Below are 264449 nucleotides of genomic sequence, written 5' to 3' on the forward strand. Positions count from 1 at the left end.
TTCAAATTTTTCCAGCAATATTCAACAAATTTCAGGCACATGCTACGACCTCCACAGAACACTTTCTTGGGCCAAGCAGGAAGAATTTTTCTTTTTTCATTTTTTCGCAAGATTTTTTTGGGCAGCGAGTTTGCAGATCAAATCTGAAATATTTTGTGCAAATTTTACAAAAAAAATATCATATTTGGATTCCTTGCGAAAAAATACCAAAATTTAAAAAAAAATGGCCGAATTGGAGTCTATATGACGAAGATATTGTTGATTTAAAATCAGCTATGTTGTAGAAATTTTTATGACAGAAACTGATGGACAGAGACTCTCCTATAATATTTTGTAATTTTTGTGAAGAATTTCATAATAATTATTGTAAATCTGACCTCCTCTTGAAAAATCACCCAATTTCAAAAAAACAATGGGTGGAATCGGAGTTCAGATGTGGGAGATATCGTTGATTTAAAATCAGCTATTTTTTCAGAAGTTTTGTGACAGCAGAACAATTGCAGCACGAATATGAGATTCCAGAGTGTCCAGATAAGGATTTCCAACACATGAGAAGATGCATAATGGTCATTATGTTTCCAAAATCATGTTATAATAAATATTCTGAGTTATATTGACCGAGTTATGTCCATTTTAAATCTGGAGCAACATTCGAAGTGGGTTCCCTTTGGAGATGTGCCCTCCCACCCTGCTTTAGTAGGCACTTGCTTCACGTTCATCAATTTCATCATAGCATCATCCTGCTTGGGTTCTTTGGAGACGTGCCATCCCACCCCAGGCTATGTAGGCACCTTCTACTTCATCAACAATTAACATCATAGTTATGGGTCAACCGCACAAAATCCTTGTCATTGAATTCCATTTACTAGGCCACACAATGTTAGTATCACAGTTGGTCACAAGCATTATAGGGTATCTCTATCCTCGGATCTTCATTTTTCATGGTTATGGGTCATCCACAAACCCACACTTCATCGAAGTCCATTTACTAGGCCGCACACTGTCAGTATCACAGTTGGTCACAAGCATTACAGGGTATCTTTATCCTCAGATCTTCGTTCATCATGGTTATGGGTTAACCACATAAAACTCTTCTCTTCAGTGTCTCTTCATATTCAACAAAGGCTTCGCAGGAGGGAACTTCATGCAATAGGGACCATTGCTTCTTAAGGAGGGAGGAATGATCCAAATAGAAAATGACATCAACCCATGGAATTTACCCATGGTATTGTAAGTGGCATCCACCCATGGTATTCATTCACCCATGGTATTTTCCCATGGTATTGTGACATCCATCGATGGTATTCATTCACCCATGGAATTTACCCATGGTATTATAATCGAAAAATGCTATAAGTAACAAGTCGCATTTTGTAAAAGGACAGATTGTCCACCACAATGTAGCCTTTATAGTTATTATATGTTTTAATAAAAAAAAAAAAATTGGTTTTGTTATGGCCTGTTCCCCTGTTTTCTTCTGGCATTTCAATTTTTCAGATCTTGGGGGCCCCCCCTCAAGATCTGGATCACCTAAATTCATTATCAAAGTCATCCTTGAAAGGAGAATCTATGAAAGTTTAAAAAAAATGTTTTTTAAATTGTTCCATGCCTCCTATTATCATGTCAGGTCCATGAAAATTCACAACTTTTCATTGGGCAGGTTGGCCCCAAGCTAGGCTCTTCCAACCATTCTATATTTCCCCATCTATGGGCATTCTAGAAAGCATGAATATGGTTGATTCGAGGTAGAATAAAGAAGGTTTTTGATCTGTCCAAGCATTAAAAGACACATCTAGAGAAAGTTGAGTTTCTTAGAGAATTATTGGATTAAATTTTGAGTTTTCATGGGTGGTTATTCGCTGGTTAAAGGGAATATTTCTAAGGATTAATTCAGTGCATTGAATCATCTCATGTGGAACAATTTCAAACTTGACTGTGGAATAATTTCACACTTCTCTAAGGCCCTATTTTAGTGCTCTCTGTGGCAATTGTCTCAGCTTGCCTGAGGTAGACTGCAACCACTATGAGGCAAGTTTCTGAGGCTCATCTTCAGCCTGTTTTATACTTAATTTAGTCCTATAATCTGAGGCTAGCTTTAGGCTTATTTAAGATGATCTTAAAGGTTATCTCTACCTTTCCAAGAGCAGACTTTTTCAAGTGGGCCTGTAGCATACTTTTGATCTCTCTAAGCATATCTTGGAAGTGATGATTTGTGTCAGACCCTTGATGACTTGTGGAAGACCCTTGATTATTTGAAAGTAGACCTTGAGACATAATTTGTTGTAGATATTAATATTTGTAGCAGACCTCTCCTGGAGCAGACATTGACACTTCTTTTAAAGCATGTATTTGACCTTGAAGTCTAAAGGAACCCTTGGAAGTAGATACTGATGTCTTAATAAGTCCCGAAGCAACCCTCTATTGAAGATATTAAAGAATCTAATACTTAATTTGAAGCATACCTTGAGAGAAGACCTTGACATGTGATTTGTGGTAGACCTATGATAATCTGAAGTAGACCTTGATATGTGATTTGTAGCAGACTTTCTTATTTTAAAATGGAAGGAGTCTTGAATTTGGCTAGGGTAATAACATATGTGGTTTTGACTATCTAAGGTATGCAATTTATTGTTTAAATATCTATAGATAACACTTTGACATGACAAGCGGTAGATTTGAAAGTTGAAAAGGCTTACCATTGTAGTATTGGGATGTTGTTGTAATTGGACCAGTGTCCCTGGTATGAGATCCCAAGAGGTTTTCATTTTATCCTTTATTCTATAGGGTGGCAGGGTGGTTCTAGGCAAGGAAGTTGTAGTTTCCTTCAGGAGGTTGTCGCCTTCTTCTAGTGGGAGCTAGTTAATCTTTGGTTTGTAGCCCTTCTAGATGTAGATAGTAAACTGGAAGTTGTAGATTCCCTTGTAATATATATATATATCTATATATATATATATATATATATATATATATATATATATATATATATATATATATATATATAGATAGATAGATAGATAGATAGATAGATAGATAGATAGATAGATAGATAGATTGTGTTCATTTTATGTGATGTTATTGGTTAATTGTTTTGATACTTAAATTGTTGAAATGTACGAAATATTGATTCACCCACCTCTCAATATTTGCAACAAAGTGTTGTCCCATAATAACAAATGAAAGGATTTTCTTAGTAGTTTTGGTGGCTACAAAATGTCCTCCACATGGCTCATCATGACAGACCTTTAATATGTCATACACTTAATCCTCTTTAATACATATTTTAATAACTTTATTTGGTTCTAGATTGAACAAAGAACCTTTTATATATGTAAAACATGCACTCTTGTGGATAAAATCACATCTCTTTTGTTAGGAGAAATGTTGGAGTGGTTTGTTTGCAAGCAAAAAAATTGCAAATTCTGAAAGCCAAGGTGTGATTAATAAATCTTCAAGTAGATGTGCATCTAGAAATAAATCATCATAGGGGTACACAATTTATTGCTAATGATCTATGAAATAAATTCTACAACAACATTCTCACAACCATGCTTATCAAGTATAATTATGTCAAATTCTTGAAGAAGAAATAATAGACAAATTATTCTACCATTTATGACTTGTTTATTCATAAGATATCTAATAGTTGAATGATCTATATGAATAAATGTAGGAAATGTAGGATACCTTGTAATACAAAGTCAAAAAATTTTAATGGCATATACAATTGCTAAAAATTCCTTTTTAGTCACAATTTAATTAACTTCTAGAATTGCAATTGTTTTGTAGATGTAATATGTTACATACAATGTTGTGCTCTCTTTTCATCCTAGTGAAAAAGTCACACTTTTATCAAATGCATCAAAATAAATATGGAAGGGTAAATTCAAAGTGGGTCCTTGTAAAAAGAGAGCAAATGTAAGATTTTATTTAAGCGTTTCAAAGGTTTGTTGACAGGCTATTTCCTAAATACATTTTGCATCCTTTGAGAGAAAAACAAATAATTGAGAGGCCAAATTACTAAAATTTTGAATAAACCTTTTGTAATAGTTGACATTGGCTAAGAAACTTCTCACGTCTTTGTTTTGTAGGGACTGGTAAGTTTTTTATGAAACAATTTTTTCGGGATCCACTTGAATGCCATTTGATATGATTGTACAAAAAGTTATCCAGTTATGGTTCCATCATTTGTCATCTGTGGACATGTCTTTTGATCATTGTACATGTAATGTTAGCTTATGTGCTGAGTATGGGTATGCCTCCCTTAGCAAAGATGTCATGATGTAAATGTATTGTAATAGATGACGATATCGTTGGTTGTTCTTGATCCCGACTTGTCACAAGCTAAAGCACTTCAGTCATAAGTTATCATTTTTTACTTTGCACTTTAGTGGGAAATATGTAATAGGCCATTTTATCACATTTGGTCAATAGGACTGCAAATAAGATCATTCACATCCTTTGACACTTTGTCATCCTCCATACACAAAGCCCTAAGCATGACTCTTTCTAATCACTGAGTTTATGCCTAAAAATGCTTTATTGCAATCGTTTTAAGGACCAACGCACCTTGGCCCCTCATTGGCTAGAGTTGACTACCAGGTTTCCCTACTCTGCACCTGCAATGACCACCAACAGGTTGCTCAGTGTTGGGGGTGCACTGATTCTAGAAATTCGGGAAAACAAAAAGAATCTCGAAGCTTCCTCTTCCAAAATCTTCTAAGATCTGTTGTAACTATTTACCTCAAATAAAAATCTTGAATCCTATCCTACAATACTCATAAGCCTTCATTCCATGTCTTCCTTAACTGATCCAGTTCCGTATTATCATCATTCTGTCTCAAATCATGATACCCGTTTCGTGTTGTTGATGTGGGATATATCAAGGCCCTCCTCAATGGGTCGCTTCCTATCAACATCAGCTCATTATCCAGGAAGTTTACTTAAAAATATCCCTTGGTGCCTTTGTGCTTGCATATATCAATGGAAAATTTCCTCTCTCTCTCGACAACAAGTTTACATCATTGGCCTTCAATAGAAATATTTTGTGTGGTGTTTGACATAAACTCATTTATTCACACCATATGGATTGTACAAGAGTACCTTGAGATCCATTAGCATCATCGTTGGTTTATCTTATGTTTGTTAATGACTTACATCATTGATCGGTAATCAGATGATGTCTACCATGTTCAACCTCAGTTCATTGATTCTCATGGTTAGACTTGTACATTGGTGAGTCGTGTGAACAAGATGGAAGACCCTACATCTAGTTTCATCCATTTGGGCTACGATTTCAAGAGTAATACAAGATCACAATGTATGATGGCTATGATTGTACAAAAAGTCATCCAGTCATGGGTCCACCATTTTTCATCTATGGACATGTCTTTTGATCATTGTACATGTAATGTTAGCTTATGTGTTGAGTATGGGTATGCCTCCCTTAGAAAATATGTCATGATGTAAATGTATTGTAACAGATGATGATCTCGTTGGTTGTTCTTGATCCTGACTTGTCACAAGGTAAAGCACTTCAGTCATCAGTTATCATTTCTGACTTTGCACTTTAGGGGGAAATCTGTTATAGGCCATTTTGTCACATATGGTCAATAAGACTGCAAATAAGATCATTCACATCCTTTGAAAAAAATTTCATCCTCCATACACAAAGCCCTAAGCATGACTCTTTCTAATTCTTGAGTTTATGCCTGAAACTTCTTTATTTCAGTCATTTTAAGGACTAATGCACCTTAGCCCCTCATTGGCTAGAGTTGACTACCAGGTTTCCCTACTCTACACCTGCAATGACCACCAACAAATTGCTCAATGTTGGGGGTGCGTTGATTCTATAAATTCGAGAAAACAAAAAGAATCTCGAAGCTTCCTCTTCCAGAAGCTTCCAGGATATGTTGTAACTATTCACCTCAGATAAAAGTCTCAAATCCTATCCTATCCTACCTTGGTGTTTTCATCCCTTATCCCTTGATCTCATCCTCCCAACAAGACTGGATTCAATAACATATTCGTAAATGGACGAGAATTTCTAAACTACCTCCCTTTCCCATATATTTACCTCATTCCACAAGCACTTGGTTGGTTGTGGTTGGCTTTTGGAGAGTGATTGTACTTTTATGCTACTGATGTGAAAGATATATTTCAATGCATTAGGGTGATTAGAGGTGCACTTTGTGACAAGGAAAGGACAAGTAAAATTGGAGGAGCTCTTCTACAAGATCAACACCCATTTTTTGTTACAACTCACTCCATTTCTATTACTACAAAGAGTTCTTTGTTTTCCTATATATGATGTTTTGGTTTCATGTATTTCAATACCATTTTGATCTATTGAAGAAAGTGATTAGATGATGCTACATAGATTCTATAGATCATTGGGTTGTGTTGTCTGACTGTGCAGGTTCTAATTACAACAATCAGATCTAGGATTGGAACACACAAGCCAAGGAAGGAGTGAAGCATACAACCAATTCTAGGTAGGCTTCATCCCATTATCTATTTACTTTAAGAAACCATTAGCCCCTTTGTCTTTCTGTTGTTGTAGGTCAATCCACTAAGCCTAGGGAAGATACTTCTATCTGCAATTGTAGATTTCATATAACACTTGCTATAAATGGCTCTAAAATGTGGATCTAGTGAAGTACAACCTTGTAAACTTCCATATCAGCAACACATATGGATAGATACAAGTGTAAAATATAGAGCAATAAATATTTGTATCAAATTTTGACTAGATCTAACAATTATGACACTTTTTCTCAAGATTATAACTTGCTAAATAGATGTAAAAATGAAGATCAGTAAGTGAATTTATTAAACTAACTATAGAGAATAAAAGAAGTTTAAGTATTTTTTAAATTTTATGGTTGTTGCAATAATGCCTGTGCCATTGGAGTCTCTCCTCTTGCTGGAGTGTGAAGTCGCTATGGATGGCTTTAATCAAGGGAACAGGTCTGGTCCTTTGGAAATTGCCCCCACTTTTGCTTAATTTTCTTAAATATTTTCGAATTTCCCTAGAAGAGGCCTCTCAAACCTTTTTCCTCTATGTGTTGTAAAATATGAAATTACAAAGAATAATGAAGGCTTCTCACAAAGTGGTTCAAATCCTTATATTGACTCTACCTGTAAAATAAGTAGAACAAGTTGGGTTCTCCCACTAATTGTTCTTCTCCACGTAATTATGTAGTTCCTCAATGAAAAAGGACATCCGTCCTCAAATAATTTTAGTCATCAATAATAGGAATTAAAAGTATAATTCCCAATACATACATCAAGAAAGTAAAATTGAACAAAATCCACTCAACCAATGCATAAGAAATTATATAAGGGTTCTCAATGAAAACAGACTCTTTATTTGTGATAACATTTGTCTCAAATGGAAAAAAAATTACCTTATTATATCTCAACAAGATTCCATCATATCTTCTCACACTAGATGCAAATCCAACTCTCTAATGGATTTCCTAGCTAACAAAGGGGTGGAAGAACAAGCTCATTTCCAAGACTGGTCCCTAACCTCTGCTCATTTTGTAGATTTGGAATCCAAATGAAAATGCCTAACTAATCAAGGCCTTCATCTACCTATTCTAGGTTGTACCTTGGAGGCGGAGTCCTATCAGCTGAGGCAGGCCAAAATTGATCTTTGACATGATGAACAATTACAAGTGGCATCCATGCGCCTTAATTACTCTCCAGATTACAACTATGACAAACATTTTGAATGGTTTGACTCATCTGCCATACATCAACCTTGAGATCTCATACTCATCCGCTTTCATGCTCAAATTAATTTGTGTGCTTATCCTTATTCCCTAGCTAATTCATCAACCTCTCATCCCTTCCCTGCCTCATTCCATGCCCATCTTTGATACGATTTGGCTCTACTATCCTCACGTCTTCTCGACACTTCCTTCAAATGCCTTTTCTTAACACTCTTCAATCATCTGCCTGTCGACACAATTCAAGAGTGAGGAAGAGCTAGATGAGGAGGGTGCAAACATAGGTGTCCCCTCAAATTCATTGGATAAATGAACACGCAAATCTTTTCGACCTTGACATACCGGCTCACATCCGTAACAAAGTTGCTTCCTTGGAAGTTGAGGAAAGGATACATTTAGGAGATGGTCACTAAGCCATAAATGATTTCTTGGATCGCCACCTGTGGACTTTAGATCAAGCCAGAGGAGTGGAATGAAAAATGGAAGAAGCTAAAGCTCATGTCAGTTGCATTCGTCAGTCTCTTTTCCATCTATCCAGAAGCATCAACATTCACTTCCACTAGTTCCCATTTCCTCCTCTTCCTCCAGTTCCCTGGGTGGTTCTAACACATAATACTCCTCCCATATGACTCATTCCCCTCCTCTCCCGATGGATTTTTTACAGCTCCAAGGCCATGTTGTTCAAAATGTAGTGGCAGAACCAACTCAGTAGGAAACAAGTTCGTGTGGCTTTTTCATTGTGGAGGAAAAGATAAAGGATGTCAACTTGCGAAATAGTCGACCTAGATGGAATTCACAAGGAAAAAACAATCTCATCAAGTTCCAAAGGCAAGCATGTGGTCTAAATGGATTCTTTGCTGAGTTTCTTTTGCTTTGTTTCTCTTTAGCTCTCTGCATGGCACATGTTTAGATAGTCGCAATTATTTTTGTAATCCTAAAAGTAGTTATTTTTGTAATCTCTTCTTGACTCTTGTATGGACTATGCTCTATCGTACTCATGCTCTCAGTGAGGGACCATCTGGTTTCCCCCTGGCTGGTATATGGTCCAAACTTAGCTCCTCCCAATTTTTCTATGGCCCTAATCTTCTCAATGATCTCATGACTCTATCTTTTTGCTAATATAAAGTCACTCTCTTGCTTACAAAAAATATAGAGATTAAATTCTCAAAATAGCAACAACGATTTACAATGAAGGAGAGCCTAGGATTTATAGAAAAAAAATTGATGGTTAGTTAACATCTAGTAAGACTCTCCTCAATAAAATATTACTAGTCCTCCACAATTCTTTACTTAGAAAATTTTTAATTTCTTGAAATGATTACAAAATAATTTAGTAATTCACCCAAGGGGGTCAAATTAGCTTAATTTCCACAAGGAGGCCCACAAAAGCCATTTTAAAATGGTTTATGGTGGTCAAAATTCAATATTGTAACCATTTCTCCCTATCATCTAGCTAGCTTGGTCCATATTCAAATTAACTTTTTATTTTTATTTTTAACCATAATGAGAATTTATGGAGAATTAGTAACTTCAAAACATTGACTGCCAAGATTACACTAGATAAAACTATTTCCAAAATGGACCAACTACAACATGGCTTTGGAGATTTGAACCCACACAGTTAGGGAAACAAATTCTTCACCAAACCACTCAAGCTAAGATCCTTTGACTCATATTGAAATTAACTTTCCCACAAAGAGGTGTTGTGAATTGTTAATGAGTTTCGATTTGGTTCTTTGAAGAAATAATTTGTTTCAACAACTAGTTGCTTTGTCAATCACTTAGCTTCTTGGTCCATAGTTTGTAAAATGGCTAGTTGGCATCATCTTTAATAACTACTTTTGACTCAATCGACTAGTTGGACTTGATTCCATGTTGAATTTTCCTCTATTAATTCGATTTGGGGCCTCAAAGACTAGATCTCTAATTTACTTTCCCCTCTAGAAAATCTGGAACCTGTGTTTTGTTGTGTTGGTCCTTATTTGTACTAGCTATGTCTTTGATTTACCACATCATCACCCTCTGTGAAATGTCATACTACCCATGTACCTATTCTCCAATGCCCTTGAGGATCATTGAATTCTGACACCTGGGCATGCTTTATCTCTTTTTTCTGACTACTTTTCATGTAATGCATGTAATATGTTGCCAACACTATGCCTGAAAATCCCTTGGAAAATTTTCCTCTATTATTGACCAAGTTTTATCAAACCATAAATTTTCATCAAATTCTCTGATAAAAAAAATTCTCTATAACATGGAATCTTCGAGTCATGCTTTGCAATCTGAGGGTGGGATGATTTTTTCACACTTGGACCATTTTTCACTGGGAACCATGAAATTCCTTGGGAAACGTGTAAGTGTTCAAATGAGACTATTATGTTATGAGAGATGTTACGAGGAATATTGCACCAAGGCCAAGGTCACCCACATACTCAATAACACTCTAACCATTTGGAATGACATAGGTGCACCTTGATGTAGGTTGGACTAGCCCATACATTGGTGATTACCCCTACAAAATGAAGGCTCCCATAAAACCATGAGTCCTCAAGAGAAGTCCACAAAAAGCCATCCAATTTTATTAGGGATGAGACAGCTTAGGTGAAGCTTTCAAGGGAACATGCATGGTTCGATAAAAACAACTAAATAATAGACTCAATTGACAAGATATAAGTTTATGATGCCTAATAAAAGGCCTCAAATGGTTTTTACATGGCTTTTGACTTGTGACTTTGGGCTGAAAAATGTAGTAAATGTTGCATTGAAAGAATATAAATATACAATCGATAAGAGGGGTAATAGTTGGCTCTAACTACGAGACACATGATCTTCTCAAGGGATGTGAGAACCCCATAATATTCCACCTATCAACTGAGAGCTTGACAATAAACATTAGTACCTAGAGAGGATTAGACCAAAATATTATCCCTTTCTAACATAACAGTAAAACCAAAATGAAAAGAAAACTAATTTAGGGAATGAAATAACATCTAATTAGTAGATCATAACAATGAAAAATGAATAACTAAAGTATAACAACACATCAATAAAATGAAATCACACAAGCAAAAATGAAAACTATGTTATAGTTAGAAATGTGCCCTTGATAGCACTAAGTTGTACCTTTGTAGTACAATTTCTAAGCTTTCTCATTTATGAGCAATGGCAGTCTCTAAACATCTAGATGACCAATGAGGAATGAATTAACACTTATAATCTCAAAAATATGTAAGACCCAACCATAAATTTTCAAATTTACCATGGTTACTAAGTTTTTCTTTCTTTTTATTTTACCAAATCACAAATTGTAAAAACTCATCTTCGAATCGTTTTGTCAAATTTCTTCTTTGTTTTTTCTAAACTCTTGGCAATATGATCATAGGATCTTCTTCTGTTTTCATCTAATTCAATTAACTATGAAGTTGTTTACTGCAAGGCATCAAACCTAATAGAAACATGCTACAAAATGTGATATACAAGAAATTTTGAATGAACATGAAAAGTAGTTTCCATTCCATATACCAATTCAAATGGGCTTTTACTAGTATATTATTTTGTTGTTATTCTATCTTCCCACGAAGCATATTTTATTTGGTTTTCCCCCACCTTTCATTTTCACCTTAAGTATTTTTTATAATGTTCATCATTAAAATTTTATTACTAGACTAAGTGAGACCATTTCCTTGGGGATAATAGTTAGATGAATAGGATATGATAATGTCATAATCAAAGCATAAAGATGATAATTTTTTGCAACTAAATCCTTTGGCATTATCTGTTGTAATCTTTAAAGGGATACCAAAATGGATTATGATTTTATCTTCTAGGAAGTTAATTACTATGTCATCAGTGGCCTTCTTGGTAAGTATGTTCTATACCCACCTAGTGAAATAATCCATAGCGGTCAAAATCCATTTATGACCGTTACTAGAATTCTCTGTAAAGTCCCTAATGAATTCAAGGCCACGATGCTAGAATAGTGCCTCTACCACTACTGATTGTAAAGAGAGTGCAACCAACTTTTACTTTCCTGTGAAAAATGACATAAATAACACTCTCTAATGAACTTTTAGACATCTAAAGAGGTGGATGGAAAATACTAGTCAACCCTAAGGATTTTATCTGTGGTAGTATTCACAATGTGATGGCCACTACATAATACTTGGTGAAACTTCTTGATCAAGATATGGGATTCTTCAACATTGACATATCACAATATTAAACCATATGGATTCTTTCATCCCAACCCTTGATTAATGAAACAATGTTTAGAGGCCTTAAGCCTCAAGGATATTCATTTGTGTTTTGGAAGGTTCCTATGACTACTCAATTATTGGAGGTAGTAAATGATATCCCTATTGTAATTAGTATTTTTAAACTCTTGAGTATTTTCATTAACCATGACACACATTTCATCATCTAATCAAAGGGCTTTCTCACTGCCATCCACCATGAGTTTTGCAAGTCCTTTACCCTTAATCAATTTAGCGGGTTTGATCTCCAAATCATACACAATTACTTTTGACACCCACTTACATCTTGTTCCCAAATAATCTTGTTGTGATAGGGTTTCATTGACCGCAAAATGGAGAAAAAATGCCACTATTTCAGAGTAGCCCACATATTTACAAAAATGTTTAATGACTTAACCAAGGTGTAAGCTTGATTTTCCATGATGGCATAATTAAGCTCTAGATACATAAGCATTTTTTACATGAATGCGATGGCTACTCATGACCTTCTTCATTCTTTTGGAGAATCACTTTAGCAATGGTGTCCTCCTAAGTGGATGAGAAGATCATGTATTCCTTGGTATAGTCAGGGATAACCAAGATTGGGGTGTGGGTAATGGCATCCTTACTTGTTGAAATGCTATTATACTTGCCTCGCCCCACTTGAAAATGGCACCTTTAACAACTTATTAAGGGGTTTTGTGAATTTAGCCACATTTTGGATAAACCTCTTGATGAATTTGGCCTTTCCAAAGAATGATTGAAGTTCTTTCAGATTCCTTGGAAATTGGATTTTTTCAATGGCTCTAATTCTTTTTGGGTCCAACCTAACCCCTTTTTTCGACACTATGTGGCCTAGATGCTTTCCTTCTGTCACACCCAACATAGACTTCTTGGGAAGTAGTGAAATCCCAAATTTCCGATAATTTTTGAAGACTTTTCTTAAATGATTAACGTGATCTTTTCTATTCTTTGAAAATACTATGAAGTCATTTTGGTAAACCTCAATGATCTTCTATATGGTATCACATAAATCATAATCCATCTATTTTGAAGGTAGCAACTACATTTTGTAACCCAAAAGGCATTGTTACATATTCAATGGTACCCCAAGGAGTCGTGAATTTTGTCTTTGACCTATTATCCTTTTTGGCTAAAACTTGATTGTATTTGAAAAACCCATCAAGAAAGGGCATCAGTTCACATCCCATAATCCATTGCAACAACATTTCCATGTTGGGAAATGGATAGTTATCCTTGATAGAGGCCACATTCAGGTTTCTAAAATCCATGCATACGTGGATTTGTCCTTATTCCTTTCTTATTACTACGAGGTTTGAAAGTTAAGTGGTATGTCTAGATGGAGCAATGATTCCTTCCTTTATATTTTCTAACTCTTGTTTCACAAGAGGTGCCAATTTTGGATTAATTTGTCTAATCTTTTGTCAAAATGGCTTGGCACCTTCAATTAAAATAATTGTGTGCTAGATCATATCATCTTTATAAGCCTTGAAATAATCAAATGAACAAGTGAACACATCCTTGAAGTCCATCATCAATTTCTTGATCCTATCCTTTTCTTCAGGGGTGATGTGACTTCCAACTTTAATAAAAAATTCTCAACCTTGGTTCCTACATTAATTAATCTGTAATCATTCATGCTAATCAATTTTTTCAGACCTATGAATGCATCAAATTTGTTGCAAGATGCTTCTAAAGGAATCAAACCAGAGGGACTCTTATTTAAGGGTGAAGGTTTTACAGAATGCTCATCCCTTTGATCGAGCATGTTTCCCTCAAAATCCTCTATGCCCTTGAGAAATTAGATTATTTTACTATCATCTTTGAAGATATTCTAGTTCTCAACATTATATGGAATTGAAGGTCTAGATAAGATTTTGATCAGACCACCCTTCTCTAATTTTGGTCTAAGATGCATGATCGAAGCAAAAAATTCCAATGAATCAGTTGTAGAATTCATTGATCTTGACACTGCTTCTATATCAAATGCATCAAAAACATATATGGCTCTTATGACTGTCTGACTATATCTTTTAAGTCTTTCACTCTTATAGGCACGCAAGCCTTTGACTTGGTTATCTCGGTTTCTAGGATATTCTACATGTTTAAACATATATTACTCCCTATACAATTTAATAAGTTTGTTGTCAATGGAAGGTAGCATAATGTATGATAAGTTAATTTGAATAACATCAGATATGCATGCCATCCATTTCCATGAAAATAGCATCCCCAAGCTAGAGGCATATCCAATACTACTATATCCATACTTAAGAAGACAACAAGATGTGCCTTGAGGTGTGGACTTACAAATATTTAATTTAACCTATGGAGGGAATCTCATGAGAATCAAAAGCACATATATTTTTATATGGATGTGACGTCCTAAGTTCCATCCAATTTTCCACCTATAGGCTCATGGCATTGATTGAAACCCCTGAATCCCTCATGTAGTTGTGAAGCATCCAATCAATTACAATTAATGATACCAAGAAAGGTTAATTCAACAGGTTATTGCTAGGTCTATTGAACATTGCAAATGTGAGAAACATAAGAAGGTCCTCACTTTGTTCTATATTTAAAGGTTGATCTCTAACCACCTATTGAAATTTCAATTTCTTGAAATCTAAAACCCTTCCTATTTGACATCTAAATGTGGGGAACTTGAAAACCTTTGTTAGGGGAATAAATACTTTAACATAGTTGGCTCAACTGGAAATGTCTACGTCCAGTTCCTCAGAGTTTGAAGAACTTAGTTGATCAAATACCTCTTGGATGAAGAGGATGTTTGACCAGAGTTTTGGGTCAAATAAGATGCTTCCTTGGATTTCCATTAATATGTCCTTCCCTTAAAGTGTTCAACATACATTTCCTTAATCTTATCTTGGGAAGGCATCATTCCAAACAACCTAGTAGCTCTATTGACTTCAGGCTCATTGTTCTCAAGCTCTATTTCTCCAAACAAACCACCAATCCCAAAAGAGGATGACAAAGTATAAATCTCCAAAATATTAGGGCCATTAGGCTTGCTTGTGTTGTATGACTTTGCAAATGTTGCACAAGTGAACTCGGAATGGAAGGCATCACACACCCTACAAAATTAATGAATAAATTTTTCCAAAGTGTTGTTATATTTAAAAGGGTTTGGAGGTTTATGGACTTGATAAGGAAGTTTTAAGATTGATTTAGGAGGGAAGCTATTCTTGGGAGTAAATGATTGTTGATTCCTTAGAAAAAATTATTTTGCAAAGATTGTTGAGTTTGGGCCATTTCTTTCGTTCTCAATTGAAATTCCTTAAATTGGTTAGCTATTTAGAAGATAAAATTATTTGAAATAGAGGTTGAAGCTTTATCTTTTATTTCAAATCTTTGGGTTTTAGATCTACTTCTTGATTCATGAGGAGATATTTAGTTTGGTTTCCTAAATAATGCCATCTATTGTCTATACTTTTAGCATTAGTTTTAGCTTCTTCAATGGTATTTGGTTATGCATGATGAAGGAAAAAAGCATAATTTCCTTGAAAACATTTAAGCTAGGAAGTTTATATAGCCTTTTCAAATGGTTCATGATATTGAGGGACCTCACATACCACTTTATCAAATGTAGCATTAAATCCATATACAATTTCGTTATCTTTCTTTTTAATTTCAATTAAAACATTTAAAAGAAATCAAACATCTTCCATCTAATACCAGCTTTCAAGAAATTTGTCTCTCAATGCATTGAAATCACTAATGCTATTATTAGACAAACTAGAAACCACCCAGATGCATCCCACTTAATGCAAGAACAAAACGTTTCATCACAACATCAAGATGTTCTACTTTCATGCTAGACATGGTTCTAACAAATATTTCTATAATTCAGAGCAATTTGTAAATGATAGCCTTTAAAAATATGCAATTTATCTAAATTATTAGGGAGAGCATGAGGTTGACCAACTATTTGAGAAAAATCAAGAGGTTTATAAAGATAAGTCAATCATGGTAAATCCATTGCATTATTATTTTTATATGTGTTTTGAATTTATGCACTTAGAACTAAAGATTCATGATTTTCAAAGAAGTCTCTAAGTGCAAATTAATTTTTTTGTTATTCCTCGCTTTAACTTTCCTATGTTAAAAAGATAATTCAGGTTTGGGAATAAAGATTAACTCACCTTGGCTAGAAGATGTTGTGTACCTTTTGTTTTGATTGAGTCTTGTTGAATTTCCCTTAGTTGGAGTCACCAAATGAGATACTACTAGTCCTTCAAAGAATTAATTACATCAAAGTACAAGACATGAAATAAAGACTTACCAAAGTGAAGTAGTGTCATATATGACCAAGTTGAATGACCTTCTTCTCAGCAACGACACCAAAAAATGTTAGTTGTGGATGGGAATAATTCACACCTTGAAATATTTCTCTAGAATGTCATTGAATACGAGACTATTTGACCTTATCCCCATAAATGATGCAAAAATATGTTATTGATCAAATCAAGAATGTTGTTAAGGTCTGGGCAAGGACCCATTGCCACCTCAGCCCAAGCCCCCACTATTTAAGGCCAACACCTTCTAAATAAAAAAGGTAGGAATCCCTAAATAATCCCTAACAACTTCAGTACCATACTAGTGCCTTATTTGGAGTCAAATTGTGGGAGGTGTTTATTTTGTACTTACTACCTAGTTGTAAAAATTGTCACTATAGTAGAAAAACTTTATAATAATATGGCATATGACCTATGGTTTTTGGTATGCTATGAAAATCCTAACCAAATATACAAATATATTTAGCTTTAAGTGACTGGTTGAGAAGATATGGATTAAAACAACATGTTGTTTAGTATGACAGATTATAAAGTCTACCTAAAATGCAGGGAAAACAACTTGATTTGATATAAACAAACACTCAATTAGTGTTACAACACTCCTATAGGGTTAATCTAGAGGGTGGAAAGATAAGAAGATTTACATGGAGGCTTTTTGGGGCCTTTGCTTTACCAATAGTGACTAAAAACTCAATTTCTAGCTAGCTAGAAATTGAATTCCAGAGTTCTTGGTAAAACTAAAATATGTTTATATACCCAAAAAAAATTCCATATTTGATTTATATTGGCTGTAAATTGAACAAAAATGACTCCAAAAGATAAAAATATGAACTTCGAAATTATTTAAAGCTATATGCTAGGTTGTAGGATGAGATAACTTAAGCTTATAGAACTTTATAGAACTTGTTGTAATGAATGTAAAATGCTAATACAAGGAAACACTGTTAATTTTTTTTACGAGAGACATAAAATATTATGGATATTTGTTAAGAAAAATTATAAATAATTCAGGAAAAATCTAGCCGATTGAAATTCTATTAGATCCTTTGGCCAAGCCCCTGGCCAATCACACCGAGCCTTCACCTAGATCTAACACAAGGATTTACACGCATGTTTTAGGAAGGCTTACAACGATATGCCCATTTACATGCAATTTATCATTAAACTCTATTATAACAAAAAAAAATTCTCTTTTTCCATCTCTCGCCTTGACACCCTCTGAGCATGAGACAAACTCCATGGCTAATGCCACAGGCACCAATCCTCACACGTCTAGCCGCCTTCTCTGTCATGTTCCATGAACTATTCTCGCGCATGTAAACATAATCAAGCAACACACATACATATCCACTATCCAAACCCTAACAATCAAGCGAGGGTTTCCATGTTGGTTGATGACAACCAACAGGTGTAGTTTGTTTATCATTCCTCCAAAATTCTATGGTTTCCTCTTGGACCAGTGTGGAGGGATTCCTCATGGTTTTACAGTTGCTTGCCTTCTTTGCCAATTTAGCTTGTCGCTGCACCAGATTGATCGCCTCCATTCATCATGTTTGTGGCTTGACTTAGGACTCTAGATATTGTTTAACAGGGAGTTGAGATCCGTTTAAAAACGATGGCGCAACTCTCATTGCTTTTCAGTGTGTAGGATTGTCGTCTGTGTAAAAGTCATGCATCCACCTCATGCAAGCCACGAGTTGGGGTAGTCTGCGACACCACTTAGCCCATATTAGCTGGTAATGCTGCATTATGATCATGGCGATCTTGTCATGGCGCTCACAGATTACCTCGTGCAGGGTGCTCCACCCGGCCTCAAATGCACTTGCATACGTAAGCATCTGGATCGACATGGGATCATTTAGTCAGACCATGAGGTGCAATAGTGTCTTGTGGCCCAGTACGTCACGCCGGTCGATCATGCCCGCTATGGAATTCGCGCACTGCTACTCATGCCTAGCTGATGTCGCATCCATTAGCTAGGGGATCTCCTCATCTATCCGAGTCTGAATCATGGTTTTTATTTCATCCGTCTTCCCGGGCTTCAACATATTTGCTCCTTTATATTCCATCCTCAGCATAGCCGCTGTTGCGTCCAAACTAGCCGCACACACCAGCAGCTGCACAACTAGACACATGGACTTAGTTTGATTTATGCACCACATGCTATAAGTTATTCTACATGGCTTGATTCTTCAGCATTTACTCACACACTGCTCCATCATTGATTTCCTTCACGACACTTTATTCATCAGGCCATATTAACCGTCAGTAACAAAGTTTGTTACCCTTTGAAGCAAATATCGGGTTCTAAGGTTAGAATTTTTAACCAGAGAGAAAATTACTGAGAGAAGCATAAATTAAACAAGTGACAATAATAAATATTAATTACATAATGTATAGGTTTTATCTAGGGAAAAACCCTGCTTAATGAAATTATATTAAATCTCTTAGCCAAAACTCTGGCCAAGCCAATCAAGTGAGCCTTCATCGTTCATCTCCTCTAGCCATATTACATAAATACCACAGAAAAATTACCATGAGAAACCAAAAAACCATGGGCCGAAAACCCCCACTAATAACCCCGTCAAATTTGACTCTTTCCTCTAGTCAAATGTACCTAACAAGTACAACCTTGTAAAATTATAGATGAACAACACATATGGCTAGATACAAGTGAAATAAAAAATAATAATAACTTGTATCAAATCTTAATGAGATCTAACAATTATGGAACTTTTTCTCAAAAATGAAAACCAATAAGTGAATTTCCTAAACTAACTAAAAAATAAAATAAGTTTAAGTATTTTTTGAATTTAATGGTTATTGTGATAGTACTTGTTCCGTTGGAGTCTCACCTCATGTTGGAGTGTGAAGTAGCTATGGATGGTTTTGATCAAGGGAATGGGTTTGGCCCTTCCCAAAATCGTCCTCACTTTTGCTTAATCTTTTTGAATAATTTTGAATTTCTCTAGGATTTCTCTCATTTTAGTGACTCTCCAACTTTCATCATTTGTGTGCAGTGAAATACAAAATCACTATTCACAAAATCACGAAGAATAGTGAATCTTTTTCACAAAGTGGCTCAAAACCTTGGATTGGCTGAATCCTTTTCACAAAGTGGTTCAAAACCTTGGATTGACTCTACTTGTAAAACAAGAAAACCAAGTGGGGTTCTCCTCTTGGTTTTTCTTCTCCTCGTAACTATGTAGTTCCTCAATGGTAAAGGATGTTAGTTTTAGGATAATTTTACTCATCAATAATAATAATTATAATTATAATTCCCAATACAAATAACAAGTTAAATAGAACAGAAGTCACTCCACCAATGCATAATAAATTATAGAAGGCTTTGCAATGTAAATGAGTCTTTTATTTATGATAACACTTCTCTTCAACTAACAATAACGATTTACAATGGAGGAAGAAAATTTTCTAATGACCAGTAAGACTCCTCTCAATAAACTATTGCTAGTCTTCACAAGTGGAGACTTTTTTTTAATTTCTTGAAATTATTACAAAATAATTTAGTAATCCCCCAAGGGAGACAAATTGGCTTAATTTCCATAAGGAGGCCCATGCAATGCCTTTGAAAATGGTTTATGGTGCTCAAAATTCAATATAATAGCCATCTCTCCCCCGACGTCTAGCTTGCTTGGTCCATCTTCAAATTGGCTTGCCCACAAAGAGGTGGTGTGCATTGCTAAGAAGGTTTAATTTGGTTCTTTGAAGAATTATTTTTTTTCAACAACTAATGGGTTAATCCCATAGCTTCTTGGTCCATGGTTGGCAAAACACCCAGTTGACATCATCTTCAACAACTACTTTTGACCCAAACGACTAGTTTGACTTTATTCCACATTGACTTTTCCTCTATCAATTGAGTTGGGCCCTCAAATGCTAGATATCTAATGCCCTAGTCCTTCTAGAAAATTTGAAACCTAGGTTTTTTTTGCATTGGTCTTGATTTATATTAGGTGTGTCTCTAGTTTTCCACATCACCTAAGGTGTTGCCACATCATACTTCCCTATGCATGTTCTCTAATTCCCTCAAGGACCACTAAATTCTGACACCTGGGTATTCTTTGTCTCTTCATGTTGACCAATTTTGATGTATTACATGCAAGATTATTCCCAACGCTCGACCTGAAAATCCCAAGGAAACTTTTCTTATATTGTTGACCAATTTTGACGAAAGCATAAATTTTCTCTAGAGACTCTAATCCAGAAACTTCCATGTGGCATGAAAGTCTCTAATCATGCTTTGCGATAGGAGACTAGGTTGGCCTTTTGACGACCTAAACCATTTTGCATTAGGAGTTGTTAATTACCTTAGGAAATGTGAAAGTGTTCAGATGAGAATGTTATGCGCTGAGAGATGCCATAATGAATGTTGCACCAAGGCAAAGGTCACCTACATAATTGAGAAGACTCTAACCATGTGGAATTACATAGTTGCATCTTGACGCGAGCTATACTAGTCCATACACCAGTGATCACCTCTACATATTTAAGGCTCCCATAAAACCATGAGTCCTCAAGAGAAGTCCACCAAAATCCATCCAATCTGATTAGGGATGAGAATGTTTAGGTGAAGCTTTCAAGGGATAGGGCATGGTCAAACCAAACAACTGAAATATAGACTCAATTGACAAGACATAGGTTTAGGATACCTAATTTAGGGCCTCATATGGTTTTTACATGGCTTTTGACTTGTGAGCTTGGGCTTATAATGGTGGTGAATGATACATTGAAAGAATCTGTATACCCATGTTGATAAGAGGGTAACAAGTCCCATGAGCGAGCTAGATCATGGGGGACATTGCTTGTGATATAACCTATTATGAAGTTATTACCAACTTAGAGGCTAGATGAATCCCTCTTTTATTTTGGCTAGCAAGTTGGATGCCCCCATTTTACATATTGATATATCAACATCATGCATATTTTTTAGACACATACTCTAACATGTAAATTTTTTAATGGTTATGGAATGTATTATAGTATTCTGATTTGAATTCTATGCAATGTGCCATTTCTATGCATGATGAGGGAATAAAATAAATTTTATGTTTACAATTTTTTCTTTCATTGTTGTACTTACTGAAAAAAGCACCACTTTAGAATTTGATTTTCCAATTTCTACATAGGTGTTAATATTTCTAGGAACATGAGTGAATGTAATGGTTTCTAACTATCTTGACAAGAGTTTAACCTATATATACTTCTTGAAAAGGAAAGGTTCATAAACATCAAGGAAATGGTTCAACTAGGTCACCAATAATTATGAATCCAAGTGGACTTGCAAGCAGTGAATAAGAAGGGTAAATGTAGTGTTGAGTAACCCCATCATGGCATTCTACTTATCCTAGTTTTTGGTTGTCATATCAAGGTACACACCACTAAGATTTAGTAATGTGCATGAAAGCAAGTAAATGGAATATGCAAACAATGCAAGACTATGGGTATGAGGACTGCACCATTGACAAAGCCATGTGACAAGGGCATTAAAAACCATCTTCCAAGCAAGGAGGTAAAATGGTGTAAGGAGCAGAAAAATATGGTGAATCAAATCAAAATGTCTAGAATAAAATAAGTAAAAAATAGTGTCATTGACAAAGCCAAGTGACAAGTGGAATTAGAAACCATTTTCCAAGTGTGGAGGTAAAAAAGTGTAAGGTGAAAAAAATATGGTAAATCAAATCAAAATGTCCAAAATAAAACAAGTAAAATTTTCATGCAAATGGGTGCCTTTTCCAAATGGACTAAGGATTTTAACAAGTGGTGTTAGGAGCCAATGATTTTGACACTAACAAAGTCTCATTTTCAATGCTAGGATGACAATGAATGGCATTGAGTAACATATAGGAAGAGTATGAATGCTCATTTGAGAAGTAATGTATGGCATTGAAACTAGTGATGTCTCAAGTGGTTATGAAAGGGGAGATTATGTAATCGAGTGAGTGTGTAAGGACTTGATGGAAAATGAATATGAGTGGCATAGAGATGGAAAGTGTGGACACTCATGGGTGTAATGGTTGAAACCTTTCAAGTGGAGTAAGGACGATTTATTCAAAATGCAGTTGCTTGAGGTGGGAGGAGTAATTTACACCTATTTTATGGATTGGATAACAAAATTTCCTAGCATAAGTCCTAAAGTGGGGGCCTAGTTGGCTAGGATTACACATTGTATCATACAAGGAACAAAGATGATAGCACTAGGTGTGAACCTCTACTTGTAATTTGAGTGGAGGAATATGAGAAAATGTGATATTTCCCCTAATGTTCTAATAGCCATCTAGGACTTTAATTTTTTCAATCACATTGTTTTGGTTTCCACTTTTTCTTCCATGAGAGATATATTTATTTTCCATATGAGCAATGTGCATGTTTAGGTCCTCAAGGGACTTCTCAGAAAACAAGGCTTGAATCCAATACAAGAAATAATAATTATGAGCTCAACATGTCACATGCAAGAATTGAACCTAGGTGGGGAGGATCACAACATTTATCCCAACCACCCAAGCTAAAACCAATTGACTATTTTGGTTTTCACTTTGTGGTCTTGGGTGGTTCCTTATTACCATGAAAAAAATCACTAGGAAGGGGATGGAGGTGAAAACCATGCTAGTGGATGATGTCATAGGAAAATTGGATTAGGGAAAGATATCGAACAAGTAACCCAGTAGTTAACCATGGGAGGCTAAGTGTGGCCATGACATAAATTCCAACTATACTTGTTGGTGGAAAAAACGAAATTAATCTTTTAAATTCAATCCTTCTAGGTAAATGTTCTCTGTTAAGGGAATTGGTTAATGGAAGAATGATTATGTGTCAAGAGGCAACAAAGACAATGTAAAGGGAATATATTCTTCCATGGTGGTTCAAATGATTGTGTTGGAGTCATGGGAAGGCATCTCAAATGTGAGGGGAAGTCCATTGAATGAAGTAGAAACAATGCACACAAAGCAAAAATCTTGATAATGGATCTAGGGTGGAAGTCCCTTGTAAACGTCAAGTAAGGATGAATTCTTGAAAATTCTAGGGGAAATATACTCAACCTTATCAATGGTGACAAATTTCCATTCATGCAAGAATTTGATTATGTGGAATACTAAGGATGCAATCACTTTATTTAATACATGTTATTACAACCAAATAAGAGTTTGATGCTCATCAATACTATCTTACTCTTGAGCCTAGAATTTAGGTAAATCCTTAAGCGTAGGGAAGGGAAATTTCCATAAGCATTGAGGGTAATGGTTGATGGGATTAACTTCAAGGATATAAATTTATTAAAAATGGATGAGAGCATAGAACATATGGATGTGTCATTATCTAAAATGTGGGAATGAAAAATAAAGTTTTGAATGGTAACAAGAATTTGAAAAGCTATTGAAAAATGAACCTAAAGTCTATGGTATCCAAATCAAAATTCATTATTATAGAATCTAAAGGGTCAAGGATCCCAGGATAGACAATAAAGCCTTTATCTCAGGTGTAAAATTATGAAGAACTTCTAAAGTTGACATGACAATGAGAGATGTGTCTAAATCATCCACAATATTACAATTGTAGGTAGACCTTACATGCAAATTAGGTGCAGTTCACTTCAAAGGTGATTTAGGTTATGAGATTGGGTACTAATAGTGGAACAAGGTTTTCAAGGGGCCACTAGACATTGGCCATTTGTTTAATTCGATTCTAAGTTAGTCATTCCATATGCATGAGTATATTTGGAGGTGAATATCATTTGATGAAAGCAAGTAAATGCCATGTTTGGGAGGAAATTGATTAAGACATGGGTAAAAGGATAATTTGGTTGGGGACTTGTGATCATTACCCACTAAAATTTATTGGGGGAATGGATTTTACAAATCTTTGAGTTGTTTCAAAGGTGTATTCCTTAATGAAATGATGGGGTTTTATAGGCCCCTTATAGCTTGCATTCTTTGGAACTCATTTATTTCAAGAAAAATATGTGTATAATTTCCATAGATCCCACAAAAAACACTTAGGAATCTCTAAGGATAACTTAGTAGACATGGGTGACCAAGTTACACCATGAAGAATGTGGTTGTTAGTAAGTTTTAAAAGGTTTGGAAGATTCAAAATTTCCATGAATGAAAATACTTTGTGGAAGGGGCTTCCTTTAATGGGAGGAATGACTAAATGTAAAGTTGGAGTTGGAGGTGGTGGGCCTCTAACTTATCGAGATCCTCTAAAACCTAAAACAAGAAAAAGTGTTATATGTTTATTATAAATATGCCTAACTAAATAAATTAGAGAAAATTGAAGACTGTTGATCCTAAGAGTAATATCACTAATATTACAAAAGAAAAATGATATGTAAAAATAGATGAAAACATACCTCTAATGACCCTATGATAATTCAAACAATTTTGGATGGGAGAAATGTGGCCTTCCAATCAAGTTTACATTAGGGGTGGTGAAATCCACCATGGATGCACCCAAGTGAAGGTAGAATGAGACAATTATAGTGATATAATTCAAGGTGGAAAAATACAAGGGTAAATGTAGTATCTATCTTAGGTACAACTCACAACCCGTAAGCAAGGCCCCCATGCAAAATTCCTTAAAAGCGACCATTAAGTTACCTCTTCAATGAAAGGTTACGATAAATAGTCAATAGTAAAGTGTTTGAATTGGGTAGGAATATATGGGATGAATCCAATGGAAAGAAACACAAAAAGGAAGGCATCACTCTAAGTAATGTACACACTAACTAAAGTCCATGAATATAGTTCACCCATTGAAGAAGTTCTAGGAGGGATCTCAACACTTATTTAGCTTGATCTAGTGCTTTATGCATGTATAAGATACATGTTTCTACAAAAACATTCTTTGTTACTCAAGATATTACTATCAATTAGGAGATGAGACAACCCCTATATCCACTTTTCATTTCCCTAAATTGCAAAAGAACACATGGAAAATAGCATATTCCAAATGATGAGATGTGCTCCAACTTAAATGATACGTAATTCCAATTTAATAAACAATATGAACACACATAAAGCATTAAAATCTAGTCCAAAATTTAATTGAAATGTCAATTGATCAAAATAAACCAGTTAATCTTAAATACTGTGTTGCCTAAAGAAAGTGAGAATTCATATAAATCAAGTAGTGAACTTCAAGAAATAAGTTGATTAGAAAATCTTTGCATAAAGTGAATTTTAGCTCAATTATGTGGAATTAAATAAGCAAATTAAATTTCAAGTATGATAATTCTAGAGAATGTATGTCATGTAGGTAACAAACTACATGACCATTAAGACTTTCTCCCACTCATTGGTGTTTTATTTTTTCAAAAATGCAAATTTTGAAAAATTGAAAGGGTCTCTAGTTTCCCAACTGGGTGTTGAGGTGAGAAAAGGGTCAATTCCACGACATTGATTGACTATGGGAGATGAAAGGTTTGATAAGGCCTCAAATCCAATTGAAGGAAGAAAAAGGTGATTCCTTCTCTAATGTATTCACAACTATGTTCTGGGTTATCTAGCACATGAGTGTACTAAATAAACTATGACAATAGGTTGGAGCTATTGATGTGAACATAAAGTTGATGGGTATAAATATGATCATTGAAAACAAAATTATTTCTTTCCTTAATATGTGAATATCCAAACTTTAGAAGAATAAGCAGAGTAAGCCTTTGTGATATCTCTATTACCAATTTTTTCACGTTGTAGGGTGGGATAAGGTACAACCACAAACTCTAGTCTCCTTGATGATCCTACACATGATGAAAAACAAGAAAACAAAGTCACAAATCCTTATTGATATCAATTTGTTAGAGATTTAAACTAATAAGAAGATATAATATCCATTGAAAATCACATTTTAAAGGGGGAAGGAACATGAAACTTTGTATTACTTGGGGGGGTGGGATTAAAAATAAAAATAACAATAACACCTAGGAGGAGCCATGAAGATGTTCTTTGAGCCTTCTCTTCAAGCAATTCCAGTCCTCTTTGATAATTTCTTGCTTTGAAACATACTAGTAGCTAGAAGAAGATCTCTCCTTAGATTAAAAGAAGATAAAATCACTGATGATACCAATAAAAAACATTGAATTTGATATAGAAAGTTACTAAATCTCATTATATATTTTTTTCCCTAAAGAAAACATCCCAAAGGAACTCTTAGGTGTTGAGAAATCTAGGGCAACTAAAATAGGAATGCTTTCTCTAAACTTGATAACTACTTGTGATGTTGTTTTACTATAGCTTGATGTACTTATAATTTGTTTCTTCTTATCTTGATTATTATGGTGTTCTTATCATCAAACAACTACCGAAACATGAAATCAATAGAACAAATGAACACAAGATGTAGGTTGCTATCCAAGGTCAAAACCTCTCATAGGGAGGAAAACCCACAAGAAATTCTTCTCTTCTTATAGATTCTTCAAATGATGAATTCTAAGACCCTTTAGACCCAATACTGGGACATTCCAAGACCAATTCAACCTTCCTTTCAATGCACTTCAGCTCAACAAATTCAACTATAGTTAAACTTCTCCAAATCCTCAACTTCGACCCCTGCAACACTTTTTCATCCTCTTCTTCAATCCAACAATTTTTTGGCCTTCCTGCAATAGATGTAACTTCGTACATGTGGGATAAATATGGTGCAAAAGGTCTCCTTCCTTTGCTTAGGGTTCTTATTTATCTTCAGTAATGATGCTTTCAAACTTGATCCTTTTCACAACAAATTTGAACTCTTTTAAATGACTACAGTTTGGACATCGCTACAACAAAATGATGCCCTAGTTTTCACACATGTGAGGGAAAGTGTCACAAAATTCAGACTATCAATTTTGGTTCTCCTTGAGTTCTTATTTCCTTCTCTTATAACTTTTTGTCTCTTTCTTGTCCTTGTAATTGAGCTGCTTGGTGTCCTATTTCAGATGAGGTCAAGTGTCATGTATATATAGTTGTCCTTGGAGTACGAACTGCCCTTTATGAGGCCAAATTATTCTTTGCAGGCCAACTTGGTCTTAGAGGGATATTTTGACACATATAACTCAAAAATAATTTCTTTGACTTGTTACAAGATGCCTAATGAGGTCATATGATAATGACTCTTTTGACTTCTTGACTCAACGACAAAACGTAGAATCACATAATGGGTGCTTTGACCTAAAACAAATTGACCTTGAGCATGAAACCTATGATATAAAATAACGATAATAATTTTCTTTATCTTTTACATCATATATATAAAGTCAATAGTACATTAAAATATTATGAAGACCGAACCTAGTTGCACATTTCAACACTCCCTGTTAACTAGGGAGGTATTCATAATGCTTGATGGTACATGGATATTCTCATATTGAATAATTTTTATAAGAAGAGTGATATTGGTAAGCCATCTCATAATTTATTTTTTCAGCTTATATCAGCGCATCTCATCATATCAACCAGCATTGTCATATAGCAAGGCATTGACTAACAACTCTATCTCTCCACTAGATTAGAGCATAATGTTGGGGAGACAATGATTTATAGACGCCTTCATCATTTTCTCTCAAGACACATACCCCATCTGGATGTTTGCAAGGTATTTCCTTTTAGTATCATTCCCTTCTTGGATCTACACATCCTCAAGGAATATCGTCTTTGAATACTCTTTCCTATTGGTTCCATACCTCATCTTGAAAGACTACCAGTATCAGTGTCAGATGATTACCCAATCCTCCATTATTTCTTCATGATCTAAAGACAAGAATGATGTGTCTATCTCCCCATCTCAACCACTGAGGATCTACCCATTCCTTTACATGAAAGGAATATATCCAAGATCCCTCTTAACTAGGGAATTGTTTCCAACAAGATCTATCTATTCTTTCGTGGAGATCATGGTACTATCAACTACTTGTTGTGCCCCTCTTTCTGCATCATTATTTCATGAATAAAGTTCATCTTTTACATCATGGAGCCATCTTCTTTCATAACTTCTTCATAGGGCTTCAGTCATCTTCTTCATCACTTTCCCTATTTCTTTTCAACAAAACATAGTGTTGAACCCAATGATGCTAGTCATGCCATCCTTATCTTCATGGGAAAGTGACCTTCTTTGTCATCAACTGGATATCCTTCATACTGATACCTTTTTCCAAGTCATGTTCCTTTGATAATTATCCATCCAATTTAATGTGTACTAGTTGTAGGTGAATTTCTACAACTTTTTGTCAGTATCCCTGATCAAATCCAACCAGATGCTTGTTTTTCAAAAATCAAAAGTGAACTTCAAAAAAATAGAATTACCTCTTCATGATGGCCCTTTTTCATAAAATTTTCTTCAATAACATCATCATCTTTTTGTATACTATACAAATCCATCTCCAAGACATTTATTACCAAGGTTCTCCCCTTGTTAGAGTCTTCATAGGTTCTTCATGGAGATGTCATAGTTAATCCTTCTAATTGTTATTAGATTTTGATTAATCATCTTATCTATGTAGCTATAGATACATCTTCATGAACCCTCCTTTTAACTTCTTCACATACTTTATCCTCATGATCTCTATACATATCTCCTCTTGCATAGGAACAATTGTTTTCCACCACCTCATATTCTTCATGAGGTCATATGATGTTGATTCTATCATGTCATAATGTATAAGAGTTCAAGGCATATTTTTTTATGCCTTCATGTGTTATTCATAAGGAAGAGTTCCTTGTTCTTCAATCATGCTCATGAGATAGAGTATTCTAACCATTCTATCTACAACTAAGTGATGACATGACTTTATCTATCTTATTAAAAATTACCAAATATGTGCATACCTCTTCCTTCATGTGGTCATCTAGACTTCATTTAGCAATTTCCTTTCCCTTGATAGAAGATGAAAATACTTTAATCAAATTGTCATGTTTCATTTCCTATCACCATACCTTTATACTTCTAAACTATGGATCCCACAATAGGTGGAATGTAGATTATTTATGTAACACTTGCTTCTTCCAAGTAGTGGTGAACCTTTTAACAAAGATTCTGGTGAAGGATATTGATGATCCCCATTCTAGAAATGCTTCTCTCTAATGATGATGTGATGAACCTCTTCCTTTCTATCTAGTAAGATGACTCCTTCAACCATGCAAACTACTACTTCTACTATCCTTCTATTCTTATAATAATAATGCCATCTCAATCATTTCTACAATGCATCATTCCCATAATTGTAATGCTTCTTATGACTATTGTCTTGAAAATGAACTTAATGTATGAGAGATTTTTAAAGCTCTTTCACTTCTTTCTTCTTTGTTTTCTTCTCTTTGGGTTCTTCTACTTATTTGGTCACATGGGCTTCACTTCATTATTTCGTTTTCTTGTTGCCCTTCTTGAGTTTAGGACCATTCCTACTGTTGTGCCCATGTTCATTACATTAATAACATTGAATTTTAGACATATCAACTTTCTTTGAAATCTCTTACGTGGCTCAAACTTCCCAAACTTTCCTTTCTTCCTTGACATAGCTGCAAATGCTTGAGACTGCTCATTAGATTCAACATCATTCTTTTCTTTTAATATGGTTTCTTCAATCTTACATAATGCCCATAGATCATTGAATCTGTAGCTTCCTTATTTGCATAGACGTTTGATACAAAGTTGCCCCATTCATCTGGTAGTACATTGAGTACACAAGTGGTTATTTCTGGACCTGACATTGTTTCTTCTAGCTCTTGTAGTTGATCTTTAATTTGGGTTGCCTTCATCATATATGAATCTACCCCTTATTACTTTGATACTTTCATTTTGTATAATTTGGATCTTAAGGATATTATTTCCCCAATTGTACTTATAGAGTATAGCTACCAATTTGTCATAGATCTCTTTTGATGTCTTTAATTTTGCTACAAAAGAAATAGGAGAATCCTTGATAGATTCAACATGGATTCTTTGAGCCCTTATTTTTCATTTCATATATTTTGATAATGATTTAGATTTTTCTTGTGGATAATTTGTGGTGGATCCCTTGATATAATCAAAAACTTCATTTTCTGTGAGAATTGAATCTATTATTTTCTTCCATGCAAGGTAGTTTGATGTCCCAACAAGTTTATTGTTCTCCTTGAAGAAAGTAGTCATTTGATTTGAAGATTGAGACATGAGTATAAAGTTCTTACTTGGAAAATGAAGATGATCTCTTCCACTAGAGTGTGAGATTTAGAATGAGGGAGGGATGATATTCCTTCTTCAAAATGACAATGTTTCTTCAAGATGAGGAGAGATGTTCTTCTTCCTTAAAAAATTCTTGAGATTTTCTCTTTTCTTCAATATGAGGGAGATCACTTTGAGTCCTTTGATGATGACGAAGTGATTCTTATTTCTTCCTTTAGATGATTTTGTGGAATGAGGGAGGCTTCCCATGATGCTTCAAATGTGTAAATTCCTTATTTCTTTTATATAGAGGTAGGGTCCTTGAGGTCTTCTTTTATTCTTTCAAGATGATAGTGTCTTTGTGATGTGATGACTAGATATTCTTGATGATCTTCCTCTTATATTTGGCCCTTATGTATCCTTTTTCAATTGAGTGATCTTCAAGTTGCCCTTCCTTGTTACCTTAGCTCTGAAACCATGCTGAGAAATCTAGGGCAGCTAAAATAAGTGTGATTTCTCTAAACTTGATAATTGCTTATGATGATATTTTACTATAACTTTATGTACTTATAATTTACTTCTCCTTGTCTTGATTATTATGGTGTTCTTATCATCAAATAACTACCAAAACATGAATATCAATAGAACAAATGAACAAAATATGTAGGCTACTAGCTAGGGCCAAAACCTCTCCTAGAGACGAAAACCCACAAGAAATTATTCTCTTCTTATATAATCTTCAAATGAAGAAGTACAAGACCCTTTAGACCCAATCTTGATACCCCTCCAAGGCCAAGTCAACCTTCCTTTCAATGTACCTTAGCTCAAAAAAGTCAACTATAGTCAAACTTCTCCAAAGCCTTAACTTCAACCCCTACAACACTTTTCCATCCCCTTCTTTAGTGCCGCAATTTTTTAGCCTTCCTGCAGTAGCTGCAACTTTGCACACATGGTATAAATATGGTGAAAATGTCTCCTTCTTCCTTTGCTTAGGGTGCTTCTTTCTCCTTAGTAATGAGGCTTTCAAACTTGATCCTTTTGACAACAAATTCCAACTCTTTTCGATGACTGTGATTTGGACCTTGCTGCAACAAAATGATACCCTAGTTTTTTTTTTTTTTTTGCATGTGTGAGTGAATGTGTCACAAAATTCAAACTGTCAATTTTAGTTCTCCTTCCTTGAATTATTCTTTCCTTCACTTGTCCCTTTTGGTATCTTTCTTGTCCTTGTAATCAAGTTTCTTGGTGTCCTCTTTCAAATGAGGTCAAGTGTCAAGTATATATAGCCATTCTTGGAGTACGAATTTCCCTTCATGAGGCTAACTTTTTATTTACATGCCGACCTGGTTTTGGAGGGATATTTTGACACATATAACTCAAAAATAATTTCTTTGACTTGTTACAAGATGCCCAATGGGGTCTTTCACATATGACAATGACTCTTTTGACTTCTTGACTCTATGACAAAACCTAGAAGCACACAATGGGTGCTTTGACCTATAAAAAATTGACCTTGAGCATGAAACCCATGCTATAAAATAAAAATAATAATTTTCTTTCTCTTTTACATCAAATACATAAAATCAATACTACATAAAATATTATGAAGACCGAACCTAGTTACACATTTCAACATTGAGAACTTCACCACATTTATAGATGGCACTTAGTGAGAAATCATTGAATTTGATTATGGTGCCTAACCCAAAGGGCACGTTGAGTGAAACTTATGCAATAATAAAAGGATTATGCACACACCCTGCATAACTAATGTGTGTTGTGATGAGTAGTTTGGTAAACTGCATGATAGGGCTTTTGATTATCCATAGATAAATGATATACTCCTTATGTTTAGTGCTTCGTTAGCCTCGTTATGTTTCCATGTGGTTACAATTTATGTTTTTAGTAAAAATCCTTTCCTTTGAGCATGAATATATAAATGGTGTGATAATAGATGCCTGGTGATGTCTATGGTTAGGAGAAAATGTGGAAAAGAAATACATCAATGTCTTTTCTAAACTAAAGGAGAGAAAGCCTCATTGAGATGAATGTAACCTTGCAAAAGGAGAGAAGGCCACTTACGAGAGATAATCAAATGTGAGGTGAATCTAGTGAGTGTACAAAAATAGTTGATATGTAACTTGTCATGGATATTCCACTGACATTTTGTCACAATAGATCTGACCAAATAAATTGAAATCTATACTATGAAGGTTAAATTCTTTTAAATTCTAGATTTGTTAATTATTTTTTTCTGCTTATGCATGAAATAGGTAAAATGTGAAAAACTAGAGAATAAAAAATATAATCACACATCTTCCATAATGAACACAAATATTTTCAATAGGAAACCCTTATGAGAGAAAAACCAACTAGAAGGTGAGGTTTCTTTTCTCTCCTTTCTAATATGGAAGTAAATGCAAATAAAAAGGAGAAGACAATTTTTATGGTGTTACTTGGGATTCTATGGAGTTACCTAATACCTATAGCCTATTAGGTTGCTAGAAAGCACTAAAGCCCTTTCCTATTCTCTCTAAACTTGACTTCCATTTGCTGTGCTCTACAATGGAACAAGACACAATAGTATAGAATGGAACCCCTTCTCCTCTTAGTGGGTTGGATTTAACATAGTCTAATAGCCAACTAGGGGTCAAGTTTGACTCCTTCAACTTTCAAATAAAGTTACAAATTTGAACCTTCTAGAGTCTTTTTCAAAGTACATGTTACTGCTCAAACTAGCAAGGGGCCTAAAGGGGACAACTACTAGGCCAAGGGAAACAATGGAGACTTAGCCCATTGTCACCTCAACTAAGACTCCCTACTCTTTATAGACTTTCATCGATGGGAGGAGACCCGGAATATGGAATTCACTTGTGAAGGATGAATGGAAAAATGGATGTGAAATGACCTTGATGATCCTTTTCCTAGAAGGGGGTAAATAATGGAGCTTACTTTCTCTTCAAGAAAGGTACAAAGATTTCTAGGATAAGGAGGGGAGGATTTGAGGGTTAGGTTAGATGAATGTGCCTTATAGAGGAGTTTCCCAATCCTAAAATCATTATTAAACTTGGCTTCCCGAATGGTTCTTGAAGAATTGATCTTTCAAAGGTATGGGACCACACGAGACAAGGTGGACCCAACCTAGGTTAAGGAGAAAGAATCTAGCAACCAATGATCTTCTTAACCTAGATAAGGAAGGGGAAAGGATCAAATCAAGAATTTCCAATTAAATGTGTCAAATTGATCCTATGAGGTGATATCTTAGGGAATAACAAGGTAAAGTTTGATCTCATAGATAGGGCTTGGGTTATCTCACAACTCCACCATCGGAATGACTTCAAATTTGGAGGAAACCTTGAGGACACACCAATGCAATAGAGGTTAGGAGATCGAACTTTTCTATGGATATTTCGTCAGAAAAGTGATGCCCTAGGTCACCCAACTTGTCTACACCTAGAAGGGAGAGGGAAAGGTGGATAAAAATGTTCTTCGAGTGATCACCTATTGGTGGACCAGTGCCTAATCCCTTGGGGAGAATGGAGACTAGGAGAATGATGAGAAAGGAACTTGTATTTCAGTCAAGGAGGCATTAAGGACTACTTCGCTTGGACTTTAGGACAAGAAGAAGAGACCTCAAATCTTTTATACTTCTATTCGAAAAAAGAGATGGGTTATTAAGATAAATTCACCGGTGGAATTATTCCTAGGATATTTCATTCATATACATGACCCAAACATTGAGAGATGCTATATAGAAACAATAATTCCACAATTTTTCAATTATGCAATGCAACAATTAGCCTTAGTATAGCGAAAATCCCATTCAATGCATATGAAAAAAAGTAAAACAAGAATAGCATTAAATGTGTGTACTTACATGTAAGAGAACATATCCAACCATTAAAAAATTGACCATAAAGAAGCTCCAAGATAAAATACTCCCATCCAAACATCAAAATTCATTCATGCTCCAATTCATCATCCTAGAAAAAGTGTGAAATTATCTAAAGAGAAGAATGATCCAATCCAAAGTGATGATGAGAAAATGTACTCATCTCACTTGTATTTATACACTAATTAGTTGTTCGAATTAGTCTCCTAGACCTACATAATCCCATCAACTAAAATAATGTGCAAATAACTATCTATTGGTGACAAGCCCACCAAACTAGCTCACAAATAAAATAATAAGCCTCCCAAGAGGTCGTGTGATCAATAATGCATGTCATTGGGATCTCTAAGAGGCCTAATAAAGTCCATAAGTGCCAAAATGATGAGTTGGACTTCCAAAAGTAATGGGAAAGGGGTTGGCCCCTTGTTCTCCACATAATAAATCTATTGTGCTCCCAATGGATGTGAGCACACACAAGTGACCTCATGGCTCTCCAAGTAAGTCGAAGATGCATGTAGACTATATGTAAGGGATCAAATTATGGTGTATTTGATGCCACCTCATCCTATAAGTCTTGGGTCAGCTGCCAAGTGCATGGTACATCTGTTGGTCTGGTCAGGAAAAGGTGAACCAAGTGCATCTTCCTCGTCCAATAGGTGAATCTCGAGCAATCTATGAACAACTATGGGGTTCCATGGAGTGTTGTCTACTAATGTGGATACCCATGGCTCTCAACACACACCCTACATGTTCCAATGTAGCCCTCTAGAAGTTTATGACCCCGTATAGGGAGACCAAACCCAAGATGGAGATCATCTGCAATCTTGCATAAGATTTAATGCATCCCCTAGCCTTCCAGTACAACAATACATCAAATAAATTAAGTATAAGAGCTTACAAACCATGGACCACAGGTGGGGACTTCATAATGGTCTACCCTTCAATAATGGGCTTTGGCATGTGCTAATGTCTCCAAACTCCAAATGGGGTTAACCAAGTATCCCATTAGGTGGTTTCTAATTTTAAAGGGGATAATATGTCCAAGGTACATCCTTTAAAAGGCGGTGCCATGTGATAAAGATGTGAATGGAATAGGAAATTAGAAGGGATAGCCTTGGGCCACATGTTGGGTACAAGGGTAGCTAATAAAAGGGAAACCCACACTTGGGTATATAATGTATAGGAGGGAGAAATCATGGTACATGAGGTACCCTGACCTTGATTTTTCTACCCTTCCTTATATTCCTTTTGTCTTTTTATGATTTTTCTTCGTTTAGTTGCTTGAGGCTCAAGGGGTAAGAGCAAGATATGTGAAATATAGCAGTGGATACCCCCTTTTAAGGTAGGGTGTTTCATTTCCCACCAGGGTTTGGGACAATCATGGGTTCCTATATGATAAAGGGGGCTCATAGAGCCTATAGGAACTAGGGTGGTGGCCATGATGGTGGGGTAGAGATCAAGTATTGGATTTTTCCCACGTGCTAAATGTGTTTGTCCCAAATATCTTTTTCATTTTGTGTACGTTTTCCTGTTGAATGTGACCAATTGTGCTTTTACTTTTACTTTTCTTTTTAGTTGCATCAACCTCCGGGGCATCATTCTATGCCTGACCTACGGTGTGGGCAAGGGAATGGGATAGCTAGCCCTATGTGGACCCAGTGGACGAATGTGGACCGAGGTGGGAGAAATGATGAATGGGGTTATAATGAGTGGAAAGGGGGCAATATTATTGGATAAGGGAGTGGGACCATGCAACCAAAATCAGGGTTTCCCATGAAATACCATCCATAAAACCAAATGGTCAGTAAAAGAGATCCCACGAGACTATAATCCAAGGTTAATATCCAAAAGGGGTCTAGGGAATGAGAGCAAAGACCTAGCCCATTCTTTCAGCCAAATCCCCCAATTAATCCATTCCCAAAAGTGTCCATGATAAGAAAACTACAATACTCAATTACCAAATGAAAAGGCATACCTTTAGGTTCAGGAGGCCCACCTTCAAACATACGATCATAGTAGATGGGTGAGGGCCCACATGGATGGCTCAGGTGGTAGAGAAATGGCACAATGAGCTAGTTGGTGGCCACAAGTGGCTACTGGCTGTCGGCTGAGGACCATCTTGGAGAAAAAAAAATTCCTAGGGATATTGCCCACAAAATGGTGGGTAACATCTGGCTCCAAATGGGACGTGATCTCTCGAAGAAGTGGACGAATCTACTCGAACGAGAGGTCACGAGAACTCTAATAATATCTTTGTTACCACAATCCTGTTACCTACACATATCAATGATTGAACCCAGAGGGAAACATGTTTTTCACGGTGTCTTATGATCACCAACACTTAGTGTTAGGTCATAAAATCAATAGAAAAATAAAATATACAAATTTTAATTTAAATGAATCTAATATACCATGAGACATTTTATATGAGGTTAGTTTTAATGAAAAATCAATATGTGATGCATCCTACTCTAGCATGCATAACATACAATGTCAAGTGCTAGCAATAATCATAGACCCAATACAACCAACATGTCAATTGATTAATACAAGAATGCATGCTTCCATAATTATATTTGTAGTGGACTTGGAAGTACAAATGGGAAAAATGATATGAGGGGTGGGTTGTGAGAGAGGGAGGTGGGAAAAGAAAAGACCCACAAGCCATAGAAAAGAACCTTGGAAGAAGGAAAATATACCAGTCGAGAGGATTGGATTTTCTCCTCCAACCAGGAGATGGAAATGTCAATGACCAAGTATATGAATCTTTGATGAAGAACTATCTCAGGCCTATCATCCTTAAGGTAAGAAGGAGTGAAATACTTAGACATGTTTAGGATGATACTATTTTGTTCATTGGGAAAACAAGAAGTGGACCCATCATCATATTTCAGGAAAAACCATGATGATTGGTCCTTCATAGGGGAAAGAAGCTCTTCATCAAGACTAGGGGAGTGAACATCAACACAAACAACTATTTCGAGGGAAGGGGAGGAATGCTCAAACACAAATAAAAACCCTTTATTGGTGGCATGGCCTAGGGAAGCATATTCCCAATTTCTTCTATATTAGTGTCATAATTTCCCACAATCTCGGAAGTCTCTTCTTTGATTGAATCATCTTGGAACATAAAGAAGAGACCTTTCCGACCTCTAGGAAGGGCTTCATAAGGACCAACATTGTTATTCAGAAGGGGCAAAGCTTTTCTTTCTTCCCTGAGCTCATTCTTATGGACTTGATAAACCATGGGGTCTTCATTTCTATAATCATACACAATTCCCCAATCAACAACCCAAAAGTCACTCGTGGATTCTTCGTTTATTCGGATATCACGATCTTCCTTAGAATCCTCCCATTATTCACTATATATTTGGTATTCATTAGGATGTCATTCATTCTCTTTTTTAGATAGGGAGGACTTTTCCTCCTTCATCTGTTCCTGAAGAATGATCTCCAAGGTATTTACTACATGATTTTGATAAAATTCCTCAAGAAGAAGGTCATTGGTAGGACTCTCTTTATATTCACTCTTTGTGTTATGAAGCCTTTCTGATTGCTCAAAATAGTGGGAGAAAATATCTTGGGAGTTATATGTGGCCATCAGTTTCCTGCAAGACTTTTCATATTCCATCATCCATTCTTGCAATGTCTGAGGGCTCTCGGGGTTGAGATCTTCCTCATTATCCTTAGAGGACATGATTTCCAATTCATGAGTCTCTCCTTTGGCACCATCATTAAAGTATGCATCAATAAGAGACTCTTCCTCAAGCATAAAACCATATTCAATAACTTCCTCCTCTCGAAGGGCCATATCTAACATTTGGGATATGTCTTCATGAGATTGGAAACTCACCCTTCATGCAACAAGAAGTGCGTAGTCAACATTGGAAGAGAAGGAATGCTTTTAGGTTTACATGACTCAAGCCAATTGGTACTTGGGGTAATGGATAGGACAAACAATTCCATTTGGTCACAAGGTTGAGTTATATTTTGCTTTGAAAGGTACCTTATGAACCTTACCACGTGGTTGGCTGCAGAATGTGGATCCCCATCAAACATTGGCATATTCTTCATGGATTTCGATGAAGGATATCTTGGGGTCCCTATCATATCTATGGCGGGAATATATGTGGTCAACATGTTGTTGGGTCCTTAATGACATGGGAGTCGCCAGGGTGAATGAAATTGCCTTAATAAATGCTTGCTTCACCCTACAATCATTAACTTTGAAGTTCAATGAAGAATTAGGGCTTCATTCTTCTAATGGAGTCGTCAATAATGTTATGTCAATATGTCATATGGGGAACCAAACACACGTTCTGTGTCCTTGGCAATGGCGCCAAAATCTTACCGCTCAAACTAGCAGGGGGCCTAAAGGGGATTCCTAAAGGGGACAACTGTTAGGCCAAGAAAAACAATGGAGACTTAGCCCACTGTCACCTCAGCTAAGACTCCCTATTCTTTAAAAACTTTCACCAATGGGAGGAGACCTGGTATATGGAAGTTACTTGTGAAGGATGAATGAAAAAATGGATGTGAAGTGACCTCAATGATCCTTTTCTTAGAAGGGGGTAAAGAATGGAGCTCACTTTCTCTTCAAGCAAGGTAGAAATATTTCTAGGATGACGAGGGGATGATTTGAGGGTTAGGTTAGAGGAATATGCCTTGTAGAGGAGTTTCCCAATCCTAAAATCCTTATTGAACTTAGCTTCTTGAATGGTTTTTCAAGAATTGATCTTTCAAAGGTATGGGACCACGCGGGACCAACTGGGCCCAGCTTAGGTTAAGGAGAGATAATCTAGCAACCAAGGATGTTCGTAACCCAAACAAGGAAGGGGAAAGGATCAAAGCAAGAATTTCCAATTAAAGGTGTCAAATTGGTCCTATGAGGTTCTAGCCTAAGGAATACCAAGGCGAAGTTTGATCTCAGAGCTAAGACTTAGGTTATATCACAACTCCACCATCGGAAAGACTTCAAATTTGGAGGAGGCCTTAAGGACACACTAGCACGAAAAAGGCTAGGAGATCGAACTTTTTCTATGGCTATTTCGTGAAGAAAGTGATGCCCTATGTGACCCAGCTTGATAGAAATAGAAGGGACAGGGAAAGGTGGAAAAAAAAGTTCTTTGAGTGATCACCTACCCTAATCCCTTGGGGAGAATAGAGTCTAGTAGAATGATGAGAAAGGAACTTGTATTTCGGTCAAAGAAGCCTTAAGTACTACTTCGCTTGGACTTTAGGGCAAGAAGAAGAGACCTAAAATATTTTTTACTTCGCTTGGCAAAAAGAGATGGCTTATTAAGTTAAATTCATTGATGGAATTATCCCTATGATATTTCGTTCATATACATGGCCCAAACATTGAGATATGCTATATAGAAATAATAATTCCACAATTTTGTAATTATGTAATGCAACAATTAGTCATAGTATAGCGAAATCCCATTCAATGCATATGACAAAAGTAAAGCAAGAATAATATTAAATGTGTGTACTTACATGTAATAGAAAATATCCAACCATCAACAATTTGATCATAAAGAAGCTCCAAGATAAAATACTCCAATCCAAACATCAAAATTCATCCATGCTCCAATTCATCATCCCAGAAAAAGTGTGAAATTCTATAAAGAGAAGAATGATCCAATCCAAAGTGATGATGAGAAAATGAACTCATATCACTTGTATTTAGACATTAATTAGGCATTCTAATTAGTCTCTTAGGCCTACATAATCCCATCAGCAAAAATAATGTCCAAATAACTATCTATTGGTGACAAGCCCAACAAACTAGTTCACAAATAAAATAATAAGCCTCCCAAGATGTCGTATGATCAATAATGAATGTCGTTGGGCTCTCTAAGAGGCATGATGAAATCCATAAGTGCCAAAATTATGAATTGGACTTCCAAAAGTAATGGGCAAGGGGTTGGCCCCTTGTTCTCCACATAATAAACATGTGGTGCTCCCAATGGATGTGAGGGCACACAAGTGACCTCATGGCTCTCCAATTAAGTCGAAGATGCATGTAGATCATATGTAAGGGCTCATATGATGGTGTGGGTGATGCCACCTCACCCTACAAGTCCTGGGTCAGCTACCAAGTGCATGGCACATCTATGGGTCTATCTAGGAAAATATGAACCAAGTGCATCTTCCTCGTCCAATAGGTGAATCTCAAGCAATCTATGAACAACTCTAGGGATCCATGGAGTGTTTTCTACTACTGTGGAGACCCATGGCTCTCAACACACACCCTACATGTGCCAATGTAGCCCTCTGGAAGGATAGGACATCATATAGGGAGACCAAACCCAAGATGGAGATCATCTGCAATTCTGCATAAGATCTTGTTGATGATGTTGGACCCGCCAATGTTCAGGGGATCTCCCCGGTATGAAATCCCAACTAGACCTCACACTTTTTGGTGTAGAGGTCCCATCGAGTACGATGACCCAATTTCCATTATCTTAAATATATGCCTTAGCTTTTGCTTTTTAGCACGAGAGAGTGGTTTCTTTGTCTTCGAACAACGAGGTTTGCGTGCTTGGTGAGTGCTTAGTGCTGCTTGCGTCAAAGTTCTTTCACTATAGAGGGAGAGGGTGGAAGTGAGTCTCAGGTTGAGAGGGAATAGTCCCAACTCTAGTAGGGACACACAACACAACAGGACATGTGTAGCTTCCGGGAGAGTATTCCACACAGATGCGGCAGTAAAAACACAAGGTGAACAGATAAAACGTACAACACCCAGCGAAATAGTCTACAGGAGTCGACGAGCGTTATAACAAGTTTATGGGAATGGTTTTGTTGAGTGTCCAGCGAGATAGCCCACATGGGCGAGACAACGTTAGCAACTGATACAACACATTTCCAATAGCATATGTACTAAAACAACCGAAATAGTTCAATTGTCGTAAGCATTACAATCATCCAAAGAATAGTCTTACAAATGAATACAATACATGTGTAAAAGCGTGTTGGCCTGTTAACAGGCCTCTAAATTAAGTGAAAGTTCCAAGACACATCCGTACACCATTACGTCAACAACCCCGATAGTGGAGCGTTGGAGCCACTGCTCGCTCCTCAAAGAAAAGATTACAAACTCTCAAGGCTATGTGGAAGGACCCAAGGTGAAAAGCCCCTCGCATGTACAAATGAGGGGTATTTATAGCCAAGGGAAAAAATGGCCCTTGTGATTGTTTGAATTCCCTCATGATTGTTTGACTTACATGACTCTTCAGATTTACATGTGGGTCTCTTGGACTTCCACATTACATTACATTGATTACAACAGTATGGCCTTGTTGTGATAAAAACACAACCCCCACATTTCTGACTTGTTTACTTCAAATAATGGGGACCCTTTCTATAAAACAATTTGGTTAAATGCTTTTTAGGACTTTTATTACCCTACAATTATCTTAATTTTTCATTTTCTTGAGATTATTGTTTTGATTGCTTTGTTCAAATTGATTTTTGGCTAGCTTCCCATCGATACTTGTTTCGCCTCATTTGGTCAACTGGTTTGTAAATGGCACTCCTTTGAAGTCTACTTATTTATGTCACATCGATTAAAAATGCGTAAAATGTACAATATTCCATTTTTGTATTTAAATTAGTTTAATAATGCATTTATTTTAAATATTAACCTTTAGTTAGTTATTCTAACAACTTTTGTTTTTACTTATACATAACCCAGCCAAATTATGAAACATCGAGATTTTAGTCATTTATTCCAATTTTCTATTTTCAAAATAAATTACCAATCTCGAAAACCCAAAATGTCAAAGTGGCTGTAGTTTTTTTTCAAAGTAGCTATAGTTTAAATAATTTCATAACTTAATTAAACCTCATTAAAATAAAACCAAAAAAAATAAAATAATACATATATAATTAAAATATATTACGCGATCTTTCGATCGCATTGGAGTTTTTAATCGCAATATTTTTAAAAACCTTTACAACCCTATCCTCGCAATCTCCCGATCATAAAAAAAAAATTCAAAGGCATGTCGCATTAACCAAAGTCTCCTTATAAGTTTTGATTTTCATTTTTAAGTTTCAAACTCGTTCATGCGAATGAGTGAAATATGGAGTGGTAGGATAGTTGTAATATAATATTCATATAAAAATTAATATTTAATATTTAATTTTACATTAATTAATATATAAAATATAATTAATTAAATTAAATTAAAATTAATTATTAATTATTTTATAAATAATTAATTTAGTTTATGATTAACAATTAAACTAGAATTAATTATTGGATAATTAGAGTCTAATTTAAGATTACATTTTTTTAATTAAAATTCGGATTTTTAGTTTAGCCACAGAATTTCCAGAATTATGCCAGATTTGACTCATCAACTTTAGAGGCTCATAGATTAAGTTTTACTTGGCCAATTGAGGCCCAGGATAGCTCATTGAAAAGATAAAATCAAAGAAAACATTTTTGAGGAGGTTTCAATAACAGATTTGGTCATTTATTGGGTCTAAAATCAGGCAGAAGATCAAACTCCGAATTTTAAACAAAATCAATTTTCTGAGTTTTATTCTCTTCATTTTCATTTGCCCAAACCTCTTCTAAGTGCATATTCATTCATCAATAATATCCTTGGCCAATTAAAATCATCATATGCATCAATAGAAAGCTCAGATTTCATTTTCAATTAATTAATTGCATTTGATTGGATTTGTTTTAAATGCCAGAAATGGCATCTTGATTTTATTTTTGCATCTTAATTTATTTTGATTTATTTTTGCAAGAAAACAGTAGAAGAGATATGGAGAAAAAGATCTCAATCAATGAAAATGCTCTAGCAATTAAAGATTGGAATTTTGAGCAAATAAATTTAGATTTGGCAGATTTTTCTTCAACAAACTTTCCTCTCAAAAATACCTTTGGAAATATTATAAATGACAAATTGCAGAATGTAATTAGGGGCTGCTCTCCTCTGCAATTTTGGACTTCTAAAAGCACTTCTGCAATAGGAATTTAGAGTTGTAGGAGGGAGGAGAGAAAATCTCAGATCTGAGGATTATTGAGGATTTTTCCTTTGTATCTTGAATTATGTATGATGGGCAGAGTTTGCACTATTGAAACTCTAGTTTTGAAAATAGAAGTTCAAGCAATGTAAAGGACTGTTGGAGACCAGAGAAAGAGAAATGGATTCAATAAATTGGTTTTCTAATACTATTGTTTCAAATACTAGTTTCATTTTTATGAGAACGAGAATGTTGCATTTTATTCATGTTTGTGTACTTATGTTGATATGGGTAATTTGTCTCAATATTGTTATTATGTATCTTTGCTCTTATGGATTAAATTCTGATTTCTGAGTAATTATTTACTCAGAAATATGTCTTATAAAACTGATCTATAAAATAATGATGTGTTGTGAACTATTTCCGCATATTATTGTTTAATTATTAGATTTACTGTTTTGACAATCAATATCAATTTTGTGAATTATTTCCTAAGTGTTGTTGGTTTATTATTTTGATTAAGAGGTTTCAATAGGATGTGTTTTCGTATTCACAAATGTCAGTTAATTGAATTACTTCATTAGCTTGATATTAACTAAAATCCACACATATTTAAATCCTTATCATTTAATTATCTTGCTCTTAGTTGGGCTAGATTTATATCTACCTAATTGAAATAGGATTAGGATTAGTTTCCTTTACTTGCATTATAGAATAAGTTTGCATTTAGATTAAGTTCTACATTCTTTTAAGTCCTCTTCTCAAAGAGGCAAAATTTTAGTTGTGGCTTAGCTAAACCCAAATCAGCTTAAAGGTCATTTTCTTGCCCGATCAGCAAGAATAAATGATATGATATACCTATCTATTGGTAGTTAAAGATATTATCGTAAACCAATAACGATAGGAAAAAGGTAACTGGACCTAGTTAAACCAGTCAGAGCCACTACTCCAAATGGAAAAGGAGCTGCTTTAAGGTCCGGACCAGGTGGTTATCCCCCAATGTTGAGGCAGACATTTTTGGCCCTCAACATTTTTGGTGCTAGAAGGAGGGCCTGAAACTTGTTGTCTATTGGAGTCTTTTCAATTTTAATATTTTATTTAATCATGATGGCTCCCCTTAAACTTCCAATTTGGAGTTGTATCCATGGACGTGCATTTTCCAATACTCCCCCGAAGTGGTAAGACTATTGTCTCAGGTAAAGTTTAATGGTAAGAGGAATTCTTCTGCTTTTAATCATGTCTTTCAATTTATTCAAAAAGTTTCAACTTATAATTTTCAAGGAATTGATGAAAGCATTTTATGCAGAATTTATACTCTCACACTCGCGGTAAAAGCCAAAAACTGGTGTAGAACTCTTCTAGTTGCCTCAATTCACAGTTGGGATCAATTTGTTACAATTTTCATTTTTAAATTTGATGGATATGATTATGAATATGTATGTGATGAAATTGAATATCTACGAAGATTTGAAAATGAGTCTGTTAGAGATTTTAATATTCGATTTCATTTAAATTGTTTAAGATTTAAAGTCGACGATAAACCTACAGAAAAAGAATCACTAAATTGGTTTGAATATATTTGTTTTCTTCCTCCCATTCCCAATTGATATGAAATTAGTTCAAGTTTTGTTTCACCCCCTTCCAACATAAATGAGAATTTCAATATGGATGTGAAAATAAATTATGATGAAGTGGTTTCACAAAGCTCAAAAAACATTTCTAATCAAATGCAAGAAGGCAACAGCAGCAATGTTGGAGAAAGAATCGCCTTGAAATCTGAAAGTTGCTCTGCGGTGAATTCAGAAAATCAAATCGCAAATCATCAAGTACAAGCAGCAATCAAAGTAAATAATAACACGCAAACTGTTGTACAAATTTCTGAATTTTTTCATGATGAGCAAATGCCAAATTCAGATAACCAAAGCACAATTCTTCAAGAAAGCACAAGTAGACAAAGGAATGATCTGTAATTTGACATTTACAATGAGCATAATGTACAAGAGTTCTCAAACATAGACATTTTTAAATGCATTGTTTCAGATTCACATTTTTCCCTTTATCTTGATATTTTTACTGATGGTAATTTTCTTAGTAATAATATTTCAAAAAATAAAGAGGTTGATCTAAATAAATTACCAATAAGTTTTTATCAAGATAGAGAAACAATTATTGATCATTCTTTTGCCATTAATGAACATGAAATTTTTATTCCTCCTTGTTTTGATATATTGGACGAGATCGAAGGGAATTCTAGAGAATATTGTGAAGTCGTTTATGATAATTACTCTGACATTAAGAATGTTGATTTCTATTCTTCTCAAGAGAATCCTCATGATAAAATTCAAATAACATCTAAGAATGAGGAACGTTTCAATTTAGAAATTATTCCAACCAATCCTCATTCTAGAGCAGCAAATTATCTTCATGATTTCACCATTCGAGAAAACATTCCAATTTATGATTCATATCATGATCAAGTTTTCATTCCTACTCATAATCATAATTCTCTTTCTAATTCACAAGTTGGAATTGGAAATTACTCAAATTCTATTATTCTGGCCAATCCTTGTGAAAAAAGAAATTATTTCAAAACAATCCCAATTGTGTTGTAACATTAGTTGTACCAATAGTGATTTCATTTTATTTTTTTCACTTATTTTGTTTAAATTTAGATTTATTTTCTTATTTTATTTTTCAAATTTTTAACACTTTACGCTGGCATATTAAGCACTTTACTAGTGAACACTCAATTGATGCATTACCTGATTGGGAAATCGAATTTTCATATTATAACCATGAACATCAAAAGCTATTAATATTTCAATTTCAATCTATGTTCATCTCTTATCAATTGCGTCTTTCTTCTCAAAGGCAATGTCAACAAAAGAGTTCATTTTCACCACTCGACCAGCAATCTAATCCAATTAATAATTTTCCATTTTATTTGACAGATTTCCATCCATTTTTCATTAGCATATTTGAAAACTATTTGGAAATTTTTCTTTCAGGAAGATTGTTAATAGTTTAACATTTGTAAATAACACTGACAATTTTTTTCAGGCCTTTGGATCTAAAAGCTCAACTCCACAATCTACCCTCTTATCTTCCCTTTTTAAACCTTTCCAATCATAAATAGAAATCCATCCAGATTTCTATGATCCAATTGGTATTCAACTGGAAATGAAATTTCAAGAGAAGGAGATTTTAATTAAGTTGCTAACAATAACTGTAAATTCTACTTACAAAAGTATTTTTCTTAGTTCAATTAAATTTGTATATTTATTACTAACATTTCCACTATATATATATGAAGGAATTAAAATGAGAAAATGGTTACACTAGAAATATGACTATACCTAGTCATTTTCATCTATATGGTTAGAATAGCAGTAGAATTAATTTAGTTTGTTTGTTTTATGTAGTTAATTTATTCCTAATAGTTCTGCAAATAAAAAATAAAGCAAAGCAATCAGCGCTTCTCATACACATTCAGTGAAACATTTTCTTCTCATCGAAAACTTTTTAATTCTTGCTTCCCATTTTTAAATCAAAATCTATTGCAACAATACCTCTACTCATAAATATATCTCTGCCTATTTTGAATAATGTCTTGACTAAATTCAATTGAGTTTTCACTTGGCACCAATCACCTCAAAGCCACTTTTCTTCATTTCGAGATTTCCTTCTAAGATTTTCTTTTGAAATTTATATATTGAAGGTTTCGATGATACAAAGCTTCTTGACATCATTATCCCGTGAAAAATATAACTGTCTAAGCTCAAAAGCTTAATATCAATTTGATTATTATTAATCAGTCTAACTTTTCACTATAATCACATGAAGCTTATGTTATTTTCCTCGAAATTGGTTAAAATGACCTTAAGGGTGTCCATGCTATTATGTGCACACATTTGAATCTGTAATTATATTCTTTCATAATAAGTGGCTTTATCCCATTCTGATATTTAGTTTATTATCTGATGTTGCAATACGCATCATATTTATTTACTAAAGGCATTGTTGAACAGTCACTATAACAATACAGATTTTTCTCAAGTTAATTCGAAATGAGCAGAGGTAATAAATTGCAGTTGCAATTCAAAAGGGAGCATATTCTCATTTACGTTTCTGATGGATTCTATGAATTTCAAATTTTCTGAACATGAATAATTGATTTCCTTCAGCTTGATTGCCCACTCTAATTTAGAATAAATAATGAGATGATTTTGAACAAAATCAGAATTTGATAAATCGAAGGAAGAATTTGAAGATTCATGAAGTAAAATCTACAGACAATTTTCTTCCAGGTACCCATTTACAAGTTCATTTTCATCTATTATTAGTTTCTCTTTTCCTTAGTTTATTTTTTATTCTTGTTCTGTCTTATTTGCAAGTTTTCATTTGTTTTCGAAACTTGAAATAAGCAGCAAACCCATTTCAAATTTGCAACAGGTTCATGGAAATTTTTTTTGTTGTTCATTAAAATTTGAACATTCTTTAACTTTGCTTTCATTCATTAGAAAACCCAATAGAAAATTTAAAATAGTATCGCAAGAATCATATTAGCATTTCCAACATGACTATTTTCCAATATTTCGATATGTCGATATCGCTATCGCTACATCGCATTTTTTTATGTTTATATCACAATTCCGAATGTGCGATGTACGATATGCGATGTGCAAAGTACAAAGCACAATGTGACTATTCCCTAATCCTTAATATAACAATTATTCAATATTGTGATCGCTCCATCTCATCGCATGTTTTCATATCGCAAATTTGTCATTGCAACTTCCGATGCGATAGACTCCAACGCATGCCTCTATGCCATTAACATTTAATCGATATATGGCATATCAGCAAATGTGAAATTTTGCAAATTGAACTTTAAGCATGGTGAAGAAACATGTAATGCGAATCATCTGATAAGGCATTATGTTGTATGAAATATTTTAAAGCAATTTTGAGTAACCACTATGGTACTAAAGCAATTGATGACAAATTTGCAGCATATTTAAATCATTATGATTTCTCATATATCTCAGTTTTAAATATATAATTCCATAATTAAATATGAAATTCAAGACCTCTCTATTTTCACATTTAAATTTCATTATCTTGGTTTTGTTCTTAATTCTGGACAATTTATAAAAATCATGGAGTTTATATAAAACTTATAATATTTTGAAAACATTCATTAGTGCAAATTCTCATTCTCATTTCTTATACATTTGTTTTAATTTTAATTCAATTGAACACAAAGCATTCCTTTTTACATTTTACTGCTTACTTTAGTTTAAATAAAATAAATAATGATTTTGGGTTACAAGATTTTCGTTAGTTTGACTTCTTCATGTTTAATGTTAACTAAAAGAAGAAGTCAGTTAGTATTGGAGAAATTGATATCTCTCAAGTAAGATCAAATGCAATTATCCAATGGTAAGATTCATGTACCCAATTTCATTAATTTCCATTTCGTTACTTTAGTTTCAGCTTTGTTTTTAAATTATGTTGATTAAATCTGTTTTTCAACTCTTCATACAAGCTTTCAATCCTCCGCCAGATCATATTTTGAAGTCCTGTACCCTTTTCCTAGTTTTATTTCAAGACGTAGCGATAATCTTCGTTGAAACAGCTACACTAGAAAGTTTCTGAACCTTTAGATTGTTTCTTTAAGCATTCCTTTTATTAGAAAATGATTAAGATGATACTTTGAAACAAGAAGATTGACATCAGACAGAAAGTTTTCATTGTGGCTGAATTTTATCATCACTGCTATCTAAAACCTAAAACATTTACAACCCTGCAAGGTATAATTTATCTGAATCTCGACATAATAAAGAATAATCACATGATTATTTTCCTTTATTTCATTTTGTTGAGACATTGATATAAACATTCTCGTTAGAGTTTATCTTTCAAAACTTGGATTTTTTTTTTTCCACTTTTAAATTTGTTCATTTTTATTTTTGTTTGCTGATTTTTTTCTCACTTTAGCTTAAAAAATCTCTTCCTTTTGTTTTCAGTTTTAATTTTGGTGACTCTGTCATGATTTATATGGAAGGCCTTCTTGTTATCTAACAATGGTCGGCATACATAGGGAAAAATTGTTAGTAGTCTACTATTAGCTTTTTCTTAAAATCTCTTAATAAAATTTATTTTTCTTATTATAAAGGTAGACATACTTAAGGAAGAGATTATAAAACAAGAGAAGTTGACAAAGTATCATAGAATCTGAAAATTTTCCTATTTCATTAAAATTGTAATTATTTTTAGATTTCAATATTTCATTAAGATCTTTCAAAATTCTATTATCAGTCAGAAAAATTTATTTTTAACCAAGTAAAGACACTTTACAGCAAAGTACCTTTAACTCTGAAATTGTCATTCTTAACTCTTAAGGAGTCAATGATTCTCCCTGTTCAAAAAAGTCTTATTTTTCTAGAGTGTAATCCAAAAATATATTTAAACTTAAAAGATAAGAGGTCTCATCATGAGCCTACTTACCATGATCATAGGGGAAAAATAGGTTGACATTACCAACACTGCTAAACAAACCAGGGTAATGGCTTATGATTGCAAACAATTATAAGATAAGGGGTCTCATCACGAGCCAGCTTGTTCAGTCCAATTATAACCAGTGAATGGCATTGTCAACTATCTGGCTACCAAACCAGGACAATGGCTTTTAAGAACTAAAAAAAAAAATACAAAGAAAATAAACATATATAAATGGATTTATCTCTAGGTCAATAATTCTTAAATAGATGGGATTCTGAATCATTCATGATTAAAAAGTAACCCTGTCGAGACTATAGATGTTTGATGGCATCAGTGGCTCTAGATGTGACAAATGAGCATATTTTAAAAGCTAAGTTGTAAAGTGACCCCTGCTTTATCTCTACAACTAATTAAGGATTGATATACAGTTTTGAAATATTTTAATTTATGAAGGATTTTAAGAAAAATTACAACAAGATAATTCTTGTTTTTATTCAGACTAATGAACCTAGTCAAACATTCCAAAAATAATTTTCTCTTCTTTAATTATTTTTACTTTAATTTTAGGAAAATCTCATTCATATCAAACAGAGATAACTGGTTCTTCTCCTGTATGTCCCCATTGTTGTGGTAAAAACACAACCCCCCATTTTTTACTTGTTTACTTCAAATAATGGGGACCCTTTCTATAAAAAAATTTGGCTAAATGCTTTTTAGGACTTTTATTACCCTACGATTATCTTAACTTTTCATTTTCTTGAGATTCTTGTTTTGATTGCTTTGTTGAAATCGATTTTTAGCAAGCTTCCCATCGATACTTGTTTCGCCTCATTTGGTCAGCTGGTTTGTAAATGGCACTCCTTTGAAGTCTAATCATTTATGTCACCTGGGTTAAAAATGTGTAAAATGTATGCTATTCCATTTTTGTATTTAAATTAGTTCAATAATGCATTTATTTTAAATATTAACCCCTAGTTAGTTATTACTAACAATTTTTATTTTTACTTATACATAACCCAGCCAAATCATAAAGCACCGGGATTTTAGATATTTATTCCAATTTTCTATTTTCAAAATAAATTACCAATCTCGAAAACCCAAAATATCAAAGTGGTTGTAATTTATATATTTTTATTTTTTTTCAAAGTGATTATAGTTTAGATAATTTCATAACTTAACTGAACCTCATTAAATTAAAACCAAAAAAAAATAATATATGTAAAATAAAAATACATTACGCGATCAGAAAATCGGTTGGAAATTAATATTTTTAAAAACTTTGACAACCCTATCCTCGCGATCTCCCGATCATAAGTCAAAGCAACGTCGCATTAACCAAAGTCTCCTTATAAGCTTTGATTTTCGTTTTTAAGTTTCAAACCCATTCATACGAATGAATGAAGTAGGGAGTGGTAGGATAGTTGTAATATATTCTTAAAATAAAAATTAATATTTAATATTTAATTTTAAATTAATTAATATATAAAATATAATTAATTTAATTTAATTAAAATTAATTATTAATTAGTTTATAAGTAATTTATTAAATAATTAGTTTAGTTTATAATGAATCATTAAACTAAAATTAATTATTAGATAATTAGAGTTTAATTTAGGATTAGATTTTTTTAATTAAAATTTTGATTTTTAGCTCAGCAATAGAATTTCCAGAATTATGCCAAATTTGACTTATCAACTTTGGAAGCTCATAGATTGAGTTTTACTTGGCCAAATGAAGTCCAAGAAGGCTCATTCGAAAGATAAAATCAAGGAGAATATTTCTGAGGAGGTTTGACTAACATATTTGGTCATTTATTGGGTTTAAAGTTGGGCATAATATCAAGTTCCGATTTTTAAACAAAATCAATTTTCTGAGTTTTATTCTCTTCATTTTCATTTGCCCAAACCTCTTGTAAGTGCATATTCATTCATCAATAATATCTTTGGCCAATTAAAATCATTATATGCATCAATAGAAAGCTCATATTTCTTTTTCAATTAATTAATTGCATTTGATTGGATTTGTTTCAAATGTCAGAAATGGCATCTTGATTTTATTTTTGCATCTTAATCTAATTTGATTTCTTTTTGTAGGAAAACAATCAAAGAGATATGGGGAAAAATATCTCAATCAATAAGAATGCTCCAGCAATTAAAGATTGGAATTTTGAGCAAATAAAATTGGATTGGGCAAATTTTTCTTCAACAAACTTTCCTCTCAAAAATACCTTTGGAAATATTATAAATGGCAAATTGCAGAATGTAATTAGGGGTTGCTCTCCTCTACAATTTTGGACTTTTAAAAGCACTTCTGCAATAGGAATTTAGAGTTGTAGGAGAGAGGAGAGAAAATCTCGGATCTGAGGATTATTGAGGATTTTTCCTTTGTATCTTGAATTATGTATGATGGGCAAAGTTTGCATTATTGAAGCTCTAGTTTTGAAAGCAGAAGTTCAAGCAATGTAAAGGACTGTTGGAGACCAGGGTCAAAGAAATGGATTCAATAAATTGGTATTTTTAATACCACTGTTTTAAATACTAGTTTCATTTTTATGATAACAAGAATGTGGCATTTTATTTATGTTTGTGCACTTGTGTTGATATGGGTAATTTGTTTTAATATTGTTATTATGTATCTCTACTCTTATGAATTAAATTCTGATTTTTGAATAATTATTTAATCAGAAATCCGTCTTATAAAACTGATCTATTAAATAATGATGTGTTGTGAACTATTTCTGCATATTATTGTTTAATTATTAGATGTACTGATTTGACAATCAATATCATTTTTGTGAATTATTTTCTCTAAGTGTTGTTGGTTTATTATTTCGGTTAAGAGGTTTCAATAGGATATGTTTCGGTATTCACAAATGTCAGTTAATTGAATTACTTCATTAGCTTGATATTAACTAAAATCCAGACATATTTAAATCCTTATCATTTAATTATCTTGTTCTTAGTTGGGTTAGATTTATATCTGCCTAATTGAGATAGGATTAGGATTAGATTCTTTTACTTGCATTATAGAATAAGTTTGCATTTAGATTAAATTCTACATTTTTTTAAGTTTTCTTCTCAAAGAGGCAAAATTTTAGTTGTGGCTTGGCTGAACCCAAATCAGCTTAAAGGTCATTCTCTTGCCCGATCAGCAAGAAGAAATTATCTAATATCCCTATCTGTTGGTAGTTAAAGATATTATCGTAAACTAATAGCGATAGGGAAAAGGTAATTGGACCTAGTTAAACTAGTCGGAGCCACTACTCCAAATGGAAAAGGAGCTGCTTTAAAGTCCGGACCGGGTGGTTATCCCCCAATGTTGAGGCAAATATTTTTGGCCCTCAACAGGCCCACAATAGTGATGTGGTTGAGATGACTCATGACACAACTCGACAAGACATTGCTGGTATGTTCATGCTGTTGGTGGTGTTCGTTTCGAGCTGTAGGGCTACTGAGTGATGGATGTACTCTTGGTGTATCATAGCTTCACCTCTGCATGGAAAGGTGTGCGGAGTCTTCGATGTTCTTAGTGTTTGCTTGATGTTGCATGTGCACGTTGCTCCTTCGCTTGTACTTTGGTATGCTTCACGTGTTCATTTGTTCGTGAACAAATCTCCTTACATGTGTTCCTTGTTCGTTTGTTCACGAACCAATCTCCTCGCATGTGCTTCTTGTTCATCATGTTCGTCGTCACGTCATGTCTCATCCATGTACCTCTATCTACAATCACTCATGACGAGACAACATCAAATCATAAATATCCTAGTCTACCATGAGGCATTATATTTCGCTTTCGAATGCAAGTGACCAGGAGAGAGGACAAGGCTCTGAAACTGCACAGAGCACATTTTGAGTTAGGATGTTGGCTCCGGGCACTGTCAGTGAAAATTGCACAGAGGTCACTAAGAGGCTGAGATGGGCGATTCAGATCAGCAATGACTGCCCACGGGATCTAGCTCGGCTGGAGGGAAGAACTGCACAATTTTTCCAAGGAGACAGTGCAAGCAGCACATGGAGACTGGCAGCAAAAACTGCACAATTTCTCCAGGGAGATAGCAGCGGGCTGCAAGAGGTTGCTGACAAAAATTGCATAATTTTTCTAGGGAGATGGCAGCGAGCTGGGAGGCTGGCTTGCTAGACATCCCTGCGCAGTTTCTGAGCTGAGTGGGATGCTGGGTAGTTGGGAGGCTACTCACGAAAACTACGCAATTTTCAATATGAGTAGTACGCTGACTGACAGGGTGACTAGATGGAAAGACATCACAATATTTTAGGGCAGTATAGTAACAGGCAGCAGGTGTCTGTTTGGCATGTCTATGCAATTTCTTCAGTCAGTGGAAGCAGGCATGCTTGGCAAATTCTACGCAATTTTTTGGAGGAGTGAGGCTAAGGGTCACTGCCTGGTAAAACTCTCTGGTTGACCAGCTAGAGGCTTGGTTGATGTGCTTGCAGGCAACGTAGATTGAGATGGCTTGCTAGGAAACTTCTGTGTTGTTTGGGTGACAGCCAGTCAAGTCAATTCCAAGATTGCGCAGTGTAGACTGCCTGGGAGGTAGCCTCAAGCTCTGTGCAATTCTGGGCAGCATTACATGTTTGCTGAGGGCTTAAACTGAACAGTGCAATTCAGCAGAGGTCTAGTTATTGGGTTTGGTCATGTCGACATAGATTCAGAAAAATGATTAAGTGTGTGAACGAGTGACTTCGTACATGCATGACCTTGTGAACACATAGTCAACATGACTTGACGACAAGACGCCTTGAACCATCAAGGCTACATACACTTAGTGTGACTAACCAACGGTGTGAGCGATAAGCACGACACTTGTGATAGATCATTGAATGACCGTGAAGACACTTGTGTGATCATGCATACAACTTCGTGTGTGAGTGTGACAGATTTTTACATAGCGAATAAAACTTGTGCACACGAAAATGGACCTTATGCATAGGCTAAAAATGGATGCAAGAATGACATTGTGACCAACATGCAAAAAGATGTCTGATGGACAGTCAAGCGAGGAGGGTGCAATGACTCAACACGGGCTCACGAGATGAACCCTAGTGCTTGAAAACATCAAGGAAAAATCCAAGGAAAGCTCAGAAATTGGATGCAAGTCAAAATTTTGGAGGGTGTTGTAGCTGCTACAACACTTGGCGAAACACTGGTTCAATTCCAACTTCTCTGTTTTGGTCCATTGATAGCACAGGGCCTTGCTCTTTCAAAGAGTATTGAATCTCTATGTGGGTTACTTCGGCTCCCCCACTTACCCCATGGACAGACATGGTTCACCTTTTGCCAACTCAGTCAAACACAACAACAAGTTTCATCTTAATCATAGTGTTTCAAAATCGGGAAGGGTAGTTTGTCTTGCGAGTTAAAAAAATTCAGAATATAAGTTTTCATCTCTGGTGTTTCTCCACTGCCCGTAGGCCTGGATAGTACCCCGATGGAATCACACAGGAACACCTGCATTTCTCCACTACCAGCGAGCATGGTCAATAACCCGGTGGAGTTTCATGCTTCACCTCTCTGCGTAGGAAGTCTTTCTCTTCTTTTGCCTTTGTATTTTTAAGAGGACTATGCATAGGCACTTATTTAATTTTGGGACGGAAGAGGGCTCTTGACTTATTGAGAGCATAAGAGGTTGTTCCTTCAGAGAAGCATGTAAGACTTCTGACATAGGTTTGCTCATTTAGATTTTCCCCTTCTCTGTTTCTACTAGTTGGATGAGCTTGAACACACAGAGCAGAAGGCCGAGTACAGGCATGGAGTTTCCTAGTGTGGACACAAGTTCATGATTGGACCCAAGCTTCCCTTGCAGACGGTTCGTATTTTCCGTTAAGACTTCATCAGCCGAAGGTTATAACCAAGAACAAAGAAGACAGACAAGGGACTGGCCAAGTGTTGCTGTGTCACAAGACTCTTTAGATCTCAGCCACATACTCATTCAAAACCCAGAACTCGGTAGAGGACATCACTTATTTACAAAACCAAAAATAGCATGATATTAAGAAAACAAAAAAAAAAGTGAAGCAAAAATATTAAAGTAAAGTGAAAAGACAACAAGAAAGCAAAGCGAGCAAGCCAACAAACCAAACCAAGTCAAAAAGCAAACAAACATTCAAACCAAAAAGCAAAGACAAGCAAGAAAGAAAACACTACTCCTACTCCTACACTAAACGGTCAGGCTTACATGAAATGAAATTTCCAGTGAAGCCACCATAGGCATACTCGACCTGTGACCACAAAGATACAGGCAATTAAAACATATAAAAATAGTGTGCAATAGAAAATACAAAAACTTGACAAACTTGCACATGAGAGAGAAGGTCTCGCTTGTGGGCAGAAAGATGTGTCACAACCACCCAACACACATGCTTACCTATTCGGTGACTACCATTTTTCAACAAACCTTGAAGGCCTCTTGCGAGTGTGTGTTCTTCTGCACCAATTTTCTCAGCGAGTGCGAGGAAGGACTAAAGATTTTTACATGCAACATGACTCGCCAAGTAAGATTGTTCCAGCCATTCAGCGATTAGATCATAAAAAAATTTATGGTTGTTTGGAAGACTCGTGATCTTCAAGAGGATGGGTTCCTGATTCGAGAGAGGGGATCACAATGGGAATTTGGTACGGATAGATAGATCTGATCATTCTCGTTGGTCATGTCAAGACAGTGAGGACCTACCATAGCCATCAGCGCAGTCCGAAGTGCCTCGCCTACTTGCCAGATGTCTAAGGATAAAGCTGTTACACGTTGAAGATCATAATGTGTGAAGCAACTGTCATTGGATGTATTGCTGGGAAAATGATAAACTGCATGACAGTCACCCAAGATAGAAGAAAGATCAGAAAAGTTGATCAAGATCCCAGATTCCTAATTTGAAATGAACATTGAATATTTTTGAACAATCTTGTGAACGCTCTGAATGATGGAACCAAGTTCATTGTGCGCTAGATATGACAGAACACCCACCTGCAACTAGTGAAAAACTGCGCAGGCATCACGGTCATCACATAAATGTAGAAAGGATTCCAGCACTATGAATGTGTGAAGCCAGTTTGGGTTTGGTGAAGTGAGATTAACTTCATTCGCGTGATAGGTTCTGCACTCGTCATCACACAAGGATATTGTTGTTGTGATGAGTGGGCAAATTTGACGTGCAAAATTTGCAAGAAACCAAGGCGTTGATCACGACAGAGAACATTCGATAAGTATGATTTTGGACAAAGATAGTCTTTGAGATGATCAACTTCACAGTTCCATGATTGCATGAGAGACGAACACTCCCAACCCGAATTGGATGTAAGAGAAGTGCATGAAGATGGACATGTTGTAACAAACTCGTGGATTCGATTATTAGTGAAAATTTGAAATTTTGAAATATCACACTCGGAATAGTAAATATTTTTTACACGGGGATCCATGTCGAGTGCAACCATGCAGATAGATGGATTGTGTGTGAAGCACGAGATTTGATTTGGTTCAAGGAGCCTACCAAAGTCGCAAGGTCCTGACATAACCATCAATGGACGTTGAAGTGCCCAAAACTTTCCAGAACTAAAAATTTTCATTTTGAGATGTGAAACAAATCATGCATGGCTTGAGGATGGTTGTTGTTTCTAATTTCAAAACTGCTCTTAGGATGGAAGCCATCTTTGTCACAAACCTCATCAAATTTTCCAGCTTCAGCAAGATGACTTGATGAGTTGTCGTCATGCAACACACAAGACGATGATGAGTGGGAAGAGTTATGTGCGTTGATATTGTTCTCATCATGGACAACCTCGTGGCCTAGTAGCGATCGAGGAGATAACTCATCAGATGAAGAAGCACGAAAACAGGGAATATCTCTGTCGCATGTAGATGCGCTATGAATGGTACGACACACTGGTAAGTGAGGTGCAAAGGAAGTTTCGATATGGGTGTCTGCTTTGACTGATGCGCATTCCAGATCTGAGTTAGAGTGTACATGAGAGAACAACAGATCACATGATGTGCTTGGGTGTTCATCACAACATACGGAAGCATGGGAGTGATGACAACCCAATACTGGAGGTTGATCGAAAGAATTAATTGTGCATGATGTTTCACCAAGATCAGCAGATTGAGAGTCAATCAAGAATGGAATCTCAATGTCCTGATGTGAACCATTTTGAAACATAGAAGCGGAATTGTGTTAATTTTTGGTATGTTCTATGATTAAGAGAAATTTACTTCAATTTTGCTTATTAGCCCAATATCAATATCTAGATTAGCGATCACATCGGCATGATAGTAAAATGCAGATAAAACATAAACATAAACAGTAGAAGACAAGCCAAGACAAGAGGACACAAGATGTGGCACCACTCGGGGACAAACCCCAATGTAGGGAAACCCTTGATCAATTATTCTTCTATTCTTCAATAGTTCAGCAGAGAGCAAGATAGTACAAATATAAAAAACTAATATTTTATGACAGCAGTAGTAAATCCTTGACTAGAGAAGTCAGTGATGGTCAAACATGGAACAATTCTACCTCTAGTTAACTTGATCAAACCTAGAAAATTTTGTCTTGCAACTATAAATACAATCAGCCTAAACACTTCTCATAAATTCTGCAGTAGATAATTGATTTGATTAGGGAACTTGCAGCAGCCCTAATCTTCCTTGACAGTGTTGATTTGTTGATCTGGTTAGGGTACTTGAATAATTCTTCCCTATGAAATTGTGACACATCCTTGACTGCCCTTTAGCAGCCCTTGCTATGGTGCTATGGCCTGCGGCCTAGCACATTGCAACCCTTGAAGCAAATGTCTCCAAAATAGTTTCCAACCATCATTAACGCAACAGCATTTAGTCAACATTTGAACTTGCTGCAATGCTGCAATTCTGGGACTGGTTAGGGCACTAATCACAGTCCCTAACAACCTTCAAACTAACCCAGAATTGCTTCCCCTTGCTGCGACTGTCCTCCAATAGGATGTTTCCCTCAAGACAACACCTCGGCCTCCTCAACGATGCCCAAAACAGTCTTCCATCCCTCGCTGTCCTGTCCTTTGCTTGCTGTGTGTATTAGGGTCTCCTTGCTGCGGAATTAGTGCCACCTTTTGATAGCGGATAGGGCTTCTTCTTGCTGCGGATAAGAGCCTATTTGAACAGCGGATAAGGGCTTCTCTTTAACAGCAGATTAGGGCTCCCTCTTGCTACGTATTGGAGCTCTCTTTTGACTGCGGCTAGGGCATCTTTAACTGTGGCTTAGTCTCTCTTTGAGTTGCGTATTAGGCCTCCTTTGTTGTAGCTAGATCTCCCCTCGTCTTGTTGTGGCTAGGGCTTCATAAACTGCGGCTAGGCTTCTTGTGACAATGGCTAGGTCTCCTCTCTAGGACTGCGGCTAGATCCAAGGTCTCCCACTTGACCTCTCTTTCCACCAAACCCAAACGAGTGGAGAGAGATCATGAGAGATGTGTGTCACAAATGACTTGAGGCCTCCTCTATTTAAATGAAACGTTGATGTTGAACTCGGGGTTATTTGGTTGCTAGCTAACCTTGACAAATTGTCAAATAATATAAATAAATTCATATCTCCATAAATACATGTCGGAATCGAATGATCTTTAGATCAATCCTACACCTCTCGAAGAGAGGAAACCACGAAAAATATTAGCTGCCAAAAATAAGATAATCTATATGGATTTTGGCCCTAATTTCCAATTTTAACACTCCCTGTCAACTAAGGAGAACTCCATCTGTTAATCCATCTGTCAGTCGGTACTATCTTTGCCATCAATGCAATGCCCTGGACCGCTCTTCTCTGCTGAACTGTGAAGAAGAAGAAGTGATTGAGAATGTATCATATCATTCTCTACTGACCCGAAGTCAGTCTCATATAAAGAGAGTGTCTCATACCACTCTTACTGATCCAAAATCAGTTCTAAATAAAGAGAGTGTCTCATACTACTCTTACTGATCCAAAATCAATTCCAAATAGAGTGTCTCATATCACTCTTACTCATTTGAAATTAGTTCCAAATAAAGAGAGTGTCTCATACCACTCTTACTAACCCGAAGTCAGTTCCAATTGATCCCATATCAATATCATCCTAGCGTAGGAAGTACGATAGTACATGATGCGTCCCTCAGTAATACTATGGTCCCTATCCTCATTTCCCTACTCATTGGTCAGATGAGAGGCACTTCCCATGAGTCCCAAACTACACATGGGGGCTTCACTGAATAAACCTCTGACATATCACATGTGTTCATGGCATATTAAACAATACCCCTAATTTGCCTATGTATTGGAAAATAGCTATAAAAATCACATTATTTACCCCCCTACCAATACGAACCCAATACACCTTCCCAATTTATAAAACCCCTACTTTCATTAGATATTGTAGGTATCCATTTTTTCATTAACATTTTTTATGCAGGAGCATTCAGCTCAACATCATTATTGTATTCTAGTAGATTGTTTCAAGGAAGTTGGTTTCCTAGTATTGAATTAATGTAATTATTTAATGTTTTGAGTGATTTTAGTGAGAATACGAATTAATTGAATATTGTGAGGCATAATTGTAAATTTTCTCAAATGTAGGAGAACATGAGAGATTTAGGATAGTTTAGTGATGAGATGATTGAGAATTGATTGTAAATCTTAGATTAGGAGTCAACTCATGATTTTGTGGATGAAAGAGAATCCTTAGGGATGAGAAAGAGATTTTAGGAATTTTGTTGAGGAGTTTATGGATCTAAACCAAAAATTGGTTTTAGAATCCCTTTGTATAAATGCAAGCCAAAAAGGCATAGACAGAGGTTGGAGAGGTTGAATAGGTTAGATAGATAGCAGATTGGAGTGTGATTGTAAGCCTATAGGCAGCTTGTAAATCAGAGGCCACTGACATTAGAAGATCAGGCCAAAGATAGAGAAACTGTGTAATTATTTGGTTATCAATACAGAGGTTTAATTCCAAGCCCATATAAATGTGTGTTTCAAGATTTGACTGATAAATTATAGTAAATCAGAGAGTTGCATAGATATATGTATGCAGGCGGGGTCGAAGCGAATACAAAGAGGAGAAGAAATACAGTGGAAGGGAATAGACGTTGAATCCCTTCGAAGAGCCCCAGTAATGGTTTGAACGAACATGAACTAAAGAAACTCTCAGAGTTAAGCTTAGGAGGAGTCACGGAGTGGAATGTCGAGATCCCAGAAGAAAACTGAAACCCACAGAAAACACTGAGAAATAGTGTAAAAACTAAGTAAAGGGAGAAACGAGAAGTGAAGAAACGATGAACAGCGACCGTTGGATCTTGAATATCAATGGCTAGGAGCCAATCGCAGAGGAGATGGAGGAATATCACATCGGCGGTTTTGTAACAATGAAAGTGGATTTTGGGCGGCCTCAAAACCGTAAGCGGTATTGAAGGATGAGCGCCGATTCCACTCATCAAACGACGTGTGGCAGTGAGAGGAGAGAGGAAACCACTTTATCGGGTGGTTAATCCTCGTGATTTTTATCTATCTGATATCAACGACAGTCGTTAGATCCGTTAGGTGCAGATCAATGGTGGAGAATAGGCGTGCAAGTTTAAACGATCAGGAGTAATGTCAACCGTTGGATCGGAGGATACAACAGACGGTCAAGATTTGATCGGAGGCTTTGGTGATCGGAGATCAGAGGAGGAGCAGCGCAACGGAAGTTTTGATATGGAAGGGTGGACCCGACGATAAATATAGACGTGGGCTTATAAACTTTGAAGTCCGGCCTTATGTGTTCGGGTCAGGATTTCAATGTATTCCTTTGTATTCCATAAAGTGTGTGCCCGAGTCTTTTAATGTAAAAGCGTTATTTAAAACATGCTTGATAGTCGCATATCGGAGTCAGAGGGGTGATAGAGCATATATGTGGTAAGACCGTGGGTAACTGCAATGGTCGATGACGATAAAGGCGTTTATCGATAACTATGCAAAGGCTTATGAAAGGTGGAAAAGGTATGATCTATGTGGGTTTATGTGATAACTATTATAAAGGGTTATAATAGTATTAAAGTGCCGATAGCGATTTGTGGGTTAAGCCTATGTATGACCCAAAGTTTAATAACGGCTTAGAGGAGTTGTATGAGTCCCGATATTAAAGGGGATGAAGGTTAAGGGGTGATATGAGTCCCGATAACAAGGGTTTAGACTATGGTTAGTCTATTAATATGTTTCCACATGAGTTCTAATGGAAAGGGCCTTAACCATCACCATTAATGAATTTTTGACCTGGTAGGTCATATAAATTCCTGGGGCAAATGGTTTAGGCATAGGTCTATATGCATATTGTGGGTAAAGCAGGGGTAACCCTGCGTCAATTTTTTGTACCCCTTTATATTTTTTCATTAGCTTTGATCTCCTTTTTATATACCTGCCAATATAAAAACCCTTTACACCCTCATATATGCTCAATATATTATGTTGTTTTTTCCTCAATATATATCCCCCAATATGAACCCACGTGGTATGGTATTACTCCCCCAGTGAAGCCCCTATGACACTGCATGGGTAGGATGTCTCAGCAGGATAAGGATGAACCACTCATCCTGCATACCTGTCACCATGGGGTATCCCAAGGGAAGGCTAAACCACTCACCCTATACACAACAAATCACTAGGGGAAGGCTGGAGCACTCACCCTATGATTGTGTCTCAGCGAGAGAAGGATGAACCACTCATCCTGCCTACATAGCAAACCACTAGGGGAAGGTTGAACCACTCACCCTATGGTTTCTCATCTCTCCAAGAAGTACCCCAAGCCCCTCGAAGCTCCCAGAGCTCAGAGTCCATCTCATATAGGACCCTCAAGAAAGGGTCTTTCCATGACTCCCAGTCATTCTTGGAAAGTCAAGAATTTGACCCTTCCCAGGGGCTTCATCAAAATATCAACGACCTGCTCACCAGTCCCAATGTGATGGAGCCCTATTTCTCCTCGTTGTACCATATCCCAGATAAATTGGTACCTAATGTCTATGTGCTGGGAGCAATCATGAAATACGAGATTATCCAATATTCGGATCCCATTTTGGTTGTCGCAAAGGATCATGGTGGTATCCAACACATGTCCAAACAGCTCATTGAAGAGCTTCCTCAACCAAACAACTTCACACGAGGCCATACGCACAACTATTTATTAGGCCCCAACAGTGCTCAAAGCAATTAACTTCTACTTCCTGATCATCCAAGATACCTAAGAAGAACCCAAAGAGAAATAGCACCTAAAAGTGCTCTTACGATCCATCACATTGCTTTCCCAATTAACATCAGAATAACCATGCAGTCCCTCATCTTCGGCAATGTATCTAAGTCCATGAGTGATTGTGCCTCGAAGATATCTTAGAAGATTCTTGGCACCAATCCAATGTGTGTGATGAGGCTCAACCATATATTGGCTCAATGTGTTAACTGCAAAACATATATCCGGACAGGAGTTCACCAAGAACATCAGTGCTCCTATGAGTTGACGATACTCAGAGGCATTTCCCAATTCAGGTCCGGCAACACTACCCATAACTTCTTAAAGTTAAGCTCCATCAGGGTAGTCATAAGCTTGCAGTCCACCATTCCAAATTTTTCCAATATCTTCACAACATATTTCCCTTGCAACACGAAAATTTCTCCTAGATTTTTCCAAAACTCCAACCCTAGGAAGTAGTGCATCAGTCCTAGGTCCTTCATTTCAAATTCGGAATCCAACTCCCTCTTACGTTTGTGAATGAGAGGGTTTGCACCTGTCAGAAAGAGGTCATCCATATAAAGCACCAGTATGAGAGATCTATCATCTTCAACCTTAAAGTAAAGGTTCGGATCGGCTTCACTCCTAGTGAATCCCAGCTTCATCAGATAGCTATCGATCCTCTCATACCAAGCCTAGGGTTCTTGCTTCAAAACATAGAGGGATTTCTTCAACCTGCATATATGAGATTCCTGGTCATGAACCTCAAACCCCTCGGGTTGTTCCACATCTTTGGTCTTGCTATTACTAGAGGGGAATAGTCCCCTTGTAAGCTTTCCCTCGATACATCCCAGATATATACCTTCATGCTCTTCTTTGAACACAGACATCCATGTTACCATCTGTCTCAAATCGGGTAGGGCCTTGTAATGACGATGGGAAAACCTCTAGTGCCATAGTTTAGATTGTAGATATGTGTCGCAAGACATGGCCCCCAATGGACTTCCTGCAACTTGATACAAAGTGCCAAGCCTAAACGCAAGATTAAAAGCATCTTTAAAATTCCTTTGCCGAACACGTACCTTTCCATCGATGAATGCCACCTTGTAACCTTTGTCTTCCATTTCCGAAATGGACATCAGATTCATCTTGAGATTAGGTACATATAGAACTTGTAAATGATTCGTGTTACCCTAGTTCAATTGAAGAGTAACATTCCCTATGTTGAAAAGTGTGCAACAAGAAATGCTTGTTGAGAATGCAACAAGATGATGGAGCTTAGTGGAAAGGAGCCGCCTTCACTAAGTGGGCCCGCAGGCAAATTATGGCACAAGTTCTATTTTTGATCCCAGCAGGGATGATCACAGTATGGGTGATCACAGTATGGGTGACCACAGTATGGGTGACCACAGTATGAGTGATCACAGTATGAGTGATCAAAGTCTATTTTTAGACTAGCTGTCAAAAATAGAAAAGTCAAATATTATTGTCTCATAATAATATTTGGACTATAAACTTGATCTTATTCTCTTGGAGCACTTCAAGATGAGCTACGGATGTGGTACATGCAGATCCCAGAAGGAAATACATGGTTACCTATGGGATGACTAATATTTGCATGCAGGACTTCAGTTAGAACTCAAGAGAGTTGAGTTTAGTGGATTGGAGGTGCAGTTGATGGAGTTGTGTTCAGTTTAGCTTTGTTAAACTGGTTGTATTTAGTCTAACTGGCAAATAGACTAGAGATGAGTTGGGTGAATTAGTTATTAATTAATTCACAAGTTATTAACTCATAATGCAACTATAGAATACATCAGTTAACTTAGTTGCATGTCAGTGCATGTTCAGTTCAGCAGGGACAGGTGTTAGAGGTTCAGATTGCTATCAGTTGTGACTATAGCTGTGCATGATGATTTGCACAATCAGAGGGATTGAGTATGCCAATGAATTGGCCAATACCAAGAATTTTAGCCTTTGATCACGTCCAACATAGTGTGAGTGATTATTTGCATGTCAAATACGATTTTGGTAAACCATTCTCATCAATTCTTGAGCAGGTATTGAGCTGTGGAGGCAGGCAAGCAGCGGGGGAGATTTGGAGATCAGATATGAGTTGTATTGTGTGTAGAATGTGGAGATAGTATTGAGTACTTGTGAGGAGTATTGTACTATGTATTGTTACATGATTCAATCAATATAATATACAGATAGTTGGGGTTTTTAGCGAGATGCTTTCCCCGTGAAAATATTGTGTTGATATGTGTGATTGATGCTTCTATGTGCGCCTGTGAATGTTTCTGCTTCTGTAAATTGATGATCAACGTAGAGGAGGTTATGTATTATGCATGTTCCACTTATAAGTGTATAATCAGGATAATCTTTGTGAATATGTGTCATATTATTCAAAATTTCTACATGGTATCAGAGCGAGCTGATTTGTAGAAGAAGTTCTACATGATATCAGTGCTGGATTGATCATCGGATCTATTATTCAGAAAGTGTTTACATTTTATTTCTTCAGGAAAAGTCTGTAATCAGGCCAGGTAGCCTCTAGATTCATCCTTCTTTTGGAAGGTGAGATATCCGGTGAATTCCCATACAGTCGATCTTTGTACAAGAAATACTTTGTTCTCACGAATTTTAGATCGGAAGCGGTTGAGTTTTGAGCTGGTGGAATTCGTTTATTCCAAAGCAAGAGCGACCAGAGGAAGTTGGCGCTCAAGGATGAACTCAGAAACATTCAGTGTGAGAATGGAGACAGTATGCCCAAGTATCTCATGAAGTTCACCCAATGCCGGGATGAGCTGGGAAGTGTGGGGGTGATTGTCGGATGAGGATGGTGAGTCTAACACTCCTTGACCTTCCTAAGAGTTGGCATAGCTACCAGGACTCGGTGAATGGAAGGGAGAAACTGCCAGGATGGGAGAGATTTTGGTCGGATCTTGTGTAGGAGGAGATTAGACGGAGCACCAGAGACAGTTCTTCATCCATGCAGGATGAGGAGAACTGTGCCTTAACGAGTAAGGTGAATAAGGGGAAGGAGAAGGGTTCTCTTTCTGAATCTAGTTCTTCCAATGATGGGAAGAAGGTTGACAAGTCGAAGGTGAGATGCTTTCGTTGTCATGAGATTGGTTCATGGGTCAGGAACCTGTATGCTCTTGAGGTTCAAGATGCATTCAAAGCCTTGAGCAGCGAGGCAACTGATGGAGACTTAGTGGTTGAGAGGGAGTGTATATTACCTCTCGACATGCAGAGCCAGAAGAAGTCTCAGACGATTATGGAGGAGCCACGATTGATGCAGCAGCTTCAGGAGGTTGTGGAGGAGCCACAACAGGGGAAGCTGAGAGGAGATCGAGTAGAGACATATACTCATCCAGAGACCTCCAGTAGGGGGAAACTTCGAGCCAGGTGGGCTGAGGGATCGCATGCAGCCATACCTCCAGGTAGGAGGTGGGGTGATGTGGATTGATCGTCCTAAGGAGGAGGGGAAAGATCCTTGAGGTACCCAACCTCTTGGATGAGACCTTGCTACAGGAGCCCCAATGTGTAGTAGCAGGAACTGATTGATTGGGTAGAGACAGATGCAGATGGAGCGGCAGAGAGAGCGACAGTGCAAGGAATCCCAGGACAACGCATAGCTAGCAAGCTACAGCAATGCGAGAGGCACAAGTGTTTTGCATAGTGCTAGGTGGCACAGAGAGGTGTGCAGTGGTGCGAGATGCATGGAGATGTTGCAGTAGCACAGATGTCAGAGAGGGAGCACTTGTGAGCAGCAGGTAGAGCTTCAGCATCAGAGGATGTTTCTAACCCAACAGGGAGGTCAGTTTGGAGGTGCAGTGAGAATGCAATGCTAGGAGATAGAACCAGCAGCAGCACAGATGCAGTCAGAGATCAAAGTGAAAGAGGCTAGAGCAGTCAGATACTGAAGAGCACAGAGATGCAGAGTTTTCAGTTGACAGAGGCAATAGCAGTCAGAGACTTTGATGACAGAGCAAGTAGACCGGTCATATATGTTGCATGGAGAACATTCCAGAGTTACAGGATCGGGTTTGAGAGGAAGCCTTTCTTGTTGAGAGGGAGTGTTGAAAAGTGTGCAACAAGAAATTCTTGTTGAGAATGCAACAAGATGATGGAGCTTAGTGGAAAGGAGCCGCCTTCACTAAGTGGGCCCGCAGGCAAATTATGGCGCAAGTTCTATTTTTGATCCCAGCAAGGATGATCACAGTATGGGTGATCACAGTATGGGTGACCACAGTATGAGTGATCATAGTATGAGTGATCAAAGTTTATTTTTAGATTGGCTGTCAAAAATAGAAAAGTCAAATATTATTGTCTCATAATAATATTTGGATTATAAACTTGATCTTATTCTCTTGGAGCACTTCAGGATGAGCTACGGATGTGGTACATGCAGATCCCAGAAGGAAATACATGGTTACATATGGGATGACTAATATTTGCATGCAAGACTTCAGTTAGAACTCAAGAGAGTTGAGTTTAGTGGACTGGAGGTGCAGTTGATGGAGTTGTGTTCAGTTTAGCTTGTTAAACTGGTTGTATTTAGTCTAACTGGAAAATAGACTAGAGATGAGTTGGGTGAATTAGTTATTAATTAATTCACAAGTTATTAACTCATAATGCAACTATAGAATACATCAGTTAACTCAGTTGCATGTCAGTGCATGTTCAGTTCAGCAGGGACAGGTGTTAGAGGATCAGATTGCTATCAGTTGTGACTATAGTTGTGCATGATGATTTGCACAATCAGAGGGATTGAGTATGCCAATGAATTGGCCAATACCAAGAATTGTAGCCTGTGCTCACGTCCAACACAGTGTGAGTGATTATTTGCAGGTCAAATACGAGTTTGGTAAACCATTCTCATCAATTCTTGAGCAGGTATTGAGTTGTGGAGGCAGGCAAGTAGCAAGGGAGATTTGGAGATCAAATCTAAGTTGTATTGTGTGTAGCATGTGGAGATAGTACTGAGTACTTGTGAGGAGTATTGTACTATGTATTGTTACATGATTCAATCAATATAATATACAGATAGTTGGGGTTTTTAGCGAGATGCTTTCCCCGGGAAAATACTGTGTTGATATGTGTGATTGATGCTTCTATGTGCGCCTGTGAATGTTTCTGCTTCTATAAATTGATGATCAACGTAGAGGAGGTTATGTATTATGCATGTTCCGCTTATAAGTGTATAGTCAGGATAATCTCTGTGAATATGTGTCATATTATTCAAAATTTCTACACCCTACACCCTTTACAAGATAGGTGGCATCATCTCCAAGAATAATCCCCAAGTTTGTTTCCTTATTTATCATATTAGAGAGAGCTTCCTTGTATTCGGTGAAGTGCATTGCAGCACCACTATCAATAATCCAATTCCCCAAAATTTCTAAAGGAGAGGTAGTGGAGAGGGTTGATATAAGATAATACTCCTTTTGCTTATTGTTAACAACATTTGATTCTTCATACCTAGAGTTCCTTCTTTCTTGGAGGGTCAATCATTTTCTTGATGACCTGCATTCCTTTTTCCTTTGCCATTGTATATGTCATTCCTTTGATCAATGTTGTTGAAGTTTCCCTTGGAATGATTGTGATCATCATCATGTGATGTGTCCCTTCTATTTGGACACTCCCTCGCATGGTGGCCAAAATTATTGCAAACAAAGCACCTGCCCTTCCTTCCACCCTTAGATCTCGTCTTTCCATTAAAGTGACCTTTAGACCCTGCATTGTTTATCCTCAGAGAAAGAAGTGGGGTTTCCTCTATTAGAATACATTTCTTGCTTCACCATTATTGTTTCTTCCTAAATTCATCTTGACATCAATTCTTCAAATCCTGAAATTCGATCATTATTGATAATAATGGTTCTAAATATATAGCACTCGGGTGGGAGTCCTCCAAGGGTAGTGATAGTAAGTTCCCTGTCGGGAATGAATTCTCTAATCGATTGAAGGCCATTATTGATCTCAGTGATCCTTAAGAAGTAGGATTGAAAAACCTCATCCTTGCCCTTCTTAATATCCTTCAACTTGTTTTTGAGAAACAAAATTTGAATTGCATCACTAACCTTGAACATGCTTACCAATCTGTCGTAGATTGAGATGTAAGCCACCAGATGCTTTTCAATGGAATCTCTGATAATCTTCTTCGCTTTGACTTCACCCTTGGTATACTTGTTATTTTTAGTAGTCAGTGCATTTGATGAAGGCTTAGGGATTTTACCCTTCACATAATCCAACACTTCTTGTTCTTCTAATGTCAGATCAAGATACATCTTCCATCTGTGATAGTCAGACTTTTCACGCTTGTCTTCAATCGGGAAGTGGGATGAGGAACCCATTGAGCCTTTTGTCCTTTCCAACTATCTTTGGTGATTTCTCTTTCACTCTTTCTTGGTCTTTGTCTTTATCTCAACTCCAATACCATGTTAATTTTTGGTATGTTCTATGATTAAGATCAATTTACTTCAATTTTCTTATTAGCCCAATATCAATATCCAGATTAGCAATCACATCTGCTTAATAGTAAAATGCAGATAGAACATAAACATAAACATTAGAAGACAAGCCAAGGCAAGAGGACACAAGATGTGGCACCAGCTAGGTACAAACCCCAATGTGGGGAAACCCATGATCAATTCTTTTTATATTCTTCAATAGTTCAGCAGAGAGAGAGATAGTACAAATATACAAAACTGATATTTTATGACAGCAACAATAAAGCCTTGACCAGAGAATGCAATGCTGATCAAACATGGCAGATGATCCGAGTTGACTCAACTCCCGGATTTAACCAAGATATTTTACTTTCGTGATGTGATTAGAATTGCATTTAAAATAGAATAAAGGAACATAAATGCATGATGTAAAGAAGAAGTAACATGACAATCATCGGCAACATAAAATAACAAGACATTGATAACAGAGTTCATCTAGGAGGGACTACGTCTCCGGGCCCCGGTGTCAAGATGGTGTAGGCCACTACATTAAGTGTTGTTAATAGTGATGATGTACATAAGAGGTGACGTCGTTGTCATTCAAGGAAAATTCCATCACGCAAGAGTGACTCCAAGAGATGTTCTGATACAGGAACTCTCAGTCAAAAAAGGACTCCTATCAATATGATACAAACTCATGCATGATGATAATGAACATCCTACCAACATGGCATAAAAGGGATCTCAATGAAATCATACATGGCGACACATGAGTATCCCATCAACATAACAACAAAGGGATCTCAAACAAGACATGACGAATCATGACAACAAGTACATCCCACAAATGATTCCGCATCACATCAAACAAGAATCATGAAAACAAGTAAGAAACAAGATCCCTCATCAAATATCAAACAAGGATCTGTGCAGCACAATGCATCTCATAGCAAAATAAGTACATGAACATACTGCATATACCTCACATCCTAGCCATCTGAAGAAGAGGATGTCAAACTGCTGAAGTTGGTCGTACCATCAATCTCACGGTGTCGAATCGCATGGAAATGACTGCTCGCACATGAATGCTAACACCTGCACTCCACTTTGAAAAGTGGATGAAAAATAGAAGGACTAGATGGGAAATATGAATGCACCATCTGATTTGTGGTGTCGAATAGTGCAAAATCGACTGTCAAATTTCTGAATTCTAAGAAAGTGAAAATTTGGGGCTTAAGGAATATTTTAGATTCCCCCTAGATTCCTTAAAGATTCCCTCCTCCGGGTCCTCTGGAGATCTTCTTCTCATATCAAAATTCTAACTGCGCCATCAGATTCGTGTCACTGAGAGGTGTAGGATCGACATAAAGTTTGTCCAATTTGGACACTGCAAAAATTTCACCCTCCTGAAAATTTCGCCCAATCATGGTTCCCCCTATGTTTTTCTCAAGTTCATGGTTCCACACTACATTAAAAATTAATTAAAAAATTCCTCGATCCACGTGTGTGCTCTTGGCTCCTCCATGCTGCCTGGGCGCACTGACAAAAATACGGGTTAATATAAATTCCGGGCGGAGTTACCAACAAAGTCATTGTGGCATGATGGTAAATTTGGTGTTTGGTTGGAGAGAGGCTGGGGGATCAAATATCGACCCTCTCAAGTTAGGTGAGCATATAAATATATTTTGGCATATGATTTTTTATAATAGCTTAAAATTGGTGCGCGGTTGATATTAAATGGAATGCGGTGGTTGCATTAACTTTAGAACCGGTAGAGGTTTTGTTTGCAGTGTGGGTTGCGCGTTATATGAGGGGTGACATATGAGGTCGCCGCATGGGCGGGGTCGGCCCTCCCACTAGCCATGGGTTCAACTCCCACCATCCCCTCCTTTTAATACGGCATGTGTTTGTTGGGGTGTGGGTCGGGTCCACTGGATGTGGCCCGCCCACCCCCTTAATAATTGTTTTAACATATAGTGCGGGTTGGTTGGGGTCTGGCAGGGTCATGGCCATCGACCCATACATTTATATAATGTTGGGTATGGAGGTTGGAGGGTCTGACGGGGTCATGGCTGTCGGCCCATGCATTTATATAATGTTTGGGTATGGAGGTTGGAGGGTCTGGCGGGGTCATGGCCGCTAGCCCTATTTTTAATAAAAAATTTGACATGCGGTTTTTTATTCAGGTGGAGGTGGCGGGGGTCATGGCCCGCCACCTGTATAATTTTTTTTTATAACAATCAACATTTTTTTAATTTTGTCTAATATAAGGGATATTAGACAAATTAACGATCCAACAAATTCACCTGCTTTCAGGAGCTAGGTTTCATGCTTCACAGTCGGTCAAATCGTAGGACACTTAAACCTGGCCCACAGCCCAACTTTGACCAAAACTTTGATTGGCTTGTTCTCCCTCATACGAGCTCGGATTGACGAACCATTCACATCGTTGCGATCAGGACAATGAGATCTACTCTCTGGTCTTGGTTCGAAAGCATTCTGATCACTTCGATTTTTGAGCTTTCATAAGTCATCTTTGTGCTATGTGTGTCTTTGGAGCCACTTGGATCAATCCTCCCCTCTGAGGAGATTTTGATCATCCAAAAGCATGAAAAATAATCTACAACTTCTCTATACCTTTTCTGCATCACAAGCATCTTGAAAGGTCTTGCTTCCATCTCCTTCACCTTTGTTCTTCGGAGCCTTAAGCGATGAGCCGACACCTGCAACCTATAGTACATGGTTTTGCAAATTACATGCTTGAATTACATGACCAACTAATGACCCAAGCATCCCATACTTGCCACGAGTTTATAACACATACTCGGTGGTCAAGTTTACATCAAAATAGAAACAATACCCCAAATACCAAAAACAAGGCCAACATATCATTGTTGCTTCTACAAGTGATGGAAAAACACATCATCACTGCAACACATGATTTACAGAATAAGGCCAACACTATTTTTGTTTTGACAAGTGATGGAAACACAACATCACTTTCAGAGTGTAAAATGCAACACAAAATAAGACCAGACACCATTGTTTCTTAACAAGTGATGGAAAGCACATCATCACTTTTACATTTTAAAATGCAACAAATGATTTACGAAAGCATGACCATGACAAGCTAACATATCTAGAAACCATTTTTCACTTATCATTGTGAATGGTTCATCCCCCTGTGGTGGTTTTGCTTGTTGAATAACTGCTTCACCTGGTTCACGCACCGACACTTTGTCTTTAAGGCGTTGCTCTGGATGGAACCTCCAACAAGTGGCTCTTTGATGGCCACCTCTATTGCAATGACTACAATACATCTTCTTCCTCCACACCTTCTGATGCAGGAGCATTCAGCTTAACAATTTCATCATAGTCTAGTTAACTTAGGGGTCTTGTGTTTTCAAGGAAGTTGGATTCCTATGTATGTAATCATTAATGTTTTAAGTGATTAGAATAGGAATAAATTAGATATTGTGAGGACATTTGTAAATGCTCTTGAATGTAGGAGAACATGGATGATTAATGATGATGAGAGAGATAGAAATCAATTGTAAGTCTTGGACTAGAAAGTGGCTTCATGATTCGAGGAGCTAGAGAGGATTCTTAGGAATAAGTAAGAATCAAAAGTGGACTTAGAGGATATTTAGGAATTAGTTCGGCAGATTAAGGATCTGAACTAGAATTAGTTCAACAGAACCTTTTTGTATAAATGTAAGCCTAAAAGGCATAGTCAGTAAGTAGATAGAGGAGTAGCTAGAGAGTAGCTAGTGAGTTAAAGAGTCAGATTGTAAGCCTACGGGCAAGAGAAGAAAGGCCACTGATTAGAAAATCAGGCCAGAGAAAGAGACTCTTGTGAAAATACTCGTTTATTAATACAAACAACTCGATTCAGAGTTTGTACAATGTGTACTATGTAATTGAATTATAATCTGTGTGGGCTAGAGTGATTCTGTGTAACTTATGTTGCAAGTGGAGACCAGAGGAAAAATACAGAGAAGAGTAACAGAACAACTTCCAACTTCAGATGGGTAGAAGTTGCTGAGGCAGCTCCATAGTTGCGATTGTGGGTAGAGTTGTCTTAGAGGTAACAATTCCAGCAAAAGAAGTATTGGGTAGAATTGTTATTCAACAAGAGGTTCGAAGAGAGAACCATAAATAGGTGTTACGGCTTTGTACACATCGACAGTACAAGAAGAAGCCTTTAGTGTTACCGTGAAGTGGAGGAGCATAAAGGCACGTGTGGAGTTAATTTAAGGGGCGAGTTGTGGTAGAACAGCGAAGGACCAGAATCCTGAAGGAGCCGAAAACATAGAAAGCCATTGAAGAAATGGCATAAAGCCAAAGTAAAGTGTAGCGGGGGTAGAGAGTGTATGGAAGCTTGATCGTAATTGAAGTTCTGTAGTAAATCTTAGCCGTCGATCACAAAAGTCAATGCCCACGTCACAGTCAACTGCAGGATTAAACTAATTGATAACCCGCATGCTAGTTGAAGGGTCGCAGATCATAGGATTTAAATTCCTCATCATCCAATGGATATCGGGCTATAAAGAGATCGAGCGTTAACTGTAAGGGTGGACCCAAACTTTTATAGACTGAGGACTTATAGTTCTCATCAGCTCCGTAAAGGTGTTAAATGTCGTGTAAGTGATCCACCTGATATCGTTGTGGACCGTTGGATCAAGCGAATCTTGATCAACAGTTATGAAGCGTCGGTTTGGTTTGTTGATCAAGAAGAAGAACAGCCATCGGATCGAGGGTAAGATCAATAGTGGAGAAAGATCGCGATAAAGGAATTGGAAAAGGCGGACCGGGGAAGGTTATAGGCATGGTTTCATTTTATTTGAAGTCCGATTGTGATTGTATATCACATGCGAAAGGCAACAAATTCACATGATGGTTTGATGCGATATTGCAACAACCGTTGATATGGTGAATGAAATCAACGGTGGGAAGGCAGTCGCATATCTCAAGTCAAGAGTTCTGAAGGCATACTCTATTGAGTTATAACGTTTCGGAAAAGGATTAACCAAGCTTACCATAAAGGCTGAAGGGTTGAGTTATAAAGTCCCGATAGAAAGATTAATGAAGGAATAGACTATAGTAAGTCTAATGAAATGTCTTCGCATGAGATTAAATGAAGGGCCTTAAACCTTAGCTTATGAAGGTTTTACCAAGCAAGTCATAGAAATTCCTGGGACAGATGAGGATATACATTTTATATGCATATTATGGGTATCGTGGGGTTTTTACCTACGTCAGAGTGGTATCAAAGCCAAGTTAAAGCTCTTTTTAATTAAAGCAGAATTGTGCAGAATACAAGTGTGATTGCAAAAGAAAGAGGAGATCAGGTTATTTGAATCTGATAAGTAGAAGGCATGAGATAAGATAAGAGTAAGTGATGCTCTTAAGAAGACATTTTAGAAGCATAAAGAAAACAAAGTGATGTTTATTTTCTTGAGGAAAGTGGAGGTTCACTCGAATGTGAAGAATGGATGGAGACTACTTGTGAAGCCATGCAGTGGCAGTGAACCTGAAGAATCCAATTGAGGGTTGGACAGAGATGATAAGAGTGTTCTCAAAAGGAAGTTGAGAAGCAAGATTTTGAAATCTTGGGAATGATCTTTGGTTTGAATAACATTGATATGTAGGTGACAGCAAAGGAATGTGAGAAGATTGTAGCAACCTAGAGCAAGGAATGCTCAATTGTTTCTAGAGGAAAGAACCAGAGAAATGCTAAAAGACTGGGCTCAAAGGAGAGTATATTAGTGAGGCATATGTAGCAAGGAGACTTGTTACTGCAAAGGTATTGTTGCAGCTCGCAAAGGAAATTCCACAAAGGATGTGGGTAGAATTGCTAAGGGATGTAGAAAGTTGGTAAGAGTTTCTGAGTGAAAGAAGAGGTGGTCAGAACCTAGTATTTCATTTGTGATTGAAGTACAAAAGGACAGTTGTGTTCTTAAAAGGTGCAGATGAGTTGAATCCTAGAAGGAGTAGAGAGAAGTGCTCAAAGAGATTCCAAAGAATAGAGAACCAAGTTCTTGCCAAAAGACCAAGTACAGAGGAAAGCTTGGTGAGGTAAGTGGCAGCAGGGAGGACTTGTTGTTGCAAAGGCTTTAGTACAGCTCATAGTAAGTGAATGAGGAACTCATGAATATAGAGAAGAAGATGAATATTGATAGTCATAATAGAGATAACAGAGGTTCTAAGGAAGACCACAGCAGAATAAAAGTGAAAAAGGAGAATGCCAAGGTAAATGGCTAGAGGATGAGTCAAGAGGAAATTAACAAGGAGATTGTTGAGATGAAAGAACAACTCAATGTATTAAGGATGATACTTGAGGTAAACAAAAGACAAGGTTGGGTCATGAGGAAAAATCCAATGAAATGGCCTAAGTTACAGAAAAGGCTACAACAGAGACAAGTGAAGTGGTTGGTGGAAGAACTCAAAGAGGTTGAGTTGGAAATGGAAGAGTCCATTTGTAAACTAGAATAGGATTAAATTCTGGGTGAAGATGAAGACTGGAGATCTGTGGAAGATCTTATGAATCATATGAAGGATTCAGAACATCAAAGAGATATGATGACTGAAGCATCAAGTGAGACCACAAGGTCTTATGTTTTTTAAAATTATAGTTTGTGTATGATTGCAGGTATTGCAAGAGAAAAACAACCTTTTGAAGATGTCTTCAGAATAGATTAAGATCTAGAAGTAAAAGGTGACAAAGAAAATTTCTCAGAAGAGGAAGAATTTGACTGGATACAACAGGAAAATTCTATGGATGAGTCTATGGAAGTTGTCATAGAGATGGAAGATCGAGATCCTATTCTGATGAAGAATGAAGGAATATTGTCTCAAAGAGGTAATCTAATGAATTTGATTAATATTATTGATGAAAAACAAATGCAGGAGAATATTAATGCAGATGATGAGACAAGGATAGCTCTAGAAGAAGGGTTACAGAGGGATAGCAAGGAAAAATGTATTGAAGAAGAAGGACATCTACTTAAAGATGTTAATAAAGAAGAAATCTATGCAAAAGGTTTAGCAAAGGGAGAAAGGACATCTGATGATTTGTCAATAACAAAGGAAGGTATGGAAAATTGTGTGAAATTTCCAAATTCTACTTCAAGTGAAATTATTGAGTTATATGGAAAATTATACTTGCAAAGAAGGGAGTTGGAAAAGCAGAGGATATATACTCAGGATAGATTGTTGAAAAAGGAAGACAAAGAAATTGTCGTGAATGACAATCATAAGGAAAAGGAGATGCTAACGAAATATCAGAAAATTGACATTACAAAAGGAGGAGTTCATTATTGTGAACCAGAGCAGAGAGATATCATTGAAGAAGATGGTATGGAGGAGAGATTAACTGACAGTCACATGAATTCTTTTGAGAATTCAAATCAGCATATTGATGTGTTGCCAGAGAAAGAAAAGGTAATGAGGCCTTATATTTTTAATTCTGATCATTGTTTTATGATTACAGGATTTATTGAAAATGAGACAAACATGTTTCAAATTGAGGAGTCAGTTTTAGAACTAAAGAAGACTGGAAGTTGCCAGGACAGACATGCTGTTGAGGAAAAATAAAAGCATGAAGATACTATGCTGGAAGAAGTTACATTGATTGTTAGAATCAATCAAGAAAGTGAAGGACAATTACTGAGGGTTGTCAAGGAAGAAGAAGGAAAATATGTTGGAATTGATGAACAACATAGTGATGTATTTGAGGGGAATAAAGTATAAAGGAAATTGGAGAATAACTTACTTTTTGAAAGTAAATTTACATATATTGAATAGAGATTGTTTGGACAGCACAAGAGGGTAAGGATGAAAGGGCAGTAGTAAGGATCCAACAACTTCAAAGAGAAGACAGTAAACAGCAGTTTGAAGATGAGTGGACAGAGTACAACAACAATTGGCAAAGTAATTATCAGTCAAAGGATAAATTGGACATAGAGATTGAAAGAATAATAAGATTGATGATGAAGGTGCCTCAGAAGAAAACAGCAGTAAGAAGACCAAGGAGCAGCAGAAAGAGAAAGACAACAACAGACTGTGAAAGCATAGCTAGTGGAGAAAAGCAACATAAAGTGTGGAAACTTGGAGAACAACAACAAACAACATCAACAACCAAAGGCAAATTATAGAACAAAGTATGGGATCCAGGGAGACAAAGGACAAAAGCACATGATCAGGAGATCATGATTATTTTAACCTTGGGAGTCTGATGCAGGAGCATTCAGCTCAACAATTTCATCATAGTCTAGTTAACTTAGGGGTCTTGTGTTTTCAAGGAAGTTGGATTCCTATGTATGTAATCATTAATGTTTTAAGTGATTAGAATAGGAATTAATTAGATATTGTGAGGATATTTGTAAATGCTCTCGAATGTAGGAGAACATGGGTGATTAATGATGATGAGAGAGTTAGAAATCAATTGTAAGTCTTGGACTAGAAAGTGGTTTCATGATTCGAGGAGATAGAGAGGGTTCTTAGGAATAAGTAGGAGTCAAAAGTGGACTTAGAGGATATTTAGGAATTAGTTCGGCGGATTAAGGATCTGAACTAGAATTAGTTCAACACAACCTTTTTTGTATAAATGTAAACCTAAAAGGCATAGTCAGTAAGTAGATAGAAGAGTAGCTAGAGAGTAGCTAGTGAGTCAAAGAGTCAGATTGTAAGCCTACGGGCAAGAGAAGAAAGGCCATTGACCAAAAAATCAGGCTAGAGAGAGAGACTCTTGTGTAAATACTCATTTATTAATACAAACAACTTGATTCAGAGTTTGTACAATGTGTGTTATGTAATTGAATTATAATATGTGTGTGGCTAGAGTGATTATGTGTAACTTATGTTGCAGATGCAGAAGTAGAGGTGAAATACAAAGAAGAGTAACAAAACAACTTCCAACTGCAGTTGGGTTGAAGTTGTTGAGGCAACTCCACAGTTGCGATTTTGGGTAGAGTTGTCTTAGAGGTAACAATTCCAACAAAAGAAGTGTTGGGTAGAATTGTTAGTCAGCAAGAGGTTCGAGGAGAGAACCATAAAGAGGTGTTACAATAGTACAAGAAGAAGCCTTTAGTGTTACCATGAAGTGGAGGAGCATAAAGGCACGAGTGGAGTTAAGTTAAGGGGAGAGTTGTGGCAGAACAGCGAAAGACGAGAATCCTGAAGGAGCCGAAAACATAGAAAGCCATTGAAGAAATCGCATAAAGCCAAAGTAAAGTGTAGTGGGGGTAGAGAGTGTACGAAAGCTTGATCATAGTTAAAGTCCCGTAGTAAATCTTAGTCGTCGATCACAAAATTCAATGCCCACGTCACAGTCAACTACGAGATTTAGCTGATTGATAACCCACGTGCTAGTTGAAGGGCCGCAGATCGTAGGATTTAAAGGCCTCATCATCCAATGGATATCAGGTCGTAAAGAGATCGAGAGTTAATTGTAAGGGCGGACCCGAAATTTTATAGATTGAGTACTTATAGTTCTCATCGACTCCATAAAGGCGTTAAACGTCGCGTAAGTGATCCACCCGATATCACTATGGACCGTCAGAACAAGCAGATCTTGATCAACGATTATAAAGCATCAGTTTGGTTTATTGATTGGGAAGAAGTAAAGTCGTCGGATCGAGGGTAAGATCAACAGTGGAGAAATATCGTGATAAAGGAATTGGAAAAGGCGAACCCGGGAAGGTTATAGGCGCGGTTTCATTTTATTTGAAGTCCAGTTGTGATCGCATATCGCATGCAAGAGGCGATGAAGTCACATGATGGTTTGATGTGATATTGCGACAACCGTTGATCTGGTGAATGAAATCAACGGTGGGGAAGGCAGTCGCATATCGCAAGTCAAGAGTTCCGAAGGCATACTCTATTGAGTTATAAGGTTTCGGAAAAGGATTAACCAAGGTTGCCATAAAGGGTGAAGGGTTGAGTTATAAAGTCTCGATAGAAATATTAATGAAGGATTAGACTATAGTAAGTCTAATGAAATGTCTCCATGTGAGATTGAATGAAGGGCCTTAAACCTTAGCTTATGAAGGTTTGACCAAGCAGGTCATAGAAATTCCTGGGACAGATGAGGATATTGCATTTTATATGCATACTGTGGGTATCGTGGGGTTTTTACCTGCATCACCTTCTTAACATGTTTCTTTGCCCGTTGTTGAGGGGTTCTTTCATGCCTCCTCCTTTTGTGTGGTGCTATTCTTTTCCAACACTTAGAAAATGTATGGTTATGTAATCCACAAAAGGTACATGTCTTTCGATTCCATGATTTATGTTCATCTTTAACAACATGATTATAATTGAAATGAACATTCGAATATCGAAACTGGTTAAACCTTTCCTTTCCGTCTTTGATGTTACTATGGCGATGAGAGCTTTCCTCAACTCTTTCCTTGCCATGGGATGATGGGGATGTGTTCCCATCATTCTCTTTCCTCAACGATTTTGACGATGTCTCGGAAGAATCTGACACCTTCGAGCATTCTCCTTTAGTGTATCCCAAGCCTCCAAATCGAGGTCTCTGCTTAACCCCCAATGGTTGAGTTATGCCTTAGTTATTAACACCAAGATCTTCTTCCTCCTCGTTCCTTGTCCTGGTAAGGAGCCTCATGTTTCTCCCTGTAGTTTGGATCTCCACATCTCCAACAGAACTCATACTATGTGAAGCCGAAACTGAAATAAAACCAACATCTTTTACCTCCTCTGTCGATTTGGAAAGAAATAATGAGGGTTGCTCATCATCTGTTGTTGGTGGTTAGCTAGTTGTATCGGCACATTCCCCGAATTCGTTTCTAACATACCCAAGTCTTGCCTGACGAGGTAATTCCTCTACTTTGATGGGATTGACAATGCCTTGGCCTTTAATGCCAAAGCCCTTTTCTTCATACCCCATTTTCTTCAACAGTTTGGAGCCAATTCCTGTGGTATGATTTTCAAAAACAACGAAATCATCATCAAAACACATACATGAAGACAGAGAACTACTTTTTACCTCACATGGGTTACGCTGCAGCTTTTCCAAGACCTCGTCCTTAGCTTGCAGTGGTTGTATCAAACTTTGTTTTTCCTCTTTCTCTTCATGTAGAAGCATCTTCAATTCAACGTTCTTTGTTTGAAGATTTTGTTTGTTGTGCTTCAGTTCTTCCAGGGCCTCTTCCGTGGCTCGTAATTGAAGCTGCAATCATTCCTTTTCCTCTATCTCTTTTTGTCGAGCTTCATATATTATTTCCAATCTTTTGGAAATTTTGAGCATGGTCTCATACATCGCTCTTTCATCCTCTGTCGCTGCATGTTCCATTGTTCACACTTGCAATTCACATCCACGCAAAGACCGCTCTGATACCTAACTTGCTCTTAGTTGACACAACTCCCGGATTTAACCAAGATCTTTTACTTTCGTGATGTGATTAGAATTGCATTTAAAATAGCATAAAGGAACATAAATGCATGATGTAAAGAAGAAGGAACATGAAAATCATTAGCAACATAAAATAACAAGATGTTGATAACGAAGTTCGTCCAGGAGGGACTACGTCTCCGGGCCTCAGTGTCAAGATGGTGTAGGTTGTTGCATTAAGTGTTGTCAATAGTGATGATGTACATAAGAGGTGACGTTGTTGCCATACAAGGAAAATTCCCTCACGCATGAGTGGCTCCAAGAGATGTTTCGCTACAGGAAATCTCAGTCAAAAAAAGACTCATATCAGTATGATACAAACTCATGCATGATGATAATGAACATCCCGCCAACATGGCATAAAAGGGATCTCAATGCAATCATACATGGCGACACATGAGTATCCCATCAACATAATGACAAAGGGATCTCAAACAAGAAATGACAAATCATGACAACAAGTACATCCCACAAATGATTCCGCATCGCAGCAAGCAGGAATCATGAAAACAAGTAAGAAACAAGATCCCTCATCAAACATCAAACAGGGATCTATGCAGCACAATGCATCTCATAGAAAAATAAGTACATGAACATATTGCATATACCTCACATCCTGGTCATCTAAAGAAGAGGATTTCAAACTGCTAAAGTTGGTCGTGCCATCAATCTTGTGGTGTTGAATTGCATGGAAATGACTGCTCGCACATGAATGCTGACACCTACACTCCACTTTGAAACATGGCTGAAAAATAGAATGACCAGATAGGGAATCTAAATGCACCATCAGATTTTTGGTGTTGAATAGTGAAAAATCAACTGTCAAATTTTTGAATTCTGAGAAAGTGAAAATTTGGGGCTTAAGGAATCTTTTAGATTCCCCTAGATTCCTTAAAGATTCCCTCCTCCGTGTCCTCTAAAAATCTTCTGCTCATATCAAAATTCTGACTGCGCCATCGGATTCATGTCGCCGAGATGTGTAGGATCGACATAAATTTTGTCCAATTTGGACACTGCAAAAATTTCACCCTCCTGAAAATTTCGCCCAATCATTGTTCCGCCTGTGTTTTTCTTAGGTTCATGGTTCCACCCTACATTAAAAATTAATTTAAAAAATGCCTCGATCCATGTGCACACTCTTGGCTCCTCCATGCTGCCCAGGTGCACTAACAAAAAGACGAGTTTATATAAATTCCAGGCGGAGTTACCAACAAAGTCGTTGTGGCACGTTGGTAAATTTGGTGTTTGGTTGAAGAGAGGTCAGGGGATCAAATCCCGACCCTCTCAAGTTAGGCAAGCATATAAATATATTTTGGCATGTGATTTTTTTTTATAACTGCTTAAAATTGGTACGCGGTTGGTATTAAATGGAATGTGGTTGTTGCATTAACTTTGGAACCGGCAAAGGTTTTGTTTGGAGTGTGGGTTGTGCGTTATATGAGGGGTGACATATGAGACCGCCGCGTGGGCGGGGCCGGCCCTCCCACCGGTCGTGGGTTCAACTCCCACCAGCCCCTCCTTTTAATATGGCATGTGTTTTTTGGGGTATGGGTTGGTTCCACCGAAGGTGGCCAACCCACCCCCTTAATAATTGTTTTAACATATAGTGCGGGTTGGTTGGGGTCCGGCAGGGTCATGATTGCCGACCCATACATTTATAGAATGTTGGGTATGGAGGTTGGAGGCTCTGATGGAGTCATGGCCTCTGGCCTTATTTTTAATAAAAATTTTGATATGCGGTTTCGGATTCTGGTGGAAGTGGCAGGGGTCATGGCCCATCACCTATATAATATATATATTTTTTTATTTTTTATAACAATCAACATTTTTTCAATTTTGTCTAATATAAGGGATATTAGACAAATTAGCGATCCAACAAATTTGCCCGGTTTTGGTAGCCAGGTTTCATGCCTCGAGGTCGGTCAAATCGTAAGACACTTAAACCTGGCCCACAACCTAACTTTGACTGGCTCGTTCTCCCTCATACGAGCTCGGATTAACGAACCGTTCACATCATTGCGATCAGGAAGACGATATCTACGCTCTGGTCCTAGTTCCAAAGCATTATGATCACTTTGATTTTCGAGCTTTCATAACCCCTCTTTGTCCTGTGTGTGTCTCTGCAACCACCTGGATCAGCAGAATTTTACCTCTAGGTAGCTTGATCAAACCTAGGCAAATTTGGCTTGCAACTATAAATACAATCATATCAAAAGTTGCTTATAAATTCTGCAGTAGATAGCTGATTTGATTAGGGCGCTTGCAGTAGCCCTAAGCTTCCTTGACAGTGTTGATTTGTTGATCTAGTTAGGGTACTTGAATAAGTCTTCCATATGAAAATGTGACACATTCTTGACTTCCCTTTAGCAGCCCTTGCTATGGTGATATGGCCTGTGGCCTAGCACATTGCAACCCTTGAAGAAAATGTCTGCAAAATAGTTTCCAACCATCATTAACGCAACAACATTTAGTCAACATTTGAACTTGTTGCAATTTTGGGACTGGTTAGGGCACTAATCACAGTCCCTAACAAACTTCAAACTAACCCAGAATTTCTTCCCCTTGCTACAATTGTCCTCCAATAGGATGTTGCCCTCGAGACAGCACCTCGGCCTCCTTAGCGATGCCCAAACAGTGTTCCATTCCTCGTTGTCTTGTCCTTTTCTTATTTTGTGTATTAGGGTCTCGTTGTTGTAGAACTAGTGCCACCTTTTGACACTGGATAGGGCTTCTTCTTTCTACGGATAAGAGCCTATTTCAACAGCGGATTAGGGCTTCCTCTTGCTACATATTGGAGCTCTCTTTTGACTGTAGCTAGGTCATATTTAACTGCGAGTAGATGATTGTGGCTTAGTCCCTCTTTGAGATGTGTATTAGGCCTCCTTTGTTGTGGCTAGATCTCCCCTCGTCTTGTTGTGGCTAGGGATTCATAAACTGTGGCTAGGATTCTTGTGACAGTGGCCAGGTCTCCTCTCTAGGACTATGGCTACATCCAAGGTCTCCCACTTGACCTCAATTTCCACCAAACCTAAACGAGTGGAGAGAGATCAGGAGAGATGTGTGTCAAAAATGACTTGAGGCCTCCTCTATTTAAATGCAATGTTGAGGTTGAACTACGGGTTATTTGGTTGTTGGATGACCTTGACAAATTGTCAAATGATATAATAAATTCATATCTTCATAAATACATGTCGGAATCAGATGATATTTAGATCAATCCTACACCTCTCAAAGAGAGGAATCCAAGAAAAATATCAGTGGCTGGAAATAAGGTGACCCACATGGAGTTTGGCCCTAGTTTCCAATTTTAAAAAAATTGATTGTGTCTTCACCTTCCTTCTCCTCCTCCTGTATAATGAGATTGCCTTGCACATGGCGGCAACTTGAGCTAGCAGCTTGAGAATCAAGAGAATGCGCGCAACTATCTTGTGAAGTGGATTGATCAAGCGATTCATGGTACAAGGAGTCATGGCTTGTACATGATGGAGGATAGCAAAGATGCAGATCATACTCAAGAATTGGGTTATGAACGGTGATGTCCTCTTGCGGAATGGAGGAATGAATCTTCGCCATAGGTGTTTTGATCCATTGTAGAATTTCCTCCATGGGAGACGACTGAGAAGATGGGTTGGGAACATGTTGCTCAAATTTCTCAGCTTTGTGACTGTTGCAAGGGGGCACCCTCTGCATAGATTTATTAGCTTTGTGACCACTATGAGGGGGCACCCTCTTTGAGACCAGAAAGGGAGGAGGACAAGGAAAAAATGGGGTGTTGGGCTCCCCCTCTGCAAACTGAGAGGCCTCATGAGAAGCTCATCGAGGATTGGCAGTTGATTAAGGGAGAAATGAGAGAAACACCCCAGGAGCATGAATTGTGTATGATCCATTTGCTAAGATATTTAAACCAGATGTAACAGCCTCATATTGTCATCTGGCCCTCCTTCTAGTGCCAGAAATGTTGATGATGCTAGACCCGCCAACGTTCAAGGGATCCCCCTGGTATGAAGTCCCAACTAGACCTCACATTGTTTGGTGTAGGAGTCTCATCCAGTACAATCGCCCGGTTTCCATTAACTTAAATATATGCCTTAGCTCTTGCTTGTTAGCACATGAGAGTGGTTTGTTTTGTCTTCGAACAGCAAGGTTCGTGTGCCTGGTGACTGCTTAGCGCCGCTTGTGTCAAAGTTCTTTTACTGTTGAGCGAGAGGGTGGAAGTGAGTCTCAGGTTGAGAGGGAATAGTCCCAACTCTGCTAGAGACACACAACACAACAGGACATGCATAGCTTCCAGTGGAGTAGTCCACAAGGATGCGGCAGTCACAAACACAAGGTGAACAAATAGCATGTACAACACCCAGCGGAATAGTCAACACAAGTGCGATGGGAATGGTTTTGTCAAGTGTCAAGCAGGATAGCCCACATGGGCGAGACAACATTAGCAACTGATACAACACATTTCCAATAGCATATGTACTAAAAGAACTGAAATAGTTCAACTATCTTAATACAAGTTAAAGAAAATGCATTACAAGCATCCAAATAATAGTCTTACAAACTAATATAATACATTTTTGAAAATGTGTTTGCCTATTAACAAGCTTATGAATCAAGCAAAAGTTCCAAGACACATTTGTACACCATTACATCACTAACCCCGATAGTGGGGCATTGGAGCCACTACTCGCTCCTCAAATAAAATATTACAGACTCTTAAGGCTATGTGGGAGGAGCCAAGGTGAAAATTACCTCGCATGTACAAATGAGGGGTATTTATAGCCAAGGGTGAAACAGGCCCTCGTGACTGTTCGACTTCCCTCATGACTGTTTGACTTACATGACTCTTCAGCTTTACATGACTCTTTAAATTTACATGTGGATCTCTTGGACTTCCATGTTACATTACATTGATTACAACAATATGGCCCACAGTAGTGATGTGGCTGAGATGACTCATGACACGACTTGACAAGACAGTGTTGGTATGTTCATGCTGCTGGTGGTGTCCGTGTCGAATTACAGGGCTGCTAAGTGTTGGATGTGCTCTTGGTGTATCATAGCTTCACCTTTGTATGGAAAGGTGTGCAGAGTCTTCGATGGTCTTGGTGTTTTCTTGATGTTGCATGTGTACGTCGCTCATTCACTTTTACTTTGGCATGCTTCATGTATTCATCCGTTCGTGAACAAATCTCCTTGCATGCGTTCCTTATTTGTCCCTTCACAAACTAATCTCCTCGCATGCACTCCTTGTTCATCCCATTCATCATCGCGTCATGTCTCATCCATGTACCTGTATCCACAATCACTCATGACAAGATGACATCAAATACAAAAATATCCTAGTCTACCATGATGCATTATCTTTTTCTTTCAGATGCAGGTGACCGGGAGAGAGGACAAGGCTCTGAAACTGCGCACATTTCGAGCTGGGATGTGGGCTCCAGTCACTGTCGGTGAAAATTATGTAGAGGTCACTAGGAGGCTGAGATGGGCAATCTGGATCAGTGGTGACCCTCCGCAGGATCTGGCTCGGCTAGAGGGAAGATATGCGCAATTTTTCTAGGGAGATAGTGCAGGTAGCACAGGAAGACTGGCATTGAAAACTACGCAATTTCTCTGGGGATCTCGTAGTGGGTTGCGGGAGTCTACTGACAAAAATTGCGCAATTGTTCTGGGGAGTTGGGAGCAAGCTGCAGGAGGTTGCTAACAAAAATTGCGCAGAGCTCGGAGGCTAGCCTGCTGGACATCCCTACACAGTTTCTGAGCTGAGAGGGATGTTGGGCAGCTGGGAGACTGCTCATGAAAACTGTGCAATTTTTAGGATGACCAGCAGACCAGTTGACAGGGTGACTAGCTGGAAAAACTGCGAAATTTTTTAGAGCAGTACAGTGACAAGCAGCGGATGTCTATCCGGCATGTTAGCACAGTTTCTTTAGTAAATAGAAGCGGGCATGCTTGGCAGCTTCTGCGCAATTTTTTGGAGGAGTGAGGTCAGGGTTCACTGCTCGGTCAAACTCTCTAGTTGACTAGCTAGAGGTTTGGTTGATGTGTTTTGCGGGCAACGCAAATTGAGATGGATTGCTGGGAAACTTCTGCATGGTTCTGGGTGACAGCCAGTCGAGTTGATTCTAGGATTGTGCAGTGCAGACTACCTGGGAGGCAGCCTCAAGATTTGCGCAATTCTAGGCAGCAATACCTGTTCACTGAGGGTTGGAACTGTGCAGTGCAGCTCAGCGAAGGTCTGGTTGTTGGGGTTGGTCTGGTCGACATAGCTTCAGAAAAATGACTAAGTGTGTGAATGAGTGACTCCGTACATGCATGACCTTGCGAACACACACTCAACATGACTCGGCGACAAGACACCTTAAACCATCAAGGCATCATACACTCAATGTGACTGACTGACGGTGCGAGCGACAAGCGCAACACTTGTGATAGATCGTTGAACCATAGTGACGACAATTGCGTGACCATGCATACAACTTCGTGTTTGAGTGCAAAGGATGTTTACATAGCGAATAAAACTTGTTCACATGAAGATGGACCTTATGCATAGGCAGAACATGGCTATAAGCATGACATTGTGACCAACATGCAAAAAGATGTCCGATGAACGGTCAAGCGAGGAGGGTGCAACAACTCAACACGGGCTCACGGGATGAACACGAGTGCTTGCAAACATCAAGGAAAAATCCAAGGAAGGCTCTGAAATTGGATGCAGGCCAAAATTTTGGAGGTTGTTGCAGCTGCTACAATAGATCCAATGCATCCCCTAGCCTTCAAGTACAACAAGACATCAAATAAATTAAGTAGAAGAGCTTACAAACCATGGACCACAGGCGGGGACTTCATAATCATCTGTCGTTCCATAATGGGCTTTGGCATGTGCTAATGTCTCCAAACTCCAAATGGGGTTACCCAAGTATCCCATTAGGTGGTTTATACTTTTAAAGGGGATAATATGTCCAACGTACATCCTTTAAAAGGTGGTGCCATGTGATAAAGAGGTGAATGGAATAGGGAATGAGAAGGGGCAACCTTGGGCCACATGTTGGGGTACAACGGTAGCTAATAAAAGGGAAGCCTACACTTGGGTATATAATGTATAGGAGAGAGAAATCGTGGTACATGGGTGCCCCGGCCTTGATTTTTCCGCCCTTCTTTATATACATGTTGTCTTTTTATGATTTTTCTTCAATTAACTACTCGGGGCTCAAGGGGTAAGAGCATGATGTGTGAGATATAGCAGTGGATACCCCCTTTTAAGGTAGGGAAGTTCATCGCCCACCAGGGGTTGGGACAATCATGGGTTCCTAATCATGAAGGGGGCTCATAGAGCCTGTGGGAACCAGGGTGATGGCCATGATGGTGGGGTAGAGCTCATGTATTGGATTTTTCCCACGTGCTAAATATGTTTGTCCCAACTATCTTTTGCATTTTGTGGTACGTTTTCTCATTGAATGTGGATAATTGTGCTTTTACTTTTCTTTTTAGCTGCATCAACCTCCAAGGCATCATTCTGGACCTGACCCAAGGTGTGGGCAGGGGAATCAGAGAGATAGCCCTATGTGGACCCAGTGGAGGAATGTGGACCCAGGCAAGAGAAATTATGAATGGGGTTATAATGAGTGGAAAGGGGGAAATATATGTTGATAAGGGAGCGGGACCATGCAACCAAAATCAGGGTTTCCCATGAAATACCATCCCTAAAGCCAAATGGTCAGTACAAGAGATCCCACAGGACTATAATCAAAATTTAATATCCAAAAGGCGTCTAGAGGATGAGAGTAGAGACCTAGCCCATTCTTTCTACTAAATCCCCCCATTAATCCATGCCCAGAAGTGTCCATGATAAGCAAGCTAAAATACTCAATTACCAAATGACAAGGCATACATTTAGGTTCAAGAGGCCCACCTTCAAACATAAAACCATGACCGATGGGTGAGGGCCCACATGACTGGCTCATGTGGCGAAGAAATGGCAAAACGAGGTAGTTGATGGATGCAAGGGACTATTGGCTTTCGACTGAGGACCATATTGGAGATTTTGTTTTTCTTAGGGATATCACTCACAAAATGGTGGGTAACAATACCCACATGGTTATCCCTACATGCATGAGTAACAGGGGTTGATGTCGCATCCGTCCATACCATAGTGGTCAAACATGGTAGGTCAATTTCCAGTGGGCATAAATTTTGCATGTGAACTCCAATTTACACAATTATTGCACAATTGGAAAGGTTTCTAAGTGTAGAATAGATTTATAAGGTTCAACATTTGATTCAGAGAATTTTGACCACAAAAAATGTCATTTAATGCCTCAAAATGGCTCTAAAATGTTTCAAACCATAACTCTCCAAATTGGGACATGTTAATAAAAATGACCTGGCAAGTCAATCCCTCCATTTTTTCAATCTAAAAGCATAGAGATAGATGAAAAACAATACAATGATCCAATTTTAATCACTATTGCAAAGAGAGACCATTGAAATGGCTCAAAGCATGTTAATATCTCACTACCAAAATCCCATAACGATTATTCATTGTTGAAAATAGAGTTGTACATTTAAATTGGTTTTCATCTAAATGTACAATGTTGTCATCACAACAAATGATTTCTCCACCATGGGATAATGAACTATGGCTAAGTAGGCAGAAACCATCTTGTCAAAGCTAAATAATGAAAGATTCACTTGATGCAAGATGAACTATTGGTGATGGTAAGGCACCATAGAATTAAGTATGAAACAATACATTGTGACTAATATGTTCTAGTTGAACATTGGAAGGAACTCTACAATCAAGAACCAATGACAAAAATCCTTGGTGCATATAAGAAATATGGTGAATGATGTGAACAATATTAAATGTACTTAGGTCCACTAATTTGATCTCTTACGGGAAAAAGTTCTAATGTAGATAAGAGCATATTCATTAGAGGAAGGGAAAAAATGATTCCCTCTTAACCAACACAAGGTATGAAGAACATTGATAGATATATGAACTGCCACTAGATTGAATGAAAAAAGTACAAGATGAGTGTTTTGAGATAGGACTTCCTTTGAATGGAACATAATATGAAGGCTAGCAATGGTAGTAACCATAAATTGTTGACTAGAATAATGCGAGGTGAGTTCTACTTAAAGTATCTTAGGGAACAAAGATGCTACATAATATTGTGAGTGTTGAAGAATGTAACTAGGTTCGGTTTTCATAATTGTACTTGAAGTCAAAATGTAATATTTGTCAAAAGAAATTTTTGCTATTAATTTAATTGACTTATTAAAGCATGAGTTTCATGTTTGGTTCAATTGTCTTAGGTCAAGCCTCCATTTTAGACTTTAGAATTATTTATTAGGGTTAAAATCAATTTGTTGTTTGGTCAAAAACTCCTCCATCAAGTCAGCATCTTCTGCATCAAGTCAGCTTCCCTCAAAAGAATTCATGTTGGCCTACACAAAGACACACCTCTTCATAATGATCATGTCGGATCATTTATGAACGAACTACCATATATACAAGCCTAATATTTTCGCATTATACCACTTGAAAAGTTTAGATTTTCAGAAGAAAAAAAGCTTTGGTACTATAACACAGAACATAAGCTCGCATTTCAGAGATAATTTTGGTAATCACAGAAAGATGGTTTCGGTAATCACAATGAGATAACTTCAATGCCTTTACAGTGCACAAATCTTGGTGATATTATAGTGAATAAAGTTTGGTCTCAATGCAATATAGAAGTTAAGATGTTATTATAGTTTGGTGATGTCATAGAAGTTTGGTGTCATTACAGTCAGGTGCTCGATTTCATTACAATGATAAATATTGGCACCACCTCAGTGATGGAGACCAAGAACAAGAGTACATAATCATTGTTGGACCGAAATATATATGTTACAGTGTTGAACTGAGATATAATTATGTTATGTGACCAAGCTATCAAACATACTACTAGACCATGCCAAAGATTTATTATTGCAAAGAATGCAATTCTACTCACAAGGCTGACTTGATGGAGGGAGTCTCTAGTTTGTAAGGGTCTTGGTCGTCTCATCTTGACTCTAATAAATGAATAATTTTGATTGATTTTCCCCTAAAGTGGGGTTTTTCCCTGGTAGCGTGCCTACATCTTGTGTTCTCTTCTAATTTTTGCATGGCATTAGTCTTGATGATAAGAAAAGATAATTCTAAATAAAAAAGAATAATAATGAAAACATCACAAGACAATGTCATAATAGGAGAAATCATTTAATTGTCATCTCCTTGGATTTATCAACATGGTATCAGAGCTATGGTCAAGGTCAAAGGCAGTTTAAAGAAGGGCAGTTCTAGGCTAATGAAACTAATATTACGGTGTGCATATTAAATACATCTAGAAGGAGAAGGTTCGAATGTCCTAATGATGGGTTCAAATATATCACAGTAAAGAAGTTCGATAACATTGAAAGTTCAGTGCAAGATCTCGGAGATGATGTTTTAGTGTCATTACAGGAAAAGGCTCAGATCATTTCTGAAGTAAGTTCAAATATCACAAATGTGCTCTCAATGCAATCACAGAAAGTCAATTTCGGATCATGTTCAGTGTTGCTACAATTTTGGTGCTACCACAATACTACTTTGGTGTAATCACATGTAACTACAGTGATAAGAGTTCAGTACCACTACAATGATAAGGGTTCGATTTCACCATCGTGAGAAGGTTTTGTTGTCAACATAGTGAGAAGGTCTTGATGCGTAACAGTGATGTTATTACAGTAATACTCTCACGGTGACTCGATACTATTACAAGGGTGAGGACTTTGCATCACCTACACAGAAGTTCGAACAAGGCATTTCGAAGTTTCAATGGTAATACAAGGATAAGCTCAGATGCTAACCATAATTTGGTGCTACTATATATTTTTCAGTACCTCCACATTAACCACAATTTCGATGATATTACAAGGTGACTTGGTGCTACTTCAGTATCACAATTTGGGTACCATTTCAGTCAGTGCCACTATAGTGACCTCAGTTTAGAGCCATCACAATTACTTCAGCTCGATAGTATCACAATAACATTAGTTCAGTGCTCTTAATAAGGTCTCAGTGGTGTTACAATGATAAGGTCAAAGCAGTGAAAAATATTTTTTCTTCCACTTGTTGAAGAAATAGAACTTGGCACAACTGCCTATGGAGATATATCAAGGATATGAATACAAGCACAAGGGACCAACTTAAGTAAAATCAAGTAAGTATTGTCAAAATGCACATGCAACTCTAATGAGGTGTCAAATCAAATGTATGTAATCACAAGGCAAGTATGTACATAAGCTTTTAGATTTTCAATAATTCTTGTTTATAGCTAGTCTAAGATAAAGAGTGTATTCTCTAGATAACATATTATAACCTTAATCCTCTTCCTCTAGGATTTACAAGTAGTCTAGGGTCTCAAGTAAAAGGTCCTACTATTCATCGAAAGAATGAAAAATTATCATAGGATTCCATCCTCCATGATTATGTAGAAGATATAACTTATGAAATTAAATCATGTTCTTGGTATCACATGTTGTGCTTGCAACTATGTACTACATGTATAAAAATTATGGTTTAATACAGAGAAGACACTTCAAGGAATCCTTCCAAGGTTTGTCAATATCTAGGTATGATTCTCTTAAAGGCATGATCATCCTATTTTTTAAGTTTGCATTACATTACTAACATTGTTATGTCTAGTTGCGTTATATCATAATGATTCTTGTTTTGGGTGATTCATCACTCAATAAATATACCCTCCTCATATTCTTAATTAATATTATAGAACCCTAGACAGGTTCTTTGGAAAGACCCTAACCTAAGGATATGCTAATGTTAATCTCTGAAACCCTAAAACTGCTTAGGGTTATTGGGAAATGATATTTGAAGTTTTTTGTTGATGATGTCATGTTTGAGGTTTTGGTATGACCATGAAAACCCTAACATTTTAGGGTTGAAATGATGTTGTATGAAATCCCGAACCTTTCAAGTTTTGGTAAAGTAGGGTTTTCTATGTTATGAATTGAAACCCTAGATCCATAGGGTTTTGTTAGGTCTATAAGAAAAACCTTTGTTACGTATTTAAAGTAACATCCTAGGAATAAAACCCTAGCTATATATGTGTCCATTGATTGAAACCTTAGCTTGGTCTAGGTCGATATATGTCCAATATATTAATGTTGTCTGACATATGATGTGCTTATGCATGATAATGAATTCCTAGATATGAATGTTGATCTAGTTATTAATGATCATGAATCCTAAGGTTTGGAAATAAGCCCTAGTCTAAGTTTGATGTTCTAGGATAATGTTGTTTACATCAAATTCTAGTAGATGCTATTCATGATATTGATTAGTTGTGATTGGTTTTTATTGTAGGATCTCATGTATAAAATCTAGGGTTTACTTGAAATCCTAGTAGGATGTCTAACATATGAAATTTGAAAATTTTTAGATACATTAATTTGATTTGATTCTAGGTTCTGTTATATGAAAGATCGTGTCATGTCATTAAAAGAACATTGAAACCCTAGATATAATGTGTTTGATATCTTGATGAGCTATGAATGTGATTTAGTGTTTGTAACAAAACCTGAGCAAGGAGTTGAAGTATTAAAGTATAGTCTCTTGTTGATTATGTTTGTAAAATGGTTTCGTTATTATAAGATTTTTTGATATGGCTAACTTCATGTTTCTATAGTTTTGGTTGTACTTGCTATCTAAGTTGTGCAGGTACACAATCTTCAAGATGGTGAAGATGATCGAAATAAAAATTATGATGAGAATGGTAATCATAAATCTGATAAGAAGGATGGAAGCCACGAAATATACTTTGATGACGAAAAGAAGAAGCTAATCTCCCTAGGTTAATAGGGAGCCTAGATAGAAGAGATCTCCCTGAGTTTAAGAGGGAACCTGGATAAAGAAAATCTCCCTGGTTGAGAGGGAGAGCATAGTTTTAATTGGAGAATGAAGTTTGAAGGATATTGTTTTATGTGAAGTTGAAAATGAAAGATTCGGTTGATAGGCCTACCATGTTGAGAAGCAACATTAGGAAAACCCCGAAGGTTTGTGTTTATTTATGAATATGTGAAAGTATATTATTGATTGGGGTTGTGTTTAAATCTCTTGAAGTTTTTTATAACATGTTGGTTACCGATCAGTTTGATCGGGAGATATTTGTTGTCCTTGATCTGTTGGATCAAGGATAGGATTTGTGAGTGAAGCATTGCTTGGGAGGACATCTCGCCGACACTTTGTGTTGATGTCTAGGTCCCAAAGTAGGGAGGGTGGCGTGGGCCATAGAGATTTGAACATGGATACACACCTAGATCCTTGGGTTGATGGTTAGAAAGTAAGCCTGATGGTACCCAGAAAGGTTGAAATCTTGAGTCCATCTTATTCCCACCCGAATAGATTTCCTTGGTCAGGATCTAGTCCGTGGCATTATGGTGCCTAAATTGTTGAGAGATCAATGGATAGATTTCCCTCGTCAGGAATCTAGTCCATGGCATTGTGGTGCCTAAACTTCTTCGTAGATGATGTGTTTCGAGATATTCCATGTGCCTCTTTCGTTATTTGTAAATATGAATACCTCCCTAGTTAAGAGGGAGTGTTGAAGAATGTAACTAGGTTCGGTCTTCATAATTGTACTTGAAGTCAAAATGTAATATTTGTCAAAAGAATTTTTTATTATTAATTTAATTAACTTATTAAAACATGAGTTTCATGCTTGGGTCAATTGTCTTAGGTCAAGCCTCCATTGTAGGCTTTAGGATTATTTATTTGGGTCAAAGTCAATATGGTGTTTGGTCAAAAACTCCTCCATCAAGTTAGCCTCTTCTCCATCAAGTCGGCTTCCCTAAAAATAATTCATGTCGACCTACACAAAGACACACCTCTTCATAATTATCATGTCAGCTCGTTTATGAACGAACTACTATATATACAAACCTAATATTTTCGCATTATACAACCTTAGAAGTTCATATTTTCAGACAAAAAGTTTCGGTACTATAACATAGAACAAAAGTTCGCATTTTAGAGATAATTTCTATAATCACAAAGAGATGGTTTTGGAAATCACAGTGAGATAAATTTCGTGCCTTCATAGTGGACAAAGCTCGGTGATATTACAGTGAATACAGCTAGGTATCAGTGCAGTATAGCAGTTAAGATGTTATTACAGTTCAGTGATGTCATAGAAGTTCGATGTCATTACAGTCAGGAGATCAATGGCATTATAGTGATAAAGATTGGTTCCACCTTAGTGATGGAGACCAAGAACAGGAGTACATTGTCATTGTTGGACCGAAGTATATATGTTACAATGTTGAACTGAGATATAATTGTGTTATGTGACCAAGCTATCAAACATACTACTAGATCGTGTCAAAGCTTTATTATTGCAAGGAAGAACACATTGAAGAATGCAATGCTACTCACAAGGCTGACTTGATGGAGGGAGTCTCTAGTTTGTAAGGGTCTTGGTCGTCTCATCTTGAATCTACTAAAGGAAGAATTTTGACTGGGTTTTCCCCTAGAGTGGGGTTTTTAACTGCCACCTCCTTGGATTTCTCAACAATGAGGATGAGTGTGACTTAGTGAATAAGTGACAAAACTTAACATATGGGACAAGCCTTAATGTACAGGATAAGATGACAAGGTAAAATTAAATGGGGAAGGATAGGGATCAAGACCCAATGAATCCTACAAGAATATGAGCTAGGTGACATAATATGAATTTTGTTGATTTTTGTAGGTATGGTCAGTCATCATAATTTATATTTTAGACCTTGTAATGTGTAAAGAATTTGTAACACATGTTCTTCTTGTCATTTTGATTATTTATCCCTTTAAATAATTATTGTAATACACGTTCTTCATGTAGGATTGAAAAGAGAAAATTTTCAAAATTTGAATTTTGAATTTTTGGCTCCAAGATAGTCAAGTCGGGCCAAGTGAAGAGACACACCCATTCGTGAAGGTAGAACACTATATAAAGGCATTAGACCTCATGCAAGAAAGAATTTTATGGGCATCCAAGCGATGGACAAGAAGGGTGAAAAAGAAGAATGAGTATCTATCTCTCTCTAGATCTTGCACGTGTGAGTTTTAGACAAGTTGCGGGGTCGAGTTGTAGGGATGAAGTTGCAAGGCCAAAGTAGCAAGGCCGAAGTTGCAAGGTCAAAGTTGTAGGGTCGAGTTCCAGGGCAGTTTGAACACTTGACATGAGGGTTGCAGAACAGGTTTGACCATATGCTTTGTTGGTCAATTTGACCTCATAATTGACTAGCAACATTAGATGTATCTCTTGTTGAACTTAATAATTTCTTTAAGAAAAAGGTTCTTGGGTTTTTCCCCTAAGTTGATTTTCCTAGGGTAAATCTTGTGTTCTCTTTGTGCATTGTGATCTCTACTATCCTTTTGGTTTTATGGTTGAATTTCTGATGTGTAATTTCTTAATGATAATCTAGAATTGCTAAAAGAACATCTATATCATTAGAAGTAATTATCAATATTTCAGAAATATTGTGCTTGTATATATTGCAATTGAAAACTCAACAACTTCGACAATTATGCGACTTGAAAGAGATGGTGGATCAAATAATACGAAAATTGATTCTCTTTCTTATTTTGGTTTTTGGAACAATTTTTTTAAGCTTTTGGAATTTATATTTTCCTTTCTTTTGTTTTGGTGTTTTTGGTTAAAAACAAAAACAAAAGAATGCTTTTGCTCTTTACTTTATAGTGATGAAATGATCACCATATATGAATAAATGGTTTAAAAAAACATAAGTAGGGAACATGCTAACCTAAGGGTAATGACTAATAATATTCCATAGGTGTGTATCCTTGTAAAGAATGAATAAGTGTGGTTCATTGCAAATGAGGCTTTTAAAATATGAAAATGGTAAAACAATGGTTCATTAGGGTAATTTCAAAGTGGGGAAATAAACCAAACTATAATTGCTTCTGAGTACATTGGGTAAAGGCCAACAAATGATATTAACTTCATGAATATAATGTTCTTCGAAATACATGAGGACATGACATGTTAATTTGCCTCCAGCTACAATGCATTGATGAATGAGAAGGTTTTGAACGATGACTGGGATTTAAAAAGCTAATGGTGAGGGAAGTTGAAGTTCTATTGTATCCAAATCAAAAGCCAATAACCTAGAATTTGAAGGGCCAATGGCTCCCTTGGCAAACAAAAAAATAATTCTTTTAGAAGGGAAAGTTTGAAGGATTTCTAATGTTGATATAATAGTGGGAGATGTGCCCAGATTATCCATAAGATTGTAACTGTGGGTGGCTCTTGCATGCAAGTTGTATGTGGCCCACTTCAAAGATGCTTTAAGAACATGAGGATGAGGATCAATAGTAGGTTGAGGTATATGTAAGGGGCCAATGGATGATGGTCGTATTTCTATTGTTTCATTGGATTTAGGGTTGGGCATTCCATGTGTGTGAGAGCATGTATGTAGGTGAGTTTCATTCTATGCAAGAATGCAAATGGCATGTTTGATAGGATAAACATTGGGATATGGATTAGAGGATGAGTTCGTCAAAGCCTTTTAATCATTACCCACTAAGTTATTTTGGGGAAGGGATTCAATACAACTTTGGGTTGTTGTGGAGGAATTGCTTGTAATCATGGGAAGAGGTTTGAAAGAGCCCTCATAGTTTCCATCCATTAGAACTCAAGCATTTCAAGATAATGATGCATAAAATTTTCATAGATCCCACAAATGGCATAGAGGAAGTTCATCTCTAGACAAGTGTTCTTTCCTTTTTGGGGTTGATTGTTGTTTCACTTAGCATTGTTTGATTGAATAGGTTGATTGCCTCATTCCTAAATCTAGTTTGTCTCAATGGAACATTCTTACCAAATTTGTGTTACCCTTCTTGTTAATTTTAGGATAACAATGGTATGTTCTATGCTTAGAGCAATTTTACTTCAATTTCTTTATTAGCACAATATATCCAGTTTAGCAATTACATCAACATGATAGTAAAATGCAGATATAACATAAAAAATAACTGTAGAAGACTAGCCAAGACAAGAAGACACAAGATATGGCACTAGCCAGGGACAAACCCTAATGTGTGGAAACCCTTGATCAATTCTTCTTATAATTCTTCAAAAGTTCAGCACAGAGAGAGAGTACAATGTATAACATTCACTTGTCCAATTATAGTGAAAATTTGATCAGTCAAACAACAGAAACAGAAATCCCTAACCATAAAGTCAACGATAGTCAACAGGGAAAAATTCTTCCTCAATTCAGCTTGGTCAAACCCAGTCATCTTCAGCCTCCAACAAAAAGTATAATCAACCCAAAAACAGTTCGAAAAGGTCTAGTCAAACCTGGTCAACAAAAGTCAATTCTGCGGCCAACCCTAGCACAGTCAACACTGGTCAAACAGGAGTAAAATTTTCCTTGGATTTCATGCCCAGAATTTCAGCCTGCTAAAACAGAAATCCTCCACCCAAAACTGTGCCAAAACAAGTCAACGCAAATCAAAATAGCTTCTACAATTTTTGGTCAAATCTGGTCAATGGCTAGAACAAAAAACCCTTCCTTTCCTTCACACGTGTGGAGAGCAGCTTTTGATTTTCGTACCCAATCAATGAAGGAGAGAGAAGATGTGAGTGAGTGAAGTGTGTCCAAATGAGGAGGAGGCATCATGTATTTATAGGCAAGCGTTGAGGATGAATAGACGTGACTATTGGGCTTCTGAGCCTACATGAGTTTATTGGTCGACCTTGACAATTTGTCCATAATCAAAATAAATTCGTAATTTCATTTGTACATGTCAAAATGGGATGATATTTAGATCAATCCTACACCTCTCGGAGAGAGAAATCCAAGAAAAACATGAGCTACCTCATATGAGCTGTCCAATGTGAAGTTTGGCCCTAGTTGCCAAAATTAACACTCACTCTCAACTAAGGAGAACTTCACCTGTCAAACTGTCTGACAATTTGTACCATCACTGCTCTACTCTGATATGATCTGTTGAATTATAAAGAAAGAAGAAATGATCGAGAATGTATCATACCATTCTCCACTAAGCCGAAGTCAATCTCCAATAAAAGAGAGTGTGCCATACCACTCTTAACCGACCCGAAGTTAGTTTCCATTGACCCCAAATCAATATCAACATCCTAGCATAGGGAGTACGGTAGTACAAGATGCACCCATCGGTAGTATAATGGTCCCTATCCTCATTTCCCTACTCATTGGCCAGATAAGAGGTACTTCCCATGAGTCTCGGACTGCATGGATAGGATGTGCCAGTAGGAGAAGGTGAACCACTCATCTTGCTCATATGCCATAGGAGAAGGTGAACCACTCATCCTATGCATATGCCACCATGGGGTATCACAGGGGAAGGTGAACCACTCACCCTATGGTCGCTCATCGCTCCAAGAAGTACCCCAAGCCCCCCGGAGCTCCCAGAGCTCAACATCCATCTCATACGGGACCCTCATAAGAGGGTCTCTCCACGACTCCAAGTCATTCACGAAAGGTTAATAATTTGACCTTCCCCAGGGGCTTCGTAAGAATATCGGCGACCTGATCATCAGTCCCAATGTGTTGGAGCCTTATTTCTCCCCGTTGTACCATATCCCGGATAAAGTGGTACCTGATATCAATATGCTTGGAGTGGTCATGAAACACGGGACGAATCCCACTCTAGTTGTCACAGAAGATCACGGTGGTATCTAACACATGTCCAAACAACTCACTAAAGAGCTTCCTCAACCAAATAGCTTCACAGGAGGCCAAACTAGCAGCAATGTATTCAACCTTAGCGGTGCTCAAGGCAACTGACTTCTGCTTCCTGCTCATCAATGATATCGAGGAAGAACCTAGAGAGAAGCAACATCCTGTTGTTCTTTTACGATCCGCCACACTGCCAGCCTAGTCTACATCAGAGTAACCATGGAGACTCACATTCCCGACAGTGTATCTCAGTCCATAAGTGATTGTCCCTCAAAGATATCTCAAGAGATTCTTGGCAGCAATCCAATGTATGCGATGAGGCTCGACCATGAACTGGCTCAATGTATTCACTACAAAACATATGTCCAGACGAGAGTTCACCAAGAACATCAGGGCCCCCACGAGATGATGATACTCAGAAGGATTTCCCAAATCGAGCCCAGCAGCATTTTCGCATAACTTCTTGAAGTTAAGTTCCATTGAAGTAGTCACGGACTTGTACTCCACCATCACAAATATTTCAAGTATATTCACAATATATTTTCCTTGATAAAGGAAAATCTCGCCTGGCTTTTTCCAGACCTCCAACCCTAGGAAGTAATGCATCAATCCTAGGTCCTTCATCTCGAATTTAAAAGACAGCTCCCTCTTACATTGATGAATAAGAGCTTCTGCACCTGTCAAAAAGATATCGTACACATAGAGTACCAAGATGAGAGGTCTATCATTCTCAACCTTAAAGTAAAGGTTCGGATCAACTTCACTTCTTATAAATCCCAGCTTCATTAGATAGCTATTGATCCTCTCATACCAAGCATGGGGTGCTTTCTCCAACCCATAGAGGGCTTTCTTCGACCTGCATACATGTGTTTGATGATATTGAACTTTGAACCCCTCAAGTTGTTATACATAGACTTCCTCATTAAGTGAACCATGCAAGGAGGCAGTCTTGATATCCATCTAGTGAAGATTCCATCCTTGCGAGGCAGGAAGGGCTATAATCGAACGGATGGTGGTGTAGCAGGAAACTGGTGCAAATATCTCATCATAATCTACACCTTCATTTGAGAGAAGACTCAAGCAACGAATCTGGCCTTGAACTTTTCAGTACTTCCATCAGCTCCATGCTTGATCTTGTAGAGCCATTTCGAGGTGACAATAGATTTGTCCTTGGGTCTAGGAACCACATCCTAGACATCGTTCTTCATAATTGACTCATGCTCTTCATTCATTTCATCCTTCCAAACTTGGTGTTTAGCAGCTTCTTCGAATGTGCAAGGCTCAGATTGAACAATGGTGCTCATAGCAGTTAAGTACCCTTGGTACCTATTCGGCTTCTTACTTTCACGAAATATCCCCCTAGGTGCAACATGTCTCTCGGCATCTTCGAGAGTCTCCCTAATCCATGAGGGTCTCCTTTTCCAGGAGGAGGTCTCATGACGGGGTGGATCAATGGGATCCATTGGTTCTTCAGTATTGAGCATCTGCTCATCCTGTGGTTCTCCTTGATTTCTGGAATCTGCTTCTTTGTCATTCCTTGGAAGAGGAAGGTTACTAATCTTCCCAAGGGAAGCATCCTCATCGAAAGTGGCATCATGACTTATCTCCACTTCTCTTCGACTAGACACATAGATCCTATATACCTTAGAAGTTTCACTGTAGCCCACAAATGTTCCTTTCTTCCCAAAAGCATTCAATTTGCTTCTCTTTTCTTTCGACACATGAAAATATATGGGGCTACCAAAAATTCTAAAGGGAGAAACATCAAGCTTCTTACCAGTGAAAAATTCTTCGAGTCTTGGAGTCCAATGCTTGATGAGAGAATCTATTTTGAACATACACAGCGGTGTTTGCAGCTTCGGCCCATAATAACTTTGGAAGGCTTTGATCATGAAGCATGGCACGAGTGGCTTCTACGATAGAATGATTCTTCCTTTCAGCAACACCATTTTTCTCAGGAGTATATGTAGTAGTAGTCTCCCTCTTAATGCCAACTTATCTACAATAATCTTTGAACTCGTTTGATTTATATTTGGTTCCATTATCGGTCCTCAATATTTTAATCTTCTTCCCGATTTGATTTTCGACCAAAGCTTTGAAAGAACGGAACCATGAGAATACTTCGTCCTTCTTCTTCAAGAAATATATCCAAGTCTTGCGAGAGAAATCATCTATAAAGGTTGCATAATATAAGTATCCTCCTAATGAGTTCACGGGCATTGCACCAGATAGATCAGAATGAATCAATTGCAATATGTCAGTAGTCTTGCTATCACTTGAGGGGAATGATTCCCATGTATGCTTTCCTTCGGCACACCCTTGACAAACACCTTCATGTTCTACTTTAAATTCGGGCATACCTGTCACCATCTTCCTCGCATCGGGTAGAGCCTTATAATGTAGATGAGAAAACCTCTAATGCCATAATTCGGATTGAAGTGATGTGTCGCAAGACATAGCTCCCAATGGGCTTCCTCCAACTTGATATAGGCTATCAACCCTGAAGCCAAGTGTAAATGCATCTTTGAAATTTTTATTCCACACACATACCTTTCCATCGATGAATGCCACCTTGAATCCTTTGTCCTCCATCGCTGAAATAGATACCAGGTTCTTCTTTAGATCAGGTATATATAGTACTTCTTATAGATGAATGGTATTACCTTGATTCAATTGAAGAGTAACATTCCCAACTCCCTTCACGGGATAGGTGGCATTGTCTCCAAGGATAATTTCTAAATTTGTATCCCTTTCAATCAGATTTGAAAGAGCTTCCTTATACCCAGTGAAGTGCCTTGAGGCACCACTATCAATCAACCAATTTCCCAAAGTGTCCGGAGGAGATGCAGTAGAAAGGGCAGATATAAGATAGAATTATTTTTTCTTGTTATCAACAACATTAGATTCATCATACCTAGTGTTTCTTGATCTCTTGGGAGGGCAACCATTTCCTTGATGAGAAGTGGGAGCATTCCTTTTTCCTTGGTTTTTGAATCTGTCATTCCTTTGAATTTTTTTGCCCCTGAAATTGTTGTTGTTGTGGTTGTCATCATCATGAGGTGTATCCCTTCTATTAGGACATTCCCTAGCATAGTGACCAAACTATTGCAAATGAAGCATCTTCCCTTCCTTCCATTTTTGAAACCCGCCTTCCTTGACAATGCTTCTTTGAACCTGCATTGTTCTTCTTTTTAGCACGAGCGGAGAATGCAATAGAATCATTCCTATTTGAAGGCATATCTAGTTCCATCATCCTTGTTTCTTCTTGAGAGCATCTAGTCAGTAATTCTTCAAAACATAGAATCTTGTCGTTGTTAAGAATAGTAGTGTTGAACATGTGCCATTCACGAGGGAGTCCTCCAAGGGCAATGAGGGTAAGCTCCCTATCAGCGATAGCTTCTCCAATCGAAAGAAGATCATTTTATATCTTTGTAATCCTCATGAAGTAGGATTGAATATCTTCATCTCTTCCTTTCTTTATATCCTTCAGTTTGTTCTTGAGGAAAAGAATTTGATTTGCATAGCTAAATTTGAACATGCCAACCAACCTGTCCTATATATCCTTTAATGTGTTCAAATTGGAAATGTAAGCAACTAAATGCTTATGAATAGAATCCTTGATGATCTTCTTGGATTTGAATTCACCCTTATTGTATTTGGTTTTAGCAGTAGCCGGTGCATTAGAAGGAGGTTCTAAAATCTTTCCCTACTCATAATCCATCACATCTTGCTCTTCTAATGTCAAATCAAGAGACATCTTCCATGCATGATAATCAGACTTATCATGAAGCTTATCATCAAACTTGAAGTAGGACGTGGAAGCCATTGAATCTTGTCTTTGATTAGTGATTGCTCCTCTTGGTGATTGCTCTTCTCACTCTTGCCTGGGCTTTGTCTTCACCTCAGCTCCAATACCATGTTAATTTTAGGATAACAATGGTATGTTCTATGCTTAGAGCAATTTTACTTCAATTTCTTTATTAGCCCAATACCAATATCTAGTTTAGCAATCACATCAACATGATAGTAAAATGCAGATAGAACATAAACAATAATAGTAGAAGACTAGCCAAGACAAGAGGGCACAAGATATGGCACCAACCAAAGACAAACCCCAATGTGAGGAAACCCTTGATCAATTCTTCTTATAATTCTTCAAAAGTTTAGCAGAGAGAGAGAGTACAATGTATAATATTCACTTGTCTAATTACAATGAAAATCTAATCGATCAAATAACAGAAACAGAAAGCCCTAACCAGAAAGTCAACATTGGTCAACCGAGCATAATTCTTCCTCAATTCAGCTTGGTCAAACCCAGTCAACTTCGGCCTCCAACAACAAGTCTAATCAACCAAAAACAATTCAAAAAATTCTAGTCAAACCCAATCAACAAAATTCAACTCAGTGGCCAGCCCTATCACAATCAATGTTGGTCAAACAAGAGTCAAACCTCCCTTGGATTTTATGCCTAAAACTGCAACTTTCTAAAACAGAAATCCTCCACCCAAAACTGCACCAAAACAGGTCAATGCTTGGTCAATGCAAGTCAAAACAGCTTTTGCAATTTTCGGTCAAATTTGGTCAATGGTTGGAACAGAAAACCCTTCCTTTCTTTCACACATGTGGAGAGTAACTTCAGATTTTCATACCCAATCAATGAAGGAAAGAGAAGATGTGAATGAGTGAAGTGTGCATAAATGAAGAGGCATCATGTATTTATAGGAAAACATTGAGGATGAATAGATGTGACTGTTGGGCTTCTGAGCCTACATGAGTTTGATGGGTGACCTTGACAATTTTGTCCATAATCAAAATAAATTCATAATTTCATTTGTACATGTCAGAATGGGATGATCTTCAGATCAATCCTACACCTCTCGAAGAGAGGAATCCAAGAAAAATATGAGTTGCCTCATATGAGTTGTTCAATGTGAAGTTTGGCCCTAGTTTCCAAAATTAACAATTCTTCTTTCCCTTGGTTTGTTGTTGTTAAGAAGGGTATTTATAAGCTTGGTTTTGTTAATACAAATAAGGTTGGACCAAATTAACATTGGAAATGGAAGCAAGGATTTTAGGGAATGCAAGTTGTTGATAATATCAAGGCATTGTGGTGCACCTTCAGGGAAAGGGGCATACTAGTTGGGAAAAGAATATACGGGCTATGAATGAGGTACTAGTGCTTTGTTATCCATTGTAAGGTGGATTGAAATAACCTTGGGGCTTAGCAAGTCCTCCATAGAATACAATAACCCCTCCATAATGATCACCATAAAGACTAGAATCATGGTTGATAGACATATGTCCAAATTAATTCGCAACGTAAGGCATTGACATATATATAAATTTTGTATCTTCTAAGTGAAAACTTCTTCAAATGCAAATAATGCCAATTCTTCAATACGCTCATCACCACAATAAGTATCTGATGGATCTCTAGAAATGCCTACATTTACTTACTCTTTTTGCTTTCCTTTTAAAAGATCATTTTTGCAATTAATCATTATGTGACCCAATTTTACACATTAGTAATAGTCAATCCCACTCTTACTTGTCACTCTTTTCCATTATATAATGTTGTCTTTGGTGAGGAATCTCTTTTTGAATCTCCAACAATTGCTCTCATTTCTTTAGCTAAGAGATATAAAATCATGTCTTTTAGAGTGTGTGAAGACCTTTGATTGAGAGTCAATATTGAGCGGCAAATTGTTTAACAAAATGGATTTGGCATCATCTTCCTCTATTGTAGCTTCAACTTTAACTAGTTGTTTGATGAGAGTTCTAAGATTATTATGTGGCTAGGCATAGTGACTTCGGTAGATATTTTTAATATGACTAACTATAGCTTCAAAGAAAACTTTTTGTTGCTACTTTTGCTCCAAATAGCTTATTCGAATTATACCAAACCTCTTTGGATGATTTTTCTAGATCACATGATGCAACTCAAAGTCTTAAGGAAGGAAGACCAATAATATATTTGATTTTCTTGTATGTACTCTATGATTCCAATAATTTGTTTGGAGTTGTAGGCAATTTCTTAGTCCCTTTTACTATTCCCCGTAGGTTTTTGTTCATCAACTACACCTAGGTTTTCACTTTCGAGTATAGAAATTTTGATCAATGATTTTTTCTAAAGAAGTTTGCATTTTGAAATTTTTGTGTAAGTTTTTCTAGAAACAAACAAAAGCTTTTGGAGTATAACTCTACAAATTAGAGCTCCATAAATACCTATATAGTGAACTGATATGTGGTGACTTATTATATAGGGGTGACAAATTGATGTATGACAACTAGCAGCGATGGTTATAGGTTGGTAGCCACTGCTTTAATCTAATTTATTTTTCCTTGGTAACTAGCTTCCATTTTTTTTCTCTTTGGTAATTGCCTTTTGTAAATGTTCTCTTTTAGTGGCTAGCTTCCATAATTGCACAACTATAGAATTTTCCTTGTTCACTAGTCATCCTTTCCTTATTGATGTTGGTTCACATAGATTGATAATTATTCCTTTATGATATTATTTGAAATGCATTTGCATCAATCTATACAACAAATTCAACAATATGCACTTATATACCCTTATGGCAGTCTCCTTCGCTAGGTAGCGACTTTAATCTTACAACATTATATAAAAAATTATCAATCTTCCCACTACAATACCATGCTATAAGACTAAGCTAGATCACTAAATCTCAAAACCCTAGATAGAGTTGAGAAAGAGATACACAAAATAACACAATATTATATTAAGGAATACTTCACAGAACTACAATGAGATTTTTATACACATATTTCGAGAGGCCATATTGTTCAAAATACTAAACACTAATTATAACTAAAAACCTAGAGGTCACTAAGGTGACTTTTATTGACTTTATTACATATATAAGCTTTATATTCTAACATGTTTTTTCTTGAAAAACCAATAAATGACAAAAGACATTTTGCAACTCCTAAATATACATAGTCATCAATGTGTATTAGATCCAAGCTCTAATATATGGAATGCCATGTCTTATGATTCCATGTATATTGTAAAAATCAAGAAATTCATTCAAAACAATACCTCCTACTATGTTTAGGTAATTGTGTTTATCCTAAGATCATTGATTTTCCTACCATTCTCTTTTTCAACTAAAGCTTTGAAATTTTTGAAAGTTCCAAACACTGAATGATTTCAATTCCATGAAGTGTGCCCTTGTTTTCCTTGAAAAATAATCGATAAATATCAAAAATACTTTACACCTACTTAAAAGTGTGTTGTCACTATACCACAAACATCAATATGGATTACCTTGAATACATGCAATACCCTTGCCTTATCATGCTCAAACTTAGTTTGGCATTGTTCATATGCTATGCATGCCCCACGGACTCCTTTTTTTTTTTTATCTTTGATAAACCACTCACCATGTTATCTTTGTTTAACAATCCAAGGTAAAGTTAATTCATGTGCCCATCCTACAATCAATTCATTGAAATGGCATTCACCAAAATTATTAATGCCTTCCTGTGATTCCTTCAAATCTATAATGATCATTTCTATGTACTTGTTTTCCCATAACATTGTTTGTTGTTTCGTTAGTCAAACAAGCATTTTTTTAAATTGAAAACAACAACAAAGTTTCCATATCCAATTTTTCTTTTGGATTGAAAATTTTATTTCAAATCAAGATATACGGACCACTTTTCATGCCTTTGCATTGCTATCTAACAATGTCATTCGCACTTTGACTTAGGCTACATCTTCATGTTTTATAATGGCTTCACTTTTGCAATTATAATGTTTTTCTCCCATTGGTGTATTTGGTTGTCCCAACAAACTCAAGGTAGCAAACATTACGAGGCTTCCTAGTGTATGCCCATGAGAAAACAATTAGAGTTAACCACGTTACTTTCAAAAGAGCTGCTTCTATCGTTGTTTCTATCACCATGATCATCTCTATCTTTATTGCTATCTCTACCACTACTAGAATTTGATCCAACCTTTTTCTTTATCTACCAAAACCTCTTTATTTACCATTGACTTTGTATAAAGTTCCTTGTCTTCTTTTCACTCAAAGTCTTATATGCTTATAAATGTATAACAACTACATCAACTAACACAATAGTGATCCTATTCACAACAAGAATGCAAATGTACCATACAATGTTTGCAAACTATTTAACTAGATGGTTACATATTATTTATTATTGATCTTTTCACATTTGAGAGTTGTCTTGTTTTCTTGAAATATTTTATGATTGAATCATGTTCAAACATTCTATGAGTAATTGTCCATAGCAAAAAAAATTGAGAGTTGTCTTGTTTTCTTGAAATATTTTATGATTGAATCATGTTCAAAAAGTTTTATAAGTAATTGTCCATAGCAAAAAAAGCTTGAATTTGATTAAAGGTCATGTCTACTGTTGCATGAAGTTTTTGAGCTGCAGCGGAGGTGGGGAGATGATGGGTTTGAGGGACCATTGTAAGTTACCCTAAATTTGTTGATGACAAACAAACGAGGGCACAAAATATATATATATTTTTTAAACAAAAAAATTGAATTTATTAAAAAAAATTAAAAACTAAAATTCTAAAAACTAAATCACATATCACTTTTTGAGAATCACTATATATCAAAAACTTGCAATAAGTAAAATTTCATGTCACAGTTCTCACCAACCGCTTCTAAGAGAAAGATTGGCACTAAGGACACACAAGAGGGGGGAGGTGGGGGTTGTTTTAATTTTAATTGTGAGATGAGTAGCATTCAAAGACATCAAGTCCCAACTCATACAATCACACTCAGGTATTTGGTTCATATGCAGCACCGATGCCTCCGTTGCCTTTGATTATAGAACAAATATCCCTAAACCAAACATTTCTTCTTCTCAGCTTTATTCATACTTACAATAGTTCACTGAAGCTGACATAATTTAAATTTAAAATGTCCCACGATCCTTCTAGCGTTGCTGAATTACTTCATTTGATGTCATATCCGCTCTCTATGGTATTTTTGCAAACAATTCCTGATCACATACCTACCTCTTTTCTTCATAGAAAAGTATTTTGCATTGTTAGACTCTACATTATCTCCATTGAGGCTTACATACTAACCAATTTGTAGCTCGCAAGGAAGCACACACCTATTTGTTTAGCCAAACAGGAAATTTCTTCTGCAGCCTGCTAGAAGTGTTTCTGATTCATGGTGATCCTGTTTATAGAAGTCTAGGAATCATTTGTTTCTTCATCGTCTTCTTCTGGTTTCACAAAAAATTCAATGTAAGAAATACGATTCTGCGGTTGCTTATTGCCACTAGGATCTACAGGCTGCTGCTGACCAGGTGCAGGTCGCACAGAAACCAAATGTTGAATCTTCAACAGCCCACCTGTCCCAATTGTTAACTTGCTCCCTCTGCTATCTTTTAAAACACCACTTGGAATATTTGCAGTAGTTGCATGGAGAAACTTATATTTATACCTGCAAATGTAAAATTGTTGAAGAAAACATAGGAACTCGAGAACTGTTCTTAGTTTCCTGAGTTGAAACTTGTCAATGAAGAAAGCATATTGAGTCTTGACAATGATGCTGAAAGGAATGAACACTAATGGTGTCATAGCATCAAAAAGCAAGGATTCAAGTCACTGAGAATATTCTGTTTAGGGGAATATCTCATCAAATTAAGCAGTTACCTGTAAGAAACATAGTGATCACACTGGAATGCAATGAAGAGATCAGATTCAGCATTATAAAAGAAGTCAATCTGTAAAACAGAAATCCAACCAAATATGCTTAGCACAAGAATTTGGAAACAATAATGAAATTATGAATTTAAGCATTGCTCGTAATGCTAATAATTCAAACAACATATGAGATACCTGCAAATCACCATGACCCTCACCCCTAAAAGTAACAACAGGAGGATCTGGATTTAAAGATAACTGGATGCTGGAACCTGGCCATTCAAGGTCCTCTATTGCTTCTTTCAACGCAGTAGACTGGAACAACACAACAACTGATCAGAAATAATTAAAAACTGAAACAGCATATGTTCTTTCTTCTCTTAAATGAGATATCAAATCTCATATTTTTTTATATTGAGTCTTTTCTAAACCAACGCCATATAGCCAATCTAATTCAAATGAACTACCCTATGTTGACGTAGATCCCTATATATCTTCTCATATAATTTTTGAAAGACTCGGATGGTGGATTTCTTTAATCAATTGCATAAGTTGCCTACACCTATAAGTTTAGTATTTCCAAGGCTTATAGTCTAATCTGGCTCAATGGAATCCTGAAAAATACTTTACCTTAACTGCAAAACTTACTGGCATCCTACCAGTATTCTCAACATTGAAATCCCAAGGAATTGTTTCTGGAATCCTGGTCCTGATTTCAGCATATATAGAAGCATTGTACGAATCAATTAACCTGGAAAGACATGACTGTAAGATCACTTTTTAATTTAATTTAAATCTTTCAAATAATGAGATCAATTCACGGTTTCTGTGATGATCAATTGAAATAAAGAAAATTGTTAAAGACATGTCAAGGAAGTCCTTAGTTTCTATAAGAACGATGAAATCTTGGAATCAAACAATAAGGAATCTGCATCTCTCAGACAGAAAAGATTCATTTAAGGTGTTCATTTTGCATGTAAGATTGAGAACAAGAAAGTATGGGGCCAACATAGACGTCAGTACTATTATACTGTCTATAAGTCTTAATACTACAAAATCTTGGATATTAGGTAGCCCATTGGTATTTGCTTGAGCATGTTATGATCATCACCAAGCATTCGTAAATTCAATCCTAACCTAAGAAAGCTTAGTCCCTGCATTAAACTAATCTCTCAGAATAACAAGAACTCTACCAAACGTCTTTAAAGTCAAGCCTATCAAAGGAACATTTGAGTCTTAAATCAAATAGTGCACTAAAAGCAGTGCTGCTATGTGAATGTAGAATGTAAGGCATTTATGCAGAAGCTGTGGACCTCTTCAGCTGAAAAGAGGTGCCAAGTCACTATATGCATTGAGATGACAACCTTAAACGTATTCCATTCATCCACATCCAGAACTTAAATCTAGGAGAAGTGAATTGGGAATTCAGCATGTCAGGCTTATCATAGCAAAATAATAAATTACTTCACACATCTGAAACATATGAAATATGACAAATAACTCTTAGTGGAAGTGAAAAACGGATATATTTGAGAATTCATGGTTTTTAGAATATACAGAGTTTATATGATAAATGCAACAGACTTGAAAACTTCAATCATGCTGACCTTGTCAGTCTACCTCCCAAATGCCGACTTCTATGTTTACACTAGTCAAACAACGTGATCAAAACCATGATGGACTGGCTGGATATGTAATAAATATGTGCAATAGAAAGGGAAGTTTCGTGCATTTTTGTGAAGAATTTTCTTCTCAATCTCATCTTTATATATATAATAATTTATGGACAGATCTAGACAAAGATCATCCATCAGTAGAACCACTCATTTTTGTTTCCCCAAATTTATGAATTTGTTGTATGATTCAGCACTTTCAAAATTCACTGCAATAATCATCTTCTTTATAGCCAAATAAGATCTTATATGTAACCATTTTGCAACTTTGAAGCAGATGTATTCCAGAATCCTATCATGGGCTTCTGTAACGAACTAAATTCTTGATATGGAATGGAGCAGTATGATAGCCGAACAATAAAGGTTATCATTCCAGCTTGTCCAAATATGATATGTTATTCTGTTCTTCAAAAATATGATCTCTTTTACAGAGCATGACCTTCTTTGAATAGGCATACACAGACGTCATATTTGACCATGTCTCTCCCTTTTGATTTGAACATATATATTTACTCTTTACTATCCTCCAGGCTCCCATACCATTTCCTCCTGGTTTAGATCGAAAGCATCCCTGTTTTCTGCCCGGTTTAAGAAGGAAATTAGATGATGTGAAAATTAGATTTATAATATCATTGCCAGAGACTATTTACACAATAAGGGTTCTTCTGGAAATGCAAGCTGGTGTGCATTAATAAAAATGACGTCATCATCAAAAGGAAGAACATCCAAGAGTGCCGTCTTTTACACAGACCAAGGCTTCAACTTCAAGTGATTCTGATCATTTTGCATTCTTCCCAACATGACACTCAGTGGGAGCATCCTCCGCCACCACTTTTGAATATTCACTTTGATATCTCTTCATGAGATTCACGTGTTAAGCTTTTAAGTTTTATGTATTTGTCCTCTTTGCACTTTGTAATGTCATTTTGGGGGCCATCTATTGCTTTCTCCTCTTTTAAATATCAACTAGATACACTTGCTGCCCTTGCATGTCTTCCCTTCTCTTCTGGAACTGTTTAACCATAAATGAGCTTCATAATGTCCTGTCCACCTACACCTGGCTACTTCACAATATATGTAAGTCCACTGTCCAAATGTGTCAATGGATTTTCTTATAGCAAGCTCTGAAGTAGTTAGTTTCTCTGGGATAGATGCTTCTTGCTATCAAGCAAAAAGGTGTTAATGGTACCATTCTGATTAGTGGCTGGAACAATGGCAAGTGAGGTGATGAACAGAGAAGTTGGGCTCATCGAGTGCTTCAAAGATTGAATATTTGTATGCACATCCATACCCTCTTTCAATGCTCATGATTTGTAGCGGTTTTAATTTTTACGATCGTTGAACATAAAGCAACGTTACCATAATTAGTGTTAAAATTGGCAACTAGGGCCAAACTCCATGTGGGTCATCTTATTTATGGCAGCTGATATTTTTCTTGGATTCCTCTCATCAAGAGGTGTAGGATTGATCTAACAATCATCCAATTCCGACATGTATTTATGGAGATATGAATTTATTTGTATATACTTGACAATTTGTCAAGGTCGGCCAGCAAGATAAAGTGTGTGGCACACCCCCAGCTTAACCTCAACGATTCATATAAAAGGAAGATACCTTGTGGCATTATTTCACATCATCTCAACACTCATCTTCTCTCTCTTCATCTCATTGGGCCAGCGTAGGAGCAGTTTCTCTCACACGTGCAAGAGGAAGGACGAATTTTCTGTTTTAGGGCAGCGTTGACTGTTTCTAGGGCAGCGTTGACTTTCTGGGCTGCGTTGACCAAGCGTTGACCTATGCATGCTGTTTGGGTGCTGCATTGACCGAATTGTTGACTAGCATTGACTGGTTAGGGCTGACCGCAGGCTACTGATTATTGACTGCTGTTTTGACTGTTGACTGAGGGCTGTTTTGGGCTGCTGAAGTTTGCTGTTGAAGACCGAGTTCTTCAAGGTTGACTAGAGGTCAATCCGGGGCTGTTTGACTAGCTTTGACTTTGCTGGTTGCTGATTTATTATTGCTGATATAAAATATCAGACTTGTGATATTGTACTATCTCTCTCTCTCTGCTGAATTATTGAAGATTATAGAAGAATTGATCAAAGGGTTTCCCCACATTGGGGTTTGTCCCTGGCTAGCCGCCACATCTGGTGTCTCTTGTCTTGGCTTGTCTTTTGTTGATTTATTTATGTTCTATCAGCATTTTACTTTATGTTAATGTGATTGCTAAACAGTGAAATTGACATTGGGCTAATAAGAAGAAATTGAAGTAAATTGCACTAAGCATAGAACATACCATAACTTAACAATTAGTAATTCCCGTATTAGTCATCCCACTCTCTGTGATATTCCCACTTAGCAATATTGCTAAGGGGAAATATCAATTTTGCCAATTTTGTCATATTTTGCACTTACACTTAGGAAAAGTGGGTTGTGGAACCCCACTTGAGTTTTTGGAGCTAAGGCAAGGGGCAACTTAGGAGAAAAGGGAAAATCCAATGGTTAGTGGATGGTGGCGACCACTCCAAGGAGGAAATACGGCCCCCTCTATGAAATACGCATTCCTTGAAGGGAAAGATGAGAAGTTCGATGGCTGGGCCCCACATGGGCAATTAGGAGGCACAATGACAAACTAGGAGGCACTCATTTTGGGCATCTTTGATCATTTGAGCATTCACCTTGACTAGCACGCTTGAATTGGAAGTCAAGTCTGCATGCGCTGTTGAGCAAAAAATATTTTCAAGGGAGAATCTCACCCTTTCTTCGGTGAACCTCGAGTGCCAGCCCTAGGAAGGAGTTTCCATCATTTTCAGATCAATTCGGGAGCATTGCAGCATGGTTGTGGAGTGGATTCAGCAAAGACTGCATAGGGCCTCCGCAACGCTATTTCGTGCCACACGTGGGACACAAGGAAGAAGAGGAAGTTGCGGCCAATTGTTGCGAACATTAGCATCGAGATAAAATCAGCAAGGGTCTAAAAAACCAAAAAATCATAAAAATCGGGAAAATGGCAGTGAAAATCGGCAAACATCAGCAAAATAAAGATACAATAAAAATCTCTTTAAAAATCAGCAAACATCGGCTAGGCCAAAAAATCGTGATTTCAAGATAAAATCGGGTTGTTATTGAGATGTTCATAACATTGGATTGGGCTGAGATTTAGGAGGGGTTCCGGGAGGAGATTTGTTGAATATCTCAGCCATTTTGGGGGCATTTAGCAGCAACATTTACAGGTGGGTCGAAATACCCAGCAGCTAGAGGAGGAGGTAGGGAAAATTGGGCAAAAACTCCCAGGTCAACATTTGGCCAATTCCTTTGTGGGTTTTTGTGGGTTATTGGAGGAGAGCCTGGGATTAATTTCTCGAAATTTTCTACGCACTGGAGGAGGTCCTAGCAGCCATTGTTTGCAGCCAGCAATGCAGCTTCCCAAGGGGCAGCGTAGAGATTTGTTGCAGACAGCTACCCTTGTGTCCGAGCAGCTGATTTCATCACCTGGGCATTGTTAGCTTGCCTTGGGCAAGCCCAGGTGCATGCATTCCGATCTTATCTTGTACCCAGCATTTACATTAATAAAATGACTCAGCTCAGCACAGTTTATGACATTTTTTGGGTGTTTAATGTGGTGTAAATTTGTGTGTGTGTTTTTGATGTGTTTGCTTTGTTTATCATTGTAAACTTCCTTTAGGAATATTACAGTGGTACCAAAGCTCATAGTCTTGGCTCAGGCTATGGGAGCAGTATCTGTCTATGACACCAGAAGACAACAGAACATGACTTACTGGAGGCAAAGGTACAGGAGCAGGGAAAGGCAATTGCAAATTACCCCAGGTCCAGTGATAGTTGAACCAGAGGTTGAAAGGCCAAACATGGGAGATAATGAAGGAGACAAAAGGGGTAAAGAGGAGGAGTTTTCCCAACACCTTCTAAAGGTCATTCGGGATTTGTCTAAGGGTATTGAGGAATAGAGGCAGCAAACTTGCAACAACAACAAGGGAAAAGGGATTCAAGGGGAATTCCAATTTGGTGAAGGCTCCGACACTTCGCAACACCACAAGGCTAATGGCCCTAACGCACCTCTCGTTCCCAATACACCACCCAGGTCCACTATCCCCACATTTTTAGCATCCGATGTTGGAGGGTCGCAAGGGCAAGAGGAGATGCCCATGGGGAACTATTTTGTGGAGTATCAGTCCTATGGGCCCAACTTTAGAGAGGTTATTACCTTCAGGGACTTTTTCCAGTTGAAGGGTAAAAATAAGAGAAAGGGGCAAGGCAGATGAAGCTACGCACATGGTATCAATTTGCAGTGCACCATGGAGAGATTGTTCCTCTTGAATTTTGATGGTTCATCCAAGAGCTCAGCGAAAGCATGGGTTGAGAAGTTAGATGTCTACTTCCAACTCAATCAGATGACAAAGGGGGAGGAAATTAAAATTGCCACATTGCATTTAGACGAAGAAGCCCACGACTGGTGGTTCCATGGGCTAACCACGATGGGGCATGCAGGAGTTAGAGCCTATGAGGATTTCACTAGGAGGGTGTTGGAGCGTTTTGGGAGGAGAGACCCGAAGAAGCACTTTGGGGAGTTGAAAAGGCTCAAGTAGATGAAGAGTGTTGAGGCGTACATCTCTGAGTTTCTGAGATTGTCAGTGATGGTGCCTGATCTATCAGAGGCCAAGAGGGTTTTCATGTTCGTAGAGGGGCTAGCAGAGCCACTGAGGGGATTGGTGAAGTCCAACAGGCCCACCACCTTGCAGGACGTAATTGGGTGAGCGCGAGAAGTGCATGATGCTCTACCTAGGGCTAGAGCGTCGGTACCACCCAAACAGGGGTTCCAACAAAGGGGGAGAGACACTAGGGCTCCACCACCGAGACCCAACCATGGGTGTGGACAGTTGGATGAGGAGAGCTAGAGAAACCTACGGAAGAAGAAGTTATGCTTCACTTGTCAGGAACCATGGGCACCAGGCCATAGATGCACAGCAGGAAAGGCCCACTACATTGAGGTCTACTCTGACAGTGACTAGGAGGACGATGTAGAGTTGGAGGCAGGTGGAGATGACAGCATGGCACACGTGGAGAGGGGACCACCACCACCAGAGGGAGCCCCTTTCGCACCAGCAGGAGGGGTCCTTGCGTCCTTATGTGGGGTACCTAAGTTTTTTACATTGAGGATCAGAGGCACAGTGTAGGGGCAGCGTGTCTCAGTTTGGTGGATAGTGGGGCCACCCACAACTTCATCGATGCACAGATGGTGCAAAGGAGAGGGATCACGACCGAGGAGTTTGAGGGGTTCTCAGTCCTTGTGCCAAGGGACAGGACCATGCAATGTACATGTTATGTTCCCGCTCTGACAGTGACCATGGGGAACTACTCTGTCACAGATAATCTCTTCGTGGTGGATGTACTGGATGCTGAAAAATCTAGGGCAAAGTAGTGTAGTGTGATTCTTCGTTACTTGATAACAATTTGTGGAGTCTTTTTACTTTTCTTGTTAGCTTAATCTTCTTATTATTATTATTAATGCATGCGTGTGTACTTCATCAAACTGCTACCAAAACATAAGAACAAGAACACAAGATGTTGGTTCTCTGCTAGGGCCAAAACCTCTCTTCTCTTGTTAAATTCAAACAAGTTATTTAAAACATATAAATAACAAAATAAACACAATACAGTCTCAACATCTAAAGATCATCAACTGAAAGAAAACAAACACACAAGTGACACCGATATTTTTGGACAAATGTCCCTGGAAAAACTCAATGCAGGAAAACCGATACAGCTATTCTGAGGTTTTATTATTATGCAATATTTCCTTTAGTACAACTGGGTGCCAAACTGGCTCACCCGACAGAGAAAAATAACTGGCAACAATACCTCTACATTCGAAAACGGGTATTCAGAAAACCTGTCCCACGAAACCCTCTCCAGCGACTCTGAAGCTCTACGCTGACCCTTCTGGCCTCTGCATCAACCCCAAACCCCTCTACGTCAGCCCTCTGAGGGACTACACAGCCTCTAGGACCCCCTACATCACTCCAACTGCTCTTTGCATGGATGACGCAGTCCTTCTAGCCTATGTGTTATCTCTGCTAGGCTTTGCGTGGCCTGCTCTGGTTGCTGCTCTCGCTCTCTACTTCTGCACTAGTCTCTTGGCACTGTCTTTTCCTCTCTGTCCAATACTCACTACCCCTTGCTATTGATCACTGATTCGACTTTGCTTAGCAACCCTACTCTAGCAAATCGAATCACTGATCACTCTAGTGTGTTCTCCAACTAATCCTCAAGCCTCCTCTTATACTTTCCCTATTGGTCCTTCAACGGCCGAGATTACATCTCTAATCAACGGCTACGATTAGATTTGGTTTGATCCATGTCTTTTGGAACCTTCTAACCCAGTTTTATATTAATACCCATTAATATTTTATTTTTCCTAAGTTTAGACTTAGGAACTCCATTAAAAATATTAATTATTTTAATATCTCCCAAACCGGGTACAATCTGTCCAAACCATTTATGGGTCTTGGGGATCTCATGTGCTTTAGCCTCTCCACCAATTTTCATGGCTAGAGCACATCTGATGCTACCTCCAATCAACACTCCCTCTTAGCGAGGATTGTGCTCTAGTAATACTCCACACTGATCATCACTCTGATATACGGCACCGGTACCTGTGCTGATGCTAGGCCTCCCAGCCCAACATCCTCTGCACTATTGCATCCTGTATTGTTGCCCATGGCTCTGCCACTGCTGCATCCATACAGCAGCTCCCTCTGCATCTGTGCTGCTACTGGTCCATCCTCCCAACACTACATCTGCACTGCATCCCCCTTTCATCATGTTGTATCGTGCTACTGCACTACAACTCAGTTACTGAGAAGTAAGTGACTAATCCACCCAACTTCTGACATCCCTGTCAAGCTAGAAAAACTCCCGATGTTGAAGCTCCCTCTGTCGCTAACAAGTTCTCCCTCTACTGATCTCTGTGTTGCTGCAACAACTCCCTGCATCTCGCACCGTTGCACACCTCTTTGTGCCATCCTGCACTGGTGCAACACTCTTCGTGCCTCTCGCACTGTTGCAACCTGCTAGCCTCACGTTGCCCGTGGACTACTGCACTGTAGCACTCTCTGCCACTTCATCCGCATCTGTCTCTAACGACATCCGCCAGTCCTGCTACTCCTCTTCGGGGCTCCCGTAGCAAGGTTTAATCCAAGAGGTTCGGTACCTCAAGGATCCTGCCCCTCATCGCCTGTAGTCCTCCTGCCTACAGCTCGATGTCTCCCCACCTCTTCTCCAGGGGTACGTGAGCACTCATGGCACAATCGTCATCCTCCTCGACTTCCTTCTACACCTTTGCTGGCGCTGCCTTAGAGTCAGACGCCTCTCCCTTGTTCTTCTTCCTCGGACACTGGTTCGCATAATGACCCAGTTCCCCATAGTGGAAGCACTTGACCTTGGAGAGGTCCTTCCTCTTCCTCTTCTCCTGCTTTCCCACAGATGCCAGAGCTGCATCCTCTTCCTCTTTCTTCTTGATCCGAACTCTTTCGTTGCTACTTCCCGCCTTGCTCAACCGCTTGATCTCCTCTTGACGAAGAGTCGCCCACAATTCTTCCCAATCTAGAAGATCTGCCCTGCCCAGTATGCTCTGGACAAATGTCTCCCACTCCTCAGAGACTGCGTTAAGTGCGGTCCTTACCATCATCCCTTCATCCGACATGGCCCCTCTGGAAGTCAATTTGGTCCCAGATCTCCTTCAACCAACCAAGGAAGAGATTTATCTGCTCCCCCTTCTGCATCTAGTATGATCGTAGTTGATTCTCAAGTAACATCTTCCTCTGCACAGAAGTATGTTGGGACAACGTCTTCAAGGTGTCCCACATTTCCTTTGTCGTCTCCTTCTCGACAATATGTTGGACCACATGATCCTTGACCCCATCAAGGATGATACATTTTGCCTTAGCCATTGCCTCCTCATACTTCTCATTTGCTACCGGGTCATCTGGGATAGCCATTATTCTCAAGGCGAAGCCCTTGATGCGATGTCTATCTAGAATGGACAGGATCCTGGCCTTCCAGACCACAAAGTTGGATGCCCCATCTAGCCTGTCCTGATCCCTCAGCCCATTCACGGCCATCTCGCTGCTCTTCTGTCGACTCCTCTGAGTCTCTCTACTTCCCTCTGGAAGTTCTCCTTTCGACTCCTGCTGAGTCTCTCTACTTCTCACCTAGAAGTTCTCTGTTGGACTCCCTTTGAGTCTCGATTTCCCTCCTAGAAATCCTTCTACCAATCGTCAAGTCGCCCCTCTCCAATCGTTTGTGCACCGGCAACACTGATCCGGATTCCTTGGCTAGAAATCCGCCTCGGTAGCAACTCCCTCTACCTTCGCTTTGCCCTGTTAGGTACTGTTCTGACCATAGTACCCCACCAGCTTTGCTCCCGCAAACTGCCCACAGCTTCCTATGCCCCAACAACTGAAGGACCAAACCTCTAGGCTTTGCGCAATCCCAGCACTAGCAAAAACAACTCCCTCAGCCACTGCGTCAACCCTCCTGGTCTCTGCGTGAGCCTCTCTCTGCCCTCCTCAGCCTCTGCGCTGGCCTCTCTGGCCCGTAATGATGATGCAGTCCCTCAGCGTTAACCCATCCTCTGTCGCTTTTGCAAGGATCAACTTATGTCACTAGGAACAGCTGATTCTACTGCAAATGCTCTGCTTAGCTGATGCCTTCAGCTTTCCTGTGATCTGGAACCTGGATTTGATACCATGTTGAAATTTCTAAGTCTATCTGTTAGAAATTTAATCTGTATTCTCCTGGTTTATTTCTTCTACTTGTTAAATTCGAACAAGTTATTTAAAACATATAAATAACGAAAAAAACACAATACAGTCGCAACATCTACAAATCATCAGCTGAAAGAAAACAAACACACAAGTGACACCGTTATTTTTGGACAAATGTCCTCGGAAAAACCCAATGCGGAAAAATGGTGCAGCGATTTTGAGGGTTTATTATTATGCAGTATTTCTTTGAGTACAACTAGGTGCCAAATTGGCTCACCCAACAGAGAAAAATAACTGGCAGCAATACCTCTCTATTCGGAAACAGGTATTCAGAAAACCTGTCCCACGAAACCCTCTCCAGCGACTTTGAAGCTCTGCGCTAGCCCTTCTGGCCTCTGCATCAGCCCCAAACCCCTCTGCATCAGCCCTCTGAGGCACTACGCAGCCTCTGGGACCCTCTGCATCACTCCAGTTGCTCTCTGCATGGATGACGCAGTCCCTCTGGCCTTTACGCTGTCTCTGTTGGGCTTTGTGTGGCCTGTACTAGTTGCTGCTCTCGCCCTCTGATTTTGAGCTGGTCTCTTGGCACTGTCTTTGTCTCTCTGTCCAGTACTCACTGCCCCTCGTTGTTGATCACTAATTCAACTTTGCTTAGCAACCCCGCTCTAGCAAATCAAATGACTGATCACTCTGGTGTGTTCTCCAACTGACCCTCAAGCCTCCTCTTATACTTTTCTTGTTGGTCCTTCAACGGCTGCAATTACATCTTTAATCAACGACTAAGATTAGATTTGGCTTGATCCATGTCTTTTGGAACCTTCTAACCCAGTTTTATATTAATACCCATTAATATTTTATTTTTCCTAAGTTTAGACTTGGGAACTCCATTAAAAATATTAATTATTTTAATATCTCCCAACCCAGGTACAATCTGTCCAAACCATTTCTGGGTCTTGGAGATCTCATGTGCTCTAGCCTCTGCACCAATTTTCATGGCTAGAGCACATCCGATGTTACCCCAAATCAACAAATCACGAACAAGGAGTTTGAGGGGTTCTCAGTCCTTGTGCCAGAGGACAGGACCATGCAATGTACATGTTATGTTCCCGCTCTGATAGTGACCATGGGGAACTACTCTATCACAGATAATTTCTTCGTGGTGGATGTACCGGATGCTGAAGAATCTAGGGCAAAGTAGTGTAGTTTGATTCTTCGTTACTTGATAACAATTTGTGGAGTTTTTTTACTTTTCTTATTAGCTTAATCTTCTTCTTATTATTATTAATGCATGTGTGTACTTGATCAAACTGCTACCAAAACATAAGAACAAGAACACAAGATGTTGGTCCTTTGCTAGGGCCAAAACCTCTCTTCTCTTCAGCGGAAAACCCTTTAGTGAATTTCTCTTATTGAAGCTTCTATTGATCAATGCCAAACCCTAGACCCCTGACTAAGAGATCCTCCAAGCACAGGTCAAGTCTTTACTCCTTGAACCATATAACCCGGCACTTCTTCCGGCACTTTGTTCTCTGGCACTTCGTCCTCCTCCTTCCGACACTTTGTTACTATGAATCTTGTTCCTCTTCTTTGAGTCTTCTAGATGAGATGTTCTTCTTTGATCCCTTGCTCAAGTATACTTTAACTTTGACCAACCAAGATCCTTCTTGAGTGCATGATTGTTCTGTTGTTTTGCTGCCCTAGTTTCTCGCACGTGTGGAGAGTATCCTTAGTGTATTAGGTCTTTCTTCCTTCGTTAGAGAGAGGGGCTCCTTCGCTTGTCTTGAGAGACCTTGTGAGTATAGTATCAAACCCAAACAACACAAAATTATGGCATGTTTGTCCCTGTTGTAGCATCTGCAGATTTCTCCTCCTCTTCCTCGCACGTGTGACTATTTCTAGCCCTAGAAACAGTCCTTTATCTTCGTTGCCCTTTATCCTTTCTTCATTGCACCTTGTAGAACCTTTCTTCTTGTCTTTCTTCGTTCTCTAGTCTTCTTTTCCTTGCGGATTTCAAAGCATAATTGATGTTTTTCATTTGGAGTGGACAGCCTCCTTAAATAGAGGATTGTCCCTCCATTTAAGCCGACTTATAGGCCAACTTCATTGACTGTTAGCAGGTCGAATTGGAGGGTTGTTTGTAGGCTGACTTGGAGGGCAGTTTCGTGGCTAATTTGCTGAGCAGACTTCACACATTTTCTATGGTGGTGTAGCATGCTTGAAGGAGCTTCTTGAAGGTGTCATTACATAGGATCAGACTTGACTTTGCTTGGAATTTCCCCTTGACTTTAATATATATTTATACATAGTGTAACATCCCTTAAAGCCTTCAATATTTTCTCTTGACTATTTGACTCACCTATAGCACTTTGATGTGTGCTAGACCTAATTCAATGAGCAAGAAACTCATTGACATATATTATAAAAATAATATTTCTTTTTCTTGAAAAAGTACAAATATCAAAAGTACATCTATGAACACTGAACCTAGTTACACTTCCTTCAACACTCCCTCTTAACTAGGGAGGTATTCATACAACATTACAAGGTGTTTGGCTATTATCAATCTTGAAGAATTCACATAAGAAAAATCGGATTTGCAATCCATCTGTTATAGCATCATATCCATCAACATTGTCATAGTCCATAGCCTTGACTAACAACTCCATCTCTTGACGAGACCATGAGCTACAATGCTGGTGAGACCAATAATTTATAGATAGCTTCATCATTGTCTCCCAAGGTACATCCCCACCCAGGTGTTCTCCGAGTATGAACTTCTAGGACTATTCTTATCTTGGGTTCCCAGCACTCAAAAGAATATCAATCCTCTTGCCTACTCTTGTCTTAGATGCCCTACACATCCTCAAAGAGTATCGGATGCCAGATGATTACCTAATCCTCCCATTCTTTCTTCCCAAGTGAAGACAAGAATGTTGTGTCTATCTTGTGTCTACATTTCCATTCATGGCCTTCATCTAGACTTACGGTTGTTAGTCTTGGTCTAGTGCATGACCCATGAAATGGAAAACACAATTGTCACTCATTTGTAATCAAGGGTGATTCAAAACTCCCTCTTGATCAGGGACTTGTCAAAGCTCCCTCTTAACTGGGGACTCTTTTCTTAATCAGCAGCTTCTTCTTCGTGGGTCCTTTAGATGCTTGATCTCCTTCCTTTCTTGATGTTATGAAGACTTTCTTCGAACTTCTTATATGTAGGGCACCATCCATCAATCACTTTCCTTCTTGGTTTGTCATGTCATTGCTTTGTGGAAAGTGACTATCAGGTTTTTCTTGTCATCTTGGCTACTCCTTTGTCATCTTGTCCATGCTTCGGAATACTCTTCTCATGGATGCTTCATTATACTTGCTTGATTACATGTTTTGACCTAGTAGCCCATCATGGCTTCACCCTGATATTGCTTCAACATTGCCTTTTCTTTTGTTGGATGGCTTCTTCGTCACAACATCTTTGTGGAGTAGAATCAGTTATCTGCACTTTTTACATCTCCAAGGCCTTCATAGATGTCAAGGGTCCTTTCTTCCTCTATCAGAGTTGTCCTGCCTTCTTTCGGGAGAACTCTTTTAAGGCATTTTGTCAGATAGTGAGTCTTGGTGATCATGGTGTCCTTCACATGCTTGATCTCTTTCTTCATTAGCTTCTTCTCAGATAGATAGGTCAACCATCTAATGCTTCTTTGTGAGAGCATTCCTTCATTGCTTGCTTTCTGGACTTGTCCACATTTCTTCTTGCTTCTTAGTCAGCAATCTTATGCTCCTTATGTGAGCATATTCTTGGTGAAAGAGATTCTTTCATGCCTGATCATGTTATAAAACTGTACCCATGACTCCATAATATACAAATGAAAACATGACTTAAACTTTGATGCATGCATACCTCATCTTGATTCTCCTTTGATCATCCTTTGGTGTGGCCCTTCTTGCTTCATCTTAGCTTGCCTGCATATCATTCTTTTCTTGAAACCCATGAATGGGATTCCCAATGAGACATCTGCTTTGGTTCATGAACCTTCTTTTGAAGATTCCATCATAGGATCTTAAAGATCCTTGCCTTGCAAACGTTTCCTTTCTTTTGATGATGTAGGTCTTCTAAGATTCTTATCATGATCAATTTTCTTTCATCATGTATGAGGTCTATACTAGGTATGCTTCTTCTACATGAATATCTTGAGCTATATCTGCCATGCTCCTATATTCTAGAAGATATTTCTACTTATGCATTTTTGTTCTTATCATAAATGCTACATCTACATGAGTATCTAGAACTCTATGTACATCATGTTGCTAGATTCTAGAGAATGCTTCTAGCCATGCAATTTTAATTTATTCCTACATGCTCCTATCCTACTCAAAACTTTGAAAGAAGTCTAGAAGTAAAGAGTTTGACCTAGTCATAGTAGAGATCCGGAGGATCTTCCTTCTTTTGCTTCTTTCCTTCTTTCATCTCTTGAGTTATGTGAGCTTCTTCCCTCTTCCTTTTGTTGTTGTCCTTTTTAAGCTTAGGACAATTCCTTTTGTAGTGTCCATATTCTTGGCATCCAAAACATTGGATTTTGGACATGTCTTTGTTTGTTTGTTCTTCGTGGACCAAACATGCCAAATTTACCCTTTCTTTTGACCATGGTAGCAAATGCTTGCTCCTTTGATCCCACATCTTCTTTTGCCTTAAGTCTGGTTTCCTTTGTTATGCATAGAGACCACATTTCACCGAGTGGTTGCTTCCTTCTTGGCATATATGCTAGATGTGAAGTTTCCCCACTCCTCAAGTAGAGCATTGAGTACTACAATTGTCATCTCTCTGTCAGACATGACTTCCCCAAGCTCTTGAAGTTGATATCTCATTTCAGAGATTTTCATGAAGTAGGGAGCTATTCCTTCCTTTGTTATCTTCACCTTGTATAATTCATTCCTCAGATATATTACTTCTCTGTTGTGGATACCGAGAATAGCTCTACTAGCTTATCATAAATTTATTTTGAAGTCTCAAACTTGGAGACACAAGGAATGAGAGAGTCTTTGATTAATCTTATCAGAATTCTTTGAGCTCTTGTCTCATTCTTATTGTACTTGGCTAAGGCTTGAGTCTGTTCCTTAGCATGGATAGTGATATTCCCTTTGACATGCTCTAGGAGTTCAATTTCCTTGAGTAGTAGATCAATCCTCTCCTTCCATGCAAGAAAGTTATTGGTACCTACCAATTTATTGCTTTCCATGCAAAAAGACATTGATGTATATTCAGAAGGGGACATGTACTTACTTGATAGATTTTGAGATGTAATGGATTTGCTTCCTCCATGAAGGCTTGATGGCTTGTCTTCCCTAGATCTTGATGTTATTCAAGTTGCCTTCTCCAAGTGGACTTACTTGGTGATGATGTTTGCTTGAAGACTTGTAGCTTGATGTAGGTCCTGCATCAATTTGCTCTTCTTTGTAGGTGCCTTTATGTAAGGCTCTTCTTCTAGCTTTGTAGACCTCCTTGATGATTGATGGATTGTATATCCTTCTTGTCCTTGAAGTGATTGAAACTTCCTAGCTTTGATGCTTCAAATTTGTAGATGCTTTTCCTTGATGAGTGTTCTTGAGTTGCCCTTTCTTCGATGTGTCACCTTACCTCTAATACCATGTTGAAGAATCTAGGGCAAAGTAGTGTAGTGTGATTCTTCGTTAATTGATAACAATTTGTGGAGACTTTTTACTTTTCTTATTAGCTTAATCTTCTTCTTATTATTAATGCATGTGTGTGTACTTCATCAAACTGCTACCAAAACATAAGAACAAGAACACAAGATGTTGGCTATCTGCCAGGGCCAAAACCTCTCTTCTTTTGAGAGGAAGACCCTTTAGTGAATTTCTCTTATTGAAACTTCTATTGATCAATGCCAAACCCTAGACCCCTGACTAAGAGATCCTCCAAGCACAAGTCAAGTCTTTACTCCTCCCTGCACCATATACCCCGGCACTTCTTCCTGCACTTTTTTCTCCGGCACTTTGTTACTATGAATCTTGTTCCTCTTCTTTGAGTCTTCTAGATGAGATGTTCTTCTTTGATCCCTTGCTCAAGTATACTTTAAATTTGACCAACCAAGATCATTCTTGAGCGCATGATTGTTCTGTTGTTCTGCTGCCCTAGTTCCTCGCACGTGTGGAGAGTATCCTTAGTGTATTAGGTCTTTCTTCCTTCGTTAGAGAGAGGGGCTCCTTCGCTTGTCTTGAGAGACCTTGTGAGTATAGTATCAAACCCAAACAACACAAAATTATGGCCTGTTTGTCCCTGCTGTAGCATCCGCAGATTTCTCCTCCTCTTCCTCGCACGTGTGACTGTTTCTAGCCCTAGAAACAATCCTTTATCTTCGCTATCCCTTCTCCTTTCTTCGTTGCACCTTGTAGACCCTTTCTTCTTGTCTTTCTTCGTTCTCTAGTCTTCTTTTCCTTGCGGATTTCAGAGCACAATTGATGTGTTTCATTTGGAGTGGACAACCTCTATAAATAGAGGATTGTCCCTCCATTTAAGCCGACTTATAGGCCGACTTCATTGACTGTTAGTAGGCCGACTTGGAGGGTTGTTTGTAGGCTGACTTGGAGGGCAGTTTGGTGGCTGATTTGCTGAGCAGACTTCACACATTTTCTATGGTGGTGTAGCATGCTTGAAGGAGCTTCTTGAAGGTGTCATTACATAGGATCAGACTTGACTTTGCTTGGAGGTTTCCCTTTGACTTTAATATATATTTATACATAGTGTAACATGCCCTTAAGGCCTTCAATATTTTCTCTTGACTATTTGACTCACCTATAGCACTTTGATATGTGCTAGACCTAATTAAATGAGCAAGAAGCTCATTGACATATATTATAAAAATAATATTTCTTTTTCTTGAATAAGTACAAATATCGAAAGTACATCTATGAAGACCGAACCTAGTTACACTTCCTTCAACACCAGACACCAATGTGGTGATGGGTGTCCAGTGGCTCTATTCTCTTGGTTGAGTCACTACTAATTAGAGGAAGTTGGAGATGGAGTTTACAGGGTCGAATGGCAATTTGGTTGCCCTTAGGGGCATGCACTCTAACCCTCCACAGACTGTCTCAGCACACAAGATGGAGGTTGATCTGAGGCAGGGTGACATTGAGTGGGCGGTGAAGTTGAGGATTTCTGAGGCTGGGGGTTAGCCCAAGCCACCACAACCTAACTTACATGCCATCCTAGACCCATACCAGGTAGTGTTTGGAGACATACCACTAGGGCAGCCACCTCACCAGGGATTGAGCACATCATTGTGTTAGATCCGAGGGTACAGGTTGTGATTACCACCTCGTACGGACATCCCAAGGCTTACAAGGGTGAGATTGAGCGGGCCATGCATGAGTTGTTGGCAATTGGGCATATTAGGCCTAGCTCTAGCCCTTTTCCTTCATTAGTTGTATTGGTGAAGAAGAAGGACGGGACATTACGCATGTGCATAGATTATCGGGCCCTCAACAAGAAGACCCTAAAGAACCTCTACCACATCCCACACATAGATGAGCTGAGAGGGGCCAAGTTCTTCTCCAAGATAGACTTGCATTCGGGATACCACCAAATCAGAATGAGGAACTAGGACGTCCCCAAGACAGCTTTGAGGTATCACTATGGGCACTTCGAGTTCCTGGTTATGCCCACTGGGCTAACCAACACACTTGCCACTTTCTGATCTTGCATGAACCACTTATTTCGTGGGCAGTTGCAGAAATTCGAATTGGTGTTTTTTGATGATATTTTGATCTATAGCAGGCCCTGGGAGGAGCTCTTGCAGCACTTGGAGACGGTGTTGCTATTTTGGAAGAGCAGCGGTTTTATGCTAAGCTGTCCAAGTGTGAGTTCAGATTGACAGAGATGCTCTATCTAGGGCATATTACGGGGGAGGATGGCGTGAGAGTTCATGAGGAGAAGATCAGGGCTATCCGGGACTGGCCAGTACCTCGAAATGTGACAGAGTTTAGGGGCTTCGTGGGTATATGTAACTACTACAAGAAGTTCATAAAGGGCTTCTCCCAGTTGGCAGCTCCCCTCACCAATTTGACAAAGAAGGGGGCATTTGAGTGGACAGATGGAGCGTAGGAGGCCTTTGAGCGCCTCAAACAGGTTATGAGCAGTTGCTCAGTGTTGGCACTCCCAGATTTCGCATAGCCCTTTGTACTTGAGTGCGATGCATCAGGGGAGGGCGTAGGAGCAGTCTTGATGCAGTGGGGCACCAAATAGCTTTTGAGAGTCGAAAGATACTTCCCCACGAGAGATTATACTCCATAAACGACAAAGAGATGCTAGCCATCATGCATGCGATAGCCAAGTTCAGATAGTACTTGATGGGTAATAGGTTCCGAGTGAAGACAAACCACAATAGCCTCTGATTCTTTTTGGAGCAGAAACAACTGCAGGAGAGACAACAAAAGCGGGTGAGCACGCTTTAGGCAACCAACTTTGCATTGAGTATGTCAAGGGTAGGCACAATGTGGTAGTTGATGCGTTGTCAAAGAGGCCGGCAACCATTTCATTTATGAGCATTGCGCCAAATTGGAGGGCGCAATTGCTAGTGGAGTATTCCAAGTTATCGATTTGCATGTGAGATCCTTGATGGTGCAGTGACAGATGTCCAGTACAGGGTGATGAACGAGGTGATTTACTATCAGGGCCGAGTTTATTTAGTGCCCAGCTCCCAATTGAGGGAGAAGATCATGCAGCCTGCCCATGACTCACCATTAGCAAGGCATCAAGGGTTCACCAAGAGATACAGGGCTATCAGGGAGCGCTTTACATGGAGGGGCATGGAGGGGCCTTATCGATGATATTGTGAGGCATGTTTGGGAGTGTGATACGTGCAAAAGGAACAAGGGTAAACAGACAAACCCTGTTGGGTTGTTATAGCCTCTTCCTATCCCTGAGGAGGAAATGGGAGAGAATCTCGATGGATTTTATCACCGGGTTGCCTACAATCCAAGGCAAGGACTGCATACACATGGTGGTAAACAAATTGACGAAATTTGCCCACTTCTTTGCTATTTCAGGCCGGTCCTCGGCCTCGCAAGTGGCTAAACTATTTTTCAGGGAGGTGTTTCAGCTTCATGGTCTTCCGAAGACCATTGTTAGTGGCTGGGACAACAGGTTCATGGGGAGATTTTGGCAGGAGTTGTTTTGACTGGTGGGTACGGAGCTCACCCCAACTACTAGTTACCACCCCCAGAAAAATGGGCAGACGGGCATTGTAAACAAGTGACTAGAGGGCTATCTACGCAACTACATGACGAGCCAACAACGTGCATGGATATGGTGATTGCATTTGAGTGGATACTGCTACAACACAACGTACCACATGTCCATAAGTATGTCCCCATTCAGATCTTTAAAAGGTTATGATACATTATCTTTCACTGATGTGATATTTGGAGATAGCAAGGGCCTAAGGCCCAAGGATTAGGTTTGAGAGGGCCAAGATATTTTGCGGGCTCCCAAAAATAACCTACAAACTGCACAGAACCAGCAAAATCTCTACGCTGACAAGGGCCGAGTAGAAATGAAGTTTGAAGTTGGGGATTTGATCTTCTTAAGAATTCAGTTGTATAGACAGTCCACACTCAAACAGAGGGGGGTCGAGAAGCTCAAGCCCCGCTTTTATGGGTCGTACAGAGTCACCAGGAGAGTTGGGGAAGTGGCGTATTAGCTGGAGCTACAACCGAGTTGCCGATTTCACAACATTTTCCATGTGCCTTGCCTAAAAAAGGCATTGATGCAGCTACAGAGTTACCGCCCATGAATGATGAGGGGCATTTGGTTTTGGAGACAGAGGCCAATTTGGACACCCATGAGGGACACTTGCAGAACAGGGTTATCAAGGAGTTTCTGATCAGATCGAGGAATCTGCCCGATGAGGATGCCATTTGGGAGGGAGAGCAAACACTCCAACATACATCATTGCAGTTGCTCGAGGACAAGCAACATTTTGGCGAGGAGGACTGTGATATTCCCACTTAGCAATATTGTTAAGCGGAAATTTCGATTTTTCCAATTTTGTCATATTTTGCACTTCCTGTTGGAAATAACACTGAGAGGGGGGGTGAATCAGTATTTACAAATTAATAACTTTTTGATTTCCATAATCAGATTTATATACGCTACTTCAGTGAAGGTAACTCGCGTGTGCACGCAACTGTTCTTAAGGCAACCAACGTATATCCAGTGAACTTATAATTCAGTTACTTCATCATATGTTGATCTTTAATCAGTGCATCAGCACTTTATTAAACATTAAACAGTAACCATGTGCAGTAATAACATAATAAACCATCACACATAAGCAACACACATGAACACCAAGATTTAAGGTGGAAACCCAATGTGGGTGAAAACCACCTGCTGTTGTCGTCTCTATCTTCTTTTAATAATAAGAAAATATGTTTACAATCTTGTATTGGTGCAGACTCATACCAGTACGCAGGCACCCACCTGCAGAAGGCTACAACCTTCTCTCGTTTTCCAGCTGCTACTGGAAGGGAGCTACAACCCCCTAGCTCTTGTACTAGCCAATCCGTTTACTAGTACGTAGGCGCCGACCTACAGAAGGCTCCAACCTTCACTCATTTTCCAACTGCTACTGGAAGGGAGCTCCAACCCCCTGGCTCTTGTACTGGCCGATATGTTTACCAGTACATAGGCGCCAGCCTACAGAAGGCTACAACCTTCTCTCTTCCTCCAAGGACCACGTTTCATAAATTTTCAGACTGGATACTCCTGGAACACAACACCACAATCTGAAGGCCACGTTTCATCCAATTTTCATATTGGACCCATCAACAACATTGAAGCTCAAAATTAATCACCACTGCAATACAACCATCAAATACATCTGCATCAACCAATCACTAAAACCCAATCATCAATCTCTGATATAACTGAAATAATCAATCACTGAAACCTCTGAACCTCTGACACAACTGAATCAAACAATCACTGAAACCTTTGGTGTACTGAATCAAACAATCACTGAAACCTCTGACATACTGAATCATACAATCACCAAACCTCTGACACAACTGAATCAACCATTCATTCAAACTTAATCAAATTCAACCAAACAACTGGAACAGACAGATCATTGTAACCAGTACACAGATCTGAACCCAGATCACTGCATCAACAACCAGAACTAACTGTAACTTCAAAAGGCATGTGTCAGAATGTATACGCTCCTTCAATGAATCCAACCTGCGTTTATACGCTACTTCCTTTAGCCCAACCTGCATATATCTCTAAAGATACTAAATCATAAAACTTCTGAACCACAAACTGTACCAATCAATGATATTCTGAAGATCTACTGTCATATTACAGAGTTCTAAACAGAAAGCAACAAGGATCACCCTTCCTTCTCAATCAATCAATCAATCAGACTCAATTTACTTATACATTCAGTTCTACTTTCAGATCTAAGAATACATCATTGACAAACAAACGTAATACAGCAACAAAATAGCAGTATTGATCTGATAGATCAATCATCCCTGAACATCAAGCTTTTCTTTTGCATACGCTACTTGGAAGAGCCGAACCAGCGTGTATACGCAACTTCACCAAAGCGAACCAGTGTATAGATCTGCAAATACTTACTTGTAACTTCGTTGCAATTCCCGACTTCAGACATACCCAAATCATCACATATAAAGGATAAAACATGTGTTAACAATCAAATCTAACCCATCCATTATTAGATCACATAATGATAAGTCATTGTGATCTTGATCCATCATTAGATCTCATCCATCATCAAACACTTAGGTGCATACTTAGTTCAGATCAAGCAAAGCATCAGAAACCCATAACATGCATATTTGCTTTTGATCTAACACTTCATAAGATATTCATTACTTGTACACCTAGCCTAATGATCTTCTCCTCCTTATATAGTTTTAGGCCTTTCTCAATACCTTGGACCAAAACCACTTAGGACCAATACCTTGGACCAAATACCTAGGGTCAATACCTCGGACCAAATACCTTGGACCAAAATCTTGGTTTTCCAACATGTATGCGCTTTTCCTCTTGTGGGAGTGCGTGTATACGTATACGCTCTTTTTGTTCCATGAGCCCGCGTGTATACGCTACTTGGACAAGGTGAACCAACGTATACTTCTTAAACCATTCTCTTTCTTCAATTTATTGATTCTGATCTTTAGTTCTTTGTTCCTTCATCCTATTCTTTCATACCATTACTTTGTTCCCTCTGAATAGACCTGATATAATGTGATTTACCTTGGTACATTACTTCTGAACTGATTCCTTTGAACTTCCCTGCATTTTGTCACATCTGTAAACACAATTGCCATGCATTATGTCACATCTGATATCTCTTTTGTAGATTCATCTAGTTACGATATACAAGTGAGTTGTTCTACTACAAGTGGGTTGCCATCAAGTACAACACATGTATCATAATGCCAACAATCTCCCCCTTTGGACTTGATGGCTACCATGTTGGTGTTGATTACTGCAAGTTGTAGAGCCTATTAGAGATTACAAGCAACACCAAAATACTCTCCCCCTTTGACATCAAGGGCAAAGGGCGGACCAAGATACTCTCCCCTTTTGATATCAAGGGTAAAGATCTGACCAAAATAAGGACTTTCATATCTGAACAGCTAAATATAAACATTGATCATGCTCCTCCTAGGCACATGCTGAATTCTCTGATTAAACTCCCCCTTTGAGATGCACTATGTCATCCATGCTCCCCCTAAGCACGTGCAGAGTCTGCAAATATATTTTCTAAAAGAATAACATGACTCTATAACTCAACTATGTGAGTATGACCTTCCTATCACCAATGACTCATATACATACATCAATCTCCCAACCAAGTGGGGATATACCAAATTTGACTCATCTACCCAACCAAGTCGGGATATACCAAATGTTTATACATGAATGAAATATAGCAATTATTACATCATCCATCCCATGCATAGCGGGGGTATAAATTACATCATATGAGCAAAAGGACTCATTAAAAGACTATGACAGATAGAGACATATTATTACATCATGGGCCTTTATATGATTTTTTCATCGAGTGATATACATGACATTTATAACAAAGACCAAAGATCTAAAGAAGACCATGATAGTCGTCAGCAACTATCATACACCATATATGATCTACACCATGAGCATCTGTCAGCAACATCCAGACCTGCAACCTATATATGTCCATCATCAGTTCCGAAGATATGACAAAGTAAATATCATAAACCTGTGACAAAGTATGCCGCATATAGATATCAACTCATCCTCTTGATCTCATCAACTTGCTTCGTTTCCTTAGTAGAAAGAGCCTTATCATAACCTATCAACTAAGCATATGTCATATCTCCAAGCAGTAACACAAAATCATTCGCATCATATCATATGTACGTGAAAATACCATAGTCATCATCTATGATCATAACATCATCATCAAGAACAGCATGATCTTTCCACAAGAAACCTCAATATATCAACCATGTACTATCTAACATCTAATAATGTTAAAATTGGCAACCAGGGCAAAACTTCATGTGGGTCATCTTATTCATGGCTAATAATATTTTTATTAGATTCCTCTCGTCGAGAGGTGTAGGATTGATATAAAGATCATCCAATTCCGATAAGTATTCATGGAGATATGAATTTATTTTGATTATGGAATTATTATCAAGCCGACCTACAACTCATGTAGGCTCAGAAGCCCAACAGTCGCATCTATTCACCCACCAACGTTGTGTATAAATATAAGAGGATTTTTCCTCATTTGGACTCACTCATCTCATCACATCTCTCTCTCTCTACTACGCAGATATGAGTCTCTTCTCTACCGCGCTGAAATGGGTCTCTCTCTCTCACACATGTGAAGCCGGAAGCTGTTGAATTTGAAGCTGCAACTGCAGAAGTAAAGATTGACTTGCATGGCCTAGAAGATCTCCTCATCTGAACTGTGTTGTAGGTTCATCTGAACCTCCTTTGAAAGCCGCAACTTTTGGTGGTGGAATGAAGTCAATCCGACGAACGGTTTGCAAGATATCGACTGCCCTAGTTTGAAGTCGGAAACTGCTGAAACTGAAGCTACATCTGCAGAAGTAAAGATTGACTTGCGTGGCCTAGAAGATCTCATCTGAACTGCGTTGTAGGTTCATCTAAACCTCCTCTGGAAGCCGAAACTTTTGGTGGTGGAATGAAGTCAATCCGACGGTCGGTTTGTGAGATATGGTCTGCCCTAGTTTGATAATGAAGCCACTAATGCTGATGTTGCTGATCTAGGATTTGCTACTGCTGATATGAATCAGATTTATTGTACTATTTCTCTCTGTTGAATTATTGAAGATAAAAGAAGATTTGATCAAAGGGTTTCCCCACACATTGTGGGGTTTGTCCCTGGCTAGCCGCCACATCTTGTGTCTCTTGTCTTGGCTTGTTTTCTGTGGATCGTTTAATGTTCTATCTGCACTTTACTTTATGTACATGTGATTGCTAATCAGTGGAATATAATAAGAAAAAGAAGTAAACTGTTATAAGCATAGAACATACCATAACTTAACATGGTATCAGAGCTGAGGTGAAGACAAAGCCCGAGCAAGAGCAAGAGCAATCATTGAAGAGAAGATTGGCAAGGCTATCCTAAAAGAACTATGGGGTCCTCAACACTCTTTCCTGCCGAAGACAAGCTCCGTGAGAAAGCTGACTATCACGGATGGAAGATGTCTATCGATCTAACCCTTGAAGATCAAGGAGTGTTGGACCATGTAAGAGGCAATATTGTTGAGCCTACATCAAATGCATCTGCTGCTGCCTGGAACAAATGGAAAAATGGAGAAGTCAAAACAAAGAAGATCATCCGGGACTCTATCGACAAGCGCTTGGTGGCCTACATCTCTGATCTAGACACCTCCAAGGAAATCTACGACAGACTGGTGAGTTTATTTAAAGTTAATGATGCAAATCAAGTTTTGTTTCTTAGAAATAAGTTGAGGGAAATCAAGAAGGGTAAAGATGAAAGTATGCAAGCATACTTCTTAAGAATCACCGAGATCAAGAACGATCTCCTATCTATTGGGGAAACCATTACTGACAAAGAAATGGCACTCACAATTCTCGGAGGATTACCATCTAAATGGTATGTGTTCAGGACTACTCTTCTGAACAATAATGTAATTCCTAGTTTCGAGGAATTAATGGCTAGATGCATTCAAGAACAAACAAGGGTAGAAGAGCAGGAAATACCCTTGCCTAAAGGTCCTCCTGCTGCTTTTTCTTCTCATGCTAGGATTTAAGGGTGGAAGAAAAGGACGATATTTCATTTGCAATAAAGCAGGTCACTATGCAAGGGAATGCCCTGATAGAAAGGACTCTCACCGTGATGATGATCAAAATCCCTCTCATGGTAATCGAAGGAATGGAAAATTCAACAACAAAGGAAAAAGGAATGCGGGAAATCAAGGAAGAAGGCAACCATTCAAGAAGGCTAGAAAGTCTAGGATGTATTAAATGCACCTGACCTCAAAAAGAACCTAGTGTCCATCTCGGCAACGGAAGACAAAGGCTACAAGGTAACCTTCAGCGATGGCAAGGTACGTATATGGAAAAATAATGCTAAATATGCCTTTACTCTTGGGTTTAGTGTTGATTCATTATATCAGGTCGATGGAAGTCCGCTAGGTGTCATGTCTTGTGACACAACTCTTTAGTCCGAACTTTGGCATCGGAGGTTTGCCCACCTTCATTACAAGCTCTACCCGATGTAAGACAGATGGTAACAGGGATGCCCGAATTCCAAGTAGAGAAAGAAGGTGTATATCCAGGATGTGCCGAAGAAAATCTCAAAAGGGGACCATTCCCCTCAAGCCAAAGCAAGACCTCCGATATATTACAACTAGTTCACTCAAACATATCAGAGGCTGGCATCAAAAGGGAGACTACTACACCATATACTCCTGAACAAAATGGTGTGGCAGAAAGGAAGAACCGCACAATTATGGAAGCTGTCCGGGCCATGCTACATGATCAAAATCTTCCTAAGTTTCTATGGGCTGAAGCTGCAAACACTACCGTATATGTACAAAATCGATGCCCTCATCAAGCATTGGGTTCCAAGACTCCTGAAGAAAAATTCACCGGTAAGAAACCTGATGTTTCTCATTTTAAAATTTTTGGAAGCCCTGTATACTTTCATGTGCCGAAAGAGAAAAGAAATAAATTGGGAGCATCTGGAAAGAAGGGAATTTTCGTGGGCTATGGTGAAAATACTAAAGGCTATAGAATTTATGTAGCCGGTCAAAGGGAAGTCATAATTAGTCATGATGTCACCTTTGACGAAGATATGGCTCTCAGCAAGGTGATCAATCTTCCGACTTTGAGGAGCTCTCAAGAAGCCGACACCAGGGAACCGAAAGAAAAGGATGATGAATCAATGCCTGATGTAGAAGAACCCATGGATCTGATTGATCCTCCTCCATATGAGCCTTCCTCTTCTAGGAAGAGGCCTTCATGGCTTAAGGGGTTACTTGATGATGCTGAAGGACATGCTGCACCCCGAAGAACCTTTTGTGAAAGTAAGAAACTTAATAGGTATCAAGGATACCTGACCATCATGAGCACGATCATACAAAATGAGCCTTCATCATTCTCAGATGCCGTCAAGCATCAAGTATGGAAGGATGCTATGACCGAAGAATATGAGTCTATCATAAAGAATGATGTTTGGGAAGTAGTTCCCAGACCCCAGGACAAGACTGTTGTTACTTCCAAATGGCTTTACAAGATAAAGCATGCAGCAGATGGAAGCACGAAAAAGTATAAGGCTCGTTTTGTTGCTCGAGGTTTCTCCCAAAAGGAAGGTATAAACTATGATGAGATATTAGCACCTGTTGCCAAATATACGACCATCCGCTCAATTATAGCCCTTGCCGCTTCACAAGGATGGAACCTACATCAGATGGATGTCAAGACTGCGTTCTTGCATGGCTCGATCAAAGAAGAGGTCTACATGGAGCAACCCGAAGGATTTGAGATTTATGATCGAAAATCTCATGTATGCAGGTTGAAGAAAGCTCTCTATGCGCTGAAGCAAGCACCCCGAGCATGGTATGAAAGGATCGATAGCTACTTGATGAAGTTGGGATTCACTAGGAGTGAAGCTGATCCTAACCTTTACTTTAAGGTTGAACATGACATGCCTCTCATATTGGTGTTGTATGTGTATGACCTCTTTCTAACAGGTGCAAACCCTCTCATTCACAAATGCAAGAGGGAGATGGCTTCTAAATTTGAAATGATGGACCAAGGACTTGAAGTGTGGCAGAAGCCAAGGGAAACTTTCCTATCTCAAGGAAAATATGTGGTGAAGATATTGGAAAGATTCGGTATGATGGACTGCAAGCCTGTGACTACCTCAAGGATCTTAACTTTTAGAAGTTATATGGTAGTGATGCCGGACCAGACTTGGGAAATGCCTCTGAGTTTCAAAAACTCATTCGCATTGATGTTCTTGGTGAACCTCTGTCCGAACATATGTTTTGCAGTTAGCATTGTGAGCTCATATTTGGTTGTGCCTCACTGGATTGATGCCAGGAATCTTCTGAGATGTCTTCAGGACACAATCTCTCATGGATTAAGATACACTGTCGGAGACATGAGACTACTTGGATATACTGATGTTGATTGGGCAGGCAGTGTGGTGGACCGTAAGAGCACTTCCGGCTACTGTTTCACCTTGGGATCTGCTTCGATATCCTGGATGAGCAGGAAGTAGAAGTCGGTGGCTTTGAGCACCGCCAAAGCAGGATATATTGTTGCTAGCATAACCTCATGTGAGGCAGTCTGGTTGCGAAAGCTCTTCAGTGCGCTGTTTGGATTTACATTGGATACCACTGTGATTCTCTGTAACAACCAGAGGTGGGATTCGATTATTGAGGAATCCCGTATTCGTCAATTGATCCAGCAGATAGACATCATCTAGGATATGGTAAGTCAATGAGCAAGGAAGCTCCATCACATTAAGATGATGTACAGGTTGATACACCTTGTCAAAGCCCCGAGGAAAGATCTAATCTATGATTTTCCCAAACGACTTGGAGTCGGCAAGAAACCCTTGTACAAGGGTCCTGCATGTTGCATAGACTTTTGCTAGTTGAAGGGTAACAATGGGGGAAAGGGGCAAGGCGGCAGAAGCTACACACATGGTACCGATTTGCAATGCACCATGAGGAGATTGTTCCTCCCGACTTTTGATGGTTCATCCAAGAGCTCAACGAAAGCATGGGTTGAGAAGTTAGATGTCTACATCCACATCAATCAGATGATAAAGGGGGAGGCAATTAAATTTGCCACATTGCATTTAGTGGGAGAAGCCCATGACTAGTAGTTCCATGGGCTAACCACGATGGGGCATGCAGGGGTTACAGCCTATAGGATTTCAGTAGGAGGGTGTTGGAGCGTTTTGAGAGGAGAGACTCGGAGAAGCACTTTGGGGAGTTGACAAGGCTCAAGCAGATGGGGAGTGCTGAGGCCTACATCTCCAAGTTTTTGAGATTGTCAGTGATGGTACCTTATCTATTAGAGGCTAGGAAGGTTTTCATTTTCGCAGAGGGCCTAGCAGAGCCACTCAGGGGATTGGTGAAGCTCAACAGGCCCATCACCTTGGAGGACGCGGTTGGGAGACCGCAAGACTTGCAAGATTCTCTACCTAGGGCCAGAGCGTCGGTACCACCCAGACAGGGGTTCCAACAGAGGCAGAGAGACACCAGGGCTTAACCACCGAGAGCCAACCAGGGGTGTGGATAGTTGGATGAGTAGACCTGGAGAGACCTCCAAAGGAGGAAGCTATGCTTCACTTGTCAAGAACCGTGGGCACTAGGCCATAGATGCACAACGAGCAAGGCCCACTACATCGAGGTCTACTCTGACAATGACCAGGAGGGTGATGTAGAGTTGGAGGTAGGTATAGATGATAGCGTGGCACACGTGGAGACAAGCCACAATAGCTTCAAATTCTTTTTGGAGTAGAAACAACTGCAGGAGAGGACAGAAGTGGGTGAGCAAGCTTTAGGCATACAACTTTGACATTGAGTATGTCAAGGGTAGGCATAATGTGGTAGTTGATGCATTGTCCAAGAGGTCGGCCACCATTTCATTGATGAGCATTGCGCCAGATTGGAGGGCACATTTGCAAGTGGAGTATTCCAAGGACTGATTTGCATGTGAGGTCCTTGATGGCACAGTGACGAATGACAGTTACAGGGTGATGAACGAGGTGATTTACCATCGAGACCGGATTTATTTAGTGCCCAGCTCCCAGTTGAGGGAGAAGATCATGCAGGTTGCCCATGACTCACCCGTTAGCAGGACATCAGGGGTTCACCAAGACATACAGGGCTATCACGGAGCGCTTTGCATGGAGGGGTCTTAAGGATGATGTTTTGAGGCACGTCCTTGATGTGATACGTGTTGAAGGAACAAGGCTGAACAGACACACCCTGATGAGTTGCTATACCCTCTTCCTATCATTGAGGGGAAATGGGAGAGCATCCCGATGGATTTTATCACCGTTTTGCCTATAGTCCAAGGAAAGGATTGCATATACGTGGTGGTAGACAGATTAACAAAATTTGCCCACTTTTTCGCTATTTCAACCCGGTCCTCGACCTTACAAGTGGCTAAACTATTTTTCAGGGAGGTGTTTCGACTTCATGGTCTTTCCGAAGACCATTGTCAGTGACCGAGACAATAAGTTCATGGGGGGATTTTGGCAGGAGTTGTTCCGACTGTTGGGCACGAAGCTCACCCTAAGTACTAGTTACCACCCCCAGACTGATGGACAGACGAAGATTGTAAACAAGTGGGTGGAGGACTATCTGCCAACTATGTGACGGGCAGTTGTGTGCATGGATACGATGGTTGCATTTGGGCGAGTACTACTACAACACAACGTACCACATGTCCATAGGTATGTCCCCATTCAAATCTCTTACAGCTATGATGCATTATCTTTCGTTGATGTGATGTTTGGAGACAGCAAGGCCCCAAGGGCCAAGGATTGGATTCAGGAGAGCCAAGATATTGTGTGGGCTCTCAAAGATAGCCTACAAACTGCGCAAAACTAGCAAAAGCTCTACGCTGACAAGGGCCAAGTAGAAAGGCAATTTGAGGTTGGGGATCTGATCTTCTTAAGACTTCAGTTGTACAGACAATCCATGCTCAAACAGAAAGGGGCCGAGAAGCTCAAGCCCCGCGTTTATGGGCAATACAGAGTCACTAGGAGAGTTGGGGAGGTGGTGTATGAGCTGGAGCTACCCCCGGGTTGCCGAGTTCACAACATTTTCGATGTGTCTTGCTTGAAAAAGGCACTGGAGCACCAGGTGACAACACCTACAGTGTTACCACCCATGGGTGATGAGGAGCATTTGGTTCTGGAGCGAGAGGCCATTTATGACACCCTTGAGAGACACTTGCAAAACAGGGTTATCAGGGAGTTTCTGATCAAATGAAGGAATATGCCTGATGAGGATGCCAGTTGGGACGTAGAGCAATTACTCCAGCGTCCATCGTTGCAGTTGCTTGAGGACAAGCAACATTTTGGCGAGAAGGACTGTGATATTCCCACTTAGCAATATTGCTAAGGGGAATATCGATTTTGCCAATTTTGCACTTACACTTAGGAAAAGTGGGTTGCGGGACCCCACTTGAGTTTTTGGAGCTAAGGCAAGGGCCAACTTAGGAGAAAAGGGAATATCCAATGGTTAGTGGATGGCGGGGACCACTCCAAGGAGGAAACGTGGCCCCCTCTTAGAAATACACATTCCTTAGAGGGAAAGATGAGAAGTTTGATGGTTGGGCCCCACATGGGAAATTGGGAGGCACACTGACAAAATAGGAGGCACTCATTTTGGGCATCTGTGATCATTGGAGCATTCACCTTAACTAGCACACTTGAGTTGGAAGCCAAGTCTGCATGTACTGTTGAGCACAAGAGATTTTCAGGCGACAATCTCACCCTTGCTTCGGTGGACCTCAAGTGCTAGCCCTAGGAGGGAGTTTCCATCATTTTCAGATCGATCCGGGACCATTGCAGCGTGGTTGTCGGTGCATGCTTTTGGATGTTATCTTGTACACAGCATTTACATTAATAAAATGACTCAGCTCAACACAGTTTATGACATTTTCAGTAGTTTAATGTGGTGTAAATTTGTGTGTGTATTTTTGCTATGTTTGCTTTGTTTGTAAACTTCTTTTAGGAATATTACAATAGTATCAGAACTCATAGCCTTGGCTCAGTGTTAAAATTGGCAACCAGGTCAAAACTTCATGTGGGTCATCTTATTCATGGCTGATAATATTTTTATTAGATTCCTCTCGTCGAGAGGTGTAGGATTGATATAAAGATCATCTGATTCCGATAAGTATTCATGGAAATATGAATTTATTTTGATTATGGAATTATCATCAAGCTGACCTACAACTCATGTAGGCTCAGAAGCCCAACAGTCGCATCTATTCAAACACCAACATTGTGTATAAATACAGGAGGACTTTTCCTCATTTGGACTCATTCATCCCATCACATCTCTCTTTCTCTACTACGCAGAAAAGAGTCTCTTCTCTACTGTGCAGAAAAGGGTCTCTTCCTCACACATGTGAAGCCGGATGCTGTTGAAACTGAAGCTGCAACTGCAGAAGTAAAGATTGACCTGCGTGGACTAGAAGATCTCCTCATCTAAACTATGTTGTAGGTTCATCTGAACCTCCTCTAAAAGCCACAACTTTTGGTGGTGGAATCAAGTCAATCCGATGGACGGTTTGCAAGATATCGACTGCCCTAGTTTGAAGCCAGAAGCTACCGAAACTGAAGCTGCAACTGTAGAAGTAAAGTTTGACCTGCATGGACTAAAAGATCTCCTCATCTGAACTGCACTGTAGGTTCATCTGAACCTCCTCTGGAAGCCGCAACTTTTAGTGGTGGAATCAAGTCAATCCGACGAACGGTTTGCAAGATATCGACTGCCCTAGTTTGAAGCCGGAAGCTGCCGAAACTGAAGCTGCAACTGTAGAAGTAAAGTTTGACCTGCGTGGACTAGAAGATCTCCTCATCTGAACTACGTTGTAGGTTCATCTGAACCTCCTCTAGAAGCCGCAACTTTTGGTGGTGGAATCAAGCCGATCCGACGATCGGTTTGTGAGATATCTTCTGCCCTAGTTTGATGATGAAGCCGCTAACGCTGATGCTGTTGATCTAGGGTTTGCTATTACTAATATGAATCAGATTTATTGTACTATTTCTCTCTGCTGAATTATTGAAGATAAAAGAAAATTTGATCAAAGGGTTTCCCCACACATCGTGGGGTTTGTCCCTGGCTAGCTGCCACATATTGTGTCTCTTGTCTTGGCTTGTTTTCTGTCGATCGCTTAATGTTCTATCTGCACTTTACTTTATGTACATGTGATTGCTACTCTGTGGAATATAATAAGAAAAAGAAGTAAACTGTTATAAGCATAGAACATACCATATCTTAACATGGTATCGGAGCTGAGGTGAAGACAAAGCCCGAGCAAGAGCAAGAGCAATCACCGAAGAGAAGAAAGGCAAGGCTATCATAGAAGAACAAGGAGTGTTAGACCATGTAAGAGGCAATATTGTTGAGCCTCCATCAAATGCATCCACTGCTGCCTAGAACAAATGGAAAACTGGAGAAGTCAAAACAGAAGATCATCCGGGACTCTATCGACAAGCACTTGGTGGCCTACATCTCCGACTTGAACACCTCCAAGGAAATCTACGATAGACTGGTGAGTTTATTTAAAGTTAATGATGCAAATCAAGTTTTGTTTCTTAGAAATAAGTTGAAGGAAATTCATAAGGGTGAAGATGAGAGTATGCAAGCATACTTCTTAAGAATCGTCGAGATCAAGAACGATCTCCTATCTATTGGGGAGACTATTACTAGCAGAGAAATGGCACTCACGACTCTTGGAGGATTACCATCCGAATGGTACGTGTTGAGGACTACTCTTCTGAACAATAATGTAATTCCTGGTTTCAAGGAATTAATGGCTAGATGCATTCAAGAAGAAACAAGGGTAGAAGAGCAAGAAATGCCCTTACCTAAAGGTCCTCCTACTGCCTTTTCTTCTCATGCTAAGAAAAGAAATAATTCCGAGTCTAAATCAAAAAGAAAAGCTAGACCTAAGGGTGGAAGAAAAGGACGATGTTACATTTGCAATAAAGCAAGTCACTATGCAAGGGAATGCCCTAATAGAAAGGACTCTCACCGTGACGATGATCAAAATCCCTCTCATGGTAGTCGAAGGCATGGAAAATTCAATAGCAAAGGTAAAAGGAATGCTAGAAACCAAGTAAGAGGACAACCATTCAAGAAGACTAGAAATTCCAGGATGTATTAAATGCACCTGACCTCAAAAAGAACCTGGTGTCCATCTCAACAATGGAAGACAAAGGCTACAAGGTAACCTTCAGCGATGGCAAGGTACGTGTATCAAAAAATAATGTTAAAGATGCCTTTACTCTTGGGTTTCATGTTGATTCATTATATCAAGTCGATGGAAGTCCGCTAGGTATCATGTCTTATGACACATCTCTTTAGTCCGAACTTTGGCATCGGAGGTTTGCCCCCCTTCATTATAAAGTTGTACTCGGTGTAAGACAAATGGTGACAGGGATGCCTGAATTCCGAGTAGAGAAAGAAGGTGTATGTCCAGGATGTGCCGAAGGAAAGCTCAAAAGGGGACCATTCCCCTCAAGCCAAAGCAAGACCTCCAATATATTACAGTTGGTTCACTCAGGCATATCTGAGGTTGGCATTAAGAGGGAGACTACTACACCACATACTCCTAAGCAGAATGGTCTGGCGGGAAGGAAGAACCGTATGATTGTGGAAGCTGTCCGGGCCATGCTACATGATCAAAGACTTCCGAAGTTTCTATGGGCTGAAACTACAAACACCGCCATATATGTACAAAATCGATGCCCTCATCAAGCATTGGGTTCCAAGACTCCTGAAGAAATGTTCACCGCCGGTCAAAGGGAAGTCGTGATTAGTCATGATGTCACCTTTGACGAAGATATGGCTCTCAGCAAGGTGGACAATCTTCCGACTTTGAGGAGCTCTCAAGAAGTCGACACCAGGGAACCGAAAGAAAAGGATGATGAATCAATGCCTGATGTAGAAGAACCCATGGATCCGATTGATCCTCATCCACATGAGCCTTCCTCTTCTAGGAAGAGGTCTTCATGGCTTAGGGGGATACTTGATGATGCTGAAGGACATGCTGCACCCCAAGGAACCTTTCGTGAAAGTAAGAAACCTAACAGGTATCAGGGATACCTGACCATCATGAGCACGATCATACAAAATGAGCCTTCATCATTCTCAGATGCCATCAAGCATCAAGTATGGAAGGATGCTATGACCGAAGAATATGAGTCTATTACGAAGAATGATGTCTGGGAAGTAGTTCGCAGACCCCAGGACAAGACAGTTGTTACTTCCAAATGGCTTTACAAGATAAATCATGTAGCAGATGGAAGTACGGAGTAGTATAAGGCTCGTTTTGTTGCTTGTGGTTTCTCCCAGAAGGAAGGTATGGACTATGATGTGATATTGCACTTGTTGCCAGATATATCACCATCCGCTTGATCATAGCCCTTGTGGCTTCACAAGGTTGGAACCTACATCAGATGGATGTCAAGACTGCATTCTTACATGGTTCGATCAAAGAAGAGGTCTATGTGGAGCACCCCGAAGGATTTGAGATTTATGATTGAAAACCTCATGTATGCAGGTTGAAGAAAGCTCTCTATGGGCTGAAGCAAGCACCTCGAGCATGGTATGAGAGGATCGATAGCTACTTGATGAAGCTGGGATTCACTAGGAGTGAAGCATATACTAACCTTTACTTTAAGATTGAAGATGACAAGCCTCTTATACTGGTGTTGTATGTGTATGACCTCTTTCTAACAGGTGCATACCCTCTCATTCACAAATGTAAGAGGGAGTTTGCTTCTGAATTTGAAATGAAGAACCAAGGACTTCAAGGGTGGCAGAAGCCAAGGGAAATTTTCCTATCTCAAGGAAAATATGTGGTGAAGATTCTGAAAAAATTTGGTATGGTGGACTGCAAGCCTGTGACTACCTCGAGGATATTAACTTTCAGAAGTTATATGGTAGTGATGTCGGACCAGATTTGGGAAATGCCTCTGAGTTTCAAAAAACTCATTCGCGTTGATGTTCTTGGTGAACCTCCGTCCGAACATATGTTCTGCAGTTAGCATTGTGAGTTCATATTTGATGGAGCCTTACTAGATTGGTGCCAAGAATCTTCTGAGATGTCTTCAGGACAAAATATCTCATGGATTGAGATACACTGCCGAAAATATGAAACTGCATGATTATTCGAATGCTGATTAGGCAAGTAGTGTGGAGGATCACTGGAGCACTTTTTAGTGTTGTTTCTCTTTGGATTCTGCTTCGATATAATGGATGAGCAGGAAGTAGAAGTCGGTTGTCGTAAGCACCGCCGAGACCAGATACATATCTACGAGTATGATCTCGTATGAAGCTGCCTGGTTGGGGAAGCTCTTCAGTGAGCTATTTGAACACATACCACTGTGATTCTCTATAACAACCAGAGGTGGGATTCGATTATTGAGGAATCCCGTATTCGTCAATTGCTCCAGAAGATAGACATCATCTAGGATATGGTAAGTCGATGAGCAAGGAGGCTCCATCGCATTAAGATGATGTACAGGTCGATACACCTTGTCAAAGCCCCAAGGAAAGATCTAATCTGTGATATTCCCAAACGACTTGGAGTCGTCAAGAAACCCTTGTACAAGGGTCCTGCATGTGCATACATTGAACTCTGGGAGCTCTGAGGGCTTGCGGTTCTTATTGGAGCAACATACGACCATAGGGTGACTCACCCTCCCCGGGTGGTGCGCACTGGAACAAGATGATTCGCTCTCTTGTGGGACAAGATGATTCGCTCTCCTGTGTAGCAAGATGATTAGTTCTCCTGTGAGGCCTGGATTGATGTGTTCTCCATGGCGATTGTAGCAGGATTGATGTGTCCTGTGAGGCCTGGATTGATGTGTTCTCCATGGCGATTGTAGCAGGATTGATGTGTTCTCCTGTGAGGACAGGATTGATTAAGTTCTCCTGTCGAGGCATCCTACCCATGCAGTCTGGGACTCACGGGAAGTACCTCATCTGATCAATGAGCAGGGAAATGAAGTTAGGGACCATAGTAGTACCAATGGACGCATCGCTGTATCTACCGTACTCCCTACACTAGGATGACCTCCATTGATCTGGGATCAAAGATACTGGTATGGGACCAGTGGTACATACTCTGAGACTGACTTCATGTCAGTGCAGTACTGGTCTAGCACCAGTGAGAGTGGTACATACTATGACACTGACTTCGGAGCTGTTGAGACTGGTCTGGGACCAGTGGTACACTCTCTAAGACTGCGATACTGGTCTGGAACTAGTGGTAGGAGTGGTACTTACTATGAAGCTGACTTCGGGTCGGTTGAGACTGGTCTGGGACCAGTGGTACGCACTCTGAGACTGACTTTGAGTTAGTGGAGGATGATATTGGTCTAGGACCAGTGGAGTTGTACTCACTATGACGCTGACTTCAGGTTAGTTGAGACTGGTCTGGGACCAGTGGTACATACTCTGAGACTAACTTTGAGTCAGTATGATACATCCTCGATCATTTCTTCTTTTTCATAATTCGGACAAAAGCAGAGCAGAACGAAACAATGCAAGAGCAGAGCAGAACAATATAGATCAGTACAGGGCAGAACAAGACAAAGCAGAACAGGCAGAATAGAGCAGAGCAGGGCAAGGGACATGTTGTACAAGGCAGTGCATTTGATGGATGAATAGTAACGACCACTAGACAGATTGCAGATGAAGTTCTCCCTAGTTGAGGGGGAGTGTTAAAATTGGAAACTAGGGCAAAACTTCATGTGGGTCATCTTATTCATGGCTGATAATATTTTTATTAGATTCCTCTCATCGAGAGGTGTAGGATTGTTATAAAGATCATCTGATTCCGATAAGTATTCATGGAGATATGAATTTATTTTGATTATGGAATTATTATCAAGCCAACCTACAACTCATGTAGGCTCAGAAGCCCGACAGTCGCATCTATTCAAACACCAACATTGTGTATAAATACAAGACTTTTCATCATTTTTGACTCACTCATCTCATCACATCTGTCTCTCTCTATTGCACAGAAAAGAGTCTCTTCTCTACTGCACAGAAAAGGGTCTCTCCCTCACACATGTGAAGCCGGAAGCTGCTGAAACTGAAGCTGCAACTGCAGAAGTAAAGATTGACCTGCGTGGACTAGAAGATCTCCTCATCTGAACTGCGTTGTAGGTTCATTTAAACCTCCTCTGAAATCCGCAACTTTTGGTGGTGGAATCAAGTCAATCCGACGGACGGTTTGCAAGATATCGATTGCCCTAGTTTGAAGCCGGAAGCTGCCGAAACTGAAGCTGCAACTGCAGAAGTAAAGTTTGACCTGCATGGACTAGAAGATCTCCTCATCTGAACTGCACTGTAGGTTCATCTGAACCTCCTCTGGAAGCCGCAACTTTTGGTGGTGGAATCAAGTCAATCCAACAGACGATTTGCAAGATATCGACTGCCCTAGTTTGAAGCCAGAAGCTGCCGAAACTGAAGCTGCAATTGCAGAAGTAAAGTTTGACCTACGTGGACTAGAAGATCTCCTCATCTGAACTGCGCTATAGGTTCATCTGAACCTCCTCTAGAAGCCACAACTTTTGGTGGTGGAATCAAGTCGATCCGACGGTCGGTTTGTGAGATATCGTCTGCCCTAGTTTGATGATGAAGCTGCTAATGTTGATGCTGCTGATCTAGGGTTTGCTACTGCTGATATGAATCAGATTTATTGTACTATTTCTCTCTGCTGAATTATTGAAGATAAAAGAAGATTTGATCAAAGGGTTTCCCCACAAATCGTGGGGTTTGTCCCTGGCTAGCCGCCACATCTTGTGTCTCTTGTCGTGGCTTGTTTTCTGTCGATCGTTTAATGTTCTATCTGCACTTTACTTTATGTACATGTGATTGCTAATCTGTGGAATATAATAAGGAAAATAAGTAAACTGTTATAAGCATAGAACATACCGATGGTCTTGTTCGCAGTACACCACCCAGGTCCACTATCCCCGCGTTTTTAGGATCCTGTGTTGGAGGGCCGCAAGGGCAAGAGGAGATGCTCATGGTGGACTAGTTTGTGGAGTATCAGTCCTATGGGCCCGACTTTAGAGAGGCTATTACCTTCGGAGACTTTTGCCAGTTGAAGGGTAACAATAGGGGAAAGAGGCAAGGTAGAGGAAGCTACACACATGGTACTGAGTTCCAGCACACCATGGGGAGATTGTTCCTCCCAACTTTTGATGGTTCATCCAAGAGCTCAGCGAAAGCATGGGTTGAGAAGTTAGATGTCTACTTCCAACTCAATCAAATGACAAAGGGGGAGGCAATTAAAATTGCCACATTGCATTTCGAGGGAGAAGCCCATGACTAGTGGTTCCATGGGCTAACCACGTGGCGGCATGCAAGAGTTACAGCCTATGAGGATTTCACTAGGAGGGTGTTGGAGCATTTTGAGAGGAGAGACTCGGAGGAGCACTCCGCGGAGTTGACAAGGCTCAAGCAAACGGGGAGTGTTGAGGCCTACATCTCTGAGTTTCTGAGATTGTCAGTGATGGTGCCTGATCTATCAAAGGCCAAGAGTGTTTTCGTGTTCGTAGAGGGGCTAGCATAGCCACTGAGGGGATTGGTGAAGTCCAATAGGCCCACCAACTTGCAGGACGCAGTTGGGAGAGCGCAAGACTTGCAGGATGCTCTACCCAAGGCCAGGGCATCGGTACCACCCAAACAGGGGTTCTAGCAAAGGGGGAGAGAGACTAGGGCTCCACCACCGAGAGCCAACCATGGGTGTGGACAGTTGGATGAGCAAACCTGAAGAGACCTCCGAAGGAGGAAGCTATGCTTCACTTGTCAGGATCTGTGGGCACCAGGCCATTGATGCACAGCAGGTAAGGCCCACTACATTGAGGTCTACTCTGACAGTGACCACGAGGACGATGTAGAGTAGGAGGATGGTGGAGATGACATCGTGGCACACGTGGAGACGGGACTATCACAACCACCACCATCGGGGGGAGTCCCTTTCGCACCAGCATGAGGGTTCCTTGCATCCTTACATGAGGTACCTACGTTTTTGACATGGAAGATCAAAGGTACAGTGCAGGGGCAGTGTGTCTCAGTTTTGGTGGATAGTGGGGCCACCCACAACTTCATCGATGCACAGATGGTGCAGAGGAGAGGAATCACGAACGAGGAGTTTGAGGGGTTCTCAGTCCTTGTGTTGGGGGACAGGACCATGCAATGTACACGTTATGTTCCCGCTCTGACAGTGACCATGGGGAATTAAACAGTCACAGATTATTTCTTCGTGGTGGATGTACCAGGCACCAATGGGGTGATGGGCGTCCAGGGGCTCTATTCTCTTGGTCGAGTCACTATTGATTGGAGGAAGTTGGAGATGGAGTTTACAGAGCCGGATGGCAACTTGGTTGTCCTTAGGGGCATGCACTCTTACCCTCCACAGACTGTCTCAGCACATAGGAAGGAAGTTGATCTGAGACATGGTGACATTGAGTGGGCGGTGGAGTTGAGGATTTCTGAGGCTGGAGTTCAACCCAGGCCACCACGCTCTGACGTACAGGCCATCCTAGACCGGTACACGGTAGTGTTTAGAGATATACCACTAGGACAAACACCTAACCTAGGATTTGACCACTCGATTGAGTTAGAGCCAGGGGTACAGGTCATGATTACCACCCCGTACAAATATCCCAAGGCTTACAGGGATGAAATTGAGCAGGCCATTCATGAGTTGTTCGCACTTGGACATATAGGCCTAGCTCTAGCCCTTTTGATTCATCTATTGTCCTGGTGAAGAAGAAGGACAGAACATTACGCATGTGCATAGATTACCGGGCCCTCAACAAGAAGAGCCTAAAGAACCGCTACCCCATTCCATGCATATATGAGTTGATGGATGAGCTGATAGGGGCCAAGTTCTTCTCCAAGATAGACTTGCGTTCGGGGTACCACCAGATCAGAGTGAGGGACCACAACGTCCCGAAAACAGCTTTCAAGTGTCACTATGGGCACTTTGAGTTCCTGGTTATGCCCTTTGGGCTAACCAACGCACCTGCCACTTTCCAATCCTACATGAACCACGTATTTCATCGACAGTTGCGAAAATTTGTATTGGTGTTTTTCGATGATATTTTGATCTTTAGCAAGACCTGGGAGGAGCACTTGCAACACTTGGAGGCGGTGTTGCATATTCTAGAGGAGCAGCAGTTTTACGCTAAGTTGTCCAAGTGTGACTTCGGATTGACAGAGATGCTCTATTTGGGGCATATCACTAGGGAGGATGGTGTGAGAGTTCAAGAGGAGAAGAACAAGGGCTATCCAGAACTGGCTAGTACCCCGGAATGTGACATAGTTGAGGGAATTTGTGGGTATATGTACCTACTACAGGAAGTTCGTGAAGCGCTTCTCTCAGTTGACAACTCCCCTTAGCGATTTGACAAAGGAGGGGGCATTTGAGTGGATAGATGGAGCGTAGGAGGCCTTTGAACGCCTCAAACAGGTTATGAGCAATTACCCAGTGTTGGCACTCCCAGATTTCGCACAACCCTTTGTACTTGAGTGCGATGCATCAGGAGAGGGCATAGGAGCGATCTTGATGCAGGGGGGCACCCAATAGTTTTTGAGAGTCGAAAGCTACTTCCCCACTAGAGATTATACTCCATATACAACAAAGAGATGCTATCCATCATGCATGCGCTAGCCAAGTTCAGACAATACTTAGTGGGTAACAAGTTCCAGGTGAAGACAGACCACTATAGCCTCAGATTCTTTTTGGAGCAAAAACAGCTGCAGGAGAGGCAACAGAAGTGGGTGAGCAAGCTTCAAGCATACGACTTTGACATTGAGTATGTCAAGGGTAGGCACAATGTGGTAGCTGATGCGTTGTCCAGGAGGTCGGCCACCATTTCATTGATGAGCATTGCGCCAGATTGGAGGGCGCAGTTGCTAATGGAGTATTCCAAGGATTGATTTGCATGTGAGGTTCTTGATGGTGCATTGACAGATGACCAGTACAGGGTGATGAACAAGGTGGTTTAATATCGGGACCAAATTTATTTAGTGCCTAGCTCCCAGTTGAGGGAGAAGATCATGCAGGTTGCCCATGACTCATTGTTAAGGGAGTGCTTTGCAAGGAGGGGCCTTAAGGATGATATTTTGAGGCACTTCCAGGAGTGTGATGTGTGCCAAGGAACAAGGGTGAACAGACACACCCTGTTGGGTTGTTACAACCTCTTCCTGTCCCTGAGGAGAAATGGGAGAACATCTCGATGGATTTTATCATCGGGTTACCTACAGTCCAAGGCAAGGACTGCATATATATGGTGGTAGACAGATTGACGAAATTTGCCCACTTCTTCACTATTCAGCCCAGTCCTCAACCTCACAGGCGGCTGAACTGTTTTTCAAGGAGGTGTTTCGGCTTCATGGTCTTCCAAAGACCATTGTCAGTGACCAGGACAACAGTTACATGGGGGGATTTTGGCCAGAGTTGTTCCGACATGTGGGCACGGAGCTCACCCCAAGTACTAGTTACCACCCCCAGACTGATGGGCAAACAGAGATTGTAAACAAGTGGCTAGAGGTCTATCTACACAACTATGTGACAGGCCAGCAATGTGTATGGATATGGTGGTTGCATTTGGGTGAGTACTGCTACAACACAATGTACCACATGTCCATAGGTATGTCCCCATTCAGAGCTTTGTACGGTTATGATGCATTATCTTTCACTAGTGTGATGTTTGGAGACAGCAAGACCCCAAGGGCCAAGGATTGGATTCAGGATAGCCAATATATTTTGCAGGCTCTCAAAGATAACCAACAAACTGCGTCGAACCAGCAAAAGCTCTATGCTGACAGGGGCCAAGTAGAACGCAGTTTGAGGTTGGGGATTTGGTCTTCTTAAGACTTCAGTCGTACAGACAGTCCACACTCAAATAGAAGGGGGCCAAAAAGCTCAAGCACAGCTTTTATGGGTCGTACAGAGTCACCAAGAGAGTTGGGGAGGTGGCCTATGAGCTAGAGCTACCCCCAGGGAGCCGATTTCACAACATTTTCCATGTGTCATGCCTAAAAAAGGCACTGGGGCAGCAGGAGACAACAGCTACAGAGTTCCTTCCCATGGATGATGAGGGGCATTTGGTTCTGGAGCCAGAGGCCATTTTGGACACCCGTGAGAGACACTTGCGAAACAGGGTTTATCAAGGAGATTTTGGTCAGATGGAGGAATCTGCCTGATGAGGATGCCACTTGGGAGGGAGAGCAGATACTCCAACATCCATCATTGCAGTTGCTTGAGGACAAGCAACATTTTGACGAGGAGGACTGTGATAATCCCACTTAGCAATATTGTTAAGGGGAAATATTGAAATTGCCAATTTTGTCATATTTTGCACTTACGCTTAAGAAAAGTGGGTTGCGGGACCCCACTTGAGTTTTTGGAGCTAAGGCAAGGGCCAACTTAGGCGAAAAGGGAAAATCCAATGGTTAATGGATGGTGGGGACGCATCCAAGGAGGAAATACGACCCTCTTGGAAATACGCATTCCTTGGTGGGAAAGATGAGAAGTTCGATGGCTGAGCCCAACATGGGCAATTGGGAGGCATAATGACAAAATAGGAGGCATTCATTTTGAGCATCTTTGATCATTTGAGCATTCACCTTGACTAGCACACTTGAGCTGGAAGCCAAGTCTACATGTGCTATTGAGCACAAGAGATTTTCAAGCGAGAATCTCAACCTTGCTTCGGTGGACCTCAAGTGCCAGCCCTAGGAGGGAGTTTCCATCATTTTCAGATCAATCTGGGACCATTGCAGCAAGGTTGTGGAGTGGATTCAGGAGAGACTGCATAGGGCTTGCGCAACTCTATTTCATGCCACACATGGGACACAAGGAAGAAGAGGAAGTTGCGGTTGAGATTTGAGGAGGGGTTCTGGCCCCCGGGAAGAGAATTGTTGAATATCTCAGCCATTTTGGGGGCATTTAGCAGCATCATCTACAGGTGGGTCGAAATACCTAGCCGCTGGAGGAGCTAGTAGAAATTGGGCCGAAATTCTGAAGTCAACATGTGGCCAATTCCTTCATGGGTTTTTGTGGTTTATTGGAGGAGAGCTAAGGGTTAATTTCCCGGAATTTTCTGAGCACCGGAAGAGGTCCTACCAGCCATTGTTTGCAACCAGAAGTGCAGATTCCCAAGGAGCAGCGTGGAGCTTTGTTGGGTACAGCTACCCTTGTGTCCAAGCAATTGATTTCATCACCTGGGCATTGTTAGCTTACCCTTGTGTCCAAGCAGTTGATTTCATCACCTGGGCATTGTTAGCTTGCCTTGGGCAAGCCCAGGCACATGCATACCAATCTTATCTTGTACCCAGCATTTACATTAATAAAATGACTCAGCTCAGTGCAGTTTATGACATTTTCTGGGTGTTTAATGTGGTGTAAATTTGTCTGTGAGTTTTTGCTATGTTTGCTTTGTTTATCATTGTAAATTTCCTTTAAGAATATTACACTCTCTGCAGAGAAAGAAGTGAAAGTTCTCAGCCCTGCCTTGATCATGAAAAGCCCATAAATATTATTATTGTTGACACCAGATGTTTGTGGGAGTTTGAGGGTGCATTCAGGGAATATCTATTCGTTGGAGTTGTGATCATATATGTCACCGAGATCTGATCTCTCTTATTAAGAATTACATCTCAAACAAGAACTGTGCACAGGTTCAGTGTGAATGTGAAAGAAGTAGTGCGAGATATTTTTAAAAAGTAAATTTATTTTTGGAAAACTAATTCCATTTTGTAATTCACTTCAGTAAAAAAAGATGAAAATCTTATATTTAGCAATTGAGTCTAAAATTGTATCTCATACATGACTTAGATTGGAAGTAGTCTTCAAAGGAGGCTATCTCCTAAAGCCTAAAAGTAAAAGACCGGGCAAGGAAAAGGATTTGAACACGCTTGAGCAGTTAAGTAGGTTAAGCGACAAAGAGGAAGAGAGAACACACAGCCAGGAAAGAGATGCTTCCAATAGCACATAGTCCCGTAGAGCAGTTCTGTACACTCATGCAAAAATCCGTACAGTCCTATGGACAGTCCATACAATTCGTATGGAGATGCCATACATCCGTACAGCAGTCACTTCGCTCAGTTCAAGGTGTTTTTGGTATATGGGCAATGCTGTTTTTTGGTAGCATGTGGAGGTTTCATTGTAAATTTTTCGCAGAAATGAAAAGCTGATTTGCAGGAATAATTATCTATGTATGTGTGAAATTAATTCATATGCTTCCACTATTTACTCTAGCTATTGTTCAATTGGTGCTATGGTCTAAAATTTCAGCATTAACTGAGATCGTAAGGACATTAGTTACCCAGGGCTTGAAATTTTCACATCTTCTCAGCCAGCTCACTGATAACCTCATTTGTTGTCAGATAAATAAGTTGTTGGAAAATCCAGTGTTGCCAACATTGCAAAAATATCATCAATATCGCAAGATTTTCACGATATTTTCGAGGAAAACATTATATCGGGCAACAATTTTGTAAGATTTTCGTTGCCAAAAATATCGCAATATTTTCTTAGATATTGTGAGAATATCACAACACTATAGAAAATATCGCCCACCTGTGGATAGAGTTGCATTAAAGCGATTTTTTGACCCTTTTTTTAATCATTTGGGAAACTGAAAGAAGAGTTTGGCGAGCAAAGGAGGAGGAGACTGCATGTGCTTGAGCTAAGGACAAAGAGGGCAACATTTTCATTTGCCAACACTATGTTATTGTGAAGTGCAGATTAATTTCCCTCAAAAGTGGATCCATTTGCAGGTATGGGAATCAATTTCCACTGTTTTTAAGTTTTTGGCTTTTTTTAGGATTTATAGGATTTCCCTTACCCATTAGTTCTCCCTCATTTTGCCAAGGAAAGAGTGTGCTTGTTTGCCATCATTAATTTGTTGTGAAGAGAGGATTGATTCCAAAAACTGGTGCTGTATTTACCGGTATGTGTAACAATTTCCACCTCATTTTGTTTGTTTTAACAATTTTTTGATAATTTTTCCATGCCTATCACTTTTCCCTCTTTTAATTTTATTTTTAGGAGATCCAACAATAATATATCATCTAGATTCGTATTTCTTTATACAAATTTTTTGTATTCTCATTCTTCAATGTTGATTTTAATTTTTTTTCAAAAAAAATTGTGCCCTAGGTTTAATAATTACACTGAAGGCTGCCCAAAAAATTTGGATCCTATGTGGGAATATGGTGAACCCGAGGGGGGGTTTAATAGACAAAGATTGAGTTGCAAGTTGTGTAGGAAGGATATGAGGGGGGGATCACCCAATTGAATGCCACCTTACACAAATTCTTGGACTTGAAGTGGAAATCTGCTTAGAAGCGAACCCAGAAATCATTTATATTGCAAACAAATCACCTGCAAATTTGGGTATGGCCAAAGATAACAGAGAAGCTACGAAAGGTCAGGTTGCAAGAGGAGGAGTTTCCATTCATATATCCGCCACCTGCATCAATCATATGACTTCTCATCCATCTCACAGGAGCACATGAACGAAGGTGGGCTTTCGACCAAAAGGTACTTTATTCATTTTGCAATCGGGTGCTTATGCTTGTTTGTATTTGGGCATTTGGCATGGTTATGGGGTGACCTAGAAGGAGGGATTTTGACCATGATCTTGTTCCCTCACTTTAAATGGGGGGTTAATCTTCAATACTAGTCTAATGGGACCTATCCTAATGGCCTAATGGGTAGGAAGGGCACTACTTGGAAAGCCCTGATTGAGATAGTGTGTTCCATCTATCCCCATTCCATACTTACCACTTTCCATCTTATATTACAAGCCCTATATTCCAACTCCATTCTTTGAGTTTAACTGACCATTAGTTCTCTGGGATTTGGCACCCATACATCCTCATACTTGGGTAGGGCCCGAAACTTAGCCCTGGGAGGTTTATGCAACTAAAAGAAAAGGAAAAAGCATATATTGGCCACAAGAAAAATAAAAAATAAAAAAGAATACTAAAATGCAAAAGATGGCCAAGACACACATACGTGGCAAAAAGCCTAGCATGGGCTCTACCTCACCCCTTGTGGCCATCACCTGATTCCTAAGCACCATATTGCTCTTATACATCATCAAAGGAACCCTTGCATGTTCTGACCCCAATGGGCAATGAGCTTCCTCATCATTAAGGAGTAATACAATTGCTATACATCATACAAAGTAAGCTCTAACCCTTTGAGCTACGAGTAGTAATACAAAAGAAAATCAAGAAAAATTAAAAGGCACACAAGAGGGATCGAAAAAAAAAAGGTCAGGATGGTAGCTCGTGCATCTATGATTGCTCCCTCCTCACATCTATACACCCAAGATGTGCAACCCCATCATGTTGGTCCCTTTGGCCATGGCACTTGGCCATGAAGTCTTCTCCCCTCTGTTACCATCATTGCTCACATAATACCTATTGATTCAAGAGTGGACTAAAGAAATGTCACTTTCCCTTAGGGATTGGAAACACTTAACAGGGTTGTCCTTTAGCCACTCCCACCTAGGGAGGAAACACCATTGCGAGTTCAAAACTCCAAATTTGGAAGGGAAGCCTTGTCTGAAGTGTCAAATAGCCCATTACTTTAAAGCTTGGTCCACTTAGATGCAAAAATGATTATCGTACATGATGACTTCTTGCTTTCACTAGACTTTATGATGTGATCGTTAGGTGGTTCCATAGCTATGGCCGGGGCAAATTAACTAGGGCCTAGGCTATTGAATTTTTGTAGCTATGGTCGGTCTTCATAATCTTATTTTAGCCCTCCAAATATATGAGAAATGATAAATACAAATTGAATTTCAAGTCGGCTTCAAAAGGAGGGAAATTTAATTTTTTGTCACCAAGAAGATCAAGTCGGCCTGACCCTTTGACACACCTATTCAAGCTCTTTAAGACAACTATATAAAGGCACTCGTCCTCCTCCACTTGGGAAATCAATTCAAATCACTCTTTATGATCCGGATTGGATTGTTATATTGCCTGCCATCCATCCTGATGCTTTTAGAGTGGAAAAAGTGGAGGAATCAACTCACGGGACCGTTTCTACCAACGGAACCCAGTTTGGAAAAACAGGGTCTGAAACCTTCTAAGAGCATTTTGAGGCATCAAACGACGTTTTTTGGGGGTAAAACTTTGTTGCTTTAGCACCACAACTTTTCATGTTATTCTACACACAGATACCTTTCCAACGACGCAAGAATCACACCAATTGAAGTCCGTATGTGAAAGTTATGCCACTCAAAAGTTGACCTTCCTATTTTGACAACCATAATTCGATAGGATTCCACGTCAGCCGTTATTATTCATGAAAAAGGGGCTAGCCACGTGACTATGATGTAGAAGACTCTAGAAGAGTCTATATTGTAGCTTTGTTTAAGAGTTGAGGTAGTCAAACTTAACCACTAGCAGGCTATCGAGTTGTGTTATAACCGGGCCACTAGGAGGAAAATGGATTTCGTTCTTTCGAGTGCATTTGTTCCATAGTTGAACAAAAATAGCCAAGAGGGATAGGAGGAAGAACACACAAAGAGGATTTGTGCACTATAGCAGCCCACGGGCCACAAGCCATACTTTTTTGTACTTGCAGCCATATTTTCATTCAGAGAAAAAGTGCGGAGAGGCCTCACCTTCTGGCTGGGTTTTTCTCCTGAAAGGGCTTCCCAGAGCATATCTTCTGTCCAATCTGTGTGAGCTTTTATTTTGTCATTCTCTATTTTTTGCATAACTTTCATTCACATGCATCCACTATTAACAATAAATCTACAGATCCAGAAATCTAATAAAACTGTAATAGTGTAGAATTTCATATTTTTAATATAATATTATCATATTTGTTGTGAGAAACTATCCAGTGGAATATCCACGACAGTTTACAAATCATAATGGTATCAGAGCAGGTTTCTTTGGGTATTTTGTGAAGATTTGTAGGGGATCTAGCTCGGCTGGGCAAAAAGTCGAAAAACCTTAATCATAGCCGACGAATATGTGAATAACCCTCATGATCCAGCGAAGGAGAGGTTTTCACGGCTAGAACAAGTCACAAATATAAGTGGTAATGTAAATCTCCTCATGGCAGACTTGATTAATAAGCTTCGTATATTCAAAGAAGATGGGGGTTCAAATTCAGAAGGTGGGTCAAGAGATTGGGAATAAACAGAGAATCGCCCGCAGAAAGAACCCGGAAAAGATCAACCCAGTTTGAGTATCGTGAATCAATCACAACCCCTATTTAAAATGGAAGCAAAGGTTGATATCAAGTTGTACCACAATGATATTTACGATCTGAAGTTGAATCACTGGTTGTAGCAAGTGGAAGTGTATTTCAGCGTCCATCAAATTGAGAAAGAACAGAAAATTTCATTTGCGCAACTGAAATTAGAGGGCCGTGCTCTAACTTGGTGGGAGAGCCACACGAAGACCCTGAGGTTGGAGGGAGAACGTCCAGTGACTAAGTGGGAGAACTTCAAAACCCTCATTAAGTCACAGTTTTACCTTATTGGGTATGTAGAGGACCAATGGATTTGGTGGCACTACTTCAGGAAAAAGTTGGGGCAAAGCATGCAAGAGTACACCACAGAGTTGAAAAAGATAGCCATAATGCTAGGTATCTCCCCAAAGAATGCAAATGTACTCCTCAAGTATTTGGGGGGTCTACACCGCCATCTGCGTGAGCAAGTGATGTTGTTCAAGCCTAAATCAGTGGGCAAGGCTTGTATAGGCACAATACCTGGAGAACATAGATCTGAAGAGAGCACAATCAAGTGGATCGAAGCAAAAGGAACAACAAGATGCTTTTAAGGGATGGAAGAAGAAGCAAAAAGGGGGAAAAGATAAAAACACAGCAGCCACAGCACATCAGTGCAAAGATCCCAACAACCACTGCAACCATTGCAACATTGATGGTCGTACAGAGGAGAAGTGCTAGAAGTTCCATCCAGAGCTAAACCCAAAGAACAAAAAGAAAAATAATAAGAAGAAGAAATCTCATGGCCATTGATTCGAGCAACCAACTTGAAAGCAACTAGAACATGGATGAGAAGATCATTTATATTTCAGTCCAAAAAGAGGTGCCTATGAGTAGCCTTCAGCAACAGGAAGAGAAAGAAATGAGCAAACTCTTCCATATAAAGATAAAGGTCAAGAAGAAAAAGATTGATGTTCTGCTTGACTCAAGATCGCATGCAAATCTCATTGCAGCAAAGTTGGTTAAGAAGTTGAGGCTGGAAGTTCACGATCATCGAAACCAATATCCACTAAGATGGGTAAATAAGGATGCAGAGCTGAAGGTAACAAAACATTGCAAAATTAGATTTGGTATCAATGTTGATTTTATTGATGAAGTAGAACTAGATGTGGTTCCCTTTGATGTATATGGAGTCGTGTTTGGGAGTCCCTACATGTACATGCGAGATGCAATATTCATGTGGAGAGCCAACCAATATCATCTTGTCAAGGATGCAAAATCGTTCATTATCAACGCACGCAAAAGCAAGTCCAAAATTTTGTTGGTAAGTGCCAACCAAGCCAAAAAATTTATTAGTTCCAGCAAGAAGTATGTTTATTGTTTTTAAGATAAAATCAATCAGTAGAAGAGTCATTAAGAGGCAAGGCATACGTAGAGGGGTGTAGGAAGAAACAAAAACAACAACTAGAAGAGTTTCTAGAGGCATACAGGGATGTGTTCCAAGAGCTTAAAGGGTTACCAACTAAGAGGGAAGTGGAGTTCAAGGTCCACCTATTGTTGGACTCCCCATTGACAAACATTGGGTTGTACAGGCAGTATGTTATCGAAACAAGTGAGGTGAAGAAATAGTTGCAGCAGCTACTAGAACAAGGTGTCATTCGACCGAGTAAATCACCATGTGGGTCACCCATCATCATTGTGCCAAAGAAGGACGAAACTTGGCAAATGTGTATAGATTACAAGGCATTGAACAAAATCACACTCAAGAACGGGTACCCTCTGCCCAGGATAAATGATCTGCTAGATCAACCACAGCAAGAAAAAATACTTCACCAAGTTGGACTTAAAGTCAAGATATCACCAGGTTCGAGTCAAAGAAGAAGATAATTGGAACGTTGCCTTCAAAACCAGGCAAGGTTTGTATGAGTGGTTAGTCATGCCATTTGGCCTATTTAATGCACCAACTACGTTTATGAGATTAATGAATGATTAATTGCTTCCTTTTATAGATTTATTTGTTATTGTCTATTTGGATGATACACTGGTATACAATGCTACCCGGGAGGAGCACATCTCTCATTTGACGCAAGCGCTAGAGACATTAAAGAAGCACCAACTGCTAGCAAATCTCAAGAAGTGTGAGTTTGCACAACAAAGTTTGGTGCATCTGGGGTATGTGATGGGTGGAGGAGAGTTGAAGATAGATCCTACCAAGATGGAGGCCATCATGAAATGGTCGATGCCTATTAATGTTTCTGAGGTCAAGATTTTCATTGGGGCAGCACAATACCTAAGGAAATTCACAGCCTCATTTTCAGCAGTAGCAACACCGCTCCATGCCATAACAACAACTGGCAAGAGTTTCTAGTGGAGAAAGGGTCAACAGAGACCTTTCAAGGAGCTAAAGAAGAAGATCAGTCAAGCACCAGTTTTGGCATTACCAAACTTACAGCATCCCTTTGAAGTGGAGACAGATGCGAGTGGGTTTTCTATGGGAGTTGTCTTGATGCAAGGAAGAAGGCCTATATGCTACCATTCTGGAGTATTTCATGGGGCGGTTCTTAACTACTACCTACGACAAGAAGCTATATGCCCCGGTGCAAGTTGTAAAGAGGCAAAACCACTATCTCATGGGAAAGGCAACATTAATCCACACGGGTCACCAGCCACTACAATACTTGCAGGCCCAGAGTAAGCTACAGTAGATCAAGCATTACAAGTAGATGGGGTTTCTACAACAATTTCATTTGGTGATCAAGTACAACTGTACAAGAAGGGCAGCATAAACAAGTTGGTCAAAATGATTTCAAGGCCATCCACATCAAATATCACAACTTTGGGAACTCTTATGCACATGGGACCATTCACCCATGATGCATACCGAGAGGCATATTCAGAGGATGACGACTTCAAAGAGGTGTTGCAGCAATTGCCAAGTCGGAGTCCTGTGCATCATGGCAATAGCATTGTTGACTACCATATCCAAGATGGGTTACTCTACAGACTGGATAAGGTGTTCCTAAAGGTTAGAGATTGCAATTGATTAGAGAGGCTCACACCTCCAAGGTTGCAAGGCACTTTAGTGTAGGGAAGACAGTGGCCAACTTGCAGATGTATGTGTATTGGCCCAAGATGCAAGAGCAAGTAGTTAGGTTCATAAGAGGATGCATGCTTTGTTGTACCAGCGAGCCTAGCAACACGAAAGAGGGTCTATATCATCCCTTACTTGTACCCACTCATCTTTGTGAAAGTATTTCCATGGACTTTGTGGGACATTTACCAACAACCAGGAAGGGGCATGACTACCTATTCATGGTAGCTGCTAAGTTCAACAAGATGTGTGTTATGATGCCCTGTAAAAGGACCATCAATGGGCAAGAAGCAACAAACTTGTTCTTTGGACAGGTTTAGGTGCACTTTGGGATACCAAGGAGCATTGTTTCAGACAGGGGTACGAGATTTCTCAGTGCATTCTGGACTACATTGCGGGAGAAGATGGAGACGATGTTTAAGATATCTACAACATTCTATCCACAGATAGATGGGCAAACAAAAGTAGTCAACAGAACTTTGGTGCAGCTTCTGAGGGGATATAACTAGAAGCATCTGAAGACCTGGGATAAAAATATGGTATATATACAACATTCTTATAATAGAGCAGTCCACACTTCTACAGGAAAGTCCCCATTTCAAACTTGTTTGGATATTTGCCACCTTCTCCTTTGGACATTGCATATGGGCAGCAAGGGGGAGTGAGGGAAGAGCTTACAGGAGACGCCTAGAGGGTCGAAAAGTTTGTATCGAAGATCAGGCATATCCATCTACAGGTACAAGAGACATTGTAGAAGTCGCAGGAGAAATATAAGGCCAAGAATGATCAACATAAAACAGAGAAATTGTTCAAGGTGGGCGACAAAAAGTATGGCTACAATTGAACAAGGAGAGGCTATATGGGCTTGGTAAGAAAATAAAGGCTATGAGGTATGGTCCCTGTTGATTTTTGAGTAGCTTGGGAGGTACTCCAAGCCCTAGGGTTCAGGGTTTGGAGGGTGAAGCACCACAAAAATCATTTGTGGGCTTGGAACCCAAGGTTGGGGTTTTGCACCCATATATGTTTGGGGATGGATGGAGATGATAGAGGGTGGCGAGGAGAATCCAACGCTTCGAGAATCATCAAAATCCGAATTGTCCTTAATGAGATATGAATTTTTGAAGATCGTGATGGGTTTTTGGACAATCAAGTCATGTAGGCTTGAGACAAATTTGTCCAAAAGACATGTCTCTTCAAAAATTCGTGAAGCCCTTCTTTTGGATATAAATAGTAGAAGGTGATGGAGTTCATTTTAACTTGTCCAAGTGTGTATCTTTCATAGGAAAAACATCCTAAGGTAGTCACAGCTCAAGAAGGAAGAGGGCCGAAGTGGAAAGGGACTATTTTGGTCACGTTTGAGTGGGTTTTACAGGGCTGTCGAGTAGCAGAGGTAGGCCGCATACCTGGAGATGACTTGGTGACTGTTTTGGTGAAGTTCTATGTGGGTTTTCTCTCCTACAAGAAGCCACAGTTGTGAGTGACACTTCCAGCTAGGCCGTAGGCCTTGTTTTGCTTGGGACATAGGGCCGAAAGGGTATTGATGAGCCCAGGTAGAAGCTAGTTCAGGCATACAAAAGGGCTTGTTTGGGGCTAGTTTCTAGCCCAGATTGGCAAGGAGTGTGGGCAGACCGGGGAAAAGAGAGCTCACAGCTATAAAGAGGCTTGGACGTGAAGGAGGGAGGCTGTTGCAGTATAGTTGCATCCCTAACCAAAGGTACAAACCTACAGCAGTGCAGAACAACCCATGAAGAATGAAAAGGGTATGAGTTTTGATGATGGTTTCGTGTTGAATTGATGCTACTTGGATGGGATTTAGTTGCAGCCTGTGGGAGCCAATTAGAAGGCTCGTCTTGGTGGTTGAAAGCCTCTTCTCGGAGCAGATCCTATGTGATCGAATTGGGTGCCATTGGACTGGTGGAGGGCAACGTGTTGGTAGCCCAAAGTAGCCTTTGACAAGCAGTCATAAAGAGAGCTCGACAGCTGAAGGTTGGGTGAAGATTGGAGCCCAATGTGCAGTACATTGATGGACTAGTGGATTGCTAGATTGGCAGATTGGAGCTCAGGTGTTGGCTAGCCTAGAAGAGCAGATTGGATCAGCCCGTGTTCATTGAAGTAGAAGTGACTTGCAGCAGTGATAGGTGGCAGCCCTCCTGGAGTCTCTATGTGTTGTCCTTTGATGGACTAAGGGGCAGCTAGAGAGCAGATCGGAAGCGAAGGACCGGCAGGACGAGATACGACATAGATGTTGAGCTTGTAGTGAGATTGTCATTGTATCTTGTATTCTTGTACTTGTGGATAATTGAGGGCCATTATCCCTTGTATGGGAGCCCTAGACTGTTGTATTACTCAGTTGGTTTAATATAACAAAGATTGGGTTGTTGTACATATTTGTACAATATTTTGTAAAAAGTTGTTTATACTTGTGCATGTGTGATTTACTGCTATTTATATTCCGTTGTGCAAAGTAGCTTTGTTGAGATTCTTGGTTTAGTAGCGTCAGAGATTTTAAGATTCTATATAGATCCCAAGATCGTGGAAATTCAACATGGTATCAGAGCATGTCTGAGCTACTTTGAGAGAGAGTGAATCAGAGTGTGCACAGCAAACTACAACTTAAGAGGGTGTTGGTCACGTTGTAGGTGAAGGGCTCACTACAATGTCGAACTTACAGGCTAGTCTTTGATATGAGCACAGGTTGGAGGGGTTGTCCAACTATAGTCCTTGGAAGGAAAGGATCAAGTTGGTCTTGCAAGTCAACAGGATCTGGGAGTTCACCGAGAAAGCCATCCAGAAGCCAACTGACCCAAAGGAGCTAGAAGTGTACGAGGATTTAGATACGAGGGCGAGATAAATCACCCTAGATGGTGTGAAGGATTCCCTAATGCCTCATTTGTCTGGGAAGAACACTGCACATGAAATGTGGATGGCTCTTCACAATTTGTTCCAAAATAAGAACGAGAACTAGGTACCGGTATTGGAGGATAAGTTGAAGTCCACCAAGATGGTACAGGGTGAAGGAGTGACTTCGTATCTGACGAGATTGTCTCTGGTCAAAGATGAGTTTGCTGTCGTTGGTGTGACTAATTCAGATTCTAATATGGTGAGGATTGCTTTGAAAGGGTTCACTGAGGAATGTACGCCCTTCATCAAAGGGATCACTGCCAGAGAGAAGTTGCCAAACAGGAATAGGTTGTGGGACGACTTCATTCAGGAAGAGTTGCGAGACGAGGATCTTCATCCAAAGAAGAGGGCTTCAGATGATGACATGGCACTAGTAGCACGAATGAAGAGTAAGCAAAAGAAGGACTTGAGTAAAGTCAAGTGTTTCAACTATGGCAAGATGGGTCATTTTTCGTCAAGGTGTCCGATGAAGAAGAAGACGGGAGATCACGAGAAGAAGAAAGGGAAGCAGGTCGCCAGTGTTGCCACCTATGCTGAGATAGATGCTCTCACCAGGAGGTTGGAGGAGGAGGACTTCGCTATAATCTCTCATTTCTCGCAGGTACTATCGATGAGGATGGATGGCCCGTGGACAATGGTGCGTCGAAACATATCACAGGTCACAGGGGGTTTTCGAGACTCTCGCTGAATGGGACTCGAAGTTGCACATGGTGTTGGGCGACAAGAGTTAGAAGGAGATCCGAGGATCGGGAGTTGTGCCATTCAAGATGGAGTCGGGATGGGTGATGCGGTTCCAAGACGTATTGTTTGTACTGGAACTCAAATATAGCGTGATATCTGTCTCGAAGATCAAGAAGAAGGGGTTTGAGGTCGTGTTCCAAGATAGGAAGGCAAGATTTAGACCTAGAGGCTCTAGCTCCGTAGGTATTGTGCTTGGAGTTAGAGAGCATGGTCTATACAGGTTGATGGGCATGCCTATGGATTGTGGGAAGAAGAAGCAGGTGGACTAGGTACACGTTCCAAAGAAGCAGGTGCAGGTGCAGGCTTCAGAAGTGTAGGTACAGGTTCTAAAGAAGAAGGTCCAGGCTCCATAGACTTAGGAAGAGTCGAGTTCTAGAGGGAGCTTGCAGGTTTAGAGGGAGACTTTGCGACCCAAGAAGAGCGCGTGGTTAGTGGGGAGCAAGGGTGCTCCTATAGTTGCCAAGAAGGAATCATGGAAAGATTGGAAAGTGATACAGGAAAAGAAGAAGAAGTTGGAAGCTTCCAGTGACAGCGACACTTCTGAAAGAGGCGTAGTTAATGCTACAAGGATTGTTGCAATTGTGAGCACTAGTTGTTGCGCGAGTGTTGCGAGTAGTGATGATGATGATGAGTTACTTCCTAATCTTGGAAGTACCTCCCTCGCTAAGAGCGAGTGTTGCTTTTTTAGTAGCTTGGGAGGTACTCCAAGCCCTACAGTTCGGGGTTTGGAGGGTGAAGCACTACAAAAGTCATTTGTGTGCTTAGAACCCAGGGTTGGGGTTTTGCACCCATAGATGTTTGGGCCAAAACCATGGATCATTTTGGACATGTGATGGATGGCGAGCAAAATCCAAAACTTTGAGAATTGTCAGAATCTGAGTTGTCCTTAATGAGATATGGTTTTTTTAAGATTGTGATGGGTTTTTCGACAATCAAGTCATGTAGGCTTAAGACAAATTTGTCCAAAAGGCATGTCTCTTCAAAAATTCGTGGAGCCCTTCTTTTGGATATAAATAGAAGGTGATGGAGTTCATATTAACTCATCCAAGTGTGCATCTTTCATAGGAAAAACATCCTAAGGCAGCCGCAACTCAAGAAGGAAGAGGGTTGAAGTGGAAAGGGATTGTTTTGGTCACCTTTGAGTGGGTTTTACAAGTCCGTGGAGCAACAGAGGTAGGCCGCATACCTGGAGATGACTTGGGCACCGCTTTGGTGAAGTTTTGTGTGGGTTTTCTCTCCTACAGGAAGCCGCAGTTGTGAGTGACACTTCCAGCTAGGCCGCAGGCCTTGTTTTGCTTAGGACAGAGGGTCGAAAGAGTATTGATGAGCCTAGGTAGGCCGCAGGCTAGTTCAGGCATACAAAAGAGCTTGTTTGGGGCTAGTTTCTAGCCCAGAATGGCGGGGAGTGTGGGCATACGTGGGCAAAGAGAGGTTGCAACTAGAAAGACGCATGAACGTGAAGGAGGTAGGTTATTGCAGTATAGTTGCAGCCCTAACCAGAGGTACATACGTTCAACAGTGCAGAACAGCCCATGAAGAATGAAAAAGGTATGAGTTTTTATGATGGTTTCGTGTTGAATTGATGCTAGTTGGATGGGATTTAGTTGCAACCTGTGGAAGCCAATTGGAAGGCTTGTCTTGGCGGTTGAAAGCCTCTTCTAGGAGCAAATCCTAGAGTGATCGAATTGGGTACCATTGTACTGGTGGAGGGCAGCGTGTTGGTAGCCCAAAGTAGCCCTTGACAAGCAGTCATAAAGAGAGCTTGACAGTTGAAGGCTGGGTAAATATTGGAGCCTAATGTGCAGTACATTTATCGACTAGTGGACTATTAGATTGGCAGATAGGAGCTCAGGTGTTGGCCAGCGTAGAAGAGCAAAATGGATCAGCCCTAGAGTCTCTATGTGTTGTCTTTTGATGGACTAAGGGGCAGCTAGAGAATAGATTGGAAGTGAAGGATCGGAAGGACAAGATACGACATCAATGTTAAGCTTGTAGCGAGATTGTCATTATATCTTGTATTATTGTACTTGTGGATAATTGAGGGCCATTATCCCTGGTACGAGAGTCCTAGACAGTTGAATTACTCAGTTGGTTTAATATAACAAATATTGGGTTGTTGTACATATTTGTACAATATTTTGAAAAAAGTTGTCTATATTTGTGCATGTGTGATTTGCTGCTATTTATATTCTACTGTGCAAAGTAGCTTTGTTGAGATTCTTGGTTTGGTAGCATCAAAGATTTGAAGATTCTATCTTAGATCCCAAGATCGTGGAAATTCAACAATCCCTTTGAGGTACTGGAAAAATACGGGTGATAATGCCTATCGACTCAGTTTACCACCATATATGCGCATTTACTCAGTTGACAATGTAGAGAATTTGAAACTCTAAGAGCCTTCATTGTTAGATCAAGGAGAGGAACAAGTCCTACCTTCTATGGAGGATTTGGCACTAGATGCTCAGACAGAGTTGACAAAAGATACAATTTTGCAGAAGAAGTCCAAAACTACAAGACAGAACCAGCATGACCTTGAGCAGATTGGGTTGAAAAGACAACTTCCAAGCAAAGCTAAATGGTACACCAGAGAGAAGGTGGAGGAAAAATTTCCTCACCTCATTCAATAGAAATTTTTGGGGACCAAAAGCTTCCCAAAATGGGGAGGTGTGATCCGGATTGGATCCTTATATTGTTTGTCATCCATCTCGATGCTTTTAGAGTGGAAAAAGTGGAGGAATCAACTTCTGAGAGCATTTTGAGGCATCAAACGATGTTTTTTGGGGGTGAAACTGTCTCTTTGGCGCCACACTTTTTAATGCTATTCTATACAGAGACCTTTCCAACAGGCAAGAATCGCGTCAATCGGAGTCCATATGCAAAAGTTATGCCAGTCAGAAGTTGACCTTCCTGTTTTGACCACCATAATTCGAGGGGATGCCACGTCAACCGCCATTATTAATGAAAAAGGGGCTAGCCATGTGATTATGATGTAGAAGACTCTAGAAGAGTCTATGTTGTAACTCTGGTTAAGAGTTGAGGTAGTCAAACCTAACCACTAGTAGGCTATCGGGATGTGTTATAACCATGCCACTAGGACGAAATGGGATTCCATTCGTTCGAGTGCATTTGTTCCATCGCTGAGCAAAAATAGCCAAGAGGGATAGGAGGAAGAGCACACAAAGAGTACTTGAGCACTGTACCAACCCACGGGCCATGGGCCATACTTCTTTGTACTCGCAGCCATATTTTCATTCAGAGAAAGAGAGCGGAGAGGCCTCAACTTCCAGCTAGGTTCTTCTCCCAAAATGGTTTCCCACAACATATCTTGTGTCCAATGTGTGTGTGAGTTTTTATTTTGTCGTTCTCCATTTTATGCATAATTTTCATTCACATGCATGCACTATTAATAGTAAATCTACAGATCCAGCAAACTAAAAAACTATAATAGTGTAGAATTTCATATTTTAATATAATATTATCGAATCTTTTGTGACGAATTGTCCAGTGGAATATCCATGGCAGTTTACAAATCACTTTCATATACATATCTTATGTTCATGAAAATGAGAGGGAGACAACAGATCAAGTTTTATGGGTAGACAGAAATCTTCTGGGTAGACCGAGTTCTTCTAAGACAAATCGAGATCCTTGAGGCTCACCGAAATTTCTTAGTTTGACCAAATTTGACCTCGGTTTTGTTGTTGGTCTATTTGACTTTATTTTGACAAGAAAGATCAGATTGTATCTCTTATTGAATTGAATAATTTCTCCAAGAAAAGGTTGTTGTATTTTTCCCTAGAAGAGGGTTTTCCCAAGGTAAATATTTGTGTCTCTTGTTTGGCTATCTCTTTATAATCCTACTGTCGTCAATGTTTTTACTATTGAAATCTTTTTCGTAGTTGCTTAATGATGAATATGAATATAAGAAGGATAAAATCATTAGAAGTAATTATTAGATTAGAAGACCTTGAAAAATCAACATGGAATTAGAGAAAAGGTCGAAGAATATTCATTAAAGAGACTTGAAGCAGCTAGTTTTTAACTTTGGATTCTTGAGAAGTTTCATGGCTCCTTCACACCTTACAAAGATGACATGATCCTTGAAGTAGGACGTCAAACCAAACATCAAAATTTTGTTTGAGGGTCGAAGCCCTAGAAATCTATGTCAGAGGCCCGAAAGGCTTCAGAGCTGATTGCACGAAGCCGAGAGACCTCAAGGTTGACCAAGGGAGGGCCTTAAGGTTGATAATCAAGGCTGAAAGATCCTAGGAACTGGGCAGACTAGGTTGCAGACCTTGAAAGGGCCAAGAAGTCTCAAATCCTAGATAGTAGTCCAAAAAAGTTACCTTGAGGAAGCTATTCTACTGTAAGAAAATTGCTTAGTGTGAATTTGTGAAGTGCAAGACTAACCTCAAAGAAGTTTGATCGAAACCTGGAAGGATGGTAGAATCGGATCAAGATCTGAAGTCGTCGAGAATCAACAAGATTACTTATTGATTGTGGTGAAAGTACTTATCAGAGGTTCAAGAACTTGGACGAGAACCCAACTGGAAAGAACATCTCTGGAACGCACATAACAAAGTTTGTTGAGTCTTGATATTGAAGCCCTAATTACAGAATGATGAAGTCTGACCAAAATCTACAGACATAAACCTTTTCTTAGTATTCTAAGACCTGACCTAAGGCCGATCTCTTTAAGGCCACCAGGCAAACTTGTCTGGAGCTCAGAATTGAACTAAGTAATAGGTGTCATACTTTGATAATGATATAATATGAATCTCTTTCATATGACCTATTGTGTGCATGACAAACGAGTCAGTGGTTGAAGTAATGATGACACAATCCTGAAGCAAAGCAAATCGCATTAAAGTAAACGGTTATGGCAGTGAGGATTCAATTCTTCTTTCTTGACTTTGTGGTCACAATTTGTGTGGATTAATTTGAACAAAGTCTTCCATTATGTTCGAACACTAGGCAAGATCAAGCCTCCATGTATTAGATCCAAAAGGAGGCTACCCTAATTACAGGTTAAATCCAAGATTGTATAAATGACAAGCCATTAAGCTGGTTGGTGAATGATTCTATGCAGTATTGATTGACCTGGTAAGTTAAAATTGGTGAAAACATGAAGTCAAGCAAGTCGTAAAAGAAGAACTCACTCCAAAGTTTGTCTACGTGATATGTATGCAAAGAGTACTCTGCTAAATTCAATATGGGGACTCTATGCCACACCCTTTTTCTTGGAGAATGTAACTAAGTTTGGTTTTCATAATGTGTACCATTATGTATTTTATGTAAAAAACAAAAGAAAATTTTTTATTATTATTTTTGTAGACAAGCATGTTCTTCATGCTTCTAGGTTTTTGAGAGTCAAAGTCCTATTTGGACCTAGTGCAAAAGTAAAAGAAAAAGAAATTTCAAATATGTAATTTTGGGTCAAAAACCACTCTAGGTGTCAAGTCAGCCTTGCCCCAATGGACATGTCTATTCACACCCCTCTGAACTATATAAATAAAGGGAAGATGGAGCTCATTTTGACACACACTTGATGGATTGTGGTCTGAAATATCATAGAAAGGACAATGAAGAAGTGGAGGACCAAAGTCTAAAAGAGAGGATTTCTTCTTGAGCTAGAATTTATGGAAGTTTTGCCTTGGTACATCTCTTGTTGTTGGTCTCTTGTTGATGGATCTGCTGGAAAGAAGGAAGGCTTGACTTGGCATCTAGAGGTGGAAGTTTTTTGTGGTTATGGATCTTGGATATCTCAATTGAACTGATTCTATAAGAAGAGAATTTTTTCTGAATTTTCCCCTTAGAGGGGTTTTGCCCTGGCCTGGAGCCTATATCTTGTGTTCTTTTGTTTCTATGATCTTCATGTTCATGTCATGGTAATTGTTTGATGAAAAAATCAAAATTAAGATTAATAAAGAAGCAAGTTAAATTCACAAGCAATTACTATGGAAAGGAAAATCTAAATTAAACTAAAGGCCTCTCAATTTTCCAACACTTTTCACTTATGGTATTTGTAGGAAAATGTTGTAAGATTACTGCCTCACAACAGATGGATATACACCTGTTGATTTGTAGCATGTAAGCCATCTTGGTCTCTGTAGAAGAAATGACATTATTATAAGCCTTGAATTTGGATTATGACAAGATAATGTCGGCTAAAGGAAATGGACCAAGTATGTGCTAAGAACGTTTGGCATTCTAAAGCATAACGTGTTGATTGAAGTTTATGTTTAGACCTATTTAAGGATATTTCCTTTGGTTGCAAGATAAATGCTCAGAAACAGAATGTTGTTTTCTAAAACCATTTATTATGAACATTATACTACCATGGAAATATCTCGTATACCTGAGTAAGGGCTCTTGTATTGGCTGAGATATATTGTTGGATGTCATTGCTTGATTCTAGAGCAAATTAGTATAAGGCAAAATTTCCTTCAAGTATTTGAGATATGATCAATTTGATTTGATACAAAAAAGTTGCTCCAAGAATAGAGGGAGCTCAGAAGAGAAGTCATAATACTTGTGCCATGAGCCCTTCTTGGAAAATACAGTAATCCTAGGGTGTGTAAACCCTAGATAATCTTGAAGGATATAATTAAGAAAGCCCTAGGGTTTGTGGATAAAACTCTAGAGCTGGATCTAAAAGCATTGAAAAACAATGATTTTGCTGAATGAAAAAACCCTAGCTCGTGCAAGGAAGGAAAGACAAGCATCATGCATTAGCAACTGATGATGAGGATGAAGATGATGAGTTTCCAAATGGATTTCTATGATTTCTGCAAAGAAGGCAAGGATCAAGAGGCAGATGACAAATTCCCTTCAATTCTCAAAGATAAGTACTTCATATCTTTCCTTCTTGATTATTATTGATTTATTTCTAGTCAACCTTTTTTTTTGTATCTTTTGCTTGGTTATATTCGTTCTTCCTTGGCCTCCTAATGAGGTTTGCAAGTACATTATGAAAAGCATTAGGAAGAACAAAGCAAAAGGATTCTCCCAGGATATAGCATAAAAAATTTGCGTTCGAGGGAGAAATGGTACATATTGACCACTGAAGTGTACCCAAATATTTTTGAAGACTCCATGCCCAAGGATGTATCAAAGGCTTCATGTACCATCAAAGATCATCATATCACCAGAATTTTTCAACTCTACTTCTTCTTCTCATCTTCTTCTATTGTATTCAGATTCCACAAGCGCTGTGGGGATGATGTAAAGTGATGCTAGTATGATGAGTTGAGTCATGTAACAGGCCTAAGTAACTTGGGACCTTGTCATCAAGTGAGTTTACTCTAGGAGGTTTTTTTCACTTGGTTAATTATTATATCTTTACGGGGACTTAATAATTAATTGAGTTTTTTCCTCCAATCATAACCCCAAAGCCAGAGTACGGCTTGAAAGTGATGCCTTGGGTGAGTCTTAGTGTCTAGAGTCATTGTATATAACCATACTAGATCACTCGTAAAATTTCATGGAATTTGATTAGGTATAGGGGTCATTTTTTAAATTTTTTAAATTTCTTGCATGGAAGAAATTGGAATAAAATCTGAATGTAGTATGTAATAAGTGATGTCTAGAGAAGTTGTATGGGGTATGTGTGCTCAAAATTACACCTCTCACCCTCAACTTTTTACTATGACACACTTTGAGGGGTAAAATATAAGTTCTAGGCCATCAAAACCCACTTTTCATAAGTTTGTGGAAAATGTGGCAATAAATTAGCCCAGCAATTAAATAAATTGGAGAAAATAAATATCCACACATGCTAAATGATGTGGAAATGAGGCGCTAAATTATCAAGGAGTTAAAGAGTGATGTGGACTCCGCCATGGACCAAGAATCAAGGAGAAACATGTGACAAAAAGGGAAATCAAATTTCTTGTAGAAGGATCACGAGTTCCCAAAGACAAATCACACAAATTGTGGAAGATAGCTTGAGTTCCAAGTTGAATTGAGTATTTGGTGGAAATTTGAATGAGTTTGCTTGGGATGAAGTGGAGAGTGGTCACCTACCACTCCACTTCACACAACCACATGTCCCTCTCTCAATCCAATGAGTTCACCTCAAGGAATGTGTGGGCCTCTCTAGAGGAAATCGAATGGCCACTTGGGAAATTCAAATTTGCATGTAGAGGCATTGGGATTGTCACCCATTTGTCTTGGCATTGTCACCATTTTCCTTGGAGTTTTCTCCCAAACTTCTATATAATAGAGCCCACGGCTCTCACTATGTATCCATTGTTACGAGCTATTGTGGTTGGGAAAGCTCTGCTCTTATGTACACTTGTTTTCAATTGCAATAAAAAACTTTGAGGTTCATTCATGAGTGTTGTTCCATTGGAGTATGATGATTGGCTCACTACCGTATAATTTCCTTTGCTCATGCTTCGATTTATGTTATTTCCATATGCTCTTGTAGATTTGTTAATATAAAGATATATTTCATTGGCAATTGATTTAGGTGTAGAAGTCTCTAGCTATTTTCCAATAAATTTCTAGAGTTTTCTTATCATTGCAATTACTAAATCTATATGGGACTAATGTTGGATTGAAGTTTTGTAAAGGAAAATCTTGTTGAATCAAATATCAAGCGTGAGGGGGAGTCTTTGGAGCTAAGTTGCATGAAATGGGGAAACGGATACGAGTTTCCGAAACGGGCCAGGGTACGAAACGTGACCCCCCCCCCAAATTTTGGAAACGGGGAAACGCAATATATATATACATATATATTAGGACATTTAAGAAATATGTGCAAGCATAAAGCATCTATGATACATTCTAATTTATTACATTATGATTAAATTGTGAATTGTCAATGCAGAAACTATAAGTCTCTAAATTTACATCACATTTACTCACGAATGATCACATAATGAAAATAACAATATCCAAAATCAGCCACGAGAAATTTCTAATTTCTTGTCTCGTGCTTGATTGAGAGTATCTTCCTATATAGTCGAACGACCTTAGTGCTCTTGATTAAATACAAGTTCCATACCCTAGTATCCTACGTGCTATTGATTATTAGGAGTCTCCCCTACATAGAGGGTTTGGTTCTCTTGATTAAATACAAGTTCCATACCCTAATACATGACAAAATCCAATGGAAACATTGCAATCCCCCCAATCCTGAAATTCTGAAAAACAGATAAGTCTGCTGGATTTTGCGTGAGATCTAAAATTCTACTTTCTCCATGTGAAATCCAATGAGGGCAAAACCACTCTCAAACATCCTAAGTCATTTCATGGTAATGTTAAAAATTTAAGTAAAAGGATGAAAATGAAAAATAAAGGAGAATGTCACTTTTACTTTAAGAATTTAACATTACCATGAACTACATATCAACACTAGGGCCAAAGGCTTGAACATTAGGCTGCCCCACTCAAAAAATCCTCCTTTTTATAACTTCAGAGGCATCCAAGAAATATTTTAGTCGCCCAATAAAAAATTATTAGTGAAAAAATTAAAAACAAATACAAGAAAAAGTCGAGTTAGAAGAGGAAACTCTGTCATACGGCCTGCAAACGCGTTTCCGGTCGTATTGGCCACGTTTCTTCCTCGAGAAACGGGCTAGTATGGCCGGAAACGCATTTCTAGGCCGTACAGTACGAGTTTCCTCATTTCCGTTTCGTTTCCGGCTGGAAACGGACCCTTCTCCAACGTTTCCTGCAACTTAGCTTTGGAGAGACCAACCCACTATTGACACATTCTCCAAGGAGCTCTCATTGGTTCTTTGAATTCCATAGTTTATCTTGCAAAGAGATTTTCTTGCAAGGATTTTCTTTGACATAGCTTGTATACAAGCAAATACTTCATAATTTAAAATCTCTTTAAAAATTGTACTTTCATTGATATATTTAGCTATTTAAAAGCATTTCCCAAACTAGGCAAGTGGTGGGGTTCACTCCCATCACTTGATTTGGTTTTGTATATTATTTTGTGCCATACTTACATGCTCTTTTACACTAATTTTGTCTTAGTTTTGCAGCCCATAGTTGAAGTTTTGACACAAGTGCCTTGAAGAAAGACTTTTGAACTCTAACTAATTTTCTTGTAGGACCTCTTCTCAGGCCAGGGGGTAACTCCTCAAAGTGAATTGTGTTTTTGCATTAAGATTGATCATAGATATGTAGACTTGTAGTAACATTTCCAAGGCTTTGAAGAGCTAAGACTCAAACTTCTGAAAGTATTCTACCCTAATATGCCCTATGACTTCATTTGGTGCTCTACATGGCTTTATTTGGCCTCTTATCCCAGCCAAGTTTTGTTTCGACCTGTAAATACTCCCTCCTTCAATAGATTTTTGGCAATATTTGCAGATCATTTTGCCATCACTCATATCACAATGAGCCCATGCAGAGTCCTTGGCTTTTGGAGGCATGGCAGCGACTACTCAGCCAAAACTCTTTGTTGTTCCACTACTCCAACAAAAAATCGGCACTCTCCAAGCTTACAATGAAGATCACAAAAACTCCAAATGAGATGTGTGAGGCAAATGAGGGGAGACATGCTTTTAAAAGCTTGGAGGGGTTGTTTTTGGAGGAAAACTGTTGGAAGAATCACCGCACCTCTATAAAATCCGTAATTTCCACCCTGGGGATCCTAGTTACTGGCTTGTAATGTTTACCAATACCTGCGGGTTTTGGTGTAACGGCAAACCTCCACATGGTATCAGAGCTTGGACCCAGGTTCGATTCCCCCAAGTTGCGTTTAAGGGGGGTGTTGGAAGAATCACCGCACCTCTATAAAATCCGTAATTTCCACCCTGGGGATCCTAGTTACTGGCTTGTAATGTTTACCAATACCTGCGGGTTTTGGTGTAACGGCAAACCTCCACAAAAACAACCCCAGTTTCCCTCAAAACTGCTCCAAAACTCAAAAAAAACCACTCACGTGGGGTCTGTGGCCTACCTGGCAATAAACTGGTTGATTTATGACAAAACTGGCCAGTTTATGGAAAAACCAGCCGGTTTATGACAGAACCAGCTGGTTTATGGCAAAAACGGTCGGTTATGTCATAAGCTGGCCGATTTATGGCCAGCTAATAGCAAACCCTAGCCTGAACAATAGATTGACCTGATTTTTCTAACAGTTTGATCCCTCCAGCCAATGAACCAACCAGTTTGACCAGTTTCCAGTTCGAACCAGCCGATTTTGAATACTATGGATTAGACTTATCTTTTGAAATGCATATTCCGGTAAAATAAATCATCCTCATCATACAGTGCCAATCACCCAAAAGGTGGCTACAACAATGCATTCCTAGTTGGGATGGTTAATTTGCCAAATTGCAGCCAAATCTTCAAGAAGAGACAGAAACTAGAATCTATTTTTGGGCATGACTGCCCTTAAATTAAACAGAAGATGGATTTAAGAGGATCTTATTTCCTTCCCTATTTCCTTTTCTAGATCTATTATTTACAATAGCATCGTTTAGAAAATTATTTATTGAGATGCCAATTCAACAAATAGGTATGCTGAGACGCACATTTTACAGTGTGGATAAGTGGATGACAGTCAATGCTTCATATGTGCGTAACATTCTGTGGTACCAAAATTTATTTTTAAAAAAGACCATGTAATTGTATATATAAAAACACTCAACCTCAATTTCTATGTATACATATAAATACCAGCATAGATTTAGCCCATAGAGTTAGCTTAATTAGTTGTCACCAATGTTTCTGGGCATTTGGCTAGTTCCATGCCAGCAAGTGCACAGTTTGAATCCCCCTCAATGACGTACAATAGTGTATGTCAATGGGTTTACGAGGGATGCAATTCATGAAAATGGACAAACATCCCCTTGGTTTCTCTGCAAGATTTTCCTCAGCAAAAAAAAATATACTAACTTAGCTCCATCTTAACCCCAGCTCTATTAAGTGTTGAGCAAGATCAAAAAGTTTGAGGTGCAAATCTCAATTTTTTGTACCCTCAAAGACTACTGAACCAAACTGAAGCTGGCAAAGTTTTTTTTAATCCCTCTCAACACTTAATAGATCTGAAGTTAAAATGGATATATGCTAATTCTATCTTCAGTGGCTACTTGAGATCTATGATTGCAGAGTTATATATTGAACAACTCTGAAGTTGTTTCTCTAATAGTATGTAAAATGATTAAATCCAAAACCAACCAAACAGACTCCTTGGAGAATGCAAGCTACCAACTCAACTACTCCAAGCCACAACAACGCAGAAAAACCTTGAGTCAGAGACAATGAAGCAGTCCAAACTAAAACATCCATCTATAAGATATAGGTGTTCAACTCACATACCTAAGAAGGAGTTGCATGTCAGGTCCGGGATAACGAAGCTCAAGAGCTGTAGTCCCACCAGACAATGTAAAAGTATTGAGGCAGTCAACAAAAAGGCCCAAGCTTACTCCAAACCTTGGTCGCACTTCAGCATTGTAAGCATAACTACGGAAAAGCTGCAAGATATCAAATCCACAAAATTACCTACTTGAAGTAAGGTTCTCATTCAAGGGGTGATGCATAGAATTGAATAGCAAACATCAAAAGCCCATTATTTATTCCCGTTAACCAATATTCTTGCAGTTAAGACTTAAGTTTCATTTTGCTTTACAGTCTACTTCCCACTCCTGATATGGATGTAATCATAATCATTATTCCCAGGATAAATATTTGGATTGGTAGAGCTGACTAAAACATGACTGTCGCAAAAATATTTGGATTGGTAGAACTGACTAGGACATGACTGCAGTAAAGATGTTACCTTTTGTACTAATAATACCTTGTTAGACATTCCAATAAACATATTTCCAGGAAAAACGTTAAAATCACTCAGAAAAATGATGTGGCACCTCTTTCCTGAAATAAGCTCGTGCTTGAAGGCAACCCCGTTCTTCTACAATTATCACAAGTCCATGCTCTGACAACTCAACAAGTGCATCCTGCAAGGAAAATAGGGATGTCATGGCTCACAAACTTCAAGCTGTTCATTTTAAAGATCAGACATTATTATAGATATTGCAAAGGTTGATAGCTGTTATGAATATGGCCCACTATATTATATTCTAGAACGAAGGCAATTTCCCACTGAATGCTTATTTGGAATCTGTTCAATCATGATTTAGTAATGAAGGAGAGGTCAATCATCATTGACCAATTTTCCCTCTACAATGGAATTAAAACTTTCTAAAGAACACACTTGTGACGAATAAACTTTCACAAACTGCCTACATGCGATAAAATTCACAGATATCTACTTAACAAGTTTGCATTCTTATGCAGACTGAATTTATTTTTGAAATAATAGCTAAGGCTAACATACCTGGATGCTTTCCACAAATGACCTTTAGATAATTAGAGAAAAAATACAAATTGCAGAAACAAAGAACCAAACTATTCTTCAGTGGGAAGTTTATCTTGAATCGTTTAAACCATGTCAATCAGTACAGCTGGAAATATGCTGTTAATAATTTCTCAGATTGAGTAAATGTCTTTCTTCTTAGTTATCATTATCAACTCCGTCAAGCTTTGCAGCAAGACCTTAACTCTGATTCTATTTCATTGATGTTGTCCATTAATTCAGTCTTTGAAGAATCAAACAAACTAAATTTAAGGTATGGATGTGTGTAGAAGTACATGTCAGGTAATTGTACTATTGTCTTACGAAGTTGCATATATCATATTCTCAGTTTTCCTGACACTAAAATATATCTACTTTGCTCTCCTCAATTTCTACTTTTCTCTATTTCTACTTGCCATTAACTAATCTATCAGGCCTAATGTTACATAACTGTATGCACAGGCCACTGGAGCCTTGATTCAGTGGTGAGGTCAAGTATTAAGCCATCCAACAGGGCTTCAATCTCTTTGTGGTCTGCCCACTCCTATGTTACCAGAAACACCTAGGAAAAGGGAGAATACACCATCCCATTTGGAAACTGAAACATAGGGGATACATTTTGGATAAGGCAGTGTACCATTTCCAAACTGTATCCAAAAAATTGAAATATTTTCAATAAATTAAAATGGGAGAAAATTAAATTCTCTCCAAGTGGAAAATTTATCAAAAAATTGTTGAGGACCTTTCCCAAAAGGAATCAAGTCAAATTATGACAAAGGTCACATTTCCAAGGCAGAAAAGTCCCACAAAAATTCATTGGGCCAGAAAGAATTATTTCCTCAAGAGAAATCGAATTTTTTGGTCCAGGTGGTTATTTTGAATGAGGGAATTTCGAGAATTCTATTTTTTGAAGATTCTCCAGTGGTCCAAAACCACCCAGAAGTCAAAGCTTGGTCCATCTAGCTCAGCAATCAAGGAATTCAATTTTTTCTGGAGATTTGTGTAGCAGTAATCAAGGGATCGAATTATTTTGGCGAGGATCAAACCATGGATGAAGGGAACTAGCCTTCTTTCCACTTCCAGGTGCCTCATGCTCTCATTTTTCCTATATAATGAAGTTATTTACTCCTCATTTGATCATGAAAAAAATTGTAATCAAGCTCCAAGTCAAGCTCTGCTGGTCTGTAATATTTTTCTGGAATAATAAAGAAGTCTTTGGGATTTATTCATGGTGGTGTTCCTCTTTTGCTTCTTGTGGTAATATCTTTTTGAATCATGTTCTTGATGCTCTACTGAATTAAATTTAAAAAGTTGTTATTTCATTAGCTAGTTATTGGATTAACTATTTGCATAGGTATCTTGCATTAGTTATTGGGTTTTAGAGAAGCATTCTAATTCAATTAATCTAGTAGGTATCTTTAGATTTTGAGAATTATTGTGTTATCTATGCCTCTATTGACCTAATAACTTGATCTTAAGTGTGTAAAGATCTTTTGGTATTCAGATACTGGGCGTGAGGGGAAGTCTTCGATTGGACTAGCCAACTCCCAAGACAAGAAAGCTTAAGAGCCCATTTTGTTAAACTTCAAGACTTGCCTAACGATTTGTTTTGCAGAGATCTTGGCTATTGCTCACCTATAAAAATATTTCACTCATCTATTTTGATTTATTTGTGCATTAACTGAATAGATCTGCTCAATGTTGAGAAAATCACGATCGGGATTAAATCGTCGAGGGGAAAAAATCGGAAAAAATCGAGAAAAAATCGCTAAAAATCGAGAAAAAAATCGTAAAATACAAAAATATTCATTTTTTTCCAATTTTTTTAATATCTAAAGCATCTACAACATAAAATAAATACATTGACACATAAATATGATAAAAGAACTAATATATAAGATGTGCAATATCATTTCTAGTGCTACATCACACATAACAATGAATCATGTCCTAAATAGTAAGTCCTGAATCCTGAGTCCCAACTCAGCCTCAAAATATCAACAAAAAATATAATAATGTATCTCATACCATGAGTCATAATGTCATACAATGAAATGAACCAAATAACTAATACTACTGATTTCCTCTGCCCCTCTTACGAGAAAATGCAATAGCTTTCGCTTTCCCTCTAGATGTAGATGTCAGTGGACTTGGCACTGGACACTGTTGTGCTTTGGAAGCTGAAAGACTAGGAGCTACAAGAGGTAGACCACGTCCTCTACTGGTGGCAAGGGTAGCCTGGGTAGGTGGTGTCACCTCCTCCTCCTGTTGCTCCTCCTCCTCCCCCTCTACGCCTTCCACTACCTCTTGCTCTAACCAATCATCGGCAGACTCCATGAGAGGCCTCTCGGCCTCAACCCTCCATGCAGCAGTGGTGTCAATCCCATCCAATGAGATGGCCTCCATATCAGGTATCCTCTCAAGTTGCCTCACCCACAATCGAAGATTGTAGTAGACGTAGACCATGTCATTAAGTCGCTAGGACTCCAACCTGTACAAAGATCATAAAATAATAATTATAAAGAAAATATTATTTAATGAATTCAAAAAATTAATTGGAAATTTGTAATATTTTAAGTTTTAAGTTTAACCTGTTGCGCTTCTTGTTGTGTATTTTTTCAAATACACTCCAGTTGCGCTCGCATCCTGAGAAGCTACATGTTTGGCTGAGGATTCGAATGGCAAGCTTTCACAGATGGGGTACTCTGGCACCATAGCGAGTCCACCATGCATCTACAACAAAATTACAAATAAGATAAACATAAGAAAAAAAAATGAAATTTGAAAGTTGAAGCAAAGTATGAAGTTATGAACTTGAAGAGATAATGAAATTTGAAACAAACTTAAAAATACCTGGCATTTTAGTCTTCCTATCAATCACAGCCATCTCAAAGCTAAATGTGCCACCTGCCATCCTGTATATCTCCATTTCTTTGGAGATTTTTGCACGTTCTGTTGGAGATCACACCATCCTTTGAACACAGGTTAAGAATCCATCCATGATCTCAGCATCAAATAAGAACCCACATGGGTAAGAAAATGCAGGGTTCAGGTAGATCCCTGCAGCATGAATGGGACGATGGAGTGTGTTGTTCCATCGTTCATCAATCACTTCCCATAGGAGGAGTTGTTTCTGAAACCCCTCATCTCCCTTATCATCATAGTAGGCCCGAATGGATTCTTTGGCCTTGTCCATGGCCTCATACAAATAGCCCATTGCAGGCCTCTCACCGTCAACTAATTGAAGAACCTTTAACAAAGGTTCAGTAACACTGCACACCTCTTGCACTCCTGCCTAGAAGTTTTCCTGGTATGAAACTAATCTGCATATGGCCTCTCCCTCTGATTTGCGGCTAAATGTCACAACACGCCACTCATCGGAAAGAAACATTCTCTTCCCATCGCACATAGAATTCAAGAGGGATTGAAGAGATATGAAACTAGTGGCAAACCGTGTAATGGCGGAGCGCACCAACTCTTTGTTGTTGGTGAATTTTTTCATCAAGCTAAGCACAGATGCATGATTATATATAAATTTTGTAATGTTTTTTTATGAGTCAACAATATCTTTGACAAAGGAAATTTTTCTTATGTCCTCCAACATAAAATCAATACAATGTGCAGCACAAGGTGTCCAAAATAAAGTAGGATGCCTCTCCATAAGCATCTTGCCAACAGCAACATAATTTACAGCATTGTTCGTTATGATTTGGACAACATGTTCTGCACCCACCTCCAAAATAAACACATCCAGCAAATCACATAATAATTTTGCATCTTTGATATGTGAAGATGCATCAACAGATTTCATAAACATTGTCCCCTTGGGACAATTAACCAAGAGTTTATAAGGGTTCCCCCCTTTTGGTCGATCCAAACATCTGACATCATAGTGCATCATGTTTGTGCCCATGATGCCCTAAACTCTTCCAATCTTTTGGTGCAGTCAACTTTTTCATCTTGAAGAATGCGGCCTCTAAAGTCACGATAAGAAGGGATTTTGTACCCTAGGCCAACAATTGCAATAGCGTCAACAACAGGCTAGAAAAATGGATTGTTCCTTGCAATGCTGAAAGGAATATCACTCCAAAGGGAAACTTGTCAGCTTGTTCTTTCTCTTTTTTTAAGCATTGATGTAATAGATGGTTGTGAACCAGTCATGGTTCTAGGAACAAAAAAATGATGAGGTAGCTACAGGGTTGGTTGTAGACATTGGTGCTGAAGTAGAACCAGTGCCACTTCCATATTCACATGCTAACACACTCCCTGCTAGTTGCTTCTTCATATTTGCTTTGGTCACTTTGTCTTGCTCTAATTCTTCCAATGATCTCATGGCTCTTCAAATGATTTCCGCATTTGTATTGGTGCAAGGCCCTACATCACGTCCAAGGATTTGTGCAAGATGATACTTCAATCTATAAACCCTTGTTGACATATGTTGCCCACACAACTTGCAAAACAAGTTTATTCTATCAAACCCTCCATCAAGTTCACCAAATTTCCACAGAGGGTCCAATTTCCTTGGCATGTTTGTAACTCGGTTGAACTCTTGAGTTTTAATGTAAGATGAAGTTTGAAGATGAACCTATGGCACAATAAGAATTGCAAGTTAAAAAAATTACATATATGACACAACACATTGAATTTTTGACAAACAAAAAAAAAAAAACTCAACTCAATCCAACAATAATAGAAAAAATGCACATTCAAACCCAATAAAAGATGATGCAAAAAATAGAGCACAAGAAAAAATTAAACTAATAAATCTAACAATCAAGTTTTTGCATTTTTGACCAAAATGAACCCTCTCCACACTATGCAACAAAAATGAAACAAAAAAACACCATCAAATCCACTCAAAAATCATTGATAATCTATGTGTTATAGAATCCCAAGCAAAAATAAGAAAAAAACCAAAACAAAATGACCACATTTGGTGCCCATACCTGGAATCCACGGTTTGCCGAAGAAATTTGGTCCAAACACGAAGTTCTCTTGCTTGGGATGCTAAAATCTCCCGATTTTCTCCTCCTCTGCCCTAGTAGACGCCTTCCTCTCCTCCTCAACTCTCAAACAAGTCCGTTGTCTGCTAAAACTGAGAAATAAAACTCCTCAATTTGCTTATAAAACACGCTGTCCCAAAGGGTCGCCATTTTTTCGAAAAAAAATCTTTGTAAAAATCGGATGATAATATCAACTGAGTCAAAAAATCGCGATTTTCGCAACACTAGATCTGCTTATAAGAGCCATAGATCATTGTAAATTTTGTAAATTATTTTTGTAAATAACCTTCTCAAATCCTTGTATATATTTCTCTATTTTTGTATATAGCCATTAGGGTTTTATTTTGATTTTCTTGCAGATCTTAAAGAAGGGACGAGGGTTTTTCTCTTGATTTGCTTTGTAGGTTGATTTCTGAAGGGATCAAGGGGAGATCGATACTTTTTGAAAGCTCTAGCCCTCACCTAGCCTAGACAGCAAGGGTTTCTAACTGAATGTCTCATCTTTGGAGGGTCATCTGTTAAGTTATGGTATGTTCTTATGCTTAGAGCAATTTACTTATATTTCTTATTATTATCCACAGATTAGCAATCACATGTACATAAAATAAAGTGCAGATAGAACATTAAACAATTGACAGAAAACAAGCCAAGACAAGAGACACAAGATGTGGCGGCTAGCCAGGGACAAACTCCAATGTGGGAAAACCAATTTTGATCAAATCTTCCTTTATCTTCAATAATTCAGCAGAGAGAAATAGTACATAAATCTGATTTACATCAGCAGCAGCAAACCCTAGATCAACCAAACTAGGGCAAACAATATCTTGCAAACCGACCATCGGATCGGCTTGATTCCTTCACCAAAAAATGCGGCCTTCAGAGGAGATCCAGATTCACCTACAGTGCAGTTCTGAGAGAGAGTCTAATGGTCAACGCTAGTCAAACTTCTGATCTACAGTTGCAGCCCTAAATTTTGCGTCTTCCTTCCACATGTGTGAGAGAAGAGTCTCTTTCTGCGCAATAGGAGAAGAGCCTCTTTTCTGCGTAGGAGAGAGAGAGAGATGTGATGAGATGAGTGAGTGCAAATGAGGAAAAATCCTCCTGTATTTATACACAAATGTTGATGATAGAATAGATGCGACTGTTGGGCTTCTGAGCCTACATGAGTTGTTGATTAGCTTGATAATTATTCCATAATCAAAATAAATTCATATCTCCATAAATACTTATCGGAATCGGATGATCTTTAGATCAATCCTACACCTCTCGACAAGAGGAATCTAATAAAAATATTATCAGCCATGAATAAGATGACCCACATGGAGTTTGGCCCTAGTTGCCAATTTTAACACTCCCTCTCAACTAGGGAGAAATCCATTTGTAATTCATCTGTCGGTCGCTACTATTCATCCATCAAATGCACTGCCCTGTACAACTTGACCCCTGCTCTACTCTGCTCTATTCTGCCTGCTCTGCTCTGTTCTGTTCTGCCCTGTTCTGATCTTCTCTGCTCTGCTCTGCTCTGCTCTGTTCTGCTCTGCTCTGCTTTGTCCGAATTATGAAGAAGAAGAAATGATCGAAGATGTATCATACCATCCTCCACTGACTCAAAGTCAATCTCAGAGTGTGCACCACTGGTCCCAAACCAGTCCTCAACTGACCCAGAGTCAGTGTCATAGTGGGTACAACTCCTACCACTGGTCCTAGACCAGTATCATCATCCACTGACACAAAGTCAGTCTCAGAGTGTGTACCACTGGTCCCAGACCAGTCCTCAACTGACCCAAAGTCAATGTCATAGTGGGTACAACTTCTACCACTGGTCCCAGACCAGTATCATTGATCCCAGATCATGAAGGTCATCCTAGCATAGGGAGTACGGTAGATACAGCGATGCATCCATCGGTACTACTATGGTCCCTATCCTCATTTCCCTGCTCATTGATCAGATGAGAGGTACTTCCCATGAGTCCCAGACTGCATGGGTAGGATGCCTCGACAGGAGAACTTAATCAATCCTGTCCTCACAGAAGAACTAATCATCTTGCTACACAATCGTCATGGAGAACACACCATCCAGACCTCACAGGAGAACTAATCATCCCGCTACATAATCGTCATGGAGAACACATCATCCAAACCTCACAGGAGAACTAGTCATCCTGCTACATAATTGTCATGGAGAACACATCATCCAGACCTCACAGGAGAACTTAATCATCCTGCTACATAGTCGCCATGGGGTGTTACAGGGAAAGTTTTGATTCTTTTACCATGTGGTCATATGTCGCTCCAAGAAGTACCCCGCACCCCCCAGGAGCTACAAGAGCTCCATACATCATACAGGACCCTCATCAAACGGTTTCTGAACAACACCAAGTCGTTCTCGGAAAGTCAAAAATTTGACCTTTCCTAGGGGCTTTGTCAGAATGTTGGCGACCTATTCATCTGTACCGATATGTTGGAGCCTCATAGCTCCCCGCTGCACCATATCTCAAATATAGTGGTACCTGATATCGATATGCTTAGAGCAATCATGAAATACGGGATTCTCTGACAAACAAATCCCACTCTGGTTGTCACATAGGATCACGGTGATATCGAATGTAAATCCAAACAACTCACTGAAGAGCTTTCGCAACCAGACTGCCTCACAGGAGGCCATGCTAGCAGCATTATACTTTGCCTCGGTGGTTCTCAGGGCCACCGACTTCTGCTTCCTGCTCATCCAGGATATCGAAGCAGATCCCAAGGAGAAACAGCACCCGGAAGTGCTCTTACGATCCATCACACTGCCTGTCTAATCAACATCAGTGTATCCAAGTAGTCTCGCATCTCCGGCAGTGTATCTTAACCCACATGTATTTGTGCCCCGAAGATATCTTAACAGATTCTTGGCATCAATCCAATGTATGTGGTGAGGTTCAACCATATGTTGACTTAACGTGTTGACTGCAAAGCATATATCTGGACGAGAGTTCACTAAGAACATTAATGCTCCGACGAGTTGTCGATACTCTGTATCATTTCGTAAAACAGGTCCAGCAGCACTATCGCTTAAATTCTTGAAGTCAAGCTCCATAGGGGTAGTTACAGGCTTGCAGTCTACCATACCGAATCTTTCCAATATCTTCACATATTTTCCTTGAGATAGGAAAATTTTCCTTGGCTTCTACTAGACTTCAAGTCCTAGGAAATAGTGCATTTGTGAATGAGAGGGTTTGCACCTGTTAGAAAGAGGTCATCCACATACAGCACCAGTATGAGAGGTTTATCATGTTCAAATTTAAAGTAGAGGTTAGGATCGGCTTCACTCCTAGTGAATCCCAGCTTCATCAAGTAGCTATCAATCCTCTCATACCATGCTCGAGGTACTTGCTTCAGCCCATAGAGAGCCTTCTTCAACCTGCATACATGAGATTTTCGATCATAAATCTCAAATCCTTTAGGTTGCTCCACGTACACCTCTTCTTTGATCGAACCATGCAAGAACGCGGTCTTGACATCCATCTGATGTAGGTTCCATCCTTGTGAAGCCAAAAGGGCTATGATCGAGCGGATGGTGGTATATCTGGCAACAGATACAAATATCTCGTCATAGTCTATACCATCCTTCTGGGAGAAGCCACGAGCGACAAAATGAGCCTTATATTTTTCCGTACTTCCATCTGTTGCATGCCTTATCTTGTAAAGCCATTTAGAAGTGACAACTGTCTTGTCCTAGAGTCTGGGAACTACGTCCCAGACATCATTCTTCATAATAGACTCATATTCTTCGGTCATAGCATCCTTCCATACTTGATGCTTGACGACATCTAAGAATGATGAAGGCTCATTTTGTATGATTGTGCTCATGATGGTCAGGTATCCCTGATACCTGTTGGGTTTCTTACTTTCACGGAAGGTTCCTCGGGGTGCAGTGTGTCCTTCAGCATCATCAAGTAGCCCCCTAAGCCAAGAGGGCCTCTTCCTAGAAGAGGAAGGCTCAGGTGGATCAATAGGATCCATGGGTTCTTCCACATCAGGCATTGTTTCATCATCCTTTTCTTTTGGTTCCCTGGTGTCGGCTTCTTGAGAGCTCCTCAAAGTCGGAAGATTGTCCACCTTGCTGAGAGCCATATCTTCGTCAAAGGTGACATCATGACTAATCACGACTTCCCTTTGACCGGCTACATAGATTCTATAGCCCTTAGTATTTTCACCATAGCCCACGAAGATTCCTTTCTTTCCAAATGCACCCAATTTATTCCTTTTCTCTTTTGGCACATGAAAATATACAATGCTTCCAAAAATTCTAAAATGAGATACGTCAGGTTTCTTACCGGTGAACATTTCTTCAGGAGTCTTGGAACCCAATGCTTGATGAGGGCATCGGTTTTGTACATATACGGCGGTGTTTGCAGCTTTGGCCCATAGAAACTTCGGAAGTCTCTGATCATGGAGTATGGCACGGACAGCGTCCACAATCGTACGGTTCTTCCTTTGCGCCACACCATTTTGTGCAAGAGTATATGGTGTAGTAGTCTCCCTCTTGATGTCAGCCTCTTTACAAAAGTCATGAAACTCGTTAGATTCATATTCAGTCCTTAAGATCTTGATCTTCTTTTCGATTTTCTCGATCAAGGCTTGAGATGTGTCACAAGACATGACACCTAGCGGACTTCCTCCGACCTGATATAATGGATCAACTCGAAACCCAAGAGTGAAGGCATCTTTAATATTGTTTTTCCATGCACGTACCTTGCCATCGATGAAAGCCACCTTGTAGCCTTTGTCTTCCATTGTCGAAATGGACACCAGGTTCTTTTTTGAGGTCAGGTACATATAATACATCCTATAAGTGGATCGTATTACCTTGATTCAATTTAAGAGAGACATTGCCTACACCTTTCACAGTGTATTTCATATTATCTCCAAGGACAATTTCCAAGTTAGTTTCTTTCCAGATTATGGAGAACTTTTTTGTAACCAGTGAAGTGCCTTGAGGCACCACTATCAATGAGCAAATTCCCATTGAATCCGAAGGAGCAGAGGTAGATAGAGCAGCTGGTAGATAATATTCATCTTGCTTATCAACAGTGTTGGATTCATACCTGGAATTTCTAGCCTTCTTGAATGGTTGTCCTCTTCCTTGATTTCCAGCACTCATTTTTCCTTTGCTATTAGATTTGCCATTCCTTTGATTGCCATTAGAGGGATTTTGATCATCGTCCCAGTATGAGTCCCTTCTATCAGGGCACTCCCTTGCATAGTGACCTGCTTTATCGCAAATGTAACATCGTCCTTTTCTTCCACCCTTAGGTCCAGCCTTTCTTTTTTATTTAGTCCCGAAATTATTTCTTTTCTTAAAATGAGAAGAAAAGGTAGCAGGAGGACCTTTAGGCATGGCATTTCTTGCTCTTCTACCCTTGTTTCTTCTTGAATGCATCTAGCCATTAATTCCTCGAAACCAGGAATTACATTATTGTTAAGAAGAGTAGTCCTGAACACGTACCATTCGAATGGTAATCCTCAAGAGTTGTGAGTGCCATTTCCCTATCAGTAATTCTCCCCAATAGATAGGAGATCGTTCCTGATTTCGGTGATTCTTAAGAAGTATGCTTGCATACTCTCATCTTTGCCCTTCTTAATTTCCTTCAGCTTATTTCTAAGAAACAAGACTTGATTTGCATCATTAACTTTAAATAAACTCACCAGTCTATCGTAGATTTCCTTGGAGGTGTCCAGGACAGAGATGTAGGCCACCAAGTGCTTATCGATGGAGTCTTGGATGATCTTCTTTGTTTTGACTTCGCCGATTTTCCATTTGTTCCTAGCAATAGCGGGTGCATTTGATGGAGGTTCAACAATATTGCCTCTCACATGGTCCAACACCCCTTGATCTTCTAATGTTAGATCGAGAGACATCTTCCATCTGTGATAGTTAGCTTTCTCATGGAGCTTGTCTTCGGCAGGGAAGAGTGTTGAGGACCCCATAGTTCTTTTAGGATAGCCTTGCCAATCTTCTCTTCGCTGATTGCTCTTGCTCTTGCTCGAGCTTTGTCTTCACCTCAGCTCTGATACCAGTTAAGTTATGGTATGTTCTATACTTAGACCAATTTACTTATCTTTCTTATTATTATCCACATATTAGTAATCACATGTACATAAAGTAAAGTGTAGATAGAACATTAAATGATCGACAGAAAACAAGCCAAGACAAGAGACACAAGATGTGGCGGCTAGCCAGGGACAAACCCCAATGTGGGGAAACCCTTTTGATCAAATCTTCCTTTATCTTCAATAATTCAACAAAGAGAAATAGTACATAAATCTGATTTACATCAGCAGCAGCAAACCCTAGATCAGCCAAACTAGGGCAGACAATATCTTGCAATCCGACCATTGGATCGGCTTGATTCCTTCACCAAAAAATGCAGCCTTCAGAGGAGATACAGATTCACCTATAGCGCAGTTGTGAGAGAGAGTCTGATGGTCAACACTGGTCAAACTTCTAATCTGCAGTTGCAGCCCTAAATTCCGCGTCTTCCTTCCACACGTGTGAGAGAAGAGTCTCTTTCTGCGCAATAGGAGAAGAGCCTCTTTTCTGCGTAGGGGAGAGAGAGAGATGTGATGAGATGAGTGAGTGCAAATGAGGAGAAGTCCTCCTGTATTTATACACAAATGTTGATGATTGAATAGATGCGATTGTTGGGCTTCTGAGCCTACATGGGTTGCTGGTCGGCTTGATAATTATTCCATAATCAAAATAAATTCATATCTCCATAAATACTTATCGGAATCGGATGATCTTTAGATCAATCCTACACCTCTCGACTAAAGGAATCTAATAAAAATATTATCAGCCATGAATAAGATGACCCACATGGAGTTAGGCACTAGTTGCCAATTTTAACATCATCTAGCCATTTAGCCTCCTTCTTTAAGGCCGCAAGGGTTTAGGGACTCTTCTCGGCCTCTCAAGGCATCGATCAATTTTTTTGTGGCTTCTTGATATCAACGAAATTTTTTAAGGGAATTTTTTCCAATTATTTTTCAATTTTTCTATTAAGATCTTGACTTGGGTCTCGATTCTGTAGGCTCATAGGCATATTTTGTGACTCAAGTTTGGATTATATACCTTCCTTTGGCTAGCTACTAACTTCATTGTCAATTTCTAGCCTAGCCACAGGCCTACTAAAGCTTGTTAGCCCTAGTCGCAAGCCCCCTAAGGCCTCTTGATCTTGTCATTGTATTTTGAGACTAACCCTTGGTATTTTGCAAGCCTATATCCATACTCTCAAAGGGTTTTTATCACTAATTTTAAGCTTGGGACTAGCCTCTTGGAGTTGTCACTTGAGATAATTTTTTGAGGGCTAGCCGCTAGTCCTTGAGGCCTCTTTCACCCTAATCGTGAGCTTTTGAGAGGGTCGCATACCTTCTGATCTAAAGCATATCTATTTGGAGGGTTTTAACATTACACTGGAAGAGTTTTAAGGCTTAAAACACGTAATTCATCCCATAAATTTTATAAATTTTCTAGCCTTTTTCTTGGTAGGTCGTGGGCTTTTGTGGATTGGTTCACCAAGGTCATGGGGTTTCTTCAGGTCTAGTGTAAATCATTCATCACTAAAGTTTTTCATTTATTTGCTTGTGGTCTCATCTTTGACATTTGTTGACTTGAGGAGTGATTATTTATTGTAGAAGTGCCTATCATCTTTGTAATCTCCTCAAGGTGTTGGAAGAGCCTTTTCCTATTGTCTTAAGGGCTTCTTCTTCATTGTGAAGTTAATAATAAAATTGATCATCTTGCTTGAAGGGAGCTTGGGATTCAATCCCATGGTATCCCCCTCCTTATTTAAAAGGGAGGAGCCTCTATCTTCTTAGTTAGTTTCCTTTGCTCTTGTTTAGATTTAGATACTAACATTTTCTATTGCTCTCATTGATTAGATAAGCTTTCATTGATATCATAAGTTAGATCTAATCTTTGAATTGCATCTTTTCGTTTCATCTTGTTAGCAATCTCATTTGTCATTATCTATTTGTGCTTGCATCATTTAATTCTCACTTGTCTCTATAGTTAAATTATATAAGTGAAGAACATCCTAATAAGCATTATAACTAAAGGTATTTGATATTGTTGTTATTGTTTCATTGAGTTATCTTAAAGTGCTTCATCAATTTACTAATGGAAATCTTATAATCTTGTGTTTTAAAGTGATATTCATAAGCTTGGTTATAAGTGGTTGTTAAAATGGGAACTAGGGTCAAACTCCATGTGGGTCATCTTATTCATGGTTGATAATATTTATATTAGATTCCTCTCGTCGAGAGGTGTAGGATTGATCTAAAGATCATCCGATTCCGATAAGTATTTATGGAGATATGAATTTATTTTGATTATGGAATAATTATCAAGCCGACCAGCAACTCATGTAGGCTCAGAAGCCCAACAGATGCATCTATTCATCATCAACATTTGTGTATAAATACAAGAGGTCTTTTCCTCATTTGGACACACACATCTCATCACATCTCTCTCTCTCCTGCGCAGAAAAGAGGCTCTTCTCCTACTGCGCAGAAAGAGACTCTTCTCTCACACGTGTGGAAGGAAGGACACAAATTTAGGGCTGCAACTGCAGATCGAAAGTTTGACCAGTGTTGACCATCAGACTCTCTCTCAGAACTGCGTTGTAGGTGGAACTGACTCTCCTCAGAAGGCCGCATTTTTTGGTGAAGGAATCAAGCCGATCCGACGGTCGGTTTGCAAGATATTGTCTGCCCTAGTTTAGGGCTGATCTAGGGTTTGCTGCTACTAATGTAAATCAGATTTATGTACTATTTCTCTTTGCTGAATTATTGAAGATAAAGGAAGATTTGATCAAAGGCTTTCCCCATATTGGGGTTTGTCCCTGGCTAGCCACCACATCTTGTGTCTCTTGTCTTGGCTTGTTTTCTGTGGATCGTTTAATGTTCTATCTGCACTTTACTTACTGTACATATGATTGCTAATCTGTGGATAATAATAATAAAAGAAGTAAACTACTCTAAGCATAAAACATACCATAAATTAACAGTGGTTTAATTTCTCATATTGAAGCATTTTTCCATAATTGTAATCTCATTGAAGCAATCTAATCATCATTTGCATCATCATTTACCTCCAAGCATAAGCTTGGTTGATAGAGAGTAGGCCCACCTTCTTCATATCCAATTTGAGAAGCTTGACACTTACTCAACGGTTAAAATAGGTGACCTTGCAGTTCTCCTGTGGGAAATCCCTTGTAGGAACGGAGGCACTTGGGTCGTTAGAACTCCTAGGTAGGTATAGTTAATGAGGCCTTAGCCTCCTTCCTCAGTGGTTCTCTCTACAACCTTGTTTAAGACTTGCTTCAAAACAATTGAGAAGAAGGCCTTCACCCTTAGCATAGGCATTTAATTAAAATCAACCAACATCTTGCATCTCACATAGATAGATCTTGCATTGGAATTGTGAGCTCAATCTACGAAGGAAAGCTTTACATTATTGTACTTGTCATTTCAAGCTTATTGTTCTTTGAATATCGTATTTACTTGGAAGAACAAGTCTCTTTTTCTTGCAATTGCTCTCTAAAGGTTTATTGCTCATATATCTAGTTATCTTGATCTGTTGATTTCTCGTACTAACCCTTTTTTGCAGCATTGCTTATCTTGTAACTTGAAATATCATCATTTGTCATTGTGCAAGTATCTTTAAAATTATTTGAGCATTGTTTCCAAGGCATCGGTCTCTAACTATCCAATCTTAAGTGTCACATTGATCTAATTAAATGTATCTTTTACCTCGCATTGCTCAATAATTATAATCTCACTTGTCGTCTAATCTTAATTCAAGTTACTAAGAAAATCCATTGCCTTGCCCTTGGATCTCCTAGACTTATTGTTTCAACAAGTTTTTCCTTAGCTTTTTCTATCTTTAGGGACTGTTACCCACCATTTTGTGGGTGATATCTCCAGGAGAAAAAATTTCTCCAAAATGGTCCTCAGCCGGCAACCAATAGCCCCTTGCAACCACCAACTAGCTCATTGTGCCACTTCTCCGCCACATGAGCCAGCCATGTGGTCCCTCACCCCTCTGCCATGATCGTATGTTTGAAGGTGAGCCACCCGAACCTAAAGGTATGCCTTGTCATTTGGTAATTGTGTATTGTAGTTTACTTATCATGGACACTTATGGGGCATGGATTAATGGGGGATTCAGCGGAAAGAATGGGCTAGGTCTATGCTTTTGTCCCCTAGACCCCTTTGGGATGTTAACCTCGAATTCTAGTACAGTGGGATCTTTTTTACTAACCCTTTGGCTTTAGAGATGGTACTTCATGGGAAACCCTGATTTTGGTCGCGTGGTCCCGCTTCCCCGTCCACATATATTACCTCCTTTCCACTCAGTATGACCCCATTCATCATTTCTCCCACCTGAGTCCACATTCCTCTACTGAGTCCACATAAGGCTCGCTCTCCCCTTCCCCTTGCCCACACCTTGGGTCGAGCCTGGAATGATGCCCCAAAGGTTATGTAGTTGAAAGGAAAAGTAAAAGCATAATTGGCCACATTTAACAAGAAAATGTACCACAAAATGCAAAAGATAGTCAAGACAAACACATTTAGCATGTGGGCGCAAAAGCCAATACATGAGCTCTACCTCATCATCATGGCCATCACCCTGGTTTCTACAAGCCCTAGATGAGCCTCCTTTATCATTTAGGAACCCATGATTGTCCCAACTCCTAGTGAGCAATGAACCACCCTACTTTAAAGGGGGTATCCACTGCCATATCTCGCACACCATGCTCTTACCCCTTGAGCCCCGAGCAGTTAATTAAAGAAAAATCATAAAAAGGCAAAGGCATATAAAGAAGGGTGAAAAAATCAAGTCCAAGGCACCTCACGTACCACGATTGTTCCCTCCTATACATTATATACCCGAGTGTGGGCTTCCCTTTTTACTAGCTACCTTTGTACCCCAGTGTGTCGCCCAGGGCTGCCCCTTTTCATTCCCTACTCCATTCATCTCTTTATCACATGCTGCCACATTTTAAAGGATGTACCTTGGGCATATTATCCCCTTTAGAAGTAGAAACCACCTAATGGGATACTTGGTTAACCCCATTTGGAGCTTGGAGACATTAGCACATGTCAAAGCCCATTATGGAAGGACATGCCATTATGAAGTCCCCACCTGTTGTCCATGGTTTGTAAGCTCTTTTACTCAATTTCCTTGATGACCTGTTGTACTGGAATACTAGGGGATGCATTGGATATTATGCAAGATTGCAGGTGGTCTCCATCTTGGATTTGGTCTTCCTATATGGGGTCCTAATCCTCCAAAGGACTACATTAGCACATGTAGGGTGTGTGTTGAGAGCCATGGACCTCCACAGCAGAAGACAACACTCCATGGATTCCCAGAGATGTTCAGAGATTGTTCGAGATTCACCTATTGGACAAGAAAGATGCACTTGGTTCACCTTTGCCCAGCCAGCCCCACAGTTGTACCATGCACTTAGCAAATGACCCAAGACTTGTATGTTGATGTGGCATCACTTACACCATCATTTGAGCCCTTAAAGATGGTTTACAGGCATATTCGACTTACTTGGAGACCCATGAGGTCACTTGTGTGCCCTCACAACCATCGAAAGCACCACAGGTTTATTATGTGGAGAACAAGGGGCCAACCCCTTGTCCATTGCTTTTGGAAGTCCAATTCATCATTTTGGCACTTATGGACTTCATCAGGCCTCTTAGAGAACCCAACGACATGCATTATTGGTTCTTCGACCTCTTGGGAGGCTTATTATTGTGTTTATGAGCTAGGATCATTAAGATCACTTCACACCCATTTGTTGATCCATCCTTCACAAGTGACTTTCCATATATCGGGTCTCCTCCCATCGATGAAAGTCTGTAAAGAGTAGGGAGTCTTATTTGAGGTGACAATGGGCTAATTCTCCATTGTTGCCTTTGATCTAGCAGTTGTCCCTTTTAGGCCCCTTGCTTGTTTGAGCGGTAACATTTTGGCGTCATTGTTGGGGAAACGAAACGTGTGTTTTATTCCCCATATGACATATTGACATATTATTATTATTGGCAACTCCATTGGAAGGACGAAGCCTTGGTTGTTCATTCAACTTTAAAGTTAATGCTTGTGGGGTGAAGCAAGCATCTATCAAGGCACTTTAATTCACCCTAGTGACTCCATTTTAATCCTAATACGCAAAATCATAGAAAATGAACTATCGTAAAAGAGAGATTGATCTTGGCCCTACATTTGCGACACTCACTGTCTAAGACATTCAAGAACTGCAAAAGAGTGGAGATAGGTATCCAGAATCTTACCAAAATGTATTGGAAGCTATGGATACGGAATTCATGCTCAGGTTTTATAGATCACAACAAGTGCAACTCGACATGATGAAAGATGCCTATGAGAGGGATCCTAATAGCCTCTTTGACTTGGCTCGCCTAACCTATGCTTTGAATATTCTAACTGACCTAATCAATGATAAATGTTATAGTCAACCAAAGGGTAATCAATTGGATGACATTGAAGAGAGCTCGAGTATTGGTGGGGATGATGAGCAAGCATCGGCTATAGAGTTGGAAGACAATGACAATGAGAAAGGGAATATCTCCTCTAAGGATGACGAAGAGTTGGGTCCTGTGAGCCTCCAAATCACGCAAGAAAGAATGTAAGAATATATTAGCTCATGTTGGGGGTTAGTAAGGGAATGTAATTCCAATGAAGTATTCCCCTATTTATATGAAGAAGAGGTGATGCTTCATAAGATGAAATGTGAATATAAAGAGAACCCTACTAATGATATCCTCCTAGAAGCATATTACCAAAATCATGTAACAAATACCTTAGCCATTGTTCTTCAAGAAAAGAGAGAAGAAGAGAGGTCCTACTTAGATGAAGATAACCTCGAGGATCTTGGTGATGAACAAGAAGATGAGTCCTCGTTGGGTCCGCAAGATGGACAAGATGATTTTGAAAGCACATGTGTTGAGGAGGATGAGGCTATGGGAAATAAAGTCAAGACTAACATTACCTTTCTCAAGGGTATCACTCCTGATGACTCTCCTTTTGAGAACCTTGAGGAAGGTGACCCCATGAGCTCCTTGGAAGATGACATTGGAGATTATTTTCGCATTGAAAAGGAGAAATGGGAAATTGTTGGGCCTCAATTCGGTTGTGCTCCCATTTATGATACTAACAAAGAAGATGAGGCTAAGATTGGTTTTCCCTTTTTCCCAGGCATTACTTGCGATGGCATATTCATCCATACCCTTGGGAAGGAGAATTATTATTTTCCCTTGCATGAAGAGGGACAGTTGGAAGTAATTGATTCTCCTTTTAATGAAAACCCAATCTTTGACGCTTATAATGAGGAAAGCAATGAGGCTCCTACCTACCCACCTTATGATTATATATTCAAATCACTTGAGCCTTCAGATTATGATTTTGGGGAAGGAAAACCTGTTGACTATGACACTTCACCCTTCCCTTTGCCTTTCCCTCTTGGTCATCATCTTGAGTCTTCCTCAAGTGAGTCCCCTGTCCCTTTTGGTATGATCTCAAGTGACCATGACCCTTTTTCCCTTTCTGAACATGGTGTCAAGGAAGAACCCTTCATTGAATATACTTTATCCCCTTTGACTCATCCTCGGGATTATCATCACTCCGCAACCTCCCCTCCCCAATGTGACCATCACCAAGGGCGACCTACTTGTTGCATTACTCATCTCCCTTACCTTTCATTCCCCTCTTATCACGACCTTGCGGCATTTGCAAAGCATAATATTATAAGCAATGATTGTGATAGGGAGTTCTTAAGAGTGATCTTTCATACCATCATTGTATACTTAGAGGGAAATCCCTGCACTTCTAGATCAAATTACCCTCCTCCTCTTAGGGCTTCCTTTTACATCATATGGAGATCATGTTTTCCCACCTCCCACCCACTTCAGCCTCCATGTGATTGTGTCCACATTCGCTTCAGCTTTTCTTTCGTGAGTAATTATATTGGTCGGCATATGTATAGTGACATGATGATATGTTGGTTACACTGGCTTTATGATTACACTTAGTATTGCTCTTACCATATGCAAGTTAAGGTAGAATGCATTGCATGTTGATTTGGCATTAGAACTAATGTCATATGTTTCTTTTTCTCATGGTAGATTAGCTGCATTTAGATTTAAAAACTGCATTTTACTTCTATGAGTCGATTTTATGAGCCTAATCCAAGCATGTGCGATCATGAGATGTCGTGAAAGCATGGTGCCCCATGTCTTTCATCTATTATGTGTGCAGGTAACAGGTTTGCGGTAACCAAGAGATTGTTGGAGTTCTCGTGACCTCCTATTCCAGTAGCTTTGTCCACTTCTTCGAGACATCACGTCCCAGTTGGAGCCAGATGTTACCCACCATTTTGTGGGTGATATCCCCAGGAGAAAAAAAATCCAAGATGGTCCTCAACCCGCAACCAGCAACCCCTTGCAGCCACCAACTAGCTCGTTGTGCCACTTCTCAACCCCCTGAGCCAGCCAAGTCGTCCCTCACCCATCTGCCATGATCATAAGTTTCAAGGTGGGCCTCCCAAACCTAAAGGTCTACCTTGTCATTTGGTAATTGAGTATTGTAGTTTGCTTATCATGGACACTTCTGGGGCATGGATTAATGGGGGTATTCGGCAGAAAGAATGGGCTAGGTCTGTGCTTTTGTCCCCTAGACCCATTTGGGATGTTAACCTTGGATTCTAGTCCGATGGGATCTCTTTTACTGACCCTTTAGCTTTAGGGATGGTACTTCATGGGAAACCCTGATTTTGGTTGTGTGGTCCGACTTCCCCATCCACATATATTACCCCCTTTCCACTCACTATGACTGTTAAAAAATCAAAAAGACAGAAAGATTTTCTTATATAAATAATTACTTGTGATTCTTTTATCTTTATGTTCTTTTATCTTTTAGTTCATCAAGAAATTACCAAAACAATAACACAAGGACAACAAATGTAGGCGGACAGCTAGAGCAAAATCCCTATCTAAGAGAAAACCTAGTCAACAATTCTTCCTTCAATAGTTTCTCGACATAATCCAGGACTCTAGACCCAGACAAAGATTCCCTCCACACCAAGTCAACCCTCACTCCTTGCAACCCTTCACAAGCAACTTCGACCTAGCAACAAAAGATTCGACCCAGTAGCAGTAGCAACAACAACTTCGACCAAACTTGGAGAACTTTGATCTCCCTTGATACACCTCGGGGAGTGAGACTTATCCCAAAATTTTGGTTTTGAGTCCTTCTATCTTCCTCTAGAAACTTGCACTTCTTTCCAACTTTTCCAACCCTTAAACAATTTCGCACTTTTCCAGCTTCAAGGATCAAACTATGAGAGAGCGAATGAGATGCTCCAAATGAATTCGAACTCCTAGTATTTATAGCCCTTTTGTGAGGTCGAATTACCTGTCTTGAGGCCGACTTGGTGTAGAGGAGAATAAATTCATTTTTGACTCAAAAATAATTATTTTTACATGAACTAAAAGCCCAAGAAGGGTCTCTATAAATGTACAATGACTCAAAATAAATCCTAGAAGTCCTCAATGGGGACTTTAACCTAAAATATGATAACCCAAGCATGAAACCCACGCTTTAATAAGTCATAATAATAATAATAATATTTTCTTCATTCTTTTGATAAGTACATCTCAAATACATTAATGAAGACCAAACCTAGTTAGAAATTTCAACACTCCCTCTTAACTAGGGAGGTATTCATTAGTACAAGTATAAGGAAGATCTCAGAACACATGAACCATGAAGAACTTTAGGCACCGCAATGCCATGGACTAGATTCCTGACTAGGGCAATCTATCCAAGGTTCTCTTACAGTTTTAGGCACGCAGTGCCATGGAATAGATTAATGACCAAGGCACTCTATCCAAGTGGGACTAAGATGGACTAAAGCTTTCAGCCTTTCTAGGTACCATCAAGCTTACTTACTAACCATCAACCCAAGGATCTAGGTGTGTATCTGAGGTCAGAGCTCCATGACCAACACCGCCCTCCCTACCTCGGGAACTAGACATCAACACAAAGTGTCAGCCAGATGTCCTCCCAGACAATGTCTCACATACAAAACCTCCACTTCCCAATTATTCCAATCGGTAACAAGTCCTCCCCGATCAAACAAATTGGCAACAAATCTCTCCAATCAAATTGATCAACATCACTTAAGCATGTGAAAACATGCCATCAAACTTCCGAGAGACTTACCTGTACAAACACAAACCCCAATCAATAACAAACTTTCAAATGTGCATAAATACAAACCTTCAAGGTCTTCCAAACAACTTGATGTTGCTTCTCAACTTTTTATAATAGGACTTAGAGCTTTTCCAATGAATCTTTGACAGAAGATTCCTCAATCATGCAACTTCCTTTCCTACTTCCCATGCAGCAACATATTTCACAAATCGATCAGGCTTTTCTTATCTCAGCAACCCTTCAAAATACATTCTCCAATTTTCTTCTCTCACTCATGACCTTCACTAAAACTTACAGTTGTTAGTCTTGGTCACATGAAGTAGAGAACCATATCCGTCACTCCCTCTTAATTAGAGAGGATCTAATCATTCTTGTACAAGGAGTATTCTCAACCATCCTCTTATCCTAGGGAGATTCCTTTCATCCGTGCTCCTTCTCAACCTAGGGAGATTTCTTTCATTCAAGCTCCCTCTTAACGTAGGGAGATTTCATCCAGGCTCCTTCTTATCTTAGGGAGTTATACTTCTTTACAACATCATAGAATCTTTCGTGGCTTCCATCCTTCTCATCAATGTTATCATTACCATCACCATTCACATCATGCTTATCACATCAACTTTTCTTTACAAACATCTTCACTATCTTAAAGATCACATACCTACACAACTTAGATAGTAAGTACAACCAAATCTATAGAAGCATGAAGTTTAACCATATCAAAATCACGAAAGCATTCAACTTTATATATCAGATGCCCAAACTTACAAATAAGAGACACATAATCTTCAACATCTTGCTAGGGACTTTGTCATAAACCCTAGACTACTTCATCAAGGCTTATTTCAACTTTTATTACATCTAGGGTTTCAATGTTTTGTCCATAGGTATGACATACGCTTCTACAACATATAGCAAACCCTAGAAACAATTCAAACAAATATAGATCTACAAAGTATCTAACAACTTTCAGAATTCATATGTTAGACTTCCCACTAGAGTTTCATACAAACCCATGAGATTTAACAATCAAAACCAATCACAAATCAGTCAACAACATGACTAGTTTTCACTAGGCTTTATTACAAACCCTAGATTTTCTCAATCAAACATCAATCACAACTAAAACTCAGATTTCAACAAACTTACACAAATCTCAAATCATCACATTTTTAACATACATCAGAGATTTTCACTTCTCTCAAGGTTTTACTCCAAAACCCTAGATTTCACATATACTATCACCCAAGAGAAACAAATTTTGGATAAGGTTTAGTTCCAAACCCTAGGACTCATGACCATCAACAATTAGGTCAACTCATATATCTAGGATTCCATCATCATGCACAAGCATATCACAACATGTGTTAGTCAAACCCAACTACAAATATCAATAAGAGTTATACATATAACATACTAGATCATACTAGGGTTTGATCGGACAAACACACACATCCCAAGGAAATCATTTCTAAGACTTTATAAGGGTCTTGCTTATACATTCTACCAACCCTAATGATTTAGGGTTTCAACACAAAATATAGCAAACCCTAATTTATCAATACTTCAAAGGTTCGAGATTTCAAACCTTACCATTCAACCCTAACAAGTTAGGATTTCCATAACCGTAACAAAACCCCAAACAAGACATCATCCAAGCATCAATCAGTTACTTTAGACTTCATCAAAACATCACACATTTTCTTTCAACAATAACCCTAAACAGATTAGGGTTTCACACATAATCATCGACATACCCTTAGGTTAGTTTTTTTTTTTTTACAACGAACCTTTCTAGGGTACCACAAGAGAAATTAGAGATGTAAGGAGGGTAGATTTATCTAATGATGAATCACCCAATCAAGAATCTTTTAAGATTCAAGAAAGCTAGACATAAATATGTTAGTAATAGCTTATCAAGAATGGAGAAAGCAAAACTTGTAATTCAAAACATATCTCATATCTCTTAACAAACCTTACACTTTAAATGCTTTGTTTTGTGAAACCTTCTTCCTTGAGTCTTTAACAAGTTTTCCTAGACAAAGAAAATAAGGGGAGACATGTGATTAGTATTTTATGCAAACAAAACCAGATAAGTAAGGAAAACTAAAAATGAAAATGGTAACAGGATATTTATCTTTGGAGGTTGATGAGGGCTCCCTCCAAGCTTGAGGGATACCTATAACCTTAAAAATAAATAAAAGATTTTTTTCCAAAAATATGTTAAACCTAAAAACTAGAAATCAAAGTAAAATAACAAAAGCTTAGATCAAAGGACTTTAGTAGTGTAAGTCCCTTAAATCCAATTCTTCAAACTTAGGAGCATCAAGGCCAGGGCACCTCATGTACCATGATTGTTCCCTCCTATACATTATATACCCAAGTGTGGGCTTCCCTTTTACTAGCTACCCTTGTACCCCAGCATGTGGCCCAAGGCTACCCCTTTTCATTCCCTACTCCATTCATCTCTTTATCACATGCCACCACCTTCTAAAGAATGTACCTTGGACATATTATCCCCTTTAGAAGTAGAAACTACCTAATGGTATCCTTGGTTAACCCCATTTGGAGCTTGGAGACATTAACACATGCCAAAGCCCATTATGGAAGGGCATGCCATTATGAAGTCCCCACCTTTTGTCCATGGTTTGTAAGCTCTTTTACTCTATTTCCTTGATGACTTGTTGTACTGGAAGGCTAGGGGACACATTGGATCTTATGCAAGATTGCAACTGGTCTTCATCTTGGGTTTGGTCTCCCTATACGGGGTCCTAATCCTCCAGAGGGCTACATTGGCACATGTAGGGTGTGTTTTGAGAGCCATGGGCCTCCACAGCAGTACACAACACTCTATGGATCCGCAGAGATGTTCAGAGACTGCTCGAGATTCACCTGTCAGACGAAGAAGACGCACCTGGTTCACCTTTGCCTAGCCAGCCCCACAGTTGTACCATGCACTTGGCAATGACCCAGGACTTGTATGTTGATGTGGCATCACTTACACCATCATCTAAGCCCTTGCAGATAGTCTACAGGCATCTTCGACTTACTTGGAGACCCATGAGATCACTTGTGTTCCCTCACAGCCATTGAGAACACCACAGGTTTATTATGTGGAGAACAAGGGGTCCAATTCATCATTTTGGCACTTATGGACTTCATTAGGACTTTTAGAGAGCCCAACGACATGCATTATTGATTATTCAATGTCTTGGGAGGCTTATTATTTTGTTTGAGCTAGTTTGGTGAGCTTGTCACCTATATATAGTTATTTGCGCATTATTTTAGTTGATGGGCAAATGTAGGCTCAAATTAGGTAATTCAAACTCCTAATGAGTGTATAAATAGGAGAGACATGAATTCCTTTTGTCTCATCACTTGGATTGGATTATTCTCTCTCTTGAGAATTTTGCACTTCTTTCTTGGAGGACAAATTGGAGCATGGATGAATTTTGATGTTTGGATTGAATTTTCTTATCTTGGAGCTTCTTTATTGGCAAATGTATTGATGGTTGGATATATTCTCTTACATGTAAGTACGATATTGATGCTATTTTCTTTTACTTTGTCACATACATTGATCAAAGGATTTTCGTTATTTTAGGGCTAATTGTTGCGTGCATTTACTACTTCATTATGGAATTATGTTTCTATATAGCATGTCTCTATGTATGGGCCATGTTTGTTGAACAAATTGTCCTAGAGATCAAAGTTATCTTAATAAGCCATCTTCAATTGCAAGCAAAGTATAAACGCTTTAAGGTCACTTTATTTTTCTGCCTTAACATTGGACGAAGTTGCCCTTAGAGCCTCCTTGAGCTAGAAACGAGATTTGTCTTCACAATTCTTCCTAACTCCATATCCCCAAAAGGAATTAGGCATTGATCCACCATAAGGTGATCATCTTAAAACCTTTTTCTTCACCTTTTTCCCCTTCTCTTCTAGGTCTAGCCACGTTGGGTCACCTAGGGCATCACTTTCCCAAAAAAGTAGCCATAGAAAAAGTTCGATCTCCTAGCTTCTACTGCATTGGTGTGTCCTCAAGGTCTCCTCCAAATTTGAAGAAATTGTGACAGTGGGATTGTGAGATACCCCAAGCCCTAGCCCTAAGATCAAACTTTGCCTTGGTGTTCCCTATGCTACTACCTCAAAGGACTAGTTTGACACCTCTAAGTGAAAACTCTTGTTTTGATCATTTCCCCTTCCTTATCTGGGTTAGGATCATCATTTGTTGCTAAACCTCCCTCCCCTTAACCTAGGTTGGGTCCACTTGGTCCCGTGTGGTCCCATACCTTTGAAAAGTTAATTCTTCAAGAACCACTTGGGAAACCAAGTTCAACAAGGATTTTAGGGATTGGTAAACTCCTTTACAAGGCATATTCCTTAAACCTTACCCTTAAACCCTCACCTCCTCTCCTAGAAAGCTTAGTACCTTGCTTGAAGAGCAAGCAAGCTCCATTCTTAACCTCTTTCTAGGAAAAGGATCATTAAGATCACTTCACACTCATTTGTTGATTCATCCTTCACAAGTGACTTTCCATATACCAAGTCTCCTCCCATTGATGAAAGTTCGTAAAGAGTAGGGAGTCTTAGCTGAGGTGAAAGTGGGCTCATTCTCCATTGTTGTCCTTGATCTAGCAGTTGTCCCTTTAGGAGTCCCTTTTAGGCCCCCTGCTAGTTTAAGCGATAAAGGGGACTAACCCCTTAGCTTGCCTAGGAGAGAGCTTAAATAGAGTGAGTAAGGAATAGGTGACAGCCCTGACTTTGAGCGTTGTGCCATAAAGACTATACTTTGAGGAGTTGGAAACTTTTCCCATGTTTAGGTGTGCATCTTGGCCGACAACACAACACATATAATCTGAAGCATCTTAGACACTGATCTTGTGCGAATTGTCTCTGTAATGGCTTGTAGTCCTATGGAGCAACAAAGTGAAGGGATTCTGTGGATTTTTCTTTGTTTAATTTACAAAAGGGTTTCATTGAGCTTTACATAGATTCTTTTGCAGGTCTGTGGATAAACTCTAAAGCAGAAATAGTTCAAACTTACTACAGTAGTTTGTCTCTGATTGAAGGTTGTATATGTATGTTTGAAGTCTTGAGTTTCGGGCATGGAACATGCATTAAAAGCTCTAAGATCCCTGCGGCCAGAAATTTTTGAAAAGGGTTTGGATTTGTTACTTGGCTTAGGTTTTTGCTAGGAGCTATTATAATTTGCAGCAATGTTGTTAAAAACGCGATCGGGATTAAATCGGTGCCGGGAAAAAAGCGGAAAAAATCGGCAAAAGCGGGAAAAAAGCGGAAAAAAGCGGGAAAAAAGCGTTTGGCACAAAAATATTCATTTTTTTTCAATTTTTTTAACATCTAAACCATCTACAACATAAAATAAATACATTGACACATAAATATGATAAAAAAACTAACATATAAGATGTTTAATATCATTTCTAGCGCTAAAATCACACATAACATTGAATCATGTCCTGAATAGTAAGTCCTGACTCCTGAGTCCCAACTCAACCTCAAAATATCAACAAAAAATATGATAATGTATCTCATCATGTCATAATGTCATATACAATAAAATGAAAGTCTAATCCTATTGATTTCCTCTGCCCCTCTTGCGAGAAAATGCCACAACTTTCCCTTTCCCTCTAGATGTAGATGCTGGTGCCCGTGCAGGTGGAAATGGCAGTGGAGTCTGATGTGCTCTAGACGTTGAAGAACTAGAAGTAGGAGCTATAGGAGGTAGACCACGTCCTCTACTGGTGGCAGGGGTAGCCCGGGCAGGTGGTGTCACCTGGAAACATTACAATCTCCCAATCCTGAAATCCTGAAAAACTGATAAGTCTGCTGGATTTTAAATGAAATCTAAAATTCTACTTTCTCCATATGAAATCCAATGAGGCTGGAACCACTCTCAAACATCCTGAGTCATTTCATGGTAATGTTAAAAATTTAAGTAAAATGATGAAAATGAAGATTAAGGAGAATGTCACTTTTACTTTAAGAATTTAACGTTACCATGAATAGCATATCCATACTAGGGCCTAGACTTGATCATTAAGCTACCCCACTCAAAAATTATTTGTTTCTTTCAAAAAACATTGCATGAAAAAACCCAAAAAAAGTTATAAAACTATGCTGTCCTGAGCCCCCACGATTTTTTCGTTAAAAATCGCGCTTTTTTCGAAAAAATCGCGATTTTTTGAAAAAAGCGCGATTTTTTCAGTAAAAATCGGCAAAAAAAAAGTAGGCGATTTTTTCGTATAAAAATCGCGATTTGATCGGCAAGATGAAAAAATCGCGATTTTTTCATTAAATCGCAATTTTTTCGCGATTTTAACAACACTGATTTGCAGGGATGCCTAAGTCTGTGGCCAAGGTTGTATTGAGTATTCAAATTCAAAGTGTTTGTTTTGAACAATTCGCAAGTGTTTGTAATAAGTGTCTCATTGTTTTGTAAGTCCCTGCAAGACCAGCGAAGAAGTAACTTGAATGCTTAGTATCCCTGTGGTCAGTCAAAAAATTCAAAGAAGGGTTTCACTTGGTTGCCATGATGAATTCTTGCAAGTTATTAAGGGCATGCTCCTCTCGGCGTTCTACAAGGTGGATCACTATGGATTTTCTGTATAAAAAGGGTTTTTGACTAGTTGAGGGCACAAGGGTTTCGTTGGCTTTCTCTTGCAAGGATAAATCTCGGTGTCCTATCTGTGCCTGCGGCCTTTGATTAATAATCTAGTGATTTTGTCATATTGTAAAGCCCTATGTCTTGGAATTGAATTTATGTCTTTTCAACATCACTTGTGTCTTTTGAAGCTCACTCAAAGGCTTGAATTTTATCGTGTAGTTCCTTTGTGATTCTGTGAAGGTTGTGGCTCAACCTTTATAATGGCATCTCTTGAAATCGCTATAACCCTACAACAAATATGACACAAGCCTTCACTCTGTAAGTTGTATGACAGACCCTGATAAATGACAATGATAATAACCATGATGCATATATACTTAGCAATGTATATATATCAGTGACCCTCTATGGATTATTACAGCGTTCGCAGAACCCCTATAACAGTGATCTAAATATATATAACAGTTTGATGCACATGCCTATATGACAGTGACCTCAATATACATGACAGTGCTCTTGGTTTATGACAAAGAGCCTTGATATGGCAGTGATCCCTGTTGTATGGTACTGAAATCTGTTGTATGGCTTGCATTTATGATAGTGATAACATGGCAGTGAACTTGGTGATGACACTCTAAAGGCAGTGAACTTGTTGTATGCTAGTGACACTCTACAGGACTCTTAATGGCAGTGATGAGTATGTTAGTGATTTGTACGAAGGGTCTCATTTGTTGATTTGGTTGAGGTATAGTAATAGTGGCAGTAACAACAATAAAAGAGCAGCAATAAGGTAAGTAGGCAGTGACAGCAAACAGGTTTGGAGCAACATGATAGCAGCAGCAACAGTGACAACAGTGGGTAGCAGCAGCAGTAGAAGCAGTGGGCAGCAGTGGTAGCCTTGGCCAGTAGTGGCAATATAGTGCAGCAACAGTGGCAACAGTGACAGTGGAAGTGAGAGTAGATAGTGGTAGCAGCAGCAGCAAGTGATTGTGGCAATGAGGTAGCAGTGGTTGGTTGATTAATTGTAAGGGAGGTTGAGGACTCCTGCAGACTTAGTCTGTAAACATCTTCAGGTTTGGGGAGTATTCTACTTCCTTCCAGTTTAACTGGTAAAGCTTGTATGTAACCACACATAATGCAAAGCTTTGATTGAGACGAAATTTTTTGTGTACTATCCATGTGATGTGATAATGAGGTTTCATGCTTCGATTGAATTTCTCTAAAGAATTAAATTTAAATAACCAATTGTGTTAAAATTAGGGAAATATTGATTCACCCCCTCAGCATTTCCAATAGAACGAAAGAGGAAAGGAAAGTCCAGAATCAAAGATTGAGATATAATGGTAGCAAAATTTGAAAGTAAATTCTTACCCAAAGATTACCAGCTAAGTATTTTTAAATAGTTACAAAATCTTAGACAAAGGTCTATGTTAGTCAAAGAATACACTGAAGAGTTTTGCAAATTGAACATTAGAGTTGCTCATGTAGAGGAGGATGCTGAGAAAGTTGCAAGATACATTAATGATTTGAGATATGAGATCCACAATGAGATTGGCATCTTACCCTTGAAGACAGTTGAGAATGCATATCAAGTTGCCCGAAAGGCAAAAGAGAAGATTGCTAGAAAACAGAGTCAAAGAGGTAGACGAAAAAGGCCTACAAGAGGCAAATGAAAAGCAAGCAAGCGAGGGGACATTTCAATCTCCAAGAGAAGAGAGCGGAAGTCCCAATGGAAGTTCACCGAGAGGAGGTGATTCAAGAGGAAGGAGATCATTTTCCAAAGGCAAAGGTCGAGGTAGAGACTATCTGCCCAAATGCTATAGATGTGGAAAATTAGGGCACATATCTTGGGAATGTCCTAAAAATGCATTAGCAACCCAAATAGGTGCTCATGACGCAAAAGCAGAGGAGGAGAATGTAAACTCAACTACAACTGAAGAAGTAATGAAGCAAGGGAGTCTTTGTTGATGAAAAGAGTGGTGATCAAGTCAGAGAAGGAAGTTAAACAACCAGCTCAGAGGAAGTTTGTATAGAACTATATGCAAATCTAAAGGTAAGTGTTGTGAAGTTGTAATTGAGTGGTAGCACAGACAATTTAGTTTCCACTGAAATGGTAGAGAAGCTAGATTTGAAAAGGACAGCACACCCTAATCCTTATAAGGTATCATGGTTGCAAAAAGGCCATCAGGTTCTAGTTAATGAACAATGCAAAGTAGAATTTCAGATTGGGAGATATAAAGATGAGATTGTATGTGATGTGATGCCAATGAATGTTTGTCATGTTTTGTTGGGAAGGCCAAGTAAATATGAAAGGAAAGTTATCCATGATGGCAAAAGAAACACATATACTCTTGAGAAAGATGGTCATAAACATACCTTGATGCCCTTTCTAGATGAAGGAGCCAAAGATGAAATTGGTTCTGTTGAAGAATCTAGGGCATTCAAAAATTAGGGTGATTCTTCGTTACATGATAACAATTTATGAAGTATTTATACAATTTTATCTTAGCTTAATGTTTCCTTTATTATTAGTGTGTATATGTTTACTTCATCAAACTGCTATCAAATAAAAAGAGACAAGAACACAAATATTTGGCTTTCTGCCAGGGCCAAAACCTCTCCCTCTTGGAGAGGAAAACCCATGCAAAATTCTTCTTATAGAGATTCCATTAACGAATACCAAGACCACGACCCTTGACACAATCTGCCTCTCCAAGACCAAGACATCAATCCTTTTCTCCATCACTGTTGAGATCTCCATCATTGCTTTACTATTGCATTATTGAGATCCTCGCTTCTTCTGTATCATTGAATACAATGCTACTGCATCATGACTGCTCCACCGAGGTGATCTCTATGCCTTCACCAAGAACTTTATCTTCAGGAACAAGATCAGTTGCACCTTACTATAGATTAAGATGATGTGTAGCATTAAGAGATCATGATCTTTGTTATCATCATTGTGCTGAGACTTGACTATCATGGTTATTATTGTTCCTTTTTATCATACCACAACTGCAACCCTTTCCATTATATATAACCTTCGTCGCTGCTCCTCGATATGCATAGATTGATCATGATCACAGTCATTACCGAAACATTATTACGCTGAGACAATATTCATGACTGTCTATATATGTCGAGACTGATCCATTCATAGGTGACTGCGTATGAATTAGTGTCAAGATAATACGTTGTAGTGAGAGCATCAATGTACGTATATTCTAAGGTTGCCATGAGACTGAGTACTCATCACTGTAATGCCAAGATTGTGCCTCTTGTTTACCCATGCGAAGATTACAGGGATGCCATACCATCCGTAGTCCTGATCAACTGTCTTCCTGGAATGCGAGGTCTTCTTCCTTCCATCCGAGAGCTAGTCTTCCTGCACCTTATACCCACCTAAGGTGCAGTCAGACTCTCCTTGCCCTAATGCGGATCTGTTCCGAAATCACATAAGAAATTGCGAGTTCTGTCCCTCCTTATTTGTGAAGACCTGCACCCATCTTCACATGAAATTTCAGAGAGAAATCCGAACTGTGATCTGCCTTTTGTTGATACCTTGACAGTGTATTTATAGTAATGTGTGCTCTTATTTGAGCCGAGGTGAGCCCATGAACCGTTGTGTCTTTTAACCAAGCCGACATGACTTTTATTAGTGTATTTAATTCATAGTTGGAGCCAACATGAAGACCTCTTCATTGTTTTGCTTGCAGATTTCGGTGTGCTTGCTCTTGGAGGATTTTTCTTGGTCTTGGAGGGCTGATACACAACTTTGAGGACTTGTCTACATTTACATAGGCTCAAGAAGAGCTTTCATTACATGACATGACTCTTTGACAAATAAATAAAATCCTAAAGACATCAAGAAGTCTTTGACCTAATGACACTACTTGCTCATGAAACCCATGAAGCAAGATATACAAAAATAAGTTATTCTCTTTATTACATCATTTACAAAAATCATGTCATTATGAAGACCAAACCTAGTTACTCTTTCAACACTCCCTCATAATGGTACTTGGTCATTCTCAATCTGAAGAATTTCTCATAAGAAGAATTGAATTTGCAATCCATTTGTTATAGCATCATTTCAACCAACATTGTTTCCATATCGCAAGGCCTTGACTAACAGCTCCATCTCTCTCTTAGATCAGAGCACAATGTTGGTGAGACCAATGATTGATATACACACATCATCATTGTCTCTCTTAGGGTCATACCCACCAGCGTGTTCTCTGAGTATGCCCTACTAGGCCTATTCTCATCTTGGGTTCCCAACCCTCAAGAATATCGGTCCTCTTGCCCACTCTTGTCTTGGATGCCCTGCCACATCCTCAAAGAGTGTCAGATGCTAGATGATTACACAATCCTCCATTCCTTCTTCCAAATTGAAGACAAGAATGTCGCGTCTAACTCTCCCTCTTAACCAGGGACGAGTTCCAAGTTTCTTCTTTACTCAGAAACTTGCTCGAGTTCCTTTACTCATAGGAACCTCCCAGAGCTCCCTCTTACCCAGGGACTCTATCATCAGTGCTTTATAGGGTCTTCTAGTTGACTGATGATCCAAGAATTTGATGTCATCAATTTCTTCACAAGTAGGGTTCAACTATCCATCACTTTCCTCCGTCATGTCATTCCTTGCTTTCCCGGAAAGTATCCTCCTTGGCTTTACATCTAGGGATTCCTTCACATGGCCATCTATCTTCACCTTTTCTTCAACGGTGATTCACAAGGTACATAGTTGTGATATCCTTCACAACTCTCCTTATCTTGGCCCTGCACACATACCCAGAATGTTCCAAGAGGTCAGACACCAAAAACAAATCACATATTACCTTTTTGGTGATGGCCTTTTCTAGTGACATCTTCTTGTAGGTATCAACATCTTGCATACATCTTGACATATCTCCCAATGATATCTGTTGTCAAGGGTCTTCATCTTTTCAGACTTCCATCAGAGTCTACACATCGCTCTGGGAGATTTTCTGGTCAAGTCTTCCTGATCCTCTAGATGTTGATTGCCTTCATCATGGTTGCATAATCCACGATCTCTTCCATCCTCACATCTTTCATTCCCAGGAGATTTCAATCAGAATTCTTCAATTGTAATCAACTACCTCATACTTTATATAAGGACATATTATGTTGATTTCATCTAATGTGGCTTAAGTCTTTCAGAGGAGTAGATCTTTTCTCTTTTGATCATGTTCGATCCATGTTACCTGCAACCATATGACATGACATTACAATATTAAACAAATACAAGCATACATACCTCATTATTCCTTCAAGCTTCTTTCAGCAACTTTCTTGATTGAACAGATCTTCAATCCCTTGATCTGCTTCATCATGTTATCAGTCCTTCATCTCATGATTTCCATAAGTCGGAATTCATAATGAAGCTCTTGCTGCCTTCCCAGACTAGGGGATCCTCCACTGAGGTTTCTATCAGAGACTCTTCAGGATCTAGTATATCCCTATCTAGCAAATGTTCCCTTTGACCTCGATGACTTCTTCCTTTCCTTGATATTCAATGAGATTCCCAAGAGCTATGTTCTCCATGATTCATACGAGCTCTTGTTTCCATGATGCCATGATGCATCTTCTTACCATGATCATATCTACAAGGACTTCTAATAGGATCCTTTTGAGAGGGACACCATCTCATTCATAATGGAGATCTATTACTCCCTCTTTCCCTGATCCTTTCTTCAGCTTCCTCCACCCTTCCGGCAATATGAGCTCCTCTTCCATAGTATTGTTCTGCCTTGTCAACTTTTCTATTCTTTTCTGCACTTATTTGAGTCCTTTCAACTTGTCCTTCTCTATCTGGCATAGAGACCACAAACTGTTGATTGAAGTAACCTTCTTGTTCATAGACAATTGTTACCTTGCTTAATGATGATTATCTATTCATCATTTTCCCATATCTCTCATTTGAGATCTCATGAAGAGATTTCTTCATTCTTTGGCACCTTCTCCTCTGCATTTCAGAGAGTATATCCTCTAGCATTTCATTTATCCTTCCTATGTCTTCTTTCTTACCTTATGGAACCTTAAGTTCTCATGACTTCAAAGGAGACCTTGATGTATTGACTTCTCTAAGGATAATGACCACGCTTCTCATTTCATACAAGACCCTTGATGACCCATCCAATATATAGGTCTTCTTGCAATCATGAAGTCATAAAAGCAAATTTGATTATAAAATGGAAAAGGTACTTACTTGATTGTGAAGATGAAATCTTCAACTTGATCAAGTTGGCAGTAGTTGGTGCTTCCTTCGACTGAGATCTTTGATATGCAGATTGCCTCCTTTGCCTTCGAGCTATCTTGATTTATGTAATTGGGCTACATAAGGAACCTTGTAACATGCAACATTGACTTGAGGTTGTCTTGCCGAACATCTTCATCCTTCATCGAGTTCAGTCCATACAAATTATGACTGAAGTGTAGTGAGACCCATTACTATGATCTGATTCTGAAATGATTGAGATCACTGTGGTATGACATAGACCAAAACTGTGGAAGTCACCAAGGATGTTGCCATGAATCTTGAGATCTGACTGCTTCATACTTTTGTCTGTCGTCCTTCAAGACCCTTGTTGTTGTAGACTATTGTTGTAGGCTGCCTTCTTTGATCTAGGTCTTGATCTTTGAATCCCTTGATCTAGTGTTTGACCAAGATGTAGTTCTTGACATTCTTTTGCTTGAACCTTGATCTCTGCATGTCTCTCTTTAGCCCTCTTTTAGACTTCAGAAACCATCCCTCTGATACCATGTTGAAGAATCTAGGGCATTCAAAAATTAGAGTGATTCTTCGTTTCATGATAACAATTTGTGAAGTATTTATACCACTGTTGATAATATCGGCGATATATCGCCGATATTCAGAAATATCGCGATATTTTCGGCAAAACGATATATCGCCGAGAAAATATCGCGATATTTTCAAAATATCGGCAAATATCGGAAAATATCGGCAAAATATCGCGATATTTTGAAAATATCGGCTATATTTAAAAATTTGAAAAAATTATTTTTTATGCTTGCCGATATTTGCCGATATTTTGCCGATATTTTCGCCGATATTGCCGATAAGATATTTTCTGGACCCTCGCCGATATTTTGCCGATACCGATATTTTCAACACTGATTTATACAATTTTATCTTAGCTTAATGTTTCCTTTATTATTAGTGTGTATATGTTTACTTCATCAAACTGCTATCAAATAAAAAGAGACAAGAACACAAATATTTGGCTTTCTGCCAGGGCCAAAACCTCTCCCTCTTGGAGAGGAAAACCCACGCAAAATTCTTCTTATAGAGATTCCATTGATGAATACCAAGACCATGACCCTTGACACAATCTGCCTCTCCAAGACCAAGACATCAATCCTTTTCTCCATCACTGTTGAGATCTCCATCATTGCTTTACTGCTGCATTATTGAGATCCTCACTTCTTCTGTATCATTGACAACATTGCTACTGCATCATGACTGCTCCAGAGATTACCACCAAGGTGATCTCTATGCCTTCATCGAGAACATTATCTTCAGGAACAAGATCAGTTGCACCTTACTGTAGATTGAGATTATCTGTAGCATTAAGAGATCATGATCTTTGTTATCATCATTGTGCCTAGACTTGACTATCATGGTTATTACTGTTCCTTTTTATCATACCACGACTGCAGCCCTTTCCATTATATATAACCTTTGTCACTGCTCCTCGATATGCATAGCTTAATCATGATCACAGTCATTACCGAAACATTATTACGCTGAGACAATATTCATGATTGTCTATATATGTCGAGACTAATCCATTCATAGGTGACTGCGTATGAAATTAGTGTCATGATAATACGTTGTAGTTAGAGCATCAATGTACGTATATTCTAAGGCTGCCAGGAGACTGAGTACTCATCACTGTAATGCCGAGACTGTGCCTCTTGTTTACCCATGTGAATATTACAGTGATGCCATACCATTCGTAGTCCTGATCAATTGTCTTCCTGGAATGCGAGGTCTTCTTCCTTCCATCCGAGAGCTAGTCTTCCTGCACCTTATACCCATCCAAGGTGCAGTCAGACTCTCCTTGCCCTAATGCGGATCTGTTCTGAAATCACATAAGGAATTGCGAGTTCTGTCCCTCCTTATTTGCGGAGACCTGCACCCATCTTCACACGAAATTTCAGAGAGAAATCCGAAACTGTGATCTGCCTTTTGTTGATACCATGACGGGGTATTTATAGTAATGTGTGCTCTTATTTGAGCCGACGTGAGCCCATGAACCATTGTGTCTCCTACCCAAGCCAACATGACTTTTATTAATGTATTTAATTCATTGTTGGAGCCAACATGAAGACCTCTTCATTGTTTTGCTTGCAGATTTCGGTGTGCTTGCTCTTGGAGGATTTTTCTTGGTCTTGGAGGGTTGATACACAACTTTGAGGACTTGTCTACATTTACATAGTCTCAAGAAGAGCTTTCATTACATGACATGACTCTTTGAAAAATAAATAAAATCCTAAAGACATCAAGAAGTCTTTGACCTAATGACACTACTTGCTCATGAAACACATGAAGCAAGATATACAAAAATAATTTATTCTCTTTATTACATCATTTACAAAGATCATGTCATTATGAAGACCGAGCCTAGTTTCTCTTTAAACAGGTTCAAGTGTATAAATAATGAGTGGAAAAGAGTTGCTACAAGTGATTAAGAAAAAGGAGGTACATTTTGGTCTAATTGGGAAGCCTCAAGTAATCCTTACTAAAGAAATTAGAAGCATGTTGGATGAGTTCGCTTATATAATTGTTGATGAGATACCAAATAGTTTGCCTCCTATTAGAATTGTTAGCCATCACATAGACTTAATCCCAAGATCAACTCTTCCAAACAAAGCAGTGTATAGGATGACTCCACAGAAGAATGAGAAAGTAAAAAGGAAAGTTCAAGAGTTATTGGACAAAGGTATTATCCAAGAAAATTTAAGTCCCTATGATGTACCAACAGTGCTCATTCCGAAGAAGAATAGTGGATGGAAGATGTGCATTGATTCAAGGGCCATCAACAAGATCACAAACAGGTACAGATCTCCACTCCTTCGCATTGATGACGTAGTTGATTGTCTTAGTGGTGCTAAATACTTTTCTAAAATTGATCATGGATAACACTAGATCAGAATTAGAGAAGGGGATGAGTTGAAGAAAGCCTTCAAAACATATCATGGACTATATGTATGGTTAGTGATGCATTTTGGTCTTTACTAATTGTTGAGTTTTTATAGTGTCTTCTATACTTCAAATTACTTCAAATGATTTAAATCTTTTTCACATTCTTATCCATTATTTCATCATTAAGAAATTACACAGAAGACATCAACAAAATAACATTTAAAACAATAGGATCATGAAAAGACAGCCACACAAAGTACACAAGTGCTTACCGTAGGAAAACCCACATGGGGGAAAAACCTACCAACCTTTTTCTTAGAGAAATCATTAAGTTCAACAAAGATACATCAGTCAAATACAAGGTCAACCAAACCAACAATGTAGCTAGATCAAACTTGGTCCACTGCCTCCTAGTCAAGTCATAAATTTGCCCATGGTCTGATTACGTCTGTTGTTGCCTTAGAAAATTCGATCTTGTAAAAAAGATCATTATCGTGGTTTGCCTCAGCTCTGTATGTCATAGAATCAACATAGCCTTCCTCATATGCAGTTTGACTACAACAATAGCCTCCCTCGGATGTAATTTGGTTAGCCTCAGAATAGTCCAATAAGTTGCCTCAGATTTGTCCAACGAACTACCACAGATCCATCTTCTTTTTGCCTCAGATAATGCTATCTGCTTGCCTCAGATTTGGGGTCTTCCCTTGCCTTGGATTGATCTGCCACAAGAGATCCAAATTGCTCTTGGAGGGAGGTCGAATGATGTCTATATATATAGTGGACTGGCTATCCAAATGGGTGCATCTATACTAGGGCCGACTTGAACATTTGAAGGGACCAACTTGACTAGGAGGAAGCCGACTTGGCTTTTTTTGGAGCCAAAAATTCTGTTTTAAAAATTCAAATTTTCTTCTTTTGAAAAGAGCACGAAGAACATGCTTTACAAAAGAAAAAATCCAAGCATGAAGAACATGCTTTATAAATTTATTACAAATACATCAGGAGTAAAAATATTAATTATGAAGACCGACAATAGCTACAAAATTCAACACTAATGTCCCTAGTACCTTTATGAGGCCAATGAATGAAGTTTGGAAGGAGTTCACTAGCAATTTTGTTATTGTGTATCTAGATGATATTTTGGTGTACAATCTGACAAAGGAAGAACACTTAAGACATCTCAGGTTAGTTTTGAGCACCCTGCAGCAAGAGAAATTGTTGATAAATTTAAAGAAATGTAGCTTCATGAAGAAAGAGTTGGTATATTTGGGTTTTGTACTATCTGAGAATGGGTTGAAAATGGATTAGGACAAAGTGAAGGCAATTGCAAAATTTGTTATTGTGTATCTAGATGATATTTTGGTGTACAACCGGACAAAGAACACTTAAGACATCTAAGGTTAGTTTTGAGCACCCTGCAGCAAGAGAAATTGTTGATAAATTTATAGAAATGTGGCTTCATGAAGGAAGAGTTGGTATACTTGGGCTTTGTAATTTCTGAGAATGGACTGAAGATGGATCTAGAAAAAGTGAAGGTAATTATTAACTGGCCTGTTCCAAAGAATATTAGGTAAGAGGCTTCCATGGCTTGCAAGATTATATAGAAAATTTACAAGCACTTTAGCACTATTTGTGCTCCCATTACAGAAACTATTAAGGAAAGTAACCAGCCTTTTAGATGGACTAGAGCAGCTGATAGAAATTTTAAATTGTTGAAGCAAAAGATCATTGAGCAGCCAATTTTAGCCCTACCAGATTTCAGTAAATCTTTTCAGGTTGTAACAGATGCAAGTGGAGCTGCCATTGGTGTTGTTTTGAGTCAAGAAGAAAAGTAAATTGCTTACTTCCATACAAAGTCGAATGAAGCAAAGCAAAAGTATCCTTCTTATGATAAAGAATTTTATGCTATTGTTCAAGCTTTGAAAAAGTGGGCATTACCTCATGCCCAAAGAATTTATTTAAGTTACTGATAATCATGCTCTGCAATTCATAGGTTGCTATCCAAAGTTGAGTCAAAGGCATTGCAAATGGGTGGAATTTTTAAAGAACTTTACTTTTGTAACTAAACATACTAGTGGGTCATCAAAAAAAGTAGTTGATGTTTTAAGTAGAATTAACTTAATTCTAAAAGAACTTCAAATCAATGTTTTGGGATTTGATGAACTCAAGGAAATGTACAAGAGTGATGCAGACTTCAAAAAAGCATATGCAGCCTGTGAAAACCCAGTTAGCATGAATACAACTCGATGGTCAAGTTATATGATTTAGGAAGGCTTGTTGTTCAAGGAAAGTAAGCTTTGCATACCCAAATGTTCCATGAGGGACAACTTAATAAAGAAGAAGCACAGTGGAGGATTAGCAGGACACTTTGGAGCTGATAAAACCTTTGTTGTATTAAATTCTTTTTATTTTTGGCCAGGTATGCAAGTTGATGTAAAAAGGTTTGTGGAAAGATAAAGACTATGTCAGCAAGAAAAAGGGAGGTGAAGCCAAAATAGAGGATTGTGCCAACCACTGCCAATCCCTATCAGACCTTGGAATTCTGTTAGCATGGATTTTGTTTTGGGATTACCTCGAACACAGTTGTGGATAGGTTTTTTAGGATGGCACATTTTATTGCTTGTACAAGAACTACTGATCAACCAGTGTTGCAAATCTATTTTTTAAGGAAATTGTAAGATTGCATGGGTTGCCTAGAAGCATTATATCAGATAGGAATACAAGATTTGTAGGCCACTTTTGGAAAACTCTGTGGAAGAAAATAGGCACCAATTTGAACTTCGGTTCAGCTTATCACCCACAAACGGATGGACAGACAAAGGTGGTGAATAAAAGTTTAAGAAACATTTTGAGGAGTTTACTGAATGAACATCCCAAACAGTGGGATCAGATACTTGCTCGAGTTGAGTTTGATTACAATGACTCACCTAACAAAAGTACAGGAATGAGCCCATTCCAAATATCATATGGAATGCACCCCACAGAAGTGTATGAAATAAGGAATTTGGGAAAGTAGGAGCTCAGGAGTGCAGATGGTGAACATTTTTTAGCGAGTATGAAAGAATTGCAAGAAAGAGTCAAGCAACAATTGCAAGAGAACAACAGCAGGAACAAACAGAGAGTAGACATGAAAAGAAGGCAACTGCACTTTGAAATTTGTGACCTAGTAATGGTATACTTGAGGAAGGAAAGGTTTAGGATGATTTCTCTTGCTTTGATAACTGTTTATGGTATATTTTTACTTTAATTAACTTCTTCTTTCACTTGTTTATTATTAGTGTTTTTCTTCATCAAACAGCTACCAAACCATAAAGAACAGTAAGACAAAGGGCACGAGATATAGGCGATCAGCCAAGCCCAAAACCTCTCCAACTGAGAGGAAAACCCACAAGAATTCTTCTCTTCTTATAGACCTTCAATTGACGAATTCCAAGACCTAGACCCTTGACCAAAACTCCTCCAAGACCAAGTCAAACCTTGCCTTTTTTCTTGTCAAGTCAAACAAAGTCAACCTTGACTTTGAACTACTGCAACTTCTCCTTCTTCCTTGACTTCAGCCCTACAACACGAGATTGCTTCTCTTCCTTTAATTCTCGACCTCCTGTAGCTTCCTACAACTTTCGCACGTGTAAGGTAATTAGGGTAATTTTAGCCCTTCTTCTCCATCGCTTGACTAGACTCTTTCTCTTCAAGACTTCAGCCTTCAATTTAGACTATCTTGGCACCAAATTTCAACTCCTAGGTATGACTGCAATTCGATCTATATTCTGCAGTGGATGCCCTAGCTTCAGCCCGCATGTGTGAGAGTTTTTACCCAAAAACAATCCTAAGAAGATACTTCTTCTTCTTCGCTCTATCTTCTCCTTCCTTCATTGCCTTATGTGTTCTTGGTTAAGTTTCTTGTGTAATTGATGCCCTCAAAGGTGGTTGACTAGTCTTGTTTATATAGTCTTCTAGTCCATTCAAAATAGGCCGACTTGTCACTATTTCTAGGCCAACTTGACATGTTTGGAAGGCCGACTTGTTGCTTACATTTTGACTTGGCCTTGGAGGGTCCTTTGACTCTATTTTGACTCAAATAATTTTCTTTTACAATATGTAACATGCCCCAAATGGGTCTTTCATACATGACAATGACTTAAAGACTTGTAGACTCAATGACAATCCCTAAGAGCTCACAATGGGAGCTTGACCTAAAAATAAATTTTCCTTTAGCATGAAACCCATGCCTCAGGAGTAACAAAAATATATTTATTTTTCTTATTTCATTAAATACATAAAATCATGATTATATATGTGATTATGAAGACCGAACCTAGTTACATATTTCAACACTCCCTCTTAACTATGGAGGTATTCATAATCCATACAAGGTACTTGGACATTCTCAATCTGAAGAATTATCATAAGAAGAGTCGGATTGGTAACCCATTTGTTTAGCATCATACCAACCAACATTATCACATAGCAAGGCCTTGACTAACAGCTCTATCTCTCCACAAGATCATAGCACAATGTTGGCGATACCAATGACTTATAGACACCATCATCATTGTCTCTCAAGGCACATACCCCACCCGGGTGTTCACAAGGTATGTCCTCCCAGGACTATTCTTGTCTTGGATTCCCAGTCCTCAAAGAATATCGGTCCTCTACGACTACTCTTATCTTGGATGCCCTATCTCATCCTCAAAGAGTATCAAATGCTAGATGCTTACCCAATCCTCCATTCTTTCTTCCAAAGTGAAGACAAGAATGATGTGTCTATCTCTCCCTCTCAACTAGGGAGGATATACCCATTCCTATGAAGGAATGTACCCAAGCTCCCTCTTATCCAGGGACTTGTCCAAGCTCCCTCTTAACCAGGGACTTGCTTCCAGCAACTTTTTGCTCTAGGTGGAGATCATGGGACTATCAGCTACTTGTGGGGCTCCTTCTTTTGATGTCATGAAGTTCATCTTCAACATTATGGAGCCTTCATCTTTTGGGACATCTTCGTAGGGCATCGGCCATCCATCACTTTCCTTCATGAACTATTTCAGTCATGACATACTTCTTCTTCATCGAAATGTGACCTTCTAAGCCACATCTGGTTTTTCTTCATACAGCTACCTCTTCCAAGTCATGCTTCCTTTAGGATCTTTCATCCAACCACATGAGTGCTAGTTGTAGGTGACATCTACAATTCTCTTTTGGTAGCCTTGTATCAACCTATCCAGATGTTGTTCAAAAATCAAAAATGAACATCAAAGTTATCTTTCGTGATGGCCTCTCATCATGACATCTTGCTTGCAACATCAACATCCTACACACTCATAAGCACTTCTCCAAGAATTTCAATGTCAAGGGTCTCCTTTCTTTGCAGACCTTACTAGGGTCTTCATGCCTTCTCCATGGAGATATCATGGCCAATTCTTCTAGTGATCAGATGTTGATTTCCATAGTTGTACTTTTCACGATCTCTTCTTTCTTTCTTCACATATTGTTCCCATGAATTTCCATACATAGATCCTTCATTTTTGTCAACCACCTCATATTTCATATGAGGACATATTATGTTGATTTCATCTTGTCAATATGTGAACTATGCCTTTGTTGCAATTAAACATGTATGCGGGCATGAATTCGTATGTGTATACTTGTATTGTAATAAGGAGTAGTTGTATTATTTATAAAAATATGAATAGTGTTTACAATTCTTCGTGGCAGTGTGCCTATATAGTCATTGACTGCCCACGAAGATAGAAGGTCACAACTTTTGACCCATGTCTCTTCACAACTAATGGGACATTAACTAATTTAATTAATTTATTATTATTAATATTTGTTATTTTAATATTTATTATTTAATTGATGTTTATGAATATTTTTATTCATAACATTGCCACCCCCTTTAGAGATGCTTTGTCCTCAAAGCACAACCAGAAGGGTTTTCTCTAGTTGAACATTGTTGTGATGGAATGGCATCCTTTCGTTGACTGGTGCATTCTTCATGAGTACTTGTACCTTCCTTGGAGCTGGGAGTGTTAACACCATTTAATTTATAATGTTGTCCTTGCCAGTTAAACTCCATGAATTGTTCTTCAAGGTTTGCAGTATAGCTCCCTACTTGTATTAACCATTTTGCACCTAGAACTACATCCATTTCTTTGAGTGGTAGAGAAAATAGATCTATTTGTAGTACCAACTCTTGTATTTGGATTGAAACTTTTTGACATTCTCCTATTTCCTTTATTTTTTTCCAGTAGCGACAAACATGGTCAGGTCCTTGATTGGGCATATACAAAAACCAAGTTGTTTAGCAAGATCAATGTTTATAAAATTGTGAGTACTATCAGAATCTATAAGTATATTCACTTTTGCCTTTTATGAGTCCCTTGAGCCTTGGGGTTTTAGGACATAGTGTCTTCCTAATGTTTGTTGATGGAGTAGTAAGTTTAATGTTCCTTCTTGGAAATTGGCTCTTCTTTCGAAGATGTGGTGGAATGTATTTTGCAGTTGCTTATTGTTCTTGATCTCTAAAAGAGTTACTATTTTCATCAAGGTTTTTCCCATCACATGAGATTGCAACTAATGACGTTTCCTTAAAATCTGAATCTTCACTGTGTGTGACAACGATTCCTTCATCATGTTCTTGTACTTCAATTTGCTTCCCATCTACTATTTTATAGTAGCGCAAGGATGCGTCTTCACATTTATGGCTTGGCGTCTAGTTTTCTCCACATTTGCGACAACTATTGTTTTTTATCTTTTTTTCTGGCTCGTTACTTGAAGTGTCTGATTCCTTCTCGACTTCATAAGTATACAGTTTCTTATTAAGGCATCTGTGTCCTAATGTCCATTTGTCTCCACAATACCTACATTCGCTAGTTTTTATTTTTCCCGAGTGTTGTTGGTGGTCTTCGTCTTCCTTGAATGATGACATTCTGAGCTTATATTTTCTCTCAATAATTATTGTTGCATGTCTAGCATCTTCAATGGTTTGGGGTTTATATAATTTTAATTCTTCCCGAATATAATCCTTAAGGCCACAACGATACATTTTTAACAACTCTTCGTATGAGAATCCCCTTTGCCTTATAGCTAATACTTCCCATTCGTGAATGTATTTACTTATTGACCCTTTCTATTTGAGGTGAACGAATCTTTCATAAACATCATCCCCTTCTTTGTCATGAAACCTTTTTAGCAAGGCGTTTATAAAATTTTGCCAATTGAACGAGCGAGCTGCACATTTGTTAGACCACCATAGGAACCAATCATACGCTTCTGCTTCCAAATTAGTTGGATGCGGTCATGACCTTCTCTTGCTCCCCTATTGGCGGGTTGTTCCGAAAATGGCATCCATTTTATTTACCCATACAATGGCACCTTTATGGTCCTTACCATCGTATTTAGGTAATTCTCTTTTAATTTTAAGGTAGTCTTTGTCGGGAAACTTTGTATGGTATTGACTTCCTTCGAACTGTATATGCGGTACTCGTGGCTTTTCGTGCATCGACGAAAATTCATGACTTGGAAAAGTTTCGCCTTCCGGAGTCTTGGGACTTTGCATAGCCGAGGGGTTAAAAGGTGGATTGGCTCCTCCCATAAACTGGCTCATCATGCTCTTTATTGCTATGATATCCTCTGCCATTTGGTCTTGACTCTTCCCGAAATCATCTTGCTTCCTCTCGATATCGTCAAGGCGCTTGCGCATTCTGTCGAGTTCTTCTTGAAATTTTTTCGAATTGTCGTCATTATTATTGCTTCCCATTTTGTTCCTCTTTTTCCTTGTAGACCCAATTTTTTTTTAATTTAATTAAATAATAATAATAATTTTTATTATTATTTTTTTTATTTAAATAAACATATAACTTTATTAAAATTAAAATATAGCTTATGTTTAATGAATATGTAATATATATCAAACTTAATATAAAACATGATTCAAAAAAAACGTGCTTTCACGACTCTGGTGACTTAACCGGCATGCCTCACAACTTAACAACGTTTCGATGGCAAATGTAATTGATGGTCACGTTGTTTGACCAATCCGGCAATTAAACATGGAGGGTGGCCCAACGGACAGGAGCAGTGGCAATCAAAGCGCGTAGATGTATCAATGTTGGTGGGGTTGACTGCGTATTGGGCAATGGTCTTGGCGGCGGCAAGGATCCTGTCAATAGGCGTCCTTACAGTGCAAGTCGCGGTGTCACGACAGGCAAACGACCCGGGCCGACAGCATCCGTTTTAATATGTATGTTGGTTGTGCCAGACTAGGGAGTGACGTGATGAACAGGGTGTGGAGCGTTGCGCAAGGGACGATGGAGAAGGGGATTGGTCGGAAACAAGTGATATAGACGACAGAATGGGTTGGCGGCACAATGTAGCATTGGGTGCGGTCGAAGAGAAGCGTGATGGGGCAGAGGGGAACAGTGTGGTGGAGCAGAACAGGTGGACAAAATGCGGTTGGTAGTGGAGAGCGTTCTCGGGACAGAATCAAGGGCTCTGATACCACTGTTGCAATTAAACCTATATGCAGGCATGAATTCGTATGTGTAGACTTGTATTGTAGTAAGTAGTAGTTGTATTATTTATAAAAATATGAATGGTGTTTACAATTCTTCGTGGCAATGTGCCTATATAGGCATTGACTGGCCACGAAGATAGAAGGTCACAACTTTTGACCCGTGTCTCTTCACAACTAATGGGACATTAACTAATTTAATTAATTTATTATTATTATTATTTGTTATTTTAATATTTATTATTTAATTGATGTTTATGAATATTTTTATTCATAACAGCCTTCATGCATCTTTTTCAAGGAAGAGATTCTTCTTTTGATCATGCTCATGATGTAGAGCATTTACCCATGTAACCATATGATGACATGACTCAATCAAGTCCACAAAATGACACAAATACAATGAGAAACCCTTCAAATCCTTGCCAGAAATCACCTTAGGCCTGCAAAACAAATTATTAGCCTTTGAAATCACTTGCAAAAATGAGTTTAGGCCCTTCTAGGGCTACGGCCTAGGCTTAAAGACCTAATTAGGCATGTGGCCCTCTTGTGGAGGCTGAAAAGAGGTTGCAGCTAGGGCTTTTAGCCCTCAAACCCCTGCGGCTAGGTCAAGAATGGCCTCTAACCCTTGCAGTTAGGCCAAACTAGCCTCAAAATGTTGAAAAAATGTCCAAAAAATGACTTCAAACTTGAGAATCCACTAGCAAAACAACTTCAGAAGAGAAATGCTCAAGAAAACCCCAATTGCAACAACAGAAAAGCCCTCTAGGGCTAGCGGCTGACTCAAGGAGTCTGGACGTTGCAAATTATGACTAGGGTCTTGTAGTTTGAGGTGTCTAGACCCCAAATCAACCCTTATAGGTTGAATGACTTGCTCTATTAGCCTGGATGGCTCCTTCCAAGGCTAGAAACCCCTCCAAACCCTATTCGTCTAAGCTAGGTGAGGGCTAGGACCTTCACACTTAAACTCGTCTTTGAAATTTTAGTCCTTTGGCACCTGCAAGATGAATAAATAAAGCCCAAGATACAAGATCTACAAATTTCTCAAATAAAACCCCAAAATTATTATTTACAAATAAGAAAAATAATTCACAAGGTTTAAAAATTATTTACAATAATCTACAAAAGAATATTGGCTCTAATTAGCAAATAATTCATTTATAGCCCAAGAATAAATTTTGCAAGATAATTTGATGGAAATAATTTTAATTTTAATGCACAAACCCAAACTCTGCAAAATAGATTTGTTAGATAAGCTCAGGGTCCAAACAAAATGTGATCACCTCAAAGTCCATGAACTTGGGCTTTCCCCAAGGGCTGAATCACCTGAAAGATCTCTATACACTTGAAAAATAGATCATTAGATTCATAAGGGTTCAATTCACACAAATAGACCAATGATCTAGAGATACCTACTAGATCCACCAGCTTCTAAGTGTTTATTCTAGCCCAAAACCTAAAGCAAGATACTGTGCTAATAGATAGTCCAACCACTGGCTATGAAACAACAATCTTCAACGATGGCACGAAATTAAAGCATTAATTTTTTCAACACATACCATCAATCATTAAGCGAAAGACACCTTGAATTGAAACCCCAAAGTCTTTTTATTAATGCAAAAATTCCAACAGAGCTTAGCTCAGTACAAAAAGTTTCGATCTAGTGAGATCAAGATACAATGAGGAGCTTGAGAGCTTCCTTATATAGAAAAATGAGAGGGAATAACCCCTCCAAGTGGAAATAATGGCTAGTTGCATCGATCCATGGCTTGATCTTGGAGGAAAAAATTCTAACCCTTGATTAATTCGCACAAATCTCCAAAAAAAATTGACCTTCCTTGTTCACTGTGATGGAGGGGTCAAACTTTGACTTCTAGACCATGGAGGACCTCCAAAATATAGAATCTTCATTACTTGTGCAAAATAATTATTTGTTTGGCCCAAAAAATTCGATTTGCTAGGAAAATATTCTTCTCTCCCCCAACGAATTTCTAGATTGGGTCCTTCTGCCATGGAAATGAGGCATTTTATCTTGACTTGAATTTTTCCTTTGAAAATAGCTTTATTTTTTTGGATAACTTCTCGCTCTTGTAAATTTTCTTTTGCCAGAAATTAAAATAAAAAGGACTCAAGAGGGTATTAATTATTTTTCCACCCTCTAAGTGTATCTAAAAAATATCTTGGTAATGGTGTTCAAATTATGAGGAACCATTCACCAAATTATTTTTAAACACACTTTTACATCAAATATTACAAATTCAACCCTTAGAAAGGGAAATACACATACACATAGACCACTTGAGACTCAACCAAATTTTACGACAAGACACATGATCTAGTATGAAAAATACATAGACTTGATAAACACTAAGACTCACCTAAGACCTCATCAATGAGTTCCACCCTAGCTTTGTGGTATATCTGGGAGAAAAACTCTGTCAATTATCCGTGTTTACAAACACACATAATTTGGTGAGGTTAAAAATCTCCCTAGAGTGAAACCCTTTGAGAAAAATCATAGGCTTACCTAGGTGTTGTTACATGGCTTAATAGTCATACTGAAATCATTTTTACAAAAAATGCAAAATCTGGGATTACAATGATGACATTGACGAAAAAAAATTGTTTGTTGCTTTATACCCTGCTTCTTGGACTGTTGACATGTACATGGTCAACAGGAACATTACATCTTGTGACCTCGTTGTCACAAACCCTAGAAATCCACCCTAACTACATCATTAGGTCAACCAAAAATGGGAACATTACAGATCCTCCTGCCCCAAGATTGCTTACCCTCAAGCAATCTGCATCTGCCAACTATAAAGGCATTTGTACACTAATACCAAGATCCCATATGAACCATTGTGTCACATCATGCCTTCGTGCCACCCAATTATGAATGGACCCCTCAATACCTGGATCCCAAACAAACCTTTGACTCAACTTGCCACTAATAGATCCACTTGGATCCCAATGCCACCTTGGTCATCTATCATTGCCCATGTCTAAGGGCTCCTGTTGTGCTATGCCCCTGACTATGGATGATGCTCCATAAATTATCCACTCAGTAGGATACCAACTCATCACTTCTCTCCAATCCATCCCCTGGCATGGATTTTGTGCATAAATATCCACACAAGAAATAATCCACCCATGTTGATGTTGTGCCATTCTAATCATAATTGGGATGCTCCTAAATTGTCAGCTCGTCGCTCGATCTTCGCTAACTTGAAAAAACCATACAGAAGGCTTTGTCTAGTCAACCCATAAGGTCCAACTAGAAAACCCTGCCCCTCTCTCCAATGCACAGAGGTGGGTTGATCATGTTGCAAGTCCTATTGATGTACTCCTGAAGAGGGTTGCTCTAAAACTCCCAAGTATACCCCTCTTTCTGCCTCACTAGGGAATTTAGTTGTTCCTTGATACTAGAAAGCTCGATAGTTGTCTTGGCACGCCTAACTCCGAGGACCTCAAGCTCACTGATCTGCTGCAAGATGGTGTCTCAAAGTGTCTGGGCCTCTCTCTTCACTGCCATAAGATCTATCTTTATATGCTCAATCTTCTCCTGGTGACTATCATTAGGGAGTCTTGTAGCCTTGTTGGATAGCTCTACATCTACTTGCACGTCATCAATGGCTAGATGCTCAACTCCCTTAACCACAACTCCAACTTGAGCCTTCAACTAGCTCTCCAAAGATGACTCATCATGCACACAATGTATGTCATACTCCTCTTGTTCATGCACCTCTGAGTGCTCTTCTTATTGGCCTTCTTCACATATGGGAACAATCTACTAGCCATTGTTTTCTTCATCTTCACATGATTGCTCATACTCTAAGTAATTGGATTCATCCTCCCCCACGTGTCACGAATCGGGTGAATCGGACACAATTCTCAAGGGACACATGTTCGATTCGAGGCAATTGCATGTCTGAAAATCGGGATTCGTGTCCCACGAGAATCAGATTCGATCCCTCAACGGATCTCGGTTTTCGGACACGTATCCAGAAAAAAGGGACCCACACAGTTGCTAAAAGGCCAATTTGGGCCGGTTTTCCTCACTTTCATTGTGGTTTTGGAGTTGTGGGAGTATGGCAATGACCAGCAAAGGAGATTGGCTTGTTTTGGAGGTGATTTAAGCAGCATGTATGTGGATTTCTCTTCCATTTTTTTTCTATTTTTGCTACAATAGTGTGCCTGTCATTTTGTTTACATTTTTTATTCATTTTATAGCAATCATGGCTCAATCAAGGGCAGCAGGGAAGTGGCAAAAAAAGGGTAGGAATATCCCCATTGGTGATGCCCCCCCTCTTTCAATTTCATCAAGGCTTGCTAGTGTTCCATCTAATGGGAGTGGGCCTACAACAACAATTTCAAATGTTGGGAGAAACAAAAATTTAGCATGACAACAAGCTCAAGAAAGTAAATATCCCTTTGCTTTGTTGCAATTTGCAGATACAGACCAACCCATCCTAGGAGAAGTTTATGAGGGATGGGATTCCATGATTTAGTCTGTGAGGACCATTATTTTTCGAAGTGAGTGCCCTGAGTATAAGACATCAGCAAAGGCCTTCTTCACCACCATACAGGATATTTCTGTCAACAAGTGGGACAAGAACTGCAAACCATTACGTTGCTTGGCTCACTCATTGAATCAAAAATACTACAGCCATGAGCGTCTGAATGGTGGACCTTCACGCAAATTCCCTCCTCACATGAATGGTGATATTTCACAGCGGAAGAAGGACGTACTGAGACGAATATTTCAAGATAGAGTATCCCTTGGTGAGGTGGAGGATGCCTTTGCATATTTTTCCATTGGCATTGGGTGATTTGCAAGCTATGATGTTATTAGAGACAGGGGGGCTAAGAAGCCCTATTCTTGGTGAGAAACTCATGGGGCAACATGCCCTCCTCTACAGCAGTTAGGCATGAGGCTCCTCTCTTAGGTTACTTCATCCTCTTGTTGCGAAAGGAATTGGAGCACATATGGGAATCTGTATAGTTTGAAGAGGAGCAGGCATGAGTAATCCAGGGCAGAGACAATGGTATATCTGCACACCAACCTTCGTCTTATTTACAAGAAGAGGGATGAGTAGTTGAAGGGAAAGACAAAGATGTGGGATGTCTTTCCTGATGACATGGGTTTAGACAGATGTGTTGAGTTGGCATTGGCGAACTTGGATCTTAATGACCCAATGCTAGTGTTTGTCACGTTTGATGATGGCAACACTCTTGAGGGGTCATCCTCTACACCAACGAATACAGAGATTACATTAGATATAGAGGAGGAGGATGCAAAAGAGAGAAATGTGTTGAGAAATCTAGGGGCAGCAAGTGTACGTAATTTTTCTTGCTTGATAATTGCTTGTGATGTGTTTTTATTTTACTTGATGAACTTATTCTTGCTTAGATATTATTAGTGTTTTCTATTATCAAACAACTATCTAAACATAAAGAACAATGAGACAAAGGACACAAGATATAGGCGATCATCCAGGGCCAAAACCTCTCCACTCTGAGAGGAAAACCCACAAGAATTCTTCTTCTTATAGAATCTTCAATTGACGAATTCCAAGACCTAGACCCTTGACCAAGACTCCTCCAAGACCGAGTCAACCTTGCCTCCTTTTTCCAAGTCAAATTAGTTGCTTCTTCCTTGTCTTCAACTTCGCCCCTACAACACCTTGACAGCAATTTCGACCTCTCCTTCTGCAACTTTGGTCTGCCTGCAACTTCTACAATATTTCAACCCTTGCTTCAGAAACCCTAGGCCACACGTGAAAGATGATGAAGACAAAATAAGTGGTTTCTCTCCTTCACTTGACTTGGATTCTTTTCCTTGTGAATTCGGCTAGCAAAATGATCCTTTCTTGAGTTATATCTCGTCTTCTTTCCAATGTTTGCAATACCTTACTGCAGAAACCCTAGTTGCAGTCACACGTGTGAGATGAACAGCCCAAAAACTATACTAGAAGACTTTGATCTTCTCCTTCTTTTATTCGTTTCTCAAGAGGCTTCCTTTCTCTCTTACTCACACTTATTTTCTTGAGATAGATGATTTATGATGATACACGAATCACGCTAAGTCCTCTTATATATATAGGCTCTTTACCCATGCTTGTAGGCCGACTTGACATAGCACCTAGGCCGACTTGTCCTCTTGATAGAACGACTTGCTTCTTTTGGAGGTCAATTTGATTGTAGCCCATAGCCAAGGTCTTGGAGGGTCTTTTGACACTATCTTTGACTTGTAAAAAGAAAATTTACAATGTAACATGCCCCAAATGGGTCTTTTACACATGACAATGACTTAATGACTTGTAGATTCAATGAAAAGCCCTAGGAGCTCACAATGGGAGCTTGACCTAAAAGTAAATTTCCTATAGCATGAAACCCATGCCTCAAGAACAATAACAAATTTATTTTTCTTATTACATCAAATCCATAAAATCATGATTACATATGTCATTATGAAAACTGAACCTAGTTACATATTTCAACACTCCCTCTTAACTAGGGAGGTATTCATAATCCATACAAGGTACTTGGACATTCTCAATCTAAAGAAATCTCATAAGAAGAGTCAGATTGGTAACCCATTTATTTAGCATCATATCATCAGCATTGTCACATAGCAAGGCCTTGACTAACAACCCTAAAGCATAATGTTGGCGAGACCAATGACTTATAGACACCATCATCATTGTCTCTCAAGGTACATTCCCCACTCGGGTGTTCACAGAGTATGTCCTTCCAGGACTATTCTTATGTTGGATTCCTAGTCCTCAAAGAATATCGGTCCTCTTTGACTACTCTTATCTTGGATGCCCTACCTCATCTTCAAAGAGTATGGAATGTCAGATGCTTACCCAATCTTCCATTCTTTCTTCCCAAAGTGAAGCCAAGAATGATGTGTCTATCTCTCCTTTTCAACTAGGGAGGATATACCCATTCCTATAAAGGAATGACCCATTCCTATAAAAGGAATTTACCCAAGCTCCCTCTTATCCAAGGACTTGTCAAAGCTCCCTCATAATCAGGGACTTGCTTCCAGTAGCTTTTTGTTATAGGTGGAGATCATGGGACTCTCAGCTACTTGTGGGGCTCCTTCTTTCAATGTCATTAAGTTCATAGGGCATCAGCCATCCATCACTTTCCTTCATGAGCTACATAAGTCATGTCATCCTACTCTTCATCAGAAAGTGATCTTCTAGTCCACATTTGTCTTTTCTTCATACTGCTACTTTGTCTAAATCTTGTTTCCTTTAGGATATTTTATCCAACCACATGAGTGCTAATTGTAGGTGACATCTACAACCTTCTTTTGGTAGCCATGTATCAACCCATCAAGTTGTTTGTTCACAAATCGAAAATGAACATCAAATCATAGTTACCTTTTGTGATGGCCTTTCATCATGACATCTAGCTTGCCTGCAACATCTTGCACATTTATAAACGCATCTCGATGACTTCATGTGTCAAAGGTCTCCTTTTCTTTACAAACCTTATCATAGTCTTCCTTCTATGGAGATGTTATAATCAATTCTTCTAGTCATCGGATGTTTGATTGCCTTTTCTTATGTGACCATAGTTGCATCTTTCATGATCTCTTCTTTTTTCCTCCACATATTGCTTCCCATGAACTTTCATTCATAGTTCCTTCATCTTTTCAACCACCTCATATTCCATATGAGGACATATTATGTTGATTTCATCTAGTCAATATGTGAACCATGCCTTCATGCATCTTTCCAAAGGAGGAGATCCCTTTTCTTTGATCATGCTCATGAGATAGAGCATTTACCCATGCAACCATATGATGACATGACTCAATTAAATACATGCACACATACTTTTTTCCTTCTTTTGGTCATTTAGGCTTCCTTCAGTAGCTTCCTTTTCTTGATTGAGAGTACTTCAACCATCTCGACATGCTGCATTCCTTTGTCACCATACCATCATCCTTCTAAACAATGAATCCCATACAAGGTGGAATTCTCAACAAGACACTTGCTTCCTCCAAGAGAGGTGAACCTTCTAATGAAGATTCCAATAGAGGATCTAGATTATCCTCATCTAGCAAAAGCTCCTTTCTCATGATGATGATGTATGATGAATTCCTTCTATCATGCTCGATGACTTTCCTTCAACCATATGTACTACACATGCTTGCAATGAGGTTACCAGGAGCTGCTTCCTTTATATGATGATTGCTACATCCATGTAGACTTCTACTTCAACTATTATTTCAAGCTTTTCTAATGACATCATGAGCTCTTGCTTTAACGATATGCTACTATAATGCCATCTCCTTAAATGATGCATTCTATCATGCTTCTGATGTTTTCTAACATGATAGCTATACTTTCTAAAAATTGAAAAGGACTCAGTGGACGAGATTATCTCAATCATAGTAGAGATCTTTTACTTCTTGTTTCTTTCACTTCTTCTTTTCAGCTTCTTCGGTGATATGGGCCTCTTCCCTTCCTCTTTTGTTGTTGTCCTTCTTGAGTTTAGGACAATATCTCTTGTAGTGCACATATTCATGATAGCCATAGCATTGGATTTTCGACATATCCTTCTTGTTCTTTTTTTGAGGACCAAACCTTCCAAACTTTCCTTTCCTCTTAGCCATGGCAGCAAATGCTTGTACTTGTTTGTTTGATCCTACATCGCTTTTGCCTTCAATCTGGTTTCTTCAATTTTCACAATGACCAAAGTTCATTGAATGGGGTAGCTTCCTTCTTTCCACAGATGTTGATGTAAAGTTGCCCCGTTCTTCTGGTAGTGCATTGAGCACAATGGTGGTCATTTCTTTATCAGACATTATTTCTCCCAATTCTTGTAGTTGGTCTCTTATTTCTGATACCCTCATAAAGTATGAGGCTATTCCATCTTCCTTTAATATCTTCATCTTGTAGAGTTCTTGTCTTAATGATATCACTTCTCCAGCAGTACTTACGAAGAATAATTCTACTAGCTTATCGTATATTTCTTTTGATGTCTCCAATTTTGATACATAGGGTATGAGGGGATCTTTGATGGATTGTATAAGGATCCTTTGTGCCCTTATTTCTCCTTTCATGTACTTTGCAAGAGCTTGAGCTTCTTCCTTAGGAGGTTTCGTGATTGAACCCTTTACATGATCAACGACTTCATTTTCTATGAGGATCAAATCAGTGCTCTTCTTCCATGCAAGAAAGTTTGAAGCCCCAACCAATTTGTTGCTTTCCTTGCAAAATGAAGTCATTTTGATAGATTCAGATGTGGACATAAAGATATTTACTTGTGAAGATACTCTTTGATGACAATATCTTCAACTTGATGCCTTCTTGATTTTGACGATGGAGATGATAACAGAAGATGTCTTCTTGATGAAGATGTCTTCCTTCAAAAGTGATCCTTCATAGAGAGGGAGATCACTTTGATTCCTTGATGATGATGACAATGCTTCTACCTGCTTTCCTTGGATGTAGGGACTTCAAGATGCTTCAATTTGTAGTCCTTCTTTCTTTGAGTAGAGATAGGGTCTTTGAGGTCTCCTTTTCCTTGAGGTGATGATTGTGCGAGGTTCCCAAGAATGCTTCAAGTGTAGAGTCCTTCTTTGAACGAACTAGGGTTTTGAGGTCTTCTTTAGTAACTTCCTTCAAGATGATGATGTAATATTTGTCCTTGTGGTTCCTTTGAGATGAGTGATCATTCTTGATGATTGAAGCTCTTGATGATCCTTTAGTGCTTCGTGTTGATTTTCGATACAATCAGATGTGCTCTAGCCATGAAAATTGGTAGGGAGGCTAAGGCACATGAGATCTCCAAGACCCAGAAATCCTTTGGAGAAATTCCACCCGAATGAAGAGATATTAAAATAATCAATAATTTTAATGAGACCCTAAGTCTAAACTTAGGAAAATTAAAATATTAATGTGTATTAATATAATATGGGTGAGAAAGTTCTAAATAACGAGAATCAAGCCAGATCTAATCTTAGTCGTTGATTAGGGACTTAATCTCGACCGTTGGATCATCAACAGGAAAAATATAAGAGAAGCCTTGAGGGTCAGTTGGAGACACACCAAGTTGATCAAGAATTCGATTTTCTGGGGCAGGGTTTGCTGAGAAATCGAGTTAGTGATCTGTTGCAACGAGGTGCAATTCAGCAGAAGGCCGAGAATACATATCAAAGAGGCAAAGAAAGTGTCGAAGAGACAACGCAAAGCCTTGGAAGGCTGACGCAGAGGCTAAGGAGGCTAGCACAAGTGACGAAGAGGGCCAAGAGGTTGACACGAAGGGCCAAGAGGCTGACGTAGAAGCAGCAAACTAGTAGAGTTGACGTTGGGCTGAAGAGGCAGCGTTGAGGTACTTTCGTGGGGCAGACTGAGAGCTGAGAGGCAGACGCAGAGCAAAAGAGGGTGACGCAATTCCAGAGAGAAGCTTGGAGCAGCTTTCGCTATCCAGCGAAGGAACTATCGAAGTTGTTGTGGGATCAATCATCCGATTCCTGATCAGCCGAAATATTTGCCTCTAAGGAGAGGTACTTCTGCCAAGGAAATTCTCTGAAGGGTGAGCCATTTCTGACACCCTAGTTGTATTCAGAAAACTGCATAATAATAAAACCCTCATATCTATTGCACAGATTTTCCTGCATTGGGTTTTTCCGGGGAAAATTGTCCAAAACTAACGGTGTCCCTTGTGTGATTGTCTAAGTTATTTTAGTTGTTGATCTATATATGTGTGCAGGCTGCATTTGTGTTTATTTCGGTATTTATATTAATAAATAACTTGTTGATGGAATGAACAAGTAGGAGATAATAAACCAGATAATGCAGTAGGGATTTCTAATGTGTCAGACTTAGAAATTTTCACATGGTATCAGAGGGATTGCAGATCAAGGAGGATTGAAGACACTAGCAGAAGAAATCTGAGAATTTGCAGCAGAGAAGTAGCTGTCCCGAGAGACAGCATTGTTCCAGAGCTGAAGAGGCAAGAGGAGGAGTGACGCAGTGCAAAGAAGGTGATGCAAAGGCTCACGCAAAGCCTGCGTCAGCATTCTGAGCCAGGAGGGGAAGATGCAGTAGCTGGGAGGAGCCCACGCAATAGCTGCGTCAGTAGTCCAGGCCAGCGCAGAGGCAGAAGGGGGGCAGATCAGGTCTACGCAGTGCCCGGTCATCTTTCTCAGCCAGGAAGGATCAACGTTGAGGCCAGGAGAATCTGATCCAGCTTTCACTGTGATTGCACAGAGCCAGAAGGGCTCAAATTCTTCAATTGTCGGGGCTAAGGGAGCTATGCAGATTGTGATTTGAGGAGTTGGTGGGACGATGTTTCTGTCTGTGCATAACAGTGTCTAAGGAGACAGAACCAAAAATAGAGGGAAGCACTACCTCAATGGATTTCTAGCCAAGAAATCCAGATCCGAGTTGCAACAGCAAAGAGGGATTGGAGAGGAGTGATTCGACAGTTGGCTGATTTCCAGGAAGGAAGTCGAGACTCAAAGGGAGTCTAGAAGAGGAGCAAAGATGGCAGTGAACGGATTGAGGGATCAAGACAAATTGGACGGGGCTTCCAATTTTGTCATCTGGAAGGCCAGGATCCTGGCAATCTTGGATAAACATTGCATCAAGGACTATGCCTTGAAAACCGTAGCTGTCCCAGTTGACCCGAATGCTAATGAGAAGTATGAGGAGGCCAAGGCAAAGGCGAAATGCATGATCCTAGACAGGGTCAAAGATCATGTCATACCACATATTGCTGAGAAGAACACAGCAAGGGAGATGTGGGAGGCGTTGACCACCTTATACCAAGGCTCTTTCGTGCAACGGAAGATGTTATTGGAAAATCAACTGAGGTCATATCAGATGTAGAAAGGAGAGGAGATAGATCACTTCCTCCTTAGGTTGCAAGGAATTCGCGACCAGCTTACTTCCGTGGGGTCTACACCGGATCCAGAGTTTATGGTCAGGACTGCTCTGAATGCAGTCTCCGAGGACTAGAAAACGTTTGTCCAAAGCATTTTGGGCAGAGCGACTCTCCCCAGTTGGGAAGAGATGTGGGCAACGCTTCGACGAGAAGAGATCAGGAGGTTGACCAAGGTGGGGAGTAGTGGCAAGGGAGTTCGAGTCAAGAAAGAGGAGGAGGAGGATGCGGCTCTAGCATTTACGGGACAGCAAGGGAAGAGGAAGAAGAAGGACATCTCCAAGGTCAAGTGCTTCAACTGTGGGGAGCTGGGACATTATGCATCTCAGTGCCCCAGGAAGAAAGGCAAGGGAGAAGCTTCTGACTCAAAGGTAGCTCTAGCAAAGGCAGAGAAGGATGTCGAGACTGATGACGATTGTGCCATGAGTGCTCATGCACCTCTAGAGAAGAGGTGGGGTGACATCAAGTTGTAGTCAGGAGGACTACATGCACAGGCAGGATCCTTGAGGTACCCAAACTCTTGGATCACATCCGGCTATGGGAGCCCTTAAAGACAGTAGCATGATGACAGGTGTCGAGTGGAGCAAGGTGTGATGGAGCGGTAAGGCAATGCTAGAGTGCAGAAGTCTGTAGCAACACAGTAGAGGTTGCAGCAATGCGAGAGGCACAGAGGTGTTTGCAGCAGCGTAGTGGTAGCAGAGGAAGCACGGGATAGCAGTAGAGGTAGCTTCAGCATCACGAGGCTTCCAGACTGACCGAGATGTCAGTATTTGGGGGAAGTCAATTACCTACTTCTCGGTAACTGAGTTGCAGTGCAGCAGTTAGTAGTGGCAATGCTATGGGCAGCATGATGCAGCATTTTGAGAGGGAGCATCAGTATAGATGTAGCAGTGGCAGTCGCAGTGTCATGGGCAACAGTACAAGAAGCAACAGTGCAGTGGATGTGAGACAGTAGGCCAAGCATCAACACAGGTACCGATGCGGAGGATCAATGTGATGCTTCTATGGTGAAGCATTACTAGAGCACATTCCTCGCTAAGAGGAAGTGTTGATTTTTGGTAGCATCGAATGTGCTCTAGCCATGAAAATTGGTGGAGAGGCTAAGGCACATGAGATCTCCAAGACCCAGAAATCGTTTGGAGAAATTCCACCCAGATGAAGAGATATTAAAATAATTAATATTTTTAATGAGACCCTAAGATTAAACCTAGGAAAATTAAATATTAATGTGCATTAATATAATATGGGTGAGAAAGTTCTAAATAACGAAGATCAAGCCAGATCTAATCTTAGCCGTTGATTAGGGACTTAATCTCAGTCGTTGAATCGTCAACAGGAAAAGTATAAGAGGAGGCTTGAGGGTCAGTTGGAGACACACCAAGTTGATCAAGAATTCGATTTTATGGGGCAGGGTTTGCTAAGAAATCGAGTTAGTGATCTGTTGCAGCGAGGTGCAGTTCAGCAAAAGGCCGAGAATACATATCAAAGAGGCAAAGAAAGTGTCAGAGAGACAGCGCAGAGCCTTGGAAGGCTGACGCAGAGGCTAAGGAGGCTAGCGCAAGTGACGAAGAGCGCCAAGACGCTGACACAAAAGCAGCAGAGACTAGTAGAGCTGACAATGGGCTGAAGAGGCAGTGCTGAGGTACTTTTGTGGGGCAGACTGAGAGCTGAGAGGTAGACGCAGAGCAGAAGAGGGTGACGTAGTTCCAAAGAGAAGCTTGGAGCAGCTTTCACTGTCCAGCTAAGGAACTGTCGAAGTTGTTGTGGGATCAATCATCCAGTTGTTGATCAGCCAGAATATTTGTCTCCGAGGAGAGGTACTTCTGCCAAGGAAATTCTCTGAAGGGTGAGCCATTTCTGGCACCCTAGTTGTATTCAAAAACTACATAATAATAAAACCCTCATATCTGCTGCACCAGTTTTCCCGCATTGGGTTTTTCCGAGGACAATTGTCCAAAAATAACAGTGTCCCTTGTGTGATTGTCTCAGTTATTTCAGTTGTTGATCTGTATATGTGTGAAGGTTGCATTTGTGTTTATTTCGGTATTTATACTAATAAATAACTTGTTAACGGAATGAACAAGTAGGAGATAATAAACCAGATAATGCAGTTGGGATTTCTAATGTGTCAGACTTAGAAATTTTCACACTTCAGCCCTTGAGTGTCCTTCTTTAAGCTGTCTTTCCTTGTCTTGTCACCGCTTTGATTCCATGTTGAGAAATCTAGGGGCAGCAACATAAGATAATTTCTCTTGCTTTAATAATTGTTTGTGGTATATTTTTACTTTAATTAGCTTCTTCTTTCACTTGTTTATTATTAGTGTTTTTCTTCATCAAACAACTACCAAACCATAAAAAACAATAAGACAAAGGACACAAGATATAGGTGATCAGTCAACGCCAAACCTCTCCAACTAAGAGGAAAACCCACAAGAATTCTTCTCTTCTTATAGACCTTCAATTGATGAATTCCAAGACCTACACCCTTGACCAAAACTCCTCCAAGACCAAGTCAAATGTCGCCCTTTTTCTTGTCAAGTCAAACAAAGTCAACCTTGACTTCAAACCACTGCAACTTCTCCTTCTTCCTTAACTTCGGCCCTGCAACACTAGACTGCTTCTCTTCTTGCAATTCTCAGCCTCCTGTAGCTTCCTGCAACTTTCACATGTGTGAGGTAATTAGGGCAATTTTAGCCCTTCTTCTCCTTCACTTGACTAGATTGTTTCTCTTCAAGGCTTCAACCTTCAATTTAGACTATCTTGGCACCAAATTTTGGCTCCTAGGTATGACTGCAATTCGATCTATATTCTGCAGTGGATGCCCTAGCTTCAGCCCGCACGTGTGAGAGTTTTTACCCAAAAACCATCCTAAAAAGATACTTCTTCTCCGCTCTATCTTCTCCTTCCTTCATTGCCTTGTGTGTTCTTGGTTAAGTTTCTTATGTAATTGATGCCTTCAAACATGGTTGACTAGTCTCCTTTATATAGTCTTCTAGTCCCTTCAAAATAGGCTAACTTGTCACTGTTTCTAGGCCAACTTGACATGTTTGGAAGGCCGACTTATTGCTTGCATTTTGACTTGGTCTTGGAGGGTCCTTTGACTCTATTTTGACTGAAATTATTTTCTTTTACAACCAAATGGGCCTTTCATAAATGACAATGACTTAATGACTTGTAGACTCAATGACAAGCCCTAGGAGCTCACAATGGGAGCTTGACCTAAAAATAAATTTTCCTTGAGCATGAAACCCATGCCTCAAGAGTAGCAAAAATAAATTTATTTTTCTTATTTCATTAAATACATAAAATCATGATTATATATGTCATTATGAAGACTAAACCTAGTTACATATTTCAACAGTAGGGACATAAAACAAACTTAAGCTCAAGAAAATTGGTCCAAATATTTATGAATTGGAACTCCCTAACGACATTGTAATATCACCAATTTTCAATGCAGCAAACCTACACTCCTTCAAGGAATCAGACAGTGTTACAGCGAATGCACCTGTAAGTAATGAAGATCAAACCAACAAGTGGAAGAAGTAACTACCCAAAGCAACTCAGAAAGAAATTGAAGCAATATTGGGTCAGTAAGTAGTAAAGAAAACAAGAGGTAAAGAGTATCTTTAGTATCTAGTTAAATGGAAACAACAACCAACAGAAGATGCTACATGGATGACAACAACAAATATTATCAAGTATGGCACAAGTGTTGAGGAGCTAATGAACAATTCTTTTCTTCCCTGGGAGTCTAATGCAGGAGCATCTACAAGCCAAGATCATTTTTGACCTCCTGGGTCAAAACTCATTTACTAAGGAGTTGGCTCCCAAATCTGTTTACCAAGGGAAGTTGGGTTCTCTAAGTCATTTAATTTGTAATATTTAGCTATAGTCTATAAAGAATTTAATTTGTTAGGAAGTTAAATTAATGTCACTTAATCTTTATGTAAAGAAGATGAACTAGCTAAATTAGGGATTTGTTAGATAACTTAGGAACAAATTGAGTTTGTTGGATTATACGAGAACTCTCTAACAAAGCGTTTTCATATGTAATTAAATTATCAAAGTAGAAAAAAACACAGAGAAGAGGCATAGAGAGGAGAGAAACTGGCCACCGCGCTGAGCCAATTCAATCTTGAAAGTTTTTGTTAATAATATCAAATTTGTGCATGTGTATGTCATATGGTTGAATGAAATTATCTTGATTGAATGTGGATCAAGTAGTAGCATAGAATCAGTGCTTTTGTAGGTTAACCAAGCAAGAGAGAAGCCGCAAGGTTCGAGTCACAATGGTCAGATTCAACGAATAAACACTTAGCAAATTTTGTCTTTTTCAACATTTTGTGAGTTGACTATAACGGAAGTATTCCTGTCAACCTTTTCCATTTGTCGCCCATCGACCATCAAAGTTAATGAAGACTTGGCATAGACAAACCTTTCCCAGGTTGATTTGACAATTAGCTAGCAATCATACCAACTAACAGACTTTTTCCTGTCTCTGTTTTCCGTCTACCAGCCATCGACCATCGGGGGTTAGCAAGAGTTGTTGACAACACCTTTGTCGATCCAATCTGATAAGCATCAATTTTTCATCGATTAACGAGCCTAATAGACAAAAGTTTTCACGTCAGTTGTAATCTCATATACCGCCATAGCCCTACTAGGAAAGCATCGAAAGTTTGTAAAGCGCCAACAAGCAGCAAGATAATCCCATCAATTACCAAACCCTGCAGATGTAATATTTCCACAACAACTTCATCTGTCACTGCCACCAACCAAATGTTGGAGTGTTGAAAGTTGTAAAGTGTTGATGAGTGCTAGGCGGTCCCATCAACGAACAGGTCCGACAAACAAAACATTTCATATGTTGGGGTGTTGAAAGTTGTAAAGTCTTGATGAGTGCTAGGCGGTCCCATCAACGGACAGGCCCGACAAACAAAACATTTCACTACAGGGGTAATTCTGTTACCGCCATCATTGCTCAGTTTTGATCCACCACTCTCGAGTAAAACAAAGCATGCGTCGATGGTCACGAGGAGCTGACAGGCCTAACGCCTTTGGTTTTAAGCCCTTGTCACAACGTTGGTCCTATGGACTGTTCTAGTTAGCACCAGGAGCTAAAGATATTTGGGGACAAATGAGACTATACACAACAGAAAATAGTTACACTTAAGTTTCCTAAAGCTAAATTGCATTTTGCTCATGTCTAATGGCCAATAAGAGAATGTTACTCCGCCAATTTTTTGAAGTGCTAAAGCTTTTTTAGAATCGCAAGCATAACAATTGTACTTGTGCATAATACTATATATTATAGCATGTTATTCTTACAAGCTTGAAGCCACAATGGTGAATTCTAAATTTTAATACTCTTTTCATATATATATAGACTCCAACCATTGTCCCCTGAAAAATTTGAAGGTATGCTCCAACCATCTTGAGGAGCCATCCCCCGCATCTTGAAAACTAGTGCAACATATATATGTATATATATTTCATTTTATTTTATTTTGCGCACACACGCAAACACACATTATTCAGATCATTCATTATTTTGTGTGCACACACATACTTATTCAAATCATTCATTAGTTTGCACGCACACATAGTTTTGCGTGTGTAACTTTCAAAAAAATCTTTTTTGAAAATTTGTCATATCCAAACTGCCGCCCCACCTCCCGCAGGGTGTCTGTTCAGTGCAACTTAAGCCCACTTGTATGGCATGAGTTTCAAATGTTTGAAACCTTGTGCATGTCCTGGCAACTTTTGAAAAATATATACCCTCAAACGTGGCACTAAGCCAAAGGCAGTCTGCAGTAGACACTGGACAGTACAACCCTCAACCTCGAGGCCTGTTTCTCAAAGCACTTCCAAAAAAAGAGACAGCCTGCCCAAAGCCACCCTAACTGGAATTGGAAAAATGGTTAAGAATTCTAGATTGCACACGCAGTCTCTTGTAGAGAGCATAGCCCTCAACCTCAAGGCATTTCTCAAAGCACTTTTGAAAAAAAAACAGTCTGCCCAAAGCCACCCTGAGCGAAATGTGCAAAATGGTTAAGAATTCAGGATCATAAATGCAACCCTTGTTCAGTACTTGAATTCCTATATTTTTTTTTGTTTTCCTGTTTTTTTACCATGGTGAATGGGTAACTCACTCGAGTAATCTGGGCAAAGTCCAAGATCAAACCTAGTAGCTACCACTATAACACCAAGAATATATCGAACAGCCCATAAGCCAGATATACCAAGAATTTATAACTTAGCAAGAGTCGAGACACCACAAAGGTGGGGTAGACTACTCCTTGAGCCTTATCATAATAGGTCAAAGATGTTCACTGTAAGATTTGAAACCAGGTAGAGGGGATAACATCTCATTGTACCAACCACTAGGTTATCCTAAAAAAGACAAATTGATATTACTCTCACACGCTATAGGTCCTAATGCAATGGGTCACACGTCAAAATGAAAGAGTACCATTTAAACGGTTATGAGGTGAGGCATTCAGCTGACAATGTTGGAGCCACTTTCCACTAGTTCGGTACATGCCATGGAGTAATTGATTACCAAATTATTACTGAAAAATTACCTCAACATAAATATCTATGGTATGTTTACCAATGGGACGTTGGTTCGCTGGTGAGGTGAAAGAAGTGTTAAGGTGTGCAACAGGTATGCCCCACACGCATGACATGAGTTTCAAAGCGATGAGGCAAAATGCAAGTCCCGAGTAATTTTGGCAAAACAGATGCCCCATGCACCGCACCTATGCCAGATTCCTTGCAGTGAAGCCCCTCTTCCAGCTTGTTTACTGAAGTTCTTTAGATCTTTTTTGAAGTTCTACGGGAACTGACCTAAACTAGCCTGACCTTGGCAAAACCAACTACGTGAAAAAGCCTTACAGCTGATCTCCACATAAACATTTTTACGAAATATTCTTGTAAATTTAACTTTAAGAAAAAAATTGGAAGATGAGCCTTGCGAACTTTGGCAGTGAATTTGTTTTTTTGAATTGTGTGTGGAATCAGACAACCATAGTGAAATCAATAGGAACGTGTTAAGAAAAGAAAAAAAGGCAGGCCTGAGAAAGAACCTGTTGCTTTTTCCATCTAACAGAAGACAGGGCATCCACAAGACCTTGAACAGTCTCCAGCACACACACCAACTCTGCACTATCTCCTCCTCCTCCGTCTCTGTCTCCTGCGGGTGATGCCAAACGTACCCTCTCGATATTCACCGTAGCTGCCATAAAACCAAAATATATATTATATATATGTGTGTTTTTTTTCAATGTCCACAAAGAAATTGCTTCCGCATCGTGACTATGGAGCAGGCATGTAAACGTAGGCCATCCTCATCTGCAAAATTGTCTTGCTTTCTCTCCTTGAAACGGACATATAAATTCATATATCGAGATAAAATGGGCTAAAATTGGAGCGCAATATCCATCTGATGCACTAATCTGTTTTCGTTTCCCGCTCCCTATGTGAATGCCCTCTAAGTTGCCGAAGGAATGACCAGCACTGTTTAAATTTGACTTCCGCCATTTTTAACCATCAAATACTCGTCATTTTAAAGCACTTCACTGAACCCTCAATTTGATATATATATATATATGAATGAGATTGAGACCCAGAGATATATTTATTACATATATATTTATAATTTTATATTATAAATATAAACAATTTCAAATTACAGTCAATAAAATAAAATTAAAAAATTGGACACAATATGAAACTCTATAAACTAAAGCATATACTATAGCATAAATATAAGCAATTTGAAATTGGATTCCAAAAAATATAATAAAAAAGGTTGGATACAAGATGAAACTTGGTTATAAACTCTAAGATAAACACTGTAGTCATTACCTTAACTATGGTCTTTGGACATGGTAGAGAAAGTATGTTATATCTAAAACCTATGGAGATAGAGTAATTAGATTGAAGAGTTTTTACTTATTCAATAAAAATAATAAAAGTCACAACATTTTTTGTTTGACTTTGAGAGTTTTCATGTAGTTTGTTTAATGTTAGTATGTCAATGATAGATCCCAATTTTTATAAAATAGATATATTTGAAGAGTAGTCTAACGAGGCCATAATTTTGCTCAGAAAAATAATGAAAATTCCTGCAAGATTTTGACAAAATCTGTTATACTTTTTTGGAAATGTGGGTTACAACTATCAAACTTTAGGATTTTGGGTGCCCTAGAGGTTCTTGATGGTGTTGAATCCATTTCCACCATCAAATAAGCGATTCAAACACTCCAACCATCAAAATTTTAGAGAAAAAACAAATCATCCAAAAGCATTGTCATTTGGGTGAAATTGTGGCCTCGGTAAACAACACCTATGCATTCCACAAATTCATAATTGAATCTAAACATGACTAGGTTTGGACCTTTCAAATATTGGGATGTCTCGTAAGGTTTGGACATTTCAAATCTTTTTTTTCCTGTAAGAAAAATCGTAATTTTATTAATGATAACAAAATTACATTTTGTAGATGTTGAAGCGCATATCCCATAGCTGGTCAAAAACTGTTGATCAAAGTAAGAATCAGACCGAAAATAACAAGAAAATTAATGTACAATGGGGAGAAAATTATGTTTTTCTCCCTTTTTTCTTTTCAACCTTCCGCCACTCCCCCTGAGTCGGTAAGGAAGAAAATAATACGAGTGGGGTGTCCTCCTCCGGATGAGGAGTATCCTTGTCAGAATCCGAGTGGTCTGAAGAATGTTGTCTTTTGGCACCACTGGTATCCGATGTGTCTGGTAACTTTGCCGGCAAAGAGTCCATCAAATCTGTTGTTACATGATCCACAGTTTCTGGCTCCTTGTGGATTTGATCGTTCTCTTGGGGACTGGGGGGTTCTTGTTCCGAATCTTCCTCCTTAACTAGGACATCTTCAGGTTCTGGTGGGGAGAATTGCCATCCCTTGGGCTGTTTTCCTACTTTCTTCTTCCTACGCATATCCTTTTTGGCTTCTGGGCATGTGTTTTGAAGATGCCCTGTTTGACGACAAATTCTGCATCTGAATGCAGTATTTTCATAATCTAGTATCTATGTCCAGTATTTATGTTTGTACTTGAGTTGTATTTGGTCTGGCAATCCTTTGCTGAGGTCTACTTCCACACATATGCATGCAAATGTGTAGATTCCTTCCTCCATTATGTCTGTGTCCATTTTGATAAATCGCCCAATGGTGTTGCCTATAATAGACAGGACTTGAGGGCTCCAGAAGTGTAGAGGTAGGTTGTGAAGACGAACCCAGACCGACATCCGAGATACAACCATTGTATTTGGATCAAATTCTGGAAACCATGGAGTGATGAAGAGACCCGTGGATCCCATGAACCATGGTCCTTCCCTCATGATGATGTCCCTTTCCTCTGTTGTCTGAAATTTTACAATGAAGAAACCTTTGGAACAGAGACGAATGTCACATGTAGGTGTCCAGGTTCTAAAAACCCAAAGGAAAAGATCCATAGATTTGGGCCAGTAGCAGTTGAATCTGCAAATTAAAGCTTGTTTTTCGAATGTAGAACAATCATCGTCTGTTTCTGGTATGTCCGTGTTTATTTCTGGGGTGTAACTCAGCTGCTCTACTATGTATGGGGCTGGTGTTGTGCCAGCTTGTTTTGTTGTGGTTGAAGCTGGTTTGTTTCCTTCTAGGATGTCTTTGAATGATAACCCTGCACGTTGTTGCTTTTGTTGTGTTTCTGGGAATTTTGCAGCGTTGCCTCCTATGCCGCTGCCTGAGGGATTTATTTTGTGATGGTCTGCCACACCACCTCTCAATCACAGGTTGAGTGTGATGGAAGACTCGAGTAGGATTTTGTATTCCATAAGGGTTTTGTTGTCTTGGAGTACTCTGCCTCCATAGATTAAAACCTGTGATTATGCAGGATATCCAGTATTCTGGAAGATGTTGTTCTTCAATAGCAATACTGATTTGGTGCTCTGTACCCAGGCCAGATGTGTCCTCCCATTAGGGGTTTTTATAAAAACTTGAAAAATGAGAGGGCTTACCATCGATTTAGGTTCTGGTTCTTTTGCAGACTCCTTTCTGTTGTCCACCAATCTCCGAGGGTAAATGTTTGTATCGCTATCCTTAATGGCAAAGTTTCCAAGATCCCTAGCCATAGAGCCCCTGTCGCTCTCCGGAATAGTCATAATAGTCTTCTTTCCACAATAAATAAGTTGGGCCGGGTTCAACTCTTCAGCAGCTAAGGGGAGCTCCTTATGTAGCTTGTAATGGAGTAGGTACCTGTATATCGTCTTGCAAAGAGGAGCGACGTGGCCTGGATCGTATTTGTCGTCCGTGGCATTTCCCCTGTTGTATCCAGTTCGTGAGCTACAGGTAAGGCAACTAAGATGTGCAGGTTTCCTCCAGCAATGGCTATGGGTTTTGTAAATGGAACCTGTTCCCTTTCCCTGTGCATGGATAAATCGACCCAACTCGGTTCCGTCCTCTGTGTCGGCGCCAAATATCGCCTCTGCTCCATCTGGGTTGTTCGATGACTGCTTCGGCACTTCGGCTTCAAAAGTATCAGCCTGCTCTGAATCGGCCTTTTGCGCTGTCTGCCTCGACTGTGCATCTCCAGCTATCTCCGTCTTGTGTGTAGGGTTTGCTGCGACGGCCTTCATTGCAGAGCGGGGATCCATTTTTTCCTCAGATTAGACATTTCAAATCTTGGATGCATGCTGGAAAGATTTGTCCTTGTCAACCAATCATTAACTTTTTCAAAACTCATACCTTATATATTATTATTGTTTTATTAAAAGTCTCCCAAATCCCTATTTAAAAGTAAAATTGGGTTCAAATTTGTTTTATTATTATTTATAAGGTTCATATTCAGTCCAAGTCATCGTGTTGAAAGTTGAGATCAATTGCTCATCTTCAAAATACATTACAAATAATGGGTTCGAACATGCTAATTGAGAACTTTTGTAGAATAATTCAACATGACTTGCAAAATACATAATTTTCCTAAATCAATAACTAGTTTTAGAGTAACGAACATGATTCAATGTGTTTCTTATTTAATGTGCATATCTATGATTTTACTTGATTTTATTTTATTTTATGGTCTACCTATAATTGATAAGATAATAAAAAAATAAAATAAAATAAAATTATATATATATATATATATATAAATGATAGGCTTAAATATATATAAAATGTTATATGAAGGGCAGTGTGAAAAATAAACATGTCATAAAAAATTTACTTGATGAGTAAAAGTGTATGTCAAATTTATACCTTGATGACCAGGTTTAAAAATTGCACAATGTAATCAAGGAGAAGAGGCAAAAATTCTCTAGGAATATGTTGACTAACTTGGTAGTAATGGTGTATTCTAACTAATAGACGAAATGGTTCTTTTGGCCATAATTTGGCAATACAATTTTGAGCAAGATCATGATTTCTTCTTCTTTTTTTAAATGCACTTTTGAATGTATATATGGATTTAGAACTCTAAAAAACTCGATTCAACGCTCTAAAAAACTCTAAGGCACTCGAACTTTGCAAATTAAACAAGTTAAACTTATGATTCTTAAAATTCTCAACCAGATTTTGGGCAAAATTGACTAGAAAAAGCATCCAAGAAATTAGTTAGACTTTGTGATTAATAATTGTGATTTCCAAGTGGGGTGAGTGAGAAAGAGTAACCCAACGTAAACAGCCCAATACTACCAATAAGAGCATCATGTGGCAGTTGGGCAATGCATGTGTCATTATGAGCCAACTTACGATTCACACACCTTACTTGGAAATGGATTAACTCAAGGCAGTGTTAAAGGAAACAACACACAACCATCATTGATGTCAACGAACCCAATACATGTCTAATTCCTTTCTGCAGTGATGACCATCAAATGTGTCAATGATTTTACAATATAGTAATTTTGGTCCCACTCCTAGCCTTCATGTGATGGTGAAGAGGAGAATTATGGATGGGCATTTAATTTTGTTGTAGTCTAATTCTTTTACATTTTGTCTTTTTACCGATTTTTTTTTGCTCGAAATTCAACAGGAATTTGTTGGCATCACGAATTGTTGGAATTTGTGGAATTTTCCTACATAACCTAAGTGCCTTATGGATTTTCAAGGTGTTGAATCCATTTATGCACTCAAAAACGCATTTTAAACAACAAAAAATCACAATCTTGCCAAAAGTTGCATCATTGAATTCCAACGAAAAAATCCAAAATGTAAAACAAGTATACTATGCCTTCAATTTGTCAATGCTTTTTTATGTCTCATCAGGCCTCTAGTTATTGGTATTCTACAATGTCTCGAGAACGTGTCTCTCAGATAGGTCATTTTAGCTTGGTTAGTGTTGGGGGTGCTTGTGTTGGTTCCATTGACATTGCATAAGATCACAGGCACAACGATCAACTTAATGTAAAGGGAACAAATCCCCAACACATATGGAGGAAATTGGGTCCATTGAAGAGAAAATTTGGGGAGAAATAGGAGTTATTCATGATCTAGATGTGATCCAGGTGGATATTGGTGGCCACCCACCAATTCCACTTGGACCCCCACCATTGTTTCTTTCAGTTTTTCACTTTCCTTGATTGTAGCACAGTTTACTATTTTTAGTAGCTTTTCGGGTCCTAAACTTCCGGAGCCATTTTGAGGCCTTAAACGACGTTTTTTTTGGCAATATACCCCCACCAAAGATTCTATATTTAAAATCGTCTTTTTTGTCGTAGTCCTCAGAGAGATCTTTCCAACGGGTTATCATGCATGTCAAACAGAGATAATATGACCAAGTCGCGACCCTGGGAAGTTGGTTGTCCAACTCACCCCAACGGGGCCCATAAACTCTTGGTGTTACATCTCCTCGGGTTAGGGTTTTGGTTGTTTAGGGTTTACTCTTATTGTTCAATAATAAAAAATCCCTTGAGCTTCATTGTAACGCAGCTCGGAGGCATGTAGCCGCTACATCTCTTCTCAAAGATAAGCTACCGAGCTAGTCTTATTTCCATTCTTTTTGTAAGCATATTTCAGTTTTTGATATTAATGATGAATTTATTTCTATTGCATCTTTGTATTTATGGTTATATCTGTAATTTGTTGCATTCCTGTTTAAATCTTGATTAGTGGTATCAGAGCAGTCTGCTCTTTCTTTGTTTTTCTTTGCATGTCCCCAACGAGGTTGGGATATAAGGAGTTGGGGCTTGAACTAGTCGAACATTTGCAAGACCGGCCACGCAAATCCCGACGGCCTCCCATGGCAAATGAAAAGAAAGACGAGGGGCAGGAGATCCTATCAAAATCTTTCTCGAGGAAGCCCTTGAGCAACAAAGGAATGCAATGATGGACAACTTTGCCCAAATCCTTTAGCGGCTACCCACGGGCGACGCATCTACTTCCTGCAGCTACTCTGGAAGCACCACACCCTTTAAGGTACAAGTTAACTTTGACATTCCCATATTTGAGGGTCAGATAGATGCAAACATTGTAGATAAATGGTTAAATCTACTAGTAGGATATTTTTCCGTTCATGATTTTTCCAGCTGGGAAAATATCACCTTTGCACTTCTCAAAGCATCCCCCCATGTCAAGGACTGGTAGGAAACCTACTATGGGCATAAGGATGAAAGTACAAACTCACTTTTTTTAGCCACACCCACTTGGAACTCGTTTCGAGATGCCATTAAGGAGAAGTACTACCCTATCAGGAGCTATGAGGCTAAATACATAAAGTGGACAACGCTGCGACAGGGAAGGGACCAAGATGTGCCGAAGTTTACCAATGTTTTTCATACCCTTCGCACGAAGTTGGGTATCAAGGATTCTGAGAAGCATTTGGTTCTCAAGTACCTCAGCTACTTGCACAGGTACATCCAGGATGAGATGGAATTCCTAGACATCTCCTCGCTCGGCACGACATACCGATATGCGGTCAAGATCGAGCAAAAGTTTAAACAGAAGAAGCGAGACTTTGGATCTATGAATCCGAAGCAAGGGAAAGGTGCCCCCAAACCACATAACAAAGGACAAATCCAAGGCGGGGCAGCCCAAGACAACCTGCCAAAGCCGCAAGAAAAAAACAACGTCGCGAAGCCGAAGAAGGACATGGGAAAGTGGTGTGAGTTCCATAAGAGATCCACTCACAACACAAGTGAGTGTCGGGCCAAGCAGTGACTGGTGGCTAAGCTAAAGGCTTCGGAATTAGATGCATGTTACGACTCTGAGTCAGAATCCGACAAGGGGAATGATAAAGGGAAGTAGATTATCGATGTAGAGCCCAACGCCGCCATTACCACCACGAAGATCCAGAAGGAGGAACCCAAAGATCCAGAGGAGGAGGAGCACCTCTTCCACTCCCAGATATGGGTAAAGGGTTCCTCGCTACAGTTCATTGTTGACAGCGGGAGCCAAAAGAACCTCATTTCAGCAGAGGTCGTGAAGTGGTTGAGCTTACCGACCACATCACATCCAAAACCATACACCATCGGGTGGCTTCACCAAGGATAGGATCTTCGCATGAGCCGGCAGTGTCGCCTTCCATACAACATCAAGCCCTTCACGGGTGAGGTATTATGTGACGTTGCTCCCATTGATGTTTGTGATGTATTATTAGGCCAAACATACTTATGGAAGCAACATGATGTGTATGAGTCAAGGCCTCGTGCTGTTATTGTTACTTTGGGAAATAAGTTGTACAGGATAATGGAGGTAGCACCGGCTACCGCCATCTGTTTAGTTACTGCAAAACAATGCAGTAAGCTCATTTCCAAAATTGGGAAATTGTTTTCTTGATGATATGCCCTCAGGGAAAGAAGAAGACGGTGGCCACGACCTCCATAGAGAGTCCCTCCGCACGGCAACAACAGATGGACAAGGTCGTGGAGGAGTACGAGGACATCTTCACCTCCCCCATAGGGGTGCCTCTGCACTATCAAGTCAAGCACTCCATCGATCTGACCCCAGGTGCGCCGCTGCCCAATGGACCAATCTATTGGCGCTTCGTTCTGGAAAACGACGAAATCAAGAGGCAGATTCAGGAGTTGTTGCAGAAAGGTCACATCCATCCAAGTTCATCGCCCTATGGGAGCCCGATCGTGTTGGTACAGAATAAGGATGGGACTTAGAGACTCTGTATTGACTACCGGGTGCTGAACAAGATCACTGTTTGGAATAGGTACCCGCTCTCGCAGATTGATGACCTTTTGGACCAATTGAAGGGGGTAAAATATTTTAGCAAGATCGACTTGAAGTCCAGCTATCACCAGGTACCAATCGAACCCTCTGATGCGTGGAAGACTACCTTCAAAGCCAAGGAGGGCCTTTTCGAATTGTTGGTTATGCATTTTGGGTTGACGCGTGCTCCTGCAACCTTCATGATGATGATGTATGACATCTTGTGGCCATTCACCAACTCATTTGTAGTCGTATACTTGGATGATACCCTGATCTTTAGCCAGACTTGGGAAGAGCACCTCCACCACATCCAACAGGTTCTCCAAACACCGCGGCAACACAAGTTGTGTGCCAATTTGGAGAAATTCACTTTTCGCATGACCCAGGTTCAGTACCTAGGATACATTATTGATCAACGAGGGGTGCTTGTGGATCCAACCAAGATCCAAGTCATTCGGGATTTTCCATCCCCAACCACTCTGACAGAGCTTCATAGTGTTGAGAATGCAACAAGATGATGGAGCTTAGTGGAAAGAAGTCGCCTTCACTAAGTGGGCCCGCAGGCTATTTTTGGCGCAAAGTCTATTTTTAGACTATGTCTATTTTTAGACATATGGATCATGGTCTATGAGTTGCAGGATGCTATTTGTGGATGATTGGTCATGTTGGTAAAAATAGATGGACTTCTATTTTTAGACATATGGGCGGTTTCTATTTTTAGACTGCCAGGCTAAAAATAGAACAGTCGAATATTATTAGCTCATAATAATATTTGGACTATAAACATTATCTTATCGTCTTGGAGCACTTCAGTTTGAGCTACAGATGTGGCACATGCAGCTGTCAGAAGGAAATACGCTTTTTTTGTGGGTCAGTTGAGCTATTGCATGCAGGACTTCAGTTAGAACTCATGTGGTTGAGTTTGGTGGAGTTGATTGTGGAGTTGATGGAGTTGTGTTCAGTTTGACTTGGTTGAACTAGTTGTATTTTAGTCTAACTAAAGAATACACGTGTGAATTAATTATTAATTAATTCACTAATTATTAACTCATAAAGCAACTAAAGAATACATCAGTTAACTCAGTGCATGTACAGTTCAGTGGAGACAGGTGTTAGAGGTTGAGATTGCTACCAGTTGTGACTATAGTTGTGCATGAGATTTGCACATGCATGGATGGAGATTGCCCATGAGGCTTGCGTAGTATAACCAAGGGAATTCAAATTCACATAGTGGTTGATTCTCTTGCAGGATTGTGTAGTGGAGGCAGGCAAACAATGGAGGAGATTTGAGGCTTTAGATCTGAGCTAGAGGTGGAGATAGTAATGAGTACTTGTGAGGAGTATTGTACTATGTACTGTTACATGTTCTCTATCATTATAATATACAGATAGTGTGGGGTTTTCAGCTGTATGCTTCCCCGGGTTACATACTGTGTTAATGTGCGCATGCGATTGATGTTTCATTGTTTTTAATGTTGCTAAATTGATGATCAACGTAGAGGAGGTTATGTATTGTGCATGTATTCCGCTATAGTGTATAATCGGGATAATCTCTGTGAATAAGTGTCATATTATTCAAAATTTCTACACATAGCTTTCTGGGTGTTGCCAATTTCTACCACATGTTCGTGTTGGGATTCTCTCATATCACTTGGCCCTTGAGTCAAGTCACCAAGGGAGGAGTGAAAGCAAAATTCTTTTGGTTTGAATCTCAACAGAAGGCTTTCATAGAGTTGAAGCATCGCCTCTGCTCTGCACCAGTGCTCACTCTACTAGACTTGCAACAATCATTTGAGATCGAGACAAATGCCTCTAACTATGTTATTGGGGCAGTCCTTACTCAACAGGGGCATCTAGTGGCATATCACAGTGAGACACTTTCAGATACAGTCCAGAAGTATCCCACTTATGACAAAGAGATGTATTCCATTGTGCAAGCTTGCTGACAATGGAAGCATTACATTTTGGGGAAGGAAATGGTCATCCACACAGACCACCGATCCCTGCAGTTCATACAGACACAAGGGGAGTTGCAGAATGATCACCATCAAAAGTGGTCCACATACCTATAACAGTTCCATTTGAATATCAAGTATAAGAAGGGTAGCACCAATAATGTTGCAGACTGCCTCAGCCAACCACTGATCATGGTGTTAACCAACGTTCTCAACTCTTGTGGGAACGAGACTTCTGATTGGCCACTTCTCTATAAAAGCAACCCAGAGTTCGGCCACACATACCAGATGCTCTTGGAGGTTCAACAAGTTCCAGACTTTCACCTCGAGGATGCCCTATGATGCCACTTGGGACACCTTTGTGTTCCTTCAAGCGAGCGAGCCAAGATGATTTGGGAAGCGCACTACAATCGGGCTGTTGGGCATTTCGGGGTCGAGAAAACAATGGCAGTACTGCAGAAGTATTTCTACTGGTCGAATCTTGGACAAGATGTCGGGAAGTACATCAGATCTTGCACTGCCTGCGCCATTACCAAACTGACCATCAAGAAGCAAGGCCTCTATACTCCGCTGCCTACCCCTAGTCGACCTTGGGAATCCATCTCCATGGATTACATGTCGATCCTTCCTTCTACTAAGCATGGCAATGACTGTATTTTTGTGGTCATCGATAGATTCTCGAAGATGGCCATTCTGGCGGCCTGCAAGAAGAATATCACAATAGAAGCCACCGCTAAACTCTTCTTAGAATGAGTGTGGGTACACTTTGGGATCCCACAGTCTATCATCTCAGATCGAGATAGCAGGTTCCTTAGTACATTTTGGTCCATTCTCTGGTCGATGCTGGACACCAAGCTCACTAAGTCCACAACTTTTCATCCCCAAACTGATGGCTAGATAGAGGTCGTCAACAGGATGATCGTACACATTATGCTCATGTACAACTCAAAGCATCCACGCACATGGGATGAGAGCCTTCCCTATGTCCATCACAGCTATAATCGGGCTCTCCACATCTCAACTCACCACAGTCCTTTTCAGGTGGCCTTGGGATTCTAGCCACTATGTCCCATTGATGTGGCCATACCATTTGCAGCTACTTAGGCAGATTCGGCTCATGTCCAGTCGGAAGTCGATAAGGCAAACATCTTCATTGAGCACATCCAACATATCCGCCAGCAAGTCCATGACATTCTGGAGAAATAAAATTCCAAGTACAAGCAACGACATGATCAACATTGGGTGCCACATAAGTTTCGAGTGGGCAACAAAGTCTGGTTGCATTTGCAAAAGGAATGCCTTACCAGAGCCTATCGTAAACTTGGATCACTCTGATATGGTCCTTACACCATTACCAAGGCTACGGGCGACAATGCATTTGAGCTTAGCATTCCCCCATTCCTTGGCCTACACCTAGTGTTCAATGTGGATCGTCTTCGACCATACTTCCCACCATTGTTGGACACATCAGACATTGGAGAACAACTCACACCTATAGAGTTAATCCATATTGCATGGAGTAAGCCACAACTGATCAGATCATGGACACGCAGATCAAGAACACTCACCAATAGAAGATCCCACTGTATTGATTTGTCAAAGCAGGCCAACTCCTTCACCAGGGCAAGTGGCTCACCAGGGACCAAGTTCAGCAGAAGTTCCCTCATCTCATGGAGGAACACAATGCAATGGGGACCATTGCTTCCTAAGGGGGGAGGAATGATCCAGGTGGATATTGGTGGCCACCCGCCAATTCCACTTAGACCCCCACCATTGTTTCTTTCAGTTTTTTAGTTTTCTTAATTGTAGCATAGTTTACTATTTTTAGCATTTTTTCGGGTCCTAAACTTCTGGAGCCATTTTGAGGCCCTAAACAACGTTTTTTTTGGCAATCTACAGCCAACGATTGGACATCTAAAATCTTTTTTTTACATTTTAGTCCTCAGAGAGATCTTTCCAACAGGTTATCATGCGCGTCAAACGAAGATAATATGACCAAGTTGCGACCCCGGGAGGTTCACTGTCCAACTCACCCCAATGAGGCCCATAAACTCTTGGTGTTACATCTCCTCGAATTAGGGTTTTGGTTGTTTAGGGTTTTCTCTTATTGTTCAATAATAAAAAGGCCCTTGAGCCTCATTGTAACGCAGTTCAGAGGCATGTAGCCGCCACATCTCTTCTAAGAGATAAGCTACAATCGCCCGAGCTAGTCTTATTTCCATTCTGTTTGTAAGCATATTTCAGTATTTGATATTAATGAAATGAAGTGTTATTTCTACAACATTTTTGTATTTATGGTTATATTTGTAATTTGTTGTGTTCCTATTTAAATCTAAATCAAGATGTTGACTATGAACTAGGAGACTAAATACCAAACCAAAGGTGCTCATGCACCAAAGATACAAAATATTTGGAAAATTATTTATCTATATTAGCACATAAAGACCTTAGTTGTAAGGCCCTTTCTAACAAACAAGGTTTGTATACACAAGAACATTCAAAATATCTTGAATATGTAAGTATATGCAACAAAATATTCAAAATATATGGAATATGTAAGTATCCATTATAGGACAAGCAATGTATTTTATAAGAAATGTTTGAATGTACAAGAGATATGATATATGTTACAAGTGAGGGCCCTACCTATATACTAGGCAAGGTGCCCCGTCACCAATAGCCATGTCATTAGAGACATGCCTCTTCAGTCTACTAATCATTATTAACTATTAATTATTTATATTCATTATATTGTATTCCCCTTTAGAAAAGCTTTGTCCTCAAAGGTCACTGATGGCAATGCTTGATATATTTTTCTGTCTTGTAATTTATTCTCGTGTTTCTCAATTCTCAAAACTAACATTTTCAATGATACAATACGATATGAATTTCTAAGTCTGGTACATAATTTTTGTACTGTGAAATGATCTAACCATCCCAAATAAATATTTTGTGTGATCTTGTGATTACTGGAAACTTGGGATGAATTATTATCATAAGACTAGATGATAGTGAATCGATCTTCTTGGGAACGCGAGTCAGTTGTTTCTGGTCTAATGGATATGTATACAGGTTAAGGTACATGCTTTTATGAGTTGGGTGTTGATAAGGAGTTCTTCTTATCTGATTCCCCCCTAATATGTTTGTGTTGATCTCTTAATTTACTTGAGGTATCTGATTTTCTTCTTATACGAAACTTGCTTGGTTAATCTTTGGATCTTCACTTGAAATTTTTGTTGTTTAAACTGTAACCTCTAAGTAAGACTTCACTGTAACTAGATTGGAATCATTTTGAATCGTGATATTTTCTAAATCAGTGTTTGTTCCCTTTTCTTCAACTTGGACTATTATGTCTGAAGACTTTGATGCTTCTTTTGGGATAAGTTCTTCTAATTTGTTCTCCAATGATTGTTTATCATTTTTAAGTATCTCAATTTAACTGAGTATATTTTGATTATGATTTACGAGATGTAAAATTCTTCAGCTTCTGATTCAACTTTATTTTGGCGTTCAAGCTTTTCATCTTTTGAAACTTTAATTTATTATAATAATCTTTGATTAAGGTCTTTTAAGTGCAATTTATTTTATTTTATTTATTTATTTATTTATTTATTTATTTTATTTTATTTTATTTTATTTATTTTTTTTTTTTTTCGATATATTCTCGTTGAATCTCTTCTTGGGACCTTCAATTTCTTGTTCTAATTGTTGCTTCGTAACCTTGGAATATTGTACCTTCTGTACCTTCGCAAGTAATTTTTGAATATGGTCTCTTAGATGAAAAAATTCCTTGTCCTTTTCTGTTGATTTTTTGTAAAACAAATCCTCAAGATATTTATTTTATTTTTTCCCACTACCTTGTTTTTTTGTTCAAGTTCTGCAAATTCTTTCTCTAATCTTTCCAGTTGTATCTGCTCATTACCGTGGTATTTTTTCATAATAAATATATTTCTGTATGTTTTACAATATGTTTTGGAATTTTTAAAAAAACGACCAATGCTCAAATTTCATTTCACAAAATAGACAATTAGTCTAAAATGTTGACTTATGAGTGGGACTCAGATTTCCTTCATTTGTGAATTGTAATCCATTTTGCTTTCAGAATAAACTTAGGACTATTTTTAATTACCTTAGTCTTAAAATTAATCCTTTTAGTTTTTATTGTTTTTATAATTAATTTTTTTCCTTTTGTTTTAATTATCCAATCTTTTCCTTTTTTAATATCAATGGTTTTTTCAAATTATAATAAATCAAAAAACTTATCACTTACCTTTATAACTCTACTAATTTAACCTAAAGCTCTTGTGGTCCCTTAATTTTTTTTAATGATATTTTTTTGAATATATGTCTTTTTAATATCATTACCTTTTGATTAAATGTATGAATTGTAATATTTATTGTTAATGTGTTAGATCCCTATAATACTAGTGTAGCCATTTTATTGTTAGTGTTAATGTAACCCCCTTGTTGTTATTATTAGTGTAGCCCCCTATTGTTATTGTTGTGCCCATGTACCCCCATATTGTTATTATTATGCCCCATAGAAGCCCACTGTTATTATTGTTGTGCCCTTACATTATTGTTGTTATGCATACTCTGATTATATTGTGACCCCTTAGACTCTTATATATACCAACGAGGTATTGCCGTTTGTATCATCAAAGAATTGTTCATTTATGTGATGTAAAGAAAGTTTCTCCCTCGAAGACAATAATTTTCAAGTCTTTGATCTATCTTTTCTTTTGTTTTGTGATATGGTTGCATAACATTTGGTGTCAGAGCTTTGGATTCAAGGTTTTGTTGCTTCAAACATGTCGTCTTGGAATTTTCACTATAACATTTTTTCTATGACAATTTAAAAGTTGAAATTTCAACCACATGGAGCTAAAATTTTGGTGAACTTCGTGTAGAAATTTCAGATATTGGTTCAATATATGTTCTAAGATATGGTCCAAATAATTTTTCATGTATCAATTTTAGGTTTGAAGGTTGAAACGACATGTGGCATCTCATACAAGTTCGTTCCACTAAACCAATGCCTAATTAGGTCATCATGGGAGATTAGACATAACCTTATATTGAAGAATCCAATATTGGTGTGGTGTTGGAAAGAAGACTTAAATTTCTACCACAAGACCGAATTTCAGACCTTGGGAGGTCGAAATTGCAGGGATACAACAGTTTCAAGATCAAGCTCCTAAAAGTAAGAAAAATGTGTGTATTTGTTTTTTAAATTTTGCATAACTTTTATTTGAAAAATCAGTTTGAAGTGATTCAAAGGGCATAGTGAAGCATAGATATCGTTTTTCGATTCCATAACACCTCAAAACAAAAAAATGGACACACCTAGTAAGCAACCAGAAATCTCTACTATGATGCATGAAGAAGAGGAAGAAATGCAACATGATATATCAAAATTACAAGACCAAGTGCAACAAATTTCACTCTCGCAAAAAGTAATAAAAAATGAATTGGAAGCCATGATGAATGTTAAGATAGATGGTATAAAAAGGGACATGGAGTTTTGAATGATGGTTTAAAAGAAAACATGGAAACAATGATGAATGTCAAGATAGAAGGGTTGAAGGAAGGTTTGGCAAAGTTGCTAGAAGAAAGACTTCCTAGTGGTGACAAGGTAATCCATAAAAATCATGATGAGGAAAAAAGGAATATGAATTATGATTTTAGAGACTCCAATGTTGGGTTTGAGACCCACCACATTCCAAATATAAATATGAGGAAGTTTTATGGCAATAATCTAGTAAAATGGATACTACAGATGGAGCAATATTTTGATCTACATGATGTGCAACAGACACAAAAGGTACACATTGCATATTTATATTTAGAACCCAGCCAATTTGTATAGTATCGATGGCTTTGTTCTCGTAAACCACTTGTCACTTGGTCAAATTTTATGGAGGAAATGATAACACATTATGTGGATAGACAAGTAAGACCTTCTTTAGCCAATTGATAAATCTCAAACATAAGGGTTCAATGGCAAAGCACATTGAGGAATTCCATAAAATTAACTATCAGGATAATTGATATTGCAAAGGATCATAGGATTGATATCCTCATAGGGACTTTAAGGGATAACATCCAACGTGAGGTTCGCCTTTGGGAACCTGATTCATTGAAGAAGGCATTCAAGGTGGCAAGAAAAGTTGAAAGCAAAATTATGGCAATAATGAAGTCTACCACTCACAATTATAATGATGGAAGTGTTGCTACTCCTAGCCTTCCACAACCTGCAAGGTTGACACCACAACAACTGGAGAAAAAAGAGCAAAAGGATTTGTAAAAGTTGTGATAAAAAATACAATAAAGGTCATAAGCATGTTGAGAATAAATTATTTTACATAGATTATGAAGAGAGAATAAAAGGAACAAGAAACATTAAAAGAAGAGGATATACACCAGGAACCAACTCTAGAGAAAGAAGAAATGAATCTGACCATATATTTTAATGCATTGGCGGGATTTACCACTCCTCAAACTCTCCAGATAAAAGGATATATCAAGAAAAAAAAAAGGTAATAGTGTTGATTGATTCAAGTAGTACCCATCATTTTATTAATTGTAAGATAGCCAAGGAATTGAATTTCTTTCTATATTGAGCACTAGAGTGTCAAGTGATGGTTGCAAATGGAGGAACTATAAATTTCTCTAGAAAGTGTCATAATATCAAGCTAACCATGGGGGGATATGTATTGAATAGTCCAATGATTTCCATTCCAATGGGTGGTGATGATGTTGTACTAGGAGTCCAATGGTTACAATCTTTGGGGACGATAACTTTTAATTTTTAAGAATTTTTCTTGAATTTTTTTGGGAAGGAAAGGAAATTGAATTAAGGGGTATTGCAAGGAAACCAAGGAATATAATCAACTCTAATGGCATGAAAACGCTTTTGAAGAAAGAACAACAGGTCATAATTGCATAATTATGCTCACTAGAGGTTCAAACATTGAAATCATCTATTTTTCCATATATCCAAAAAATCTTGGACAAACATTCTAAGGTATTTGAGACTCCCAAAGGCCTCCCACCTATTCATGATTATGATAATGTTATTCACTTGATTCCAGGAAGCTTTCCTCCAAACATCGGGCCTTATAGATATCCCTATGCCCAAAAGAGTGAAATTGAACGTATGATTGCAAAATGTTACAGGTTGGTATAATTCAACCTAATCAAAGTTCTTTCTCTGCTCCAGTAGTATTGGTGCACATAAGGATGGATCATGGCGCATGTGTTTGGATTATAGGGAGATAAACAAGCTCACTATTAAAGATAAATTTCTCATTCCTATCATTGATGAATTTTTTGATGAATTACAAGGAGAAATTTACTTCACCAAGTTGGATCTTCGTTTAGGATATCATCAAATTAGAATGAAGAATGAAGACATTATGAAAACAACATTAAGGTCTCATGAAGGTCATTATGAATTTTTGGTCATGCCTTTTGGCTTCACTAATGCACCTACCACATTTCAAGGTTTGGTGAATTCCATTTTCAAACCCTTCCTTAGAAAATTTGTGTTTGTATTTTTTGATGATATACTAATCTACAACAAGTCTTGGAAGGATCATGTTCAACATGTTGACAAGGCACTCAAAATATTGGAGGAGAAACAATTATATGCAAAAACCTCCAAATGTTTCTTTGGAGTACAGGAGGTGGAATATTTGGGTCATATTGTATCTCAAGAGAGTGTTAAGGTAGACCCTAACAAAATTAAAGGCATTAAGGAATGGAAAATACCCACAACCCTAAATCATCTTCGATAATTTCTCAAGTTGACAACATATTATTGCAAGTTGATTTATAATTACGGAAGAATAACATCACCTCTAACAACATTACTAAATAACGATGCATTTTCTTTGAATCTAAAAGCAACTAAGGCCTTTAAACATCATAAAGAGACAATGTGCCAAGCACTGATCTTAGCTACACTAGACTTCACAAAAACCTTTATTATGGAATGTGATGCATCGGGAAATGGAATTGGTGTTGTTTTAATGCATGGAGCAAGGCCTGATGCTTTTGAAAGTCATCCAATCAAGGAAATGCATTCACACAAACCTATTTACGAGAAGGAAATGATGGCAATAATACATACACTAAATCAATGGTGACCTTACCTAATGGGAAGGCACTTCAAGGTAAAAACATATCATGATAGTATTCAATACTTTTTGGAACAAAGATTATCTTCAAAAGAGAAGAAAAAATGGGTCACAAAAATATTGGTTATGACTTTGAAATCGTCTGCAACAAAGAGAAGCAAAATGTTGTTGCAGATGCGCTCTCAAGAAAGGATGAGGATGTGGAGTCATTGCTCTGTTCCATTTCTATTATCCAACTTGATTGGATAACTGAAGCAAGGGATGATTGGAAGAATGACGAAGAGGTGGGACACTCATTCAAAAGTTGCAGCAAGATCCTTGTACATCTGATACATTTATGTGGAAAAATGATTCATTGTGGTACAAAGAATATATTTGTAATAATTCCCAACACAAACAAAAGATCCTTTTGGAATTGCACTTCCTCCCCCTTAGGAGGGCACTCAGGATTTTTAAAATCTTACTAGAGGATCAAGAATATTTTTTTTGGGATGGCCTTAAATATGATATTCATAAGTTTGTGGCAAAATGTTTGGTTTTCCAACAAAATAAAGTTGAGACAGTTAAGACTCTGAGTCTGATACAACCTTTAACCATTCCAGGTTAGTGTTGGGAGGAGGTCTCAATGAATTTTATCACAGATTTTCCTAAGTCTGAGGAAAGAGTTCCATCATGGTGGTAGTTGATAGACTTACCAAGTATGCACACTTTTGTGCATTATCTCATCCTTTTAAAGCTATTACAATTGCTATTGCATTTATGGAAACAATTCAAAAGTTACATGGAAACCCAAACATTATTGTAAGTGACAGAGATCCCATTTTCACTGGAAATTTTTGGACGGAATTAATTTTTTGTCTTAGTACTCAAGTGGTACTCAATTGGATCATAGCTCATCTTATCATCCTTAATCTGAGGGGAAAATTGAGATAGTGAACAAATGTTTGGAAGGATATCTTCGTTGTTTTGTATCTGATAAACAAACACAATGGGTCAAGTGGTTACCTCTGGCTTAACGGTGATATAACACTTCCTTCCATACTGCAGCCAAAATGACCCCATTTATGGCACTTTATGGATATCATCCACCATCCATCACATCATCTTTAAGAGAAAATTCTAAGGTTCATGTAGTGGAAGATCAAATCAGGCATCAACAACAAGTTCTCCAAATCTTAAAGGATAACCTCACTCTGGCGCAAAATCGAATGAAACAATAAACAGATCAGCGTCGCAGTGAAAGAAGTTTCGATGTCGGCGACTATGTATTTTTACGGCTACAACCATACAAACAAATGTCCCTCAAGCAAGCTAAGAAGGATAATAAATTATCACCCAAGTATTACGGTCGTTACAAGGTGTTGCAAAAGATTGGTACTATGGCATACAAATTGGAGTTGCCTTCATCTTCCCGAGTACACCTAGTTTTCCACGTTTCATGTTTAAAGAAAGTTATTGGTGACAAGCTCTCAATTCAAACAATATTTCCAAAACTTGATGAAGAAGGAAAAATCATATTGGAGCCTAAAGTAGTCACAGAAACAAGAACCCGACAGCGAAAATGATCAATTATCCAGGGGATCAAAAATATGCTAAAAATGAAAGTGCTCAAAATGTCCCAAAAGCGGTGCCAAATCATAGATCTCGTCATTCTGATTCCAACAACGTTTGAATCACCTCAATCCAACATCACATGAGGAAGTGATCTCAATCTGGAGTTTTCAGCAAACAATAAAAAAAGTCAACTTGCAGGGTTGACTGTGTAGTGTACGGATTCCACATGGTAGTTCGTATGTTAATGTGTTTCTCACTTTAGCAGGATGACCAAGTAGTATATGGATCCAATTAGGAGTTGCCACATGGCCCAATCGTACGTAGACAATTGGCACGCTCTTATTGGTTGAAGGTGTTTTGGTATGGGCTAATCATGGAGTGACACATGGCCCAATCCCAGGGCACCACATGGAACTCCGTATGAAGCCAAAATTGGTTAGGTAGACCAACCAACCTCCATAAGGATTGAACTATCGACCTCCCACAAACTAATTGACTACTTTATCGTTGCATCGTCGATGTTCCTTTTTATAAATAGGTAACAACCTTTTATTTATTGTCATGTCGTTTGTTGGATGAGCGGAGGGTCGGGCAGGCGAACATGCCCGACTGTCCAAGCCCTAGGTCTTATCATAGATTCCTGACCAAAGGTGGATGATTGGATGGGCGAGGCGTGTGGCACCCTGCCCACACCCCAACCCACGGTCCTTCGGAGATCACAGGCGAGAGTTTCGACAAGATCGAAGAGGACAACACAGAGTTAGCGCCAACCCCAAGTCACAAACACCGCCACGATACCAGGAGCAGGGCAAAGAAGGCGCGTCCCTACAGGCGACGCCCCTCGGTCACCAAGCTTGCCATATGATCGAGAGGAGGTGCAACAGAATCAGCGCAAGGGACTCGACCATTAAAAAATTTAGTTAATGATTCAACAAAGCACACTAACTGTCATGAAATTCATGGGTCGAACTCACGACCTCCAGAAATTCAACTAAGCACCTTACCAATGCGCCAAGGAGTCTATTGTTACTAGTTTTGCAAAGGGAACGAATTTTGCAGAGCTGTTTGCTGACAATTTGGAGAAGGAGGCCTATGTTGGCCATTTTTCAACCTTTTTTAGCCTAAGAAGAGCCTATATAGTGGTTTTTGGGCATTATGGACGCAATGGTATTGTTATTTTTGCAATTTGAGCATTATATGTTGATGTATTTGAACATTTGATCATATAATATAAAGGGTCACCATTGGAGGTTGAACCCAGGACGTAGCCGAGGAGGGGTGAACTTTGTCATCAATTTATTGTGTTTTGATGTTGCTTATTGTCCATTTTAACTGTTAAAAATCTGCTAGTTTGTGTGCTTTTGCAATCATGATCCATTTCCTGAAAGACATAAAATAGCTTGCAAAACTTTACATGAAACCTTCATTATTAATTTTAGATCAATCAATTTCACAGTATCTCATTAAGTGGAAGAACTTACCCGCTAAAGATTCCACATGCAAGGATGAGAATTTTATGCATAAGTATCCAAAACTACTCAAGTGTTGATGACAACACTTTTTTGAAGGAGAGGGGCATGTCAGGTCCTACAATACTAGTGTACCCCCTTTATTGTTATTTTTAGTGTATCCCCCTTATTGTTATTATTCGTGTAGCCCCCCTATTGTTATTGTTGTGCCCATGTAGCCCCCATATTGTTTATTGTTGTGCCCATGTAGCCCCCATATTGTTATTGTTT

At 39.0% G+C, this 264449-nt stretch overlaps 1 protein-coding gene across 2 annotated transcripts; it reads right to left on the reverse strand.

The window, feature by feature from the left end:
- Positions 1-108427: 108427 nt before the first annotated feature.
- On the reverse strand, positions 108428-243487 carry LOC149220735 (uncharacterized). Of its 2 annotated transcripts, none has more exons than XM_089384902.1 (7): positions 242983-243487; positions 177870-177959; positions 177322-177476; positions 109930-110008; positions 109495-109614; positions 109309-109379; positions 108428-109096 (listed from the first exon to the last, which is right to left on the reverse strand). In XM_089384902.1, the coding sequence occupies exons 1-7, from the start codon at positions 243136-243138 to the stop codon at positions 108844-108846; spliced, it is 924 nt and encodes a 307-aa protein (XP_089241028.1). In that variant the 5' UTR covers positions 243139-243487; the 3' UTR covers positions 108428-108843. The 2 variants fall into 2 exon arrangements, with proteins under 2 accessions (XP_089241028.1, XP_089241027.1); XM_089384901.1 differs by having other exon boundaries at positions 109930-110050.
- Positions 243488-264449: the final 20962 nt, after the last annotated feature.

This window comes from Pinus tabuliformis, chromosome Q, assembly GCF_031772625.1.
Source record: "Pinus tabuliformis cultivar Carrire ecotype Pingquan chromosome Q, CPIR1, whole genome shotgun sequence".
NCBI classification, from domain to species: Eukaryota; Viridiplantae; Streptophyta; class Pinopsida; order Pinales; family Pinaceae; genus Pinus; species Pinus tabuliformis.

Bases quoted from the DNA above. Each gene is read 5' to 3' on its own strand.
- LOC149220735 (XM_089384901.1), bottom strand. From the start codon at position 243,138: ATGGCAGCTACGGTGAATATCGAGAGGGTACGTTTGGCATCACCCGCA. The intron at 109,380-109,494 runs GTATCTCATATG...TCTGTTTTACAG, and splicing joins AGGGTCATGGTGATTTGCAG to ATTGACTTCTTTTATAATGC. The intron at 109,097-109,308 runs GTAACTGCTTAA...TTACATTTGCAG, and splicing joins GATCACTATGTTTCTTACAG to GTATAAATATAAGTTTCTCC.